The sequence below is a fragment of the Equus asinus genome, chromosome 9, assembly GCF_041296235.1.
Source record: "Equus asinus isolate D_3611 breed Donkey chromosome 9, EquAss-T2T_v2, whole genome shotgun sequence".
Taxonomy (NCBI): Eukaryota; Metazoa; Chordata; class Mammalia; order Perissodactyla; family Equidae; genus Equus; species Equus asinus.
This window is the reverse complement of record NC_091798.1, coordinates 26,168,809-26,386,177: the sequence shown is the minus strand read 5'-3', so window position 1 is coordinate 26,386,177 and position 217,369 is coordinate 26,168,809. Positions and strand designations below refer to the sequence as shown.

Sequence of the window (217,369 nt, the reverse complement as noted above, 5' to 3'; positions counted from 1 at the left end):
CCCACCTTGTGTCTTAAGTGAGACATGGGAGCTATGTCGAGTCAGAACAAAGAGACACCAGTCCAACAGACAGAATTGCAGAATTTCAACCTTGAAATATTGCTCTGCTCCTAGGATTTCGTGCACTGGCTGTGACCTGGCCTTGTGTTAGGAGACAGCTGGGAAGATAGAGGTTGCTGTCGGGAAGGTAGGAGGGTTCGCACAGCCCCTCAGTTAACAGACTTCCTGCTGGGGTGTAAAGGAGTAACAGTTCAGCACTGTGGCCTTGGTGGAGTCCAGGTGTGAGGACTGACGCTAGGGAAGGATGGAACGATGAGCGTGCACACACACACACCACCCAAGACTGGCCCCTGGGCTGTTGGCTTTTTCCAGGCCGTGAGGCTGGGAGCTGGCACCAGTCTGGCTTAGATGTATAATTACAAACCTAACAATGAGGCATGGCCTTGTTTATTCATTCAACAACTGACAACTGTCTCACATGCCTGGCACCTGAGCATCCCATCAAAAACGGTTTTCTAGAGAATTCCACTGTCCCTCCGGTGGGCAGGAACCCATGGCCTCCACGGGCTGAAGGAGAGTTTAGGAGATAGTGGCCAGGGCTTCTGCAGACTGATTCGGGAACAGGAAGACAGTTCAGTCTCCTTCCACAACCTTTAGGCATGCCCAAGAACGAGGCCACTGATTAGTTGCCCTGCTGTGGCTCCCAGATGACGTGATCGTGAGTGTTGGAATGAGGCATGTAGTGGAGAGAAAAAACAAGCAGCTACTGGAAAGAAAGGAGGCCAGTTTATTTTCCATGCTTTCTCCTTTCACATTCACATCTTCAGCTGGGAATTTTGAGACCTCAGCCTTTTCTTGAGTCTTATTTGTTAACCAAGCTCAGGGCCATTCTGTTTGATGCAGAAAAGGTTAGAGCTGGGCCCCTCCGCCAGGGCCCACCACCTGCCTGCCAAAAGTGGTGGGAGAATGACAGCCTCTTGTCTCTCTAAGCCCCTACAGTACCTCAAAACCTAAAGACCTTAAAGGGGAAGAACACATCTGTTCCCTCTCTCTATCCACACTCCTTGTTCCCTACCCTTCTTAAGTACACTGAAGATATTTTCCAAATAGCTATTTGTAGTAACAGGTTGTGGGTGCAGGCCAGCAGCTGTGAGAACTTAGAGCACTGATGCCCCAGAAGCTGTGCTTAAGCTGAGAGCACTAGCTGTCTTAGGGAGGAGCCAGGCCCACCAAGGCCAGAGGAGGGTGGGTATGGCTTTGGAAGGCCAGGGAGTTCGCTGCCTGTTAAGTGCCCAGTTGGTCTACTGGGCAGGTCCTTTGGGGTCCAGGGCTGTTAGGAAGAAGTCGTTTTTGGTAGTTCTGCCTGGAGATTTGGCCCTACCAGATAATACCAGAAATATTATGAAACTACAGTGGGTGGTTTTCTGGACAGAAGAGAACCAAAAGTTCAGAAATAGACCCAAATATACATAAGAATTTAGTAACTGATAATGACCTTTCAAACCAAAGAGAGTTCTTCCAGTTCTTGGGAGCCTCATGTTCCCGGCCATGTCAGTGGCTGCTAAGGGAAAGCCAGAGTGAGGACTGCTTCAACCTGAGCCTCCCTGTGGTTTTGTTCTAGATGATAAGGTTCCTGGTAAGGTTTCCCTTGAAAATGGCATCACTGATGAAATCATCTGGAATAAGTGGTGTTGAGACAGCTGGTTAATCATTTGGGGAAAAATGAAGGTTTTGCCCTTTGTTCAGCTATATTTTTCTTGCCTTCTCATTGGAGGAAGAGGGTTCTAGCCTCTTTGATCCTGCTTCAGAGAGGCTAATAAGGGGCCTCTGTTGGGTGTCCCCAAAAGTCAGCAACACTGACCCCTCCCTCTGTGGATAAAAGGGGCCCCAGCTTATCAAGTCCACAGGGCTTGGTTTCCATGCATGGCTGAAGGTACTGGGGCTTGCTCTGTGCCTCGCCTGTATCTCAGTTTTAATCCAGTGGGGAGCTCCCTGGATTGGGTTTTTTTTTTTCAGAGGGGGATGATGTTTGTTTGCAGTGGGACAGAGTTGAAGTGGGGCCTTTGTCACAGACTCAGTGTGTGTGTGTGTGTTGGCCCTGACCTGAGTAGGGTATGAGAAAAGCTTTGGGGACAGAAAGGAGCAAAACGATGTCTTCTGGTTCCCCCAACCCCTGGGACCAGAAGGAGCTGTCCCTGGAGCCATGTAGCCTCCAGTCTCACTGCCACCTCTGTCATTCTCTACATCTTGCTTAGGCCACAAAGGAGTCTCTGGGAGCTGTTTTTTCCCTTCCTTAAGCCAAGTCCTGGTCCCCTTGAGAGACAACAGTGGCAGCTGGGCGAGCCCTGATCCCATCCTTGGCCGTGCTTTGCTAGGAAGCTGACTTTCCCCCTGCCCTCATGGGGCCGTCATTAGAGAGAGCATGGCTGAAGGAGCAAGTTGTTAGTTCCGATCAGGAGGCCTCAGGCCACCTTAGCAGTCCACTGCTGAGGGGACAGCCAGGGTGGCATTCGGGCCCTCTCTCACTCTGTCTTCTTCGGGGGATCAGGGATGCTCTCAGACAGTGGAGTGAAGCCCAGCAGGAGGATATGTCTCTCGTAGGCCTTGGTCTGCTTAAACACGGTGTCAGTCCCATGGAGGTGGTCCAGCACCCCCAGCACGCCGTAGCACTGGTTGAACCTGAAGAAAGAGGAAGGTGCTGGAGGCCAGTGTGCTGACCTCCATTTCATTTGTGCCGGGCTCCCATGTATTTCTTTATTTTGTTTGTTTTTGAGGAAGATTAGCTCCGAGCTAACATCTGCTGCCAATCCTCATTTTTTTGAGGGAGATTGGCCCTGACCTAATGTCTGTACCCATCTTCCTCTATTTTATATGTGGGACGCCTGCCACAGCATTGCTTGATGAGTGCTGTGTAGGTCGACACCCAGGATCCGAACTGACGAACACACGAACTTAACTGCTATGCCACCAGCCCAGCCCCTCTCATGCATTTCTAAGCCCTCCTACCCCCAACCTGTCCCCACCATGCTGAGCACCTGCATCAGAATAACCTGGGGAGGTGTTGCACACATTCCTGGGGCCACTCCAGACTGAAAATCTGTGGTCTTCCTATGAAAGGCTCTCTGTGATTCTGATGCACACAAGTCAAAACCTGTGACAGAGCTTGGCTTGTTCAGGTAGGTTCAGGGACACCTCCAGCAGAATCCCCTGGAACACGTATTAAAATGCAGATTTCCAGGCCCTGCTCCCCCAGCTAATTTGATTCAGTATGTTTGGAGTGGAACCCAAGAGCCTGCATTTGAAAAAAGCATCTCAGGGGATTGTGGTGCAGGAGGTTCATAGAGCACACTGGAAGAGGCCTGGAGACTTTCAGAGGGCACACAACTGCCCTTGAACTGCATGCAGGATTTTTATGCCTATAGGCATTGTTCTGACAGTGTCCATAGCTTACATTAAATACTCAGTGTCCAGAACCTAAACAAAGGTTTAAAACCCACAGTTTATGGAAGACCTAGTGTCAGAAAGAAGGAAAAGGACAAGGTAGTCTGGGTCCAGTGTGGTCACTATTCTCCCCACCTCCAAACCTCTCCCTCCATTAGCACCCATGTCTAAACTGAGACACCAGTGTCATGTCTGCTATCAGAAACTCCAGGAGTAAAGGTGGAGGTTACTGCCCAGGGACCCACAATGGGGAGAGGGGCCTTACTTAAGATGGTGATAGTCATGGAATTCAGGCGAAGGCAGGAAAGGTAGGTGGTAGCCACAGTGAGAGATGGTGGTGGTGATGAGGGCCAAGGAATGCCACACGGTGATGGAAGACAAGTGGGAGCCCATTATTATGGGACCCACCATCGCTGGCAGCATGTTGGAGGCCTGCAAAGAAAGGGCTGTTTGAAGGTGGGCCTCAGGGAGAGGGAGGGCACCCAGTTGGGTGTCCACTTTGCCCTAGAGTGGTACCAGGAAGACTTCCTTTACTCAGATCTGGAGAAGCTGAAAGAGTTTCAGGACCTCGATTTGCTGGAGTCATTCAGCTTTGTAACCTGAGACATTATTAACTGTTTGAACCTCAACCTCCTCATTAGCAAAATGAGGATTACAATTGTTGGGAAGATTAAACGAGGTAACATGTTGGGCATCTAGCATAGCCTGGCATGTGCTCGGTCAATAAGAAATGGTAGTTATTTAGTGGAAAGAGGAAAGAAAGGGCCAGTATAGTCTAATTCTTCAGGAAATCTAGGGAAGATGGTTGGGGCCCTCTGCCCTTTGCGTCTGGGGAGAGAGGAGCTCTACTCACCACATGCTCAATAGGGTGGGCATAGAGAGAAATCACGCCAATGGGAGCTGTCCACTCATGGTGCTTCTTGTGGATTTTCTTGTAGAATGTTGGGTGGTGAAGGAGACTGGGACAATAGTTGATAGTTAATAATCTGCCAATCTCCCTTTCTCCCTCCCCCAGCAGACCATGAGTAACCAAAGGTAGGAACTAGGGGTTACATCTATGGAGCAAAGTTGAAAACACACTGGACTGGTGCTCAGACAGACCTGCCTTCAAGTTCTAACCCCACTTCTCATGCTGCATAATTTGGGAGTGGGTTACTTTGCCTCTCTCTACCTCAATTATATCAGCTGTAAAATGGGGATGCTGCCCAGAAAGGATTCAATAAAGAAATGAATGGGAAACTGCCCTGCTGCACAGATGACTGGAGAAGGCTCTTTCTTTTCTGGACATTCCTCAGTGATCTTAAGTTGTCAATTATGGAACAAATAGTTGTCTAGTTAACTATTCAATTGGAGGCTTCTGAGGCCAAGTGATGTTGGTCCTACACCTACAATTCCAAGGCTCCAGTTTCCTTGTTTAATAGTGAGCCCTAGGGGCTGGGCCTGTGGCCAAGTGGTTGGGTTCACATGCTCCACTTCAGCAGCCTGGGGTTTTGCTGGTTCGGATCCTGGGCACAGACATGGCGCTGCTCATCAAGCCATGCTGAGGCAGCAACGCATATGCCACAACTAGAAGGACCCACAACTAAAAATATACACCTATGTACTGAGGGGCTTTGGGGAGAAAAAGGAAAAATAAAATCTTGAAAAAAAAAGTGAGCCCTAAAAAAAGTCAAAAAACAAAACAAAACTGGAAAATAACAAGTGCTGGGAGGATGTGGAGAAATTGGAACCCTTGTGCTTTGCTGGTGGGAAGGTAAAATGGTGCAGCTGCTGTGGAAAACAGTTTGGTGGGTCCTCGAAAAGTTTAATGTACAATTACCATATGATAGAGCAATTCTACTCCTACGTATATCCTCAAAAGAATTGAAAGCAGGGATTCAGATACCTGTACACTCATGTTCATGGCAGCATTATTCACAATAGCCAAAAGGTGAAGCAACCCAATTGTCTAATTGACAGATGAATGGATAAACAAAATATGGCATATGCATACAATGGAATATTATTCAGCGTTAAAAAGGAATGAGAGAGTAACGTCAGCATCGTGGCAGAGTGAGCTCTTAGTCTCTCCCCTCTAAAATACAATGAAAAGGACATTCATACACCAACAGAGGACATTCACACAACACAACAGACGTCTGAGAGATCCACTCAACCATACGTCTGAAGGTGGGATACTGGAGTTCCCTGGGAGGCAGTGGAAGGAGGTAAGGAGATCTCCTCTCCCTCCTGAGCAGCAGTGATCTAGGGTGTGGGACCTTGCATGGCAGCCAGCACGCAACACTGAGAGGAGAAGGGGAAAAAGGAAGCGGTCCATGGGAATGCCTGCACTCTCAGAGTTGCCTCCCAGCCTGTGGGAATGAACACTCCACATTGAGACAGCTAAGCTCGTGGGGGTGTCCACACCAAGCCGAGCAGCCCAGGTGGACAGACAGTGGGATTGCACACACAAAAGAAAATGCCCCTGCACCCCAAGCCTAGCACACCAGCTCAGCCAGTTGGCCAGAGCATGGAATCCCTGCCTGTGTGTAGGTGTATAAAGCAGCAGTGGCCAGCAGGCAGAGGCAGAGGGGCCCTGTTGGCACAGCTTCCAATGGACAGGCACATCCACAAGGGGTCACAGAGGCTCAGAAAGCTCAATCCTGCCCCACTCAGTGGTGGCAGGTGGAATCGGTGACCCGATACTACCACTATGCAATGGCAAAAGTCCACCCCATCACATAGCATGAAGAGGTATATTAACACTCCAGACTGGAAGGAAAATGACAAGTAACCAGAAATCAATCCTGAAGTCATGTAAATTTATAATCTAAATGACAGAGAATTCAAAATAGTTATAAAAACTCTTGAGTTACAAGAAAACTCATAAAGACAGTTTAATGATCTCAGGAATAACATTAATAAACAGAGGGAATTCTTCACAAAAGAGATTGAAACTATGAAAAAAATCATAAATGTTGGAGATAAAAAACACAATGAATGTGATAAAGAAAAATTTGGAGTCCTTAAAAAATAGAGCTGATGTTATGGAGGACAGAATCGCTAGTTTATTTTTTTGTTTTTTTGAGGAAGATTAGCCCTCAGCTAACTACTGCCAGTCCTCCTCTTTTTGCTGAGGAAGCCTGGCTCTGAGCTAACATCCGTGCCCATCTTCCTCTACTTTATATGCGGGATGCCTACCACAGCATGGCTGCCAAGCAGTGCCATGTCTGCACCCAGGATCTGAACCAGCGAACCCCAGGCTGCTGAGAAGTGGAACATGCGAACTTAACCGCTGTGCCACCGGGCCGGCCCCCAGAATCAGTAGTTTAGAGGACAGAAGTATAGAAAAGCTGCAGGTGTAGGAAAGAGAACTAAGACTAAAAAGAAATGAGGAGATTCTCTGAGAAATATCCGATTCAATTAGGAAACACAACATAAGGATTATAGGTATTCCAGAGGGAGAAGAGGGGGAGAAAGGAGAAGAGAGCTTGTTCAAAGAAATAATAGTTGAGAACTTCCCAAACCTGTGGCAGGAGCTGGAATTACATGTAAACAAAGTTAATAGAACTCCTAATTATGTCAATGTAAAAACACCTTCTCCATGGCATATATTAGTAAACTGGCAAAAGTAAATGACAAAGAAAAATTATTAAGGGCAGCAAGGCAAAAGAAAATAACCTGCAAAGGAATCCCTATCAGGCTTTCAGTGGATTTCTCAGCATAAACCATATAGGTTCAGAGAGAGTGGAATGACATATTAAAAATTCTGAAAGACAAAAACTTTCAGCCAAGAATACGCTATCCAGTGAAACTATCCTTTAGATATGATGGAGAAATTAAAAACTTTCCCAGATAAACAAAAGCTGAGGGAGTTCATCATCAAAAGACCCCCCCCCACACACACACAAGAAATGATCAAGAAGGCCCTCATACCTGAAAATAAATAAATAAAGGGTTTACAAAGCCTTGAGCAAAGAGATAGACAAAATCAGAAAATTTCAGCTATCAGAACAAGTTAGCAAACAATTATAACATTAAAAATAAAGGAAAGGAAAGCATAAAAAATAACTACAATCACTTCATTTTAATCACAAATTCACAACACAAAACAGAATAAGTTGTGACAACAATAACTTAGATGGGGAAGAGGAAAGGGATGGAACCTGCTTAGACTAAAAGAGGCTATCAGAAAATGGACTATCTCATCTATGAGATCTTTTATACAAACCTCACAGTAACCACTAAACAAAAAATCAGAACAGAGAAACAAATGATAAATAAAGATAAAACTGAGAAAACCATCATAAAGAAATACCAAACTGAACTGGCAGTTGGAAATATGTGGGATGAAAAACAAGGGAAATACAGAACAACTGGAAAATAAGTGACAAAATGGCATCATTAGGCCCTCATATATCAATGATCACTTCTAAATGTAAATGGATTGAATTCTCCAATTAAAAGAGAGTGGCGGGATGGATTAAAAAACAAGGCCCAACAATATGCTGCCTCCGGGAAACACATCTCAGCTCTAAAGGCAAACAGAGGCTCAGAGTGAAGGGATGGAAGACGATACTTCAAGCTAAAGGCAAACAAAAGAAAGCAGGTGTTGTCATACTTAGACAAAGAAGACTTCAAGATAAAAAAGACAATGAGAGACAAAGAGGGACAGTATATAATGACAAAAGGGACACTTAACCAAGAGGACGTAACACTTGTGAATATATATGCACCTAACACAGGAGCACCAAAGTACATAAAGGAACTATTAACAGACCTAAAAGGAGAAATTAACAGCAACACAATAATAATAGGTGACCTCAGCACCCCACTTACATCAATGGATAGATGATCTAGACAGAAAGTCAACAAGGAAATAGTGGAGTTAAATGAAAAACCAGACCAGATAGACTCAATAGATATATATAGAACACTCCATCTAAAATCAGCAGAATATACATTCTTCTTAAGTGCACATGGAATATTCTCAAAGATAGACCATGTGTTGGGAAATAAGGCAAGCCTCAATAAATGTAAGAAGATTGAAATCATATCAAGCATCTTTTCCAACAGTAATGCTATGAAACTAGAAATCAGCTATAGGAAAAAAGCTGGGAAAGTGACAAATATCTGGAGACTAAACAACATACTACCGAACAAATAATGGATCACTGAAGAAATTAAAGAAGAAATAAAAATCTAGAGACAAACGAAAATGAAAATACACCATACCAACTCATATGGGATGCAGCAAAAGCATTCCTAAGAGGGAAATTCATCGCACTACCAGCCCACTTTAACAAATAAGAAAAATCTCAAATAAGTAATCTTAAACTACACCTAACAGAACTAGAAAAAGAATAACAAACAAAGCCCAAAGTCAGCAGAAGGAGGGAGATAATAAAAATTAGGGCAGAAATAAATGAACTAGAAACCAAAAAAAAAAAAAAAAACCCAGTAGAGAGGATCAATGAAACTAAGTGCTGGTTCTTTGAGAAGATAAACAAAATTGACAAACCCTTAGCCAGACTCACTAAGAAAAAGAGAAGGCTCAAAGAAATAAAATTAGAAATGAAACAAGAGAAATTACAATGGATACCACTGAAATACAAAGGATTATAAGAGAATACTGTGAAAAACTGTATGCCAACAAATCGGACAATCTAGAAGAAATGGATAAGTTCTGATTCATACAACCTCCCCAAACTAAATCAAGAAGAAATAGAGAGTCTGAATAGACCAATCACAAGGAAAGAGATTCAAATAGTCATCAAAAACCTCTGAAAAAATAAAAGTCCAGGACCAGATGGCTTCTCAGGAGAATTCCATCAAACACTCAAAAAAGATTTAATACCTATCCTTCTCAAACTATTCCAAAAAATTGAAGAAGATGGAACACTTCCTAACTCATTCTACAAGGCCAAGATCACCCTGATCCCAAAGCCAGACAAGGACAACACAAAGAAGGAAAATTACAGGCCAATATGGCTGATGAACATAGATGCAAGAATCCTCAACAAAATATTGGCAAACCAAATATAGCAATACATTAAAAGGATCATACACCATGATCAAGTGGGATTTATACCAGGGACACAGGGATGGTTCAACATCTGCAAATAAATCAATGTGATACACCACATCAACAAAATGAGGAATAAAAACCACATGATCATCTCAATAGATGCAGAGAAAGTATTTGACAAGATCCAACATCCATTTATGATTAAAACTCTCAATAAAACAGATATAGAAGGAAAGTGCCTCAAGATAATAAAGGCCATAAATGAGTAACCCACAGCCAATGTCATACTCAATGGTGAAAAATTGAAAGCCATCTCTCTGAAAACAGGGACAAGACAAGGCTACCCACTCACTACCCTTATTCAATGTAGTACTGGAGGTTTTGGCCAGAGCAATTAGGCAAGAAAAAGAAATAAAAGGTATCCAAACTGGCAATGAAGAAGTGAAACTCTTGCTGTTTGCAGATGACATGATTCTATATATGGAAACCCATAAGGAATCCATCAGAAAACTATTAGAAATAATCAACAACTATGACAAAGTTGCAGGGTACAAAATCAACTTACAAAAATCAGTTGCATTTCTATACTCTTATAATGGACTAACAGAAAGAGAACTCAAGAATATAATCCCATTTATAATTGCAATAAAAAGAAGAAAATATCTAGGAATAAATTTAACCAAGGAAGTGAAAGACCTATACACGGAAAACTATTAGATATTATTGAAAGAAATTGATGATGACATAAAGAAATGGAAACAATATTCCATGTGCATGGATTGGAAGAATAAACATAGTTAAAATGTCCATACTACCTAGAGCAATCTACAAATTCAATGCAATCTCAATCCAGAATCCCAATGACATTCTTCATGGAAATAGAACAAAGAATCCTAAAATTAATATGGGGCAACAAAAGACCCAGAATAGCTAAAGCAATCCTGAGAAAGAAGAACAAAGCTGGAGGCATCAAACTCCCTGACTTCAAAATATACTACAAAGCTATAATAAACAAAACAGCATGGTACTGGTACAAAAACGGGCACACAGATCAATGGAACAGAACTGAGAGTCCAGAAATAAAACCACACACCTATGGACAGCTAATCCTCAACAAAGGAGCTAACAACACACAACGGAGAAAGTAAAGTCTCTTCAATAAATGGTGTTGGGAAAACTGGACGGCCACATGCAAAAGAATCCAAGTAGATCATTATCTTATGCTATACACAAAAATTAACTCAAAATGGATTAAAGACTTGAAGGTAAGATATGAAACCATAGCCTCCTAGAAGAGAATATAGGCAATACACTCTAACATTGATCTTAGAAACATCTTTTCAAATACCATGTCTACTTGGGCAAGGGAAACAAATGGAAGAATAAACAAATGGGACTATATCAGACTAAAAGCTTCTGCAAGGCAAAGGAAACCATGAAGAAAATACAAAGACAACACATCAACTGGGAGAAAATATTTGCAAATCATATATCTGACAAGGGGTTAATCTCCAAAATAAATAAAGAACTCACACAACTCAACCACAAGAAAAGAACTAACGCGATCAAAAAATGGGCAGAGGATATGAAAATTTTCTCAAAGAAGATATACAGATGGCCAATAAGCACATGAAAAGATGTTCAACATCACTAATCATTAGGGAAATGCAAATCAAAACTACAATGAGATATCACCATACAGCTGTTAGAATGGCTATAATCACCAAGACAAAAAATAGCAAATGTTGGAGAAGATGTGGAGAAAAGGGAGCTCTCATACACTGCTGGTGGGAATGTGAACTGGTGCAGTCACTATGGAAAACAGTATGGAATTCTCTCAAAAAATTAAATATAGAAATAACATACAACTCAGTTATCCCACTACTGGGTATTTATCCAAAGAACTTGAAATCAACAATTCAAAGAGACTTATGCATCCCTATGTTCACTGCAGCATTATTCACAATAGCCAAGATATGGAAGAAACCCAAATGCCCATCAACTGATGAGTGGATAAAGAAGAAGACACACACACAATGGAGATATATATATATATATATATATATATATATATATATATATGTATATGTATGTATGTATATACACGATGGAATACTACTCAGTCATAAAAAAGACAAAATCGTCCCATTTGCAACCACATGGATGGACCTTGAGGGTACTATGTTAAGTAAAATAAGCCAGACAGAGACAGACAAACACCATGTGATTTCACTCATATGTGAAGGATAAACAAACAAATGGACAAAAACAGATTACTGGTTACCAGAGGGGAAGCAGGTTAGGGGGTGGGCATAAAGGGTAAAGGAGCACATATATGTGGTGAGAGACAAATAATAATGTACACTTGAAATTTCACAATGTGATAAACTATTATGACCTCAACAAAACAAGAAAAAAATAAACATTTGGAAGTAGAGTCAAAAAGAAAAAAGGAAATGAAATTCTGATACATGCTACAACATGGATGAACCTTGAAAACATTAAGTTTAGGGAAACAAGCTAGACACAAAAGGCCACATATTGTATGATTCCACTTATACGAGGTACCTAGAATAGGCAAATTCATATAGACAGAAAGTTGAATAGAGGTTACCAGAGGTTGAGGGGGGAGAGGATGGGAAGTCATTGTTTAGTGGGTACAGCGTTTCTGTTCAGAATGATGAAAAAGTTTTAGAAGTGAATAATGGTAATGGTTGCACAACAAAGCGAATGTATTTAATACTGCTAAACTGTATGGATAGAAAGGTAAATTTTATGTATACATATTTTACCACAATATAAATAAAGAAATAAGATTAAAACAAAGAAAGTGAGCCCTAGGAGACCGAGGGGCTGCTCACCGGTGTGAGTAGTAGAACATGACTTCCTCAGTCAGAGTGAAGAATGCCAGCTCCAGGAGGAACCAGTGGAAGGTGGGTAGCTCTCGGCGGCAGGGGTCTCCCCACAATCTGAGGATGGGATAGAGGAAGACCAGCACAGGGCAAGTGATAAAGTGCTGGTTGAAGAGAACTGTGCGGATTGACTGGCGTAGTTTCACGGGGTCCACCTGCCCAAGGGAAGGAAGGAAGGAGATGGGCAAGAGTGAGAAACTTCTAGAAACTAGACTCCACTGTGACCCACTCACAGGAGGCCCTCACTCAGGGGTGGATGCTAGGAGTGATGTCTGGCTGTAGCCAGCAGCCCCTGACTGCTGCCCAACCCTGGGGTAGAACCATCTGGTAATGCCCCCGCCTTTCGAAACTCCCCTCCTGGCAGCCTTCAGTCTCGACCTGATCCTGCCTTCTCCTTCCTGGTTCTGCAACTGTCACCACTGTCCTCCCCATTTCTCTGGCCAGGCCTGACGTATTCCTGACAGGCACCCTGGGGAGCTGCAAGGGTGCTTGGAGAAGGTTGTCAACTCTCCTGCTGATATCCTTATTCACCCTTATAGCCCTTCATCCAGACAGGCCTGACCTTGATCAGGTGCAGAGATCAAAGTCATCTTGCTCCTCATGTGGTCCAGCCTCACTGGACTAGGTCCAGAGTGAAGAAGGTGAGCCAGGGAGCTGCCCATCTGGCCGCTTGACTAACTTCGTGTGACCTGTCTTCTTGGTTTTCACAGAGGAGCTGTCAGCCTGGGGCCTACCTGAGCATTCTCTCCAGGGTCACTGTGGAGAGCTGGCCCCAAATGCCCAGACCCTGTTGAGTCTCAATACTACAGCCAGCCTCTCCCCAAGAATCAGTAACCCCTTGACCCTTCCCTTCGTCAGAGCACTGGGCCTCCCGGGAACAGCCCCATCACCACAGGTCACTTCCTGGGTCCTGATAAACTGGTTTGGGATTGGTCAGAACAGGTTTCTCCCTAAGTTCACTCTGTAAAACTGGAAGGGTTTCTGCCCCTAGGTGAGGCTGTGTTCAAAGTTCCATCAGACTCCAGGCACTGCATGTATGACTGACTCTAGAATTCACTTTCTAAGCTTTTAGTTGCACTCAATGGTGAAGCCAGGTCTGGTCAGCCTGGTTTGAGAGCACCTGTAGATGAAGCCATACTCCTTTTCTGGAAACCTTGATCAACAGGAGGTGTCACACATGTTTATTCGTTCACTTATCGAGCATCTTCTATGTAGCATGCAGTGTTCCACGTGCTGGGAAGAAAGCAAGGAACAGATTCCTGCCCTCACTCAGTTTATATTCCTGGAACCAATAATTTTAAATAGAATGGTCAGTGTAGGCTCCACTGAGATGGTGAGATTTGAACAAGAAGATGAAGAAGGTGAGGGAAACAAACATATCTGGGGGAAGAGTCTTCAGGCAAAGGAATAGCTGGTGAGAAGGCTCTAAGATAGACACCTTTCTGGCATACTTGGCTGGTGAAGAGTGAGTGGGTAAGGTGAGGGAGCCAGAGCATACAGGGTTTTGTAGGCCATTGTGGGGACTTTGGCTTTTACTCCAAGAGGAAAGGGGAGTCATTGCAGCGTTGCGAGCAGAGAAATGACAAAATCTTACAGGATTACTCTGGCTGCTGTGTTGAAAATAGACTGCAGGGGAGAAAGAACAGAAATAGAGAGACCAATAAAAATTGCAATAATATAAACAAGAGAGGATGGTGGCTAGACTAGGGTGGCAGCAAAGGAGGGAGTGAGAAGTGGTTGCATTCTGGATCTATTTTGGAAAGAGAGCCAATAGGGTTTCCTGCAAAACTGGATGTGGCGTATGCCAGAAAGAGAGTAATCAAGGATGACTCCAAGTCTTTTGGCCTAAGCAATTAAAGGGTACAATTGCCATCAACTCAGAATGCGGAGGCTGTGGGTGGCATCGGCTTTGCAAGGGAGATCAAAAACTCTCTTTGGGACGCGTTGGATTGGAGATGTCCATGAGACATCCATGTGGAGATGTCAAAGAGACAGTTGGGTATTTGAGCCTGGAATTCAGAAGAGAGTTCTGGGCTAGAGATATAAACTTGTGAGCTGTCGTCATACAGATGGAATTTAAAGTCATGACACTGGAAGAGATAACTGAGGGAATGAAGAGAGGGAGAGGACCAATGTCTGAGCCCCAGGGTATTCAACATTAAGAGGTTGGGGAGAAGAGAAGGAAGCAAAAAGGAGACTGTGAAGGAGTGACCAGTGAGGCTGGAGGAGAACCAAGAGAGCGGGTGTCTTGGAAGCCAGCTATAAGAAGATACAACAGGGATGAAAGAATGAGCAGCCGTGAAAACGCTTCTGGTCAGTCTCATGAGACAAGCTTGAGACAGGAACACTGGTGACCTTGCCAAGAGCAATTCTGGTGGAGCAGTGAGAGTGAAGGCCTAATTGGAGGAGATTTATAGAGGAGGTGAGAGGATGGTTTTTTTCCGGAGGTGGGAGGAAGATGGGCCCTGAGCTAACATCTGTTGCCAATCTTCCTCTTTATACTGGAGGAAGATTGTTGCTGAGCTAGCATCTGTGGCAATCTTCCTCTATTTTGTATGTGGGACACTGCCACAGCATGTCTTAATGAGTGATGTGATGTCCGCACCCTGGATCCGAACCTACAAACCCCGGTGCACCAAAGTGGAGCACGTGAACTTAAACACTATGCCACCGGCCTGGCCCCTGAGAGGATGGTTTTGTGATTATTTTAGGAGATGCAGGCTGAAGGTTTTAGGGTGGAGTTTTATGATGTCTGGAACTTACTTTCAAATGCCTAAGCAAAAAATTATAGATGCATAGACATTTATATTTTTACTTACAGATAAAGCAAATAGTGGAAAATGTTTAAAATTGGTGAATCTATGTGGCTTGTAAATGAGTGATCATTGTACTACTTTTTCAACTTCTGCATAGATGTTTACAATTTTTTGTAATTGCAAAATGTTGGGAAACAGAGAATGGACAGAGAGGAATTGAAAGCTGTATACTCTTTCAAAGAGCTCGGCTGCAAAGGGGAACAAAAATATGAGTGGAGTGAGCATGTGAGATGAAGTCAAGGGTTTTTTGTTTGGTTTGGTTTTAAGATGGGCAAAAAATTTTTTATAGCATGTTTGTAATAATCCAGAGAGGAATAATCTAGGGGAGGGCGGGAAAAAACATACAAAGAAGGAGAAGGGAGAACTGCTGGAGTAATCTCCTGGAGTAAACAAGCGCGTGTAGTGCACAGAGAGTGGAGGAACGGGCTGCAGACAGGAGCTGGGAGGGTTCACGTGCTGTCTCAGCGGGAAGGCAGAGCGTGTTTGTTGCAGGTGTCGCTGCTAGGCTGATGGGGTGGAAGTCTGTGCGAGCTCTCTTCTGCTTGCTCCAATTTACCTAGTGAGGTAGGAAGCAAGCCCCTCCTCTCGGAGGAGGTGAGGGGAGGAGGTGCATGGGATTTGTGGAGAGAGGAGAAGGTGGGAACCAGCTGGAAAGTGGGAGAGTAAATAGATCAATGGGAATGATCTTAAGTGGATCATTCAGGTCCCACTTAAGAATCTGTTTCTGATGTCTTAGGTCCAGGATCAGGCCTTCCTGAAATGGGTCAAAGGCTAAATGGCCTCTGGGGATCCGTTCTTACTTGTGGATCCACCTGAGGAGGCACGCAGTGTAGGAGCCTGGACCTGGACACAGACGAGACGAGCCCTGGCTCTGTTTCCCAGGCACAGTCGGACCTTGAGCTAGTCACTGCACCTTCCTGAACCTCAGCCTCTGCACAATGCAGTGAGGTCTTCCCTGTGTGGCTCTCCAATCACTGTAGACCCTGAAATGTTACCGTGTTAGGTGATTTCTTGAGAGCTGATGTGGCCTGGTGGGTAAGAGCATGAACCCTGGAGTTAGAAAACTTGAGTGGGAATCATGGTTCTACCCATGTCACATCTCAAAGCCTCTGTTTCCTCATGAGAACGATGAAGGTTATTACAGTACTTGGCCTTGAAGATGTAAGCATGTCGTCAATAGTGCCTGGTAAGGAGACCGCCACAGTCTGACAGATGAAGGGCTCTCAGCACCAAGCACTGGCTTTAACACTTAGGCTCCAGTCCATGACCTGCCAAGCTGGACCTGGAGGAAGCCCCCTGGCTGGCTGGCAGCTATTATCTCAATTGAGGGGGTCTGGGAGCCAGGCTAGCAGCTCTGATGCAGGAAGGGGCTGTTCCGAAAATGTGGGTCAAAGGCACTATTTGTCACCCATTCTGCTTTCCAGAGTGCTGGGCTGGGGCACAACGCCCTGAGAGCTGAGGTGATTCACCCAGGCACCTGGGCAGATAATTCAGAGGTGATTGTCTTGCCTGGAATGTGCCAGCATGTGATGTGGGTGGGGCTGGGGGAAGAATCTGGGCTTTAAGAATCAAATTCTTCCTTGTTGTGTTAAGCAAAGGCTCCTGGAGGTTATGAAATCACCCAGCAGGCAAGCCGGGCTCAGGGAGCAGTAGGGCTCCGTTCCTGGCGCTGTGGAAGTCGGCAATGTGCGTGCTGGCCTTCTCTCCCCTACTGGGCCAAGAGTTCCTCATAAGCAGGATCTGGGTCTTGTTTATCATGGATGAACTCTTGGTTGAACTGAATAACTGGGAAGGAGGCCTGCTCAAAAACAAGCACCACCCCAACATTCAGAATCCATACCATCCTTCTATTATAGTGGGTTAGTCATTGTTTCAGCAGCTGCCTCCCTCACTCACAACGACAGCTGTTACCCTGGTGTCAGCATCCAGCCATTGCTATCCCTGCTCCCATGGATAAGGAGGGAGCTGCCTGACATCTCTGGAACTCTGCCCGGTGCCAGGCTGAAACAATCATTTCTGTTCGTAAAACGCTGATCACAGTGCTGGGGAGGTTGGGGGGGGGGGGGTGGGCGATGCACAGGCTGATACAGGGCCAGGCCTGGGAATCCGAAGACCAGAACATTAGTCTTGACTGACAGGCTCTGAGATTTGGGTAAATTACGTCCTCTCTCTAACCTTCTAAGTTGGGGGAACTTGCACACAATAACTTGGCTCCCACTGGCCGTGGTTTCTCCTGTGCCAGTGGTGAGAATTTTGAGAGTGTGGTTCGGCTCTTGCTTTCTGTGCACAGACCAGGAGAAGCTGCAGCAACACTTACTGGTTCATTCTTGCCGACCTGAATTCGGTAGCGGGAGATGAAGTTCGGTTTTCCGGTTGTGTCAACCACCAATAGAAGCCCATTGAAACTCCAGAAAAGCAGACTGGGCACTTGGGTGGCACCTAAGGTTGGGAAGCAGAGGAAACAATCAGGGCGACTTCAGGTTCTTCCACATGTGTTAAGTAAACACACACTTACTGGTGACAAAGACTGCACTGTAGACTGTCCTTTGCCAGGGAGCTCTTGGTACTGGGGGCCAGGGGGCCTACCTTTAGTCCTGGGGTGACAAACTAGCTGTGGGAACATGGACAGGTCATATAAGGAGTGTCTCTATTTATTTGCTTAGTTGTAAAATGGGGACAACCACTTTCTAGGTGATTGGAGACAAAAAAAAAATTATGTTAAGATGTATAATACATTCCAAAATATAAATAATTCAGGTTGACATTGGAGCATCTATGCCCACTGAACCATTTACGAACTGCCCAGGAAGGGAGAAGCGAAGGAAGTACTTGGTATGGTATGGTTCACAACGAGCGCTGGACTAGGAGTCTGACAAATAAATGGCAAGCAATAGGATATATTGGAGAATATGAGGAAGCCATTTGGTGTAAACCTAATTCAGCCTGACCTTGTTTTTCCAAAAGGGCCTGATGTGTTGAGCATGCATTGTGTATCTGCTTTAAGCATTTGCCATGTGCCAAAGACAGGAACAAACGGCCTTAAGATAAAGATGCAACTTCTCCACATTGGTATTTCCTTAAGGATAAGCGTCTCTCCCTAGGCTAGGAATTGATTGTTGTGCACAGCCTGTGACCACCCAGCTTGGGACAACAAACCTGCTTCCTGCTGTGTCCACTGAGACAGCAGACCCACTACCTGCTGTGTCCGTCAATCGCTGTGCTGACAGCAATCTCGTGACTGTTGTAAAAGGGACATTTCAATCATATGTGAAACATGCTCTTTGAGGGTATATAACCACTCAGTACACCCTACTCCTTTGGCGTCCTTCCTTCCTTGGGCAAGGAAGACCCCGGGCTATATGGTCCTCACATTCGGCTCATAATAAACTCACCCCAATTTTCATTTTTAGGTTGGCTATGGATTATTTGTGTCGACAAGTGAGTGCAGCAGGGCGACTAAGCCCTATTACCCTGCTAACGGAGCAGTGGGACTTCAGGTGTCTAGTCAGCATTTCCCAAAGCAGAAAACTCGTCTCTCAAGGGACTCTTCGGTTAAACAGTCTTCACGCCCTTCCCTCTTGGAGAGTCATGGCCCAGACTAGTGTGTTAACAGGCCTGACAATTCCTGCAGTGGAGAAACCTATTGACTTTGTTAAACTCAACCTTTCCCACGCTTTTTTTTTTTTTTACCCTAGAACTCTGTTTTCTCAGAACACCTAAGAATAGGGTGGCCATGCATCCCTGTTTGCCCAGGACAATTTCAATTTACATCATCATTCCAGAATAACTATTAATAACACCTCATTTACTCTCACAAGTGTCCCTATTTGGGTGATAAATTCTATGGCCAGTCCACTTATTAACATCCCACAGCACTGATGTTCTGCAGGATATTTTAGAGAATGCTGATCAAGACTTAAAATTTAGGGGCTGGCCCAGTGGTACAGCAGTTAAGTTCGCACATTCCACTTTGGTGGCCCAGGGTTTGCCAGTTCAGATCCTGGGTGTGGACCTATGCACTGCTTGTCAAGCCATGCTGTGGCAGGTGTCCCACATATAAAATAGAGGAAGATGGGCATGGATGTTAGCTCAGTGCCAGTCTTCCTCAGCAAAAAAGAGGAGGATTGGCAGCAGATGTTAGCACAGGGCTAATCTTCCTAAAAAAAAAAAGGACAAAATTTAGATATGGTTTTTGCTCCACATCCCACTCTTCCATGAAGTCATTCCAGGTATTTCTGATCTCCTGCTGTGAACAAACAAGCACTTTCTCCACCCCACTGGCAGTTATTCAAGTGACATTACAATGTTACCTAACTCTTGTACTATTAACTTTATTTGTCCATGTTTTGCCTCCTGCTCTAAATTCGGTATCCCAAGGGGCCAGGATGTTTTACTTAACTCTGTATCTCTGTATCCCTAATCCAGTATCCTTCTTGTTCCATCAACCACAGTGCCTTGTGACAACTGATACCTGAAAAATACTTGGCCAGCACTGTGGGGAAATATGATCGGCACAAACATCCTAGAGGGCAATTTGGCAGTATCTGAAGTGAAAAGAGAGAGAGAGATGGAGAGATAGACAGAGACAAAGAGACAAAGACAGAAAGAGAGACAGAGACAGAAAGAGAGAGAAAGAGAAAATGTCCATCACAGCATTAAAAAAAATCACAGTAGAACATTTAAGCAGCCTAAATGTCCATTAGTAGGAAATGGACCAAATAGATTAGAGTATTTCCATACAATGTAACAGAATGAGCAGCTTAAAATAATAAGTAAATCTATGTTAACTGACATGAAAGATGTCTATAATCCATTCAATGAAAAAAATAGTCTTATAAGTTCAACCATATATCCAATATATAAGAGATTTATACTAATACCTTAGTGGTTATTCCTTGGATATGGGATTCTTTATGCTTATTTGAATTGTCTGATTTTTATTTTTTTAATTTTTAAAAATTTTTTTTTCCTGCTTTTTCTCCCCAAATCCCCCCAGTACCTAGTTGCATATTTTAGTTGTGGGTCCTTCTAGTTGTGGCATGTGGGACGCTGCCTCAGCGTGGCCTGATGAGCGGTGCCATGTCCGCACCCAGAATTCGAACCCGTGAAACCCTGGGCCACTGAAGCGGAGTGCGCGAACTCAACCACTCGGCCACAGGGCCAGCCCCTGATTTTTATTTTTAACAATAAGCATGTATTTACTTTTATTCTCAGAAATAACAAACTTTTTTATTTTGGAAAAAAAAAATTAGGCTGGTAGTTGCATAGTGGGCCGTCCATCAAGGTGGCTGCTTACTTGGAAATCCAAGGACTCCTTGAAGAATACAGAAAGAAAACCACAGCAAGAGATGATCTTGAACTTTCCTCCAGCACTAACATTTAAAATTGCAAATATTTTATCTCTCTGGTATTTGTTTATCCCTCAGGTTATAGGTTAGTTTTCCTACCACTGTAACATATATAAATACATAAATATATGAAATGTTTTCCCACCCTTTTGTCCATATACGTTTGCCATCTGCATTGTTCTTTTCAGTGACTGCTTAAGATTCCATTGAACCTGTCATATGTAATGTTCAGCCCATTTTCAGAGTTCTCCTAGCTGAAAACAATCAGCAGGGACATTTTATTTGTACTTTTGCTTTGTGACAACTGACACTTTTTTATCTCCCCTTCTACACTGTGACATAGTTTTTTAATGAGGTAAACAAACACTTTACCTTAAATATCTCTTATGCTCCATACAACTTTGGCACAGAGTAACATTAATAAATGTTATTTGAGTGAATGAATGGATGAGGACTTTCACTATGGTGGGTCATGCTGTCATAAATATCTATATTGAAATGGCTTTTTTCTTCCACTCTGTTTCCGCAGGCTTGCTTCGAGCCATTCACACTATCAGTAAATATTTACTGAGCAACAGCTTGCTCTCTGGCCCCGGGAGCTAGATTGCACCAGGTGCAAGGACACAGCCTCACACGAGATAGAGCAGCTCTCTGTGCGTGTGAACATGACATCTATAAGCAGGATTATTGCTCTACATATGCATTTGTTTTCAAACAAATGATTTCTTTTTTCATTTTTAAATTTTTTTGGGGGGGTGTCAACTTCTCGAATTGTTTTCTTAGATATCCTTAGACATTCCTTCCAGTTTGCCCACAAGTTTAACACTCTTTGGGGTTACCACCGTCTTAAACTTTACGTCCTCATTCCTTGGAATAACAAGCTGAGAAGTCCCCAAGTAGAGAACTAAACAACAGGAAAAGAATGAATCTATAACCAACTAGCCAAACTCTCAGTGCGGGTGGTCCTGGAACCTCACCTATAATGTAGAGGATCCACTCCTTTCCTTCAAATGTAGACAGCAGCCTCTCCCACTGGGCTTGCCAAAAGTAGCCAGAAGCACCCCAAAATCTCTGAAGATGCCTTGGAAGAAAAATCATTCAGGTTTCTGGGTTAAGACTGGTGGGCGGACAGCTCCTTAATTCCATGTTCTGCTCTGAGACCACCATTACATTGCCCCCCGACCACCATACACTGCTCCCAGACCACCATACACTGCTCCCAGACCATCATACACTGCTCCCAGACCACCACCACACTGCTCCCAGACCACCATACACTGCTCCCAGACCACCACCACACTGCTCCCAGACCATCATACACTGCTCCCAGACCACCACCACACTGCTCCCAGACCACCATACACTGCTCCCAGACCACCACCACACTGCTCCCAGACCACCACCACACTGCTCCCAGACCACCACCACACTGCTCCCAGATCACCATACACTGCTCCCAGACCACCACCACACTGCTCCCAGACCACCACCACACTGCTCCCAGATCACCATACACTGCTCCCAGACCACCACCACACTGCTCCCAGACCACCACCACACTGCTCCCAGACCACCACCACACTGCTCCCAGACTACTACCACACTGCTCCCAGACCACCATACACTGCTCCCAGACCACCACCACACTGCTCCCAGACCACCACCACACTGCTCCCAGATCACCACCACACTGCTCCCAGATCACCACCACACTGCTCCCAGATCACCATACACTGCTCCCAGACCACCATACACTGCTTGCTCCCAGACCACCACCACACTGCTCCCAGACCACCACCACACTGCTCCCAGATCACCACCACACTGCTCCCAGATCACCACCACACTGCTCCCAGACCACCATACACTGCTCCCAGACCACCATACACTGCTCCCAGACCACCACCACACTGCTCCCAGACCACCATACACTGCTCCCAGACCACCACCACACTGCTCCCAGACCACCACCACACTGCTCCCAGATCACCACCACACTGCTCCCAGATCACCACCGCACTGCTCCCAGACCACCATACACTGTTCCCAGGTCCTGAATTAAAGTTGGCTGAGCAGACTCACCATGTGACTGAATTCCAGAAGGCCACAAGCAAGAGAAGGCCAGAGCCCAGGATGAAAGCTGTCCTCCTCATGGAGCCCCAGATGTGTCCCTCCTAGGGGAGGACAAGAAAGTGTCAGGCCCCAGCTAGCCTCCTGCCTTCATATGCTGCTCACTGCTGAGGACTGACAGGAGTGACACCGGCACGGCACTCTGCTGACCTTTTCCCAGCTTCTATGGGAGGCTCTTTGTCAAGAACTTTCCATCTGCATATGGGTGTGTTTATGAAAATTAGAGCTCAAGGTTGAGGGAGGGAAGAGAACAAACCAGACTCCAGAGAAACTAGCAGGCAATTTCATCACTTTGAGGCCAGGTGAGCCCTCCAGCAGTCATGGTGATGAGGATTTTTAGGCTGCTTAATTTTAAAGCGGTTTATGATGAGGACTTTTAGGCTGGTTACTTTTAAAACTACAGATGAGAAGTAGGCTCCAAGGAGTGGAATTTGCTTCCTTGTCCCTTTGTTGGGAAAGATTTACATTTCTAAGGGAAACCGCTATCTGTAAAGATGCCTCCCTCTCTGTGCCAGGAAGAAGGGGGACGGCCTTATCTCTAGAAACTCGGCCTTATCTCTAGAAACTCTTAATGCCAGAGGCAAGAACTTAAGTTGGTTGCTGTCTGGCAATCTCATGTAACTGATTTAGGGTGGTGGCTTCTAACCTTTCTAACCTTTACTTAATCCGATTTGATTCTTGTCTAAAAGTCATGGGATCACCCAACGACCAGACCCCACCTGCACTGATACCATTTTAACTTTTTTCATGTTCTTTCCTTTGTCTTCGTAAAGAGATGACTCACATACCTATGCCTTAAATTTAGCCCTAACCCTCAACTCGGGGAAGCAGCAGGAGCTCTGCCTGCCCATGGGTCCTGTCCCCATGCTATTCCACACTATTCTCTAAATAAAAGAGCACTACTGCCAGATCTTGAGAGCTCAAGAAATCTTTCTTTTGACTCCTCAGCTCACCGACCCCGCATCAATGGGATTACATCACCAGTGACACCCATTATCTACACCCTGAAATCACCTGAGAGCTTTGAAAAATCCTGATGCCCAGGCCCCTCCCTGACCCCAGCACATAAGATCCTCTGAGGTGGGCCTGGGTCTCCATATTTTGTAAAGTTCCCCAGCTAATTCCAGTGGGCAGGCAAGCTGAGACGGCCATCACAGAAGGATCTGCAGAACCCTTGATGAGGCTGTAGGAACGTCATTGTGTTCGTGGGCCTGGCCCGTTTTACCATCCCCATCACCCTCTTGCCCTTGAAGGAAAGAGTGAATGAACACACATTCTGACTTTCAATAATTCTTCTGCCTTCCAGGGAGATTAGTCTGGGCTGCGAGCTGCACAGGACGTTGAGTGGTTCTAGGGTCAAAGAACAGACTGTTACCAAAACCAAAGGGGGTTCCCTCCTGGCGAGTCAAATCAGACTCTCCACCACAAGTAGTCGTCTCACAAAGTCAAGTATATTCGCGACAAATAGGAGACCATGAGGCATCATTTCCAAAGTCATGGTGTCCCCGAACAAAGGCAAGCTGGGACTTTTATTTCAGGTGGGGAATGAAGATTCAAAAGGGAGAGGTGGGTATTCGCTTGCGCAGGCTCAGCTGGAAAACATGCTTCCAAATACACTGCAGGTTATGGTAATAAGGCCTAAGCGCCTCCTGCAGAGAGCTTAGCATAAGAAATAAGGCAAAGGTCACAGGCGTAGCTCTTGTGGTAAGGCTTGGTCTGGTTCAGGGTTGTTGGTGACTGCATCTCCTTAACATAACAAAAGGAAAAAGAACAACTTGGAAAAACAACTAAAATACCCAAACCCACCCTTGAGATCCTCCAGGTAGCAGTTGGTGACAAGGTCACTGGCAATCACTGGGAGGTCCTTATATGTGAGCCTCCAAAAGCCTAAAGCAGAGATTATTGCAAGCTTGATGGTCAAAAAAGAAGGTCCCAGGTTTGGAGAAGGAAAACCCTGGCTGCCAGGTGTGTCACCAATTTCTACTGTACCACGGACAGGAATTACAAACGTCCCTTACGTTCTGTTTCTAAGCCCAGATAGAGTCTGCTCATGTTCTTTCATAGGAAAGAACTGGAGATGGTGGTCCTTACAGGTGTGTGCTGGGGCTAACCTGCAGTTAGTGACTCCGGCCCTGTAGGGGGTAGAGGGGTGGGTGTTGTGGGGGAGGCTGATCTAGTAGGATGCTACATTTTAATCCAGACCTTTGGGATCTGAAGGAGCAGATTGTTTTAATTGATCAATTCAGAGCAACCTGAATCTGCAATGAATCATTTCTTCTCAGCTTATCCCGTCCTGTCCCACTTTTGATCAAAAGACCAAAAAGAAATGTCATTTTCCACAGTCAGTGAAAAGTTTTTGAAGGGCTAGCGCTCGCTGGGGTCCTGAGCTCTGGAAATGAGCTCCTCTCTCTCTCTCCCTCTCTCTCTCTCTCTCTCTCTGAGGGCTGAATCGGCAGGACCAGACGAACTTGTTCTCCTACACAGGCCACTCAAAGGCCACCCCCAAGTTTTCCAGACAGGTTATTTTAGGCTATTCCAATTATTCCTTTTTTAGGATTAAGAAGACCCTCTTCAGGAAATTTTCCAGACTCACTAGTAATTTTTCATTTCAATTTAATCAAATCAGGCTAAGTCAATTTAAAACCTCAATTTTATGTGTAGGATTAGATATTTTTTCAGGGATTATCATGTTTTCTCTCTCTCCAGCAGCCCAAGTGAAGAGAATATAGACAGGACAAAGGGCTCTGTGCAGTGCAGGAGCAGGCAGCGCAGAAGTTAGCTGGGGCCAAGAGCTGGTTCCCAGCCCCAATTTCCAGCCCTCAGTAGGCCTCTCTCTCTTCCCCAGAGCAGTTATAGGAAGGGGTGGTTCCAGAGGCCCGAGGCATGGGGCATTCTAAGGCCCAAGAGACGATGGTAAAACAGCTACTGGGCTTTTCAACTACCCTTATGCAGGCGTGCTCCCTCTGTAGGCAGAGTGGCTTTGGTTACAAGGCATATTGGAGTCAAGTGGTCTCTGCTCAGCTATTAAAATGAGCACATCACCAGTGTGTCAGCTGCCCCTAAGCCTTGGTCCCCCAGCAGGTGCAGATATGGAAAGAATGACTGGCTGCATTCTCACCAATTTGGTGGGTGGGTGGGTGCTGGTGTTTACCTGCTTTTGCTTCTCATGTAGCATACTTCCAGCTTTTCCCTTCATCTGGAATAAGAAAACACAGGTGAGTCTGGATTGCATTTTCACATGCAACCAAGGAAATAGGGAATGGAGAAAGTCAAGGTGAATGGCTAGCAGTGATTTTTAATGCCGGCTACTCATTAAAATCACCTGGGGAGTTAAAAAAATACCACCTCTGTCTGGGTCCCACCTCCAGAGATTGAATTGGTCTGGGCATCTGTAATATGAAACCGGAGGTTGGCAATGGGACCTTGTCTGCCTGGAATTGGCTATCTAGGAGATGGGCTGTGGCGAATCCTTCTTTTGAATAGCCTCACTCTCTGCTTCAGTATGACCCTGTCTCATTCAGAAGAAATGTGCCCTCTGAGCCCACATCACCCTAAATGCCGATGGCCTAGGGCCCCGAGGAGCTACGGCTGCAGCCAAGACTCGGCCCCTGACTTTCTGGGACAGCTTCCTTAACCTCTGTGGAGTCAGAGTCGGGTTACCACACATGGGCTGGATTTGTCTTCCTGACTGAAATTGAAGCATTATGCAAACTGTCCAACGTGATTCAACCAATACGTGTAGTTATACAGAGAAATCATCAAGACAGTGGGCTTTGGAAACTGACACCTTTGGCACGATCATATCTGCATTATGACTCTTACTTACTAGTTTTGTGACCTTGGTCAAATTGTCCTCTCTGAGCCTGTTTCCTCAGCTGTAAAATGGGACTAACAATAGTGTCTCCCACTCTTGCGACCTCCGCTGGGAGGTGGTAAGTGCCACAAGGACAGGCTGTGTATCTTTCCCTGAGCCTTCACACAGTAGGTGCTTCGCATATGTGCAGAGGATGAATCAAGCAGAGGACTCGGTTTGTTGAGCCAGTGTTTCCTCAGATGTGCCTCAGGAATCCTTACATCAGGGTCACCTCAGGGTTTGCTGACACCCAGATATCCAGGCTACACTCCAAATCAGCATCTCTGAGTGTGGAGCCTAGGAAACTGCATTTTAGACTCATTGCTGAGGTGGTTCTGAGGGACTTTACTGCCAACCCAGGCTACATATGCTCTGTGTTATGAGTCGGTAACGGTGACAGTAGGAGAGTGAGATGGAAACTGGCAATCATCTGAGGTATAGGAGGCAGAGCCTGGCTCTAGAAAATATCCTTCTAACCCACTCCCAACTCCCATCCCGTCTTCTTGGCAGAAAATGGAAACTGGAAGATTGAATTGCTTCGGGATAGCACTTCCCTAAGTCTCTGAAACTGGAAGAGATTGCGCCGACACAATGAAATTCACCTCACCTAATTTAATCAGCCAAGCGTGGTTTGTTGGGGACCTACTCTGTGCAAGGCCCTTGGGACTTGGGTAGATGCTGTGGGGCACACAGGGAAGTATACAACCAGGCCACTGCCCTCAGATTGCTTATAGTCCAGTGGGGACAAAACCTAGCAATATAGGATGGTAGAAGAAGCCCAGTGACTGGGAAGGGAATGGCTAGGAGAGGCTTCAGGGTGGGGACAGAGAGGAACTGGGCTTGGAATTGGGGTTAGCATTTAAGGTAGCATATGCCTATTAAAGTCCAGAACAAGAGAATTATGTTCACTATCACCACATTAAATGGGGTGTTCGTCAATGCAATTAGACGAGAGAAAATGGGCAGAGGTAAAGAATTGGGAAGGAAGACATCAAATTATCACTATTTTTAGATAATATGATGGTATACCTGGAAAAGACAGTCAATTGCAAAACTATCACAAACAATAATAGAATTGAATAAGTTAGTAGGATATAAAATTAAGGTTCAGAAATCAATAGCCTTCATATATACATATAAACAACTAGTTGGAAGAAATGATGGATGAGGCAACAACAAAAAAGATAAAATACCTAGTAACTTTAATAAGAAACGTAGAAAATCTAGATGAGGAAATTTTAAAATACTCCTGAAGGGCAACGCAAGTGGACTTGAAGAAATGGGAAGACCCAGCATGTGGCTGGGTGGGAGACCCAGCATTATAAAAGCAAGAGTTCCCCCTAAATTAATTTTTTTTTTTTTTTAAGATTGGCACCTGAGCTAACAACTGTTGCCAATCTTTTTTTTTTTTTCTTTTCTGCTTTATCTTCCCATACCCACCCCTGAACATAGTTGTATACTTTTAGTTGCAGGTCCTTCTAGCTGTAAATTAATTTTTAAAATCAAACTTATCTCAGTACAAATGCCAACAGCTTTGTTTGTTTGTTATTGTTGTTCCTGGAATCAGATGAACAGATTCTAAAATTTATATGGAGAAATAAGCAAGAATAGCCAGGAAAACACCAGAAAGGAAGAGTAGCAGAGGGGAGGGGCAAGAGATATGTGGTCCAGGGGCCGGCCTAGTGGCGCAGCGGTTAAGTTCGCGCATTCCACTTTAGCGGCCCAGGGTTTGCTCGTTCGGATCCTGGGCATGGACCTATGCACCGCTTATCAAGCCATGCTGTGGCAGGCGTCCCACATATAAAGTAGAGGAAGATGGGCATGGATGTTAGCTCAGCGCCAGCCTTCCTCAGCAAAAAGAGGAGGATTGGCAGCAGGTGTTAGCACAGGGCTAATCTTCCTCAAAAAAAAAAAAAAAATAGAGATATGAGGTCCAGCAACTACAAAAATATGTTATGAAGCTTTTTAAAAACTTATTTATTATTTCTCCGTTTCTTCAATTTACTAAAGAGTTGTTGCTGTAAGATAAAAGAATGATTTAACCAGGACTTAAAGAGTAGTTCTAAGTTGAATTGGTTCAATTTTGTATTCTTTGTTATTATTTGTTGGTTGGTTTAAAAACAAGGACCAAGATTTTTCTGAAACCAGTCAACAGTTCTGTGGGAGAAGTAAATGGATATGAATGCCATGCAATAACCTCCTTTTAAAATTTACAGCCTAACAAGAATTGTCTAGAAGGAGAATCGTTAGGAATGTGTGTGAGATCTCTATTTGAAAGGATGACAGGATAAATCATTCTGGGAGTCTTAATAACGGGAATACTTAAAAAATGGAGAAAATAAGATTTGCTCATTTTTATTTTCTAATGTGATGTTGCAGAATTTTCCTAGTTATATAAAAAGAAAATGATCAAACAAAAAGGATATTGTTTAAGGAACCCAAACAGTAGTCATTAGACTACTAGAAAAAATTCCAATGTTAAAAGGTGATGAACACTGATTAAAAACCAATTGCATCTCTACTTAGATAGCAAAATAAATAAACAAAAAACAGACAAAAATGGCATTGTCCATTACTTATGCCAAATGAGATGTTTTGGGCCATATGAACATAATAAGTGTGCTTTTCCCTGCTTTTATTTTTACGCACCACAAGTCAATGCATACAGAGATAAACTACTTTGAATCGAAAAATAAAAACCTTAATTCTAAGTAGATTACATAGTACTTTGGTACTAGATTTTTGATCTAAGTTTTAAGGATTTGTAAGTTTCATTTACAACAAGCTAATTCTAGTACTGTCAAAGACACTTACAAAAATATGTCCCCCACACTTATGCACAGACTGTACAGGACTATAAAATCTGGTAATCTGGACTTTAAAATTGTACTTGTTCTTATTCTTTCTTTTTAAAAGTATTTTTATTGATGTATAATTTGCATACCATACAATTTGCCCATTTAAAGTCTACATTTTTATGGCATTTAGTATATTCACAGAGTTGTGCATTCATCACCACAATTGATTTTAGAATATTTTCAACAGCCCAAAGAGAAAGCCTGCATCCCATAGCCATCAATGTCCGGTGCCTCTACTCTCCCCCTTCTACTCTAGTCCTAGGCAACCATTAATCCACTTTCTATTTCTATGGAATTTCCCATTCTGGACATTTCGTATAAATCGAATCATACAACATGGGGTCCTTTGTGACTGGCTTCTTTCACTTAGCATAATGTTTTCGACGTTTGTTCATTTTGTAGCATGTATCTATACTTCAGTCTTTTTTATTGCCAAATAACATACCATTATATGGACATATCATATTTTGTTTATCCATTCTTCCATTGACGGACATTTGAGGCATTGCCACTTTATGGCTATTATGAATAATGTATGAACATTCATGCACAAGTTTTTGCGTGGACATATGTTTTTATTTATCTTGGATAAGGAGTGAAATTGCTGGCTCCTAGAGTAACTCTATTTAACCTTTTGCCAAACTGTTTTCTTTTTCTTTTTTTTTAAAGATTGGCACCTAGGCTAACAACTGTTGCCAATCTTCTTTTTTTTTTCTTTTTAAGGATTGGCACCTGGGCTAATAACTGTTGCCAACCTTTTTTTTTTTTCTGCTTTATTTCCCAAACCCCGCCCCGGCCCCGTACATAGTTGTATATCTTAGTTGCAGGTCATTCTAGTTGTGGGATGTGGGACGCCGCCTCAACGTGGCCTGACAAGCGGTGCCATGTCCGCGCCCGGGATCCGAACCCTGGGCCGCCGCAGCGGAGCGCGCGAACTTAACCACTTGGCCACGGAGCCGGCCCCTGCCAAACTGTTTTCTATGTGGTTGCGCCATTTACATCCCCAACAACAATGTATGAGGGTTCCAATTTCTCTACATCCTCACCAACACTTATTACTGTCCCTACTGAACGGTGTCATAATCTGGCTGATGAGGAACACTATAAGTCACCTGGTCCTGCCATGTGACAAGGATGAAGAAACCTAGACAAAGGGGGCCAGGTGACCCCCCCGGAGTTTACAGATGGCAGCACCAGAATCAGGGCCCAGCTTCCAAAATCTGTAAGGATATTTTATTTTTTGTCTATGATTGTACTTGGTTTTATTATTCTGGATGCATGTTTACCAGCTATGACCTTAGGAAATACTGCTTCCCTTTGATCCATGTTTCTTATAGATTACTTAGGCTGGAGAAAGGAAGAGAGAATGGTGACCTAGAAAGTGCCTTCAAGGGTTTGAGGAGTTGGGACATTAGAAGGAGGTGTTAGCAAGCGGCTCACCATCCCCGCTGTGAACTACAGTACAGCAGAAGGTACGCAGTCAGCTCAGAGGAAAAGCTTCTCAGGGAGAAATACTGGGACATTTGATACCCAGCCAGGGCAATAGCATCTGATTTAGGAAAAGGCACCAGAATGTTTGGTGCGCTGTCAGCCTAACCCCCACCTGGAGGCAGGGGAATGGATTTCAGCCACTCTGTAGCCCTGTGATCTGATCCTTTGCCAGGACTGCTTCCTCCTCCAGCTCCCTCTATTGCCTGGCCACCAGCAGGGGAACCTGTTGTGGCTTGTAGCTGTGGGGTTCTACCTCACTGTGAGTTCTCATGAAAACCTAGGAAAGAAGTAACAGAGGGGAGCTGTAAGCATTACTCCTTATTCTGATACAGGATGGCAGCAGGGTCCCTTTGCTTACTGGAGTCTTAGGGGGCCTCCACAGTCACATTCTGTACCATCTGAGGCTTCCAGAAAAAGAGTTGAGTGAATACTTCAGGACGGGAAGTCTCAGTCCAACCTCTGGCAAACACCCTGCCCCACATCCAGGACAGCAAATGTTACTTAATAATCTGAGCTTATAAGGATTACAAAGAGTTCTCTTTTAAATAATGATTTTCTCCACCTGCATCGTCCTGAGCAATTTCTGTTGGTCCTATCTCAGTTCGGCCCACATCCTCAAGATGAATGAGAACTCACCCTCACAAGGTGAAAGATTCTGGCACAAGGCAGAGTCATTCTCGATCCTGCAGTTTGCCTGCTGCCGGGAGACCCCCAAAGCCCAGATCATTATGAGAAAGGCAGTGGTGCTAGGTATCTTTGGGGCTAGGTCTATCAAGTGTCTCAATGACAAGGAACCGAAAGTCAAAGAAAACACCTCAAGTTGGGAAAGACTTGGAGAATGTGTGCATATCTGAACATGTGCAGACCACTCGCAGAGGGTGGAACCTTCACGTCACCATGGGTTCCCTCCTCAGTGCTTGTTAGGAAGTGTGAGAGGCTCTGTTGACCCTGTTGAGATAACCATTCTGTTTGGGGAGGAAGCTGAGGGGAGTTTTGGTTGGTTTGTTTTTTTAAGCTTCCAGGACTCTTTTTGCCATGTCCTACCATAGGAACTTCACTTACAAATCAAAATCTCAACCTAGGCTTATCATCACCATTCTCTTTGCCAAGAGCTTGTGAAGCTAATGAGATGTGGTCTTTGATTCCTTCCAGGAACATTTATGAAAAACTTACTATGGGCTAGGAGCCCTGGAGATGCAAAGATGAAGGAGAAACTCTCAGTCTAGATACATAAACCCATCATTCCAAAATCCGTATTGAAAGTTCTGGGCTACAGGTCTGGGCCACAGCTAAGAAAATGCTGAGTGGGGCAGGATATACCCAAGAAATCTTTAAAGGAGATCAATGCCTGGGCCTTCTCTCTGCTCTTGGATACATGGTTTTCAACCTCAGAACTGAAACTTGTCCTCCCAGATCTATTTTAGCTGACTCAAGGAACACTGGGTTTTAGTCAGACCATACTTTTAAAAAAAATCAAGATAGATATGAGCATCTGCTTCACGAATATTAAAACTACCATTAAAGATATTTCTTACTCCATTATTTAGTTCTTCAAAAAAAGCAGTGTACTTTTTATGAGGATACAGATGATAAATTCCTATAAGGACATTAGTGCACAGAAGTTTTCCTCCTTGGAAGAAGTGGTATGCTTTCTTGCAGAATGCAAAAAAATTAGACAACCATTTTGGTGTCCTCCTCCCCCCCACCCCTTTTTGCTTTGGCTGCCAGTAAGCTCAGAGTTAAATTTAATGCTCAGTTACACTTCTTGGGATTTTTTTCTTCTATTATATAATTCTGTATATAAAAAATGATGTGTACGAGGATGTTCATTGTGATATTGTCTTTAATGGCTAAAGTATGGAAACAACTTAAATTTCATCAATAGAGGATTGGTTTAATAAATTATAGTACATCCACTAATGAAACATTCTGCAGGCATTATAGGAATAAGGCAGCTTTGTGTGTACTCTCCAGAAAGAGTAAGTGAAAAAACAATGTGTGGAACATATGCAAGTGTGCGTGTGTGTATATGTGTATGAGTGTGTGTGTGCTGCTTATGTATGCATAGAATAATGCATAGAATATTCGGCTATCACTGGAAGGTTAGCTAAGAAACTGGTTAAGATGGTGGCTTCTGGTGAGGTAAACTGGCCGGCTGGGGACCAGGGTAGAAGGGAGGCTATCTTTTTACCATATGTCTTTCTTTTTTTTTTTTGCCTTTTGAATTTTGTACCATGAGTAAATGGTATGTATTCAGAAAATTACAGACACATTAAAAATTTTTTTAATGTATTCAATGCCCATTCATAGGAAACATTTGATTGAAAATTGGTAATTAGCTCTCCCTTTACTCTAATTTGCTTTCCCTTTACTCTAAATCAGATTAATTTCAATTCCTGAAGGGCTTTGAGAAATCTTTGTCTTCCCTGAAATTGTATGCCAGTTTTTCATGTTCATTTTTCAGTGTAGAAAGATCCATAGCCTTCATCAGATTATTAAAGATAACTATGATTAAGAACGAGTGCTCTGCCTTGTCTTTTTTTGTTAATTTTTCATAGTCCAAAAGCAAAGCCATAGCAATAAAGCACCTGGTTCTTTTCTCTACAGGTCATCGCCACCCTCCACACCCATCAAAACAGTACAAAAGGTATTTATTGAGTGCCTGGTTTCTTATCAGTTTTTACTTATTTGTAGCTGTTCTATTGTATATATCCTTTTATTGGAAACTATCTCAAACTCTTCTGAGATGCAGGTTGGGGATAGAGTATAAGTAAACAGAACCAGATATTAAAAGTAAAAACAAAAACTAAACGAGACTACGATGGCTGTGGTTGATGCCAAATGGCAGGGTGCTGACGGCCGCTGTGTCCATGTTATAGAAACTGAGTGTTGCTGAGACTGAGTGATTAGAGGCTGATATGTAATTTTGACCTTGGAACAAGGTCATGTAAACCTGGTCAAAGGGAAAGTGACTGTTTATCTTCCGGTGGTGGGAAAGCCCTTTTGACTGCAGGAGTCACAGAATTTATCTGTTGACATCCGATTTCACTGGAAGCAATGAAGAACTTTCTAACATGCCATTTGTTCTTTTGGCTAGGTCAGTAGGCCCTGATGCTATCTCCCAAGATATTTATCTAGGTAGCTGACTCCTCTAAGCCGCACAAACTATCATTCTGTTGAATATTTTATGCCAAAGCAGCTTGTTTTCTGTGCTTCTCTACCTGCCTGCAGACATGTTTTAGGTTTAAGTGAGCAGAGGGAGTCAGAAAGGCTCCAGAGGAGACCTCAAACATGTGGGCAGATGTGTCCTTACCCAAAGAAGTTCCTGGACATTGTTTGCCAATGGTAGCACTCAAGTTAGAAATTTTGGCAAACAAAATCAACAATTACTAAAAATTTAATATAAGTACTATAATCATTACATTTTTATTGTGCTTCCTCTCTCTGATTTTTCTCTTATCTTTTGAAGGCTCTCATCTAAGAACAGGAAGTTGTCGTAAGCTCATCTATTCTGATGCCCCCATTTTCCATATGAAGAAATGGAGGCACAGAGATATTCAGTATTCAGTTTCAAATTACACAGCAATTTGGTGGCCGAACTTGAATTCAGTGCTTATTTACCAACTGAGTCTGCAAAAAAGTCTAGAATGTGCTTATGCTGATGAATGCAGCGTGGGCATCAGGATTCTAAAGGGACACAAAGGAATGCGATGGGTCTCTATTAGCCATGAATAATGGATTAGATATTGTGTGTGTATGTTTTTTTAATACTAAAGGAAAAATAGAATATTTTTTCTCTAAAATATTAACCATTCTTTTAAAAAACGTTTATTGTGTGCCAGATACAATGCTAGTCACAGAGGATACAAAGATGAATAAGACATGACCTATTTAATAAAGTGATACTATACAACTTTGATTTTCCAAAGGAGAAAGTATGTAGGAAGAGAATATGAAGTAGTATTTATGATGGTAATGCATTTGGGAAAGAAATAAAATGCACTAAAAGTAAATATTCAAGTACAACAATGAATTGATTCTCCCTTAAAGGGAATTTGATATATATTGTGAGATTATCCAAATTAGATACCTGTTAATGTGGTTTTTTTTTTTTCTTTCTTCTTCTCCCCAAAGCCCCCAGTACATAGTTGTATATTCTAGTGGTAGGTCCCTCTGGTTGTGCTATGTGCGATGCCACCTCAGCATGGCCTGATGAGTGGTGCCATGTCCACACCCAGGATCTGAACCAGTGAAACCCTGGGCCAGCTAAGCAGAGCGTGCAAACTTAACCACTCGGCCACAGGGCCGGCCCCAATGTGGTTCTTTTGAAAGCAGATGATTCTGAATGTGCAATGTTTTTATTGCAAAATCCTCAATGTAGGTAAATGGCTACACTGTAGGTAATGAGGCTACATCTGATGTTCATGACCTCATGAATCTGAATACGGGGACAGAAGAATGGGTTGAGGGTGGGAGGAGTAGAGATAGTTTAAGTTTTACTTGTCTACAGCCTGATTCTTTCAGATTTTCTTTCAGATTCCAGGTTCCTGAATGTTCTGCATGGTTGATGAATGTTTTTACAGGTATAGGTATCTTATAGGCATAAGATATATCATCTTTACATGAATGTGCATTGTTTCTTCATAAACATCTTGTGAAATTATTGGAATCATTTACTTTTAGAGGAGATTAAAAAATAACAACAACAAAAACGCTTACGGATCATCTGGTCTCCCCCTTCTGTTTCATAGCTAAGGAGATAAGCCTAGATAGCAGAACTGACTTGTTCCAAACTCACAGGCTTCCCAACACTTTGCCTGGTGCTACGTGTGCTTTTGGAACAGCAGATATTCTACTCCATAAGTGGGCAATGACACAGGGAGAGGGCCACAGACATGAGGACTGGAATCCGGTTACTCCAGCTTCTGCTCTCAAGCAGTCTGTGTTCTTGGAAAAAGCTGAGCAGTCTGTCTCCAGGGCTGCGGAAACTGACCTGAAACGTAATTACACAGCTTAAAGCCTCTGGTAAGAGGGTTTGGAGGAGCTGCTATGACCAAGGTCTGTACGTAAGTGATGCTTTTATTTATTCATTTTTAAATTTTTTATTCTTTTTTTTAAAGATTGGCACCTGAGCTAACAACTGTTGCCAATCTTCTTTTTTTTTTCTACTTTTTCTCCCCAAATCCCCCCAGTACATAGTTGTATATTTTAGTTGTGGGTCCTTCTAGTTGTGACATGTGAGACACCACCTCAGCATGGCCTGATGAGCAGTGCCGTGTCCGCGCCCAGGATCCGAACTGGCAAAATCCTGGGCTGCCGAAGTGGAGCAGTTGAACTTAATCACTTGGCCATGATGCTTTTATTATGGAGGGAAAAAATACTCATTCAAGAAGAGGAAGTGCATGAAGGAAAAGGTTAAACTCTGAGAGTAACATGGCTCTCTCTGGACAGTTTGAGCAATGCTCCCTGCACTGCTTTTGCTGCGGGGCACTTGCATCCTTTAAGAGTTTACTTGCCCTACTTGATTGCATGCCTGTGAGAAGGAGCCTGCCCGTCTCATTTACTAAGATTTGCAGAACCAAACATAAGCCTGGCATGAAGCAGATACTCAGGAAGTATTTGCTGAATAAATGAAAGAAGGGATAAATGAATAAAAAGCATTGTTTTTTGCTCTCAGGATGCGTCCAACATTTGCTATTGAACATTTCAGCTCCTCTCCCTTGCACTAACAACTTTCCTTTCTAACGTCAGAAGGTGATGCTCAGAGCATTTCTGTTTTACCAAATTGAATTGAATCTTTATATCCCAATCAGAAAAATTTAGTTGGAATTGCACATGAAACTGAAGCAACCCACAAGTCTGTATCCTGTCTTGCTTGCCTTAAGCCCCAAAGGGCCTGTGTAAGCACCCTGAAAACCACTGGCTGATGGTTCACCTCCATCCGTACACGCTATATTCTTACCCTTCCATAGGTATCACCAGGCCACCAGCAATTCTAAACCAGAGCCACTGTGGATAAATCTCAGTACATGGCATCAGAACCAGCTCGTAGCCCACCCATTTATCTTAGGACTTTAAGATTGTTGTAATTGGTCCCATTCCTTACAGGTGACCCTGGCAGGTTAGAGAGGAGAAGCATTTTGACCACAGTACCTTCCCAACAGTCTTTTCCAGTTAAATTTTCCTCTTTTGAGTTCTGATTTGGGAGTTTCTCCCTCACATAGTTCGAAGCCAAAACCAGTCCATTTGACAGAATGATCCATTAATTGCCAGAAGAACAAGACTACAGAAGCAGTAGATGGTACAAACACAGGCAGAAGAGGCAGACATTAGCAAGAGACTTGGAGGGGACTCTGCACACTAAGAAAACACCCCAGGACACTGTTGAGAGGCAAATCTCACCTGTACTGTAAGTGGAGAGGACAGAGTGGCGGCAGAAGTAAGAACACCCTTTGCCCTTCTTCACGTGAACTTTGATGTATCCTGACCTTGGCAAACAGCTCTCCTTCCCCTGCAGCTCAGCTCTGCAGTGGGCCGGTTCCCAGCTCCTCCAAGGTCCCAGCCAGCTTCCTCTTCCCCTTCAGCCCCTGCCTCGGTGGCTGCTGTCGCTGTGCTGCTGCCTAATCCTGTTGTTACTCGGGTGGGTCAGGAGGCTGGCCAGCGTGATCGTGTTACAGAGCACCCGACTGGCTCAGTCGGGCACGTGATGAGAGAAAAAGTTTGGGTCTGTGTGGACTGGAGACAAAAACACCCTTCTTGCTGAAAGGCATTTCCTTCAGGCTGAGAGGAAATACGCAGTTCAAGCAGGAGCTTGAAAGAGCACATTTGGCCAAACTCTGGGCTTTTTTTTCTTCTTTTTTAAAACTTCCTTCATCTTCCTCAACTTAAGAAAATGTCACTGCCCCGTAGGAGGTGGGTTCAGTAAGAGACAGGGGAATCAGATAATGTAGAAGGCAGGAGGCAGAAGGCAGGCAGCCCTCGTAGATAAAAAGTTTACAGGGACCAGAGGACCTCATTTTCTCATGTTTTCTTGCTTCTGTTGTTGCTGAGGCAGCCAGGAGTAGAGAGAAGCATCAACTATGACTAGTGAGTCTAGATGCAGGAAAGGTACACTTGTAGAGGTTAAGTTCACACTTTGATTGAAACAGGTGAAATTAGGATACGGGATCCATGACATGAAATGGTGAGCATCTTTGAAAAAGAACTGAGTTTTTGTTTTAGATTTCCAAAAGTTGTTTTTGAATAGGCAACATGTGCATCTGATAGAAAATACAAAAGGGTCACAAGAAAATATGGTGAAAAGCCAGTCCTTTTTCATTCCTCCCCAGTCCCCTACTTCTCCTAAGAGGGAACCCCTGTGACCAGTGTTGTGTGTATCCATCCAGAGCCCATCTATGTTCTTAGAAACAGCGCACCAGATAAGCTTGTTTTGCTTCTTGCTTTTTTCATTTAACACTCACGTGAAGACTGCTCCATATACCTTTAAGAGGTATACCTTTATACCATATACCTTTAAGGGATACGTTCTTTTTAATGTCCGAATGCCGTCTCCTTTTTCAGAGGTGTCATAGTTGATTTGGCCAATAACCGACCATGTCTTAAATCTTTCGCTGCCTAATTCCTTGCACACCGCAAGGGCTCAGTTAAGCTTCACTGCTTGCTCACAACTGCTTTACAATTTGTTCATGTATTTCCTCTCTCTCCTTTTAGAGGTACCAAAATTTTTTCAGTATTCCAGATGTTGATATAATGTGTCTATTCCCTGGCTGACCAAGTCTGTCTTGTGCCCTGATGAAACCTTGCTACCTGACTTCCAAAGCTCACCTTAATCTAGCTCCTCTCATCAAACATTATCCCCCACTACTGCTATTTCCTAACGCTCTAAGCATGTCATGTGTAACCACTTATTGATCACTTAATATGTGCAGAAGCTTTTTTTCTATTTTCTAATATCCCTATGTGCATGTCATTGCTCATACTGATGCTCCCACCCAGAATTTCCTTTCTGGTCCTGTCCACTATTCTGCCTCTGGTTCTTTTCTTTTTTTTTTTTTTTTTAAAGATTTTATTTTTTCCTTTTTCTCCCCAAAGCCCCCCAGTACATAGTTGTATATTCTTTGTTGTGGGTCCTTCTAGTTGTGGCATGTGGGACGCTGCCTCAGCGCGGCTTGATGAGCAGTGTCATGTCCACGCCCAGGATTCGAACCAACGAAACACTGGGCCGCCTGCAGCGGAGCGCGCGAACTTAACCGCTCGGCCACGGGGCCAGCCCCTCTGGTTCTTTTCTTTTTGAACGTTTTCAGCTTATGTGGTCAACACTCCTTACAGTAGCAGGTAATTTTTTCAATAATCATTTCAAATAGGAGATTTCTGTATCTCCATGGCACTAATACCTCTGACTCATAATAGGCCCTCAGTAGGACCAGCATAAATGAGAATCTCTCTCTGGTCCTCCTGGGTTTTCTCTCCATCCTATCTTTGAGGAATTGCTCAGCTTTCTTGTTATTTCAAGGTTGTGTAAGATGGCCCCCTCCTAGCTGATCTTTTTTAAATGCTCTTGAGGAGGACCTGATGTTAGCTCAGGGCTAATCTTCCTCAAAAAAAAAAAATCACAGAAGATTTTGAGATGTGGCTGTAACACCAGAGGTGATGGGTTTGTCGCATGCAAGTACAGGGAGAGGGAGAGATGGTGGGAGAAGAGAGCTTTAGAACTGACCAGAGAGTCCCAAAGGATAAGTTTTACTCTTACCTACATTAATGTGCTTACCTGCTCTCTTTCCATTGGCCTATATTTCTTTCTTTCTTTTTTTTTCTGAGGAAGACTGGCCCTGAGCTAACATCCGTGACCATCTTCCTCTCCTTTTTTTTTTATATGTGGGATGCCTACCAAAGCATGGCTTGCCATGCGGTGCCATGTCTGCACCCAGGATCTGAACCAGCGAACCCCAGGCCGCCGAAGCCGAACGTGTGCACTTAACCACTGTGCCACCGGGCTGGCCCCTCTTTTTTTTCTTTTGAGGAAGATTAGCCCTGAGCTAAAATCCACTGCCAATCCTCCTCTTTTTGCTGAGGAAGATTGGCCCTGATCTAACATGCATGCCCATCTTCCTCTATTTTATATGTGGGATGCCTGCCACAGCATGGCATTATAAGCAGTGCTAGGTCTGCGCCCAGGATCTGAATCGGTGAACCCCAGACCACCAAAGCAGAGCGTGCAAACTTAATCGCTGCACCACTGGGCCATTGGCCTCCATTGGCCTATATTTCTATTTGCCTAGTTCTATATTGGCAAAGATCAACTTTCTTCTCTGTAAAGTACTGAATACTCTGCAGTCTTGAAGAGTTTCACAATAACAATAATTGAAAGGATGTAGTGGCAACTAATTCTCAATTAGAATCACCTAGTAAAATGACCTAAGTTGTTGCCTAATATTTCCATAGACAACATATTTACCATGCCTGGGAGAAGCTAGCTTTCTTTTCTTACCAAATTTAGTGTGACTCCAATAAGAAAATTAATATGTCTCTGCCTTTACTACTTTTACTGTCCATAGACATCAAAGTAATCTTTAAGAACATAAATCAGAGCCAGCCCTGATGGCCTAGTGGTTAAAGTTTGGCGCTCACCACTTCAGTGGCCTGGGTTTGCTTCCCGGTCTTGGAACCACACCATCCGTCTGTCAGTTGCCATGCTGTGGCTTTGGGGAGGGAAAAAAAAAAAGAGGAAGATTGGCAACAGATGTTAGCTCAGGGCGAATCTTTCCCTGCAAAAAATCCCCCAAAACATAAACTGGATCAGGTCATTCCTGTGAGTAAAATCCTCTGGTTTCCTGATGCACTTTGGAGGAGCGCAGTTGTAATGCCTCCCAGACCTCGGCTCATCTGCCTCTGCCTCCTTTTCAGCCTCTTGGTCACCGCAGCTGCCCTGGCCTCCTCTCACTGCCTCGAACATGCAAAACTCATTCCTGAACCTCTGCCTGAGACTGACTGCTCTCAACTCCTCATGGCGCTCTCTCTCTCTTTGGTTGAGTCCTTCCTGCTCTTCTCATCTTTGCCTAAATGCCACCTTCTCAGAGAGGCCTTCTTTGACCCTAAGTAATTTCCTCTATCTTCCCCCAATCCAGTTATGCTCTGTTACTTTACCCTGTTAGTTTCCTTCATGATAACTATCAAAGTTTCCCATTATCTTCTTATTTCTTACTTGAATGTTTGTTTGCTTGCTTTATTGTCAGTCCCTGTCACCAAATGTTAAGCTCCACCAGGCCAGGAATCACGTCTGTTTCATTTACCAGTGCATCCTCCAGTGGCAACATGGGGTCCTGCCCATAGCAAATGGACCATGAAAAAAACTGACTGGATGAACCCCTAATCCCATACTGGCCTGGGAATCAGAAGACTCAAGTCCAGGAGCTGACCCAGTGGCACAGCAGTTAAGTGCGTGCTGCGCTTCAGCGGCCCAGGGATCCCAGGCGTGGACCTACGGATGCTTATCAAGCCATGCTGTGGCAGGCGTCCCACATGAAAAAATAGAGGAAGATGGGCACAGATGTTAGCTCAGGGCCATTATTCCTCAGCAAAAAGAGGAGGATTGGCAGCAGATGTTAGCTCAGGGCTAATCTTCCCCCACCCCTACCCCCCAAAAAAATAAAAGACTCAAATTCTGATCCTATCTCTAGGAGCTGGGTGACCTTAAATTATTTAATTGCTTTCTGTGAAATTAGGGGAATGTATTAGTTAGAACATCTTTATGTTCTCAGCTTTGGAAATTTAAAGGTCTATGATTATTATCAGTAGATTTTGAAATTTTTTACTTTAGTAGACTCTAAAGGAGAAGGAAAATCAAGCGAGATAAGAATAAAATAGATTTGATATCTATTTCTGTATTCTGAAAAAACAAACTCTGATCTCTGATCTTCCCAGAAATCAGAAGATTTTTCAGGTTGCAATCAAAAGATCAAAATACTCAAATGCTTAGTCATGAAACTTGATCTTTGCTTCATATTTAGGGGAAGTTTGATGATCTGTTGATAATTTTTGAGTCAGAAGAAGGTTTTTCTATTGCGTAGGAAAAGCAGGGACAACACACTTCAAAGGCAGGAAGTTAACCACAACTATACCAAAGAAAACAGCCAGCTGGATGCATTCTTCAGCTGAACTTAAATATATAATCTAGGAAAGACAACATTACAAAAAATGACAGGTCTTGGCTAAGCTCGAGGAGGGCCCTTTAACAACGGAATTCATCAGGTGACAAGCATCTAGGTGTGTCAGCACTCTAAGGAATATAAGGGTTTTTGAGACTTGGGCTCAGAGGGTGATTTATAGTGGTACTACATGCCTGGAGGCATTTACCTTCTTGTCCATTTTCAAAATATTCAAAACCCAAATATATATTTTAGATTTTATCTTCCTACATATATTATACTTTAAGAATGCATCCTGTGAGATTTACTTAGAATTGGGAATAACAGAAAGGCTTGGCTGGCCAAAGATATCACTCTGTCTGGCTCTTAAGGAGACTCATTTTACAACCAGGGTTTCTCAATTTTTTTAACCTATACCCTCCCAGTTGAGAAGATATGTTCAAGCCTTACTTTGTATAGTTGGTAGTTCAAAAATAATTGTTCTTTTTTCAAATGTGAAATTATGTTAGTGAATATATTCTTCTCCAACTCTCTTTTCTTTCATTTCAGGCCTCCTTTCCATTGGGAATTGGAGATTTACACAATTGTTCTCATTTTGCAATAGCATAGGTGCAGCATAAAATCTATTGTTTACAACAAACACTCCAATGCCTCCTGAAATACAAGCCACCTGTGTATTTGTTTTACATTTATCTTCAATAACCTGAGAAATGAATACCCAGTTCTGCAGGGAGAGGGAAGGGTGGGTGCGGGGTGTTGAAAGGATGGAGATGGCGTGTTTCCTGTTTGTTTCAGTGCACACCAGGCCCCGTGCTGCAGGAAAAAAAGATTCTAAGAAAGGATTGTGGAGGCTGCTCTTTATGTGACTAGCTCCTGACAGGGTTATCCTCTCCTGAACCTAATTACAAGTGGGTGAAAGGATATTAGAAACGTATAGGATAGAGGGCTGGGGAAGTGTCTCCCGCCTTCTCCATCACAATACTGCTCACCAGAAAGAGGTGAGTCTGCAGCCGAGCTAACAAACATTGAGTATCTCGGGATAACAAACTGAGACAGGCCAGGAACAACTATTTATTGAATACACTTATATATCTTCCTCAGTGCGGGGTGCTTTTTCCATTTATTAACACAACCACCTATGTTACAGATAAAGAGACAGACACTCCTTTGGAGGGGAGAAGAGGAGTGCAGTTCACCTCTAGGGGCTGGGAGTGGGAGTTCATCTCCCTGGACAATAGCTTTTGGGAATCCAGTTTGAAATTGGCGCTGAAGGGCTGCTCTGCATGCAGCCACGGAAATGAAAGAAGGATTTGGGAGAATCCCCTAGGCGGAAATGTTTAGTAGGAAGACCTAGTGACGGGGGTAAATTTGCTATACACTTACCGACAGCCCCCTTCAAGTGAAAGCATCTAGGGCTACGACTAGAGGCATGCTTTGGGCCGTCTGCTCCTTCTCTCAGGGACAGGGTGGGGCTCTTGCAGGAGTGACGGAGGGCGGTCCGGAACTGACAGCCGTGCGCAGGAAGGCCACTCAGTGCTTTGTCTTCTCTCCCACTTTTGGGCAACACGAGGCAGCGCTGCCTCCGAGCCTGGTCTAACGCTGCCAAGGACAGGCGTTGGCAAAGAGCCCTCTTTGCAAACAGGATTCACAGAGAATTAAGGGGCGGGTGGGGGACTCAGGGACCTCCTAGGCTAGGCCTGGGCCCCAGCGCTCTCGCAACGAAAATCTGGCTAGCTGGCTTAGAGTCCGCCGGGTCTGGGAGCTCCGCCTGCGCCGGCCCGGCGCTGCCCCCGCGGGAGGCCGCGTCTTCTTTGTAACTCGAGCGGGCCCGGGCGGGCCGGTTGCTATGGGAACGCTGCTCGCCCGGCTCTGGGAGGAGCGAGGCGGGCCTTGGCGGACATTACCCAGACTCCGTGTGGGGTGCTGCCCCACCCCCAACTAATAACTTGCCAGAAAGGAAGTCGCAAGGTAGATGTCTTCTAAGTGAAGGCTCCAGGGGCCGCATTAGTATAGAAGGAAGGGGTCAGGATCTCCCCCCACCAGCCTCCCTCTAAGTCCGCTCCTGCCAACGATTTTAACGGTCCTTCCAAGTAGGGAGGACAGAGCGTTGTAATTTGGCAGATTCGGTCAGACGGGCCACGCCCATCCCGAGGGGGACTAGCTCTAGACCACGCCCCTTCCTCGGGCGCGCGGAAGGAGGACCGAAATGGAAGGGTGGGGATCTTGGTTGAACTGAGCCAGCGCAACTAATCGCGCGAAAGCCTAGGAGGGGCAGTGTTCCGCAGGCGTCCTCCGAGGCCGCCCCGCCCCGCCGTTTTCGCTTGGCTTTGCGCCTGCGCACTTGCTCCCGCCAGCTCAACTGCCGGGAGAACACGAACGGAATCGCCGGGGCGCGCAGAAGGGGAGGAGCGGGCGTGATCAGGCGCGCGCGCGCGTCTGGAGTGACGCGAAGGGAGCCGGCGAGCTGGGCGGATCGGGTGGGTAGAGAGGTAGGGCCAGATTGTTTGGTGGGCTGTGCGTAAGGCCGCTCTGGGCACGAAGGCACCCATCTCGTTGGGCCCGCTTGGTGCTAGGAGCAGATCCGGGGCAGAGGGAGGGGGGCGCTGGGTCAGGGGCCGCTGCTGCCGCTGCTGGGGAGTTCGCCCGCCAGCCCGCACGCCCGCGGTTCGCGGGCCCTGCTGGTCACGGTAAGCGGGCTCGCGCTTAGCAGAGAGAGGAGCGGGAGCTGGGAGAGTGTGGGAGGCCATCGGGGCCTGTGGGAGGAAGGGGAGTGGGAGCGTGCGTGAGGGGCAGGCTGTGTGGGAAGAGAAACAGGCCCATCGAGTAGTACAAACCAGCGCCACTCTATAATAATAATCTAGTGATATGTGCCAGGGCTTTACAAAGCACCTTATATGCTGCATTCTCTTCGATCTCCTCTGCAATCCTCCGAAGTGTATACTGTTATTAAACCCACTTTTCAGGATAGGAAAACTGAGGTCCGAGACAAGTTAAGTAACTTATGCAAAGCCACACAGCTAGTCGGTGGCTTGACTTGGAACTTACGTCTGTCTGGCCCTGAGACCCGATATTTTAATATCTTTGCTTTACAAAGAAAGAAAGAAAGAAGGGTGGTTAGGAGGAGGCGGGGAGTGAGTGTGGTTTGAAGTGGGAGGGTGATCCAGAACGGGAACAGAGTGATGACGGGAGACTGTAAGGGAGAGGACCTGAGTTTGGAACCTTGTGGGCCTCCCCCTCCTTCTTGGTTATTTTGGCCCCACAACTTTTCCTTGCTGTTCTGTGGCTTTATAAACAACACCGTTGCTCTGGAGGAGCCAACTCACAAGGCTGGGCCGCGTGGGTGGCTTTAAGAACTGGCTGAACTGACTGTCTTCGGACGCTGTGTTTTGGGGGGGAGGGGAGGAGCGCCGCGGCGGCCCCCGCGGCTCTGTAGAGAGGGGCGGGCCTTTCAAGCTGCTGCCGTTTCTTCTAACGTGCTGCTGCTTCCTTTTTCGTGATTTCCCTGCGCAGCAAAGCCTTTGTTCAGTCCTCTAGAATGGGGAAGTGGTGTTTATTGTGTCCTTGCACACTTAGCCTTGCCCAAAGCAAACCCAGAAAAACAAAACATTCTTTTCCCATGCCGGGCCTGGTACCCTGGATTGCTTGCAGAGAGCGCTTTCGAGTGGTTTTAGCATTAGTTGCTCTTCAGAGCTTTCCTGGGTAAATCAGGAGCTTTGTTTTGAGGAAGTTTATAGGTCATCAGGAGCGATCTGAACAGATTGTACTACAGATCAGCACGGGGCAGGGACCTCAGTAGTTCGTACGGGCTGGTGTGTGTGTGTATGAGAGAGAGAGAGACCGACCTCTCCTTCTTGCACAGTTTAGTTCTACTAAGAGACAAGAAGTGTCGGTTAGTGCTTGTGTTTTGGTTTCGTATGGAGTGGAGTAGCTTCTATGGGAGTCAGGGTCTCATGGTGTGGAGTAGCTCATGTGGAGTCGTTTTAAAGTCAGCCCGTGAGGCACACATTGCATGTGATCAAAGTTATTCTTAAACATTCCTTAGGTGGAAGGTGGAAGGTTGAGGATGGCCCATCTCTTTCTCAGTAAATCCAGCAGTTTTTCCTCCAGCTTTGAAACTTATTACTGTTTCTTTGGTTGTAACCCAGATAGAGTAATTGGTTACCTTTAGGGGCTGTGTTGAAGAAATAAACATATTCGAATAGAGTCGAGTCATTCTGCACAGTGAGGTGCACTGTGAGATGCTGGCACTGAGAGGCTGAAAAGGAGGAAGACTAGCCAAGCGGAACAGTATGTTTTTGGTTCCCAACTAAGGCTTGTTCTGGAGCATGTGTTCACTGAGTGGAAAGTGGCAGGCAGAATTGCCAGCATTATTCTTATTATCATTTCTCTCTCTTTTTTGGTTAGCATATCCAGTAATTTATGGTACATTAAATGTGCATAATATGTGTTTCCTCTTTAGTTTTTGGGTGGCACTACATTTAGTGGCTTGCAAGCTATTGTTTATTTCCTTACAATTTTCCTAGATAAGGGTTTGGTGCAAGAACGTCTTACATATTTTTACCTATGGTCTGCTTTTGCATCCCCCATTTGTCAAATATGTATAACAGTGGTTAGCTTGTAAAAAAATTCTCTTGAAAATGGAAGTCATGATACTGCCTTTTTAAATTAGTGTCTCTGAATTTCAGTTTTCTTATCTGTAAAATGTGGAGGAAGATAACACTGTATAAAGTTGTGAAGAGTTTTGTCTACTTTTAAAGCAAAACCCTGCATTTCATATCATATTACCTATAAATATTTTGCATTATCTCTAAAAGATAAGGAGTCTCTTTGAAAACCCATAACTCAATATAATACCAAGAAAAACGCAAAAAAACAAAACAGAAACCTAAAACCAGCTAGTCATTGTTCAGGCTTCTACTTGTCTCAAAAATGTCGTAGTTCTTTTTTTTCTAACTGTTTAAAGCAGGATCCAACTATGGTCTAATTAAGGTCTATGCATTTTGATTGGTTATGATGTCTCCTGAGAGTCTCTTATTTCTTGTAACTTGTTTGTTGAAGAAGCTGGGTTCTGTAGTTTCCCACAGTAGTTTCTAGATTTTGCTGATTGCATTTCTGTGATGTCATTTAACATGTTCTTCTGTCCTCTTTACTTATTGTACATTGTTAGTTAAATCTAGAGGCATGGTCAGATTCAAGTTAAGTTTTTTAACAAGACTGTTTCATAGTGGTGATGTGTTCTGTCAAGAGGCAGGTAATACCTACATGTCTCTTTTTGTGGTAATAGCCATTGTGATTATTTTAACAACTTTACTGAGGTATAATTTATGTACTATAAAACTCAGCTTTTTTTTTTCTTTTTGAGATGAAGATTGGCCCTGAGCTAACATCTGTTGCCAATCTTCCTCTTTTCTTTTGCTTGAGGAAGATTGTCCCTTAGCTAACGTCTGTGCTATTTTGTATGTGGGATGCTGCCACAGCATGACTGATGAGCAGTGTGTAGGTCTGTGCCCAGGATCCAAACCCGTGAACCCTGGGATGCTGAAGTGGAGCACGTGAACTTAACCACTACAGCACTGGGCTGGCCCCAAAACTCACCCTTTTTAATGTAGAATTCAATGATTCTTAGCAAATTTACTGAGTTCAGTTGTCACTGTAATTGAGTTTGGGAACATTTTCATCACCTTGCTAAGATAGCTCATGCCCATTTACACTTAATCCCCATCGCACCTTTGTAGTGTACTTTCTGTCTTTATAAATTTGCCTTTTCTGGATACTCCATATAAATGCCGTTATAGATTAGTGCCCAAATCTGTAAAGTCATTAGGAATTGCAAAATGGTGATATTCTGTCATTCTGTATTCATCTTTGAGTTGTATTACTTCTATAAAGAGCAACTCTTCCCTCAGCCATTTGGTTACTTCAAGGTACAGTTTATATAGGAAAGACAAGATAAGTATTTTAAAAAATAAGTTGATTTGCTAGCATTCTCCAGTGGTGCCAATTAAGTTTATTTTCCTAGTTCATTATGAACTCATGGATTTAAACCTATCTGAGAAGTTTTAATACATTGTAGCAATTATCCATAATGATGTTCATATTGTTTTTCCTTTGACCAGAGGGAGCCTCTTCAGTTTGTTTCCTGAGTTTTTTTTTTTTTTTTTGAGGAAGATTAGCTGTGAGCTAACTGCTGCCAATCCTCCTCTTTTTTGCTGAGGAAGCCTGGCCCTGAGCTAACATCTGTGCCCATCTTCCTCTACTTTATATGTGGGACGCCTGCCACAGTATGGCTGGACAAGTGGTGCCATGTCCACACCTGGGATCCGAACGCGCGCACTTGACCGCTGTGCCACTGGCCAGCCCCTCCTGAGTTTTTGTGATACAACTTAAGAGCTTCTTAGCTGAGGAGCCTGGTTCTAAGGGTTTAGTGTAAATACCTAATTGTCCTCTTTGTAACCTGTTTTTGCTGCTTGGAGGCCAAAGGCATTTTTTCCTTGGGTCTCCTTTGTTGGTTTTGCTTTTATGGAAATGTCTCCATCTCCATGAGTGATACCCACTTCCCCTAAAGTAGTTTATAGTTGTGTTTGAAAGGACACCAGAAAGGAAGTGCGTTGTTTCAGTTAGGGAAATAAGGAAGCAAGGTGGCACCTGTTTAACATTAATGTACATAGAAATGGTTTTAAGCCCTTTTGCAGGGGAAAACCTTAAGCATGGTTTAGAATCTAAAATTCTGAGTCCTAACATTTTCTTACTTATGGTCAGAGTGGAATTTACTTCACATTCAGTCTGAACTTCTGCCCATTTCTGATGACTTATTTGTTCATTTGCAAGCCTTTAATTCATGCCCATTGTGTACAGAACGAAAATGAAAAGAAATGGATTCTGCCTTTAAGAGGTGTCCATCCATATTTGTTAGGAAGATACCACAGTCTCCTTAAGTTTCACGGTAATTGTAGTAAGTCTGCTATAATTTCAGAGAAACATCTGTTGAAGTGTAGGGTGTCTTGAATAAATGGAATCTTCAAGCGTTGCTGACAAACCAACAGATTAGTTTCTCAGAGAAATGATGACACTTGAGAATACCAGTTTTCTGTTCCAGATTCTTATTGTTGCACCTGCCTATCTTGAAAGTAGAAAGCAAAGATTTTCCTTGCTGTCTCCTTTGGAAATCACTCATGTTCATTTTACCGTTTCCAGGAATTTCCCCCTGGATCTGTACACTGGAGCCCACTCTTAGGTTGTGTTGAGGATCCATGTGGTGGGGTTGCCTTTTAAATAAATGCCTTTATGATAAGTTCCTTTTATAACTAAGCATCTCATGTTGAGTGTGCTGTGATAACAGCGTTACTCTGAGACTGAACCATGTTGAGTTTTATCTTGCAAAATACTGTCCCCTCCCCGGTTTTCTCCCAGAATACACACCATGAGTCATTCTGTTTTTGGTTGAATTTCTTATCCCTGCCATCTTCTTTATCTTTATTGTTGAATTGCTGCTTGGTTTCTTTACAATATTATGTGTTTAAATGTAGACATTAATAACTCCAACCCAGATTTTCGCTGTGGTTATTAAAGGTTGAAATTGGCAAGTGGGATTAGTTTTTACCACTTAAATTCCTCACTTCTGGATCTATCTGCACAAATCTAAAGAGGCCCTATGTTAAGTTAGTTAATTGCTTCTAGTTGTATTTGACTTTTGGATTTGGGGGATAAAAAGAATTTCCTTTTTTGGGGTTAAAGGGAGGAATCCCATGCCCACATTCATACACATTCTTTCAGGCTTTCAGAGATCCCAGATACATTTAAACTGGCTAAAGTGGTTACCTTAGAAATGTTTCTGTCATTTGGTCTCTGTGCACAGTGATGGGAAAGGCAGAGAAAAGGGCATGTTTGTGGTCACAGGGACTCCTTTAGTTTGTAGGTAGTCTGGAGAAGGCTGAAAATGATTTAGGGTAGTGGTTTTACTTCTGTGCCTAAAGGGCAGCCTGGACAAAAGATTCTTCAGGTTTCTCAAGTAATTTCAGTTTCTTCATGTTAAAAAACTGTGAGAGAGAGAGAGAGTGTGCGTGTGTGTATGGCTTGACAAAAGCTGGTTTCCCCATTATGTAAAATGGAGGATAAATATAATAGTCTTAATGTTTTAGCTTAAACTGGTAAAGTGATGGTAAAATATTGTTTTGTTGACATCTTATGCCAGGGTGTAAATTTATGTGATTTCAAATGTGTTTTTGCCTCTAGATCATATCAGCCATTGGCTTGCCCTTGAACGTAGTCAACTGAAAGCGACTTCGAAAGTTTCTTCAGGATGCCTGCAGCACTGGTGGAGAATAGCCAGGTTATCTGTGAAGTCTGGGCCAGCAATCTAGAAGAAGAGATGAGGAAGATCCGAGAGATTGTGCTCAGTTACAGTTACATTGCCATGGTAAAGCGCTCGGCTCTGTTTGAGTCACCTTCTGTATGGACTTAGGGAATATTTAATGTGAGATTTTGAAAGACATGATTACACCAAAGCCAGGGTAAATTAAACATGGAAAATTGTGTTGCTTTTATGAAACATCAAGGTAGCGAGTGTGTCCGAGAAGGATGTAACTTCTGGTATCTTAGGTTTTTTTGTAACGTTACTCTGTTTGAAAGCTTTTAAAGCAGAAGTTCTGTCAGCCCATAGGGCACATCTGTCCCACAGATCTGGTGGACTGGGCAGTGTTTAAAACAGTTTTTTAAAATGAGTTGCCAGCATTTAAAAGTCAAAAGACCTCACTTAAATTCCAGATTTCTGGCGTCTCTGGAAAGAAGAGGAAGATCTGGCAATATAGGGTCCACGTTCCTGCCTGACATGGAGTGGCTCGAGGGAGGTGCACAGCAAGGGCCTCTTTTAGTTCTCGTTGCTCTAGTTTTGGTTCTAGTTTGCTCCAGCGCCCATTACTCGTAACCGTTTTCATACCCGGTCTGCTTTACTCTTTTACATGAACTGCCTGGAGTTTGTGACTCTTGCTGTAGAGATTATGCGATTAAGTCTTTAGCTTGTATTTAGTACTCTCTATGATCTTGTTCTTGTCTTTTTACTCAAGCTAAACATGGCTATTTATTGGGTTTTTTGAATGGGTGTTTCACTTCCCTTTGTTTGTATTTTTATTCATATATTATTCTCAACTTAGAATGTTCTTAATTGACTGTGTATCTACCTACAGTTCATCAGCTACTTCTATTTACATCCTGCTTAGGATCTCCAAGTTGTGCAAAGCTTCATGATTTTAGTGCTCCTGTAGATGTCCATAAGATCAGTATTTTAAGATAGACTTTTGTGCTCAGGCCTGAGGCTTGTCACATACTTTTATAAATTGAGGTAAAAATTTTATTTATGAATGATCAATTCGCTATCCACTGTTTTGTGAAACCTTTGATGGGAAACTTTTTCCCTTTCCAGGACACAGAATTTCCAGGTGTTGTGGTGCGACCAATTGGTGAATTTCGTAGTTCCATAGATTACCAGTATCAGCTTTTACGGTGCAATGTTGACCTTTTAAAAATTATCCAACTGGGCCTTACATTCACGAATGAGAAGGGAGAATATCCTTCTGGAATCAACACTTGGCAGTTCAACTTCAAATTCAACCTTACGTAAGTGTCTGAGACACTTCTCAGTGTTCTTCTTAGATCTGCTACATTTATGCAGACTGTGATTTCTAGCTGATTTTATTAATTTCGAGTTTTGTTTCCACTGAATTCAGGTAAGGGGTGGATGGAGCAGTGAAGCAGAGGCTGGGATAAGGAATCTCAGAAAATGAAGTCCCTCTTAAAGAACTCTTACAACTCAACAATAAAAAGACAATCCAGTCAAAATTGGGCAAAAGATCTGAATAGACATTTTTCCAAAGAAGATACATAAATGGCTAATAAGCCTGTGAACAGATGCTCACCATCATGTCATTAGGGAGATGCAAATCAAAACCACAGTGAGGTACTACTTCACACCCAGTAGGTGGCTGTAATCAAAAAGATATAATATAACAAATGTTGGCAAGGATGTGGAGGAATTAGAGCCCTCATAAATTCTATTGGAAATGTAAAATCATGCAACGTCTTTGGAAAACAGTTTGGCAATTCCTCAAAAGGTTAAACGTACCATGTGAACCAGCAGTTCCTCTCCTAGGCTCATACCCAAGAGAAATAAAAACAGACATCCATGCAAAAACTTGTACGTGAATGTTCATGGCAGCATTATTTGTAAAGGCCTCAAAGTAGAACCAACCCAAATGTTCAAGAACTGACAAATGGATAAATTAAATGTGGTAGAGCCGTGGAGTGGAGTGTTATTGGGCAATAAAAAGGAATGAATTACTGATTATGCTATACATGGATGAGTTTTGAAAACATTATGCTAAGGGAAAGAAGCCAGACACAAAAGGCCACATACTGTTTGATTCTATTTATATGGAATGTCTAAAATAAGCAAATCTATAGAGTAGGGGGAGGAGAAGTTATGGAGTAATGGGGAATGATTGCTTAATGGGTATGGGTTTCTTTTTGAGGCGATGAAATAATTTATAATCGATTGTGGTGGTGGTTACAACTCTGTGAATATACTAAAAGCTATATACTTTAAATGTGTGAATTGTTTAGTATGTTAATTGTATCTAAGGCTGTTTAAAATGGAAAAAAAAGGAGTTAGTTATTTCCCTATTTTGGGTTATGTGGTATTATAAATATTTCTGTGTTTAAATTAATGGATCTGTGGAAATTAAATTTAAATTAATTTACAGTGGAAGATTATGCCGGAGTTCAAAAGGATGTGGTCTATCTCTCGGTATTGATTTTGAAAGATGGTCTATGAAATCTAGATGTAGGGGTGGAGGTGTGTACGTGTTGGTAGAGAAGATAGTCTGCAAGGATATATAAACCGAGTTGTTAACAGTTATTATTTCCATGGAGTAGCAGTATAAGAAAATGAATTTTTTTTCATTTTCTGCTATTTTAAATATTTTTGGATTGGTTGATTCCTTTTTTCTTTAAACAATGAGAAAATGTCAATCTTATAATTAGGAAATTTTTTTTGTGAGGGAAAATTCCATTTTTCTGTCTGTCATAGAGATAAGATTATATACTTTGTATGCTTGGTGGAATACTGGAAAGAATGAATTGGTCTATTCTTAAATTATGAAGCATTTTAAGAATACTTGTTCTATAATTATAAGGTGATGGTAATATTGTTGCCCATTACTTCTGTTACATTCTCCACCACCAGCTAAGAAGTGAATGCCTTCTTTTTTAGAGAGGACATGTACTCCCAGGATTCCATAGATCTCCTTGCTAACTCAGGACTGCAATTTCAGAAGCATGAAGAGGAAGGGATCGACACATTGCACTTTGCAGAGCTGCTTATGACATCAGGGGTAGTTCTCTGTGACAACGTCAAATGGCTTTCGTTTCACAGGTCAGTCCCAGAGAATGTGTACCTCTCTTGCTTTGGGAACAAGAGAGATTCTTGTGTTATTTTTGCAGTCCTATTGGCTCCCTTTTCTTGGTCAGTAGCAGTTAGGAAGTTGAATTGGTAACTCTTGATTGTGTTTCAGTTTTTTAAAAAACACTTCGGGGCTCATAGTGGTTTGGTTCACACAGTATTGGGCTCTAGCATGTGGCTGTCCACGGGTATATTCCAAGTGAAAGGATGGAAGATGGGGAGGATTGAAGCACATGGTTGTCTTTTTCTTGCCTTTTTTTTTTTTAAAGATTGGCACCTGCACTAACATCTGTTGCAATCTTTTTTTTCTTTTTCTCTCCAAAGCCCCCCAGTACATGGTTGTATATTCTAGTTGTATGTAGGTCCTTCTGGTTGTGCTATGTGGGACGCCGCCTCAGCATGGCCTGATGAGTAGTGCCATGTCCATGCCCAGGATGTGAACCAGTGAAACCCTGGGCTGCTGAAGTGGAGTGCGTGAACTTAACCACTCGGCCATGGGGCCGGCCCCTTTTTCTTGTCTTTTAAATAACTGGCCTGGTGTTGCCCAGGTACTTGAAAGCCAGATTTATCTTAGGAGATGTTATTTTACCTTTTCAGTACTTTTGAACTTTTGATGAATAAAACTGACATTTATAAACCTTTGGGCTCTCTTATATATCTTCCACATTGGTCTGTTATGTTGTTATTTAATGGAGAATTCAGATTTCAGTAGGATAAACGACTTTGGAAGACTAAAAGTTCCTAACACAAGGTAGCATCATAGGCTTTGAGAAATAATGCGATTGAACGCTGGGGCCTGATAGCTGCTGCTTTTTTACCCCAGTGCCCCTCATTCTCTCTTGTAGTGGCTATGATTTTGGCTACATGGTAAAGTTACTTACAGATTCTCGTTTGCCAGAAGAGGAGCATGAATTCTTTCATATTCTGAACCTTTTCTTCCCATCCATTTATGATGTGAAATACCTGATGAAGAGTTGCAAAAATCTTAAGGTACACAACATTTTTTTTTAATATTAGTAACAAGAAAAAAAGAGAAAAAAGCAGACTTGTTATTTTGCTTTATTGCTGTTTTTTCAGTATGTGTTCTTGAGTGCCTGCTAGGTGCCAACATTGTGTTAGGCAAGGTATATATGGGGCTCATTGGCACAGGGATTTGTGTGGTAACTGTCTTTAAACTTGGCATGAAGGGAACCCTCTGCTTCTCTCATCTTAAGTCAGGCATTCTTCACTTAGGGCCCATGAACCCCAGTTGACAACATGAGGTGTATGTACAATTTGTTAGGGATGGGGTCTGTAGTGTACCAGACTCTCAGAGGGGTTCTTCATCCTAGACAGTTTAAGAACTCTCCACCCTATTCAACTGTTGACATAAGAGGTTTGCTGTTTAGAATTGGATTGGCATTTCTTATTTCCTCAACCTTGTTTTACAGCAGTTAGGACTTTAACCGGCAGGGATCTGACAAAATGAATGATAAAGAAAAGAAAGGAGTGAAAAGTGGAATATAACAGTGTATCATTTGGAAGGCTAAGAGGAGGATACTGCTGGGATAAGGCCTGTTAAATAAATGACCTGTTCCCATTTCTCGTCACCAAAAGTAGACTCAAGAATGGATTGAGTTGAGTCCAGTAGAGGAGTGTTGGGTTTGTAATGTTATCTTTGTTTTTCTTACATCTTCAGGGAGGTCTTCAGGAAGTTGCTGATCAGTTGGATTTGCAGAGAATTGGAAGGCAGCACCAGGCAGGCTCAGACTCACTGCTGACGGGAATGGCATTCTTCAGGATGAAAGAGGTAGGGCTAAGGAGGTGGGTGATCTTTGTAGGCTGAGGGTTGTTGAAAATTTACAGTTTCTGTTGGAAGTTGTTGACCACCTTGAAAGCACTTGGTTTTGTTTGTTTGTTATGATGTTCAATATATTAATGTAGTTTGAGAGACAAAGAAGCATTCCAAAATGGAGGCATGTGCAAGTCTCTAAGTGTACTTGGTGTTCCTAGCAGCTCTAATCCTTGCAATTATTTGCTTTTCTTCTGATTTCTATAATATGAACACGTTTGTTAGATCACCCAGTTATTTTATGCTAAGTCCTGTTAATTATCAAATATTCCTCAGCTAACATACTCAAAGGTGAAAAGCTGAAAGCTTTTCCTATAAGCTCAGCAACAAGACAGAGATTCCCACTCTGACCACTTCTATTCAACACAATATCAGAAGTCCTAGCCACAGCAATTAGGCAAGAAAAAGAAAAGGCATCCAAATCAGAAAGCAGGAAGTAAAACTCACTATTTGCATGTGATATGATATTATATATGGAAAACCCAAAAGAATCCACTAGAAACTGTTAGAATTAATAAATGAATTCAGTAAAGTGGCAGGATACAAAATCAATATACAAAACTCTGATGTGTTTCTATATACTAATAACAAACCATGAGAAAGAGAAATTGAGAAAATCCCATCTATAATTGCATCAAAAAGAATAAAATACCTAGGGATAAAGTTAACCAAGGAGATAAAAGACCTATACACTGAAAAGTATATGACATGGATGAAAGAAATGGAAGAAGACACAAATAAATGGGAAAATATTCTGTGCTCATGGATTGGAAGAATTAATATTGTTAAAGTGTCCATGTTCCCCAAAGCAATCTGTAGATTCAGTGAAATCCCTATCAAAATTCCAATGGCATTTTTCACAGAAGTAGAACAGACAATCCTAAAATGTCTATGAAACCACAAAAGACCCTGAATAGGCAAAGCAGTCTTGAGAAAGAACAACAAAGCTGCTGGCATCCTGTTTCCTGATTTTGCCCCCAGAGGTACTTTTGGCAGTGTCTGCAGACATTATTGGTTGTCACAACGTGGGAGAAGCGGGGTTGTGCTACTGGCCAGGGATGCTATTAAACGTCCCAGAGTACTACAATACACTGGACAACCCCCCACCTCCCCAGCAAAGAATTTATTCTTCCCAGTCGCGCCCAGGGTTGAGATACCCTGCTGTAAGTGCTTAATGTCCATTGTCTCACTCATAATAACCTATTACTACTCCATTTTATACATAGGGAACCATGGCTTGAGGAGAGTTGAAGTGACTTTCCTAAGGTCACTCAGTGAGCCAGTCTGAGTCTAGAGCCCAAGCTCTTTGTACTGCTTATTAAAGAGAAGGGAAGAGATGAGAGCAGTTGTATAAGCAGCAGGAGCAGCAGCACAGGGATCCTGGCAGCAAAAGAACTCATGCAAAGTAGAAGTCTGTTCAGAAAAGGGAGCCTATATTTAGAGAAAGGAGCATGAAAAGACTGTATAAGAACGGTTTGGACCTTTCTTTATGGAGTTAGTTTCTAGTTGGCTAGATTCTCAGAGCTTTGAGAGATCTGGTAGGTGCTGATGTGGTGGTGTTGAGACTTGGCATGACTGGATGCGATTCTCACCATGGGCTCTCTGTCCTATTCTGCAGTTGTTTTTTGAGGACAGTATTGATGATGCCAAGTACTGTGGGCGGCTCTATGGCCTAGGAACAGGAGTGGCTCAGAAGCAGAATGAGGATGTGGACTCTGCCCAGGAGAAGATGAGCATCCTGGCGATCATCAACAACATGCAGCAGTGATGGCGACAAGGCTCTGTGGGATGGGCCCGATCCCAGAGTGGTGCTTATTGTGCTGACTGTGTATATTTATCTTCCTCCCCAAGAGAAAACGCTTCTTTTGAGCAAACTGTACCTACCATCTGCATTGAGCAGAAAGACTTTTGTTTTACTGAAGACAAAAGATGTCTTTATTTTAGATCCAGAAGAGGGGAGTTTGCTCTGAATTTGTAAACAAGTCTTCCCTATTCCTCATCCCCAAGCCTCTCCTCTCCAGTTGCCTCCTTCCTGCCACCAGCATTCAGGGCGCATTTGACATCTTTTTAAATATCCAGGACCAGTGAGAAACAAACTAGTAAAATGTATATAACTCTTACCTGTTGTCATTCTTTTTCTTTTAAATTTTTTGCTAATCTCTGAGGATGAAGACTTCTTGCTATGATTCTCAGCCGAGCTGAGGGCTTCCAGGGAAAGTGGAACAAAATGATGTTTGTGTGAAGTGGCTTATAGATGTTGAATCTTTCCCTCCCTTCCTTGCCTTTTCCTGACCTTTCTTGAGGGCATTTGCTTTCCTCACACTTTGTTAGTCTTTCTTTATGTACTGTTATATGGAAATGAATTACTCAGTGCTGAAATTTGAAGACCAGATAATGAAAATTTTCCTTAAAAACAAAATACTGATCTGTCTTCCCTTCATTCACGAGGAACTCCAGAATGGCTATTAAGTTAAACATTTAAATATCTTTAAGTCTGTGTTCCGTTGTGCTGCTGAGATTTGCTGTCACATGTGCATCATTTGAAATCATTTTAAGTTTTCATATAATAAAATATCCTGGATTTGATCCTGAAGGAAATTAGTAAAATCAGATTTTTGGATCCTAAGTCTGTTGTGTTTTCAGATGGTCATCTGTATTTTCCCACCTCTCTTCCCTGTTTCCCCTGCTTTTCCTTTCAGCAAACTTGAGGAGAAGTTAGGGAGATGGATTAGTGTGAGTTCCAGGAATGTCTTTAAAAAGTTATAGTGGTTACATGTAAACAGGGCAGGAAGGAATTTGGTTTATAGAGTTTTCTTGTAGTAATATCCCACAACTAGGGTAGGAAGCTCAGGACTATGATTCCCTTTTTGTTTTTTTTAACTAGTCATTTAAAAAATACACCCTTTCCTTTTTTTGAATGAATATAATGTGGATAATTTCAAAAAAACCAAAAACCCCTTTGGAATAGTGGAAATGAAACTGGTTAACTCACTGAAGTGGATGAATAGCCTTGCATTTTAAAAGCTTATGGAAAACTCACTTTGAAATCATTAAAAAATGTCAAGTATTATAAGCTGGTATTTAAAATGCTTGTAAATAATATTTATGTTTTTAATTTTGTAAAATAAAGATTTCTTTTTAACCACTGGCATGAAGATTTAGTCTTTCCTAGCTATTGATCACTAACTAGCTCTAGAAGATTGCTGTTTGCCGTCTGTGACATGGAAGCATCTTGTTTTTCTCTAAACTCTTGCCTCCATTTTCCACCAAGTTGGCTTGCATACAAAATGTCTCACTCTGTAGGAAGCTTTTAATGAACAACTTTGTAAGTGGAGTTGTTTCTTCGCTTTTACTCCCCGCTGATTGTCAGGCCTTATAGGAAATCAGTTTTGATTATATCTCCTGGGGCCACTCCATTATATATGGTACATTAGCCTGTTAATTACTGGAATTCTTCTAGACAAATTGAACTGATATCCTAGACTTGGCGCAGGACTTTGTTTCCAATCCTTTTGTATTTTTTTGAGGAAGATTAGCCCTGAGCTAACATCTGCTGCCAATCCTTTTTTTTTTTTTTTGCTGAGGAAGACTGGCCCTGAGCTAAGATCTGTGCCCAACTTCCTCTACTTTATATGTGGGACACCTACCACAGCATGGCTTACCAAGCAGTGTCAGATCCGAACCTGGTGAACCCTGGGCCACTGAAGTGGAAGGTGCGCATTTAACTGCTGTGCCACTGGGCCAGCCCCTCTAATCCTTTCTATTGGCACAAAAACATGGGGTTGTAAGAAGTCAGATACAGGAGCAGATCTAGGATGTTGACTGGGATGTTCACATGTAGGAAGAGAGATAATTATCACTGTAAGATTTGTGGTAAAAGCAGCGTAGTTCAGGGGTTCTCAACCAAGATGCTTCGGCATGCTGGTGACTCAGCTCTACACAGATGTCTTTCCAAAAATGAGTTAAAATAGGGCATTTATCTGTGCCACAATTGAGGACAGACTTAGAGGAGAAATGTTGAGATGAAGGTTGGAGGAATTCAGTGTTGAGTGGCGGTCTGGTCATTGCATGGGAAAGCTAAGAGAGCTTATGAAAGTGGTGCTAAAGAAAGGACTAGTAGAACTGGCAAGAACTTGTGCATATATGAATGTGTGCAGGGCTGCGTGAGTGGTTATCCTCAGAAAGGGATGGTCTGGAGGAGTCACCGAGAGAATGCAAACAGTGTGATTCAACCCCTCTACATACTGCCAAACATTCTTGAATCCCAGTGTTCTGCTAACCCAATAAGGTTGATTACCAATGCCAAGTCTTGTGGTCAGCCAGGGCTGATACAAATGAGCTCAGCTGAGTCCTTTCAGTCCATGCTATTAATGAGTATTCTTTCAATTTCCTAATTTATTCAGTCAGTAAGTTTCCATTATGCACCTACTGGACAGTAAGTAGGTGTTAGAGAGAAAACAGCACATGGAAGACATCATCTCTACCCTCATAGGAGTTTACAATCTACCTGTGTTGCTAGACAGTAAATAATTCACAAAAATACAATCTGTGAACTATAAAGCATAGGACATATATGTCCTTGAAGTTGAGGTTCAGGGACAGTCTTTTTAGAGAAAGGACATTTATGCTGAGATCTAAGAGATGAATAAGTGTGGACCAGGCAGAGGAACAACGTGGGCAAAACCCGAGATGACAAGAGAAACTTGGTGGGTTCCAGCAGCTTAGAGACCAGTGTGGCTGGAATCTAGAAGCAAGGATGAGAGGGTCTGGATAGGACACCAAGAGGTAAAGGCTGGGATCAGGCAGGGCCTTATAAGCCACATTCAAGAGTATCCTTTTTCCAATAGCAATGGGAAACTACTGAAAGATCTTTTTAACAGGGAATTCACAAGATTTGATTTGCAATTTAAAATACTCATTGATGGATGAAGAATGGAGAATTACTAATAAGAGCAGATTCAGAGAGACATACTGGGAGAGGAGCGCAGTCATCTGGGTGAGGGGATGGTGGTGTGTATTAGAGATACAGTTACCGGTTAGAGAGAAAGCTACCTTGGATGAGGTGAAGGACGAAAACTAATTCTTCTGTTGCTTAGAGATATACCCTATCCACTCAGAAAGCCCGAGTCAACTCCACAGTGCTTTGGCTCCTTGTGGTCGTGATAATTAGGGAGATAGAAATGAAAACTATTCAAGTTAGAAAAGCTTGAGTACATCATAGTATTGGAAAAAGGAGTTCGAGAGGAAATGGAGTTGTCATTTCTGTCATCTTCTGCTATCATGTACTTTTATTGCTTAGTTGTCCAAGTAGTGATTCTTGTTCTTACCAAAGCAGTAACTGAGGAGTGTGCAGGATTCCTCCATCCAAAGGTGATGGTTGTGGTCAATTACAAAGAAGTTTAGAATTTCTAGTTTAATAATACTCCTCTTTACTCAAAGTGGAAAGGAATAAATATTTTTTCCATCTCTGCAAGTGAAGCATTTGTTCATTTTGGCAAAGACTGTAGAACTGATACACTTCTCAACTGAGCCATGCCCATTGAAATCTCTGCAACCAAGAAGACTGTCTAACCTTTAGTAAGAATGCATCTTCTTCCTTGAGTTCACTTAACTGTGTAAGGAACTATCAGGATATAAATTCTACAGTTATTTCCTTTTTTGGGTTTAGCATTTTAAAATTCCAAAGCTAAGTCTAATAAAACAAACCACCCAGTAAGTCAGATCTTTGAAAACTGCCTCTTAAAGTTTTTCCTTCCTAGAGAGTTCCTGTTAATGAATTTCATCATTGCTGCCCACGACAACCCCAACCCTAGTAACTGAAAAATAAACTGGACACTCAGCAGAAAGGCCTTCATAATGAACTTCGCAATGAATCCCAAAAGAAAACAGTTCAATTATTGGCGAAGAGTGTTCTCTCCCAACCCCACCCCAGACTCTCTGATTTTTATGTTCTAGCAACTGGGACATTACACAAACATCTGTTCCTGACATTGTTCAACTATTTAAATAACCAAAGAGAAGAACAGACCTCAAGAGAATAATAGCTGGAGGGGTGTCTGGGGGGGGGGGGGTGCGGGAAGAAGAGAATAAGGGTTTATAATAGTATATAGCATCCCATCATGCAATGACCCAAAAGCTACATATGCAAAATTAGGACTATGCATTTTTCTTCAAAGATCATCTGTGGCTTTAATCTAATTTTCAAAGGGCCCTGTGATCCAAAAAAGATTAAGAACGACTGAAACAATAATTTCTTCCTGAACTATTTTGATCATCATTAATCATTTCTTATAAAACTGAAGGGATAAGATACGTTTGAGTTAGTTATTTGTTCTTCTAAAGCTTAGTGATTTGTCCAAATAAGCAATTACATGAAACAGTAAAACCAAACTTTTGACCTAACGTTCAGGCAGAGGGTAAAGAGTCCACATGATGGGTTGGGTGAGGCCTATTTCACATTCAAGCTCCAGTCTTTGAAAGAGTAGAGGGGGAGAGCACAAGTTAACAAAAACAATTTTAAAAAAAGATACCAATAGCCATAAAATGCAGCAGCTCTATCTTGAACAAGAACGACATGTTTATGATCAGGTGAAGCGTTTATAAAGGTAGCTTGTGTTTAAGAGCATAACACTTTGGGTGATTAAAAAAGTTTCTCCTCTTTGGGTGAAACCTGGCATAAGGCTTTAGAGATGACCTACATCACTCTGCAGGGGTTACTTCTGAATAACTGCTGCTGGCTTTTCATGATCTTTCCTCCAGAGGGAAACCACACGTCCAAAGTCAGATTCCACCGTGTCTAGGGGTAGAGTTGATTCAAACTTGAACTACATTTGTATTATTTGGATCACTGCAAAACCTCTAGGGATCAGAGTGAATGTCTGGCGAGGTGTAACTGCAGAGATGAAAGGTGTCAAACAGTTTGAATTTGGCACAATTTCTTGAAGGTCCTTGAAAGTTCACGTGCAGAAGGCCTGGCAGTGTCTCTTGTAAACTTTAGTGCTGCCGTATTTCTGAAGGAGCGCTTGGGCCTGTTGCTGCACTTCCTGGGGGACACGGCCAGGACGCTGGGACCCAATGTGAAGCAGGACGAGGCAGCACTCCAGCACGTCTGGGAAGGGCCAGGTCTGAAAGATGACATGAGGATGAACATGGAAGCATTTCCAAAAGAGCCACAAACCCCTGCACAGAAGGTACCAGTGACTCAAGTCTCATCTACTGACACTTCTCAGGCAGGGCTGAGCCATTTCCCTCATAAGGCAATGACCTGCTCTTCATCAGTTACTCTAAGGAGAGATGACACACAAAACTGGGATGGCTGGGCCGGCCTGGTGGCTGAGTGGTTAAAGTTCTGAGCATTCTGCTTCAGTGGCCCAGGTTTGTGGGTTCGTATCTCGGGCATGGACCTGCTCCACTCATCAGCCATGTTGTGGAGGCATCCCACATACAAAATAGAGGAAGACTGGCACAGATGTTAGCTCAGGGCCAGTCTTCCTAAGCAAAAAGAGGAGGATTGGCAGCAGATGTTAGCTCAGGGCTAATCTTCCTCAAAAAAAAAAAAAAACAAAACAAAACCCAAAAAACCATAACTGGGATGTCCTTCTCAAATGATACAATCTTTTTCTAGAGGTTTACTCAAATTAATTCAAAACATGATGCTTCTATTACTACTAGGGCCACATCCAAATTCACCTATTCATATGTAAGCTATCAAATACATGGTACTTTACCTCTCAATTACAAAATGTGTTAGATTTCTCTGAAGACTGAGGTATAAAATTGGTTGTGTTAATAATTCTACTCACACAGAACATTGTAGCTAACAAAGGCAATTGGATCCTAAATGGTTAAGCACATACAAATGTGCAAAGATTTCAGAAACTGAACAGAGAAGTAGATGACCTTAATCAATGTGGTTTAATCAACTGATAATACAAAAAGTAATGTTTCTCCAAATGAACTGCTATAAATCTTACCTTAATGCTCTCAGGAAACTTAGCTATTCTCTCATTCGCCTCTGTAAGCCTTCTGGTTAATTCAGGCAGAGAAACTTGCTCATTTTTTTCTTCTTTACTAGTAATAATAATAGTGAAAAAAGTACAAGTCATATGTCTTGCCTGGGTAACTTTTAACTTTATTATCTATAAATAAACTTCCTTTGTCACCTAGATCTCTCTCTCCCAGCATTAAATACAAAGGTCAAGAGAAGGCCATTTAACGTGATGTGATATAAAGTTTTCAAGATGCAGTATTACTCCTCTCCATTTTCCAAATCCCCACTTCTTGGACCCACAGCTCTAATGAAAACTGTGGAGCTTTACGGGACTCAACCTGCAGCTCAGGACAGGAGGGGCTGGCTTTGTCTGGGCAACGGGTGGACAGAGGTGGGGCTCCTAACCATGGGGGTCTGGATACACATTTTCCTGGCGAGTGTCTTTAGCTTCTCCAAAGGGTCCTGTGATCCAAAGGTTAAGAGCTGCTGGGTTTGAGAAATTTTTAGTATTTTTCTTGTTACTAAAATTCTGACTCAAGATTTCAATGGGAATATTTCTAGAGTACAAATATAAGGGCTTCAAAGCTTCTTAATTTTAATTTTTAGACTTAGTAATAATAGCTGTAAGTTTATTGACTGTACTAGTTACTACATTTTAGGCCCTGTGCTGGGGGACATAACCAAGGTAAAAGGCACTCAACACAGTAACCAATCAGTAATGTTAATCACCGCGAATGCCCACAGCAGAGCGCCCTGTAATAACTCGAGGGGCGCAGTGATTGGCTCCTGTTAGCCAGTGAGTCCCTATTTTCAATGGAAGTGATCAGGATGCTACAGCATTCCGATCATCTGAGATTTTTCTCAGTTTAGTGTACAGTTTTGTACACTACCCCTTTGTGTATTTTCTGTGATAGTATAGAAAAATGAAAAAAACAATGGTTTTCATTAATGATGCAATAATGCAACTCCCCATTTTATATAATTGAGTTTTTGGAAAATTACTTATTGCCCAATGGCAGGGTTTTATTGTACTGTTGTTATTAACAATATTTGTGATTTCACTCCCAATTACAGATGAGGGAACTAAAGCTCAGAGACATTAAGAATCTTGCCTGAGGTTGCTCAGCAGAGGCAGGATTAGAACCCACGTCTGATTCCAAAGCCTGTGCCCACATTCTGCTCTTTCCAAGTGACCTGAGCACATGAGAATCCAGCAGGGTATTTTTAATTCCGTCTTGTGTTGAGTGACTCAGTACTCACCACTGGCTCTGAGGACTGGAGAGGGACTGTTCTGCTTCTTGTCCGGGTTCATTCTTATCAGGACCATTCGCTGTGGATTTACCAAGTTGACTCTTCTGGTGTTGGCGGATCAGTTCTGCCAAGGTCTCCTGGACTTCTGCAACGGTTCTCTGTGCGTTTTGGAAACTGGCGTGTTTTTCTGAAAAGAGCTCCTTACAAGCGTTCAGTATTTGCTCATTTTCTTCTGTGAGTTCCACATCTGGTGCTGGGGGCCTGCTTGGCTCTGCCTGAGCTTTCGGGTCAGTTTCTTTAGGGTTGGCATCAGCCAACTGCTGGCTTTGCTCAACAGAGGCCATCCTTCCGTCAGCAGCCCTGACCCAGACACTGGGTTTGGGGCAGGGCCTGGAGAGAGACCACCAGAATTCATACAGACGTCCATAAATAAAAAAGGCCTCCAAGCTTTTGAAAGCTGGTGTGGCGGCGGACTGACAGTCACTCAGTTTGTCTCTTAGGGGGTCACAGCCTAGAAGAAAAAGAAAAGGATTTAGGGTTGTGTATTTCTTTATCTGCCAGAAAGCTAGCTTCCTGTCTACCTGTTGTTTCCTATCACCCGAGAGCCAGACCCCAAGAAAAAGGAGAGCAGTGATCCATGGGACCACATGCTTCCCACCAACAGTCAACCAGAGCTAAACATTTCCTGGTTTAGGACAATCTTCTTGTTCCTACAGGCTACGAGTCCTTCCAAGCATGACAGAAAAAGTATTCCATCTGTCCCACTCAAGGCTCTTGGGTAAGATCCCACTGTGCCTCTGAAAAATCAGTGACTCATTATGCAGCTCAAGAAACGTCGCTCTTTTTGCTGTGCTTCTGTTCTTCTAACTTGTGAACACACTGCTGTTTCTCTTTCTTTAACTGTGTGTAGAAAAGCTATATCCGAGGTGGGAAGGCAGGCAGGGCCAGGTGAAGGAGAAGAGCTCAGTCATTCTGGCTGCCTCTTAGGAGCCTGGGTAACAGAATTCAAACTTTCTACTAAATGGCGCAACTGGCCCATTCCTGTCTTTCGATAACCTGTGCACCGCTGGTGCCACACCGTCGGTGGTAGTTCTGTCATCCCTTAGTGGGCGTGTCCCAGCAGAGGTGGGGGTCATTTACCCTCGGGAAGAAAGGCTGCGTGCACTTCTTGCATGATGGTGAAGTTTCCCGAGTCGTAGCTCCGGACCACAGCCCGAAGCAGCGCTTCCACTGCCGCGTCCCAGGAGGCCATCTGCTGGCTCAGCACAGCCAAGGTCAGGTCATGGCACATGTGAAGCAGGAGCTGGAGGGAGGAGCCAGAGTCTCAGTTAAACATCCTCCCACACCAAGCACTGGGATGACACCAGAACTGTTCCTAACTGCACTTGGAAAGTAGACGCAGTCCACACTTAAGAAAGTCCTCCTACCTCCACCGCCATGTTTGCTTCCCCATCCAGAACTTTCCTACCTAGTTGCTCAGCAACATATACTGTCTGGTGTTAGTCTGTCCATGCTAAGACACAGAACATTTCCATTGTTAAATAGTCCTGTGCGCCCCTTGGCAGTCACTCCCTTCTCCCCGCCCCCTAGCAACCACTGATCTGTTTTGTGCCAATATAATTTTGTTTTTTCTAGAATTCATATAAATGGAACCCTAGAGTACACAGTCTTTTGTGTCTTAGTTCTTTCACTTAACATAATGCTTTTGAGATTCCCTGATTTTATTTGTGCATCAGTAATGGGTTCCTTTTTATTGCTGCATAGTATAGTATTCCACCGTATGGATACACCTGTTTGTATATTCATTCACCAACTAATGGACATTTGGGTTATTTACAGTTTTTGGCTATCGTGAACCAAGCCGCTATGAACATTGTGTACAAGTCTGTGTGAACACTGAATTTCATTTCTTTTAGTGAAAAATCTAGGCAGTGGGATTTCTGGGTCATGGGGCATGTGTATGTTTAACTACAAGACACTACCAAACTGTTTTCCAAAGGCTTTACCATTTGAAGACATCTTGTTCCTCAAAAATATAATAATAACGTCTCCCCATTTGCAAAAGACAGAGTAGATAAATTGAGGTGTATTCACAAGATGGCTGTAGCAGCTGTAATGTCTCTGCATCAACATGCTTAGATTTTATCAACAGTGGTCACTGAAATGAGCAAGTCAAAAAATAAAAGATATGGTCTCACAGAGAGGCTGCCTCTAGTGAGCGAGGGAAGGGCAAGGGGTCTGAGGAAGGGAACATGAAGGACGTCAACTTAACTGTATTTCTTTTACCAAAAACCAAAAGAATACACAAAACCAAAAAACTCTACGAAGCAAAAACGACAAAATGTGAACATCTGTTAATTCTGGTTGATGGATATTTATAATTCTCTGTGCCTTTCTCTATTTTTAGACTTTTTTCTTTTAAAAGGGAATATTGATCTAAGACCAACTTCAAAGCTAAAGGGCTTTAATTAGTCTGAAGGGATCCTTCCAGCTTGGGGGCCTGCCTTAGTCTTTTCTGAAATGCAAACTGGCATTCTATTTGTTTCCTTATTATACTAGATGTGGATTAAGGAAGTCTTAATACTGAGGAATTAATACCAAAAGCTTACGAAGGGGGTACCTGTTTGGAGGGAGTGTTATTTGTAGCAGACGGGTACTTGATATTTTGCAGCTGCTGGAACGCTGTCTGATACTGCTGCGGGGTGTCCAGGCTGAAGGCGCTCTTCCACACCGCAGTCACCCTCTCCACAAAGGGCCCTTCGATGCTCGTGGCCCACGCATTGTGAGAGGGGGGGCTTCTGCCCTCTGGAAGCTGCTTTTCCTCCAGGTGCTGGGACAGTAGCTCAAGAAGGCAAAACACCAGCCTCTGACCCTGGAACCCAACAACACAGGAGAGGAACCGTCATGCAGGGGAAGTGCTGGAATATCTAGAGCTTTCCCCAGTTTCTCAGAGTAGCCGCCCTTTGCATCTGCAGCAAACCCCTCCAGTGGGCTGCCTGCCCAGTGTGAGTCGTATGCGAGGGGGAAAAAGAGGTGACTTAATCGACAGTTTCTCTCTTTTGGGGGAATTCCTACCCATAGCCCTGGGAGCCCAAGCAACCATTTTAATAAAACAGCCCTACTATTGCAACCCCAACTATAGCCCTATCGATTGCAATTTAAGCCACATACAGGTCAGCCACCTGAGACTTGTGGCCCAGTTAGAGAAAAGACAGGTTGGGCTCATCCAGTTCTTTCCCCAGTCCAAACTTTAGATTAAGGAATACAAAAGTAAAGCGTAATGGGCAGAAGGTGCTGGAGCAGACAAGCTGTGTAGATCTAAGGTTTGGGGCAGTGGTTAGGGGATATGTCCAAGTAGGTTTCACAGATAAGTCAGTTGGAAGAGAAGAGAACAGAGGCACAGAGAAGAAGCCTTGAAAAATCTTTGTTTTTGCTAGATTTTCTTTTGCCATGAGATTCCTTGTGTACCATAGAATAATATTTTCTCCACTAAGCCTGTGAAGGTCTCTTTTCCATACAGCCAAAACAGCCCTATCAGAACAACATTTAGCATAAACTTTTGGGTTTTCTTGCTCTGTGTAGGATGGTGTTTAAGAGAAAAAAAGAAATGCTAAACAGCCATTCTGGCAAGTTTTTGGTTGCGAATAAACAAAAAAATTTCTAGATTCGGTCATTTTATAAATAATATACCAAGTGACACTGTCTTTGAGGGTGTACTACTGTGTCTCCATTTTTATTTTGCAGTGCCCAGAAAGCTCCCTCCTGACCTAGCACTTTTCTTGGGATCTGAATATTCACCTAGGAACTGTCTTTGGGCCCAGTTACTCCACCAGGAAAAGAGGAACTGAAAAAAAGTTCATGTTAGTATCTCACCAGCCAAAGTGGTCTAAAATGGACCAAATGTTTACGTGTTTTGGAAACTAGATGGGAGTTTTTAAAGTAATCTCAATTTTGATGTGTCAAAAAAGGCAGTGGTAAGTTACTCATTTTTGAACAAATGGGAACAAAACATTTACCAAACATTTTGATTTCACCACACTTCTTTATGGCTTACAGCTGCAGAGGGGTGCCACAGGCAGAGCACCGTGATTTCTGATAGGGGCCACTCCATCTGCCTTTTCACTGATGTGCTGATGGCATCAGTGAAGAAACACTACACTGCCAGCCCTGGGGCTGAGCTGACTGAAGTCTATTCAAAGATGTTGTATAACAGACTGATCAGCAATGGGAATTACTGTGAATGACCACATTCTCTCACTCTGAATACGGCAACTGACAAGCCAGGGTACCTCAGTGGGCTCGTAGGGCTGGACACTTGTAAGGATACCTCCCGAATTGGTACAGGTTGTGCAGCTAGGTTACTCACTTGGAATTTGACTAGAAGAAGATTTGGGGCCCTTCCCCTTAAATACCAGGAGATACACCAATAGACTGACCTTTAGACTTGCATGGAGTTGCAGGGCTTCCTGGGCCCCCACCCAGTTCCTGGCCAGAAGCAGCTCCTGGGCACATCTGAGAGCCAGGGAAGAAGACAACTCATTCTCGCCTACGATCGAAGCCAACTCTGCAGCCGTTCTAAGTGATGCTGTATCTCCCTTTTTGGCCAAAACTTTGGCGGCATCGTAAGCAGAAGTGGCCCCTAAATAGCTATAATACAAAAGAAAACTCAAACAAAGTGTCATAAACAGACCCCTACTCCCACTCCCCAGAGGGCTGGATCACTTCTTTCTGTCCGCTTTGCCTCACGTGCCTTCCTGTGGTCCCAGGTGTGTCACTGCCTCTGGCTGTTCCTGTAAAGGCTGAGGCCATCGCAGCACAGAGAAGGAGTGACAACACCATACTAGGTAAGGACACAAAGGATCCTCAACATGTGCTGAACTGAACCCAAGCAGAGGATTCATTCCCTCCCATTTTCCTTAGTTGATGATACATCATTAGAAAAAGGTGTCATTTCTGAGTCTGCTACTGAGGTTTCTTGAATAGTTATGGTGATTTATATAATGACCAAGGAGGTAGGTCCTGCTGAGTCTTAGGAAGCTGGGTTTAATAAACACATGCTTTCTAACTTTCTAGTCACTTTACTTCCACCTCTGAACTTACTACTTTTATTCTTGTCCTGCTCTTCTGTTTGCGTGCACTCCTGTTCCCCTCAGGCTTACCATTTGGCTGCTACGGCATAATGGCCATCTTTTTCGAGGATGGCTCCCCAGCTGAGGTACAGGTCCTTCAGGATCGGGTCCTCTGGGCGCAGCCGGGCCTTGGCAACCGCAATGGCCTCCCTACAGGCAAGAACAGATAATTAGCTGATCTGAAAGGACTCCTCTCTAAGAGGCCCTAGGAGGGGCTGCAAGATAGGATAACTTGGGCCAGCCTGGTGGCACAACGGTTAAGTTCGCACATTTTGCTTTGGTGGCCTGGGGTTTGCCGGTTCGGATCCCGGGTGCGGACATGGCACCGCTTGGCAGACCATGCTGTGGCAGGCGTCCCACATATAAAGTAGAGGAAGATGGGCACGGATGTTAGCTCAGGGCCAGTCTTCCTCAGCAAAAAGAGGAGGATTGGCAGCAGTTAGCTCAGCGTTAATCTTCCTCAAAAAAAAAAAGGTAGAACAACTCGTCCCTTCTGTGCTGTTTATGTTGTTCCCACTTCCTATAAAAAACTGTATTCTTGCATTACATGGGAAGTTAAAATTGCATGCTGAACTCAATTCTTCACCTAGGACAGCAGTTCTTAAAGTGTGGTCTGTGGATTCCCAGGGGGCTCATGAGGTCAAAACTGTTTTCATAATAAAACTAAGAGGTTATTTGCCTTTTCTTAGTGGGGTGACATTTGCCCTCATTGTGCAGAAGCAATGCTGGGTGACTGCTGGCACCTATGCAAAAGCAGGTGGCGGCCCTTGTAGTTAAAAAAAAGAAGGCAAATGCCCTTAATGAAACAATAAAAATGATCCATTTTACTAAATCCCTCAAGTGCATGTCTTTAATACCCTTGTGACAGAATGGGAAGAACATTTTGTGTTCTCTGCTGCACTCCCAAGTACTATGGTCATCTCTAGGAAAAACCTGTACAAACGAACCGCAAGCTGAACTAGCTGCCTTTTTTTTCTTGGAACCTCATTACTTCTTCAAAGGATAACAAACAACAAATGATAGTTATTCAGTGTTGGCAGATGTTTTCTCAAAAATAAACAAAGTGAGGCTGTTATTTCACAGAAACCAACCAACAGTATTGTTGCCAATGATAAAATTTAAGTTTTCAAGTGAAAATTAGAATTTTAGAAACCCTGTGCCTGCCACTGTGAGCTTGACAGCGTCCCCAAAGCTAAAGACTTTTCTGATGAGACTGACGGTGCTACTAAAGAAAATTCTTTTTGGGGGGCGGGGGGAAGATTGGCCCTGAGCTAACATCTGCTGCCAATCCTCCTCTGTTTGCTGAGGAAGACTGGCCCTGAGCTAACATCTGTGCCCATCTTCCTCTACTTTATATGTGGGATGCCTGCCACAGCATGGCTTGATAAGCTGCGCATAGGTCCATGACCAGGATCTGAACCGGTGAACCCCAGACTGCCGAAGTGGAGCGTGCAAACTTAACCACTATGCCATTGGGCCAGCCCCAGAAAGTGATATTTTTTGATATTTTATAATGAAATGTGTTAATATTTGGAGGACTTGTATAATTCTGTGAACTAATATTTTCGAAATGACATACAACTTCTGACTACAGCCAACATAAAGTTGTAGGTGGAATAAAAGTGTTTTAGAATAAGGTGATCTAGGCAGAGCAATAGTTAAGAAGTATTTTGAGGGATGGCCCCGTGGCCGAGTGGTTAAGTTTGCGTGCTCCGCTGCAGGCGGCCCAGTGCTTCGTTGGTTCGAATCCTGGGCGCGGACATGGCACTGCTCATCAAACCACGCTGAGGCAGTGTCCCACATGCCACAACTAGAATGACCCACAACGAAGAATATACAACTATGTACCGGGGGGCTTTGGGGAGAAAAAGGAAAAAAAATAAAATCTTAAAAAAAAAAAAGATTTAAAAAAGAAGTTATTTTGAGACCTCAGCTTCCAGCCATGACGGAGTAATAGGGACCAGACTTACTCTCCTGCCAGAAAACTAAAGAACTGGACAAAATATGTCTGAAACAACTGTTTTCAGACACTGGACACCACGGAGCACAGGACGGTGATCTTGGAGAGAAGGGAACCAATGATGTGAGCTCTCTCACGGCCTTCCTAAAGCCATTTTCCTATGGGAAACCCCAGCAGAGCCTCAGCAGTCTCACTGAGCTGAGAGACAACACAATTAGAATTTGAGCGGCAGGATGCTAGGAAGGAAGCAGCTGTCCAGAGAAAGATCTCCAGAACTCTGCTTGGAGAGCCTGTTGAGTCTTTGGCTAAACGCAAAGCCATGCGTGTGTAGGAAACTCTTTAAGGCTGGACAAACAACAGTCAGGGAACTATCAGCTGAATAATTCTCAGAGCTCACTCAGTGCTTGGGGACTTTTGAGTTTTGTCCAGCCAGACATTTGAATTCTCATTTGTTGAATATGTGAGGCATTCAGTAAAGACACCAGAAAGTAGGAGGGCAAACTAATTCTAGAATATCGACTTCTCTAACCCTGCCCTAAGAAAGCTTAAAAATAAGCCATGAAAATATCTAGCTGGTCCACAAGTAACTTCACTGATTGTCAAAACTGAGTCCAACACTCTGTAAAGGAAGACAACCCAAAACAGGACAAACCAAAAGAAAGGCTCACCAAAGCCATCACATCAAATGGCTGAAAATCAGTGGAGAAAGTCCTAAAACAGGCAGAGAAAGACACAGTTCCCATGTAACAAAGATAAGAATAAATGCAGTGGTCAAGTCAAAAACAATGTAAGCCAAGAGAAAATGGAATGACATCTTTGAGGCGATAAAAGACAAGAACGTCCCATCTAGAATTCTCCCCTCAGTGAAAGAACCTTTAAAACCAAGGCAAAATTAGGGACTTATAAACAAACAAAAGTTGGTAGAATTTGTCACTACAAGAACCACACTAAAAAAATGTTGAAGTTCTTCAGGTGAAGACGAAACGGATAGCAACCAGAAACTTGGATCTACATAAGAGAATGAAAAGTGCTGGAAATAAGACGAATGTGGGCAAATATAAAAAATGTTTAAAAATTATTTTAAACATTTTTTAAGAAGATGATTGTTTAAAGCAAAAATTGTGATAGTGTAATGTGGGGTTATAACATGTCAAATATATGGCAACAAAAGCAGAAAGGATAGGAGGAAGGAAAGAAGTAAGATGGGATATACAAGAAGTGGTACAATATTATTATTTTTTCCTCTTCTTCTCCTCAAAGCCCCCCAGTACATAGTTGTATATTCTAGTTGTGGGTCCTTCTGGTTGTGCTATGTGGGACACCACCTCAGCATGGCTTGATGAGTGGTGCCGTGTCTGTACCCAGGATCTGAACCGGCGAAACCTTTGGCTCCCAAAGCAGTGTGTGTGAACTTAACCACTTGGTCTTGGGGTTGGCCCCGATACAGTATTATTTGAAGATAAATTGTGATAAATTAAAAATGCTCATAATAAACCCTAGAGTAACCATAAAAAAAAAAACCTACAGAGGAATATAGCTCGTAGGCCGGTATTAGAGATAAAGAAAATATTCAGTTGATCCAAAAGAAAGCATGAAAAAAAGAAATGAACAATTACAGATAGGACAAATAGCAAGATGGTAGATTTAAATCAATCATACCAACATATACATTAAATATAAATGGTCTAAACACTCCAACTAAAAGGCAGAAACTGGGGCTGGCCCCATGTGGTTAAAAGTTCTGTGTGCTCCACTTTGGTGGCCCAGGTTTGCAGGTTCTGATCCTGGGCGTGGACCTACTCCACTGATCAGCCATGCTGTGGAGGCATTCCACACACAAAATAGAGGAAGACTGACACACATGTTATCTCAGGGCGAATCTTTCTCACCAAAAAAAAAAAACCCCAAAAGCCATATAAAAGGTAGAGACCGTCAGCCTGGATAAAACAAGACCAAACTGTATGCTGTCTCCAAGAAACAGCTCCCTTTGTTTGTCAGTACTTAGGTATGTATCATAGTGAAAGAATAATAACTTGGATAGGAAGGATTCACACCAATCTCAGGAGAGTGGTTACTTCTAGAGAACGTATGAAGACAGAATTGGGGAAAGGCAATTCAACTAAATCTGGAATAATGTTATTTTTAAAATAACTGGGGGCACACAGCTTTTGGGGTGGCTGGCAAGATTCTGTCTCTTTGTCTTATGCTGTTTTCTCTATTTGTGTTAGTATTTAACACACAAGTTTCAAAAAAGATCAGTGGCAAATACTGATAAAAGTTCACATTTGTTAAGTATAGGTGGTGGGTGCATTGATGTTTGTTAAGCTAGTATATATACGTTTCTGTATGTTTGAGATGTTTAATTATAATAAAAGTTTTATGCTGGGCCAGCCCCAGTTGCCTAGTTTGGTGTGCTCTACTTCAGCGGCCCAGGTTTGGTTCCTGTGCGCAGACCTACACCTCTCCTCTGTCAGTGGCCATGCTGTGGTGGTGGCTCACATACAAAAAGAGGAAGATTGGCAGTGGATGTTAGCTCAGGGCAAATCTTCCTCAGCAGAAAAAAAAAAGTTTTATGCCTGTTATCAGGAAGCAGAGCTGTTAAGTACATTATTTTCATGTTATATCCAACTGTTGGTTCAACTGTAGGGTCATACAGACCTGTAGAAATGGTTTGACTTGAGCAGCTCCACAGCTTCATACACTTTGTGGATAGAAAGCAGATGAGAAGCAGCCTTAACATACTGATCCTGAAAACAGAGCTGTTTGGCAAAAGCTTCCACAGCCCACACCCACACGTGGTAGCCAGCTAAATAAAAGAAACAAAAGATTGCAGTTAAATAAGAAACAGGTTTAAGCAGAAAAATAAGCATGTACGTTTACACTTGGGATGAAAAGGCCTTGTTTTTTGTCACAGCATTAAGAAGAACATTTAGGTATCAATTCAATTGCCATTACAGATCATCTGGTTCGTCTATCTACCTCTTCCTATACTCATATTTTGAAACATACACTTTCTGATTATGTAATACATATGAAATCGTACAAAATCCAAAAGGTACAAAAGAGTATGGAAGTCGGGATAGTGGTTACTCTTGGCTGGGGTGTTGGGAGACAGTGAGTGAAAGGCAGCATGAGAGAAGCTTCCAGGGTGCTGGTGATGTTACGTTTCCTGTTATTACCAGTTTCTTTTGAAACCTTTGGAAATAAGTCTATGGATACATAACCACACATGTGCAAACATAAATGACAGTATTAATATTCTGTTGTGCATTTATACTTTGATTCTTTTCACTTACTATCCTTTGGAGTTTATTCCATATCGGAATGCACAGATCTGCCTCATTCTTGTGCTGTCTGTGGGAGTTTCTACTGTATAGATGTACAAAATTTAACCAGTCTCTTACTGATGGACATAGAGGTTCTTGTGATCTTTTGCTGTTACAAATACTGCTACAATGATAGTCCATATATATTTGTCATTTTGCATGTGTGAGTAGTTAAATTTCTACTATTAGAATTGCTGAATCAAAGGGTATGTGCATTTAAAATTTTACTGGACATGGCCAAAGTGTCCTTCAAAACAACGTCCGTCTTTAGTGGATGTGTCCTAGAAACGATAGAGCTTTTGTTGAATAGAACATACCGACTGGCGCCATAGCCACGAGATTGTCGGTCAGCTCCCCTCTTTCTGCTGCAGTCTGGAGAACACCTTTTAGATCTCCTTTCCAAAGCATTAGCTGGTGAAATAACTCAGGGTGGCCATTCTCCAAGTGACCTTTTCCTGTTTAGAGGAGAGATTATGTTAGCAAGATGTTTCAGGAACATCTGTCTGCACTGACTTCTAGAAAAAGAAAGGCAGGATGAAGGAGAGGAACGAACTCCTAGAACATGTTGTGACTTGCTGATGGTTAAGTCACTTCCTAGAGTGCTCGTGACGGGGCTCCATGTCACTTGTCCATCCACCCACCTTCACTTGCATTCAGTCACTCAGAGTGAACACTGTATGTTTAGGGTCCTCTGACAGATGCAAAGGGTCTATGTGAACACGCAAACCGGGGAGCTCAAAACCCAGTTAGTTTACAGGTAAAACCAACCATTACCATGCCACAGGGTGGCAGCCATAAAGGAGGCAGGTACAAAGCACTGGGGAAGCATAAAGGTGGACAGGATTTTGTTGACTGGGCTTGCCTCACCTTCAACCTCAATCATTCTGTAGAGGGTAGTCCTGTCTGTGAAAAGCCCCAGGTGAAATCTTTCCTCAAGATCAGCAGACACATCCTCATTTAGCTCTGCTAATTCAAAAAGACAAAAAATCAGATGGAGTGATTACAGAGGTTACTGTTTTCTGTCCAATTACTTCCCAACGTATGTCCAGAACCACTTCAGACAGTAAGAGTCCTCTTCTCCTGTTTACACAGGTAGCACAATAAGAAAATACTTCCCGTTTGTTAAGCTCAGCCTTGGCAAAATCCAATGAGACAATTTAGTTTGCAGTTTGCTCAAAGAAAGGCTTAGGAAAAAAAGAATACGAAAAGCCAACCCCAAATTCAACATGTATTTAAATGCAGTAAAAAAACCAACACAAAACAAAACCAAAAAAACTAACAAGTAAAACAATGTCTGAATGTTCACTAGGATCTACTACACGGGGATTCAATGGTCATTTTGTTTTTTAAATGTCAACTGAGTAATTTTCCAATAAAGGAAATAATGCAAAACTATATGGTTAATTTTCTAAAGTCATAGGAAGTCATCATAAAATTCCAAAGAGTGCTATATATACGAAAGGAGCAGAAATGCCTCTGGAGAGAGTAGAAACTGGTGACAGTGTGGCCTCAGGGGAGAAATGGAGGAGTAGGTGTGAGGGGTGGAAGGAGATTTACTTTCTTTTCATACTGTTTGAATTTTATTTTATTGTGTGTGTCCCTTTTCAACACATAAAATTCAAAATTAAAAAAAAATTGCTCAAATATCAAAATAATGCACATTAGATGAGGGCTTTGAAAAATTAAAGCCAAAAACCTTCTATAAACAAAAACTTCCATCAAATTTTTTTTAAAGGAACTGCCATATTATGGGTATATTTCCAATAAGCAAGTATTTTTTTTTTTCTACACGAAGATACTGTTTACTGGGGAAGAATAGTTGAAGGAGAAGATTCTTGCTGAGATACTCAATTTATACCAATAAAAGGAGAGCATTACATCTCAAAGGCATTGTGGAGTGCTGACAGTGGGTCACAATGGGCAACTTGGCAGTGGGGTGTGGGGAGAGGGAAGGTTGGAAAAGAAAGAAGAAAGACAGACTAATTTTGGACATTTGTTTGCTCATTCATTCAACAAATAAACAAGCACGTCTTATGTGCCAGTTCCCGGAAAACTACGGATGGGCCATGGAGCGTCTTTTTGTACCTGTGGAGTGTTTTGCAGTTGCTAATACCAAACAGTCCCGGTGAAGCTCCTCTTTGGACCTGTGGTCCAGGCTTGTACTCAGCGGAAGCATGGAGCGAGCTTTTCGCTTCTTGATAAAAGCTTCTGAAATGTAATAAAAGTACAAACTGTCTGAAGAAGAGCTGATCAGAAACACAAAACTGAATGCCCACCATGTGGATGTGACCTCCTGGAGGGGTACTGCTGGGCACAGAACGTTCCCACTCACAAAGAGGCTTTATGAATCGCATCAGCTGGGGGCAATGTTCCCAACACACACCAACATGTCCCTGCGAACACTCGTGAAGAGCGTCAACAATTGCAAACGACACTTCAGCAAGTCCTAAAAAAATATTTACACACATGACCCCAAACTGAAACATAATCAAAACATTTAAAAATATTTAAAACCTAAAAAAACCAAAAGCCATGCACTTTTGAGTTTGCAGTTGCATGTAATATTTGAGGATGCTTGAACAAAATATTTTAATGATTAGATACCAACCTGGCTTCTCTTTAGGTGTCTCCTTTTTTGGTAAAGTGACTTTGTTATTAGCGGTGACTTTTGACTTTTCAAAACCTAAGGAAACTGGAGTGCAGATAACTGATTCTCTAGAAACTACATCATGGAGGAAAAAGAAAAAAATGTTTGGATAAGAACAATGTAGAATGTAATTCTTTTTAAAAATTAAGAGCTATGCTGGCCCCGTGGCTGAGTGGGTAAGTTCGTGTGCTCCCTTCGGCAGCCTGGGGTTTCACCAGTTTGGATCCTGGGCGCAGACATGGCAGCGCTCGTCAGGCTATGCTGGGGTGGCGTCCCACATGCCACAACCAGAGGCACTCACAACTAGAATATACAACTATGTACTGGGGGGCTTTGGGAAGAAGAAGAAGAAGGAAAAAAAAGAAGACTGGCAACAGATGTTAGCTCAGGTGCCAATCTTTAAAAAAAAAAAAGAAAAATTAAGAGCTGTGCAAGGCTTAACACTGTGATTTATCGACTACTCGAAATATGAGAGAAACACTTTGGAAAGGAGGCGGGGGCGGCCTCCCTCTCCCCACGGCACACACTGTGTTCTAGGAATCTGTAAGTTTACTACTTAGAACTTTGACTAACTGATCTAAAGAAAAGTTAGAAGCTTCTAGCCGCTACAACTTTATATCACAAGCCCAGGGATTCTTAAACTTGGCTCAGGTGACAAAGGACTTCTTACATATTTAGGTGACAAAGTACTAACTGTATATTTAATTACACAAACAAGGAACAACTTGACCAATAGAAAATATTAAGCGAATGTGATATGGAGTCACAATCCTGAGCATATACAACCATGAATTAAAAAAAAACCCAGCTGTTGATCTATTGGGTAAAGGACATTTTGTGCAGCTATTTTGTGATAAAAAGGTATTTTGATGAGCCTAAAAACTAAATCCATAAGCTTTTAGCGTTTTTTTTTTTTTTTTGAGGAAGATTAGCCCTGAGCTAACATCTGCTGCCAATCTTCTTTTTGCTGAGGAAGACTGGCCCTGAGCTAACATCTGTGCCATCTTCCTCTACTTTATATGCCGGATGCCTGCCACAGCATGGCTTCACAAGTGGTGCGTAGGTCCACCCCAGGATCCAAACCAGCGAACCCAGGGCTGCTGAAGTGGAATATGTGAACTTAACTGCCGTGCTACCAGGCTGGCCCCAAATTTTAGCTATTTACCCAAACTATGGGTCCAACAGCTATCTCTTGCGATGGAGAGGGTCAGGGATCCCTCTGTACCATATATTTTGGCCATTTTAATTCTGTCAAATCAAAATATTCTGTTTTAGAATTAAACATGAATCACTGCTTCTATTTATATTGTTTACGATTTAATCATTCATTTTAACAGGTAACAGGCACCAGTGCTTTAAGGTAAAAGCTTAAAAAAGATTTAAAGTGCTAAAATTTTATCCAGTGACAATTTTTTCTCTTCACACTAGAAACAGACTGCATTTTTAGAAATTAGTGACGGAACCCTGAAAAACTGTTTTGTGAGAAATCTGAGAACTGCCACTATAGCTTAAAAGACCTGAAGAACCTCATCACCATTCATACATTTTTTCCAGGAAAAAAACCAGGTACAAACTCAAGTGGGAAGGGTGAGAGCCTGCAAGTTCCCAGAGCGGTGGTGGCTTCTAGGTCAGACCTTGGTAAGGGACGGCAGTTTCTTTCCATAAACAAGGCTGATGATGTCATATTGTTAAACTCCTCCCATGTCAGTGTGTATGTATATACTACCCCAGCTTCACTCTGTCCCACGTCTTACCTGCCCAAGCTGGCAAGAAGCTTTCTCTACAGAACTTCCCTATCTCCACCCCAATCATCCACTAGATCCCCTTTAACACTTTGAAGGTGTTTAAAATATTTTAGAGTCTTAAAAAACTCTTTTAAAAAAACACAGTTTCTAAGGGCATCAAAGATACAACCTAAGTTAAAGAGTTGGGAAAACAGGTCAGGGGCAGAGCAGTGTCGCAATGAATAAGGACCTGGCTTAGTTTCCTGGTCACGACTATGAAGTCCTAGAGAGTAGGTGAATCACGGCTTTCGACCACATACCCGCTGAGGCGACCTCACAGGGCAACTCCGGCTCCCGGGCTTCCTCCTCAGCCTCCTGGTCAGACACGCCATTCTCAACGGGCCCTGAGCTCTCCCTCGTGCTCTCCTCTTCGTTCCCGTCACACAATTCCTGCTTTACGGGCACTCTTGAGGTGAGTTTTTTCTTCTTTTTGGGCTTTGGCTTAGGTTGAGAGAGCCTTTTTTTCTCTAATTCAATACTTTTTTTACCTACAGGAATTGCAATTAAGAAAAGCATAAACTATATATAGTCTTGGTTAAAAGCACTTTAGGAGATAATCTCCGAAACCTCATCACTCTTTCTGATAGCACTCTTTCCTTTCCTTTCCTTCCCAATGAATTTTTAGAGTTACGTTACCAAAATGTTAACCAAACCAAACCAAACCCTTTTGGGATTTCATTAAATCATAAATAGGATGCCCAATTACCCCTGCATAATTTAGTGTGTATCCTACAAACAAGGACATTCTCCTACATTACTGCAGCACAACCATTACATCAGGAAATTGACATCAACATGTTACTACTGTTTACTCCGCACACTCATTCAAGTTCCGCCAAGTGTACCAACAATGTCTTGAACAGCAAAAGGAATCAATCCAAGATTACACGTTACACTTGCTTGTTAGGTCTCTACAGTTTCCTTCAGCCTGGAACAGGCTCAGTTTTCCTTTGATTTCCATGACTTGAAACTTTTTAAGATTACAGACAGTTATTTTGTTGATTTCCCCTCAATTTGGGTTTGCCTGATGTTCTTCATGATTAGATTTAGGTTGTGCATTTTTTGGTTGGAATACACAGAAGCAATGCTGTGTTCATCTTGGTGCAATCTATGATGTAGCACATAATTTCCATTCGTTTCATGATTTACTTGTTTACTTTGATCACGTGATTAAGGGGTGCCTTGCAGGTTTCTCTCTGAAAAACTGTTTTCTCTTTGTATCTACTAAGTATATGCAACCACTAGTTTAATATCCATTGATGTTTCTTTTTCTTTAATAGAATTTTTTGTGTGTGTGGGGAAGGATTTGCCCTAAGCTAACAATCTGTGGGCAATCTTTCTCTTTTTCTTTTTTTCTTCTCCTCAAAGCCTCAGTGCACGGTTGTATGTTGTAGTTGTAAGTTCTTCTATGTGAGCTCCCACCACAGCATGGCAACTGACAGATGGCTGGTGTGGTCCCTCAACTGGGAAGCGAACCTGGGGCACTGACGCAGACAGCTTGGAACTTTAACCACTAGACCATCAGGGTGGGCTCCACTTACGCTTCTTGACTAAAGATTGCTACGATGACTGGTAATTGTCTAATTCCATTGTTCATTCTACATTTATTAGTTGGCATTCTACTGCAAAGAAGAGCTTTTGCTTCTCCCTATTTATTTAGACATTGATTTATTCTTATCAGTATGGACTCATGGATTCCTGTTTTATGTTTTAATCTATTACGGTTACTTATTTACTTTTTTAAAGTTTTTATCCTTTGTTTTTTTTTAAGTCACTTTTGAGGTATAATTTAATGCAAATAAAATATACCCACTTTTTAATACTTTGATGAGTTTTAACAGATGTATAGTCATTTATCAGTCACAAATAAAATATAAAGTATTTCCATTATCTCAAAACATTCCCTCATCCCTCCTCTTTGTAGTAAGATGCAACCCCTCCTGAGCCCCAGGCCACCTGCTCTCACTGTAGTTTTAGTTTTGCTTGTTTTAGAATTCCTGATTATATACTGTATATTAGAACTATGTGCCCAGATTTTTTGCTCAGCATGTTTTTTAAGATCATCCTGTGTTTATCAGTACTTACTTTCCTTGTATTGAGCAGAACTCCACGGTAGGGATGGAGCACAGTTTATTTACCAGCTGATGGACATCTGGGTTGTTCCCAGTTTGTGGTGATACAGATAAAGCTGCTATGAGCATTCTTTTATAAGCCTTTCTGTGGATCTATCATTTCATTTCTTTGGGTACATTTCTCGTTGTTTAATATATTCTGTCTAGTTTTCTAGCTGTTCATGCCAGGTAGGCAAGTCTGGCATGAATTAATTTTTCATAGCTAGAAATAGAATTCTCCTGTTAATTATTTTCTAGTTCAGATTGTCCCGGATTGGTTAGTGGGAGCCAGTACAAGCTGGCTTCTCTGTCCTTTCGATCTATCTCAGTTCTTTGATGACTTTCCTTGTTTGTGGCATAAGATGATGTGTCACGTGGCCAGCCCCATGGCCAAGTGATTAAGCTCATGTGCTCTGCTTTGGTGGCCTAGGGTTTCACCAGTTTGGATCCTGGGCACGGACATGGTACTGCTTGTCAAGCTGTGCTGCGGCAGCGTCCCACAAGCCACAACTAGAAGGACCCACAACTATGTACTGGGGGCCTTTGGGGAGAAAAAGGGAAAAACAAAATCTTTAAAAAAAAAAAAAAAATGATGTGTCACGCTAATTTTGCATTTTTCCTGTCCCAACCTGGAATTAGCCATTTCTCTAAGAAGCCCTCGTTGGTCCCTTTTAACAGAGAATGATATTTAGAAACGAAGATCTGGGTGCTAGGTATACTTGTTTACTATTTGGGTATTGTCCTCAGGCCCCTCATGGCTGCCTTCCTCGTTTAGGTTCTAAACCCCCATCATACTGTCGGTGCCACCCTGCGTGAATATCTTTCTTGCTTAACCCTGATCAACACAATTACTATGGAAGGGAGAAAGGGAATTAGGCAAGTAAGGGCTCTAGGTTCTAACTGACCTTGAGGAGGCCGGGAATGTTCTTGCATGGAAGTGAGCCATTTATACACACAGAAGTCATCTGCCCCCGAGTAGATGCAGTCTGGATCCAGTGGTGACCATGCCACACAAAATAGTCGACCCCGATGTCCTCGGAAATTGCACACAGGCTCTTCTTGGAGAGCATCCCATACCTAAAACCAAAAATCACATGACAGAATAGACAAATTTCTAGTTACAGTTCATGTACCACATAACGACATTTCGGTAAACAGATCACATATATGCTAGTGGTCCCCTAAGATTAGTACCATCTAGCCTAGGTGTATAGTAGGTTGTATCATCTACATTTGTGTAAGTATACTCTATGATGTTCACACAATGACAGAATCACCTAATGATGCATTTCTCAGAATGTATGACTGTATTCTATTGTTTTGGGGGTATAAGTTAAAAAAAATGTTTTTTCATCTGTGTACTCTTATTTCTCTTGTGATTTGTAATTATCTCTTAGGAGTTCAATTTCAGAGAGTGCTATTTGCTGTGGGGGAGGCTTATGTTCTCTGGGATGTAGAGACATTCCCATGGGGATAATTTTGAGTGAGCTTCTAAAGGTGCCCTGTGGATTTCACTGTCCTGAACCAGTGTCGTATGTTATTTTTTGGGCTGGGGATTCTGGTATCATGAAGAGAATTCTAATTCAGAGCCCACACCTGCATGTGTGGTGTATGGTTAGGGTTCTAATTCTCACAGGTGATTCTTTTGTTCCCAAGTCTCTGGGCAAATAATCAATTTCCTTGCTGTTTCCTGAACTACTCCAGCCTCCACTTCACAGGAGGCAGCCCTTCATAGCTCTCAGCTTTGTGCAGACAGCTCCATTACAGCTCAAGACTGAGAGACATCCATCACAGATGTTAGATCCCCATTTCCTAACTTCTATTCTGGTTCTGATATCTGAAACTCCTATCTCATAGCTATAGCTTGGCATCTCATCTTTACTTTTTAGAGCTTGAAAATTTCTGACTTACCAATTTATTATTAAAAATTCTGTTCATGATTTATAGCCACCATTTCTGTGTTTGAACAGGAGCGAGTACTTGTCACGTCAGTTTAGTCCATCATACTGACAATAAGTCAACATAAAATCTTAAAAATATATTTTAAAATATATAGAAAAAACCCCCAATCTTAGCCTGCCAAGGGCCCAGATACGTGGAATGAAACTAAAATGTCCTCTAGAGCTCAGAAAATCCCTTTCTGTAGAAGATCATGATGAGGGAAGGGAAACACACACGACTGGGGGAAAAGAGGAAAGAGTTTAAGTTAGAGGACACAGTGAAGAACTCACAGAATCAAGGACACAATAGTACCTGAGCTGTTCCATCGTAGGAAGCAGATACCAGCCTTCCATCGTGATGTGGGCTCCACACCAGACTGGTAATCCTGGCTGTGTGCCCAGAGAGGGTCCGGTAGGGTTCTGTAATGGTCACTGGAGATTCAGGATTGCTCTCTACAAGACAAGGGGAAGACGTCATTTCTACCAACAACAAAAAAAGGACAGAGAAGTGAGTATTACTGGGGCAAGAGTCAAGACTTTGCCATCTAGGTGATTTTCAGCAGGCAATGCTGCTCAGTGGTTAAGAGCGTGGCACATCCGCAGGGCCTGGAACAGGGGCTTACTGCAGGAAGTGTGAGCTGTCAGTTTTTCTTTCTAAAAGCTATCCAAATGAAAATTACACCTTCCAGATGTGACACTAAGGAAGACATATCATCACTTACATGGTATTCTGGCTAAAAATGTGTCGTCTGAATCTAATTGTGAGAAAACACCAGACCAACCCCAACTGAGGGGACATCTACGAAACAACTGGCCAGCATGCTTCAAAAACATCATGTAAGATTTAAAAAAAGGCTGAGAAACCGTTCCAGATATAAAGGACATTATTGGATCAACTGACACAACTAGAATATGGATGGTAGACGAAATAATTGTATGTTGTTAACTGAATTTGATAGTGGAAATGTAGTTACGTAAGGGAACATCATTATTCTTACAAAATACGCAAATATTAAGGGATATGGGGGCATGATGCATGCAATACAGTTTAGAAAAAAAAAAATCTATACAAACACAAAACAAAGCAAATGTGACAAAATGTTAAAAGTTGTTGAATCTATGAAAAAGTATATGGGAGTTCTTTGTATTATTCTTGCAACTTTCTTTTAAATCTGAATTATTTAAGAATAAGAAGGTAAAAATAAAATGAAATTGAGTCAAACCAACCAGGATGGTGACGTCATAGAAGATGAAGATCTGCATTGCTCTTCAGAACTAAGCTAATGCCCTTTGCCAAAGTGGATGTTTAATTTGGAATCCCAGTAATGATAAGGACCGGGATAAGCTTTCTAACTATGCTCATTAGTCACGCACTGCCTACTCTGTTCTTAGAAAAATCTGTGTACATTTTAATACTTCTTCTGTATTGCTTTTAACTTGGGAGAGCCATTGTTAGAATCAATTTTTTTGTTGTTACAAATAAGGATTCTCGGCAAACCGGTGGAAATCAGGTCTAGAGAAACTGAAAAGGTCAGCGATTCCCACTGTGGCCGACGGCGCTGACCCTGCAGCACCCTGGAAACAGCTGAGTGTCAGACTATACTTCCTTCCTATTAGAGAAGAGCAATCCCGCTTCCTTCATATGGAAAAAAGGGCTCTTCTGACCACTTACTGTGGTTCTTCTGGGTGCTGAAGGGGGTTCAGAGAAGTCTGACACTCTTTAAGGAAGAAGTCACACACCTGGAAAAGATCAACCTGCTAGGAAGGGTAGAGCACTCGCCAGAACACAGGCGGGCTCTGCAGTGGGCCAGCGTGGGCTTGAAGCTAGGCTCAGTCATACACTAGCTGTGGGATTTAAGGAAATTAGTAACCTCTCTAGGCCTCAATTTAATCACCAGGAAAATGAGGATAACAAAACCTACCTCACAGGATTGTGGGAATTAGACGCAATCAAACATGGGAATGGAGTGTGTGGTGTGTTTGTAAAATACTCAAACGCTACAGGAGGGAATATAAACTGGCACAGTCTTTTCGGAGAGCCACTTAGCAATAACTATAATTAACTATACATTTTTTTTTTAAAGATTTTATTTTTCCTTTTTCTCCCCAAAGCCCCCTCGTACATAGCTGCATATTTTTAGTTGTGGGTCCTTCTAGTTGTGGCATGTGGGATGCCACCTCAGCATGGTTAGATGAGCGGTGCCATGTCCATGCCCGGGATCCAAACAGGTGAAACCCTGGGCCGCCGCAGTGGAGCGTGAACTTAACCACTCAGCCACAGGGCCAGCCCCTAACTATACATTTTTAATGTCCATGTCACCTAGCAATTCCACTTCCAGAAATTTTATTTAAGAAAAGTCCTCATTCAAGTTCATGAAGATATACACACAAGGGTATTCACTGTAGTATTACTTAAACTGTAAAAACTGTAAATAATTTAAATATCAATGAGGGAATAGATAAATACGGTATGTCCATATAACGGAATGAATAGGTATCTGTTAATAGCAGTAAGACAGATCTTCATGTACTGACATAAAACGATGGCAAGACAGATTTTGTAAATTTAGAGAAGAAAAATTTCAAACAATATTATATGGGGATTTCTTTTTAGCTAGGTATAGAAGATTCTCTCACACAAGTATATGGAAGTGCAAACCTATATATTAACATATACACATACGTAGGTAAATAAATACTTTAAAAATCTGGAGAAAACATGCAGTAAACTACTAACACTGGTTATTATGAAGGATGGGATTACGGGAGGAACTTCACGTTCTAAGTTAACATTTTTGTCATGTTTGAAAGAATATTTTAAATAAGATGAATATATTACTTTTGAAAGCAGAAAAAAATAAGAATAACATTTATTTTAATACCAAGAAGAAAGCAAACAGGTACAAAGATTGGAATGGAAAGCAGCTGAACACATCTCACCCTCAGTATGGAGAAACCAAAGTTACCTATGACAGTCTTCAGGTTGTGCACATAAATAACGGCATTGTTGGACCCAGAGGCCATCAGATAGCTCAGCTCTGGCTGGCTGCCATGCTCATGATGCCAACTAATGGTATTCACAAGCTTGTGGTGCTGCTGAATGGTGCAGATCAGTTTCAAGTTAGGAACCTGAAATATTTCTATTGATCTGGAATAAGAAACACACCAAGACAAGAAAGATGGGTGATCAAATTAGTTCCATACAAACAGAGATCTCATTTCTTCAGTCAAGGAAAGGTGAAACGGAATAGGAGAACCGTATCTATCACTGCAAAGGTCACTCTCTCACAAAGAACAAGGTACAAAAGGCTGTTCTCTCAAACAAGTATATTCAGCTTAAAAAAATCCCAACAATCCCTGGAAAGTTGTATTTCATCAAGCTTTTGTAATAAACAGTGCTGGGGAGAAGCTAACAGAAGAACTCATGAACAAATGGCTGAATTAGGACTATGTCACTATGTTCAACGTTGGAAAGGGCATGGTGAGGCCTAAAAAGCATTTCTGCCTGGGCTTAGTTTAAAAAAAATGAGGGGAGCGGGGCTGGCCCGGTGGCGTACCAGTTAAGTTCACATGCTCTGCTTCACTGGCCTGGGGTTCACAGGTTTGGATCCTGGGCACTGACCCAGCAGTGCTTGTCAAGCCATGCTGTGGTGGCATCCCACATGAAATAGAGGATGACTGGCACAAATATTAGCTCAGGAACAATCTTCCTCAAGCAAAAAGAGGAAGACTGGCAACAGATGTTAGCTCAGGACCAATCTTCCTTACAAAAATAAATAAATAAATAAAAGATGAAGGGAGATTTAGACAGTTCCACGTAGAAAACGAGCATTTTGTCAAGCATAAACAGTCAAAACACAGAGTAGGCAAATATCCTCCTTGGACTGAAAATATCCAAATTATTTTGCAGTTCTCAAAGATGCAGAGAGCTCCTGGATCATTCAAGGATACCAAGGATAAAGTAGAATATCAAATACAACTGGGCTTACTCAACTGATATTACAGATGGCATTAACCAGCTTGTGATCAAATATACGTACAATTACAAAGCTGTTTTTTTTTTAAAGAAACAAACACATACCCATCTTCATTGCCAAGAGCCATGATTTTGCCATCTGCTTTCCAGCTGATCTCTGTGTGTACAGGCAATTTGTACTAGAAAGAAAACAAACCAATCTTGACTAAAAACATTGTTCTTCTTTCCACATACTTACAAATCAATCACGACAGCTTGAGAAAAAAAAATCCCTAGAGTTTCAAAATGTTCTAATTATACAACAGCCATTCTTGTAAATAATCTACATAATTAGCCAAAGAGTTACTAAGACCAGTATTCTAATTATAATTTCCTAATTGGGACAAAAAGAGGCCAGTAAATACTAAATGTCTACAGTGTCTAGTCTTGTGAAATGAACCTTATTAAAATGATTTTGTTTTTTCGGGTAAGGAAGATTCATCCTAAGCTAACATCTGTTGCCAATCTTTTTTTTTCTTGAAGATCAGTCCTGAGTTAATATCTGTGCCAATCTTCTTTTACTTTTTGTATGTGGGATGCCTCCACAGCATGGCTGACAAGTGGAGTAGGTCCGCACCCAGGATCCAAACCCGTGAACCTGGGCCACTGAAGTGGAGCACACAGAATTTTAACTACTTGGCCATGGGGCTGGCTCCTTAAAATGATTTTTATCCCACAATAAAGAATGAAACATGTCCATCGGCTTTGACATGAGGGTCATGGTCTCCTGAACAAAAACCATACACACTGTCCTTGTTTTCTTCTTATCCCTTCTGTTCCCTTTCCAGAATCATGTTTCTTTTATTTTTTGATTTGACATTTGTAGATACCGTGAAATGATCACCACAATACGTCAAGTTAACATTCATCACCACACATAGCTACAAATCTTTTTTTCACGTATACATCATTATATTTAGATTTCTTTGTAGATTATCATTTTTCTTCTAACTCCGTATGTTGGTGTTCCCCAAGGCTGCCTGGGCCCTCTTTCTTTCTTACTTGTCTCTTTAGACCACCTCATACATGTCCACAGCTTCTTCAGCTGCCATTTATGTGAAGGGATTCCAAATTTCTAGTTCCAGCCCAAACTCTTTGTATGAGCTTCTGATCCATATATTCAACTGCCACAAAACTAAAAACTCATTAGGAAAAGGAATTTTGTCTCTTTTATTCATTGCTGACTGTAATGTTCAGATAACATTTAAGACAATGAAGGAATATATCAATAAAAATAATTAAACTTATGATTAAATGTTATTTTTATGCTAGCCATACAAAAATAATGAGCAGCATTAAAAACTGCTCATTTGAAAGAGTAAGGAAATCTCAACATTTATGGTTTCACTTCAAAAGACAGTTCTGGCAGACAAATAGACTGATAGAATGGTAAAGCAAATGTGACTAAATGTGGGAATCTGGGGCAAGAATATAAGGGAATTGTTTGTATTATTTTTGGAGCTTTTGTGTAAAATCTATAATTATTTCACTAAAAAAAATTAAAAACAAGATGATAATCTGTCTTGAACAAAGTAACTTGCAGCCGTACTTGGACACCATTATAGAAAGTTATTTTTACTAAGGCCTCACACTGGAGGAGGTGCTTGGTCTAAAAAGGTGCTTTATATCCAAGATCTGAAAGTTTCTAATAAATCACCATTGCAATTGAGACAAAACTTTTTGTTTTAGTACCTTGCTTTACTCAAGGATAAAGACTTCTAAGATACGTCATAACTCAAGAATTCACTGAGCCTTTTAAGAACATCTAAGAAACCTGACTGAGCATCAAGAATATCTCTAATAATGACATTTATTATGTGAGATGGGAAATCAAGAAGACATACACATCAAGAGGAGACTTTAGACCACAAGAACTTACTTTGATTGAATTGGTGTCCTTGATGAGCTTGTTGATGTCAAAGGCCTCTCCACTAAGCTTCCAGGGGTTATGCTGTAAGACAATCCCTTCCCCTCCACAGCTGTACAAAGTGAGGGAAGGTCTGTCTCCTTCTCCTCCTATATGAGATAAGCAAAGACAGCTTATCAGTTTTGCACTTCATCAGTTTAACTATTTGTTGCTATGGTACAATCATATCATATTATGAGTTGTTTTAAAAGATATTAATACATTGAAATAAAATCAGTGTTCTTTGCATCTGTGCACAGTTGGGAGCAGAAATAAAAAAGGCACACTAATTCTACATTAATATTTATAATGCAACATATTTGCTTTAAACAGTCTTCTGCCATTCAAAATAGTAGGGGTACCAAAGCTGGGCTCAGAAAACATCTCACAGTTTCTGAGAATTTACTTTTTCTTCTAGAAATAAGGACTCCTCGGGCACTTAAATCTATGGAGCTGCAGGACTTCCTATGACTGACTATAAGGAGCTGTCCTTTTGCTTTCTTTAGTATAACAGTAATCCTCGTTGATTTTTAAGAAGCAAACAGTGGTTCTGGAGGGTTTCTCTAAAGGCAAGTTTTGTTTTCACCACTGTTAGAACAAATCAAGGATGCATGGCACAAATCAAGGATCCAATAAACGTTTCTTTTTTTTTAAAAAGATTTTATTTTTTATTTTTCCTTCTTCTCCCCAAAGCCCCCCAGTACATAGTTGTATATTTTAGTTGTGGGTCCTTCTGGTTGTGGCATGTGGGATGACGCCTCAGCATGGCCTGAAGAGTGGTGCTAGGTCCACGCCCAGGATCCGGACCAGTGAAACCCTGGGCTGCCGAAGTGGAGCATGTGAACTTAACCACTCCACCATGGGGCCAGCCCACCAATAAACATTTGTAAATGAATGAACTACAATTGCAATGCTGCTTGAGTTCTGAGGACTTACACTTCTCTATGTAATGCACTTACTATGGAAATTTACAGATGGTTCATTCATTATAGATGGTTAAGAAAAGTTTACTAAAGACTTTTGCTGTACATACTCATTTTAAAAGATACTCTGAAAGACCTATCACTTTAGGAATAAGAAAGAGAAAGACAAGGCTGAGGGGCTAGAAGAGAGAAAGGGTAAGAATACAGTTAAAGGCAAGAAGAGATCATTTGAGAAATTCTAAGTTTGCTTTAACTGTAGGAGAAAACAGATGATCATTATTCCATTAATAGAGTTGAAATAACATTGTAATTCTGATAAAATTAACAAGCGACAGCAAATTTTAGTGAAAACAATTAGATTGGGTATCAGGACTCAGCACAAGATAACTATACACACCATGAAAAATTCAGCTCAAAGAGACCACCTAATGCTTTAGTTAGAGTTTGGGAGGCTTATTATGGGTGAATGGTATCAATCTAGACAGTAAACCACGAGTGCCCTCATGGATCCCTGGGGACAGAGCAGCCCACATAAGCAGTCACTTCTCTGGAATATTCATGACTCTTTCCAGTGTGAATATTCTAGGATTAAACTGAAAGAAAGAGAATACTCTCACGTTCGCTAGAGAATGGCTCAGACACTTACCGAGTGACAAGGGGGGTACTGGTGGCCCCCAGGCTAAAGTGTACACAGTCTTCTTATGATATGTGCTAGAAATTTGTGGAGGTCTAGGGGGAAAGGGGATTACAAACAGAAAGATTTAAACAAAAAGGCATAATGGAAAACAGACCATCTTTTTCTAAAAGGTTCCTATAATAAACTTAGTTGCTGATATTAGAGAATAACAATTTAACAGTACCCTTCTCGAAATAGCTGATTATAAAGAAGCAAACATTTAGATAACATACCATGTAATGATATCTACTAACAAAATGATTAAGTCTCAAACATGCATTACCCAGAAAAAAATGTTATCCCCTTGTGCCAACCCATCTGGCCAGTTTGGGATCATTTTCCCCATCTCTCCCACCGAGTTGCCCACTTCACTCAAATGTCAAATATTACTGTAGTTATACAGCAGTGTAAAGGCTATCACAACTAGAGAAAAATAAGATAATACAGAAAATACACACTGTTCAGCAAAGAACTAAAGTTATGCTAAGCATATATTATCGCAGTGCAAATATATCTGCCTCATATTCAAGTAAAAGACTCGAAGTCATTTTAGGCTTACTCTGTCATTTGCATCACGTTCTTAAACTAAGACAAGATGTTAGAGTAGATAGATTTTAAAGTCTCTGATTGTCTGGTGATTAATGGTATGTGATGTGTCAGTAAAGGGCAGTGTAGCTATTTCCTGTAGTTTATACTATATTCTTTGTATGGTTTTAGAATGCCAGGATTCCAGAACCTATGACAGAACTGGCTGTTGATTTATTTACTTCCACGTATCTGACACAATTATCGTTATCATTCTAGACAATAAACCAAAATTTGCTTGGCTAAAAGAAACAGAATAAGCAGCTCTGGCTGAATGCCTAACAACGTATCTACCACAAACCCCCTCCTCCTGCTACATACCTCTTCTAGGGTTAGTTTGAACATTCAGCTTATCATAACCAGAATATATTAATTTAATAGAACTAGCAATTTGGTGATGACACAGCTATTTAAATTAATATATAGCTTTATTTTCTTAAATATCTCTTGGAAATAGTGTAGCCTTTTTTTTCTTTTGAGAATTAAAAATGGAGAAAAATAGTTAACTGCATGTAGTTTATATATAAGTACGTAAAGAATCACATATAAAAAGTTAGCTCTGCAGGGGCTGGCCCCGTGGCCGAGTGGTTGAGTTCGTGCGCTCCGCTGCAGGCGGCCCAGTGTTTTGTTGGTTCGAATCCTGGGCGCGGACATGGCACTGCTCATCAGACCACGCTGAGGCAGCGTCCCACATGCCACAACTAGAAGAACCCACAACGAAGAATATACAGCTATGTACCGGGGGGCTTTGGGGAGAAAAAGGGAAAAATAAAAAAATCTTTAAAAAAAAAAAAAAAAGTTAGCTCTGCAGTATAATAAATGATTCTCACTTAGAAGCAAACCATCTAGAACAGGGGTAGGCAAACTTATCCTAACAAGGGCCAGACAGTACAGGCTTTGTGAGCCATGTGGTTTCTTGTCACAACTACTCCACTCTGCTCTGTAGTATGTAAGCAGCCTCAGACAAGATATAAACAAATGCCTGTGGCTGGGTGCCAATAAAACTTTATTTATGGACACTAATATCTGAATTTTACTTAATTTTCATAAGTCATGAAGTACTCTTTTGATTTTTCAATTATTTATAAAGGCAAAACCATTCCTAACGCATGGCCCATAGCTCTCCAATCCCTGGTCTCGAACAGTGCTGTCCAAGAAGGCAGCCCTTAGCCACATATGGCCTTGTACACTTGAAATGCGGCTCGTGCGACTGAGGAACTGAATTCCTAATTTTATTTAATTTTGATTTCTTTAAGTATAAATAGCCACAAGTGGCTAGTGACGACCAACAGCACACAGCACAGGTCTGGAATCTAATCAAGCTAAAATAGCTGTGTCCAACTGATTTATAATGTGAGCCATAAATATAGGCCACATATGCCACTTAAAGCTTCCTAGTGATCACATTAACAGAAGTAAAAGAAACAAGTGAAATTCAATTTTAATAATATATTTTATTTAACTCAGTAATAAAAAGTCTTACCTTTTAAAATATAATCAAAATAAAATAATTATTGAAATATCTTACATTCTTTTTTTGGGACTAAGTCTTTGAACTCTGGAGTGTATTTTACACTTACAGCACATCTCAGCAGTCATTTGTGGATAAAGACTACTGTAATGGACAGTGTAGCTCTAAACATAACTTCTAGTTTATAGGAAAGAGAGGGAATATTGAAACGAATTAGAAGTCAGCACAAAGAAATAACTAGACAAGTCCACAGTGTAGAATATTATACAAAACAACTTATCTGGAACCTTCCAATTAAAAAGGCAATGTTATGGAAAGAAGTGGGGGCACTATTCTAGAATAACAGACACTACAGAGACGTAATAAAATGCAATGTGTGAACCCTAATTGAAAACTGATTTGAAAAACAAATAGCTAGGAAAAACATTCTTGGCTCAACTGAGGAAATCTGTATATGGACTGGATATTAGATCATATTATGGAATTACTGTTAATTTTCTTAAGTGCACACAGATAAAGCAAGTATGGCAAAATGTCAACAACCGGTGAATCCAGATGGAAGGCACAGAGATGTTTTTTGTGCTAGGCTTTCAATGTTCAAGGATGCTTGAAAACTTTTGTAAAAAAAAAGCTGAGGAAAACAAAAGGAATGGTTTATTTGAGTGGTTCCCATAGGTCAGATGGGCTAAAAAAAAATTTTTTTAAATAAAATTCCAAGTTGTAAGCCTCAGTCTCAGAGCCAGAATCTTAAAGATGCTTTCCAGGCCAATTCTGATGTACATCCAGGTTTAGGAACTCAAAATGAACTCCATCATTGACCTTTTGGTCAATGGGTTAAATAAGAATGATTTATTTCTTACTTGTTGGAGTAGGTGTCATACAATCCCACTTTTCCATCATCAGTTCCAAAAGCTAAGCAGCCTTCCTTGGTTGGGTGCCAGCACAGCTACAAAACATGAGAAGGGGGCACACTGTTAAGGGAATCCTTAGGTAATCCTTCGAGAATTCGAATGGAAAGCGTTTTGCTCTTGGTGTCTTCTAATTTAAAATAACAAATTCTCATTATTTAAAAGAGAGAAGCAAAGAAATATTAAAAACAAAGTAAAAGTCACCTGTAATGTCACCATCCAAAACACTCCATTGCCAATTTTGTCTCTTTCCAGGCATTTTTTGTGAATAAACTTAGGGTATACACAATTAAAAAAAAAAAAAAGGCTCAAACATTTAAATGCTGTGCATGATACACTGTTGAGTGGTAATAAAAGATTCCTGGATAATTCAGAAAATATGATTCTATTAATAATTTAAAAAATTTGGAAAGATACAAACTGTCAATGGATTATGGAAGTGGGAGAATGGAGTGGAGGGTAGAGTAGGAAAAATTTTTTGCTTTTGACACTTCTGTACTATTTGGTTTTCTTTTTAAACCACAAACATTTATTGCTTTTAGACTAAATAACCATAACAGAAGTATCACTTCGGAGAAAAACAGAAAAATTATATTGTTTTGTAATCTGTGTTTCCTGTTTTGTAATTTGCACTTTTCACAAATCATTAACATCTTTCCACATCAGAAAAAGATCTACATTATTTTTAATAGTTTGATACCATTCCAACATGTGGTTATATTATAACTTAAGGTACCTTCTATGAACGCACATCCAGGTTATTTCTAATTCTTACTATTAGAGAACATGGTGACTTGAACAAAGTTTTAATTTTAAATTCGGAATTTGGAGATAATGGGTTTGGTTAGAGAGCATCCTTCTGCTTTCCTAGTTTCAAACATCACTGGAAATACCCTTGAACAACCTTTGATTCCCAATAGAGTCCATTTAAGTGAACAGATATTCTCTAAAAGAGAATTACATAATTTGAAAAAAAGTTCATTGCAAGTAAAACAAAGTTCAAAGAAAGCACCCTCACCGCAGTAACCTTGGACTTGACACCTTGCCAAAAGTTTTTCACATCATAGTTGTTCTTTATGGAGAGTGTATTCCATACACGGATCATGCCATCCCCAACGCCGATGGCCAAAGAGCCTGTGTCCACAGGAGAGAAAGCCAGACTGTAGGCAAAGCCCCCAAGGGAAGGCAGGGTCCAGCAGCACTCCAGGGTGGCCATGTCCCAACATTTTACCTGAAAAGATTAAGGGTTAGGGCCTAAATATCAAAAAGATCAGAGAAACAGGAAAAAGAATCAACATTCAAATAGGATGGGCTCAGAGAGTGGGTAAGGACAATGTAATTTAACGATTCCAGTAGGAAATGGAAAGTGTCTCTTAGAAAAAAAAGAAGTAATAAATCGTAGAGCTCAAAGGGATCTTACAATACATTTATTTCCAGGGATGTCGAATGAATTCGGGGTCACGCAATTGATAAACCAGAGCCCAGGCCTCCCATTTCTCAGGTTCAGTTGCCTTACAACTCTATTGTATTACAGCATTGGTAATGTCCTCATTTGGCAAACTCTAAATAAGAATGAATTTGGCCTCAGGACAGTGGAAAAATCAGAGTTGCTATCTCAAAAAGCAAAACATATTATACCCAGCGTAAGAGGAGTGATAAGTTCTTAATGGTCACTTGTTTATCAGAGGGGCTTGGGAGAAAACAAACTCTAACAAATAAGCCTAGATTAAATGCAAAACAGTAAGGTCACAGACTCTGAAATAAAGTCAGTTCTCTCCCAGAGAGGTTTTACCAGGAGCAGATGATTCTGCTACTTAAACTATAGACAAAGATATTTCGAAGGCAAAGCAAGATGATTTCACACATCCTTCCCAGACATATCTACTGTTCTTTAGCAGATCTGCTTTGAAAAAGGCATCTGGATGGTTCCTCACCTTTACCCTACCTCTCTGCTGCTAATGTATTTGGTGTCGATCTGTAACAATGACTGAGAATGGAAGCGGGGGCAAGGTGGGGTGTGAGAACTGATGGATGGTTTGAGAAAGCAAAGCGCTCTAGTCCCATCCAAGTCATGAATCGCTGCTCCACCATGCTGAAGAAAAATAAGCAGTTCTTACATCTCTGTCCATTGAGGTGGAAAGCAGCAGCTGTTTGTCATCCTCAGTGTGTAAAGGACATAAATTAAACACAATTCTTGAATGGTTCTGCCCTTCTGATGAAGCACTAAAGACAGTAAATTTCCGCCTCCAAGACTGAGTGAGATCCCACAGCAGCAGTTCGCCTCTGTGAAGGAAACACAAGCACTAGTTCTCTTTCACGAGCAATCTAAAAACAAGTGATTGTGGCCCAGAGTGTGGGCCCTCAGTTGCAAAATAATTTCTGTTAATTGTTCCTTTAAGGAGAGAAAAACTGCACATTCTGAAATACACACAACATATCTCTGGAAAAACATACACAAAAAGAAGGAGTCACTGCTCATGGGGAGGGGAACCAAGAAGCTGGAGAAGGCAGAGGTGGGAAGGGTACTTTATTCTATACTTTCCTTCCTTTTGAACCACATGAGTGTACTGGACTACCTTTTGAACACATTTTCCTAACAACTTTAATTATACAATGGCACCATAATTTGCATAGCACCAAAGGCTTTAGGATCTCTCTCTTTTGTGTGGCAGTTGGGGGGAGTAGGGCCATCACTAACGTTTTGGGGGATTTTTATATGCTTTACCTGTATCACTTCATTTAAACGCAGGGAGCTTGTCTGTTAAATTCACTTATTATCTCAAGCAATTAGAAGCTGGTGCTCAATAAATTTTGTTTAATGAATAGCTATAATCATCCTAAAAGACAGGAAATGCTATAACCTCCCTTTTTTACAGGTCAAGTAATCAAAGCTCAGAAAGTGAAGGGTCTTGCTCATGAACACAGAGCAGGTACGTAACAGACTGATTCTGAAACTCAGCTCTGCCTGACTTCAGAGTCTATACTCTTAACCGCCAGGCTCTACTTATTTGATCTTTTCACAACTCTGTTATTAGTGAAAGCACAAGTATTAGTCCTATGATTTTTCTGTTACAAATGGCCCACCATAATACAAGCCTCAGCCATTGCTTTCTCTATCTTCTGTGCCCAGAAAGAGAAGCCTAGGAATTGCTGAGGCTAGAGAGGAAAACAAAATATGTCAAAGAGCATGACCAGAGACTTACCCCAAACAGCTGGATACCAGCTGTGTTGGCTGATTCTTGGGCCAATGGAGTGTCAACCAAAGGCGCTCTTTCACAGTGGGGTCTATACCCCCTCCTCTTCTCTTCAGAACAGGCAACTTCAAAATCATCACCCCTACAGAATAAGAGAAGGTCCATGGGCTCTCAAGAAATGAAACTACCTGCATGAAGTCCCAGCAGTCCACAGCATGGTGTGTGGTTTAAAGTTTGTTAGTTTGGTTACTTAGAATTCAGACCTCATTTTTCTTATGGAAACATTATGGGAAGCAACTTTCTGGATAGAAAAGTAAAGAACTGCTTTCTGACAGATGAAACAGCCTCAGGATAACAAGACAGAATAAAAAAGCTTCTACTTCCACCAGATCAATATAGGTTGCATCGTAAAAGAGATGTTGAACATCGATCCTACCTCGGCCTCTAGAGCAGCTCCAGATTCGAATAGTCTGATCTTTGCTTCCAGTGGCTAAGTAGCAGCCTTTTGTTACTGGAGTTTGTGCTATAACTTTCCCATTGGGAATTTCAGGTTCTTCTAGGATAGAGATGGTAATTTTATTTTTAATTTGCATTAAACACGCACTTATCAAAGAAAAACTAGTTTGCAAAGGTCCTGAAACTTAGCTATCGCTTTCATAGATCTGATCTGTAAAACCTAAAATTTTAACTATAATTCAAATGATATAATTCTACCCACTTTGTTCCTTAGGTCTCAAGAGTACTAAACCCTCTTAAATCATCTCTACCTGAATTTTCCTCTTGATTTATGGATAAACAATCTTCACCAGGCAGAGGACACCAGGCTATGGAGTGGATCTCATCATCGTGGCCTCGAAGCCTGTGAATAACTTCTCCTTTCTTACTGATGTCAATTATAACCACTATGCCATCCTTGTAGCTAAAAAATAAGAGTTAGAAATATTACAGAAAAATGAAGACAGAACAGTGTCTCTAGCAAACATTTTGGTTTAGGAGTTATCATCGTGCATTTCTAAAAATTAAGCGTATTTAGGGTGGGGGAGAAGGGAAGAGAGCAAGAAATAATTGTTCTGTCCTTTTTCCAAAGTGCTCATTTCAGGTTTCCTGTTTTTTTTTTTAAAACCTGCCCCCATGATCAAACTTTTGGCGCTAAGTAATACTGTGCATGTTGCCTGGCACAGGGCTCACAGTGGAGCATGCTTATGTTCAAAGGGAACTTACAGAAGAACAGTTATTACAGGGGCCCAGCAATTCCTCTAATTAGAGATGAATTTGTCCTAATACACTAAAAAACCCTCCTTTTTACAAGTGATCCTCCTTTTCTAACTGTGAACTTAACAAAAGCTGCAGAATTCCAACTTCTAGATCTGGATATTCCAAGGCTATCATTTTTTAGTTCAGAAGAAACTGAGAAATTCTAACAGCTTTTTAAAAAAGAGAGGAAGTATTTCAGACACATAAAGAAGTATCTACCACCAAGCTTTAGAAAAAAATAACTACCAATACCACTGAAGTCCTCGGCATCACCCACCCAGTCAAACCTCTCTCCTCTTCCTCAGAGGTAAGCTGCTATTTGTGAATTTTGTGTTATCTTATTCCCAGCCTTTCTTTGTATATGCTCCTAAATAAGATGCACAATTAGTTCGTAAATTTAAAACCTTCAGATAAATGGTATCATGCGGTGGATCTGCCTGCAGTTTGCTTTTTTCACTGATTCTGTTTGTGAGTCATCCCTGTTACACACGTAACTCTAGTTACTGGTCTGTCATTTACACTCCTGTATAGTACTCCACTGTGTGAATATACCACAAGTTCATTTATTCATTTTCCCTGAAGGGCTTCCATTTCTTGCCATTACAAACAAAAAATGCTGCTATTAATGTTCTCATACACACATAAGACAATTTCAGGTTTGATGCCCCGTAATGGAACTACCAGGATGTAAGATATGCACATCTTTTCTTTACTACAAAGTGCAAAACTGCTCTCCAAAGTAGGTGTATCTATCTCCATTTCCTACATACTAGAAAATTCTACAGGGAAAAATATCATTACAGCTTTATTTATTTTTCTCCTTTCATTGAAATTTTTTTTATGATTACAGCTTTATTAAAAATGAAATCATAGACTATATCAATCTTTGAAGACCTGGACTTTGTGCAGTTCCTTCTACTTGAAGGACTCTTCTCCTCTTGTGAATTCCTGCTCGTCTTTCAAGGTCAGTTTGATTCAACATTCTCTGACCCTTGCCTACCACCCTCTCTGCTCCCTCTCTCTAGTAGCCCCACTGCAATAATGCTTGCAGCTCCCAGAGACCACCGCCAATCCACAGACCCCTTCCTTCCATTTTCACTATTACTCATCCTCACCTGTCTTTCTATCCTTCCTCCCATGCAGCACAGATTTCACGATCCATCATTACAATCACTCCTTTAAAAACACCCTTATCTCCTCTGTCCCCTTTCTCTCAGGTGTATTACTCCACAACACCCCAAACCCGGCTGAATCCAATCATCTCCTTTCTCAGTCAATTTGAGTTTACTCTAAAGTCATGACCGTGATCCTTAGCTTGGCACTCAACAGGGACCAGTGGACCTACCACTTCCCTCAGTAAGTTCATCTTCCTGTTCTCTGAGATGACTGTTTTCATACCTTCTTCCTGCATCCACCTCCATCCTCACCCTGAACTTGACTCCACCTCTCTGACTTAAGCCTCACTGAGAAAATCAGAAGCCAACAGAAACACTTCTCTTCCAACCAGATCTACAAACCTACCTGCACTGATTTCCATATTCTCAGCTGTTCTTTCTACTTGTGATCTGGATCTAATCCCCTCATGACTTCTTAACATCACTCTTGTATTTATATTTATCACCATTTATCCTTGCACCAAGCTCCCCCTCATCGGCCTCATTTCCAACAGCACAAAAACATGCCCTTGTCATCTTCCATTTAATACTCCTTGAGCCCCATATACCTCCTTTGGGTTCATGTCTATGCACATTTTTACAACAAACTTTGTGAAAAAGCTGTCTCCATGTATAACTTTTCTACCTTACCCCCTAGTCTCTTGAATCCACTCCAGTCAGACTTTCTCCTCCAACATTCTAGTGCTTATGTCAGGTCTTCAAACTACATTGAACAGACATCTTTGGGAGAGAAGTGGATGGAGCGGTGAGGGAAAGGGGATGCCTACACAGGGAGCTCATGTCAATTAACCTTTGTGATCAATGAGGAGACAGATTCAATGCCAGATCACTTTCCCAATCTAGAGGGAGAGCTCAAGACCAGAGACAGGGCTGAGTAGTCTGACACTCTGGGAGTAAGTGTTATATCCAAGGACAAGTATGGAGGGAGAAAAAGGTGAAAGAGGGTATTTCGTACATTTGGAGGCTGACTAAAGAAATCAGATATGAAGAATGAGGAAAGTACAGTATCATGGAAACCAAGGAAACAAAAACAGAAAAAGCGGGAGAGATAGTAAGGATGTGGAAGTCACATTAACAAATGATATTAAGGGCTCAGAGAGAGTGGTTAAAATCTGCAAATGGTTTTCTCTGAGGAATAAAGGGACAGGAGAAGGTAAAGCAAATAGAAAATAGGATCATGAACAAAAACTATCAATACAGAGGGTACAGTACTTACCCAATGGCTACTAAATCTTCATCATGAGGTGAGCAAGTAAGACAGAAAATTGTCCTGGGTTCTACAGAGAGCTGCTGGCTGTCCTTTCTGTTAAGCCAGTAACAGAAAACTACTCCTTTTTCATCTCCAGATACGATTAAATCCTTTACTCGAGGAGACCAATGCAATGCTGATATGGTATGCTTTAAAACAAAACAAAAATATATTTGCTTCTCATTTGTCAGTGCTGAATTTTTAGTTTTTAGCCTGTACAATACTAAGCACATTATAGGTATTTAACAAATACTCTTAGTAACACTTGTATAGCGAGACTACATTAACCAAATGAGAGGAGAATTAAGGCTACTGGGGATCAAAGAAGTATTTAAAAAATTTCTTCATTTAATAGCTTAATGCAAGGTCTTACTAAGATTGAATCTTTTCCTTTCCAACATTATCTCAAAAGGCAGGTATATCAATTAATCATCTGGTTTAGAAACAAGTTTCATTCGCTCATATATAGTTTACATTAAGAGTCTTTTTCATGTAAAGAGCTGGACAGTAAATATTTTAGACGTTGTGGGCCATACTGAATCTGTTGCAGCTACTCAACTCTGCCATTGTAGGATGCAAGCAGCTAATACTGAAATGAACGACTGCGGTTGTATTCCAGTAAAACAATTTGCAAAAGCAGGCAGCAGTGCAGTTTGCTGACCCTTGGTTTATATATACCTCCTTTCAAAAAAGTTACAATACAGAGCTGCTTATCTAATTAATTAACACAATTATAAAAGTTACTTGCACAGACGAGCTAGTAAAACTGTACTTAAAACAAAACAACCCTCAGCCCAAATAATAACGTTCTGAGAAACCAGTAAGGCATGGTACCTGATGGAGTGCATGTTCTGTCACAACTGTTTTTGTCTCCACATCCCAGATTTTCACAGTCCCATCATCCGAGCTGGTGGCACAGAGGTTGTATTGACCCGGGTGATGAGAAAACGTGAAGCCAGAGACCCTTTCGGTGTGTCCCACCAACTCCCCTATGACTTCAAAGCAAAAACCAGATTCTAGGTTAAAGTGCTACCTAAGATTCCTGGCAGAATCATACTGTTGTTGGATGATGAGTGGGATCTCACTTCTCCCATGGTATAACAAAAATATCCAGGGACTCACAATCAGAAACCCCAAGTGCTGGTATTGGCTCTGCCACGTGACTTCAGACAAGTCATTTAATCTCCTTGAACCTCAGTCTTCCCAACTGCAAAATGCTATTAACATCATGAGCCTAGTTTTCAGGCTGAGGAGCAGCTCAAACGAAGAATGTAAAACTGATTTTTATTCAGACCTGGCCAGCGGTCGTTTGGAAAAGAATATCTGGCATTTCATATCCCAAAGCATAACCAAAACCTAGTTTGGAGCCTGAAAGCATCTGGCTCAATTCATTCATCTTACAGAAATGAGCGTAAGATATTTGCAGGATCTTGCTTAGGGCCTGGAGGTGTAGGCAGCCCCCAACCCCAGGAAGGCCCCAAGGGGCCGGCGGCACTGGGTGGGGAGGGAGGCCACAGAGGTTATAAACGCCTGAGATTAGACAAGGATAACTTTTCAGAAAGGGAGCGGTCCCACGTGAGAGCTCCAGGAGGCAGGACCGCTCGGCCAGTGTGGTGTAGCTCACAATCTTGGAGACGCGGACGCCACTGAGCTTAGCGACTGTGAGCAGACCCTTCTCCCCGCCAGAGCCTCAGTTTTCCCACCTGTAGAGAGAGGTGGCTGGAGATGCCCACTCAGCACCCCCCAGGAAACTCAAGAAGTGCAGGAGGACTGGGGCCCAGAGGTGGGGGATTACCTCGAAATGGGGGCGTCCCAGGGATCGCGCCCGCGCCCGGGCCCACGCGGACAAGGAAAACGGAGGTCCGCGCCGCGAAGCCGAAGAGGCCCCCGGGCACGGCATCGCTGCATCGGGCGCAGTACCAGTTAGGGGACGGCGGCAGCGTGCGCGGCTCCTGGCCCATGATCACCAGTCACCAGGGAAGAGGGAAGGAGCCACTGGGACACACCGTTCGCAGCCCCACGCCGTAGCCGGGAAGGGGGCGGGGATGGCTCGGAGCCCCGCCTCCTCGGGCCTGCCGCTACGGCGCGCTCGGAGGCCCAGGCCGCACCGCGCGCTCGGCTCCCGCCGCCGCAGGGCGGGGCCACGCGCGCCGCGCTCGGCCTCCACCCCCGCCCGTGACCGAAGGCTCTCGGGGCTCCCGAGTCAGGCCCTGGGGTTAGGCATTCTCACTTCTTACGGCTAGGAGCGTAATGAAAGGGTTAGACTGGTGGAGTCACGTCCCGCGCTGCCGGTTTATTCTTTGGACCTGTTCAACCGCTATCCCATCAAGTATTTTTTTTAACGCTGTGCGCCAAGTCACTTTGCTATCTCTGGAGATGTTTTAAAAATATCTACAAGAAGCCAATTAACAAAAGATAAAAGTTCAAATCAGAAATCAAAAACAGAAGGAAGAGTTTCTGCAACTGAGTGGAAATTCTGGCTCTGGGTTCTTGGTACTCAAGGAGAAGCAGAATGAGTGACTTTTGATTTAATTGAGTGCCATCTCTGTGAAGGGAACTGTATGCGGTAAATGCTGTGGAAGAAAGAGAATGGAAGTTTCCTTCCAGCGCAAACATGCTAAGATGCTCAGATTCTGCACTTACACTCTTCTTCTGTATTACTTGTTTGCAGTGGGTATCTAGCCCTCCTACATATCTAGCACACGAAACCTGAGATAGCTCTACTAATATAGCGAGGTCAAACAGTTATTTGGATGTGGATGGGGGCACAAACTTTGGAGGTTCCCAACCCTAGATTGACCACTGGTTTTGCCAGTTATCTGGGAGACTTTAACGTATCCTAAATCTGTTTCCTAATTTGAAGAGAGATGATAATCTGTGTCTTGTTGGATTGCTGTGAGGGGTACATGAGATTTAGTGAAATGGCTTGTGGACATATACGGTAGCAAGCGCCCGATGAATATTAACTCATCTTTTGGAGGGCAACCTGGAGCATAGCAGGGATTAGGACATTATACTTCGTATTTGAACTAAATACGTATTTGAACTAAAAGAGCTTTCCCACGATCTCTAGTGATCTTTACAACAAGCCTGTGCCTTAGGGATACTTATTTCTGACTGTTTTACCTACAAGAAAACTGAGGCCCACCCAGGTTAGGTGGCTTGTTCTCGCTCTGTTTTCCTAATACTTTAAATCATTTGTCAGGGTGAGGTTTCGCGGTTTTTCTAGATCTCGATGAACTTCCGGAAACTCACTCGTTTTCGGCCTTTATTAAGTCATTTATTCTCAAGCGAGTCTGGCCGGACCACACTTTAAAGCGCCGGCCACGTGCTCACGGTCTCCATGACAACACTGCGGGCGTAGGTGCTTCTGGGTCTCTGGATGGGGAGGAAATCCGGAGAATTGCGCATGCGTCTTGCCCAGGTGGTGCGTGAACTCGGAGGCTTCCGTAGAGGGAGGGATAAAGATGGCGGCGGCAATACTGGAACGTTTGGGTAAGAGTTTCTTAGTGGTAAGGGGTGGAAGAAGGGAGGAGGGGTGGGAGTCTGAAGTGACGGCTTGTGTTGATATTGCAGGTGCATTATGGATGCAGAATTTGAGGGGGAAGCTCACTTTGGGGTAAGTCTCTCGCCTCGGAGTTGCAGAAGCGACCAAGGCTTTCTTATTATTCTGTGAGTCAGTTGCTGAGAGCCTGTGTGCCAAGCTCTGCTTTAGGCTCTGGGGCTGGCGAACAAGACAGCCAGTCTCTGCTTTGCCAACTCGTTTTTTCTCCGCCGTGTTGCATAGCCCTGCGGGGATCAGGATTACCCATTATCCAAGGGACGTTGTAAATGTTTTTTCTGAACAGTCTCCTCTGATCTTTCTGGACTTGGTTAGACTCTCCAGCCAAGTTGGAAATGTCATGAATTAGCAGTTTGATGGAAGAGTGATGACAGCAGTGTGATATATTTGAGTAAACACTGGGCTGCAGGAGATAAAGCTGGATTTCGGGTCTCTGCCAAGGACAAACGTCGCGACCTTGGGCCATTTGTTTAACTTCTCTGAAGCTCAGTTTCCTCATCTCAAAAAACGAGGATAATATTTGCCTTAGAGGGTAGTTATGAGAAGTGAGAGACTAAAATATAAAGTGTCTGTTAAAGTGCCTGGCACTGTGAAGGTGTGGTGATGAGGATGATAGATCACCATGAAGTTCTTTCAAAGGGATCGGATTTTATGCTGGAACCAGTCAGTAGCCACTCAACGCTCTTAGTTGAGATACATATTTCATTCATCAGCCCTACTTTTATAAAACAATTGGCAAGAAGATTAGAAACTAAAACATAAGTTAGCCTGCTAGGCATTTAGTCAAATCACTCTTGAAAGACTTTTCCAAAGCAAAGGTTAGAAATTATCTCTGGTTTTTGTTCATCTATGCTCTCGCTGTTCGAAATTGCCCCTGCTAGCAGGATTTGACAACACGTTGATGTTGTGCTCTCTTAATTAAACCTTACCCTGTGACCTGAGGGGCTGTGATTCCTTGCCTTTTAGCAATGGTTCTTAAATTTGACTCACAGACTCCTTTGAGAGTATGAGGAAAGCCACAAAACATCTTCCCAGAAAAATGCATATTGCTTTCATACTTTTGCTTGTAGTTTCATAATCCTCAGCCTACGAATCTTTGCATTGGACATCACAATTAAACACAAGCATCTGTTTGTGATGTGTGAGGTACTGTAATGCTCGCCATGCAGCGAGTATACAGTAATGATGTAAAGTACATTGGGAAGCATGTTGAGCAGTGGCCCTTGCATTAATGGGTGAAATAACATCTACCTCAGTTTATTTTGAAAAATTTCAATCCTACAGGAAAGTTGGAAGAATATTACAGTATCCTTCAGCTGGATTCACCAGTTGTTAACATGGCTTTAGCTTTCTTTCTGAATACACGTGCTTTTTTTCCTGAATCTTTTGGAAATGGGTTGTACACATTATGGTAATTTACTCCTAATCACTTCAGATTGTATTTCCTAAAAGTGAAGACAGTTTCCAAGAACCACAAACCATGATGAAAATGGGTGGTATAATTTAAAGATCTTTTATTTTAAGGTTTTAATTAAAAAATGCAAATAGAAATCAAGTGTATGCTTTTTTTTTTTTGGCTGAGGAAGATTAGCCCTGAGGTAGTATCTGTGCCAGTCTTCCTCTGCTTTACATGTGGGTCGCTGCCACAGCATGGCTGACAAGTGATATAGGTCTGTGCCTGGGATCCGAAACTGCAAACCTGGGCCGCTGAAGCAGGGCTTGCCGAACTCAACCACAACTCCATGGGGCCAGCCCCCTGATGCATTTTTGAAAGAAGAAAAATTGACAGTTCTTTGCAGCTTGACAGTAAGCCCTAAAATGATCATGCACTAAAACAAGGAGACCTTCTAGATGGACACGATCAATTCCATAATGTGTGTATTCATTTAGTAAGTCTCTTGTTTTTTTTTTTTTTTTTAAAGATTTTATTTTTTCCTTTTTCTCCCCAAAGCCCCCCGTACATAGTTGTTTTGTATATTCTTCGTTGTGGGTCCTTCTAGTTGTGGCATGTGGGACGCTGCCTCAGCGTGGTCTGATGAGCAGTGCCATGTCCGCGCCCAGGATTCGAACCAACGAAACACTGGGCCGCCTGCAGCGGAGCGCGCGAACTTAACCACTCGGCCACGGGGCCAGCCCCAGTAAGTCTCTTGTTTATGTGACACTTTATTCCTTTCAAAGGACTCTCAAGCCAGTTCTGTATCTGGTTGAAGTCTAACTTAGATCTGAAAGGTCTCTCTATTAGTTTCCTAGGGCTGCTGTAACAAATTACCGTAAATTGGGTGGCTTTAGACAACAGAAGTTTATTCTCTCGCAGGTCTGAAGTCCAGAAGTCCAAAATCAAGGTGTCAGCAGGGTTGTACTCCTTCTGGAGTCTCTAGGGGAGAATTTATTCCTTGCTGCTTCCAGCTTCTGGCTCTGTCTTCACCACACCTTTGCCTCTGTGTGTCTGTCTCAAAACTCCCTCTGCCTCTCTCTCATTAAAATACATGGGATGGCATTTAGGGCTGAACAAGATGATCCAGGATAAGCTCCTCCTCTCAACATCCCTAACAATCACAGCTTTTGCCATATAAGGTGTTATTCACAGATTCTGGGAATAAGGATGTAGGCATATCTTTGGGGCCACCATTCAGCCCACTACATTCTCTTTCAAAAGAGGTCTTTGTAGATTGTCTTTAGGTGTTTTTTTCAGAAAGATACCCTGTAAGTCACACCTTTACTTCTGCTGCTCCTTCAGCCTGGAGTGCTGGTTTACCTGGTTTCTGAATGTGGAAGTCTACTTTCTTCAACACTCAGCTCAAGTCGCATCTCCTTAAAGCCGTCCTGATGACTGCAGCCCTCCTGTTGCTGCTTCTGTCATTTTAATGCCTATTGCAAATTTATAGTTAATTCTCTGTCTCTCTAACTGAATTTTAAATCACTTAAGGGCTGGAATTATGTTTTATGTCTCTTTGCATCCCCATCACCTAGAATAGTACTTGCAGTATAATAAGAAATATATTTGGTGTTTGTCCTCGGTTCCTGGCACAGAGCCCCTAAAATCCTTGGAGTTTCCTGAGTGATAAGAGTGTCTGTTGTTATAATGAGCTTTTTTGGAACAAAGGGAATGAAAGGAGGGCTGGTGATTAGGTTACAAAAAGTAGAACGAGGGGCTGGCGCCGGGGCTGAGTGGTTAAGTTCGTGTGCTCTGCTTCAGCAGCCCAGGATTTTGATGGTTCGGATCTTGGGCGCGGACGTGGCACTGCTCATCTAAGCCATGCTGAGGCGGCATCCCACATGCCACATCTAGAAGGACCCACAACTAAAAATATACAACAATGTACTGGGGGTGGGAGCGAGCTTTGGGGAGAAAAAGGAAAAATAAAATCTTAAAAAAAAAAAAAACGTAGAACAAGGAACAGGTTCTGAGAGCTGCTGTGTTGGTGAACACATTGATGTGCTTGGAAGGTGGTATGCCTGGAGAGGGCATGGAACCTCAGTGCCCTCCCCCCTTACCTTGCCCTATGCATTTCTTCCATTTGGCTCTTACCGAGTTGAATTCTTTATCATAAACGTAAGTATTTTTTTGAGTTCTGTGAGCAGTTTATCCTAGCGAATTATTGAACTTGAGGGGGATTCATGGGAACCCCCAAATTTGTAGTCAACAGGCAGAAGTGTGGGTAGTCTGGACATTCCTTTGCAGCTGACTTCTAAAGTAGGGGCAGTCTTATGGGACTGAGCCCTTTAATTTGTGGATCTGGTGCTAACTCCAGGTAGGTAGTGTCAGAATTGAATTCAATTGTTGGGCACCCAGTTGGTGTTGGAAAAATTGGTTATTGGTTTGGAAAAACCCTACACATTTGGTGTCGGAAGTAGTGTCAGAAAAAAGACACCAGAGTACCCTATCTTTATTAGTTGGCCAGTAAATGTAAGTTGATGAAATATGTCAACTGAAACAGATGCAAGTTGTAGTCTGAAAGATGGCCAGGAATTGGGATTCCTGTTTTTCCACTCAAGTGCCAAGAAGATGTGTGAGCTTAATTGCAAATTAAGCATGAGTACACGTTTCCAACTTTATGTAATAGAATAGCTTGTGCTGATTATTCAAATTCTTTTAACTATTCCTTAGGACAGAATGAGGCCTTTAAAAGCTCTGTGTACCCATGCAATAAGTTATTGATTAACATATGCCTCTTATTTCTCTGAATGATATAATAGTGATCTGAAAGGGTTAATACCTTGTTTTCAAATGATTATTGACACCAAAGGCTACCACTAGTTTTTCTGAGGGAAGACTTAAGGCTTGTGAAATAGGAAGTTGATAAAGATTATAAACTTTTTGATTTATTCCCAGATTGTTTTAAAAAATTGTTCTCAGACTTGTGACTTTTAATTTGTTCTCATCCCTCCTATAGTGGGCCAAACCCCTCATACATATATAAGTATATATATAAGCCATATCATGGCAGAGAAGAGTAACATGGGGACAGGGAAGAATGAGACTTTTTCTTTTTAAAGATTTTATTTTTCCTTTTTCTCCCCAAAGCCCCCCAGTACATAGTTGTGTATTTTCAGTTGTGGGTCCTTCTAGTTGTGGCATGTGGGGTGCCGCCTCAGCATGGCCTGATGAGCGATGCCATGTCCGCGCCCAGGATTCCAACCGGCAAAACCCTGGGCCGCTGAAGTGGACCGTGTGAACTTAACCACTCGGCCATGGGGCCGGCCCCCAAGACTTCTTTTAAATAGTTGCTTTGGGGCACTGCTGGCTTACCCCCAGAGGTTATAGACTGTGTGATGAATTATACCTGTGGATATATTTTGTTTGGACTACCCCGTGTTTAAAAACTTCTTTTTAAATCAGCATTTGAACACTGGTGGCTTTCTTATAAAAATCTAGGTTTCTAGATTGTCTTGTACATTCATTGCAAGGCATGGCAGCAGTTTTCTAGAGCTAGAGTATTGCACTCTTTAGATGGGGCATACACTCTTCAATTTTCCTTAGTTTCCAACCACATGTACAATGATGCTGGGAAAACTGGACCACTATCTTACACTATACACAAAAATTAACTCAAAATAAATTAAAGTCTTGAATGTAAGACCTGAAACCATAAAACTCCTAGAAGAAAACATAGGTGGTAAGCTCCTTGACATCAGTCCTGGCGATGATTTTTTGGATTTGACACCAAAAGCAAAGGCAACAAAAGCAAAAATAAACAAGTAGGACTACATCAAACTAAAAAGCTTCTGAACAGCAAAGGAAACCATCATCAAGATGAAAAGACAATCTACGGAATGGGAGAAAATATTTGCACATTGTCTGATAAGGGGTTAATATTCAAAATATGTAAAGAACTCGTACAACTCAGTATCCAAAAAACAAACAATCCAATTAAAAAATGGGCAGAGGATCTGAATAGACATTTTTTCCGAAGAAGATATACAGATGGTCAACAGATACATGAAAAGGTATTCAGCATCACTAATCACCAGAGAAATGCAAATCAAAACCACAATGAGATATCACCTCACACCTGTTAGAATGGCTGTTCTCAAAAAGACAAGAAGTAAACAAGTGTTGGTAAGGATGTAGAGAAAAGCAAACCCTTGTGCAGTGTTGGTAGGAGTACAAATTGGTGCAGCCACTGTGGAAAACAGTATGGAGGTTGCTCAGAAAATTAAAAAGAGAACTACCATATGATCTAGCAATTCCACTTCCGTGCATTTATTTGAAGAAAATGAAAACACTAACTCAAAAAGATATATACACACCCATGTTCATTGCAGCATTATTTACGATAGCCAAGATGTGGATGCACCCTAAGTGTCCATTGATGTGTAAGTGGATGGATAAAGAAGATGTGGTCTATATATACAATGGAATATCATTCAACCATAAAAAAGAAGGAAATCTTGCCATTTGCACAACATGGATGGACCTTGAAGACATTATGCTAATAAAATAAGTCAGATAGAGAAAGACAAACATAGTATGATTTCATTTATATGTAGAATCTTTAAAAAGGAAAAACAAAAAAAGGTGAACTCACAGATGCAGAAAACATATTGATGGTTGCCAGAGGTGGGGTGGGGGCTGGGTGAAATGGGCGAAGGTGGTCAAAATGTACAACTTCCAGTCATAAAACAAATAAATCATGGGGATGTAATGTACAACATTATGACTATCTGTATTGCATATGTGAAAGTTGCTAAGAGAATAAATCTTAAAAGTTCTCATCACAAGAAAAATATTTTGTAACTATGTATGGTGATGGATGTTAACTAGACTTATTGTGGTTATCATTTCACAATATATACAGATATTGAATCATGTTGTACACTTGAAACTAATATAGTGTTATATGTTAATTATATCTCAAATTTTTTTTGCATAGTTACTTATACCCAGCTCTCTTACATTTTTGATATTACCTGGCTGTCCCCTGTATTCTTTTTTCTTTTTTTTTTTAAAGATTTTATTTTTTTCCTTTTTCTTCCCAAAGCGCCCCGGTACATAGTTGTATATTCTTTGTTGTGGGTCCTTCTAGCTGTGGCATGTGGGACGCTGCCTCAGCGTGGTTTGATGAGCAGTGCCATGTCCGTGCCCAGGATTCGAACCAACGAAACAGTGGGCCGCCTGCAGTGGAGCGCACAAACTTGGCCACGGGGCCAGCCCCATCCCCTGTATTCTTTAATTCCTTCTACAAATAGGTATTCATTCCCTTATGTGTGCCAGCCACTGTTTTACTAGCACTGGGGATTTTGTAGTGAACAAAAACACAGTAATCCCTGCCATCATGGAGTGTATAATCTAGTGAGGGAGGCAAATAATAAGCAAAATAAGTAAAATACAAAGTATATTAGATAGTGATAACTGCTTAGGAAAAAATGAAAGCAGAGAATGAGAGTGGGAAGTATATGTATATGGGAGGGGGGTTGCAGTTTTGGATAGGGAAGGGCTCACCAAGAAGGTAACATTTGAGTAAAGATTTGAAGGAAATGAGGGAGCAGTCTACCAAGCTGCGCCAACATCTGAGCGAACACCATTCTAGACGGATGAAACAGGCCCTGAGCAGGGAACATACCTATTGTGGTCAAAAATAGTGAGTGAAAGGAGGGAAATAGTAGTAGGAGGTGAGATCAGAGAGGAAGCGGGAGTAGGAGATCATGTAGGCCTCATGGGTCACTGTAAGTACTTTGGCTTCTGTTCTGAGTGAGATGGAAAACCATTGATGGGTTTTAAGTATAGAAGTAATATGATTTGTCTTATGGTTATGAGTGATTCTTTCTGGCTGCTATGTTGCAAATAGACCAGAGTGGGGATGGGGAACAAGGATGGAAGCAGATACCGTTGGATGTTTCAGGCAAGCGAGTATGGTGGCTTGGATTTGGGTGGCTGTGAAAGTGGGTAAATGGTTGGATTCTGGCAGTATATTAACGACAGCTGACAGGACTTGCTGACGGATTGGATATGAGTTGTGAGAAAGAAGTGTGACACCGGGGATTATGACCTGAGCAACTAGAAGGATGGAGTTGCCGTTTAATGGGATAGGAAGACTTCCAGAGGAGCAGCTTTTGGGGAGGATATCAGAAGTTCAGTCTGAGGCTTGTTAAGTTTAGGATGTCCAGTAAGCTTCCAGGTGGAGATGTGAGCAGGCAATTGGATGTATGAGTTTGGGGTTCAGGAAGGCATGTATGGGAGTCATCGGTGTATAAAGAGTATTTAAAGCCTTGAGACCATGAGAGTGACTGTAGATAAGAAACACAAGAGTACATTTACAGATCAAGGTGATGAAGAAACAACAGAGTCTGTAAAGAAGTGTCCGGATTGTGTGGTGTCCTGGAACCCAAGTAAAGAAGGCATCTTAAGGAAGAGTGAGTGACTAGATGTGATAATGTGATTTATAAGAAATATATTTTTGGTCATTCAGATGATCAAAATATATTTCTTACGTATATTTGGTCTTTGTCTGCAGTTCCTGGCTCACAGCTCCCAAAACCGGTGGAATTCCCTGAGTAATAAGCACAATGGGAACATCTTTTGTCATATTTGGTCTCTTGTCCTCAGTTCCTGAAATTGCTTCAGAGCCATAAGGGTGAAATGGGTTTCTTGTTATTCATAACAAGCCCCTCTACCACAACTGGGTTTCTGTTACTGAGGTGACTTTTGGAAAGCACCTAAAGATGGGGGCTGGTTGCCAGAGCAACCAACCGTGACTGGGGGGGTTGGAGCTTTCAGTCCCACCCCCTGATTTTCAGAGTGGGGAGAAAGGCTGTAGGTTGAATCAGTCACCAGTGGTCAGTTTTTTAACCAGCCGTGCCTATGTAATGAGGCCTCCATAAAACCCAAAAAGAGGTGATTCAGAGAGCTTCCAGGTTGGGGAACCAGAACGCTTCCTTGTGTCACCATGCCAGGGCTCCAAGCTCGACGAGGACAGAAGCTCCTTGTTCATAGCCTTGCCTTGTGTATTTCTTCATCTGGCTGTTGATTCCTATTCTTTGTAATAAATTGGTAAGCTAGTGAGTAAATGGGTTTCCTGAGTTCTGTGAGCCACTCTGGCAAATTAATTGAACCCAAGGAGGGGGTCTGGGTCATAGGAACCTCTAACTTATAGCCAGTCAGTCTCTAAGCACAGGTAACAACCTGGGCTTGCGATTGGCATCTGAAGCAGAAGACAGTCTTGTGGGACTGAGCCGTTAACCTGTGGAATCTGATGCTGTCTCTGAGTAGAGCCAGAATTAAGTAGAATTGTAGGACACCAGCTAGCATCAGAGCACTGCTTGGTGGTGTTGTGAGGAACCCTCCCTCAACACTGGAATTGTTGGGTGGTCGTGTTACCGAACGAGGTTCATTTTGCCCATTGCCTGGAAAGCCAAATACTGAGACAACGAGATTGCGGCAGAGAAAGGGTTTTAATCACAAGGCAGCCAAGTGAGGAAGTGGGAGAACGAATCTCAAATCTGCCTTCCTGAAAATAGGAGCTCAGGGATCTTTATAGGGAAGGGGGCAAGGTGGTTTGAAGTGTGGAGACAGATGATTGGAGGTGAGGAGAGGTGAGGTAGTAGATCTTTGCAAGTATAGTCGAACTTGATGCCTCTTCGTAGGACTCATGTTCACAAAATGGCAGTGTTAGCGTGATCTGAGGGTGGAGTTTTTAGCCTCTTGACGTCAAAAGGTCACTTATCGGGCATCTGCAGGGGCCTGGTTGATGAGTTGGTGGTCTCAGTTGACCTGAGCTGGATAAGGGGGTCCTAATTCCTGAAAAACAGCTCAAACACCCAGTACCATGGTGACCCAGGTGCCAGCGAGATGTTGTCTGTAGGAATCTAGTGGGAGTCAGATTTTATTTATTTATTTATTGCCTAAACAGCACAGTTAACAGTGGGCGAGTGAACAACTAAAAGCTATAATCAGTAATTAGAAAAAGGAAAAAAACCTTTAGTTATTGGCTACCTCATCTTCAATGGCTAATTCTTTATGGGTTTCAGTCAGACCCTTTTACCAGAGATACTTAGATCATTCTCAGATGAGGACTGAGAATTGACCGTTAAAGTTTACAACACAGATACTTTCAATGACCTTGATAAAGCAGTTTTGTTGGGGTGATGCAGGCAAAAACCGGAAGGGAAGGGGTTAAGGGTGAAGGGGAGGACTGGAATTAGAGATGGGGAGTTTAGGCAACTCATTCAAGAAGTTTTGCGGCAGTAGCTAGAGGGACTTAGTGAGGGGATGGTTTGTCTGTTTTAAGTTGGGAGATATATTTTTTTGCGGATGGGAGTGATCCAATAGAGAGGAAAAAATTGGTGATGGAAAGAAGGCAGGAAGAATTGCTGGAGCAATGCCCTTGAGTAGATGGGAAGGAATGGAATTTTGGGAGCAGGGATGAGATTGGTCCTAGCTAGGCCATAGAAGTTCATTTGTAATAGAGAGAGTAGGTAGTAAGTATGTATGGATGTGGATGCAGGTGGGTATATAGATTCGATGGTGGGAGCTTGTGGAAGTTCTTTTCTGATTGTTCTAGTTTCTGAGTGAAATAAGCACAGTTATCAGCTGAGACTGAGGATGAGGGAGGAGATGTGGGAGGTTCAACCAAAAATAAAACAAGAGGTATGAAGTTTGTCTGTAGGGGCTAGGAGAGTAAACGGACTAGGAAAATACAGTAGCAATGCCAGGCAGCCTTAAGGGCCCAGTGGGGGTTCATGAATAAGAATGTAAAATTTAGGCATTTAGTCATCCTTGGCTTACGTAGTGAGAAAATCTGGTTTATTAACCATCCGCTTGTGTATGGCATGATAATAGGAACCTTTTGGAGCAGAGAGGTCATGCTCCGTAGTCTGCAAAAATTAGCACTGTTTTTCTTTTGTTTTTTGTTTTAACTATCACTTTAGCTAAAAATGACTTTCAACTGGGAGCAATTTTGCTCCCCCGTGTCCCCCAGGGGACATTTGGCAATATCTGGAGAGAAGACATTTTTGGTTGTCACAATCTGGGCAGGGAGTGCTACTGGCATTTAGTGGGTAGAGGTGAGGGATGCCACTAAACATCCTACAAGGCACAGGACAATCCCCTCAACAAAGAATGATCTGGCCCAAAATGTCAGTAGTGCAGAAGTTGAGAAACTCTGAGCTTATCATGGTCCAAAGTTGCTGGAATTTCACTTTTTTTGTTTGCGAAACTCTTGTTTCCTTGTTTATTGTCCTTGACTTTCACAGAATAAAATTATATTGAGTTATGAGAATATACATTATCGCTTCAGCCCTTTTAGATTTTAACTGAGGCAAGAGGGAGGATGTTCTTTTATTCAGTCTCAAGTGTGAGATGAATGTTAACATCAGTAAACTTGGAACAAAGAAGTTTTTACCTTGATGCATGTAATAACGTGATATTCTCAAGATTGAGCCTGAGGCCAGTATTATCTTCACTTGGGACTTGGGTATACCTTGTACTAAATTTCAAAATGAACTTTGACTGATAAATAGAAAGTATTAGTTCTTTCAAATTCTGACTTTAGAAAGTTTCAGATATTCTATCTTATCTGAATTGACTCAATCCTAAAATTTGGCTTATATCTGCTACTCTTCAATGCCTAATGACTATGGGCAGAATTTGAAAAGTGATACTTAAACTTAACCCTCAAGTATTGGTAGATCGAAAACTCCAGAATAATGAGAGTAAGGAAGTTCCTATGCTAGTTCCACTATACCAGTCTCTTTCTGCTTGAGCTCTGACTGTCTCACCGTGTTGTGGGTACCTGTGTATGTGTTTTGTGTACAAGCGCCCTGGAGAGTTGGTTCATGCCTACCTTCCTTTACCCAATTTACAGAGATAACAGTGAAGCTAAAGGGATTTGGGATTCCTGGTAAATGAAAGGATATAGTAAATATCAATAATGATATTGAATTTCAAAATGATAAAAGTTGATCCTGGATGTCTTTCAGTGTTTTGTTTTTTTTTAAGATTTTAACTTATTTTGATTCTTTAAAATACTCACAGTAAACTAGAGCTCTAGGCAGACGAAAATTTAATATTTGTTGGAAAACAACTTTATAGAAGGAAATGGATCCTAGCAATAAACTCATGCTATCATTTGTTAATTCCACCAACTTGCTTTTCTTGAGTTTGTTTTCTCTAGTGACTCTTCACAGGCTTTCTTACACAAAAAGTTCTCATAAAAACCTTAAGTTTATGATTGCTTCATTTTCTGCTTTAGTTCAGTGTTATTCCAGTAGTTGGGCAGAAGAGGGCACATAAGAACTTTCGATTTAATATACTTCTGAATTAAGTACCCCGTTTGGAATAATATTTTAATTTAATTTGATTAGTTATTTAGTATTTGCTTGATACTTAATTTTATGAACCATTTGAGCCCTGAAAGTCTTGTAGGTATTCAGAAAGCTTTGTCATTGTTAATTCATAATGTGTTTAATTTATTAAGCATCATATTTAATTCACTGAATGTGTATTGAGGATTTGAGGAGTGTAAGACACTGTCCTAGATGTGGGGGATACAAAAGGCATGGGTCTCACCCTGTAGCAGTCTTTTAGACTAGTTAGTAAGTGGTTTCATTGAAGAAGAATGAAATAGAAGCCAAAGGGTTCGTGTTTCTGTAATCATGCTGTGCACAATGAGATTAGAGATAGAATTAAGGTCAGAAAGACCCTAGAGGTGACATGCTTCAGTTCCTCTTTTCATAAATAAATAAAGTGAAGCCCAAAGAAGTGACAAACTTAGTACACTCACTAATTACAACTTCATAGAAACAAATGATCATGGTTATAAACATGAGAAGAAGGTTTAAAATTGTGTAGTGTAAAGTTTACAGTTCACAGTGTTTATTTCTTTTGGAGAACAGGAGAGATGGACTGTTCAGAGGGCCTAATTTGAAATTAATACTAGCCATCAGTGTTTATCATGTATTAGACACTGTACATTAATTATTAATTCACCAGCAACAGAGTGAAGTAGGTATTATTCTCCTCATCCTAAAAGTAATATTGTCTAAAATTTATTGAGCCCAAAGTGTCAGGTTAAGTATTTTCCTTACATTACCTCGTTTGAGCTCCTTAAGAAGCCTATGAGGTAATTACTATCATTACTCCATTTACTGGTGAGAAAACTGGGATTTAGAGAGTTATGTGACTTCCCCAAGGCCATTTATGTAGTATTAGAGTTAGAAGTTAGAACCGGGTCTACTTGACTCCATAGTCTCTGCCCTCAGGACCTGGCTTATAGTTTTATTAGGAAATTCTGCCCTCTAACATCATGTATGCTGGTTTTGTGCTTTTCGGTTAAAATATTGGAGCCTGAATGTGGATGGCAAAGGTACAGATTTTGTCAGGTGTTTTGATGGCACTGGTCTTAGTATCAGGATGTAAGATGGTACACTTGAGGTAGAGTAGGAGAAATGAGCTACTAGGAAAAGAATCGATTTTTAAAGTTCTTTAGCCTGAATGGTTTGAGGACTAAAAACAAAGGCTTTGTCATGTCTCTCATCCAGTTGCATATATTGTGTGAGAATCTGCCATATAACAAGTTGGAATATTTAAGCCTGGGTTAAATATTTACTCAGTATCCATGTGCCACATATTGTCCTTGGGGCTAGCATATAGAGGAGGTCATACTTGCCCTCAGTATGCTCAAATCTATATGCTTGCTACAGTAACTCATTCTTCTACAGCCAATGTAGTGTAGTACAAGTAGTCCAACTCATTGCTCTGTGGCTCGCAAGAGCAAAGGACTAAGACAGTGGGGGAATGGTTTTCTGGGAGGAGGGATCAGGTGATGCCTCACAGTGAGGTGACATTTAAGCTGGAACTTAAAACAGGACAAGCGTATCATGCAGGAGATAATGAGGGAGGAGAAAACAATATGAGCTAAAGTGTAAAGATATGAAAGTATGTGGCTTGTTCAGGGAACAACAGATGTCTGTGTGGCTAGGCCATAAGGTGAATAAGCAGAGATGTCTGGGTTGGGGTTAGGTTATAAAAGACCTTCCCTGTATTTAGCTAGGAGTTTGGACTCTATATTCTGGGCAGTGGGGACACACTAAAGTTTGTTGTGTTAGTTGGGTATATCCAGACATATACAGAAGTAGACAGTGTGATGAACCCATGACCCAGCTTCAGCATTTATTAACTCATGGCCATTCTTGTTTTATCTGTAGCCCCTACTGCCCCCCATCATATTTTGAAACAATCTCTGACACTATTTTCATCCATAAATATTTCACTCTGTATCTCATTAAAAAGTATCAAATATCCGGTTAATGTTCAAATTTCTGATGGTTAAATAACTGTCATACTTTTAAAATTATAATAGTCGACACATTGAAATTGACATTTCTCTTAAGTCTCTTAATCTTTAGGTCCTTCGTTCAGCACCTCCCCCCCTTGTAATTTATTTGTTGAAGAAAATGAGCTGTTTGTCTTGTAGAGTTTTGTACAGCCTGGATTTGGCTAAATGTGTCCCCCTCATGTTGTTTAACATGTTACCCTATTTCCTGGGTTGAATCTAGAGGCTTGATCAATTCAGGTTCGTTTTTTGTGGAAAAACTCATGGATGGTGGGTGGTGTGTTCTTTCATCAGGAGGCACATAATGCCACTTTTATCCATTAATTTCTTAGCGATTAGAAAATGGTGCTGTTTGTCTTGCTTAGTTAACAAAGTTGAAGAATTATGCAGGTCAGATCAGGGATCCATTGTGTCTTATTTAAATCTGTTTTAGGATGGAGCTCACTTATAGTAGAGTCAATATTTATTGGCCAGTCAGAGCAAGAGATCTTGGGTTAATGTTAGTTTATTATTTGACTTACATGAGTTATTAACTTTTCACTCTTCTTAGTCTTCAGTAAACTAGCTCTTTGTGGTATTTTATGTAAAAGCAGTCTCTATTAATACATACATCTAGAGTGTTTTCACTTGTGATCGTTAAATAGTTTCCATCAAAATGGAGCTGATGTGGCTCAGAAGATACATAAGCTTTGGAAAAGATTCTGAGTGTCTCTTGTTTTACAGGCTTCTTTCGTCTCACAGTGTACCCCAATCACAAATCCACACAAGTGCTTCTCTTGACATTTCTCGAAAATGGGAGAAGAAGAATAAAATTGTTTATCCTCCACAACTACCTGGAGAACCTCGGAGACCAGCAGTAAGTTTGTGGGTAGAACTAATCTCTTAATTTTGTTAAAGAGCTCTTGCTCTTACGTGGCTAGCAATGAGGATTTATTCCATGTTAAGAAAAGAAAAAAATGTACAGCAATTTGCATGATCCTTTAATTGATACAGAAAATGTTCTAGACTTACCCCTTTGGTAGTTTAAAAAGATTGTCTTTGTTTTACTTACTTGTTTGCCTTGAGTTAACCTCCTGGGTAGGGACCTTAACTCTGAGAATAAGCTAATAGCTTGAGACATACTGACTGATTTTTGACTCCAAGAGGCTTGCTAGTGGATTCTTGATAATGGAGCTCGAAAAGTTGGCAAGAATGACTTGAGCCATTGTCCAATATTTAAATCATATATATGGTTTTCCAATGTTTTGTATTTGAATATAGACATATTTGGTTGTAGGTTTTTTTTCCTTAACTCACAAACCTTTGAACCTAAGGTTTAAATTTAATCATTGGAGTCCTTCCCGAGTTGAGTTTTATCTTATCTTTAGCTGCTCAGAATTCTTTTGCCGTCTCCAAACTGCTGAGATTGCTCCAGTCTGAGATATAAGACTAATTGCCAGCTTAACATGAATTTGCTTGGAATACATCCACATCTGGTAAAGAGTTTATGCAAGTAATAATAGCATAGACAAGATGGGAACAGTTGAATCCTTAAGAACATAAACTGCAATAAGTACTTTCGAAATAGAATCACTGTTGTTAATTATAAATCATTCACTTCAGCAAACATCTTTTAAAGGCTTTTGGGATTTAAGGCTACTAGATAATCAATATCATCTAAATAATGTCATTTGCTTAGTTTTTATGTGAATTGACAACATGCATTTCATTAAGATTCAATTGCTGTGTAAGTATTGGTCTGAATTAGTAGTTTTATGGGTTTTTTCCTATTTACTGGAGTTAATTTATTGATTTAAAGAGCTCCCACCTAATTGGGAAATAAGAGGAAAGAGAGATGTTAATAGTTTAAACAAATAACTTTTTAACTTTCATATTTTATCATGCAATCAGAACTTAAAAGTTAGATTTGTCACAGAATCTGTGCTGTGAAGTATTGACTTCATTTTGTAATTAACCAAAATTTAGAAAAAGTTATACATTTGTACAAATATCATAAATAAAATACTTCCTATAATTAATGAGCTTTCTTTAATTCTCCCATCCAAGTACTAACCAGGCCCGACCCTGCTTAGCTTCCGAGATCAGACGAGATCAGGCTCGTTCAGGGTGGTATGGCCGTAGACAGAGCTTTCTCTAATTCTTATCTGAGCTCTTTGAACTTAGATATTAGTTGGAAATAAAGAAATCACAACAGTATTTGTCAGGTCCAGAATATAAAAGCAAAATTTTATAATACGTTGTACCAGCCTTTTTGGATATAAAACAAATGTACTTCAGGATTTATCCCAAATGACAGTTCAAATACTTAACAGTCGATCATCCCTTAACTCTAGCAAATGAAGAACAATGTAGTCTAGTCATTGGTTGCATATTGTATTTACTGAAACTATTTTGATTAACTTTTTTGCATCATAAATACTCCTTATACAAGTGTCTGTGTGAGGACATTTGGTTTGATTTTATATAGGCACTTTATAAATTCTCTATTTTGCACAGATTTTGTTTGAATGGGTAATCCTTTTGGGGACAAATTATGACTTTTGGAAAGTACCTTAACATTTTCTGACTTTAAATAGTATTTGGGGGAACAGCCCAGTGGCACAGCGGTTAAGTGCCTACATTCCGCTTTGGCGGCCCGGGGTTCCCCAGTTCGGATCCTGGGTGCGGACGTGGTGCCGCTTGGCAAGCCATGATGTGGTAGGCAGCCCACATATAAAGTAGAGGAAGATGGGCATGGACGTGAGCTCAGGGTCAGTCTTCCTCAATAAAAAGACGAGGATTGGCAGCAGATGTTAGCTCAGGGCCAATCTTCCTCAAAAAGAAAAAAAAGAAAGAAAGAAATAGTATTTGGTAAATTGACATTAATGAATCAGTTATACCTGTTATGAATGAAATATTAATGTCCTTCATAAATCTGTAGCTTACTAACAGGGAATACTTTGCTCATCTGGCCACGTAGTTCATACACTGCCATTATGTGCAGTGTCCCTTAAACTTGCTGATCTGCTAGCTACAAACATTTAAAAAATTAGTTGTATCTCTAGTTTAAAAGAGGGCCAGACAATATTTACCATTCTACCTCATTCTTATCTTTAGTATTAGAATATGTAGTTAAACAAATGATAGTGGGTGGGGTAGTGAATAATTCCTATAGTATAAGTTAAAATGAATGTCACCAATTTAGGCATGTTTTAGGCCACTCCTAATACGTATTTTTTAGACTACCTTCCTAATTTAGCTTGCACCAATTTCCAAACAATATCGATTCCTGTGCAGACTTTATCTTACATATGCCTTCACCATGGTAAAGAAAATAAGTCAGAGAGAAATTAAATGGCTTTCTTCATAATAGTTATACCTTGTTAATTTGGGCTTGAGTTTACTTTTGCAATATTGTTGAAGAAAGCTATGTTAAATAAATTAAAATTTTAGTGAGACTATATCAAAACTGTTTGAACAACCATTTGTATAAGAGGCATGTTGTTAAATTATAGATTAATTGACATACTGATAATATGTCATGCTTATAAGTCGTTAATGTAGACCACAGAAGGCTCTAGTAAGGACTTTTATTAGGTGATACTTTCTTGTCATTTGAGTTATGTGCACTTAAAAATAAATTAACTTCTTTAAAAGTTACTGGTTAAGACATTTCATAATTGAGACTGACTTTTACTTCATTTGAATAACTGTTTTGCTCATTATATCCTAACTTAACTTTACCTAATTTGCTCTATAGGTTAGTCAATGGCAGTGATATTTAACCAGACCTTCTGACTTCTGGCCTTCCCACTCTGTTTGCCATGATGGGTTTATTTACTGAGATTTTTGTTTGATTTATCTTTAAGAAGTGCCCTTAGACATTGCACCTACCTCAAGTAAATCTTGAGCTTCTTAGTTTTAGGAGAGGATGATTGAAGAACTTTCCCCCTTTTCCAGTAAATACTTGATTCCTTTTTTCCCATGCTCTTGCCAGGATTACAGTATCTTTTTTACAAAATTTGAAGATAATCCTATACAATTCAGGCTTACGATAGCCCACCAGGGGAAACCAAGAATTGAAAGGTTTCTATATAAAAGATTTTATTGACTGTATTAATTTTTGCAGATTAATATTATCAGTCATGACAGTTCTTCTTTCCTCTCCTGCACTCCCTAGGACATTTTATTGCTGAAAATGTAATTAGGCTATTGCTACAGTTTTCAGCCTGTCAGCTTCTATTGCAAGTGAAATGAAATCTGCTACATATTAAAAGATGGCCACTTTAGAAAACTGTTGTTTCTAAGGCATTTGAAAATTTCCAGCGAGAGTCAGAATGTTAGGAAGTTCTAAGTTCTCCTTGCTATTGTTTTCCTTGACAAATGTTCTCTAATTTTTTTAAAGTGGCGATATGATGTAGCAGTGAAAGAAGGTGGGTTTTAGAATCGTAAGGGGAAGTTTGAAGCTACACCTGCCAGACGTTGTATCAGGCACTTGCTCGGTATGGCACTTTGTGTTCTAACTTTGTCTCTTAGAAGCTGTTCAGTCTTGGACAAGTCACTTGATTTCTCTGATTTTCACTTTGTAAAAGGATTATAAAATGTCTCCTCTCCCAACTCTTAGAGTTAGATCAAATGAAACAATGGGCTTGAAAAGTGCTTTGTGAACTATAAATTGTTTAATGGATGATTGATTAAAAAACTTAAATAAGGGGCTGGCTCCGTGGCCGAGTGGTTAAGTTCCCGTGCTCCGCTGCAGGCGGCCCAGTGTTTCGTTGGTTCGAATCCTGGGCATGGACATGGCACTGCTCATCAAACCATGCTGAGGCAGCGTCCCATATGCCACAACTAGAAGGACCCACAGTGAAGAATATACAACTATGTACCAGGGGGCTTTGGGGAGAAAAAGGAAAAAAATAAAATCTTTAAAAAAAAAAAAACTTAAATAGGCTATGCCTACTACTATAAATAGGAGATAATGCAAGCTAACATTTATTAAGATCTTACCATGTGCTAGGCACTGTAAACTGCTTTCTTTACATAGGTTATTTTATTTAATCTTTATTATAGTTTCATGAGGTAGGTACTATTATCTTCATTTTAAAGAAGAGGACACTTAGGCAGAGAGAGTTTAAGTACCTTGGGTTCTGTAGTTAATAAATGGTAGAGCTGGGATTCAGACCCGAGCAGTCTGATTCTAGAATCTGTGCTCTTAACCAAATACTAGAATATTGGCTTTCCTATGAAAACAGTTATTTTGTCCATTTCATCATTGTTAGCTGACGAGAAACTTTTGTTGTTGTTGTTGTAGTACCTTTTCTTTAGTTCTTTTAGCCAGCTAAATGTTCTCAAAATACTTTCATTTAAACCTTTTGCTGTTCCTCTGGATAGAAATATTGTAATTATTGGCACAAACTAGCCATTTTATAGTTCCTGTTTCTCCCTTAGTAATCTTTTTACGTAGTGGGACTTTGGAATAATACAACTTTCTGTAGGGAAAAAGAATCTGCAAATTCTTTATAATGTTTTTACTTCTCGTGTCAGCATTTTCATTAAGCATAGAAAGTAAAAACTTTATTAGCAGTATATTACTATCATTTTGACAAACTTGCTAAAGTTTTTTTTCCTCCTTATTTCTAAGGAAATCTACCATTGTCGAAGGCAAATAAAATACAGCAAAGACAAGATGTGGTATTTGGCAAAACTGGTAAGCTAAAGTGACTGTTACCGTATAATACTCAGGAAGAGGAGCTATGAGGTTCCCTCCAGGACCTGAAAAATCAAAAAAATTTGCTCTGATTTCTTCAAAAGTGAGGAGTATGATTATGTGTTCAGATAGTTGGTAAGGGATCAAAAAATAATTGCTCAGAGATGAGTGATTTTGCTTAATTTTTCCCTTTCTTCTGAGAAACTAAATCACATTGGATACATAGATATTTAAAACAAAGGCATCAGGAATCTGTCTACAACCAGAGAATCCAGGAAGCAAGCTTACTTATCTGTAAAATTTGATTCAACCTATTTGAAAACTGTTGCTTTTTAAGTTTTTTTCCCTGGAAAATGAAATTTATATATGAGAGGAGGCAAAAGCAGCAAATATACAGGTAATTCATTTATCCTGTAGCAGAAGGTGCCTTTGATGCCTGGTGCGGTCCTTGCCTGTCTGTGATTTCTCTCTGTCATGTCTGCTCTCTCTTTTAATATTACTGAAACTGTTAGGATCTAGGTTTTATGGTTAAAGTCTTTGTTTGATTGTGACTTAAAGAGGGTGGTACCCTTTCTCAAACTTGTTTTCTTCTCTTTTGCCTGCATTTAGTTAGCTATTTTTATTTTTAATTTTTAAAAAACTTCCTCCTAGTTTTATTGAGTTATAATTGACATATAACAGTTAGCTATTTTCAGAAGTTGTTTGGAACATGTAAAGCTTTTACTTTTCATTGAAAAGGCAACATTGAACTTGTAAACTACTTTGTCTGTTTTCTCTTGTCTGTTACCTTTTAATTCTAGATACGAGGAATGTCCATTGACCAGGCTTTGGCTCAGTTGGAATTCAGTGACAAAAAAGGGGCCCAAATAATTAAAGAGGTAAACTAATGGGGGGAGGGATCACATAGCTGTCTTGCAGTTAGTAAGCTCGGCTACCTCTTGAATTCCCTGAATTTCCTGGTGTAAATACATAGTTTACATAATACAGGTTTAGGGCACTCACTTTTGCTAATGTTCTTATATCTTAGAGACATTGTTTGCTTTAAGTATTTTTTTCCTGAGATGCTTTTGTTTGCACCAGACATTTATTTATTTTTTACTGTCTGTCTGTGAAGTGATAAATCTTATTTTTCATGATTTGGGGCTTGATATATTTTTTAGAAGATTTTTGTTTTGGTCAATTCCGAAACTGAGAGCTTGTGATTTGATAACAGTTGAGTGGAAAGAGCACTGGACTGGGACTCAGGAGACTTGGGATCTAGTTTTTTCTCTGACAGTTTCTGTTGTGACTATGGGCACCACATCCTGGCTGGTTCCATTTTTCTCGTTTGTAAACTAGGTGGGATTGGGTTAGATGTTCTCTTAAGACCCTTTTAGCTCTAGATGTAGCTGACTTCACTACATACTAATGAGCCAGTGGTATTTGTGCTGACTCATTCTAGGCACATGAGTGTTTTTGTCTCCAAAAGCTGGGTTAAGGACATCTGGGGGTATCAGCATTGTTTTTTTATTTTGGAGGAAGATTAGCCCTGAGCCAACTGCTGCCAATCCTCCTCTTTTTGCTGAGGAGGACTGGCCCTGAGCTAATATCCATGCCCATCTTCTTCTACTTTGTATGTGGGACGCCTACCACAGCATGGTGTGCCAAGTGGTGCCATGTCTGCACCCGGGATCCGAACCGGCAAACTCCGGGCTGCTGAAGCAGAATGTGGGCACTTAGCCGCTGTGCCACTGGGCTGGCCCCCAGCATTATTTTTTATATTCCGGTTAATTTGCACCTCAAGTCAGATCTTATCTTTTTAGTTTAGCAGTTGAATCATTAAGAGTTGAATTGAATTGTTAAGATTGTTGGATTGAGACTTCTAAAAGTTTCCATTGTAATACCTCTATTTAATTCAATTCAGAATGCAGTTACTAAGTATCTATTGTGTACCCAGCTTTGTCCTATGTTCTTTATCTTTAAAGGAGTGAAAGATCTAGTTTCTTTTGTTTCTGACTACAATTGTCCTACTCTAAAAAATGTGATCTGGAGGAAGTTAACTTAATTCAAAATATGTATAGAGTATAAATTTAATAATTCTTAAAGGAAATTTTGGAGTATGATTTTTTCTCTACTTGTCTGTTGCTAATGGTTATTTTGGATCCAATGTTTAAGAAATTTCAGTAAGATTTTGCTCTTGAGCTTCTTGAACTTTTTGACAAGTCTCTGACTCAAAGATATTACGTTCATTACCAAGGGTACTGTCGCAAGTGCTGCTATCTCCTTTACAGCCTACACCTTCCATTGTAAACTTAGGGGGATGGGCTGTGTTCCTGGTGTTTGCAATGATTGTCTGAGGAAGGAAAGCTCACTGTATCCCTTGTCCTTAGTGCTGTTATCATTTGATGTTCTCTTTTTAAGATTGACTGTAAAATGGAGGCATGTGATTAGCAGTCATATTATAGAGATAACAACAAGAAATGAGAAATTTTAATTCTGTTTTAATTCAAGTTTAGCCATATGAGTGCCTTTCTTTTCCTTGTTTAAGGTTCTCTTAGAAGCACAAGATATGGCAGTGAGAGACCACAATGTGGAATTCAGATCCAATTTATATATAGGTAAGATCTGTAATATTCTTAGCATTGGAAAATGTCTTCCAACAGCGATGCCAAGTTCTTTATCTAACAGCAGTCTTTGATATCTAATTCCTTAGGACTGGGTTTGCCAGTGAAAATCGCCAGCAATAGCTTATTCTTCAGCCTTCAGCATGCTAATGTTAGTCTGTTGTAAATGGTAGTAACCTTCCTACTTTATTGTTACCTGTTCTGTCATGAGACTGAGATCATGAAACCTACTACCACTAATGGATACCAAGATGGTATATAGAGTGGTCCTTTAATCATGATAAAACTAAGAAAGAACGGAACTGATTTTTTTTTTAATGAATTCTTTGTCAACCTGAAGGAAGTAAATAAAGGATGACAAGTAGGCTTAAAAACCCTTTATAATGTGCCAAGCCAGGTGCCTAATCCATAAAGGTCCTATAATTTAACCTTCCAATTACCAGAATGGAACATCTGTTGAATTGTAAGAGCCAAGGAGCCTTGGAATGCTCACATGACCCAGATGTGTTTGTTCCCCTTTGTTATTACATCCGGAAGCATATCTCCCGTTTTGTATGCTTGTTCCACATCAAATTAAATTAATGTGAGTGAAAATGCTTTGGGAAGCATGATGCACTGTACAAATGTAAGGGATTTTTTTTTGTAGCCTGTGTTCACACAGCTCTTTTTCTAGAAAGAGATCGATGTTTAGTACAAAGCTCTCTTGCCCCCTCCAACTCTACAGTGAAGTGGAGCAGTAGTTAGTAATGTTTTCTTCTCACTTCAGCAACAATTGCTCCTAACCTAAGCAGTTTTTTAATCAAACAAAGATGTTGATGTTGAAGCAAAATTTTCTCAGTGCCAAACCTACGTATAAGGACTATTTTATCTAAAGATATTTTAAATTTAAGATATGGAGAACTGCTGCTCTCCAAATGGAGGAAAAAAAGGCTTAATCATTGTGGAGGAAATTAGTTCTGTCTTATAATTTTTCAACAATTAGATTAAAAAAAAATCATCTCAATTCCACTCTGACACATCACCTCTGCCCTACTGGAGATATTTATTCTGGTTAAGTTAAACTCTCCCCTCAGTTCACCTGAGATTGATGCTGGCAACACCACCTACTTCTGAAATTCAAATGAGTTATGGTTTTCAATTGAAATATCTTATTTTAAAGCTGAATCTTGAATAACTAATTATATTCTGATACACAGGTAGGTGCAGAGAGAAATCAAAATGGCAACTCAGAAGATGCAGGGCCACAGTAGTTAATCATAAGAATTTTCTTCTGGGAGCTGCATGAATAAATAATGCTGGGAGGGCCCAGAATTGTTGGAAGAGATGAAATGGATGAAGAGCAAGGCCATTTGCTTGAAACCTCTTGGTGACCTTTCCTGCTCTATGACTGAATATCAAGTCAAATTTAATTAACTTTATTCAGTTTCTTAGGAATATGGCTTCTTAGCTGATAGACAACACATTAGAATGGAATTCAGATACAAATGAAATAGAGTTTGTCTTTAAATCCTTTTCAATAACTGTGGTAAAGAGAGATAGGGTGAGGAGCTTAATCCTATCTTCCCACATGAAGGAGCAAAGTCCAGTATTGCTAGTGAGCAAAAATAAACTTAACCAGTGCTACATGAATGGGCCTTTAATTCATTGGTCTCCTTAGCACATTTCTCCTAAAACATCTCTGCCCTACCTGCACCTTCTTTCATCTAGTTCTATGTAAAATCTCCTTTCTTAAGTAGGGCTGATAAGTTTGCATTTGTCTTATGATTTTAAAAACTCATTTGCGAAGTATATTGCTACCTAATTCCATTATGGAGGGAAAGAGATGAGTACCCTTAGGAAGAAGTCTCTCACCATGACATGGTAGACGTTTTATCCCTATTTTGGCCGTACTTCCCTGATAAGAATCATCTGAGGTTCTTATTAAAAATACGGATTCCCAGGCCTCACCACAGAGCTGCTGGGTCTGAAGCCCCAGGGGAGAGGCCTGGGAAGCTATTTGTTTAATAAGTACTCTAGTGATGTTTACTTATAAAATGTGGGAGACTGATTTATCCTATTGTATTCTTAGAAAAGGCCTAGACATTTCATTCCATAGACTAGATTTCCATTGAAAGACTAGTTACTCGTTGGCTACCATTTTGGCTCAGGAATGGCTCTTTCAGCCCCCTGAAATAAAGAAGTATAGGCATTTTAAGGGAAGTGCTTTTTTGGTAGCATATGTTCTCATTATATGGTAATTCCTTCAAATACCTATCATCAGTCTAAAGCTAATACCTGGTGTTGCATGACCAAAGATTTTGAAAGTTCATTTCCTTTTCAAACTTATAATGATGAGTAATGACACTGTGAATAGGCCTTAACAAGTGGACATGGACTTATAAAACGTCACTGCTTAGTGATTCATGGTGTCTAAAATGATTCCCTTTAGGGAAAGTGATTGAGTCACTTTTGTAAATCAGTCTTCTGGGCTTATAATGATGAAGCGGGGAGGAGAGGATTTCTAATCTTAAAATGTCAAGATTCACATTTACCTAAATACTAGTAATTTACCTACATTGACACTATCTTAAGTAAGATATTAAGAGTGTCGAAGAGAAAAGATTTTCAAAGTGAGGTAACCACATAAGCAAAGGCATGTGGGTTGGAATGAACAGTAATTGTGTGGTACGGGAGTAGAATAGTGTGAAGGAAGTAGAGAGTTGAGGTAGAGCAGATAAAATTGAAAGGGTGGGTTGGGCTAGATTCCAGAGGGCTGAACATGGCAGGCTGTGGCATTTGGTTCAAACTGTATGGAAGAGAACCCAGGGGAAGCTTTTGGGTAAGAGATATATGTTATTAAGGTAGGGTTTTAAGACTGTTAACTGTAAGCATTGGTTTTGAAATTGTGCTGTGAGGCCTCCAGGAGTGGGGCCTGGGGCAAACAGAAGGGCTCTTGATATCTTGATCACTGCTGTATCCTTGGAGCCCAGGATAGAGCCTTGCACCCTCTTGGAACTCAGAAACAATTGTTGGGTGAATGAATGGCACAGTTTTGGATCTCTCCCCACCATGTTTCAGTCAGGACAGATTCACACTGCAGACAGCTTCTACATGTTGTTTCATTGTAATGAAATGGTTCCATAGAAAAGCAGTTTGAAACTCCCAATGTATGGAATTAGTGGAGGAGAGACTGGAGGAGGGGAGACCAGAAACCAATTTGGAATCTATGCTCTTAAATGCTGATTTCATTCAGACCTCAGAGTAGCTGTGTAGTGTATTAAAGAATACTGGTGTTTCAGAAGAATTAATGTTTTTGTTTTGACAAAAAATGATGGCGTTATGTGCCATAACGTGATACTTTATGGCTGGCCATTAGCAGGTATTGAGTGTCTGCTCCTAGGTGTTTGGGGGATGTTGGAAGGAAAATGGTGGTTAACAGACACTGGTAGGGTTGGTCGTTGTGTTTTGGTAGGGTGTATAGTGCTCCACAGTCAGCTGGTTTTGATACTTCGCTCACTGAGTAGTGTTCCTTATGCTCAGAGTATTTGGAAATTGGTGCTCAAGTTGGGTAGAGTTGTAATTTTGGATAGCAGCCATCGTGTTTGTAAAATGCTTTTTAGAGTTTTCTACACTCTAGAGTTTTTTACACTCTTCCTAGGTGTCACTATTCTTGTTTGTAGGTTTCCTCGTGACGGGTGCATCTAGAAACCTGGTGGTACTTCACTATAAAGTGATTTGTGTAATGCTGCTTTCTCTTTGGAAAGTCTTAAACGCGTTCTTTAGTGCCCAGTAGATGAAGTTGGTATAAGGCTGTAGCTCTTTCCTTAACTCACTGAGACCCTAAGCAGTTTTCTTAATCACTTCATCCTTGGCTTTCTCTTTGGCGAAGCTAGGATGCTTCTGCTGAAACCCATTTCAGGATTGTAGTTAGATGGTTGTCAAGTGTGTGATTTGATGTAGTCCCTATATCAAAAAGTTATGTCACAGTAAGCATACAAAAATGGTGAGTATTGAAGTGGATTAATTTGGAATGTGTTCTATACGTTTTGCCTTTTTAAAAGACTTATTAAATGAACTCAAAAAGTGACTAAATAAATTCAGAAAATAGTAGAAGGTGGTTATTACTCTGATGTATTACGGGTAAACAGATTTCTTCTTATACACTCTTTAAAAGGTTTCTTCAAATTTTACAAGGTCAGACTTTGACATGCAGCGTGGGGGAGGGGAGATGAGGGGCAATTATAATGCTGAACTTCCTAAAACTGGCTGCGAATCAGAATTACTAGGGGGAGTTGGGGTGGGGGTGGTGTTTGCTCAGAATGTAGTTTCCAAGGCCTCTCCCAAATATACTAAATTAGAACTGCAGAGATGTGGTCTCAGCATCTGCGTTTTAAGTATGTTTCCTAGGTTGGTCTCATGTAGCTAGCTCGAGGACCAGCTTTTGGGAACCCTTGGTTCCAGTGGCTTCTCATCACAATTAGAATAAAATCAAAACTCCTCACCTCAGCCTACAGGGCTCATCGTCATCTTGCCTTCATCTCTGGTCTCTTTCCTTTGTTCGTGTCACCCTTCTGGCTTACCACACTTCAGCAGGCTGGTCCTTCTATTCCTAAAACAAGCCAAGCACATTCGCACCGTTGGGTCTTTGCCCTTCCTGTTCCCTCTGCTTGGAATACCCTGCACCTAGATATTTGCGTGGATGATTCATTCTGGTCTTAGATCAAATGTCTCTTCCTCAAGAATGCCTCGTGACACCCCCCAATCTGAAGTTGCCCCAACACCCTATCACTCTCTGTCACATCACTGTTTTACTTTATTCATAGCGCTTGTCGCTAACTGAAATGATGATGTGTATTTTTTATCTTTTTCCTCTAGAATGTACACTGCATGGCGGTAGGACCCTTGCTAGTCTCCTTCACTCTTCTTTCTCCAACACCTAGAACAGAGCCTGGTCCTTGATAAACTCGGGATACTTATTTTGAGACAAGCCTGCCCTAGCCAGCCAGTGAGCTCATATAGTCATAGAATCCAGTCAAGGAAAGGGCAGAAATTGCTCATCTGATTGAGCTGTAGTCTTATGGATATAGTCATTTGCTATAATTCTCTTTTTCTTCCCTATCTAGCTGAGTCCACCTCAGGGCGAGGCCAGTACCTGAAACGCATCCGATACCACGGCAGAGGTCACTTTGGGATCATGGAGAAGGTTTATTGCCATTATTTTGTGAAGTTGGTGGAAGGCCCCCCACCTCCACATGAAGCACCCAAGACAGCACTTACCCACGCCAAAGAGTATATTCAGGAGCTCCGGAACCGGACCATCATTCACACTCTATGATGGGGAAATTCAGACTCCACAGTGTATATATTTTGCCATTTATTTCCTAAAAACAAACAAAAATTAAAGACAAATGCTTTTTATGATTTGTCATCAAATTATTGCAATGTGAAGTATAACTGCCGGTTTTATGCAGGTATTTATAAGGCTTTGCCCATCCCTCTTGAGCCTTTGGATTTATTTATGCATTTGCAACTTGAAAGGGGAAATCAGCTTTAAACATGGTAAAAGACTATAATTCAGAAGGCTTTTTTGAGGGCCTTTTGAAGGGAATGTTTACTTTCCAACTAGTGTCCTGCAGGTGGCAGTTTTGATGCTGGACTCGAGTAGAAGGTTATAGGAGAAGAAAGCTTGTCCTTCTTTCACTTAATTTTCTCTTGGGCCCGGGGAAGGGGTGGTGGAGGTGAGCGATGCTACATGTTGTTTATTGCAGTATTTTAGGGCATTTCGTGGTTTTGTTTTTCCTTTCACTGTTGTCATAGGCCAATGGGTGAGGGATTGTATTTTCCTTTACTGTTTTAGCAGTAACTTGAAATTACAGGAGTTCGTTAGATATATTAAACTAAAACTCCAAAAGCCTTTTAACTTAGAAGTTTTCTTCTACTTAAATACTTTTCACGTTTCCTTCCAACAGTGCTTTCTGTTGCTTGGATATCTTGTTTAGGATTAGTTAATTTTTTGGAGTGAATTCAATTACTGAGAGAGGAATTGAACCAGTCTTAGCACTGCATTCTAAAATAAGGCAGTAGATGGCACTCACTCACCTCTTGTTAGCAGAAAATTGTTCCTGTTGGAGAGTTCAGCACTCCCTGGCTCTCACTGATACATGTCTTTTCTTTGACAAGAAGCACCCTGTCCACAGCCCTCATCCAGTGTTGCTCGAACTTTTGTATGCAGAGAAAGAACTGGGGGTGCTTGCTTGTTAATGCAGACTTCTGGGTCTCGCCCCAAGGATTCTGATTCACTGGGTCTTCTGAGGGGCTAGTTCCAGAAATCTGTTTTCCACAAGCACTTCTAGGTGATTCTATTGTAGGGGCCACACTTTGAGAACACTCCTGTAATCAAACGAAGAGTATAGTTTTACCGCCATGTTTTAAGATGCATTAATCATAGCTACTGTTTACTGAGGGCTCATTATTTGCCAAGCTCTATGCTAGTATTTTCCATAACTTTTCAGAACATCCTGCCACTATCAGTCTTGTTTTGCCACTTTGTAGAGGAAGAAACCAAAGCACACAAAATTTGATTAACTAGGGGCCGGCCCTGTGGCCGAGTGGTTAAGTTCGCGTGCTCCGCTGCAGGTGGCCCAGTGTTTCGTTGGTTCGAATCCTGGGCGCGGACATGGCACTGCTCATCAAACCACGCTGAGGCAGCTTCCCACATGCCACAACTAGAAGGACCCACAACAAAGAATATACAACTATGTACTGGGGGGCTTTGGGGAGAAAAAGGAAAAAAATAAAATCTTTAAAAAAAAATTTGATTAACTATCTCAGGGTCACACAGCTTGTAAATAGTGGAGCTATGATTTAAACTAGGTTCTAAAGTGCTGCTTCTGCATAGCTAATATACAGATGGGTTTTTGTGCCTCTCCACTTAACCTAATGCTTGGGTGAAAAGGCAAAGGGCTCAGTGGAATAAGCTGCTGAGGTTTAGGACAGATTCATTCTGGGTCCTCAGCTGTTGTAGCGTGGAATCATGCAAACAACACTGGAGCGGTGAAGGCGACCTTCATTCTAGTCCTGGCTTACTCACTAACCGGAAAGAAGAGGTGGGGCAGGTCCCTTCCTTCCTGGCCTCCGTTTCCTTCATCTGTAAAACAAGAAGCTCTGTGTTCTCTGTAGACTGCCTTCTTCAGAATCTCTTGAAGAACTTGTTTAAAAGTGCAAATTCCTGGGCCCTACTCTCAGACTAAGTGAACCGGAATCTGGTGTGGGAGACCAGGGGACTTGCACTTTTAGCAAATGCCCTGGTGACGTGTGTGCTGGAGACTCACTGGACCAGAAGGTCTCTGTGCTCTCTTTCAGTGCAGGTGCTCCGTGATTCTTAGCCTCGGAGTTTTGACTTCCTTGGGTTTCACTAAAACAAGCCAGGTGGTGATGTGGACTCCATAACTGTAAATTATATAAATGAAGGTACTGCCTCAATCAGGCTGTTAAGACTATTTTGAAAGAATTAAGGACAAAACAGACCTTGGATTCTAATAAAGAAAGTTTGCTTGTGATCTAAGATTAAGCCTTCATTTGGGACTGCTTCTGGTGTGTTAGAAAGTGTAATAATAGCTTACACATAACACTAGCACTATTCTAAGCACTTTATACAGTAGTCCCCGTTTATCTGTGGTTTCACTTTATGCTGTTTCAGTTACCTGTGGTCAACCATGGTCTAAAAATATTAAATGGAAAAATTCAAGAAATTAACAATTTGTAAGTTTTAAATTGCACGCTGCTGTTCCGAATAGCATGATGAATTCTCCCGTTGTCCTGTTCTATCCTGCCTGGGACATGAATCCTCCCTTTGTCCAGTGCATCCATGCTGTCTACACCACCCACCCATTAGTCACTTAGTAGCCAACTCAGTTATCAGATCAACTGTTGCGGTATTGCAGTGCTTCCTTTAAGCGAAAAGGTGAAAGTTCTCAGCTTAATAAGGAAAGAAAGAAAATTGTATGCTGAGGTTACTAAGATGTACGGTAAGTTTTATTACATATATTGTTATAATTGTTCTATTATTAATTATTAATCTCTTACTGTGACTAATTTATAAATTAAAATTTATCATAGGTGTGTATGTATCAGAAAAAACATGGGCTATATAGTGTTCAGTACTAGCCACGGTTTCAGGCGTACCCTGGGGGTCTTGGAATGTATCCCGCGAGGATCAAGGTGGACTACTGTATACATTATCTCAATTAGTGAATCTTTCCCATTGTGACCGGTGCAGAGTACATCTGGTTAGTTTCCATGGCTGAGAGTGCTCTTTCTAACATAAATGAACCTTTTGATCCCTACTTGAAGTTTAACTTTACATGTTCAGAGACTATTAATTATTCTTTAATGGCAATCTCTGAATGCTTGTAATTTCCTCCCTTCTTTGTCAGAGAATTATGATAGACCTAAACTTTTTTTGTAGGTGTGTAGCACATCCAGAGAGTGCACCAATCACAACTATATAGCTCAATAAATGATCAGCTGGTGAACATGCCCAAGTAACTGGGTGAAAACATAGAACACGATAGTATCCCTGAAGTCCTCTTTGTGCCCCCGCCCAGTCACTCCCCACCTCTCTTTCTCAAAGGTAACTATTATCCTGACTTCTAACACATGGCAGGTTTTTAAAAAAATGGTTAGGTTTTTTTCTTTTAACTCATAATTTATTGGGCAACCCTTACATGCCTGGCGTTGAGGATACAGGCAATGAAAGAGGAAGCACCCCCGCCCCATGGAGCTCACGCTGATGGGAGAGACAGGCTGTAAATCAGTAATTCAGGTGTTTCCTGCGCTGAGTGATACGAAGGTAGAGGGATGGGGCTATGGGAGCAGACATCAGGGTGCCCTGAAAAATAGTTACTGGATTTTTGGGAAAGTTTATTTCCTTAAAGAGATACAATGAGGGAAAGGTAAAAATGACAAATGTTGTATAGATCAGTAAAGAGTTGTCTTATCAAAATGCCAGCTTGGGTTTTGTTTTTAACAGTATGAACACTAGAACCCCTTCATCCTTCCACAAGTTAAGATGCATGTGGGATGTGTTGTGTGGATGGAGAATATACTGTCTTTGGAGCTGACTCATTTACCAAACTTTATAAGGGTCCAGCTAAGCCCGAGGGGAAAGATGTGAAGTGTACCACAAACATCGCAAAATAAAACAGATGTGTTTTTCTGTCAGTGATGAAAAATAGTTAGATTTCTTTGCATGAGTTTCGTTTTAATACAGAGCTTGTAATAACAATTTTAGTTGATTAAGACAGGCTCAATCACACGTGTGGGTTTAAAACAGGAAATGTTTTTGGAGTAGGTGAGCTCCCAAAGCAGGAGAAAGTTGCATAGGTGACATTGTTAACACTTCCAGGAAGGGGCATCTCTTCTTAAACCTGTCTCTGGTGTAACTGTCTAGATCGTATCTCTACCTGAGAGAGGTTCTAGACTTTCTTCTTAAACCAGCCTACTGTGAATTCTGTTACTATGTAACTTAGGATGTCTCTGTTATGGAATCACAAATATGTGGGATGGAAGAGAGGAGATACTGGTAAGTGAATCATACTTGTGCACTCAAGGAAAGCATTGTTTATATTTATCCAATAGGGACTTGAGTGAATTATTTTCACTTACAGCCCAAGGAGACTCACAAAAATTCCACTCTGGAAAGTAAGGGATGGCAATATTAATATCAAACAAAGTGAAATTTTAAGGAAAAGACATTAAATGAACCTAAAAGCGCACATATGGAGGAACATATTCTGCAGTCAATTTGAGAAAATTTGTAAACCTTCTGAAGTTCATCTGTAAGTTCCTACTATTCATGGTGGACCCCAGGGTAAGAAATTCTGATTTGAATGATTTAAGTTCATTTATCTGGCCACAATTCCTTGCTCTTTCCCTATATCCATGCTCTTTGCAGTGTGACTTTGCAGCTCCTCTTATTAACAGGTGGAGGCTGTTCTGACCTCTTGAATTTGAGCTGACTTTGTGACTTCTTTAGCCAACAGAATGTGGCAGAAGTGACAGTTTACAAGTTTTCAGCCTAGGCCTTGCTTGCATCCTCATTCTTTCTTGGACCTCTGCTTCTGCCGTGTAGACGAGCTCAGGCTAACTTGCTGGAGAATGAGAGACCATGTGGGAGAGAGCTGTGGGTCCCCAGCTTACAGCCAGCAAAACACTAAACGTGAGAGAGCACAGCCGCCTACCCACCCAAAAACTGATTACGGAACGTGAATGAGCCCTGTTGAGACTAGAAAAACCACCACAAACTGACGTTAGCGACTCATGAAGAATAATCAATTCTTCTTTAAGCCACTGAGATTTGAGGTGGGTTGTTACATAGTAATAGCTATGAGATGTATTTCAAACTTTGTACCCTATAGAGAATACCTATCGTTTTCAAATGGCTGGAAGAATTTGTAAAATTGATTCTAGGCTTATCACAAAGAAGACCTCAGTAGATTCTGCCAAATAAGAATTATATAGACCACTTTTTAAAATTATGCTGCCTGAAAACCAGAAATTTCTTCTTTTTAAGAAAGTTAAACATAATATACTTGATATTAGAATGCTCCTAACTCTTGGTTCTTTGAGGAAAAAAATCATTGAAATGAACACATCTTTTGAGTCCAGTCAAGAAGTATAAATGAAAAAAATTAGGTTTGAGAAAAGGGCATATAACATGGAAAATTAAGAATTCTATGTAGGAATGTGCTGGATCATTCTCTTGCCCATTTGGTTGACCTGGAACTACATTTCCCAGAATCCCCTTCTCTGTATGGTTCTGGGTTAGAATTGGCCAAGAGATGAACTTGAATATTTGGGAGTTGACAATGATGTTTTCCCAATCATGTTGGCATCCTGATATCTATCACAGTGGTGCCTCAGTCTGAGATACCAGGCTAAGGCAGCAAGCGACTCATTCCAACATCTTGTAAGACTAAACAAAAGGGAATTATTAAGAAATATTAGACAGCTCGAAGACTTTCTAAGTGGGCCCAATAACTTTAAAGCTACATAGCCAGGAACGGTACAACCAGGATGACACTGCCAGAAAAAAAACTCCCTCTGCCACAACAGGACTGTTCTAGTGGAAAGACCACCCATGATGCTATGGATTTGATACCAGGATTCTGCTGTAGCTGCTCCGAAAAGGCCAGATCCCTGTGTACTGTGCTTGCTCAACTATACCCTCCCAGACTGTGACCACTTTCTCACATTGTTCTCTTCCTTACCTAGATCTTGCATAGCTATAAATGATTGGCAGAAATGTCATATGATTGAACCTTAGCTAAAAGGGAGTCTAGAAATTACTTTTTAGTTTTCTAGCCTCTTAAAGCATGTCAGTACCCTCCAGCCAGGGGCCGCTATGAACACAGCTGTAAGTTGAACAAGTTGGGTTTGTTACTTGTTGCCGCAAGGGAGAACACACACCCTGGGGAACAATGGAGAACCCTCACCAAGAAGGTGATAGATAGAACCTATTATGGGCTTGGGCTTTGGTTGAGTGATGTGTAGAGGGTCTAAGGAAGCAACGTTTGCTCTAGACTGGATGCCATCAGAAAGCAGGGGTAGGGGAATGTCTATGATTGAGTATCAATAAATTTTATATATAGGGAGAGAAAACTAGAGTGAGAGAAAAGGCATAGTTGGTAAAGAATTAACAGTCACTCATTTTAGTCGAGAGAGGGGGCTGTTTTGTTTTTTTCACAAATCTTATTTTTGTCTTCTCTTAGACGAAATCATGGTGTGGACTTGCTTTATCTCATCGAATCATGGTCTCAGAGTGACCTTGTCTGAGTTGGTATTCTGTGCGATGGTTTATGTCCAACAGGAGAACCACATGGCCCAGCTGTGAGTGCCTGGCCAGCTTCCAAATGTCAGGGGCTGCTCTTTCCTCTGCTTTCTGAAGTACAAGCCAGAAGGGGGTTGAAGTGGCTGTTGAGGAAGTGAATTTATTGTATCTGCCTCCGGATCTTCATACTTAATGGTAAAGCTCTGGTGTTTCCCACCAAAGTCAGGTACAAGTCAAGCATGCTCACTAACCATGGTCGTTTAATATTTCCTGAAAGTTTAGTCAAAGTAGCAAGACAAAGTGAAATAAGAAAAATCTTTGGAAAGGAGGAGACAAATTATTACTTGCATATAATTGCCCACCTAGGAACCCAAGAAACTCAACTGAAAAATTGTTAGAAGTAAGGAGTTCAGTGGGTTACAAAATCAGTATACAAAAATCAATGCTTATCTTTAAATCAACAATCATCAGTGAGAAAATATAATTTTAAAAAGGCATTAAAATAGAGACGAAAATGTAAAATATCCAGAAATAAACTTGACATAAGAAAAGTAGGCAGGACCCATATAAATAGAACTGTAAAACTTTACTGAGAAACTTGAAGATTTAAGTCAATGATAGGGCATATCACATTCTTGGATGGCATAACTCAATAATTCAGCCATTTCAATTCTAATAAAAATGTCAAAAGTATTTTTTTTAACTAGACAATATAATTCTAAGGTCACCTGGGAAGTTTAATAAAAGGCTGAAGAATTTTGGAAGATTGAGGGGTGACTTATACTGCTAGAAAGAAAGATTTATTATCAAAGCAGCGTGATTCTTGTGTAAGAATAAAAATAGCCCCCAAACAGGCTCAGGTATACATACCGTGTAGGCTAAAGGTGGAATTGAAATGTTCTTATGCACCTGCCCAGGATATAGAAAGCTGCTAAGCACATTGCTCCTGCACTAGCAATGAGAAAATGACAGATAAACTGTAAAATCATCACTTTCGTGGAGTTCATGAGAAAGATGATGTTGTGAGGCAAACAAGTAACCTAATTCAAAAGAGAGACCAGCCCCTCCGAGGAGAGATGGCCTCACAAACCGTCTCTGGCAGAACACAGGGAGCAGAGGCACTGCCAGTGTTCAAACGAGTAGGAAGAAACCAGCTAAACCGTAACACACAATCAAGATCCACACGTGGGTGCAAATCTGGAATAGTTGAGGTAGTGGAGGGGTTCACACTCAGCTATGAACTCTCTTCCACAGACTTCCACTGGGTGCTCACAAGAAACAATGGGGCAAGGCAGGAGACTGGATTGCTCCAGCCCACCTCAGAGGTGCAGGCAGCAGGGAGGCATCAATCAAGTTTTGTTGGGGACACAAAATGCCAAGTACTTTCCTGGAATCTTCTTTCTTAGGCATCAAGAGCCTTATGCTACTTGGGGATAGGGCAGCAAACTCAGTTGCCCACAGGGTTCAAAGTGATCTGTGGATGTGGGGCACAAAGCCCCTCCCACTTCCCTGGACGGTCAACTAAAGCCTCAAGTATCCAGGTGGCTAAGTCTGTTACTCCCAGGGCAGTTAGCAGAGATGCATTGTTCAAGAGGTGCGTAAAAAGCATTTGATAAAATTGAACATCAATTTATGATAAAAACTCTCAGCAAACTAGAACTTCCTCAATCTGATAAAGGACATCTATGAGAAACCTACAGCTAACATCATCCTTACTGGTGGAAGATGGAATCTATAGATGGTGGTACATCCATACAATGGAATACTACTCATCAATAAAAGGGATGAATTACTGATGCAAGCAACAACATGGATGAATCTCAAAAGCATAGGGCTAAATGAAAGAAGCCAGACTCAGAAGGCTGTGTACTGTATGATCATACAGTGTTGATATTCAGGAAGAGGCACAACTAAGCGACAGAGAACAAATCCGTGGTTGCCAGGGGTTGGGCGTGGGAATGGGAGATTGACTACAAAAGGGCACAAGCGAACTTTCTGGGATGATGGAAATACTCTGTCTATAGGTCTGTACGTGTTTGTCAAAATTCGTAGAAATACACTCTTAAAAAGGATGAATTACATCTCAAGAAACCTGACTTAAAAAATGGCTCAGGAAGAAAGTGTGGTGCTATAAACAGTGCTGAAATAATTGGGAAACCATTTGGGGAAAAATAACTTTTGATTCCTCACATCATACTGTAAGATAAATTCCAAATGGATTATGCATATGAATGAAAAAATAAAACTATTAAAAACTTAGAAATATGCAGAAAACATGGGTGATGAATATGTAGGAAATAAAACATAAAGCAAGACCAGGAAGTGAAGACCTTAGCAGTCAGGATAGGGGTTACCAAGAGAGACAGGAGTGTGTCCTTGAAAAACGACACACTGCAAGGATCTCTCTCTTCTTTTTCCCTCTCTCCCCCTCTCGCTGGCTTTCTTCCTCTCCCCCATCTCAATAATATGGATGACAGTTATATGGACATTTGTTTTATGATTATTCATCATATGGTGCAGCCCTCTGTATGTGTGCCATGTTTTATAATAGGAAAAAAAGGTAAAATTGGTGTCCAAATGTAATTTCCTAGATTTTACACACAGGGGATTTAGGCACAGAGAAGCTAAATGCATTGATGAAGATTAATTTCTCCCATTTCCTCATTCAGCTCTCCATTCCCTGCCCAGTGCTCCACCAGCCAAAGCAGACACTTGGTTTAGCACAAGTTAACAGACTCTGAACCTTATAAACTGAGGCTAGTTTAAAAGAACCTAGGTTGCAGATATGAGATGTTTAATAGAAATTGAAATCTATCTGACTTGAAATGGAGAAAGCCTTTTTAAACAGCAGAGTAAAGACAAAAGCCATAAAGGAAAAGATCGATAGATTTGACTACTTCCGTGTTAAAAATGACAAATTTTAAAATGTCAAAGCAAAGTTGAAAGACAGTATTTAAATAGAGAAAATGTTTTTTAAAACATAGGGCAGATAAAGGCTTAACATTCTTGAAATACAAAGAGCCCTTAAAATCAATAAGACCAATATCTCAATAGCAAAACAGGCGAGGAATATGGATAGGCAATTTTTAAGGGAAGAAATACATATTGCTAAGAAGCATTCACAAACATTCATTCTCCCTCATAATCAAATAGTTGCACATTAAAAATGCGCACTTCTTGGGCTGGCCCCGTGGCTGAGTGGTTGGGTTCGCGCGCTCCGCTGCAGGCGGCCCAGTGTTTCGTTAGTTTGAATCCTGGGCGCGGACATGGCACTGCTCATCGGACCACGCTGGGGCAGCGTCCCACATGCCACAGCTGGAGGAACCCACAGCGAAGAATGCACAGCTATGTACCGGGGGGCTTTGGGGAGAAAAAGGAAAAAATAAAATTAAAAAAAAAAATGCGCACTTGTCACACATCAAATTGTCCAGGATTAAAAAGGATGGAGGCGCCAGCCCCATGACGTAGTGGTTAAGTTCAGTGTGCTCCGTTTTCGCAGCTTGTATTCGCAGTTTCAGATCCTGGGTGCGGACCTACACCACTCGTCAGCCATGCTGTGGTGGTGACCCATGTACAAAATAGAGGAGGATGTCACAGATGTTAGCTCAGGGGTAACCTTCCTCTCCCGAAAAACAACAACAACAACAAAAACCATCTCGTATTAGGAAATTGTAGAGAAAAGAACATTCTGAAGCACTGGGTAGGAGAGCAGTTCAGCAACGTTAACGAAAGCCTCAAAAATTGTGTATTCTTTGATTTAACAATATATGCACCAAGATATTTATAATAGTGATAATTGGAAATTATCTAATCTAAAACATTCCAGTGGCAGGGAACTGGCTAGGTTATGGTACCTTTGTATACCTGGGCATTTTCTAGCCAAACTGCCACCATTGTATGTGACTTAGAAAAGAAGGCTCCTCTATTCCAGGGAGACCCCACCCCATGGAAGGCACAGCTTGTGCAGTCAACAACTTGTACATCCAATACCATGGCTGTGATACACACAATGTGATGCTGTATTATGTAGCCATTAAGACATGTTTTAGGATAATTTTGAATGACATAGGGATATGTTCACCATAAGCTGTTAATGACATAAAACAGAAAATGACAAGAATAGTTTCTGGCATGTAGTAATAGCTATTATTTAAAAGGTAAGTTTTTAAGTGTGTATAACATGAGCCCAATTTAAAAAAGAGTAAGTAACATATGCACAGAAAGAAAACCAGAAAAAAAAAAAAAAAGACTAGAAGGATGTATACCAATATTTTAAGAGTGTTACATCTGGCTGGTAAAATTATAGGCAATTTTTATTTTTACTTTTTGTGTTTTTCTATACTCTTGATATTTTCTAGGTGAAATGTGTATTACCTGGGTAATTAGAAAAGTCAGTAAAATAAAAAATAAATCTCATTTAGAGGACCAAGCGGAACCAGATCAAGAATGCTGCTTACCCAGGAGAAATATGTGCTTTTGGCTGCTTTCATTAGCTTGCGTTTTCACAGAAAAGCTTAAGTCTTATAGATGGAAAGAAAAATCAGTGAAGAACAGCTGTTATGAATGATATTTGGTGATGATGGGAAAAATGTGACCACATTAAAATGTTGAAATGAGATGAGGTTTTGTGACATAGGCCATCCTTGTTGTGTAGGTTGTAACCTGAGCAAAACTCTTCTGACCCAGCCTTGCTCATCCAGATGTTAAGGGTCAAAAGAAAGCAGGCACCAGACGGAGAACGCACTGGGAAGCCTTGGTTAAGTCACAGAAGCAGGGGAAGCACCTGAGGATGAGGAGAAGTCAGTCTTTTTGGAGTTTCTGCTTAAGCCTATCTTGACTTTATTATGTGACTAGTTACGTCTTTATATCTGAGTTCTCTGTTCTGATAAGGTGTTGGGTGCAAAGTGAGAGTGTTAAATGTGGCATTTCCTTTAATGATTTGTTTTCCCTTAAGCCAGTGGTGTTAATTATCTTTGTTAATGGAGAAGAAAAAGCCCATTAGGAAGTGAAATGTACAAATGTCCGGATCCCTAAAACCTTAGCTTAGTTTTTACTCCCCTCTCTGCCTTCTCCTCTACTATTTTCCTCCACCGTTTACGACCCTCCAGTGACCATCCACAGGCTTCAGGACAAAGTTTGAACTCTTCATCTTGGCATAAAACCTGCTTTTCATTCTACCATCATCACTTTTCACCTCATATGCCAACCGTAACAAACTAGCTTTAGTTTTCTGAACACTTATGGTGTGTTATTTGCTATCTATCATAAAATGCCTACTATGTGCCAGGCACTGTGCTAAATGTATTATCTTCCTCCTTGTAACAGTGCTATCTTGTAGGCTTGAATATTGTCTCCATTTTATAAGTGAGAAACCGGAAGTTCAAAGAAATTAAATAATTTGCCTAGAGTCACACAGTGAGTAAGTGGCAGATCCAGATTCTGAACCCATGTTTTTTTTTTCAACTGCTTTATCAAGGTATGACTGGCATACAAAAAACTGTAGATATTTAACGTATACAACTGGATGTGTTTGGAGATAAGTACACACCTGTGAAACTATCATTGCTGTCAGTGCCATAAACTTACCCATCACCTCCAAAAATTTCCTCCTGCCCTGTGAACTCAGGTTTGACTCCAAAGCTTGAATTTTTTTTCTTCTGGTGAAATATATGCAACATAAAACTTACCATTTTAACCATTTTTAAGTGTACGCTTCTGTGCCATTAGGTATGTTTACATTGTTCTGCAACCATCACCACTGTCCATGTCCAGGACTTTTCATTTTTCCCAACCGAAACTCTGTACCCATTGAACGATAACTCTCCAGTTCTCCCTCCACTCAGCCCCTGGCTACCACTGTATACTCTCTGTCTCCGTGAATTTGACACTCTAGATATCTCACATAAGTGGAATCATACAATATTTGTTATTTTGTGATTGGTTTATGTATTTAAATTAGCATAATGTCTCCAAGGTTCATCCATGTTGTAGCAAGTGTCAGAATTTCTTTCCTTTTTAGGGTATGAATATGCCACATTTTGTTTATGTATTCCCCCATGAACAGACACTTGGGTTGCTTCCACCTTTTGCCTATTGTGAATATGAACACGAGTGTACAAATATCTGAGTCCCCGCTTTCACTTCTTTTGAGGATTTACACAGAAGTGGAATTGCTGGATCATATGATGATTCTACGTTTTGTGACAAGGACATGGTTGAAGATTGTATGCCAATCATTTTGTAGAATCTCCCTCAATTTTCTCTTGTCCTGTTTCCTCATGCTCAGACTCAGGTAATGTGTTTTGGCTGGAATGTCACAGGTGCTGTGTTGTCGTTTTTTGTCACACCCCATGGGGTGGCGCATGATGTCTATTTGCTGTTTTTAACTTCAGTCACTTATCATGCTGGTGTTTGCTGGGTGTCTCTACTGTAAAGTCTGCTTGTAATTAATAAGCCTCTTGAGAGGAGATAGTTTACTTTGGGGCATGTAAATATCTTTTTCCTGGAGAACCTTCCACCCACTAGAGTTTAGCATCTACTGATGTTTCTTAACTAAATTAATTATTACTATGATGGTTACCAAATGGTGAGTTTCTAATACCATCATCATTCCTTCTGCATTTATTAGTTGTCTTTCTACTATAAAGAAGAGCTTTCTCTTCTCATTTATTGATTCATTTATTTCAGTCAGTATGGATTCATGGATACTTACTTTATTTAATGGATTATAATCGATTACTATCATTATGTATTTTAATGCTCAAAATTTCCCAGATTTGTCCAGTGGGAGCCACTTCAGGTTGGTTCCTGTGTCCTTTTGACATTTTATCATCATTGTTGGAGCACTTCCTTACTTTATGAGACAAAATGATGGTCCAGGCTCATCTTATTTTTCCCCTGGATTCATTGATTTGAAGAGAGCATATTTATTTGTAGAAAAAAAGCTACTTTTAAATGTTTAAAATGCAAAAAACAGTGTTACCAGTCTGCTTCATGTGCATCCACACCGTCTGGCCGTGCAGGCTTGAGACCTTACCCCGGTTTGTTGTGGGATTGGTGAGGTGTCAACCCCAGCAGAAGACGTGTGCATTTTTTTTTTTTTCCGTTTCATAACACTTTATTTGACTCACTTTCAAATCGGTCTTCATAAAAAAGCAGATTCGCAAAGAACGATCAAAGCAGATCGTCGACTTAAAAAAAAAGCGAAAAAAACTTCTGGTACATAAAAAATCAACTTCTTGAGGTCATATTTCCAATAACAGATATTTTCAATTGGTGCTGATCATGCAATTGATCATTTCAATTCCCACTCGTCGAGGAAGGGAAAACAGGGTACGTTTATGCATTCTACGAATTTTCCATATCAGTTTAACTCATTTCTCTTAAATCAAGGTTAAGATAGTTTTCTTAAGTCGTGCTGATCGTTTCTTAAATCACGTTTAATATAGCTTTCTTAAATCAAGTTTCGCATAGTTTTCTTACATTGTGTTGATCGTTTCTTAAATCAAGTTTCGCATCTGTTTTTTAAATCGTTTCACATAGTTTTCTTAAGTCAAGTTTCACATTGTTTTCTTACACCATATTTGTATGAATTGTTTCATGAGGCTGCTGCTTCTGAAAGAAACATGTCATAGTTTTTAGAGGGTTAGCCACAAACGGGTTTTCAGCAACAGCGGCAATCTTTGCCGTTATATATACAAGCAGTTTCTGAGTTGCAGACCGGAACATCGGCTTTAGAAACATCATTATCTCGTTCTTTCGATAAGTTAATTTCTGTGGTAAACATCGCATCATCTTATCTAGGAGAAATGTTTCTATCATGTGCTCTAGAAAGTGCCTAATTATGCTTTTTAGAAAAGAAATGATCGAATCCTTGGAAATCATGATGAGGCCAACGCTGCTTACAAAAGGTTGAGACTTACTCACCGCTCCTTTGGCCAGCAGGGAGAGGTGCTACCCAGTAGGCAGGGATCCAGGAGAAGCCTCAGGCCTGGGGAAGGTTGTGAAAGAAGATTCGACTTGTGCATTTCATAGCCAATTAAATACTAGCTGTAAACTTGCGCATCCCTGAGGGGGGCACAGAAAGAAGCCAGCCCCCATCTGTGCGCAGAATTGTTTGGTTTCCTCCTCTCCGGGGCTCAAGGGCCTGCCAGCCCCAGAGCTCTGTTTAGAGAGAAAACAGTTTTTACATATTTCTCTTTAATGGTAATAGAAGTGAAACTATTGTTGTGAAAAGATGCTAGGTTTCGACTACACCATATGGCACTGAGAGGCGTTCATCACTACAGCTTCTAACAGCTGAACCCAAAATAGCCCATATTTCTGCCTTGATGGAGAATTAGCCCCTGACTGCCAGGAAACACCCATTGTAGCAGCTCTTCAGCCATGTAATTTAAAATAATTACTAATTAAGTGAGAATAAAATAGAGTCCATAATAACAATAATAATCACTGTAGCATTGGTCATTACCCAAGTTACTGTTTGTTGGAGCGTTACCTAGGGGAAGATGGCTTGCCAAAGGGAGGAAGAACTGCGAGGGAGCCGACGGCTTCCTCATTACTGCTGAGGCAAGGAAATGGGGCCGCGCCGGGGCGCTTGGCAGCTACAGGCCTAATTTTATATTCCATCTATATTGCTGATCTCATGTTGTTTCAAGGAATTTGTTCGCTAATACAGCAGGCGGCGTGCAATGAAAACCCTGGAACAGGCGCAGCTGTGTGGTTCTTGTCAATGGATTTCTATCATCTCAGGAAACAAGTCAAGCCATTACCCTGTCTTCAACAAGCATCACTCTTATCCCCATCTCAGGAAAAGCAAAGCCCTTTTGCAAGAGGGCCTTTGAGTGTGTGTGTCCAACACCAAGTGGTTGTGAGCGGGTGTGCGGGAGAACGTGGGTGGAGCGGGTTTCAGATCACTGTGCAAGGGTCTGCCCGGGTGTGTAAGAAAGTAAAAGGTGGAGGCTGTCTGGGTGAAAGGCAGGGTTTCTGCTTCTTGTTGTTTGCGCCTAAAAGAACATGTGTTCCTTTCTTGATTCATTCATCAGGCAAATGAGTACCTACTATGTGCCAGAGAGTGTGCTAGGTGCTGGGGGTGTTGATCAAGGCAGCCCCGGATGCTGACCTCAGGGATCTGACAGTCCCCTGGGTAGGGAGGAATATATGAATATGGAAGTGTAAAAAGTGCCAGAGCGTGCTGAGTGGAGAGCAGAGGGACTCTGTGCAATGTGGCATCTGTGAAGTCTTTGAGGAAGCGCCATGTATGCTGAGGCCTGAAGTCAAAGGAGGGTTTGGCCAGGCAAATGATGAGGGGAGAATGTTCCAGGCAAAGGCCTTGCACAAGGATGGAACCTTGTTAGTTTGAGGAACTAACGAAGTACAGAGTGTATGGAGAGGCACAGAAGTGCGGAGTGAGGGAGAATGTGGCGCAAGGAGAAGTTGGGGAGGTTGACTGGCTCCAGAGAGAGGAGTCCAGATTTGATTCAAGTGCAACGTGAAGATTTGAAGCCGAGGAGTGACAGGACCTGGTTTATGTCTGTAAAAGCTCAGTCTGGTTGTGGGTGGAGAATGGCCTGGAGGGGGCAGGGCCTGAGATGATACTGGGAAACGAGGTAAGAGGTCATTTGAGACTTCACGTTAAGAGATGACAGTCCCTTAGGGAGATGGCAGGGTGTGACAAGAAGTAGACTGATTGCATTCATTTAGGCAGTAGAGTTGACTAGGGGTGGTCAGGAGTGTGGAGGTGTCAGGGCTGGTTCCCAGGTCTCCGGCTTGAGCAGCTGGAGGATGCATGTGTCGTGTACTCATGTGGGAAATATCAGAGGACAGCTATATGTGGGGGTTAAAATAGTCAGATTTTTTTATTGTGGCAAAATATATATAACAAAATTTACCTTTTTAACCATTTGTAAACGTAGACTTCCATGGCATTAAGTACATTCACATTGTTGTGCCACCATCACACTATCCATCTCCAGAATCTTTTCGTCCTCCGCATCTGAAACTCTGTACCCATTAAACACTAACTCCATGTTCGCTTTTACCCCTGGCTCTTGGAAAACACCATTCTACTTCTGTCTCTATGAATTTGACTGCTCTAGGTACCTCATATAATCATATAATATTTGTCCTTTTGTGACTGGCATATATCACTCAGCATAATGTCTTCAAGGTTCATTCAAGCTGTAGCATGTGTCACAATTTCCTTTTTAAGGCTGAATAGTATTTCATTGTATGTATACACCACATTTTATCCATTTATCTATTTTTATAGAAATTTTTTGCTTTTTTTGCTGGGAAAGATTCGCCCTGGGCTAACGTCTGTTGCCAGTCTTCCTCTCTCTTTTTTCCCCCTCCCCAAAGCCCCAGTACATAGTTGTATATTCTAGTTGTAAGTCCTTCTAGTTCTTCTATGTGAGCCGCTGCCACAGCATGGCTACTGACAGATGAGTGGTGTGGTTCTGTGCCTGGCAACTGAACCCGGGCTGCCAAAGTGGAGGGTGCCAAACCTTAACCACTAGGCCATCAGGGCTGGCTCTATTCATGCATCTATTGATGGACATTTGAGTTGCCTCCACCTTTGGCTATTGTGAAAAATGCTGTTATGAACTTGGATGTACAAATGTCTGTTCGAGTCCCTGGCTTCACTTCTTTTGGATGTATACCCAGAAGTGGAACTGCAGGATCATATGGGAATTCTATGTTCAACGTTTTGAGGAACCACCAAACTGTTTTCCACAGTGGCTGCACCATTTCACATTCCCACCCACAGTGCACAAGGGTTCCAATTTCTCCACATTCTCACCAACACTTACTATTTATTTATTCATTTTAATTGCCATCCTGAGGGATGTGAAGCGGTATCTCATTGTGGCAAAACATTCAGATTTTTACATGAGAGATATTCGCATGGCTCTGTGGAGTAAATGGTTGGCTACACCAGGCCAGATTTCCAAAGAGAGGTCTTCTGGCCCACAGGTCAGTTTAAATCCCACTGACCAAGGTGGGCAGTGAGCTCTTGTAAAAGCCTTGTCATTGTGGACCTTACATGTTTGCTCTTAAGGTGTCTTCCCCCTGCCAGTGTGCCTGCTGTTTGAGGATGTGAGCTTTTGGTTCACTTATGGTAAACAAATTATGTTTTATACCTGGTTCTCTCCTTTCTGTCTTTTTTTTTTTTTTTTTTTTTTGGTGAGGAAGATTGGCTCTGAGCTAACATCTGTTGCCAATCTTCCTCTTTTTGCTTGAGGAAGACTGTCGCTGAGCTAACATCTCTGCCAATCTTCCTCTATTTTGTATGTGGGATGCTGCCACAGCATGACTTCATGAGCAGTGTGTAGGTCTGCCCCTGGTATCAGAATGCATGAACCTTGGGCTACAGAAGCGGAGCACGCAAATGTAACCACTACACCACCAGGCTGGCCCCTGGTTCTCTCCTTTCTAATCCGTAATGCAGCTCCAGTGGAAGTTAACCAAGAATAACTAAATATAAGCTGCAAGTAAGCTCTTCAGAAAGAGGGAATTTATTGTCCTGGTTTTGGAGGGCATTTCCAGCAGAAATCAAATAGGTTTGATGATCTTTTAAAGTGAATGGAAGGCATTTTTGTTTTTCCGTTTTTTTGTAACAAAGAAAATGCAGCTTTAAAGGGTTTTTCAATTTCTCTCTCAGCTCCCTTTCATTCTCTGATTTCTTTTCTCTTAATGGGATAATATAAACCAGTTTTCTGTCATCTATTATTCATCAAAGCTGTCGATTCACCCTGAACAGAAGGAAGGCAAGGATGTTATTAAAATAAAACAACTTCCAGTTGAGCTGCTAATAAATGCTGAAATGCATCCACATTCCTCCTATTGATTATCTCCTGCCGACAAAGGCAACACAAGCTTGTACCGCACGTTGCCCTGTGGAAATGAAAGATTTAATTAGATGAAAACCAAATGAGCTGGAAGATCTATTGCACTCGGCCATCAAATGATTGTTATTCATAATTGGCTGTATGAAATGCCCCTGCTTCTTGAGCCTTTTTCTCTTAAAAAATTCCCTACAGTGCATTAGGATGAACATAGTCGTTAGTAAATTTTCCCCTGTGCATTTTACAAGCTCAAGGTTGTGGGCTAGAATGAGCCCTGTCAGGCCATAAATCAGGTGTAACAGAACATCTTGAAATTGAGAATTATCAAGCAAGAGCAGGAAGAAGGCAGTGTCTTCTCCATTTCAGGTCCCTCTGCCGATGCTGACGGTGGGAAAAGAGGTGCTGGTGGGGAGCACGCACGGAGAGGTCTGTAAACTCAGACAATAGAATTCTTTAGAACTCACTAGCTCTCTAAGTGTGTGCATGTAAAGTTTAATGTCTGGTTAATGCACTGATATTTAGCAATGAAAATGTATTAAAAAGTTGGTGTTCACTTCGCCAGGAATGTTTCAAGCACCGATCAGGTGGCCTGCCTTTTAAGACACAGTGGGGATGAGAAAGATGGACAGAAATCATTGCCCATGGCAGCCACAGGGTAGGTTTTCCTTCTTGGGACCTTGAGCAAGTTCTTAACATATGAAGGCTTCAGCTTCCTCATTTGCACAATGGGGATAATAATTTGCACAATCATTTGCATTATCTCATCAATTTGTTATGAGGGTTAAATGAGATAATGTAGACGGAGCTTTTGGCACGGTGACTGGGCATAGGGTATGCGCTAAATGAATGTCAGCTGTGAGCAGCACTCCTTCACCTTCCACTTCTACAAGGCCCTGAAGGGAGGATAGCATTTCTTCTGTTATATTTCCCATAGCATCTTGCCCAGTGCCTAGGCCCCTGCTCTCAATAAAAATATTCATCTGAATTAAGGGAAGTGTCACTCTCTCAATCTTGAGGTTCTTACAGATTCAGATGGGAGTTGACAGTCTTTCACCAAGTGTGTATTTAACGCCTTAAATCATTTTCAAAGTGATATTTTGCTTTTCTGATGACAGAAGAAGTAACAGCTGCTCCTTGGCAGAGGCTGTGAGGGGAGAGCCTAAGAGGGCAGGAGGCCTGGCTGCACGTTCCTGCTCCTTCACCAACAAAAAGATTGAACTATCTGAGGATGAGATGAGTTAAGACACATACAACACTTGCAGGAGCACATAATATGTGCTCAATAAATACTTACTAGTGTGTAATAAAATACAGTAAAAAACAACTAACAGATCACTCATTCCTCAGCACCCTGAGACAACCACTAATAAGCACTCATTGCGAGTGTGCTGTGTGATGAACATGGCGCTGGGCATTGTGGGGTGTCTGTTCAGAGCCCATTTACTGAACCCTGTTGATTCTGGGCACTGCACTCAGTGCTCTGCACATATTTTCTCATTTAATTCACACAACAATCCTATGAGGTGGGCAATATTATGATCTCCTTTTTTGAGATGAGAAACCAAGATCAGTGACCTTAGGTAACTTCCCAGGCCATGTAAATGGTAAGTGATGGAGCTAAGATCCCAACACAGGTCTCTTTGGTTCCAAAGTTCACCTTTAGGCTGCCCTACCTTGAGAAGCCCGATACTGAATTGAGACCAGGCAGCCCATATGAAAGAGATAAGCACGATCTAAGTGAAGTGGGAGAGCTGGTGGAGGATGAGAAAACAGGCAGCTATAATTTGCTCCATGCTACAACTGTTAGCTCTTCCAGTTAGGCCTCAGACTCTTTCTCAACACTGTGATTTGGACATTAGAGCAAAGCTGGTGCAGGGGATGAAGCCCTTCTGCTTCTCTAGCTCAATGCTGCGTATTAAACAGGGACTCAAGCAACCAGATGCGCATTTCCAAGAAGGCCTTACTGATCCTACCTGTTTGGGTATGATTCTTTGTGGCATACCGCACTGAGTTCACGCCGTACTAGAATCCCAGGTTAGCTATTTTTTCTTTAACATCTGGTCCCCTGTAGTTACCACTTCTGTATTAAAAACATCGTAGTGTGTAAGTTCCTGTTTCTCGAGTGTAATTTGGAGTCAAGTGGAACAGATAACAACGTCGATGAGAATATCTTTTGCAGACACTGACAGGACTTATCCGTCTACAAATGAAGAGATAAAGGATGCATAAATGTTTAATTTTTCTTTGCATGTTAATGTAACCACCGAACACCCTTGGTCCCAGAGCAAATTAGTTGTCACGAAATGAGAGTAAATGACTCGTGGTCTGTACTGAGCTGCTGTCTGTTGGATCAGCTACCCCTGGGCATGGTGTCACAGGAGAGGCAGGCCTCTGCAGCCGAGTTGCATGGGCAGCCGTGCCGGATTAGAAGGCACCTTGGAAAACTCAGGGTGCTGATCTTCTAGCTTGGGGTTGGTTCTTGGTGTGTTTGTGGAGTGAAGGTTCCCTCTCCCTTGTGGAGAAGGTCCAGAGCTGGACTCAGAAGTCCTGATGTTGAGGCTAGCTTCTCCAGTCCCTAGCTGTGTGACCTTCTTCTTCTTTTCTTTTTGTGAGGAAGATTGGCCCTGAGCTAACATCTCTTGCCAATCTTCCTCTTTTTGCTTGAGGAAGATTGTCACTGAGCTAACATCCGTGCCAATCTTCCTATATTTTATGTGGCATGCTGCCACAGTATGGCTTGACAAGCGGTGCTAGGTCTGCGCTCAGGATCTGAACCTGTGAACCCCGGGCCACTGGAGTGGAGCATGTGAAATTAACTGCTATGCCACCGGGCTGGCCCACCCCAGCTGTGTGACTTTTATAAGTCACAGCCTTTCTGAGCTTTATTTGGTTCATGTGCAAAATAGAGTCGTGACTAATAATTTTATATATATATGTAATTTTTATTTTTAATTGTGGAAAATACACATAACATAAAATATACTGTTTTAACCACTTTTAAGTGCACAGTGCAGGAGGTTAATAAATTACATTTCAATATAATTATAATACCTATATTACCACGACTCGCCCGGTAGAATTGTTGTGAGGATCATATGAGAGAAAGGATGTGAAGATGTTTCTTATACTGAAAAGTGCTTTGCAGATATCAGACGCTCTTAGCGTGACCCCATCCCCTCTCTGGGCTCCATTTCCCCATCAGGAGCTTGGACTTCAGATCCCTTTAGTCTTAACATTCTGTGCAAACATTCCTTCTAGCCGGCAGAAGTTTCCGGGTCAAGAGGGAGTCAAACCTTATGCTGAAAGGCCGAGTTTTCTCTAGTGAAACATCAGCATCATCGTGCACATGCAGGTTTTGTCACTTTTCTTGTCACCCCGTGGAGGAAGCAGTTGGTAAAGTCTATCTGGCTTGCAGTGACCTGGATATATCTATATGTATATCTACACATCTATAATGTATAATCTCTATCTCCATGTTCATATCTATCTTCTACTGTTTACTTATTCAAAAAATATTTATCCAGTACGTCTCATTGCCCAGGCACCATTTGAAGTGCTGGGGATACAGCTGTGAACAAGAGACAAACTCCTCGTCCACCTGGAGCTTACCTATCAGTGGAGCAGGCAGCTGGTAACCCAGCGCATCCATGATATCAAGTAGGAAGTGATAGATGCTATAAGGAAAATGCCAGGGCAGGAGCTGGAGGGGGACGGCCTTCTCTTTTAGATGGAGTGGTCAGGGAAGGCCTCTCTAAAGAGATGACATTGGAGCAGAGACCTGGATGAAGGGAGAGGACCAGCCTGGTGCAGGTGTGGGGAGGTGCGCTCCGGGCAGCAAGGGCACAAGTGTCACGGAAGAGCTTCCACCCAGGCCCCTCCCTGCCCTGTGGCTGAGCTGGGGTAGCCCCAGAGCAGAGGACTCTGGGTTCTTTCTCCTCTCCCTGGGTTTCCATAGATGAGAGTATTTCAGGAGCTCAGAGCTGTGTGTTAGGGAACTCCGAAGCATCTCCCGGCAGCTGGGCATCCATGTTGGGAGAACTGAAAATTTGATTGGTCCCTTTGCTTAATTTTACCTTCTGAATATTCCTCACTTTGAGCCCCTCTCCCCGGAGGCCAAGAGGGCACCCAGCCTCTGCTGGCAGCTGATCCCTTCAGACCTGGCCTGGTGCTTTGAAACAGCCAAGCTGCTGATGAAGGCCGAAGATGCCAAGTTCCTTCAAACCAGGGCCGTGACATTTGGTAAAGAGGGGACAACTCTGTTAGTGAGGAGAAGAGGAAGTAAATATTTATCGAGGCTCTCTGATGCACCAGGCACACGAATTACCATAATTCATTTATAATTTTGCATTTGCTCATATATTGGCTTAGCTGCTTGAATGGAGAACGAAATAACAGAGGCTTTAAGGAGGGGGAAGGTAGTTTCTCACCTACAAGTCTGAGCTGGTAGGCGGACTGGGAGAGTGGAGCGACCCTGTTCCACCACGTCAGCCTGGGACTGGGGCTCCTTTCATTCTCTTGCGCCCCCACATCCGAGAGTGCTGTTCTGGGCCACAGGGGCAAAGATGACTCCCGTCACCATCTGTAATTGTGTTGCAGCCTGCAGGAAGAGGAGGGGAGGGGAGGACATGCCCCTTAGTTTTAAGGGTGTGACCTTGGGGTTGTAAACTTTAGTTTCTCTTATGTTCCATTGGCCCTTGAGTTGCTAGATTTAGCAAACAAAAATACAGGACATCCAGTTAAATTTGAGTTTCAGATAAACAACCAATGTTTTTTCTGAATGGGGCATACTATACTGAAACAATTATTGGACTTTTAATTTGGGACATAGTTATACTAAAAAATTATAGGTTGCTTGTCTTTTATTCAAATTTAACTGGGTGTCCTGTATTTTTATCTGGCAACTGGAATTGGTCAGAACCTAGTCACATGGACAGATCTAGCTGCAAGAGAGTCTGGAAAACCTAAACTTTAGGTGGGTGGTTATGTGTCCAACTTCGACCTAGGGTTTTAATTACTAAAAGGAAGAAGGAGAGAATGGATACTGGGGACAAGAAACAGTCTTTGCCAAAATGTCCATGGTCTCGTTCATTCATCCATTCTACTAATATTTATTAACCACCTACTGTATGACAAGTATTGGATAAACAAGACAGATAAGACTCCTGCTATCATGGAGCTTATATTTTAGTGGAAGAGACAGACAATAAAATTTAAATACATGTAGAATTTCAAGTAGTGATAAATGTTCTAAAGAAAAATGAGGCAGGTAAGGTTCTAGAGTTTGATAGGGAAGCTGCTTTTCTTTTCTTTTTTGCTGAGGAAGATTAGCCCTGAGCTAACATCTGTTGCTAATCTTCCTCTTTTTCTATGTGAGCTGCCGTGACAGCGTGGCCACTGACAGATGAGGGGTGTAGGTTCATGCCCAGGAACTGAACCTGGGCCACTGAAGCAGAGTGTGCCAAACTTAAGCACTAGGCCACCAGGGCTGGCCTGGGAAGCTGCTTTTCAGATGGGGAGGCTAGGGGAAAGTTCTCTGGAGAAAGGACATTTGAGTAGACACCTGAGTGAAGTGGGGGAGGAAGCATGTGAAACTCTGGGGAAGAGCATGCCAGCCAGAAGGACCAGCTCATGCAGAGACCCATGACCTTGGTGTGTTTCAGGAAAGAGAAGGCGGCCCACATGGTTGGTGTGGAGGGATCAAGGGGGAGACTAAAGGGAAGAAGGCAGGAGAGGGCCTTGAAGGCCACACAGAGTTTTTAAAATTCTAGGAATGATGAGATGCCCCTCAGGGGTTTTGAGCAAGACAGTTGCATGATTTAGTTTACATTTTTTTTTTCTCATTAAACTTTGTTTTAATGGGTCTCAAAATTCTGTGACAGATTTTTGGTCAAGTTGTTTCCATTAAAAAGTACTGATTTTAAAAACTAATAACTTAAAACTGCCACACAAAAAACCAAATGGTCCACAAAACATTCTCCTTTCCTTCTGAAGGTTTTACGATGCATTGTTATCATTAACCAGTCTTTTACTATTAAACTTAAATGGCCAATTGAGACAAACAGTTCTGAGACCGTTCCACCACTGATTAAGACTGGGGTGGCAGGTATTGGGGATACTATTCATTTAGCCTTCTGAGCCTTCTGGGCAGACTTGGTGACCTTGCCAGCTCCAGCTGCCTTCTTGTCCACTGCTTTGATGACACCCACAGCAACCGTCTGTCTCATGTCACGAACAGCAAAACGGCCCAGAGGAGGATAGTCAGAAAAGCTCTCAACACACATGGGCTTGCCAGGAACCATATCAACGATGGCAGCATCACCAGATTTCAAGAATTTGGGGCCATCTTCCAGCTTCTTTCCAGAACGATGATCAATCTTCTCCTTCAGCTCAGCAAACTTGCAAGCAATGTGAGCTGTGTGACAATCCAGCACAGGTGCATACCCAGCACTGATTTGGCCTGGATGGTTCAGGATAATCACCTGAGCTGTGAAGCCAGCTGCTTCCATTGGTGGATCATTTTTGCTGTCACCAGCCACACTGCCACGGCGAACATCTTTGACGGACACGTTCTTGACATTGAAGCCCACGTTGTCCCCAGGAAGAGCTTCGCTCAAAGCTTCATGATGCATTTCAACAGACTTTACTTCAGTTGTAACATTGACTGGAGCAAAGGTGACCACCATGCCAGGTTTCAAAACACCAGTCTCCACTCGGCCCACAGGGACAGTACCGATACCACCAATTTTGTAGACGTCCTGGAGGGGCAGACGCAAGGGCTTATCAGTTGGACGAGTTGGTGGCAGGATGCAATCCAGAGCTTCAAGCAGCGTAGTTCCACTGGCGTTGCCATCTTTACGGGTGACTTTCCATCCCTTGAACCAAGGCATATTAGCACTTGGCTCCAGCATGTCGTCACCATTCCAACCAGAAACTGGCACAAATGCAACTGTGTCTGGGTTGTAGCCAATTTTCTTAATGTGGGTGCTGACTTCCTTAACGATTTCCTCATATCTCTTCTGGCTGTAGGGTGGCTCAGTGGAATCCATTTTGTTAACACCAACAATTCGTTGTTTCACACCCAGTGTGTAAGCCAGAAGGGCATGCTCACGGGTCTGCCCATTCTTGGAGATACCTGCTTCAAATTCACCAACACCAGCAGCGACAATCAGGACAGCACAGTCAGCCTGAGACGTGCCTGTAATCATGTTTTTTATGAAGTCTCTGTGTCCGGGGGCATCAATGATGGTCACATAATACTTGCGGGTCTCGAATTTCCACAGGGAGATATCAATGGTGATACCACGCTCACGTTCAGCTTTCAGTTTATCCAAGACCCAGGCATACTTGAAGGAGCCCTTTCCCATCTCAGCAGCCTCCTTCTCGAATTTCTCGATGGTTCTTTTGTCGATCCCACCGCACTTGCAGATCAGGTGGCCAGTCGTGGTGGACTTGCCCGAATCGACGTGTCCAATGACGACGATGTTGATATGAGGCTTTTCCTTCCCCATTTTGGCTTAGATTTTGCGGTGGTTTTCACGACACCTGTGTTCTCGCAGCAAACCCGTTGCGAAAAAGCGATTTAGTTTACATTTTTAAAGATCACTGTACCCGCTGGGCAGACACTCGGCTGTAGGGAGCAGGAGTGGAGGAAGGGGAGTGGGGGAGTGGGGTGGCTCCCGCAGGGCACTGGGCTTGAATAGGGCAGTAGGGCGGAGGCAGTGAGAGTGGTGGGATTCAGGACGTCCTTGAGGTGGGTACTAATATCATCCTCGGCTTACAGCTGTGGGAGGCCCGGAGAGCCAGCGCTGGATTCTAGGTCTGTGTGACCTGAGCGCTCTGCTGGAAGGCGGCGAGGAGTTCAGCTGGAGGGAGGGAGGTCTTGCAGCTTTGAGAGACCGCAGGACTCATTCAGCCCTTGATTCTGACACGGCAGCCGGAGCCAGACGGAGGAGAAAGGAGGATGGAGAAGGCCACTTTCTCCCCTTCCTCCCTCATTCTCCCCAAGCGTTGATTCTCCCTGAGACTCCGGATCTGAGGTAGTCTTATTTGTCATTGGCTTCCTTAGAATAAAATCTTGTCTCCTTGTCCATGAAAAAATAAAAGCAGTCGATGTTTTTGGGAGTCGGCAGCTGTGACACTAATAGCAATGTGCACTCTAGAAAGAGGGAGGTGACTTTTATTCTTTGTGACCCTCAGGCCCCTGGGCTGTGAAGGAGGCTTTGGAATCAGCCACACCTGGTCCTGAGTCTCATTCACCAGCTGAGCCTTGGTTTTTTGCATCTGCAAAGTGGGACCATAACACGGCTGTTCCATGTAATTGCTGAGAGCGTTAAAAGAGAAAATGTGCCGGAAACTCATAGCATCCAATAAATGTGATTCATTTTATGATTTTGTGATTGGCTCCAGCTTGCTCTTAGCACTGTTCTTTATCCTTCCACCAGTTCCCTGACTGACCCTACTCTTCCCATCATTCCCCACCCCCTTCCCTCACTTGCTTCTATCCTGTCATGATGTCTAGAGCCCCACATAATGTGGCCTTTTGGGAAATAGAATGAAGATCTGAGGAAAAATGCCAGGAAGAGGGTGTCAGGAGCTATAGAAGTCCCCTCCATTCACCTGTTCTCTAGAACTGGAATATGAAATATTCATATAAGTCAAGTGAAAGGCATTACCAACTAGATGTTCTCTCTTAGTTCCGGGAGCACACTGCTGATAAGAAACAAATGAGGGATGCAACTTCTCCCAAGTGCTGTAAAGGTGTGTGTTACTAGAGAGCTGGTCTTGCCCTGGGGGTCAGTCTCTCCTGAAGCATAAAGGCAGTTGCAAATATCGCAGCTTCTGACGAGGCCATCAGAGCCCGTATGAGAATTTGGGAAAGGCATTTGAAGTCCTGTTTATTTGAATCAAGCATAAACACACTGTGCACATGTCTGGCTGCTGGTGGGGCAGGGAGGAGGCTGGGGAGCAGATCCTTCTGCGGTGGATTTCAAATGGAGATCAGCTGGCCCGAGTGATCGATTACCCCGGATGAAAAGACTCAGAGCTGTGGACTCGTAGCAGGAAGAGCCCTTAGAAACAGGGAACTGCTCTTTTTACAGTTAGGGATACTGAAGACCAGAGAGGTGCTTGCTTGCCCAAAGTCGCGCAGCTTAGCTTGAAAGTAAATTATGGAAGAATTCTGGTGGGCTTTGGGGTCAGACAGCGTTGAGTTCAAGTCCTGGATCTATCACTATATTCCTTGGGTGAGTGACTTCGTTTTCTAAAGCTTTAATTTCCTTGCTTGTAAGATGGGGCTAATAATAGTTCCCACTTGATAGGGTGAATATGACAATTGACCAGAAAATTTATGTAAAATAGTTGGTACAATGCTTGGCACTTAGTAAGTGCCCAGTAAATATTGGTATTTTGTGGTGTTGAGGATGATATATTTTTGGGGTCCCAGGAACTGACAATAGGAAAATGTTTCTGTTGTTAATGTGCCACTGGCCTCTGGTTTGGTCCTTATTAGAGGATGTGGTGGGTTGAATTGTGTTACCCAAAAGATATGTCCAAGTCTTACCTCCCAGTACCTGTGAGCATGACCTTATTTGGAAATAGGATCTTTGCGGATGTGATCAAGTTAAGATGAGGTCATACTGGATTATGGAGGGCCCTACTCCAATGGCTGCTGTCCTTATAAGAAAAGGGACATTTGTACACAGACACACAGGGAAAACGCTGTGTGAAGACAGAGATCGGAGTGATGCTACCACAAACCAGGGAATGTCCAGGGTTAACAGCAAGCACCGGAAGCCAGAAGAGGCAAAGAAGCATTCTTGTCTAGAGCCTTCAGAGGGAGCGAGGCTGTGCCAACACCGTGATTTTGGACTTTTAGTCTCTGAAACTGTGAGACAACAAGTTTATGTGGTTTTAGGCTATGCAGTTTGTGATTTTTTTGGCAGCCCTAGGACACGAATACAGAGGCTATCAGTGTGAGAGGCTGTTCTGTTCATTTCCTTACTTTTGATAGAGCTATTGAGTAAACACCTCCCAAAGATCTGGGCTATTTGCCTACTGATCTAGCGATGCTGGAGGGGTGTGTGCGTGTGTGTGTCTGTGTGTCTGTGTGGTAGTGGAGGGAGACACAAGTACCACGGTTAATGAGAGCCAGGAGTCTTCACGATCATGAGGATACTCAGGATCACAGGATGCCGAGAGCACACTCGGGAAAGACAGGAGGGGCCACGGCAGGACAGAGGGCAAAGGCTGCCGAGTCCCATGTGTCCCAGTTCTCCTGTTGAGTCTCGCTCCTTCCCCTTCCCTGTCGTGTGAGTATAGGGAGTTTTCTTGCTGGGCCGAGATGCAGAGAAATTGTAACAGACTTGGGAAATTGTTGGGATTTATAAGCCCTTGGTGAATGCCTCTCTCTTCCAGTCAGGAGCGGACCAGGAGAATATTGCGAGGGATGTGCTGTGTGCCTGTATAATTTCCCAAAGACAGCCAGGTGGTCTCTGTCTTAATTCATGTTTCTGCAGTTGGTCCTGGAAGATAGAGAAGTCCTTTTTTAGTACAGAATCCCTCCACCCCTGTTGACCTCATTGGTCCTGCCTCCCCCTCAGTCATTCCTTCTCTGCCTCTCCCACTCTGCACTCTGGCAGCATTGTTTTACGTAGCTCTGAAGTTGTCCTCTGCCTTCTCCAAACAGAAGGGAAAACATCCACAGACAGGAGTGATAATTCCGCCTCACCGCTCACTGCCATGGCTACTATGGGAAGTACTAGAATTCATCTCAAAAGAAGAGAGAGTACACGATGAGGATGTATGCAGTTTTCAGAGCTCCTGTGGCAAGGGTGAAGGCTGGGGGGTGGGAGGTGGGTGCAGGTGGAAGTGACAGTGACAGTTCAGCTGTGTGCTCACTGATGGAGGACTCTTGTGGGAGCCCAGGCTCAAAGTTGCCATTTGGACTGCTGGACTCCAATCAGAATCAGTGCCATTTTGGTCTTGACCCTTTTGAGCCAAAGAAAAAGGCTTGAATCATTGGATTTCCTAGGTTGTCCGCTCAGGAGGAGGCGCAATCCCCAGCTCATAGGGATTTTTTAGAGTGAATGTGAAGGGGGAGGATGGGGGGAGGGTGGGCAGCCAGTCGAGGAGAGAGGAGCCAAGAGGCAGCACAATGGCAGAGGAGGAAGTCAGGTGGGCGGGGAAAGCAGAATTCTCTCTACCCTGTGCATTGGGAGCTGCTCCCCTAACTACAAAGTGAGTGAGTGGGGAGGTTTGCTGTCCCCCGTGAGAAATCTCCCGCAGGTGATTCCGTTTATGTGAAATATTCCGAATAGATAGGTCCATAGAGACAGAAAGCAGATGAGTGACTGCCAGAGGCTGGGGAGAGGGGAGATCAGGGAGTGGCTCCTTACTAGGGTGTCTTTATAAAACACTCTGGAGCTAGATAGAGGTGATGGTTGCACAACATTGTGAATGTGCTAAATGCTACTGAATGGTACGATTTAAACCAGTGAGTTTGGGCCGGCCCTGCGGCAGAGTGGTTAAGTTCACAATGCTCCTCTTTGGCGGCACAGGGTTCGGCCGGTTTGGATCCTGGGTGCAGACATGGCACTGCTCATCAAGCCATGCTGAAGTGGCGTCCCACATGCCACAACTAGAAGGCTGACAACTGGAATATACAACTGTGTACTGGGGGGCTTTGGGGAGAAAAAGAAGAAAAGAAAGATTGGCAACAGATGTTAGCTCAGGGCCAATCTTTAAAATAAATAAATAAAATAGTGAGTTTTATGTGATGTGAATTTTACCTCAAAAAACAGAAGCCAAAAAAAACCAACACCCTCCCCCCGCCAGGTCCCTTTTAAATCACAGTGATCCCATTGAGGTGGCCTCTGGAAAGATAAAGACTCTGGCTGGGCTCTGAGCCTGGTGGACTCACCTGGACTCAGTGTTGTGGGAGTGGGAGGTCCTTGCTCCAGCTGGCCCACCCTTCCCCTCACCCCCTCAGAGGAGCACACAGGGGGCCTGTACTAGTGCTGAGGGGTTAAGAGCGTGGGTTCAGGGCCCTTCATCTGGGGGTGGATCCTGACCCAGCCGCTGCTGACAGTGTGAATCTGGATGTCACGGAAACTCTCTGAGCCTCCGTTCCCTCACTTGGAAAGGGGGGGTGACTATATCTACCTCCTTGGGTTTCTGTTAGCTTGAACTAAGTGTGTAAAGCATTTAACACAGTGTGGGACGCATTATCACCACCCAATAAATGGCGGTGGCTATTATAAACAATAATTCTATCATCTGTCGTATCTGCCTGAGCACAGTATTGATTGCCAAGGTCCAGAGGTAGCAAGAAGTCTGGCCTTCAGCGAAGTTGTCTAAAGAGAACCCCAAACCCAGCAGCCTGCTTGCGTGATGGGGAGAGAAGACATTCAGCAAGAGTGGAGGGTGTTATTGCCTTAGCTGTGGTTTTGAAGGGGTTGGATAAATAGCATCCTGCTGCCCTGAGTCCTGAACCAATGGAAAAATAGGACAAAACCTAAGGAGATAGGAGACCAAAATATCACCTTTATGCCAATCAAGCTGAGTCTGGAGATCAGAGGCACTTCCTATTGCTGATCCCGGAACGAGGCTTCTCACTCTGTCCAGACAGAGCTGGGTCACAGCGGAGCTGCCCAGCCTGGGGCCTGCCCCTGCTGACCTTCCAGTGAGGGAGCGGAGGGGCGTGGGCCCAAGCCCACCCACTAAGGCAGGCACCTGGCCTCCAGGTGGAGAGCAGCCAGGAGCACCGCTGGTGGAGCTCCTTCCAAGTGGAAGAAAAGTCAGGAGAGGCATGGAGGGGGCTCCACACTGGATGGCTGGAGGCCCCCAGAGTCGTCTCCATTCGAGGCAGGGCCTGTCCTGACGTCTGCTGGGGCTCCCACCTGCTTCCTCACCAGGTCTGACATGGTGATGGACACTCTATGGCTGTGACTCCTGCCTTACATTCAGCAAAGAGCCTTTGTCACAAAAGGAAATAGAAGAGAAAAAAAAGAGAAAAAAAAGAAGCAAATAAAAACAAAATCTGGAAACAGCCTTATTTTGCCCAATGTTTTGGAAATGGTAAAGTAAATTCTGGAATATCCACTCAAAGGAATGTGAAGAAGCCATTGAAAAAGGCTGCTTACAAAGGGTTTGTAGTGATGTGGGAATTGTATGATAACGTCAAGTAAAAAAAGCCTGATACAGAATCGCACATACAGTATGAACTCAGCTATACAAAAACCTCCCTAAGATTATGCATAGAAAATGAAAAGATTGAGAGGAAATCTCCAAAATATTAACAGTGGTTGTCTTCTGTTTAGTTTTTCTCTATAGTTTATAAATTTTCTGTAATAAGCATGTATTTCTTTTATAATGGAAAAACTCAATTTTGTTTAAAAAAAGGGTTATGAATTAACAGTCAAACCAACAGTTTAGAACTTCATAGATTTATGAGATTACAGAATGTTAATGCTGCAAGAGGCCTTAGAGATTTTCCTAGTTTAAGGATTTTAAGTCTTTTTTTGGATCACAGATCCCTTTGAAGATCTGAAAACTACGGCTTCTCTCCTCAGAACATTTCACACATAAACATACTATCATTTAAGTTACTTTTAGTTTTAAGATACAGAAAGGCCTACTCAAAGCAGCTTAAACAGTGGAGGAAATTTATTGGTTTATATAACTAAAAATGTCAGGGATATCCGGTGCAGCTTGATCAAGCACTTCAACAATTTCACCAAGACTTTCCTTTCTTCTGTCTTTCTGCTCTGCCTCCTACAGTGTCAGCTTCATTCCAAGAATGAATTCCAAGAGCATTTGTGGCTCTTTCTGGGTCTCTGAATCCCCATCTCCAAAATAAGGGGATTGGATTAGATTGGATTAGTCTGCTGCTCATCTCCACGCCAAACTCCCTCCACCCTCACAAGCCTCAGTAAGTCAGAGGTGAATAAGCAGTAAGTAGGACCCTTAGCAAATCTCTAAGCTCCTCTAGGACCCAGGACAGCTGCACTTTAATGAAGAGACAGGGAGGACCTCATGTCGAGGGGACAGAAGGGTTCGGAATGGGAGAGGTGGCTGCTTTGAGCCTCAGCCAGCTAGGAGCCTCCCATCTAAGACAGCATGGATGGGAAACGATGCAAACAAGGGGAGAGGGGGAGTGATTCTATTATTCATGCCTGTATCTTGAAGATAATCATTATAATTTCCCTTCCCAAAACTCTGCTTGCTCAGAGGAAACGATCATATTCTAACAAGCGCTTGTTTATGAAACTCGCAGTAATTGGATTGGAGTGTGAATTATTAAACTGTGTGTGTGTGGCACTTCCTGCCAGGTGTTTAATGATTGTGTTCAAATGTGTGGGGCTGGCCTGTTGGCTGGGAAGATAAGGCTCCCAGGAAGAAAACTCCAACTCTGGGTCGGGGCTAGGATGACTTTCTCAGCCGTGTGAAACAGCCGGCTGAAGAGGCCCTAATGGAGAACATGGTTTGGTCGCCTCGTTTTAAGGATGCGGAAGCTGAGACTCAGCATGTGCAGGCACTTGATGAAGGGCTGCACAGTGATCATACTCACAATTAATTGCTCCTTTACCTGGTTTTCCAATCTATTCATTCATCCCTTGTGAGAATCCAGTGACTTGGCTTTCTCAACCACCATTTCCTTTTCCTTTGACCTGGAGAGATTGGAAACTAAGCCAGCTTTCTGGCAGCTCGGATTCCAGATGCAAGGTAACTTCCACCAAAGAGCTGCCCTTGAATGAGCTCTCTCTGCAGCTGTGGCTGCTGAGAGACAAGGTGTTGGAGATGTGTTAGGAGCCAGCCATGGTGACCGGATGCAGCGTTCCAATGGTTAGCCATCAGCCTCCAGGGTTTTAAGGTGGAGGCAGCAGCTTCCTGACCTTGGGATTGCATCTATGATAGCATGTCCTTGAGCTCCACAATCCCTGATCCTGCCTTTCCTACTCTTCCAGTGCTTTTTTCTTTAAGAGAGGTTAATTCCCCGTATTAAACCTCTTTCTGCTTGACATGCCTAGAATGACTTCTATTTCCTACACTGAACTCTCACAGTCCCTCTGTGTTAGCACAAGTCATCCTTATGTTTGATGATAATTTCTCCCCTGGATCCTGATCTTATGTTTCCTATGTCCTATAGAGTATAGCCCCACTCATGTCATCCTGGAATCTTAAGCTCAAGAAATCCAAAACTAACCTCATTATTTTCCCTCCAAAACTTACTCTTCCTATAGACTTCCTTTTGTCCATTGTTGTCTCTACTTTCTCCCAATAACTCAGGTTTGCAGGTAGTTTTGGCTTTCCCCTTACTGCTGTCATATGCTTGTCAAATCTTATTCATTCTATTTTCTTTGTTAGTTAGGACTATTGGTTTTAAGTGATCCAATTATGTCAATTAATGAACAGAGAGAATGTAATAATCTGCATAACTGGTAAGTCCAGCATCAGGCGTGGTTGGATCCAGAGGCTCAGAGAATGCCATCGGTACTCGTTGCATTTCTCCTTCTCCAGGCTCTGGTTTCTGCCAGTCCCTTTCTAATGGTGGGCTGGTGGGCCCTCACAGCTCTAGGTTTCATAATCTTTACATCAAGATTTGTGGGGATAAGGTTTATCTTTCCCATTATTTCCAGAAAAACTTCTAGAAAGAGTCCTTTTGGGTAATATTAAACCAGTCACTTGCTACGGGTTGAATTGTGCCCCCCAAAAAAGTAAGTTAAAGTCCCAACCCCTAGTACCTCAGAATGTGACGTTATTTGGAAATAGCATTGTTGCCGATGTATCAGTTAAGTTATGATGAGGTCATACTGGAATAGGGTGGACCATTAATCCAATGTGCCTGGTGTCCTTATAAGGAGCAGAAGAGATGAGACACAGAGAGCAGAACACCATGTGGAGACACAGACACAGAGAGAAGATGGCCAGGAGGCAGAAATTGGAGTCACGCTGCCGGGAGCCGGGGAACACCTGGGGCTACCAGAAGATGGAAGAGGCAAGGATGCAGCCTCCCTTAGAGGCTTCTGAGGGACCGAGGCCCTGTTGACACCTTCATCTCAGACTCCAAGCCTCCAGAGCTGTGAGGAAATACATTTCTCTTCTTTGAAGACACCAGTTTGTGGTTCCTCATTACGGCGGCCCTAGGAAACTAGTAACCGCTGCTGCCTGGAGAATGGAATAAGGTGATTGGCCAGGCCTGGGGTGTGCGTCCATTGCACGTGTCATTGTCACTCTAACAGCGTGAGCTACGAGGGAGGGAATGCTGGTTCCCCCAAGGAAAATTCAGGAGCATTTACCAGAAGAGGGGAATTGGAAGCTGCCGAGGTGAGAACTACAGGCGTCCCCTCTAACTGTAAATGCCCAGTTCAGGCCCCCAGCCCTTCTTGCCTGAACTAATGATGTAATCTCCCAGCTGTCCTTCAAGTTTTCCTCCTCTTCTCTTTCCATCCTACTTTATAGAAGATGCCGATCACTGCTCCTCATTTTTGGCTTTGATCTTGCCACTCTCCTGTGCAAAATCCTTCAAGGGCCCCTCAAGCCGACAGAATGAGATCCTGCTCTTTAACCTGGCTTCCACCTCCCCTCCATCTCCATGTATTGAAATTCCACTTCCCCTTTAACACCTGGAGCAAATTCAGGCTCCTTCAAGAACTGCCCAACTCAGCTGGAGGTTTTCACCGGCCTCCGAACTTTTCCCCATTTCCATTAAGGCGTTTGTGAGTTTGCTCAGGCTGCCATAACAAAATACACAGACTGGGGGATTAAACACAGACATTTATTTCTAACAGTCTGGAGGCTAGAAGTCTGAGATGAAGGTGTTGGCAGGATTGGTTTCTCCTGAGGCCTCTCTCCTCGGCTTGGAGACGGCCACCTCCTCTGTGTCCTCACATGGCCTTTCCTCTGTGCCCACACATCCAGGTGTCTCTTCTTCTTTTACAGGGACACCAGTGCTATTGGATTAGGGCCCCATCTAAGGGCCTCATTTTAACTTAATTGCCTCTTTGAAGGCCCAATCTCTAAATGCAGTCCCACGGATTAGGGCCCACCCATTGGACCTCTTTAAAGGCCCTCTCTCCAAGTGCGGTTACATTCTGAGGTGCTGGGGGTTCAGACTGCAACACGTGAATTTGGGGGAGGGGGACACAATTCAGTCCATAAAAGCACTTAAAACTTTCCATTTTATTTTATTATTTGTGTGCTTACCTTAACTCCCTTAGAAGATGGAAAGTTCCTTGAAGGCAGGAAGTTTATCTTGTCTATATCCTTTTATCTCCCATAGTGTTTAATACACTTCTTGGACTTAGTAAATGCTCAAAATATTTTATTGAGTGAATGAATGGTACATAAAATAATTCTTGATTAATAAGGATTTCTAAAGCTACATAGTGCAAGAGGCACTGGACTTCATGTCAAAGATGTGGGTTCTTTTTCCAACTCTGCTGCTTTCTAGCTGTGTGATCTTGAGCAAGTCACTTTGCCACTTGGGCCTCAGTTTCCTCTTCTGTAAAATGGGAATGATAATGCTTTCTTGTTTGTTTTACAAAGTTGTTTATGAATATTAATGAAATAGTTTTGTCATTCAGAAAATATTTGGGGCACCTGCTGTATACCAGGCACTGTTCTAGGCATGTGGGACACAATGGTGAACAAGCTAGGCAGGGTTCCTGTCCTCATGGTTCTGAGGGGGGAAGAGGCAATTAACAAGATCGTCAACACAGAAAATAATTTCAGAAAGTGCTGTGGAGTCAACGCATTGTCTATGTAGACTATACATAGCAAGAGATGTCCTAGTGATTGGTAGTGAAGGAAGACCTCTCTGAGGAGGTGACATTCAAGCTGAGATGTGAATAATGAGAAAGAAGTGGCTATTCCTCGGGGGAGAACATGCTGGGCAGAGGGAGGAGCAAAGGCTCTGACAGGGAGAGAGCGAGTGTGACTGCTCACTGAGCTGACAGTAACGACATTGAGCAGGTGAGTCTCAGTCAATGTGCATGGCTTCCTGGGCGTCACAGAAAGACCCTCGAAGGCGAGGTTTTGTCCGTGACTCAACCACAGTGTATGACTGGGACATCTCTTCCCACGTGTGCAGCCTCGGGCGCATCACTGCCTCTAGTGCCAGCTCTGGGAGAGGGTCAGGTGAGACCACGTGGGTGAAGGCATTTGGAAAATATAAAGTGCCGCCCGATTTCCAGGAGGCATCATTATTGAAAACGTGTTCCCCACAATTGAGGGATTTGGACTTTGAATTCAGCAACTAGCTTGCTGATCAAATTTCCTGAGGAGAGCTGACGTCACCCCTGTTTAGGGCTCAAAAATGCTTGTGTCAGGCTTTTCAAAGCAAATTGATAAAAATTAAGTTGCTACTGCAGCACTGATCTGCAAACTGTCTTTTGTGAGGGTTGAATTCCAGTGTTCTTTCCTCCTGAACTTCTATACACAAGATTTGGTATGGCCGATCCCCTTTTTAGGACTTTTGGGTCCCTATAAAACTATCTGGGGGTCAGGTCACTTGATATCTGTGTGTGTGTGTGTGTGTGTGTGTGTGTGTAGTGTTTTGCATTGCAATAGAATATTCCAGAAAAGAGCCTTCTGCTCAGATTTCTTAAACATTCCACGGACGCCAGAACTGACGTGATTCAACGCTGTACACGTATTCCTTGAGTAGTGAAATTGCACCCAAGATACATATAAACGACATAGTAACAGAGCATTCTTTTAAGAAGAGCTGATTACTTCAAAGTTCTTGGTAGTAAAGCGCATTTCCTTTGAACTTGTTCCCGGGTTTTCCCCCTACACCCCATAAACCACCTCCCTATGCTTCCTTCCTCCCAATCTCATCTGCTGTACACTGAAACTTTCATAACTTAAGCATCCTTAAGTGCACAGAGACTGCCCATTATTGCTCACTCTGAAGGTTGCCAGATTCCGAGGCCTTTAAGATGATGGATACGCATACTGGAAAGGTCACTGATGCCGAGGCGGTTGTGGAACTGTCAGTAAAGGGAGCACTCTTCTGGTTTTATCTGTGGTGAAGGAAGTAGGAAGTGTCAGGGGAATTTTACCAAGTCTGAGTTTGGAAAACAACCAGGATTGTGCTGAAAACCCGCCCGGGCGATACTTCGCCTGTTGGAGGTTTGAAGAATTCATCTTCTCTCTGTGTCTCTACCTCCTCTCTCTCCGTGTCTCTTGACTCTTGGTCTCTGTCTCCATTTCTGTCTCTCTCTCTCTTTTTCTTGCCCTTCCCCACCTCTCCTCATCCCTTATTGATTCACCTCATTGGAATAAAGTTCTGTTCAACTAGTGGGGCTCCCGTAATTGAAGCTCTGGGGCATATCAAATGAAACAGCTAATGGTAACTTTTTCTTTCCAGGCAGGTTATCAATTATGAATGGCCAGGCAATCAGAGATCAAAAGAGGCCTGTTTCCCCAAATGAATTAGTGGATTTTAGAATGGGATGAAATGAAATGGAGCTAATAGGCAGTTTTTGAAGAGAAGGCTGAGGGATTTGGAGCTGGAGGTAGGAAGCTCAAAACTGTGGAGACTTCTTGCTTGGTTTCAGAGTTTTGGACAGCTTGTGCGCAAACCCGGAGGGCCACAGCATGTGCTGGAATGACCGGGAAGCTTACGCGTTGGGAAGGGTAGCTGGCCGATGGCTGTGTGAATGTGCCTTGCAGTCTAAAAGGCTGCTGGGAACCTAACATCCATGCTGGGACTGCATTCTTTCTCTGCCTCAGCTCCTGTTAGCAATCTCCATGCTATCCAAGTGGCCCGGACTTGTGATTTCCAGAAGAGTGTAATGCTGGAAGATTCTCCTGACACATCCCAGAAGGAAGCATTATTCTCACAGTGTTATCTTTGCTGCTCTCTGGGTTTGCTCATCCAGGGAGATTGTGGCAGCCATTGTGATTATTCTGTTTGTCTGTCTGTCTCTCTCTCATGCACACACCCCCGCCCCCTCACATTAGCTTCATTTCCTAGTGTAACTAGAAGCCCGCACAGGCTCAGCTACAGAGACAGAAAATCCTGTGGAAGCACGTTGGGCTCATTAATAAGGGAAAGTGACTGGTGACTATAACTTCTATAGCTTTTATGAATTACTAGAAGTGAATTTTTGGGAAATTACTAAATAATACATGTTCAACATAGAAAAATTAGAAAAGATAGATAAGCAAAAAAAAAAAAAAGGGAATTCACTCCGTGTATAAGGAATTTTGTTTTTATTAAATACTAGTTTTTTAAATTGAAAAAATAATCTATAGCAGTAAAAAAAATATTATAACACTTCAGAAGGGCATGAAATGGAGTAAGATCCCTCGGAACCTACTCTGACTGTACCAATGTATATCTCTGTGTAGATGAAGTTAAAAAATATGGGAATATACTGTAGGTACTGTTCTGCACCTTATTTTTTTACCTAATAAATTTTGACCATCTTTCCCTGATAGTACATATGGGTGAATTTTTTAATATGGCAACTATTCCTTAGTCACAGGTGTAATTATGAATACCATGCTAATTTGTGAATACCTCTGGAATAACATTGGGACACAAAGAGAATCGAAAAAAAATGGACACTCAGCACTACTGGGAAATGATGCTTCATTATTCAAGACTCTATCCCATTTATGCTATGTCTGTGGAAGCACTTGACAAATTAATTTGTCTTTTCTCTGACCAAAGCACTTGTACCACACAAATCCTCCTCGCACTCTGAATTACTATCTGTCTTTGATGTCAGCAGAGGCACAACCCACAAACTTGCATGGCATTAGGACTCAATTATCTTCCGTTTAAGGACATAGGGCAGGGGATGAACAGAACCACTTCCCCGGGGCCTGAACGGCGTTGGTCTTCAGAGCAGGGGTGTAGGGAGTGGGCCAGGCTTGCTAGTGTGGAACACTGATGGACAAAGGTGCCCCTATGTTCTTTAATGAATATATTTTTGTGACACATGAGGGCTTCTAAAACGTGGGGGCCAGAGCAGGGACTCTCCTGACCCAGTGTATGGGTGGTACTGTACAGTGGTGTGATCATATTGGTTGTTAAAATATTGTTACATGTATATGGTGGGTAATAGATGCTGCTCTGACACCCCAGTGATCCCTCCCCAGGACTCCTGCTGGCCTGGCCCTCCCCATGATCCAACAACTAAAAGAGTGTTGCCCAGCATAGCAAAGGCCTCTGGAACACTCCTCTAGAGCTGTTGCCTGCACCTGTTTTGATTGCATGGTGGACGTGCCAACCAGGTTGTTAGATATTTTGACTATTACCCCTGCTTATGAGTAAACAACCAATGAAAACTATGCCCTTACTTCTATAGAGACAATTTGGTGAGAGGAAGACCAGTGATGATAGGAGCAAAGTGTGAGCTATGAGAAGACAAAGCCCAGGGGACAGGCTAGGATGCTATAGGTTACATTCATTTGATCAGATGGCACATTGAGAGCTGCCTTGACCACTTTGCTTTCCCCAGAACAAGCATCTTTGGCAGGAACACAACAGCAAGGCAGACTGGAGTCATGAGTGGTGATTAACCTTACCACCACCTCTAGCCACATTAACTTGAGGATGATGCTTAGGTTTTGAAAACATCTTGCCTGGGACCAAGTGTGGAGCATTTACAAAAACATAGAGTTGAAGCCATTCTTCCTTATTTGTCTTCAACTCCAATAAATAAGTCCTGTTTTTTCTTTCTTAAGAAACCTGGCATTTAGTGTATTGAATTTAATTGGGCAGATTGGGTACAAGTAGAGAAAGTCGTTTTTCCCTGACCTTAATTCTGTTAGGTAACCAGGGACCAACTGGAATAAAACCATAATCCGGCTAATGGGAAATGACAGCTGTTAGCATATTTTCTCCTTCTCCAGTCTTTCTTCTGTGCATATAAAAATAAATAGGTATCTGTATTTTTACAAAATTGGGATATTATGTTTTATATTGCGTTGTTTAAACTTAACATTATATTGAAAGCAATGACCAAATCATTAAATATTCTTCTAGGATAGGATATTTAATGTCTATATAGTATTTTAGCACAGGGCTATGTCAAAATTTATTTGACCCTTCTCCTATTTTGGACATTTAGGCGATTTCTAATTTTTGCTAATATAAGTAACTGTATGATGAACATTCATATCTTTTTATGCCTTCTTTCCTTAGAATAAGGACTCTCAGCTTCAGGGGTATTCCTTTGTAGTGCACATGCCAACACTTAGTTGCTAACATTAGTTTAAATTTTCCCCACAACTTTTTCGTAGTTTCTGGACACAGCACCTTCTTGAATTATCTCTGAACTCTCAGAAGCTCTATAGAAACAATCTAGAGACTTATTATCAGCCCTAGTTCTTGGGCATCTCTGACTTATGGATTTTCCAGACCATGGGGCAGATTATGGCCATTGCCAACAGTTCCTAAGTTTCTACGTATAGTGCAAGCATCTAATAGAAGATGGGATCTTTTTTTCTCTCCTCCTTCTCTTCTTCCTTCTCCTCCCTCCCCTCTCTTTTTCTTTCTCTGGAAATGACAGATTGGCATGACCTGAGTCAGATGCTCACATCTAGACCCATACACTGTAGGCCAGGTAGTGTGGGTTATTTTGAAGGAATATAGCAGCTTCTACTACAGCCCTGTGCATAATGAGATGAAGAAGAAATTCCTAAAAAATAGACACTGGGAAACAAAACAGTGGGGTCCACAACAATTGGGTTTTTTAAGACAGGGTTCTAATCCAGGCCCTGCCACTTACTTGCTGTTTGAACTTGAGACAGTCAGTCCCTTTCTCTGGGACTCAGTATGCTCATCTTTGGAATGAGATGGTTGGCCTGATTGGTTCCAAGGTTCCTTCTAGGGTTCTTGAGCTTGTTAGTGGTAAAGACTCCTAACCAGGGTTTTTTGTCTTATGACGCGTCTCCTCTGGCTAGCAGCCGTCTTCAATCCACGCTGTTCTTTGCAACGAGTTCCCTGACTTCCAGGTCTGCTCCACGGGGGCAGAATGAAGACGGTGACCTTTGCTGTGAACTTCCAAGAAAGGTGTGTGTGAGTGTTTCTTGATTTCTGCTGTAGGGGAAATGTGAATCAATGGAATTTGGGGGACTCATTTTTCCCCATTGACTTTGTGATGGCATTGTGATCCCAGAAATGTTTTTTCCTCGGAGAATTCAGAGATTGTGAAGTATTGGAAAGCCCTTAGAAATCATTTAGGGGCTGGCTCTGTGGCCAAGTGGTTAAGTTTGCGTGTTCTGCTTCGGCGGCCCAGGGTTTCACTGGTTTGGATCCTGGGTGTGGATATGGCACTGCTCATCAAGCCATGCTGAGGCAGCATCCCACATGCCACAACTAGGGAGACCCACAACTGAAAATACACAACTATGTACTGGGGGGCTTTGGGGAGAAAAAGGAAAAATAAAATCTTTAAAAAAATAAAAATAAAAATAAAGAAATCATTCAGTCCAGGAGTTCTTAATCTAGATTTTGTAGACTTCTGGGGTATGGAACATGTTGAAATTACAGGAAGAATGTTGTCTGTATGTACATGTATGGCTCCATGGAGAGGATCCATTTTAAAAGCCAGTTTATGTTTAATTGAGATATAATTTACGTTAAAAATGTGCAGATTAAGTATTCAATTTGATGAGTTTCCACAAATATGGAACTTGAGCAACCACCGTCCAAACAGGATATAAACATTTCTATCACTCCAGAAGGGTTCCCTTGTGTCCTTTTTGAGTTAATCGGCCCCCTGCCTCCTCACTCAGCAAACGTTTTCTGACTTCTATCACCATAGATTATTTTTTTCTGTTTTAGAATTTCGTATGAATAGAATCATACAGTCTTTACTTTTTGGTATAGTGTTTTTTGCCCTCACAATGTTTTTGAGATTCATTCATGCTGTTGTGTTTATTAGTACTTGGTTCCTTTATATGACTGAGTAGTCTTCAATTAATTCAGTTAATTAAGCCAGCCCCGGTGGTCTAGTGGTTAAGATTCGGTGTTCTCGCTGCCATGGCCCCAGTTTGTTTCCAGGTTGGGAAACCACACTACTTGCCTGTCAGTCATAATACTGTGGTATCTGCATGTTGCTGTGTTACTGAAAGCTAAGCCACCGGTATTTCAAATACCAGCAGGGTCACCCATGGTGGGCAGGTTTCAGGAGAGCTTCCAGACTAAGATAAACTAGGAAGAAGGACCTGGCCACCCACTTCCAAAAAATTGGGCATGAAAATCCTGTGAATAGCAGTGGAGCATTGTCTGATACAGTGCTGGAAGACAAGAGGCTGGTGCAAAAGAGATGGGGCAGGGTTCTGCTCTGCTGTACGGTCACTAGGAGTCAGAATCAACTCAATGGCACTAACTACAAGTATTGAACTGTGTGAATATATAACAATTTGTTTATCATTCTCCTTTGGGTGGGCATTTGGATTATTTCCATTTTACACTATTATGAATGCGGCTGCCATGAATATACTTGTATGAGTCTTTTTGTGGACATATGTTTTTATTTCTCATGGGTTAATATCCAGGGATAGAATTGCTGGGTGTTGGATAGATGTGGGTTTAATTTTAAAAGAAACTGGCAAATAGTTCTTCAAAATACTTGCACCGTTTTACACTCCCACCAGGAATGTATGAGAGTTCCAGTTGTTCCACATCCTGGTCAACATTTATTGTTGTCAGCTTTTGTAATTTTAACCATTCTAATGGATATAAAATGGTATCTCATTGTGGTGTTAATTTGTATTTCTCTTATGGCTAATGATCTTGAGCATATTTTTATGTACTGATTGGCCATTTGTAAATCTTCTTTTGCCAAGTGTCTGTTCATATCATTTGCCCATTTAAAGCCAGTTTGAACGATTTTTTATTTGTAAATGAAAGAGTTCTGGCCAAAACAAAATCCATCTGTGGATATACAGATACTTATCATTGGTGTCGGGTATTGGTAAAGGATAGGTGTTTATCATTTGGACAAAGTATAGAAGGTGACTCCAAGCAGATGGAGCAGTGTGAACAAAGATGCATAAATAAGGAGCAGTATGTTGCATTCAATGAATGAACCATAAGTGGTGGAGTAAGGCTGACAATAGGATGTTGGAGGCACAGAGTAGAGTTTAAAGCACAGCCAGACAGGGGCTGGAGAGATAGGCATTGTTGACCTTATATATCATCTAAGGAATTTGGACTTTTTCCAAAGTCAGTACAGAATGACCTGAGTTTTACTCAGTGGAGGGGCGTGATCAGATATGTGTTCAAATTCACACACAAAAAATCTACCTACTTTATGTATACAAATGGATTGAGTTGTGGAAGACCCCTGGAAAGATACCCTTTGTGGAACCTGAGACACTTGTCATGGAAATGTAGTAATTTTTCCTTCTAGTGAGAACAGATGAGTTTAAAAGATGACTACTGTTGTCAAGCAAGGTATGCTCAGGTTTCAGTGCCTCTCGTAAAAGACAGGCTGCATTTTTTGCAATAGGGACTAGATTAGATATTTTATGAGAAATCATTGTTTAAAGCCCCATTATTTAGAAATGATGCTTATTTGCATTTATGTCGTTATAACATTTTATGAAAAACATGTCTTTCACTTTTGATGGGGTATGCTACGATGGGTTCTCAGTTGTGTTCAAGAGGCAAACAATGAAAAGTGTGAGAACAGTCCTGTCACTGGCCTCTGTGGTTCTGTGAGACAAGCCAGCTCAGGTTCTCAGGACAGATGGTTGAAGAATCCCACCTTCAGGCAGAAGGTAGGAGAATGCCAGAAATATCTTGTATCTGTCAGAGTTCTTAGTTGTAAGCAACAGAATCCATTTTTGCTGGTTTATTTAAGGAAGGAATTCATTAAATGATACAGGAGGCTCACAGAATCTCAAGGAAGGCCAGGGATGAAGCTTAAGGCTGGCTATTCATCCAGAAACAAAGTCCGGATCATACTGTGGGGCTCCCACAATGAGGACAGCACTATCCCACATAGATACTGGCACCCTCGCTGATAATGTTAAGGACTGGAACACAGAAACTCTGCTACTACTGCCCCCTAAATCTAGGTATTTTCATTACTTCACTCATTAAAGAATGGATTTGACACAGTTCCTGCTTCCTCATGTGTGTAATTTCCAAAGTGAAGGCTTGCTTGTGTCTGACTGGCAGAGCTAGGTCACATGCTTACCGTTAAGCTGCAAGGGAGGCTGGGAAAGTGAGCTCTGGCTTCTTCCTCAGAGACTATGGTCTTATAACGTGTTCGCGAGATACTGAGTGGCCACAGTGTCCATTACATATTATGGCATTACTAAGCACTGTAGTTAGCTGAGATTAAAAGGAGAATGAAAACACTTTGACTAGTTTGTCTCTTTGTTTCTTGGAAAATTAAAAACAAAACTAAACAAAGAATGGCTTGAATAGGAAGAGGAGACATCCCTAATTTTGGAGGGCTCTAAAAGAGATTCTATGAGTTTATTTGACTTACTTGTATATGATTTTATACATTTACCTACCTATCTACTTGTTCTATAACTGAGTTAGCATGCTAATGGCATTGTAAGATCAAAGTGGCTTTTGTGGGCTGGCCTGGGAACCTAACCACTATGTGTAACATTGTGCAGTGAATGGAGACAGCAGCAACATCCAGGACAAGACTTCCCACTTCATGACTGACACCTTCCTGTTGCAGCCCAACCTGGCTGACCACAAGAAGCATCTTGACAAGATAATGATTCACCTCTGGCTTTGTGGAAATCTTTAGGTTGCAATAAACAGAATCATTCAAACTAATTTGCACCAAAGAGGAAAAGTTATTGCAAGGGTACAGAGGTGTCTCTTGGAATTCAAGAGAAGGACGTGCAACCTGGTCCCACGTGGGACTGAGCCAGGGCTCTGAAAACCCTCAGAGGGCCTAGTGTCTCTGTCTCTTTTTCTGTCTGTCTGTCTGTCTCAGCATGATTTGCACGATTTGTCATCTCTGCTTCTCTCTGAAGATCTGGTTCATTCTTTTCCTCTCTGCAGACTGACTTTCTCTACTTTTACATATCTGGCTCCTTAAGTGTCCTTTCTGTTAAAAAACTGACAAAGACAAATAGATATTTCCAAGTCTTGATTCCAAATACTTAGAGCAGAGATTCCCTGTCCTGGGATGAATAGTATTTCTCAAAATGCATGGCTACCTGGAACCTCGGAATGTAAACTTATCCGGGAATAGGGTCTTTGCAGATGTGATCCATTAAAATGAGGTCATGCTGGATTCAAGTGGGCCCTAAGCCAATGACTCAGGTCCTTATCAGATGATGAAACAGAGAAGCCATGTGAGGACAGAGGCGAAGGTTGGAGTTAGGCTGCCACAAGCCAAGGGATGCCAAGGCTTGCCAGGAACCACCAGAAGCTGGGAGAGAAGCAGGGAGCAAATTTTCTCTAGAGCTTCCAGTGGGAACCAACCCTGCTGACACCTTGATTTCGTGCTTCTGGCCTCCAGAACTGTGAGAGAATGCATTTCCATTGTTCTAAGCCACCCAGTTGTGGTACTTTGTTACCGCAGCCCTAGGACACTAATACAATATCTTTGGCTCAGCTGGGTCAAATGTCTACCCTTCCATCCATCTGATCAGCTCTGGCCAGGGGCCCTGGAGAAGACTCTTTAAGAAAGAGGTGTGAAGAGGGGCAGAAAAGCTGATAAACAGATGTAATAATCCTCTTCTTGTTTCCTCACAATCAGAGGAGGCTATGGGTACCTGGCAGTGACCAGAGGGGACAGTGGGACTCCGGGAATAATTCCTGATTTAGGGACAATTTACCTCTCACTATTTGTGGGAATGGGATTTTAGTAGATTGAAAAAATGGTAATGATCCTTCACTCCGCCCTGTATTCAAGGCCTTGCAGTGTGTCTTCGCACCTCCTCCCATCATGAGGTCTACTCTTTTCCCTTTCTCTTGATTCTGTTTTGGCCTTGTCCCTTGCTTTTGCCAATAGAATGTTGCAGAAGAGATGAGTGCCAGTTCTAAACCTAGGCCTCCAAAAGCATTGCATGCTTCCACTTGCTCCCTTGGAACCTTACTGTTGCCACGTAAAAAGCTTCAGCTAGCCTATGGCATGATAAAAGATATGGGGCCCCGCCACTTCCTTTGCCCCAACCACCAGTCAGTCAATTGTCTGACGAGTTTGTGAGACCAACCAACTCCCGGCTGACCAGCCAGGTGACTGCAGATGCGTGAGCAAGCCCAGTGAAGACTGGTTAAGTCTGGTCTAGCTCAACAGAATCACCCAGCTGTCCTGTAGGTTCCTGAGCAATGTGGAGGATTATTTTAAGCTACTAGGTTTTGAGGAGGTTTGTTGTGCTGCGATAGATCACTGATAGAGGGAGATTGATAATCTGGATTTTGGTAAAACAGATGTTTGAAAAGTGGGGAGAATTTGTTCATAAATTCCTAGGTAATTCCTAGGTCCCATGTTAATAGCTGGCTCAACTTGGGCAAGTCAATTTAGCTTACCATGTATCAGTTTCCTCATCTAATAAGTGAAGCTAGTAAAACTAGTTTCTCTGAGAGGGTTGTTGGACAGAGCAAATGGAAGAAAGTGTGGGGTAGCGCATTATAAAACATCAAGTATGAATCATTCCTCTATACTCTGCCTTTTGTTTCCTCACCAAAACATGAATAACCTGAGGGACGGATAGAGCGATTCCATTTTATGGAGTTGAAAGCAGCTTGCTTCTTTCTACGGCTAAGGAGGCCCTGCATGATCTGGCCCCTCCATTCTCTTCACTCTCCTCTCCTACCTCTTGCTGCATCCAGAACGCTGGTTTCTCTCAGTTCCTCACACACACCAAGTGCTTCCCACATGAGAACCCTGGTACACACTGTTCCTCCACCTGGGACTGTCTTCCCACCTCTCTCTCTCCCTCTCCCCCTGTTTCTCTCTTTTTATTTGAACCAGATTTCAGGAACAGTTATAATGTAGATAGGATAAATTAAGTGGCACTCTTAGTAATTAATATGTGTTCTCCGTTTTGAATCAAAGCAACCCAAAAGATGAGTGGGGGAGAAAAATCCCTCTGTCCTCTCCTATAGAGTCCCTTTAATTTAGGGATTGGAATCTTGATCAGCCCAGGAGAAGCACTGTGAGAACTTGGTGACAGCTGGGTAGGGGACCTCAGAAAAGACTGTTTTCTGGGCTTTATTCTCTCCGTATTGGTCTCTGTCTCTCTTTTTTTCTCTTTATTTCTATCATCTACCTATTCATTCATCCATCTTTTTGTCTATTTCTGTCATCTGTCTATCTACCTATCTGTCTATCCATCCATCCATCATTTATCCATTCATCTATCCATCATCTATTCATCCATCTATCTATTGCTTTACTGAGATAATTTTATATCATAATATTCACCTTTTTTATATATACTATTCAATGATTTTAATATGTTTACAGAATTGTGCAACCCCTAACCATGTCTAATTTTAGAATGTTCCCATTACCTGAAAATGAAATCTCATGCTCACTTACCCTCACTCCCCATTCCCACTCCCAGCCCTAGGCCACCACTAAGCTACTTTCTGTGTCTATAGATTACTCTTGTGGACATTTTATGTAAGTGGAATTATACAATGCCTCATCTCTTTTAATGGCTTTCCTTCCTTGTTCTTTGAGTCTCAGCTAAAATGTTGCCTCTTCTGTCTTTGAACTTCACTACTATTCTCCATGTCATCTCCTCATTTGTTTTCTTGTAGAGCTTACTGCAATTAGTAATTATTGCATTTCTTTGTCTACTTCCTTTTGTCTGTCTGTGCCACTAGATTATAATCTCCCTGAGGGCAGGAACCATTTCTGTTGTTCGTTGCTGTATCTCCAGAATCTAACTCAGTGCCTGACACGGAGTCAGTGTCCAGTAAACATTTGCTAAATGAATGAAGATTCAAAAAAAGTGTTGAATTTTAAAGAGCAGCTCCGAACTTTTCCCTTGTAGAGGTCATAAACTGCAATAGATAGCGCTCACAAATTGTCAGAACAACCTGAAGTGGCTTTCATATTGGAAGGTCCAATGCAGCACAAGCCCTTGTGCTAAGAGATGTGGAAAACAGAACAAAGACTGGGGATTGATTTGTAGGCAGCATTCTCCAACCTTCTGTCATGCAGTCTGTGCTGCTCTTGGTTTGGGGCTTTGTTTGTTTTCTGGCATGTGGGAGAGTTCTGGTGCCTCCCGTCGTTCTCATAATTCTGTTAATACTGTTAGACTATTTATTTGGCCCGTGTTGCTGTCAAGCCACTCTCCTACATCAGGCCCTGGCTTGTGTCTTTGGAAGTTTTAGTCCAAACAAAAAGCATTTCCTTTGTTCATATGCAAAGTGAGGATTAGCAGCAGCTAGAGTTTTTCATACACAAGTCACCAGGAAAGAGTGTCCAAAATGGAATGAAGCTGCAGGAACCTGTGGAAGTTGACAAGCAGACTTTGAACTGAGCGGAGGCTTGGAAGCAGCCTTTCAGGGACTTTGTCATCTGCAAACAGGGGCAATTTAACTCCTTCCTTTCCAATTTGGATGCCGTTTATTTCTGATTCTTTCCTAATTGCATTGGCTGGGTCTCCTAGTACTGTGTTGAATAGAAGTGGTGAGAGTGGGCATCCTTGCCTTCTTCCTGATCTTCGAGGAAAGGCTTTCAGTTTTTTACTATTTAGTATGATGTTAGCTGTGGGCTTTTCATATATGGGCTGTATTTTGTTGAGGTGCTTTTTATTCCTCGTTTGTTGAGAGTTTTATCGTGAAAGAGTGTTGAATTTTGTCAAGTGCTTTTTCTGTATCTATTGAGATGATTGTGTGATTTTTATCCTTTATTCAGTTAATGTGGTATATCATGTTAATTGATTTTCTTTTTTTGAGCAAGATTTACCCTGAGCTAACATCTGTGCCAGTCTTGCTCTATTTTGTATGTGGGATGCTTCCCCAGCATGACTGATCAGTGGAGTAGGTCTGCACCCGGCATCTGAACCCATGAACCCTGGGCTGCTGAAGTGCAGCGTGTGGAACTTTAACCGCTTGGCCACAGGGCCGGTCCCTCACGTTAATTGATTTTTATATGTTGAACCATTCTTACATCCCAGGGATAAATCCCACATGGTCATGGTATATGATCCTTTTAATGTGCTCTTATATTTGGTTTGCTAGTATTTTATTGAGGATTTTTTTTTATCTCTATTCATCAGGGATATTGGCCTGTAGTTTTTTTTTTCTTGTGGTGTCTTTGTCTGGCTTTGTTATCAGAGTAATCCTGGCCTCCTAAAATGAGTTTGGAGGCGTTCCCTCCTCTTCAATGTTTTGGAAGAGTTTGAGGATTGGCATTCATTCTTCTTGGTAGAAGAATTGGTATGATACTTGAACTGGCATGAATTCTTCTTGGTAGATACTTGGTATGATTTTAATCTTCTTAAATTTGTTGAGACTTGTTTTGTGATCTAACATGTGGTCTTCCCTGGAGAAAGTTCTGGGTACGCTGGAGAAGAATGTGTATTCTGCTGCTATTGGGTAGAATGTTCTGCGCGTGTCTTTTGGGTCCATTTGGGTTATGGTATAGTTCAAGTCTTCTGTGGCATTATTTATCTTCTGTGTGGATGTCCTACCCATTATTCAAAGTGGGGTACTGAAGTCCCCTACTGTTATTGTTTTGCTATCTATTTCACCCTTCAGTTCTGTCAATGTTTGCTTTATATATTTAAGTGTGCTGATGTTGGGTGCATATAATTCTTATATCTTCCTGGTGTATTGACCCTTTTATTATTATGTAATGTCCTTCTTTGTCTCTTATGACAGTTTTTGACTTAAAGTCTATTTTGTCAATAATAATTTTTAATAATTACATTAACTACTGCCTCCTTAGAGGCCAGACTCTGTGATCAACTCTATAAAGGGCCCGGAGATGGAAATCTAGTCTTCAAGGAAGATAAAGTCACTGAAATAATTGTCAGGAGATCAGGTCTTATTTTGACTATCTCTGTGACCTTGGAGATGCGACCTGGACTTTCTATGTCTCAGTTCTCAGGCCAGTAAAATGAAATAGTAATCACTACCCACTTCAGAGGTCATTGAGAGGATTCAGAGAGAGACTAGATCATCCATTCAACCTATAAATATGTATCAAGTACCAATCGTGCATCAGGCTGCTTAGGACTAGATATTGACCTAATGGGGAAAACATATGCCCCTGGCCCATCTTGGGACTTAGAGTTTAGATTGAGAGATAGAAAATAAGCACTTACAAAATACAGGATGAGAAACACTATAATGGAAGCACAGGGTACTCTGGGAGTAACTAGCGTGGATTCCCAACTCCCAAATGATTCCAAAAAACTTTGTGAACTTTACAGCCTTACACATGCTATAAGGTGTAATTATTATAGTCCATGATAGTATACTATCTAGTTCCATTAGGTAGGCTAAAGCCTACTGTAGTCAACCCAGGTGGATTTGGCAAACAGAAATGTATATCTCTACTAAAGAGATGGAATTGAAGGAAAGCTTTGAAAGGCTCATTGGGCAAAATGTGGGAAGAATAATCCTAACTACAAGTATGATTCAAACTTTGAGATAAACCAAGGTGTCTGGTCACTGGGAGCAGAGGTTCTCGCTTAGGCCTGGGAGTCTAGTGACCTAGAGTTGCCACTGGCCTGAAGTGTTGCATGGATGAGTCACTTCTCCCCGGCAGAATGTGAGTGCCATGAAGGTAGGGATTCTCTTTGGTGTTCTTTTGTTCGGGAGGTGTCCTAAGAACCCAGACAGAGCCTAGCAAATAATGATAAGTGCACAGCAGCTAATAGTTGACTGACTGCCTGATGGATTCTTTGGGCTCTCATGTTTCCCTTCTGAATATAGGGATTGGAAGTGGAAGGGGATTGAACTGGCTGATCTCTAAGCGCTCTTCTGATTCTAAAATTGAATCACTAAAGTAAAAAAGTCCAATTGAAAAAGTGTAGCCGAGTAGTGACGGAAATAATCTCATTAATGCCTGAGTGCGTGGTAAGAGCAACTGAGCATCAATTATGATACACAAGGTTTTAAATTCCTCAGTTTTTGGCTCTAGCTTTCAATAGAACATACCGTTCTCACAGGGGTTGTAATTTTCCTCATTTGCTCTTTGTGGCGTCTCATGATGAGCTACCTGAATTTGTTAGAAATTATTTTGGAATTATAATGGGAAATGTAGGGAAATAATGCATTTATTACTATTATTGCCGTTGGAATGAACAACCCAGAAGATATAAGATGACATTTAAAAATAGCAATTTTCGGGGGCTGGCCCCGTGGCCGAGTGGTTAAGTTCGCGCGCTCCGCTGCAGGCGGCCCAGTGTTTCTTTGGTTTGAATCCTGGGCGCGGACATGGCACTGCTCATCAGACCACGCTGAGGCAGCGTCCCACGTGCCACAACTAGAAGAACCCACAACGAAGAATATACAACTATGTACCGGGGGGCTTTGGGGAGAAAAAGGAAATAATAAAATCTTTAAAAAAAAAAATAGCAGTTTTCAATAAAAGTAAAGACAAACATGTTCGAATAGATTTTTTCCACAGTAGGGGGCTGCAAACTTTGCATTAGCCCAGATGTCAGTGGAGTAATTGTTCTCAATAAGCCTGCACAGTGTTCAAAATAACATGATGTGATATTGAAATGTGTTTGCTGAGAATCTGTAATATTACAGTTACTGTGTGATGTGTGCTCCCATTCGTCCTTATTACAGACGTGGTAACTGAGGCTTAAGTGATTTGCCCCAGAGGGAGCCAGAGTGCTGTTTGTGACATACAGGCAGTATTCAATGACTATTAACTATTATTATTGTTATTATTATAATCAGTAAGGTCACTGTCTAGTGATTGGAAGAGCTGGGCTACGAACCCCAGTCTGTCTGATATTCTGAGTCCAATAGTGTCATAAAATAATGCTGTCCTCTGGCACTCTATAATGCCTTTATATATATATATTTAATTTTCAGCTCTATATTTGGTTTATAAAGTGTCTTGTTTCTGTGAATAGAGAATTTTTTTAAGTCTCTTTCTCCCTCCTTGACCTCACTGGTATAATACAGACAGGTCTTTTTGATTGCATGGAATTATGCCTCATCAGAGAAGAATGTGCCTTTGTAAAGCTCGTGTGGTTTAACCCCTTTTCTGTGACATATGGGGAAACTGAGGCCCAGGTTGACTGACTTGCTCAAGGTCACTTGGTGAGTAGTGCTACAGCTGGGGATAAGAGCCCAGCTTTCCACGATGCCGCAAAGCCCCTCTGAGAGGAGGAAAGTGCTGGGTCGCACATGAGGGCTTGGCCCCGGCAGCCTTCCACACGGCAGTCTGCTGGGCGTGGGGAGGAACTGCCGAGGAGCCTCAGCCACCCTCAGCAGGGTTGAGGTAACTGGGCTTAGCATTGTCAAGTGCAGAAAACCACGGCAAGGAGTCAGAGAGCGCTGTCTGGAAATTGGGTACAGTGGGCAAATTTTGTGCATTTATGTGAATGCAACCATTGTTTAGCGACATAAAATTGTTAATATGATAGGCTTCTTCTCTTGAAGTGCTCATTTGTCAGTGCTAGGAAGCCCTGTAGGACAAAGTATGAGTGTTAGTTTAATCTCCCCCATTTCCTCTGCCTGAAATATCCATTGGCCTCTCTCTCTGTACGTCCTGTTACAGCATAACCCGGCACAGAGTGGTAGAAAGAACCCTGGATAAAATCCCAGTATAATGGGAGGAGAGACGGTTCTGGAGACAAACTATCTAGGTTTGAGACCCAGCTCTGCCACTTCCTGGCTGTGTCAACCTGGATGAATCACTTAACCTCTTTGAGCCTCTGCTTTCTCCTCTGTAAAATGGGATAATAATGAAACACATTGTGAGGATTCAATGAAATAATATGCGTGAAGTTCTTGGCAAGTTGTGAGGACATAATAAGCTCTCAATGAATATTGGTTACAGATCAAAATAAATCCAGCTCTGTTAGAATCTTGCTGTGGTAAGTGCGGAAAGCTCAGATTTTTCAGTTGTAAATAAGATGGTGGTGAAGACTCTTCCTACCTGAATACTCTATGATTTCAGGCTTGCCCTTGTCTCCTATCAGTAATAATTTCTCCCTAACTCACTCCTTTTAGTCCTGCATTTGGGCCTCTCTTGTGACACGTCTTCTACTCTTAGTTTATAATTATTTGTACCTGTGCCTACTGGAGAGTATGTTTATTCCAGTGACTTGCTCATAAGAAATGCTTAAATGTTTGCTGAGTGGATGGACAAATATTAATCTTTCTGATCCTGGTGTATCTCTCAGAGTGAATGGTCAGGTAACTATGTTGTGCCTTTTTTAAAGCCATTTATTATGGAAAATTTTGAATATATGTCTATATTCTTATGTATATAAGAAAAGAGAAATAAGAAGAAGAAAAGAAAATAATAAAATGAACTGCCGAGGGCCCGTCACCCAGCAACATTTATTATCAGCTCATGACCAAGCTTGCTTCATTTATGCCTCACATTCCGCTCCCTCCCTCCAGATATTTTGAAGCAAATTTCAGACATTCGTATAAAGCTATCTAAAAGAATTTCAGAAAGCACCGGTAAAAGAAAAAGAGACTTCCTTTTTTAGGCATGATTACAACATCCTTATCATGCCTAAAAAATTAACAGTAATTCCTTAATATCATCACATATCCCATCAGTGTTCATGTTTCTTTGATTTTCACGCATGTGCGTGTGTAAATGTATAGAGTTACAATTTGTTTGTCTGAATCAGGACCCAAGTGAGGTACATGCCTTGCATTTGATTGATGTGTCTCTTAAGTCTCTTTTGTATTGTCTATTTCTCTCTTGAATTCTGTCAGTTTTTTCTTCACATATTTTGGGATTCTGTTGTTAGATGTATACATTTTTATAATTGTTATATATTCTTTTGTTTTTTAAAGATTTTTGCAGAGGAAGATTTGCTCTGAGCTAACATCTGTTGCCAATCTTCCTCTATTTAGTATCTGCCATGACAGAATGGCCACAGATAGATGAGTAGTGTAGGTCCGTACCTGGGAACTGAACCCAGGCCGCTGAAGCAGAGCATGCCAAACTTAACTACTAGGCCACTGGGGCTGGCTTGATAATTGTTATATATTCTTGATTGATTAAACTCGACATTATAAAGCATCCTTCTTTGTCTCTAGTAACATCTTTTGTCTTAAGGTCTATTTTGTTTGATATTAGTATAGACGCTCCACCTCTCTTCTGTTGCTCTTTGCATGGTCTATCTTTTTCAGTCCTTTTGCTTTCATCCTATTTGCGTTTTTGAATCTGAAGTGTGTCTCTTATGTGGTATGTAGCCTGTAGTTGGGTCATTTTTTAAAAATCCCTTCTGCCACTCTCTGCCTTTTAATTGGAATGTTTAATCATTTACATTTAATCTAATAATCGAGATGGTGAGATTTAAGTCTGAAAATTTCCTATTTGTTTCCTATGTATCTTATCTTTTTTCATTCCCGTGTTCCTCCATTACTGCCTTCTTTTGTTAAATATAGATATTTTCTGAAGAACTCTTGTTTCTTCTGTTATATTTTTGAGTTATTTTCTTAGTAGTTTCTTAGTTAAATTGTTAACATCTTAATTTATAACCGTCTAGTTGGGTTAATACCAACTTAATTTCAATGGTATACAAAAAATTTGCTCCACTGTACTTCCATTCCCTCCCTCCTCCTTTGTGCTGTTATTGGCATACAATTTAAATCTGTATACATTGTGTGCTTATCAACATAGATCTATAATTATTACTTTTCACCCTTGCACTTTAAGTCAAATAGGAGAAAGAAACAATTACAAACAAAAAGTGATTTTATGCTGTCTTTTATATTTACCTATGTAGTTATTTTTTACTGGTGCTTTTTATTTCTTCTTGTGAATTTGAGTTACTGTCTAGTGTCATTTCATTTCAGCCTGAAAGATTCCCTTTAGTATTTCCTTTAAGGTGAGTTTGCTGGTAACAAATTCTCTGTTTCTGTTTATTTGCGAATAGTGTTCATTTCCCCTTCATTTCCGAGGGATAGATTTGCTAAATATAGAATTCTTGGTCTATTGTCTTTCTTTGAGCACTTTGCATATGTCACCCTGCTGCTTTCTGGCCTCCATGGTTTCTGGTGGGAGACTGGCTGCTCATCTGATTGAGGATCTCTTATACCTTCAAGTTCCTTCCCTCTTGCTGCTTTCAAAGGTTCTTTCTTTGTCTTTGTGTTTTGAATATAATTATGATTATAATGTGTCTAGTTATGAATCTCTTTGATTTATCCTATTGGAGTTTGTTGTGCTTTTTTTGGATGTGTAGAGTAATGTTTTTCATAAAATTTGGGAAGTTTTTGGTCATTATTTCTTCAAATATTCTTTTGCTCCTTTCTCTCCCTCCTCTTCCTCTGAGACTCCCATTATGCATATGTTGGTCTGTTTGACGGTGTCCCACAGTTCTCTGAGTCTTCATTTTTCCTCTTTTTCTCTCTATCCTTCAAACTGGATAATCTCAATTACCTATCTTCAAGTTCACTGATGATTTCTTTTCCCTGCTCACATCTGCTGTTGAGTCCTCTAGTGAATTTTTCCTTTAAGTTATTGTATTTTCAACTCCAGAATTCATATTTCATTCTTTAAAAAAATAATTTCTATCTCTTTATTGATAGTCTCTATTTGGTGAGATGTCTTCTTACTCTCCTTTAGTTCTTTAAGTGTAATTTCCTTTAGTTCTTTGGGTATTTAGGATACCAGGTTTAACATTTTTGTTTAGTAAATCCAATATCTGGGCTACCTTGGGGGCATTTTTTTTTTTTTGTGAGGAAGATTGGCCCTGAGCTAACAGTGGTTGCCAATCTTCCTCTTTTTGCTTCAGGAGGATTGTTGCTCACATAACATCTGTGCCCATCTTCCTCTCTTTTGTGTGTGAGGTGCTGCCAAAGCATGGCTTGATGAGCAGTGTTGGGTCTGTGCCTGGGATCTGAACTTGTGAACCCTGGGCCACCGAAGCAGAGCAAATGAACTTAATCACTATGCCACCTGGCCAGCCCACCTTGGGGACAATTTTTATTTGTTGCTTTTTTACTGTGTATGGGCTATGTTTTTAAATTTATTTGTATGTTTCACATTTTTTTTTGTTGAAGTTGGACATTTAAAATAATATAATGTGACAACTCTAGAAATCAGATTCTCTCTCCTTCCTAGAAGAAGATTTGTTGTTACTGCCATTTGTTGTTGTTGTTTGTTTAGTAATTTTTTGGCGAGCGAATTCTGTACAGTTTGTATTCTTTGTGATATATGGCCACTGAAGTCTCTATCTGGTTAGCTTATGATTGGTTAGAGATTTTCTTAAATGCCTGGAACCAATAAGTCTTTGCTGAGGAGCTCCATGTTTGTATTAGGGCAGATGTTCCAAGCTCAGCCAGGCAGTTTACAACTTTCCTTAGACTTAACCTCCTGCTTTAACAGAGCCTCAATGTTATCCAGAGATGAGAACTTAGGACCTTCTCACATCTTTTCTCAGCATGCACACAACTCTATGTATGCGTGCATGTGGTCTTCTAGATTTGCAGCAACATTTCAGAGCTTTTCAAAGTCAACTATGGACACCTCTTTCCATATTTTTCCTTTTAAGCTTTTTGGTTATCCTATTGTTTGCCCCAACTGTTATCTCCACAACCTGCCCCTCCCCCACCAACAACTGTGATGTTAAACAACGGTTGTGTTCAACTGATGCCCTTGGGAATAAGTTTGTTCAAACTGGTCAAGCACCAAGCCAGGTCAAAGAAGAGCCGACTTTCAAGTGGAGTCTTCCAAGGAACCAGAAGATAGGTCAAATAATCATAATCCTCTGGGAACGGGGCTTCGAAGGGGCTCCAACCCCATTTTGCCCCCTTCTGCTGCTGCTAAGTTGCTGCTTTTCACCATGATTGTAGGCTATTGGTTTACAGGCACTACTGAGCTGGGGAGAGAAAATGGGATGAGGGAAAGTTAAAATATCATGAAACTCATTGTTCTTACTGAGATTTAATAATTTATCCTGAATAAATACTCACCAGACTGCTGTAAGCCTTTAGCTAATTTGCAGTTGACTTTGACAATTTTTGCTACTGTTCTCATTGCTTTTCTGGAGGAGAAGATTTTTGGCAGTCTTTACTCTGCTATTCACTGACATTAGCTCCTCCTTAAGTTTCTTTTTATCTGTAGGTTCCTCCATCATCATGTTTTTAAGTTGAAATATTTTTGTTGATGAAATCATGTTATTGCCTCTATATAGTCTGTATTTTGCTGATTGCATCCCTGTAGTGTCATTTAACATGTTTCTTTGTCCCTGTGTTTCCTGTGAATTGGGAGTAAGAAGGGTGATTACATTCATATTTGATTTGTTTTTGCAAGACTATTTTATAGGTGTTCTTCCATTGGGAGGGACATAATGTGGTCTCCCTCTTTTTTTTTTTTTTAAATGATTTTAGTAGCCATTGAAGGTCATTGCATAGATTCATAATTCATTAGGGAGGGTGAAATGGTGATATTCCAATTCTATAATTTCCTCATAATTTAATAATTGAAATTCTTGTATAATGAAAATATTCCTTCATTGACTAGTTCAATATACTGAGACACAGTCTATAAAGAAAAGGCATAATAAATTGGTATTTTTATAAAATAAAGATACGAATTCATAAAGATGAGTTAATATGTAAGCATTGAGCTTAGTGTCTGGCATAAATGTTGTATAGAGTGATAAGATTATTACAATTATGTAGAGTGGGGAAATATTATCTTATTAGTTGACATCATAGTTTCTCATCTTTAGGGAAAAAACCTGAAAAGCCATGTGGCAGAAGAGATGAGATTTTAAGATTATGGGTCACCAGAAAAAGATGGATGAAATGTTTCATATTTAAATTAAATAGGGTTGTGGGGTGAGATATCAGAGGCTATAGCAGCTTGGATTAGAATTTGTAGAAAGTAACAGAAAATAAAAATAACAGCAGTTTAAATAAGCTAGAAAGGTATTTCTCTCATGTGTAAATGGCTACAGTTAGCTGGTGGTGGCAGGGATCTATGTTACTTCCATCTTGTTCCGAGATCACCTATTGTTCCAAGTGACTGCTGGAGTTGCAGTCATTATATCCACAATCTAGCCAGCAGGAAATAGGAAGGGCAGAGGAGAGCACATCCTGCTCCTTAAGGATGTTTCCTAGGAACTATGAACACAAACGATTTCCCCATATATCCCATTGGCTGGAATGTAAATAGTCACACTTGATTGCAAGGGAGACTGGGAAATGTAGTCTTTATCCAGATCACGTGCCCAGGTGAAAACCAGGGATTCTATAAGTGAGGAAGCAGAGGAGAACAAACATTGAGGACAACTAGCAGTCTCTGGCACAGAGCTGGAAGCGGGGAAGGAGGCTATGAGATGCCATGAAGCTGGAGTACGGCAGCTGGCAAGAATTTCCTAGAAGAGGAGCACACAGGGACTTTTAAGAACAAAGGTGTCTTAATTTGGATTCCCCCACAAATAGACCTTGAGACAAGAATTTGAGGGTGTGTAGTTTATTTAGGAGGTGATTCTAGGAAGCACCAGTAGAGGAGTGGAGAAGTGTGGCAAGGGAGGGAGGACAGCCCATATAAGCAGTGTTTTTTAAAAATTTAAAAATTTGTATATTTTAGCTTTATTGAGGTATAATTGACATATAAAATTGTAAGATGTTTCAAGTATACACTGTGATGACTTGATATACGTATACATTGTGAAAAGATTCCCCCATCTAGTTAATTAACACATCCATCATATTTATCTTTTTTTTTTTTGGTGAGAACATTTAAGTTCTACTCTCTTAGCAAATTTCAATTATACAATAGTGTTATCAACTGTAGTCACCATGGTTTACATTAGATCCTCAGACATCAGGTGGATTATAAAGTTTCTTTTACCACTGTGGGTAACTGGAACTTGATTCCATTGGTTAACTCTGAAAGTCACTGGGGCACATGTGCCTCAGAATTATGCTGCCTGAGAAGGGGCGTGTCTACACCAAGTCCATCAATTATTGATTGAAGACTGCTTCCAGGAAGTGTTCATTCTGTAGCATTTCTGGCCTATGGGAGTGGGCAGAGCTGGCTCTGCTACCAGAGGAAGCCCCCGGTAGGAGGACGTTGGGCCATCTTGCACATCCTTCACTTCTCATCAGTGAAGTGCCTGATGAGATCTGCGTGCGGCACCAACCAACATGAGACATCTCATATTCAATTGGAAGTGGTTTGCCCTGCTGAACTGTAGCTGCTCTCTGAGAATTTGGAAATGAGGAAGAGACTGAGATTCATGGCTGGATTGAGGGAATACGGCTTAGGGATTGTGGAGGTGGAACACTGAGATGGTCCATAAATCAGGCTAAACTGGGAGTTGAAATCCAGAAGGAACAGGAGAATGTAAGCAGCCTGTGATTCACAAAAATCTCAGGGAATGTTTTGTATTTCCACACTGTGAGAGTATATTAGTCATCTGTTGTGATGTAACAAATTGTTCTAAAACTTAAAGCAACACGTTTATTATCTCACATTTCTGTGAGCCAGGAATCCAGGCATCTCTGGGGATACTGCTTCAGGGTCTCTCACAAGGCTACATCCAAGGTGTCACCCATTGTGGGGGTCTCATCTGAAGGCTCAGCTGATGAAGGATAGGCTTCCAAGCTCCCTTATGTGATTGTTGGCAAAATTTAGTTCCCCAAGGGCTGTTGAACTAAGGACTGTGTTTCCTTACTGGCTGTTGGCTGAAGGTTTCCCTCATTTTCTTGCCATGTGGACTTTTCCAACATGGCAGCTCTCTTCATCAACACTAACCAGAGAGAGATCTTTTGTAACCTAATTGTGGAAGTGGTATCTAATCATGAAAGTGACATTCTATCATCTTTGTTATATTCTTTTGGTTAGAAGCAAGTCACTAGGCACAGTGCACACTCAAGAAGAGGGGTATTTGAATGAAGGCGGGAATACTAGGAAGTGGGAATCACTCGGAGCCATCTTATATGTCTGCCTACCTCAGAGGGGGTGTGTGTGTGTGTGTGTGTGTGTGTATGTGTGTGTGTGTTGTGTGTGTGCTGAGGCAATTTTGTTTATTTATTAAAAGATATTTTGTGGTGACTATAGTTAACACTGCACTGTGTATCTGAAAGTTGCTAAGAGAGCAGATCTTAAAGTCCTCATAACGAGAAAAAAATTTTTGTCACTGATGAGGGCTTGGTGAGCTGAGGAAGTGAAAGAAAGATTTCTTGGACTCTCAAGGTCTGGTAGTAGTGCTCTTTTATTCAGAGAATAGCATGGGGACAGGACCCATGGGCAGTGAAGAGCTGCAATGTTTTGAGGGTTAGGGCTAAATTTATAAGGCATAGATAAGTGAGTTATTTTTCACAAGACAAAGGAAAGGTCACGTAAAAAAGTCGTTAAAATGGTATCAGTGCAGGTGGGTTCTGGTTATCGTGTGGTCATATAACTTTAAATATGAATCAGGTCAGGACCTATGCTTCCTGGAGGGTGGTATAGATCAGCATGTTGGCCAGAATGCCTTGGGCTTCTCTCCCTGGGGCAGCCTTGATCCTCATCAGTTACTACGTGTGGTGATGGATATTAATTAAGCTAAACTAAACTGTGATCATTTTGCAGTATATACATATATCAAACCATTATGTTGTACACCTAAAACTAATATAATGTTATATACCAAGTATATCTCAATAAAAAAAAAATAGCCATGTGTGCTTAGTGGCTGCCATATTGGATAGCACAGATCTATATTATGGTTCAGTGGTTTTTAAGCAAGAGATTATATCAGGATCACCTGGAAGCCTTGCTATAACACACATTGCTAGGCCTCACTCCCAGAGTTTCTGATTCATGGATCTGGATGAATCCCAAAATACTTAAAAAAAATATATTTATTGAATACCTACAATGTGTTATGTACTATTCTAGGCACTGGGAATACAGCAATGGGGAAAGAAAAGGCAAAAATGCCTGCCCTAATGGAGCTTACGTTCTACCTTCTCTGGATGACAAGGACAGAGAGAACTCAGCTGACACTGGAGTTGCAGTTAGCTCTAAGATATTGGTTTTTCTCTTCTGTAACTGGAAACATACCTGATCTGACGTAGGATAAAAGAATATCTTTCTGTTGCTAAGACTTGTGTTTATAAGGATTTCTTTTCCCACAGAGGACTGGCTATACGGATATATGGCTGTTTTTGTTTTCTTTTGCTGAGAACCTTGAGAATTCAGGAAGGACAAGTGGAGAGAGAGAGAGAGAGAGCTCATGCTGACACTTGTGTGAGGGCAAAGAAAAATACTAAATGGAGAGTGTGAGTGATTCTTACCAACAGAGAGGATGGGGAGACAGAAAGGATTTCAAAGAGGTTTTCCCAAATTTATTGTAAAGCTCCACTCAATGGGGCTTTAAGGCAGATGTTTCCTACTGTTATTTAGAGAAGCGTTCGAAGCTTAGACTCTGAAACCACTTCCCACTTACCAGTTCCCTCAGCACATCTCAGATTCCTGTTTTTAAAAATCGCTAGCCATGATGACGGTGTCGATGAAAATAATCCATAACCAATCTGTAAATGAAAATTTGGGTGAGTTTATTCTGAGCTGAAATCTGAGGACCATGGCCCGGGGCCTTTCTTCCCGAAGGAAGAAAGGGCACCAAAGAAATGAGGTGTACAGAATGGTTATATACCCCCAAAGAGGGTGCTTTACATATGATTGAAATGTCCCTCCCACAATAGTCACAAGATTACCCTGTCGGCACAGCACTTGATGGACACAGCAGGTAGAGGGTCTGCTATCTTCGTGGGTGTAGCAGGAGGCAAGTCTATTGTCTCGACCTGGGTGGTCACAGGTGAGCGCAGCAATCAGTTCCCAGCCTAAGGAAAGATGCTTAATCCTTAAGGAGACGCCACCGTTGGGAGGGGGAGGGAAGTTGCACCTTTATCTCAAGGGCCTTTTGCTCTTGCCATAGGGAATCTCTAAAGCAGATATACAATGCATGCTCAACCGCCTCGGTCAGGCCCTTTTGGAAAGACAAGGTCAGGCCGAATTAGGTTTACACCAAAATGGCTTCCTCATATATTCCAATATATCCTATTACTTGCCATTGTTATTTGACAATGGGTTATGGATTTGTCAGCCCATTTGTTCCAGAGCTCTGTGAACTTCCTGGGCTGCTGGTACCCGAGGCCTTCTGGGGTTAAGTCTCCTGTCTTAGGATCCTGGAAGTGGTTCTAAGAAGTCTGCACCTGGGTTAGGAGATAATCCGGGGTGGGCTGGGGGCAGTGAGGACGCAGAGTTCCAGCTAAATCAGGCTGACTGCTTCTGAGTTGTGAAGACATGCTGTTGGCTCTGCCCTTCTCTCTCCTCACTGCCGGTTCTCTCCGCCCAAGCACAGGTCAAGGGAAGCCAGCCAGTGGCTAAGAGGGTGGAATTTGGAAAGTGACAGTTCTGCCCTTTGCTAGTTATGTGAACCAGGACCAGCTATATGAACCAGCTTTATCTTGAAACCTCAGTTTTGTCACTTATAAAATGGGGACAGTCATTTCTACCTACTAGGGTTCTTTAAAATAATGTGGAGATGTGTTTAGCCCAGCGCCTGTGCTCAATGCATGGTGTCTGTTTCTAGGCAGGGCAGAGTTGAGCATCCCAGCTTTATAGATGAGGAAGCAGAGGTGCACACAGTGCTCCCCCATTCTCTCTTGCTGGAATGTTCCCCACCTCTTAGAAACCTGTGTCCTTCCCAGGTTCTGCAGACTTAGAGCCTTGGTCAGCCTTGAGTGCTTTGCTTGCCCATCCTGAGCTGGGAGGGGCTGTTGGCAGGGACTACTCACTCCTCTGTTCACCTAGATCAGGACTGCTCCCTGCTCTCTGGGCCTGACAGGGAGCAGACCCGGAAAGAACTGAAAGGGAACCTGAATGGGGCTCCTGGGGTGGCGTCCAGTGGGTAAGTGCTGACCCGCTGGTGGAAAGCATTTAAAGTGATTCTCCGGCATTGCCCTAAGAGCATTCATATGCAATTTAGGGAGGGCACATTTTCTAAAAGGCAAGAGGAAATGCATTCCTGCTGTTCTCAGGAGGCCTCCTTAGGAAAGCTCTTGTCCAATTAAAGTATTACCAAGCCCAAATGCTCCTCAAGGTTATTTCCTAAGTGGGAGGGGTTGATTTTTGTCTTTTTATGGGATGGAGATGAAGCAGAGGGGCCAGCCTCTGACAAAGAACAAGAAGATGCCTGAGTCTGTGCTGATATAGCTGGGCCTGAATTCTGTGTGTGTGCGTGAATGCATAGGTGTGAGTGTGTGTCTTCCCTCAGTGTCTGCCTTTGTTCTAGACCTGTCTCTCTCTCTTTTCTCTTAGTGGCTCTGAAGATTCAGACCACCTAGGTGTGAATCCTGTGTGTTCTTAAGCAAATGGGGATGATAATCATACCCGCCTCATGGGGTTGCTGTGAGAGAAGATACATGTGAAACACCTCTCAGGGTGCCTGGCACATAGCAGATGCTCAATAAACTGTATGTTTTTTCTACAACTTTTCTTTCTGTGTGTGCATTTCTCTATATTGTGGCAGGGGTAGGGACGATACTAGGTGTCCTGGGTTGCAGATAACACAGGTGGTTGCAGGTATGCTCTACGGGATCAGAAATGGGTGTGTTGTGTTCACCATGTTTCTCCAGCACCAAGGACAGCACCTGGCTCTGTGTGGTTGCTCAACAAATAGCTCATGACTGAATAAATGAATGATTCCGACTGGAGCTAGCTTAAGTAGAAAAGGGAAAATAAGGAAGAGGATACAAAACGTTACACTGAACTCAAGGATGGGGATGAGGAACGACCTAGGAAGGCCTCGGGAAGAGATATAAGCTGGGGTCTGGAATGCCATGGGGACACACTTGTCATCTCTCTACCTGTGCACAATTACTTTGTCCTTTTTTCCTATAGATTAGTTTCTTCTCCTCCTCAGGCTATCTGGTGAATTATGGCCACTTCATAATTATCAGTCCAGCCAATTCCAGATACTGACTGGATGTCTCTGAATCCCAATTGCAAATTCCCAGGAGTGAATCTGATTGACTGATCTTGGGTCAAATCTATTTATTCCTGGTCTAATCAGGAATAGCAGGGAGTAGGGTCACATGGCTCCCATCCCCTCCCATGGATCAAGGGGGAGTTTTTAGGGAAGGAACTTGTGAGCTGGCAGATGTCTAGTTCAGTGGCTGCCTTGCCCCGCTGGCTCTGTGGAAGAAGGGGCCAAATCTGCAGAAGGGACGAGAGTGATTGAAGCCATAATTTTCATTTTCAGAGCATGAGAGGGAGGAAATGTGTATATAGAATCTACAGGACTAATGGATTCCCTGGTCCCATCCAAGTGGCTTATGTTGGAGTGGTATTTGGGAGAATTTTGGGGTAAACTCTTCTCATTGAGGTCTGAAATTTCCTGGGCACCTGCCATGTACTATTTTCCATTCTAATGGGAATGAAGAGTGTTAATAAATGTAGAACTGTAGTTCTTGAGCAAGGTATGCCAAAGATCGTTGCACTTTTTCCTATAAGATATCTGTAACTTTACCTGGAGGGAGAATGAGTTACATATGCAGCTCCTCATGGCCCTTCCTATTAAGCTGTCTTTTTCCCTAATCCAGTGGTTCTCAGAGAATGGTCTCCCACCCACTGCATCAGCATTACTTGGGAACTTGTTGGAAATGCAAATTCATGACCCCTCCCCCAGACCTACAGGAGCCCTCCCTCTGATTCTGATGAATGTTAAAGTTGAGAAAACCACTGCCTTCATCTTTTTAGGGAGAAGCTTGTCCCTTGGTTCAAGGCTTCATAGGATGCATCTACGTGAAGGCTTTTCTGACTTTGAGTAGATATTGCTGTTAGCTCCAACCATTGCTTCTCTCTGCCTTGGGAAAAGCTAAAGAGATGTTGGCCTAGAAACTCCTTATAGAGGCTCAGCTATAGAAGGTGACACTACTCTCTGCCTTTCATCTCTCAAAAGAATAAGTGATGTCAGCATGAGGTTCATGCTCAGACAATTGACATTTCCCACCTTCAGGCAGAGGGTGGTGTGTAAAGCACTCTGAATTGAATTACAATGGACCAATGTCAAATTTCAGCCTTTATTTGTAAGTGGAAGGGAAGGAAAAGACTGATTCAGTGTCTGTATCCCTTTATCTCACCGAATTCTCACAATGGCCCCCTAAGGTAGCTACTATTATCCTTGAAGAAAAGTCAAATAGTCTGACCACTACTAGTCAGTGGCAGAGTAGGGATCCAAACCCAGACAGTTATATGCCAAAAACCTGGCCTTTAACTACAATGCTACAATGTTTGCACATGGCTCGCTAGCTTCTTTTCTTCCCTTTATATTTTTCCTTCTCCCCATCAGTGCAGCACGTCCTACTCTGCCCTGCACTGTGCTTCCTCAGTTCAGGGGAAGTGGGGGCAGAGCTTCCAGGCTTTTTGTGCTCCCATCAACGGACTTCCTCCGAGCGTTGGAAGACAGAGGGATTTGCTATTCTCTCAGCCCTATCCAGACCAGACTAAGATCCCCTGTGGTGTCGGGGGAAGAGCTGACATGGAGGTGATGAGGGCAGTGAACTCTGTGGACCTGGGAGAGACATCCTGCGTCCAGCCCCTGGGTTCAGTGCCAGGAAGGGAGCAGCAAGAGAAAAATGTGGTGCAGCCAGTCTTGCGGGAGAAGGGCTGGGATGGCCATGCAGAGTTCCCCCTCAGAAGCAAGGGAGAGCTGCTGGGCCTGGAAGAGCCGAGAGCGAAGACACAAGGGCCCCTCATGGCAGCCTGTGTAGAACTATACCCCCACGCCCAGCACACGGGCTCCCAGAGACCACACCCACGTGGACTCTAACATGGTTCCGGTGGTACACATGTGTAAGTGTGTGCATTGGAAGTGGTGGTGGCAGCAGAGCCGGTGATGCTGTATTGACTGCAAATAATTTCTGCCATCTTGGCAGAATAAGAACTCAAAATAGAAGTTTAGCTGAGTTATAAAAACTAAGAGAAACTGTGTTTCTTGCACAAGTGAGTGTGTGAACCGGGAATCATAGCCTCTACACACACTCAGCTCATTGTCTCCTCACAACAACCTGTGAGGTGGGCGGGGCTCCCTAGGACCCCTTTTTGTCACTAATCACTTTGTCACACTTTTGTCACAAATCACTTTGCAGCATTTAGCTATGAAGTCCATCATATTCACCCTCCTTTTTGTAAAAAAACCTATTTCCCTAAGTTTGGCGTCTTAAATTCACCTGTTGGCCACTAGGTGGGGTTATAAATCGCAGGATAGCTGGGGTCTTGTTGGGACGTGCGGGGAGATTGTAGGATAAGCAGATTAGAATGACAAGAAGTGAAGGGTGATGCCTCCTGCCTGGTGCTCAGAAATACCGCTCTCTTCTTCCCCTGTCAGAGCCTTTAATACTCTTTGTTTTGCTAAACCGGGTTTTCGCAATTACAAAAGTAGTTACTTTGCGAATAGTTCAGAAGTTTAGCAGCGTAAACCATCCCCGTTCCACCGCTCAGAGATAGTCCCTGCTAACAGTTTGGTCTGTATCCTTCAGGATTTTTTTCCATTGACTTTAAATAGGTATACGCTTACATATCCACGCGTGCCTGTATGGGTGTATCCACATGTACTCATACACCACATGTGTGAGACACGCGGTGTTTTCCAACTGGCTTATTTTCACTTAGCATATTTTATAAACGTTTTCCCAAGTTTGTATGGATAGCTCTATCTCGTGTATTTATTGACCAAATGATATCCTAGGGTCTGAAAGTATCAGAATTTTTTAGCCATACTCCTCTGGACGGGCATGTAGGTTTCCCTTCTCTTCCTCCCTCTCATTCCTTCCTTTTTTTGTTTTTGCTATCACTAACAATGTTGAAATGAATATCTTCATCCTGTAACTTTATGCCCTTGCTTTAGGATCTGCTGTTTTAGTTTAGTTGGTTCTGTTTCGTTTTTGTATCTGCTGGGTCCTAAGTTATGCACATTTAAAATTTTCGTAGCTACGACCAAAGGGCTCTTCATAAAAATTATACTATTTTAAACGCCAACCAACAGAGCTACAAAGAGCAATGTTTCTAAATGCTGCATTGTGCTTTTTGTATCTCCCCCCGGGGGGCAGAAATCCACCTGCTGCGTTCCTGGCTGAATCCTCAGCATTTAGCAAGTGCCTGGCCCACTCGAGGTGCTCAGTATTTGTTGAGTGAAAGAAAAGGTGTAGCACGAATAGCTGCCAAGGACTCGTTCTTAGAAGGGTGCCTGGGAAAGTTTTAAAACAAGAACATTAATAGACAAGAAAAATACTCAGGCTTAGAGGATCATGATTTTCTAAATGCACTTGGGACAGTGAAGGTATAAAAATTTATGTTGTTTTATTCCAAAATTTTAATCTGCTACTTTGGCTTGATGGTAATACAAAGAGGAAAAAAAATCCTTTGGCTTTGCCAGCTGTGCCCGAGGTGGATGATATACTTGTACATAAGTGTAGACACGGGCTTCCTCTGAGAGGCTGGCATCCTCACTGGATTCTCGGGTAATTCCCCTCAGTCTGTGGCCTGGATCACTTGTCCTACTAAGTGTAAGGCACACTGCCAATACGTGGCCTGGTCCCCGTGGCTGAGAGGCAGTAAATGGGGCTAGTTTGTGGCACAGAGGGCCTGGCTTACATCCTGTCTTTTTGCTCTGTGACCTTGGGCAAGTCACTTTGCCTCTCTGGGCCTCAGTGCCCTCATCTCCAGGGTGGGAGTGATCATTTCTGCAGTGCCTGCCTCTCGGCTGGTTGCGAGGCCCAGAAGCAGGTCGTAAATTGTACTGTGCTATGCAAATATGAAATGTCAGTTGCCGAGTAGCTTGCTGGCTCCTTGAGAAGACAAGACATAACAGGTGAGAAGGTCAGTGGGAAAAGGGAGAGTTTGCTTGTGCTCAAGGAGAGGATGCTTGAGGGGCCAATGTGGAGAAGATGCAACAAGATGGAGAGGATGAGAAGAGTCCAGAGGGCAGGGTGGACGCTAAGGACCGAAACCACTCCAGGGGAGAGAGGAATGCAGCCGGGCCTTCCAGGGACACGAAGGATGTTGTGCTATCTCTCCCCCAAGCAAGGACCGGTCTCTTTGGGGCCACTTTTGTTTGATTTGGTCTGTTGTTAACCTTTGCTCAGACCCAGGCTGTGGTTAAATTGGGGCCGTGGGCAGGGGGAGAAGGTCACAACAAATTCAGTGGGAGGCATTTTAAGTACCTAAAGCAATAAATCCTCATGTACTTCAAGCCTGCCCAGGCTTCCCCAAACCTGGGAATTCAATTTTGTGCAGCTCGCACAGTTTGCCAAGCACGCTAAGTCATCGGGAGAACAACCTGATGTATTGCTGTGGGGAAAAAAATTGCTGTGTCTCTTTCTTCATTCAAATTAACACCTTTTCATCCTGGGCTGACAGGTGACTGATCACCTGAGAATATATCCTGGCTTCCAGTGATTTGATATCTCTTCCTTCTCTGTTTCCCCGTCTTTATTTTCACGCCTGAAAAAGTCAAGAGAAAACATTATTATTATTATTGCTATAGAATCAGTCCCTGATTCATAAGCCCGAAGCCCCAGGGCCTGGCATGTGGTAGGCATTAATAAATGATGAATGAATAAGTGACTCGATTTGGTTGATGTCTGCTGACTGTCCTTTTTCCTTCCCGGAGGGTCAGAGGAAGCTTTTGCTTTGTTTTGTCTTTTGATTTGATTTTTTTTTTTTTTAAGAGGTGGGCACTGTGTGCAGGGCATTGTATGCACTGCTCAGACGCCCCTCTGGTGAAGGACTTCTTGACCCAGTGCTGAGACTGCTCATGGCCCCTTGAGGGACTGCCTGGGTTGCAGAGAGCCGCCTGACCCAAGGTCAGCCCTTCCCCAGTGGCCCACATCCAATAGCTGATCCATGTGGGGTTATAAAGGCCTGGCCTTCTCGGCCCACCTGCGGACACTTCTGAAGGGTTGGTTTCACTCCAGATCTCTCCCTGTGGGGATGCCTGTCGTTGGGCTGCCTCACAGCTGGACTTTCTCTTCTCTCTCTTCCTTCTCCTCCCTTCCCTTGCACAAATGTTGAGCTGAAGAGCTCTCCTCCATAACTCTCCTCCACTCTAAATTCCATCTTGGAGTCTCCTTCCCATGGAGCCCAAGCTGTGACATTTTCTTCTGTTTTTAGGTAGATTCCACTCTGCCCTTCCCCCTCACTGGCACTGATATCAGCATCATTTATGGAGTGCTAACATGGGTGAGGTCCTCTACCTGCCTTCCTCACTCAATCCCTGTGACAACCCTAGGAGTTAGGCCCTGTTAGAATCTGACTATACAGGCGGGGAAGTGAGGCTGGGGATTCAATGACTTGTCCAAGGTCACAGCCAGTCCGTGCTCGAGCCAGAACTTGAACCTGGTTGGATTCTGGAGCCCAGGATCTTAACTACTCTGCTGCCCTCTGATGCCCCTGCTGGAAAATTTGAGTAAGTGTGAGGACAGGAGTTTGATGAGCCCAGTCAAGAATTTCCCAGAAGGTTTTGTAGAACTCAAAAGCCTCTTGTCATAAGGGGTTCTGGAGTCAAATAGCTGGGAAATAGTTCATGTTGAGGGTCCTATGTAGTGACCCTACAAAAATCCTGATGTTCTGTGGGAAAAAAACTGTAGGAAACACTGGCCTCGACCTTAAGTGTTTATGTTACTTTATGGGGGATTGGTAAATGTTTGTTTGGTTACCTCTTCTAGTCCTAACTAATCATTATGCTATTAAACAAGTAGTTTCAAATCTGTAAAATGGGACTAAACTTTTACCTTGTTAAAGTCATGTAGTAATGAAATGAGGTACTAGATACAAAAATTTGGAAAATCATTAATAACTGCACAGATGTTAGAAGTCATTAAGGCATTAATATTTTCAGATTAAGAAATGTTAGGGGGTTGATGGGTCAAAGCCATCCTCATGTAAAGTCTAGCTTTGGAAAAATTTCTGAGGGAATCGGGTCCACACATATCTGTGTTAAGGGCCACTTGAAAGATTCATAATCAGAACACATATGATTAATGCAATAAAATTAGGACATTGTTAAAACAGGAAATATTTATTCATCAGATAATTTTGGGGCATACACTGTGTGCCTATAGTGTTCCTGGGAATATAAGTAAGTGTATGTTATAGAATCTATCTTTGAAGAGTTTATCGCGTACAACATAGAGGGCAAATGTATGCCATACATTTTCCTTTTTTACCTGCCATGCCTGTTGCAGACTATGCTATTCAATAACCACACTCTTCACCCTTGGGCCCAGATGCAGCCTCAGAGTTCTTACTCTAGCGTTCTAGGCAGCCACTACTAAGTGAACAGAGCGGGCACACGAGATGAACCCTATTTCTACAGGAACGGAGTCTAGACATGCAAAAAGAAACAGCATGCACCAAAGACAATGTGACAAGTGCCAGAAGAATTGTAAAGTCAGAGTATACAATACACATCATGGGCTAAGGTAGTCAGAGAGGACTTCCCAGAAGAGGCAGGAATTAAACTGGCCTTGAAAGATGAGACGGACTTGGATGGTGGTCAGGGCGGGGAGGGTGTCCCAGGACACCTCCAAAGGTGAAGTAAATCCCAAATACCCAAGAGGCAGCCTGGGTCTAAAACCCCTGCTGAGGGTCTCATCACTGAGTGTGGACGCTGATGTTTCCTTATCCTAGATTCTAGAACTGATACATTTCAGAGTCACTTTGACCTTCCGATTGGCTGCCAACATCCAGATTGTGATTTCAATCTGTTGCCGAGTCAGAGACAGAGAACCCAAATTCCAGGTGCCCATAAATTACTTCTAGTTATTGCAATGACAAAAGGCTTCTTCGAAGGTGACTTGCTCACTCCCTGTTTTATAGCCTCATACATCAAAGAGGAAGATGGAGCGGAGTCTGTTACTACGCGGAGACCCAGGCTGCAGGAGGAACGGGTGGCAACTGTCTGCGAAATTGAGCACTTTCTGTCAAAACGTAATTAAATTAGCCCGATTCTATAAATAATAGAGCAGGATTTCCCTCCCCCACCCCTCCAGACCCCTGTGTCTTCTCCCTCTACTTCTTGAAAAAAGTGAGTTCTGAGTGTGTTGCACTAGGAGACAGTTTGTAAAAATCAGGCAATGAGTCGTTTAATTCAGCTTTGCATCCATTTACAGAAGCAGAATGTCCTTCGGGTTAGAAGCGACAGTGACTTGCAAGATGTGCGAAATGCCCAGTGAGGTATGAAGGAGAGATAACTGGATGGGATGCCAGAGCCCTGGGTTCTTGTGCCTCGGTAGACAGCTTTGTGATGTTGGGCCAGTCTCTTTCCTCTTGGGTCCTCAGTTTCCCCATCCAAGTCACATTTAAGCCTTTGTATCAACCAGGCTTATTTTTCATTCATGCCACATGTCCCCTGCGAGTAGGCTGAGGCCTTGCTTCCATGTCCCCTTGTGCTGAGACTCAGGTTGATGGAGCAGCCACCATCCCCACTGCTGCGGGTTGCTGTGACAGAGGGAAAGTGTGCTCTGGAAGGTCTCTCACTGGTGATCAACTGGCCCAGATATGACATGTGTCATGTCCTCTCACAAGTCATTGGATGGAAGAAGTCCTGTGGCCCCACACGAGCACAGGGTCCAGAAAGTGCAATCCTATTATGTGCCTGGCATTTGGTGAACAGTGCTAAGGAATGTTCCAGGCCTCTTCCAACCGTGAAGTTTTATAATTCTTTCATTCTCATCGAACTCTGAATTTTTATTTCTACATTTCACTTTGATTAGGATTCCTGGCCACTCACCTTCATCCACCAAGTGCTGGTTGACAATTCTTTAAGTTCCTCATGAATGGGTCTCCTATACCTTTATGGTTCTACTAGCTGTGTGATCCTGGGCAACTGATCTGTGATTTAGTTTCCCCATCTGTACAATAGGGATAATAATGGTACCTACTTAATACAGTTGCTGTGAGGATTAAATGAGCCTGTATGTAGAACAGTGCCTGGCATATATGAGGGCTCAGAAAACATTAGACTTTACTGAGGAAGGCGATACAGTGTAGAGAATCAGACTGCCTGGCTTCGAGTCCCTGCTCTACTGCTCAAACGCCGTGGGACCTGGGACAGGGTGGTTTTCTTATTGTAAAGTGGGATAGTGTCTACCTCGCAGGATTGTTGTGTAGATTAAATGAACTAATATACGCAAAGCCCTTAGAACAGTATCTGGCATTTAATAAGTCCTCAAAAAATATTAGCCCCTATTATTGGACATGCAGCATTTGACACCACTAAAACTACCCTATGTTTTTTGGAACATTTTTTACTCACTGTTTCCTTGGCCCTGTTCTTTCCTGATTTCCCCCCGTCTTGATTGTATTTTGCTTTTTAAAGAAGCTTCCCTAGCCTTTAAAGGTTGAGGTTCCCCAGGCTTCCCAGCATTCTGTCCATGGGCTTGGCGGTTCTATGGCATCAACTTTCACCTGCTCACTGAGCCTTCCAAGATTCGTCTTCAGCCACAGCCTTTCTCCATGGCCCCTGGATTTGTCCGTCTGGATATTCCGTGGTGTTCCACAACTCTGAAACTGAACTCATCATCTCTTCCTGTCGTCATCGTCATCCATTAGCCATCTACCTTCTTTTACTAATTCTTAGCATGACGGCTCAGAGGACAAGCTTTGAAGTTATGTGGGCCTAAGTTGGAATCATTGCCACATACTAGCTGTGTGACCTTGGGCAGGTGACCTAACCCTTCTGAACCCTAACCTCAGAAATGGGGATTATAATAGTACCTACCTCAGTTGGTTAGTTTGAAGATTAAGTGGGGTCACTATGTAAATCACTGCGCATACCAGATGGCACATAAGAAGTGCTCAGTGAAGGGTGGCTTCTGCTAATATTATCAGAATGATGATGATGTTGATGCTCCCATCACTCCGGTACCTATGCCTTAGTTTAGGCTTTTATTTTCTCCTGTCTAGATGATCCCAACAGCCTCCTAACTCACTGGTTTCCCTGCCTCCTCTGGTCTTGTTCACCTCCATTGACTCTACCAAAATTTTCTTTCTAAAACACAGCTCTGATCACTCCATTCGACCACTTAGGACCCTCAAATATCTTCTCAGTGCCTAAAGAATAAAGGTCAGACTTATTAGCTTCAGGTGCCCCAACAGCACTAACTATAAGGGGTGTTCCACAAATATCTGTTGAATACTAATTTACTTACTTATAATCCGCTACTGACACTGGCGGGCTAATTAGTGTCGGAGGACTTGTGGCTACCCAGTGGGGGTGTGAGCAGGACTGGACACTGCACAACTCCAGGGGGCACTTTTCACATTATATTCCATGTGAATGACACCCCTAGAACCCAGCGACGTTCCCTGGTGTTGGACAGTACAGTGGCCTGGAAGAGTCCTGGATTCCAGTGTGGTCTCCACCCAGTGGCTTTGAGTCTTAGTTGTAAAGTGAGGGTAGCAAGGCCTGTACTACCTTCCCTCGCAGTTGTGGGGAGGCTCGTGAATGTGAAAGGGCTGATAAACTGGGAAGTGCTGTCTCTCAGAAATTCTCCCGCTGTTATTATTGTCGCCAGTAGTGACTGTCAGCAGTAAAGACTGAAAAGAGCCTAATCATAGCAGTCACTTTCTCAGATAAAAGCCCTTATTAGGAGCAGAGGGTGTGTGATATTATTTATTTAGAATTGAAACTATCTTATTTTTCTTATTTCAATGGCACTACTCATAATAGCAGAAAATAATAGTCGAGCAAAAAAGAAAATAAAAACACCCATAATCCCGCCCACACAGGAGCAAACATTATTAATTCCTTGACATATTTTCTTCTAGAATCTTCTTCCCCACTTAAGGTATCACAAACCTCTTTTCACATTAATAAATACACCTTCCCAGTGTGATTATTAATGGATGCATATTATTCTGGTGTGAGGACACACTTTAATTTCTTTAACCAACACATTCTTGCTGGCATTTAGGTTAATTCGCACTTTTCCATGTTACAAATGGGCTGCAAGGAGTATCCTTGTAGCTAAATCTGTGAGCACATCCATGCTGATTTCCTCAGGTTAAATCACGGTAGTGGAATTACTGGGTCAAAGAGTAGGCATATTTTTTAAAAGGCTTTTGCAAAGAACTGTCAACTGCCTCTAGTAAGATTGCATGCTCAATTGGATTTTGAAGGTATTTCTGTGTAACAGTGGAGTGTGCAAAATAAATAAACTTTGAACTTTCAAATGGAATTAGTCTCTGCTGGGCTGTGATGTAGGTTTAGTCCGAAGTGTGGGGGATGGTGCTCAGTGGTGGAGGAGTAGGAGAGCTGTATTCATAGGTGTTAGGCTATTTTCTTTTCTTCAGATCTTCTTAATATTTAAAATTGGGGTATAATTTTTACAGAATGTTTTATTTTAATTGATTTTGGTGGAGATGGCTAGAGCTCACACGTGTCTGATTCTCCTCTCCTTCCAGGCATATGGGAAGATGACATTGCCCTGTTCTTTGCATATTTGGGGCTGGTGATAGGGTCTAGACAGTGGGCTGTGAGCGGAATGACATGGGTCACTTCTGGAGTGAAGGGCTTAATTAGCAGTCCGAGATACCCCCAGAGCTCTCTTCTGCACATTGACTGAGGAGGCGCAGTGTTACAGATGGTACACTGAGGGATGGTGGGGCTTCCATCAACCTGGGTGTCTGAGTATCTCCTGAGGACAGTTGCCCTGGAGAGTCACCTGTACCAGGGTGGACTTTGTGTGAGCGATAAACAAACATGTGCTAAGTCACTAAGATTTGGGGTCTTTTTTTCATTGAAGCATAATCTAATTTATCCCAACTAATACAAGGATATAATTTGACTCCAGAGCTAAGCTATTAGTCACTTTACAAACACTTCTTAGAGTGCCTTTTCTTTTCTGGGCACTGTGGAGGATAGAAGAAAGTATAAACTTGATCTCTGTTTGCAAAGAATTACGCAACTTACGATTCATCTCTATTTGTTGAATGACATGTATATGTTGAATATTATAGATCTACACAGGTAGTGCATGCTCTTTAAAGGGACTTTGTCATGAGAAACTGGTTCATGTAATAACAGGTATAATGAACATCTATTGTTCCCATTGACCCAGCATTGCTTGCTCTGTCCCTCGCTTCCTCCTTTGGAAAACTCTCCTGCCCCATATGATTCCGATGTGGTAGTCGATTATAGTCTCTACTTCCCTGTCCATGGGAAAAGGCATATAACCTCCTTGGAATTTTTTGAATTGAAGGTGGAGGTGGTAACTCTATCTTGCCTCCTACGTCGTGGGCTGTAGGAATTGATCCCAGAAATAATGCCCCCAAGGAGCCTGAGATAATGTGGACAACTCATAGACCAAGCTGAGATGAAATCTAGAGTGCTGAACGGAGACTGAGTCTCCTGCTGTTTGAGCTCCTGGGCCCTGACCCTGCGGCCCGTACCACCTGTGCGCCTCCAGGTGCGTCAACCAAAACATTCCCTTTCTTTTTTTTTTTTTCCTTTTTCTCCCCAAAGCCCCCCAGTACATAGTTGTATATATATTTTTAGTTGTGGGTCCTTCTAGTTGTGGCATGTGGGACGCCTCCTCAGCATGGCCTGATGAGCGGTGCCATGTCCACGCCCAGGATCTGAACCCGTGAAACCCTGGGCCACTGAAGCAGAGTGTGTGAACTTAACCACTCAGCCACAGGGCCGGCCCCTCCCTTTCTTTTTTGTTTTAAACCAGTTTCAGTTGGCTTCTGTCTCTTTCAGTAGAAAGAATTCTCATTAATATTACAAATGTATTTGCTGACAAAAATAATCACGTGCTGATAACCACTACCGTTTATTGAAAGCTTGACATAATGTCATTTAATCCTTGTAACAATCCCACCTCACTGGTATACTTATTAGTGTCATCCCCATTTTACAGACGAAGAGAGTGAGGCTGGGCCAAGACAGGTCCCTTGCCCGAGGTCACACAGTCTGTAAGTGGTAGGGGGGAATAGTAACCAGGCAGTCCGACTTCCAAGCCCACAGTCTTAGCACTGCTCCACATGTGCACAAATCTGAATATCAAGGTTTATAGAAAGTGTTTTCTATTTTTCGTTTCTCTATCTGAAATTATCTTCAAAGGACGACAAAATAATTTGTGGCTGTTTTGCAGAAATACATATAATTCCTTCTGTTTTACAGAAGTGGAGTACAAATCCTTGTAATTCTTTTTTCATTTTTAAAGAATCCAGAGGAACCATTTGATTATTTGGTATAACTCTAGAATCTATGCTTAGAAGTGCTGAATTTGGGAAGGTGAGAAATTGTGACAATAAGAATGATAAACTAATGGATGAGTGAATTAATGTGTTCATCTGGTTAAAACCCCCATTTTCTCTGCTGAACTGTCCCGTGTCACCCATGGTTTTTATTTTATTGCTTTCCCTCCTTTTGCATGTCAGGCCAGCCTAGAGAAACCCACAGGTTTTTCTGGTGAACTGGCCACAAGAGCAAAGGCACGCAGCTGCTGAGTGCGTTTTAAGATGTCTGCAGTAGATGAACGCAGCTGTCTGTGCTCTCCAGCGGAGCATGACGCAGAGGGGAGGCTGGAGGAGGCAGCCACTCACTCAGGCCGGCAGCATGGAGGCTAAGGCTTCAAGCGGGGGTTGTTATTATGCTAATGGCATCCGTGGAGCCAGAGCCAGTGACCCCTTGAGGGAAGCAAGAACTCTTGAAGGTCCATTTGAAGTCTTTGCACTATCCGTTTGAAGGCTTGTGACATCTGTACTGGGCACCTGCTCATTGATTTTATTTTATGCTTGCAAGAAGAGCATTGCTCCATTAAGGTCCAAAGACCTTGCAGACCTCACAGAGGTTTAAGGAGGTGGCAGTTGAGTGCAGAGCTTTGGAGTGTGGCCTCTGGAGACGCAGTGCCTGGATTCGAATCTCAGCCTTTGGCTTCAATTGTTGTGTACGTTTAGGCAGGTGACTTCACCTCTTTGCTTCCATTCTTCATCTGTAAAGTGGGGGTGATGGCAGTACCCCCCCAGAGGGTTGTGTGAAGTATAAAATGAATTGGTACATGTAAAACACTTAGATCACACTAGACACTTACGCTCCGTGGATGTTAGGGAGAAGCTCTGGGGAGGGCTGACGTTTGCATGTAAAACAGAGCAGTCCTGGGGAGTCCTGATCAAGCACTTCGCAGCCCGATGACCTTGGACGAGTCACACGTTCTTTCTGCCCTTCAGTGAAGTGTGATCACCTGAGAAAGCACCTTAAGTGATGTCTGGCACACCAGGGGTGCTGAGTAAATGGTACTTTCTTTCCCTCTGGGCCTCAGTTTTCCCGTCTGTAAAGGGAAGGTGGTTCAGGTCTTTTCTATCTTTGACTGCCTAAGAATTTGAGTCTGATGTCAGAGGTGCTGATTAAAAAGGGCCTCCTTTTTGGGACTGGCTAGGTGAACCAAAGCCTCAGGGTGAGCGGGGCTCCCTCAGGGTTAGGGACCATCACCCAAGAGAGTTGCCACCCATTGCTCCCCGCTGCAGATGGCAGGGTTCTGAGGGAATGGGCGCAGGCAGGAACAGCTTGGAAAGATGGCACTGACGACAGGCTTCAGACCAACTTTGCTGCTGATTTGCCGTGGGGCCTTGCGGGCTCCCGGCCTTCAGCTTTCCCAGCTGAGGATTCTAAGGAGCAGAGGGTGACAAGGCACTGAGGCAGAGGGGGCTGGGAAATTTAGGAGAAAACGAAGGTTAGGGATGGAGGAGTGCCTCAAACCAGCTTCATCTATCTCCTAGCCTCTTACGTTGGAAGAATGACGGTGCAAAAGCTGTCATCCCAATTCTACAGAAGAGAAAAGAGAGAGAGGGACTCGGGGCTCGGCAGGTCCAGCAGCGAGTCAGCAGCAGAGTGGGGTCTTAAGTCCAGGTTTGCTGACCCCCAGCCCAGTGCTCTTTCTCCAGAAGACTGGGTTAAGTATCAGGGTAGCTGGATACTGCTATCAGTTCTGCCAAAAGTGGGGTCTTATAAGTTGGGCACAACTTATTGGCCACTCCAACCTCAGTTTTCTCATCTGCAAGAAGGGGGGTTTCCATGAGATTGCCTCTAAGGTCCTTTTCAGCTCTGAAGTCCTAGAAACCTCTAACTTCCCGTCCGTCAGACTCACCTCTGTTGCCTTCCAGAGAGCAAAGTTGAGCTTGCCAAGGTCTGTCCATCAGGCCCCCAAGTACTTAGCACTTTCTCGAAGACAATGTGTGAAAATTGCTTTTATTGCTGGATAGGGAAGTTGGTAATAAAAGCCAATTCCTTGGGTGCCCTAATTCCACTTTAGGAAGAATGAACATATTGTTTTAATTAATCATATGAAAGCAAAATTAGCATGATTGTGTGAAAGGTGTTGTAAATCATCCCGATCCACATCATTGAGCAAAGAGCATTTAGTTATCCTGGAGTTGTTAAAGATTTTATCTACCCAAGTGAAAATTCAATTAGTACTAGCTTCAGCTTATATAAAACTAAGGATTTTCAACTGTGAGAAAATACTCTTTGTGTGTGTGAATACCACCTTGTGCCACTTTGATAAATTACTGTAATTAACAGTATCCTACACAAGCTAAACAAAATTTACCGAACTGTTGTTGTATAAAAGGGATATCTTCTCTTCTCTTGTTTGGGAGATTACTCTAATCTCTACATGATATTGTCTTAAATATCACACTTTTTATGCTGAGGTTTGAAAATATCTACAGAATTCTAGCTGGAACCAGTAAGATGCAGTTGGTTTTCATCACACTCCACCTTTTCCGCTCCGGGTATAGAGACATCAGCTCTGGGCTTCACTATGATTCAATTAAATGTGCTATGTTTAATTAGCTAGCTGGGGAAATACTGCGAGCAGAACCAGCTTGGAACATTCTGATAGCTTAGCCAAAGGGCTGAGTTATTTCAGGAAGGGCAGAGAATGGTGGAAGGGGCAAGGAGAAGAAGGCAAGGAGATTTGCGCTCACAGCTCTCTGGTACAAACTCTCTGCTTCGGGCACATGTCCCTTCTTTTCCCCTAGCCTGGCTCTGCCCTGCCCCTCCTTTCCCACCCAAATCTTACCTGCACTTCAAGGCCTTCCTCCTTTCAGAAGCCTTCCAAAGAGATCTGAATGTATATTTTGCTGGTAAATGTTTGCTGGGTGTGCCAAGTTCTCTCCTCTGATTTATCAACATCTCTCTTTATGGTTTCTCTGACCTTTTCTCCTTCTTCACTTTCCATGGGGTCTAATTCTCAATGAGTAAATGCCATGGAAATTGGCAGGATTTCCTTTGGAATGGTCCAGCTTCATCCTGAACTTCATCCTATCAACTGTCCACCTCTCAACTCTTTGTGGGCCACACTCTTGGAACAAGGTCATTCAGAGCCAGAGCTCATCGAGTATGTTGTGGTCATTCTTGAAGGATTTCTCAGGTAATTTTTATCAGCACTACTGCTGATAAAACTTGTACCTATGTATGCTGTGTATCAAGCCTGTTGCAAAGAGCTTCGTATGAGTTATCTTATTTATCCTTACAGCGACACTATGAGATGGGTGTTATTATCCCCAATTTAAAGATGAGGAAACTGAGACTCAGAGAGGTAAATAAACTTACTCAGTTCACATAGCTACAAAGAGTTAGAAGCCGTGTTCTGTCTGTCGCTAAAGGTCGTGCTCTTAGCCACCGTGCAAAACTGCTTCCCATGCTCATAATTGTGAAAATACCAAAGTAGCCCGATGATTTATTTGCTCATTTTCTGGCTTATCTGTGCTGTAGGTTCTTTCCTGGCCAGGTTGGGAAGTCATATCAGGGAGGGACTGGGAATTGTGTGTGACCCTGAGGATATCCACAGAGGTGTGTCACACATGTGTCATCCATCATGTGTCACAATGTTATGTGTCCTGCGAATGTTATCCATTCTCTGTGTCACAAGGGGGAAAAGCTTGAGAATGCTTGAACCATCTTGTTGGGCTTCATGAGAAGGCAGTTCGTGTCCCTGAGTTTAGCCTCCGCATTGCTGTGTGGTTATGGAACCCATCTCTAATCACTGGGTTAGGTAAAACCACGGTGCAGCTTTCTTCCCAGGGAGCATAATTCTGTGCCACAGATATCACCACCTTCCCTGATGCATCACTAGCCTGCAAGTTAGGAATGAAGACGATAACCTCTCCAAGTGTCAGTTTGTACTCTGGAATACGTGTATGATGACCAGTGACCTCACAACAGGAGCTTTGAGAGTTGAATGAGATTACATATGTGACATGGCCCAGAGAAACACTGTGCACATGTAAGCTGTTGTCATAGAGAACTCTTGACTGATGTGGTGGCTATTGGTGTCATTTTTGTGGGGCAGCAGGCATTCCCTTTCTTAATGGGTAGCCACACCCTGACTCCCCTCTGAGAAATCACCTCATTCTATTGGATGTGGCCCCACTCCTGATGCATAAGTACAAGGCCAGTTTATAGAAGCTCAAAAGGTCCTGCTGCATCCTGGTGCCCGCTTCATCATGTCCCAGCTGGCTCTAGAAATGTGTGAAAAAGAAGTTCATCCCACCTACACCTGTGAGCAAATGTTTGACCCCCGTCTTGGGGCCACTCAACAGCGTGCCTGGTTTAGTGCTGAAAATCAAACAAACTGATTGTTGAACAAACAGCCTTATGGCAACAGAAGCAGAAATAAAAGAGAAAAAATCCCCAAACACCCACAGTCTAACCATCCTAGCAAGTCATTTGACTGTTTCCAAATTTCTTTGTTTACTTCTGGTTTCTGGCCATATGGCTTTGTATTTTTACATAAATAACATTTTGTAGCATTTTATTAAGTGCATTATGAGATAATATGTAGATTGGTCTCTGTCCCCAGTTTCTGATGCAGAGCTCTGGAAACCCTTGTAATTTCCTAAGTGATAAGAGCACTAGGAGCGTCTTTTGTTATAATGAGGTGACTCTGGCTCCTAGATGGGGCTGGTCACCAGAAAGACCAAGCCATGATTAGAAGCTTGGAATTTTCAGCCCAACACCCCTATTCTCCAGAGAGGGAAGAGGGGCTGGAAATGGAGTTAATAATTGATCATGCTTACACGGGGAAGCCCCCATAAAAATCCCAGTACTGTGGAGTTTGGAGAGCTTCCAGATGGGTGAACATATTCATGTAGCAGGAGGGTGACACACCCAACTCCATGGGGACAGAAACTCTTGTGCTTGGGACCCTCCCAGACCTCGCCCTGTGTGTCTCTTCATCTGGCTGTTAAAGGGATCCTTTATCATTTCCTTTAATAAACTGGCAATAGAAGTAAGTATTTCCCTGAGTTCTGTGAGCCGCTCTAGAGAATAATGGAATACAAGGGAGAGTTACAAGAAGCTGCAGGTTGGACAGAAATTGTGGGTAACCTGGGAAGCTACTACTTTTGATTGGTATCTGAAGTGAGGGGCAGTCTCGTGGGACTGAGCCCCTAGCCTGTGGGATCTGACAGTATCTCCAGCCAGATAGTATCAGAATTGGGTTAAATTGTAGGACACTCAGCTGATATTGCAGAGAATTGCTTGGTGGGGAAAAGCCCCCCCACATCTGGTGTCAGCAGTGTTGTGAGTGTGGTGGTGGTGTGAGAGTAAAGAGAAACTTGGGAGGGAGGATTGGGTTTTTTCTAACTCATGCATGTACCTGGAGTCCCTTAGCCTTCCCCTTTGGTTGGGTCTTTTTATTGTTTTCAGTTGTCCATTGTCAGAAACAATTCTATTCCTGCTCAACAAATATTTATTGAGCTACTGTCATGGGCCATACACACTGTGCTGGGCAGTGGGGGTCGTGAATGAGGGGGACATGGTCCTTTGATCTGGGGAGGCAGACCGGCAAGTGACTAGAATGAATGCAATGATGTAAAAAGTGCTATAAAGAAATCAGATAAGGCTGAGTGTCAGCATACTGGGGACGGGCATCCATTTCAGGTAGGATGGACAAGAAAAGAAAAGCTTCTCTTGGAAAGCAATGTTTGAACTGAGAACTGAAGGACAAGAAGCGTCTAAACATGGTGAATGTTAGGAGAGAAAACACTCCTGGCAGAAGAAAGAGGTCCTGGGGCAGGAAAGAGCTTGTGTGTTAAGGGACTGATGCATAACTCGCTGGAGAGCGGCTCCAGGTGACTTTGGAGAGTCCAGGGCGACGTTTCACAGGACTTTTGGAGTGAGGATAAGAAATCTGTATCATGAGATTATAATGACACATTTCACATTGTTCCCATAGATATACAAAATGTATACAAAATATACAAATTTGTATTCATACACAAAAAAGGTGTTCTCCTGCCCAATGCACATAAACAATCCAATTAATTACGACGTCAGCTTTTGGGACGAGAAATCGGTTTTATTCTGCAAGATTGATTTGCAGGGAGGCAGGAGCCTGTGCCATCAGATCTGTCTCCCTGATTCAGGATTTGGGGTGAAATTTAAAATGTTGGGAAGAACAGGCTGGCACGTGGAAATGCTGGTGGGACAGGTTTTGATTGGTGGGCTTTAAGCATTTATGGTAAGGATCTAGACATTTATGGTAAGGTTCTAAACTTTTATGGTAAGGATCTAAACATTTATGGTAAGGTTCTAAACTATTATGGTAAGAAGGGGAAGGGACTTTAACACCAAATCTTCCTGAATGACGGACCCTTCACTTCTGATAAGAGAACGACTTTTAAGTTCCAGACATGTCCTTGCCCTTTGGTTCCACAGGGAGGAGAATTTTTGGTTCTGCAGTCATTTCAGGTCAAGATTCCTTCTTCTGTGCATGCTCTGGCTACATGACTTTGCCAATTTTCTGAAAGACAATTCCTTAATCACTCTGTTGATGAGAGGTGGAGTCTGTTCCAACTGGCTCTAAATGGGCCCGTGGTTACATTAGAATAATGATTTTAAGCCTTCCTGGTGTGTTGATATCCTTGGGTCATAATGATGCAAACCCTATTAGTTATTATCTCCAATTTATAGATGAGGAAACTGAGGCCCAGAGAGGTTAAATGACATACCACCGCAAATCAGCATGTGGACAAGGAATGCAGGCCATAGTCTACACTATGCCTTTGCTCACTTGGCTGTTTTGCTGTGTGTTTCTCCAAATGAAACTTTGACTGCTTTATTGGCTTCTGTCCAGAAGGTTTATACCTACACACTATGCAGTGTCCTTCCTTAGCCGCTGGCTGTGTTGAAGAGATTGAAGGGGGGTGGAGGAGAGAAGAGAGTTGAGTAAACCTGGCCTCATTATAACTCTGGGAATGATTACCTGATTGTTCTTTCAGATGGCCAATGGACAGTGTCAAGCTGGAAACCCAGTAGGATTTCTAATTTGTCAACAGAACCCAGCACAGCCCAGAGGGAAGAGGGTTTTAAATGGAAAGAAAGAACGCAGCAGAACTGAAGGACAAGAGGATGTTGCTCTGCCCGTTTGCAGCAGAACAAACTAAACTTTGGGCTTTATTTCAGGAATGCTGGGGAATTACCATCTCTCAGGGTGGGAGAGGGTTGTAGAGTCTGCTCTGTCTACTCGTGTCCTGTGATGGCTGAATGTCCACCAAATGACTACCAAACCTCTGTCCCAGTGGCTCGAGGGTCAGGCAGCCACTGCCTCTGGAGGCAGCTTCTAAGAACAGCCATTCACTCGATCAACAAACGTTAATCAAATGCCAAATAGCAACAGAGCACCTGCCAGGCGAGGGACGAGGTGCTGGAGCAGTGAGACAACTGAAATCGACTTGGTCCCTGTGCTTGTGGCACCAAGAGTCTAGTGGGGGTTATAGACACTAAGTAATTAAATGCTTGGGTGAAATAATTATAACTTACAATGACTGTTATGGGTTGAATTGTTTTCCCCAAAATTCGTATGTTGAAGTCCTAACCGCTAGTACCTCAGACTGTGACCCTATTTGGACATAGGGTCTTTACAGAGGTCATCGAGTTCACGTGAACTCATTGGGGTAGGCTTAAATCAATATGAATGGTGTCCTTATAAAAGGGAAATTTGGACACAGTGACATACCTGGAAGGAAGACAGTGGGAAGAGACACAGGGAGAAGATGGCCATCTACAAGCCAAGGAGAGAGGCCTGGAATGGATCCTGTCCTCGCACTTCTCAGAAGGAACCAGCCCTCCCGACACCTTGATCTCAGACTTCTGGCCTCCAGAGCTGTGAGACAATAAATTTCTGTCGTATAAGCCACTGGGTTTGTGGTACTTTGTTGTGGCAGCCGCAGTGAGCTCATGCAATGTCCCCAAAGACAAGTGTGCTGCAAGGGAAGATAATGGGGTGGAGGGAGGAAAAGGTAGTTCCAATACGGGGGTTCACAAAGGCCTCCTCGAGGAGGGGGCATTTGATCTGAAGCTGGAGGGGCTGCTCGTGCCTCTTTCAGCCCCTCTGTTACTACACCACCTCTCACTCACTTCACTGCAGCCACACTGGCCTCCTTGCTGTTGTTTGAACATACCAGTGATGCTCCTACCTAAGGGCCTTTGATCTAGCTCTTCTCTCGACCTGGAATGCTCTCCTCCTGGATATTCTCTGAATAATTTCTTCACCTCCCTCAAGTATCAGCTCAAATACCAACTTCTCAATGAGTCCTACCATCACCGTACCCACCTTAATTAAAATGGCAACTCATCTATTACCACCCTTACCTCTTGACCTGGAACTCTCAGTCCTCCTTTCTTTGCTCTACCTTTCTTTGTGTTCCATACCTCTCACTCATTTATTAAGCTCGTTATTTATAGCATTTAACTCTGGCTAGAATTTAAGTCCCACAAGGACAAGGACTTTTGCCTCCTTTGTTTACTGCTGTATCCCAAGCACCAAGAACAGTGCCTGGAACAGAGCAGGCATGGGGCAATACATAGTTGTTGAGTGAATATATGAATACGGCCTGTGAAGAGTCAGGAAGAATCTTTGAGGCAGAGGGATCTGCATGCATATAGGCCAGAGGCGAGAAAGAGCTCAAGATGCCCAGGGAACAGAAGGAAGGGTGGGTAGCCCACAGGAGACTAATGGGAGACGAGATTGGAGAGGGGGCAGGAGCCAGATCTTTGGACATCTCTGATTCCTTACACTGGGTCACACTCAGTGTCCTTACAGACATCACCCCCGGTCTTAGTTCTCTACCTTGGAGTAACATCCAGCATCTTCTAACTTATGGTGGCCCATCAGATATTTGAAGTTGGACATCATGATCACTCTCTTCCTCTGGGTTTTCTCCAGGCTAATGG

At 42.3% G+C, this 217,369-nt stretch overlaps 4 protein-coding genes and 1 pseudogene across 12 annotated transcripts; 2 read left to right on the top strand and 3 right to left on the bottom strand.

Annotated features, from left to right (window-relative positions):
* Positions 1 to 764: 764 nt before the first annotated feature.
* Positions 765 to 43,757, bottom strand: FAXDC2 (fatty acid hydroxylase domain containing 2). 3 transcript variants are annotated; one of them, XM_044777754.2, is made up of 10 exons: positions 43,384 to 43,757; positions 37,259 to 38,115; positions 25,806 to 25,850; positions 22,607 to 22,698; positions 21,502 to 21,605; positions 17,494 to 17,615; positions 12,310 to 12,515; positions 4,295 to 4,400; positions 3,707 to 3,873; positions 765 to 2,679 (listed from the first exon to the last, which is right to left on the bottom strand). In XM_044777754.2, exons 3-10 carry the CDS (start codon positions 25,848 to 25,850, stop codon positions 2,523 to 2,525), a joined length of 999 nt encoding a protein of 332 aa, XP_044633689.1. In that variant the 5' UTR covers positions 37,259 to 38,115; positions 43,384 to 43,757; the 3' UTR covers positions 765 to 2,522. The 3 variants fall into 3 exon arrangements, with proteins under 3 accessions (XP_044633689.1, XP_070373272.1, XP_044633692.1); XM_070517171.1 differs by lacking the exon at positions 25,806 to 25,850; XM_044777757.2 differs by lacking the exon at positions 43,384 to 43,757 and having other exon boundaries at positions 37,345 to 37,505.
* A 168-nt stretch (positions 43,758 to 43,925) lies between these two features.
* CNOT8 (CCR4-NOT transcription complex subunit 8) lies at positions 43,926 to 58,434 on the top strand. 3 transcript variants are annotated; one of them, XM_014830024.3, is made up of 7 exons: positions 43,926 to 44,489; positions 50,233 to 50,416; positions 51,419 to 51,612; positions 53,264 to 53,425; positions 54,298 to 54,442; positions 55,131 to 55,241; positions 56,902 to 58,434. In XM_014830024.3, exons 2-7 carry the CDS (start codon positions 50,300 to 50,302, stop codon positions 57,049 to 57,051), a joined length of 879 nt encoding a protein of 292 aa, XP_014685510.1. In that variant the 5' UTR covers positions 43,926 to 44,489; positions 50,233 to 50,299; the 3' UTR covers positions 57,052 to 58,434. The 3 variants fall into 3 exon arrangements, with proteins under 3 accessions (XP_014685510.1, XP_014685509.1, XP_014685508.1); XM_014830023.3 differs by having other exon boundaries at positions 44,155 to 44,477; XM_014830022.3 differs by having other exon boundaries at positions 44,184 to 44,687.
* A 3,099-nt stretch (positions 58,435 to 61,533) lies between these two features.
* On the bottom strand, positions 61,534 to 102,845 carry GEMIN5 (gem nuclear organelle associated protein 5). 4 transcript variants are annotated; one of them, XM_070517165.1, is made up of 28 exons: positions 102,573 to 102,845; positions 101,612 to 101,772; positions 100,745 to 100,926; positions 97,867 to 98,018; positions 97,536 to 97,655; positions 97,109 to 97,241; positions 96,023 to 96,188; positions 94,924 to 95,136; positions 93,858 to 93,943; positions 90,912 to 90,994; positions 89,316 to 89,452; positions 87,503 to 87,576; positions 86,388 to 86,569; positions 83,735 to 83,874; positions 82,387 to 82,558; positions 79,631 to 79,858; positions 77,548 to 77,661; positions 77,025 to 77,147; positions 75,807 to 75,905; positions 75,257 to 75,394; positions 74,272 to 74,419; positions 69,684 to 69,803; positions 68,961 to 69,171; positions 67,145 to 67,396; positions 65,665 to 65,827; positions 64,534 to 65,035; positions 63,257 to 63,353; positions 61,534 to 62,407 (listed from the first exon to the last, which is right to left on the bottom strand). In XM_070517165.1, the coding sequence occupies exons 1-28, from the start codon at positions 102,736 to 102,738 to the stop codon at positions 62,240 to 62,242; spliced, it is 4,530 nt and encodes a 1,509-aa protein (XP_070373266.1). In that variant the 5' UTR covers positions 102,739 to 102,845; the 3' UTR covers positions 61,534 to 62,239. The 4 variants fall into 4 exon arrangements, with proteins under 4 accessions (XP_070373266.1, XP_014685583.3, XP_070373267.1 ...); XM_014830097.3 differs by having other exon boundaries at positions 75,807 to 75,902; XM_070517166.1 differs by lacking the exon at positions 77,548 to 77,661.
* Positions 102,846 to 104,116: 1,271 nt separating this feature from the next.
* On the top strand, positions 104,117 to 131,812 carry MRPL22 (mitochondrial ribosomal protein L22). Of its 2 annotated transcripts, XM_014830119.3 has the most exons (7): positions 104,117 to 104,272; positions 104,354 to 104,396; positions 118,835 to 118,967; positions 123,732 to 123,797; positions 124,598 to 124,675; positions 126,325 to 126,394; positions 131,503 to 131,812. In XM_014830119.3, the coding sequence occupies exons 1-7, from the start codon at positions 104,245 to 104,247 to the stop codon at positions 131,712 to 131,714; spliced, it is 630 nt and encodes a 209-aa protein (XP_014685605.1). In that variant the 5' UTR covers positions 104,117 to 104,244; the 3' UTR covers positions 131,715 to 131,812. The 2 variants fall into 2 exon arrangements, with proteins under 2 accessions (XP_014685605.1, XP_014685606.1); XM_014830120.3 differs by lacking the exon at positions 118,835 to 118,967 and having other exon boundaries at positions 104,206 to 104,272.
* Positions 131,813 to 155,881: 24,069 nt separating this feature from the next.
* On the bottom strand, positions 155,882 to 157,625 carry LOC123288990 (elongation factor 1-alpha 1 pseudogene; annotated as a pseudogene).
* Positions 157,626 to 217,369: the final 59,744 nt, after the last annotated feature.

What these genes read in the sequence shown, in the direction of transcription:
- FAXDC2 (XM_044777754.2), bottom strand. Translation starts at nt 25,850, where the DNA reads ATGAAGGGAAAAGCTGGAAGTATGCTACATGAGAAGCAAAAGCAG. An exon ending in ATGTTCTACTACTCACACCG is followed by an intron (nt 4,401 to 12,309) that starts GTGAGCAGCCCC and finishes CTATTGTCCCAG; the next exon opens with TCTCCTTCACCACCCAACAT. An exon ending in CATGACTATCACCATCTTAA is followed by an intron (nt 2,680 to 3,706) that starts GTAAGGCCCCTC and finishes CTCTTTCTTCAG; the next exon opens with GTTCAACCAGTGCTACGGCG.
- CNOT8 (XM_014830024.3), top strand. Translation starts at nt 50,300, where the DNA reads ATGCCTGCAGCACTGGTGGAGAATAGCCAGGTTATCTGTGAAGTCTGG. An exon ending in AACTTCAAATTCAACCTTAC is followed by an intron (nt 51,613 to 53,263) that starts GTAAGTGTCTGA and finishes CTTCTTTTTTAG; the next exon opens with AGAGGACATGTACTCCCAGG. An exon ending in AGAGTTGCAAAAATCTTAAG is followed by an intron (nt 54,443 to 55,130) that starts GTACACAACATT and finishes TTACATCTTCAG; the next exon opens with GGAGGTCTTCAGGAAGTTGC.
- GEMIN5 (XM_070517165.1), bottom strand. Translation starts at nt 102,738, where the DNA reads ATGGGCCAGGAGCCGCGCACGCTGCCGCCGTCCCCTAACTGGTACTGC. An exon ending in TGGGACGCCCCCATTTCGAG is followed by an intron (nt 101,773 to 102,572) that starts GTAATCCCCCAC and finishes TTTGCTTTGAAG; the next exon opens with TCATAGGGGAGTTGGTGGGA. An exon ending in TCAAGTCCAAGGTTACTGCG is followed by an intron (nt 93,944 to 94,923) that starts GTGAGGGTGCTT and finishes CATGTTTTGTAG; the next exon opens with CTGTGCTGGCACCCAACCAA.
- MRPL22 (XM_014830119.3), top strand. Translation starts at nt 104,245, where the DNA reads ATGGCGGCGGCAATACTGGAACGTTTGG. An exon ending in GAGAACCTCGGAGACCAGCA is followed by an intron (nt 118,968 to 123,731) that starts GTAAGTTTGTGG and finishes CTTATTTCTAAG; the next exon opens with GAAATCTACCATTGTCGAAG. An exon ending in GGGCCCAAATAATTAAAGAG is followed by an intron (nt 124,676 to 126,324) that starts GTAAACTAATGG and finishes TCCTTGTTTAAG; the next exon opens with GTTCTCTTAGAAGCACAAGA.